At 42.2% G+C, this 288,358-nt stretch overlaps 2 protein-coding genes and 2 pseudogenes across 5 annotated transcripts; 3 read left to right on the top strand and 1 right to left on the bottom strand.

Moving 5' to 3' along the window:
• Positions 1–111,347: 111,347 nt before the first annotated feature.
• Positions 111,348–112,018, top strand: LOC101703322 (vesicle-trafficking protein SEC22b pseudogene; annotated as a pseudogene).
• Positions 112,019–151,399: 39,381 nt separating this feature from the next.
• On the bottom strand, positions 151,400–163,876 carry LOC147824621 (uncharacterized). 2 transcript variants are annotated; one of them, XR_015441950.1, is made up of 2 exons: positions 163,406–163,876; positions 151,400–152,373 (listed from the first exon to the last, which is right to left on the bottom strand). XR_015441950.1 is itself a non-coding variant. In XM_087188631.1 (2 exons), exons 1-2 carry the CDS (start codon positions 163,503–163,505, stop codon positions 161,080–161,082), a joined length of 393 nt encoding a protein of 130 aa, XP_087044757.1. In that variant the 3' UTR covers positions 160,282–161,079. The 2 variants fall into 2 exon arrangements, 1 of the variants encoding a protein (XP_087044757.1); XM_087188631.1 differs by lacking the exon at positions 151,400–152,373 and adding an exon at positions 160,282–161,372 and having other exon boundaries at positions 163,406–163,505.
• Positions 163,877–175,353: 11,477 nt separating this feature from the next.
• Positions 175,354–277,516, top strand: Kiz (kizuna centrosomal protein). 3 transcript variants are annotated; one of them, XM_013070755.3, is made up of 13 exons: positions 175,354–175,543; positions 181,708–181,770; positions 184,899–185,061; positions 195,115–195,207; positions 206,137–206,782; positions 209,637–209,925; positions 238,180–238,273; positions 246,643–246,805; positions 247,409–247,474; positions 265,333–265,437; positions 267,986–268,082; positions 276,176–276,219; positions 276,824–277,516. In XM_013070755.3, exons 1-13 carry the CDS (start codon positions 175,374–175,376, stop codon positions 276,925–276,927), a joined length of 2,097 nt encoding a protein of 698 aa, XP_012926209.2. In that variant the 5' UTR covers positions 175,354–175,373; the 3' UTR covers positions 276,928–277,516. The 3 variants fall into 3 exon arrangements, with proteins under 3 accessions (XP_012926209.2, XP_021110783.2, XP_012926210.2); XM_021255124.2 differs by lacking the exons at positions 267,986–268,082; positions 276,176–276,219; positions 276,824–277,516 and adding an exon at positions 265,572–265,757; XM_013070756.3 differs by lacking the exons at positions 265,333–265,437; positions 267,986–268,082; positions 276,176–276,219; positions 276,824–277,516 and adding an exon at positions 247,819–262,354.
• Positions 195,216–206,127, top strand: LOC147824620 (MKI67 FHA domain-interacting nucleolar phosphoprotein pseudogene; annotated as a pseudogene).
• Positions 277,517–288,358: the final 10,842 nt, after the last annotated feature.

Genomic DNA, 288,358 nt, shown 5'->3' with positions numbered 1-288,358 from the left:
CATCATTCTTAAGTTAATTTCCTTAGAAGCAGAATTTGAGACAAGGATTTTGATCAGATGATTTGTTGAGGGTGTACCTTCCCAGAGACCCAAGGAAGACAGCTGCCTAGAACATCTGGCAGCTAGTTTTCTTTGAAGAGCATAGCTAATGACTCAATGTTGAACAGCCTCTTGGGGGTTGTCCTGGGGAGTGTGATTATGGTGGACGCTTACATGGAGTGTCAAGCTAGATGGCATCAGAAGGGCGACATGGGATGTTTAATCTTTGTGTGCCAGACTCAACTCCCGATTCCATTTTTTGTTTTCCTTTAAATGAGACAAACTTACATATAGTGAAATGCATGTTCATAAGTGAATAATTAGTATTGACAAATATATATATATATTCATGTAACCAGCTTCCCTTACCCTAGAAAGTTCCCTCATGCCACTTCTAGTAGAGACAATCACTGATCTAATTTCTATTTCCTTAGATTAGTTTGTTCCTGAGCTTGATAGTAAGCCATCCCTGCAGTATGCATTCTTTAGTACCTGACTTCTCTGGCTTGACAGGATGAGATTTATGCATTTTGCTACATCTATCCTTAATTTGTTGCTTTTGTTGATGAATATTATCTTGTATGGACAAGGTACAATTTGATTATCCATTTTTTTGTTGATGGACATTTGGGTTCTTTCCTTTGGGGCCATTATGAATATAGTTTCTACGAACAAGTATGTACATGTGTTTGTAGGGGTGTGTTTTTTTCATTTATTTTGGGTAAATATCTAAAAGTAGAGAGCTGGTCAGATGTTTTAAACTTTAAAAAAAACCCTGCCAAACTGTTTTCCAAAGTGGTTGTGGGCTTCTGCATTTCCTCAAGAGTTTCAGATGGGTTTAGTTAGTCTATTTTCTCACCCTGTGTGGTGTCGTTAGTTTTTAATTTTAGCTGTTCTCATCAATGTGACCAGATTGCTTTCCAAGGAGAATATGCTGGTTTGGATTACTGTTCAGAGTGAGCATTATCGCCTCACCGCTAATCTTGAGCTTGGCCATCTGATGTGGTTAGGCCAGGAGAAGATTAATGGGCATGATACACGCAAGAACCAAGGACGGCACTGTGCAGTAAGTCTTGTCTTATGTTTCTGCCAATGACACAAGAAGAACATACATGGCCAATCCACTCATCCATAAGTATGACAGAAGTGGGGAAGAGCTAGATACACTGTCACCAGTGCCAAACCCAGCTGCATCCAGCCACCTTGCACATTTTGAGAATAAACAATCCTCATCTTAGGGCACTGGGTTGTGAGATGGCTTGTTATGCAGAATCCCTGTGGCAGTGACTGATTGCCACCATAGAAGCAGCTGTTCTTCCCAACTTTGTCAAACTGCCTAGAAGCACAAATACCCACTCCCAGCTAGACTGACTGCTGAAATCTGTGCTTAGCTGGCACAGTGAATAGCTGTATTCTAATGACTCCAGGCAACCTTGAACTCCTGTCACTCAATATTTATCAAAAGCTTGATTAAAAAAAATATTTACAGAGAACTGTCTGAAAGTTACACCATTCAGCCTTTGCCTGAGTTGTCTAAAATGTCTCTCTGCATTAATCCCAGGTGGCAGACAGCTGTGTCCTGCAACTGAATTGTCTTTGCTCCATCAGGACAACTTCCACCAGGCTGTGCTTTGCAGAACTGTGTCAGTGTACACTGGAGGAAATGAGATGGAAGTCTTTTATGACCCTTGCCTTTGCATCTGCTGGATGTAGTTGGGGATGCTCTGTGATGTGGAGGGGAAGGGGCATATGGAGAAAAGAATTGTTCCTAATTTCAGTGTCAGGAACAATTATGAACCTCCTAAAGAACTCTGAGTTCGAGAGAAGGTGAGCCAGTCCCAGCACCGGGAAAGAGGCTCCCCCACCACCATTCCACACTCCTAGGGCAGAGAAGGTGAGCCAAGTTGGTGCCAAAAGCACACCTCCCCCCCACCATGGAAATGAGAAGACACATAAACAAACCTCAAAAACAGACTTCCAGATCACCTACTGCAACCCTAAGGGGAAATGAGATGGAACACTCTGATACTCAACCACCTGGACTCTCTGAACTGGCAACAAAAGAGGATCTGGGAAAAATGAAATTAGAAATAATTTCTGAGGTAACACCAACAATTGTGGTCATAGTGCAAGACATGATTAATAAATCTAGAGAGGACACAGATAAAAAAAATAGAGGATCTGAGGAACATGATGGAATCCCAACATAGGAAACAAATGGAATCCATAAAACAGATACAAACAGACTTCCAAGAGATTAAAAACTCCATCGAAAGTCTGCATAGCAGAATGAACCAATGTGAGGATACAATTTCACATATAGAAGATAAGATTGCAATTAGTGACCAGGAAAAGAAAAATTGCTTTAAAATTGTAAGGGAACATGAGAAATCAATCCAGCAGCTGCTAGACAATGCAAAGAAGAACAACATAAGACTGATTGGAGTCAATGAAGAAAGAGGAAAGAGTGCAGATGACATAAAAAAAAACTGTTTACAAAAGTGATGGCAAAAAACTTCCCAAGGAGGGAAAAAGAACTTGACATACAGATAAGTGAGGCAAATAGGACTCCAACTAGCCTTAATCAAAAAATATCTACACATAGGCATATAATAGTTAGAATTCCAGAAACCCAACAGAAGAACAAAATTCTACAAGCAGTGAGAGAAAAGAAACAAATCACATACAAAGGAAAGCCCATCAGAATCACAGCAGACTTCTCAATGCAAACCCTCAAGGCAAGAAGAGCTTGGAGTGATGTATTTCAAGCCCTAAAGGAAAACAGCCTCCAACTCAGGTTGATGTACCCCGCAAAATTATCTTTCAAAATTGATGGAGAAATAAGATACTTTAATGATAAAGAACACCTCAGGAACTTCATGAATACCAAACCAGCACTCCAAAAAATTTTAGACAATATCCTAGGAAAAGACAGTGAGGATCAGAACCCCAGGAAGCCCAGAAGAATGAATCCATTGGGCGTGACAAATTAAACGCAAAAGGGGAGAATCCAACAAAAAGAAAAGGTCATGACAAGGCTTTTAAAACTTTTAACTTCATCTCCCTAATGAGTGTATAATTCAATCTTGTTATTGTACTGATTAGTATTTTTCTGATTCTAGAGTTGCACACCTTTCCTTGTGCTGCACGGGCTATTTATCATCTTCTTATGTCTGTTTTTCAATTGGGTTGTCTATTAATGAGCTGTAAGAGTTCTTTATATATTCTGGTCATAGGTTATATGAAATGTAAATATGGTCTGTTTAAGGACTAGTTTTCATTTTCTTAACAATGTCATTTAAAATTCTAAATTTTGATGAAATCTCATTTATCATTTTTTTTCTTTTATACGTCATGTTTTTTGTATCCTAGGCAGTTCTTGCCTACCCTAAATTCATAAATATTTTCCCTTATAATTTCTTCTTAAAGTTTTATACTTTTAGGCTTTCATATTTAGGTTCATAGATCTCTTCAAGTTACTTTTATGTATGGAAATAAAGGGTTGAGGTTAAATTTTTATATATGGAAAAAAAAAGAACTCTGAGTTCTTCATACATCATAAATTATGTGACTGAATTTGTTTCTTTGTACCACCACCGTTACCACCATAAAATTCAGATCAAATTTCAGACCCACCATATTTGATCTCCAAACACACATCTTCTTAACCATCTTCACTGGTGGCTATTCCCTAATTTTGTCACCCAAGTAATTTCAAATGTTATGCACTCCTAGTTTTTGAATTTTGGTGGAGACCTGGTTGCGGAAGATAGTGGTAGCCATCCCATCCACCCAACTGCCTGTTTCATTAATCACAAGGTCCTCCCACCTGGTCACTGTCACCAGGCCAGTGTCCAGAGATCAATGCTATGTCCTCTGTAGTTAAACAAACATGTACTAAGCACAAACCATGTGACAACTCTGGCCCATAGCCAATATTTTTCTACTGAGAGAAATATTTTAATGTGATTGGCTCTTGCCCTCAAGGCGCTTACAGTCTATGAGGGGAACAGAAAGTGATTGGTTATCTACATCTCTGTCCTCAACTATAAATTTGGAATGACAGGAGTACCTCTATTGTGGAACTATTGGAGGACCCAGGCATCAGAGTATGTAGAAGGACATAAATAGAATGATAAGCCTTCAGCAAGTACCAGATGATTTTTATCATAATTGATATTGTTGTATTCTTATATTTTAGCTATTCATATCTGTACATTCTCATCATACAAACTGCCTCTGAAGGCTTTTGCTAGAGCAATCTTTAAAATATAACTTTTCTGGTAGGGGAGGTTGAGAGGGAGGAAGGGATGGAGAGAGATTGATCAATAAACACTAAGTTAGGAAAAACAATTTCCAGTATTCTCTTGTGCAGTAGGGTAACTATACTAAACAATAATATTGTGTGTATTTCAAAAAAAGTTGAAGAGGATTTTGAATGTTCTCACCACAGTGAAATCATAAGCATTTAAGGGGATAGGAATGCTAAAGTGTACACTGATTTAATCATTACACAATGTATACATATATTAAAACATTATACTCTACCCTTTAAATATGTACAATTATTATGTCCTCATCAAAAATAAAAATTTTAAAAACATATAACTTGAGATATTACAAATACACATATACATACGTACATGTATTTTGGAAAATTTATGATATACAGACAAACAAAGAATGAAATAAAAATTCTTTCTAGTATTTTCACTCAAAGGTGAGCCTGAGACCCTAAAGGTCTGGACACAGCTGCCTGTCCTCATAGCATAGGGACATGTACAGGGGGCCCTCACTGGGACCCTTCACCTCCAGAGTCTTGAGGTCAAACGATGAGTGAGCTATTCTCATGGGTCACACGTGCAAGCCACCAGGGCTCTTGCTGGAAGCTGCCCAGGAGTCATCTGGAGAAACAGAGAGACCACAGCTGAAAGAAGGCGGAGGCACCACAAGATGCTTTTTGGGAGAAGGAGGAGTCACAAATGACCATCTGAAGACAGATGCTTTTATCAGCACGAAAGAACCACAGGTGACAGATCCCTTGGAAGGTGGGAGAAGCCACAAAGAATGAGCTTGAGAAAAATGGCCAGCCACAAACACTTCCCAGTACAGAGTGCCAAGGCCAGCTCTACGGATCCAACAATCAAGTACCACCTTTCCCACCTCTTCCCCATGTTGATCCAATGTTTCCCACCCACTCCCAGGAAGCTCACCACAAATGATATGTATTGATTAGTATCTTGGTCCAGAAATATTAATTATGGACTGCATGAGACTTTATTGCATGAAAGTGGCCAGAGACATGCTAATGGTCATCTGTGGACAAGAGAAGAATGAGTCCACAGGAATAGTTTTAAAAGGTCAGGGGGACAGGTGAAGCTACTTTGGAATCATACTGTGCAAACCTTGCTTGTCACCGTGTTGGGTACAGTTGGGTGATGGTGGCACGGACTTCAAGGGTGGTGGAATAAATGACTCTGAGATTACTTCACTGAGTCATGGCTCAATTACATCTAAGAAGCTTTTTAATTAAAAGTCCACATGCTGTTAAATTTATATATACATTTTAGTAAAGCTAGACTGTATCTTAGTAATATTTCTAATCATTTAGCCCCAAGTCATATCCTTAAACATTTTTTAAAGCAAACTTTAATGGGAACAAATACAGATAGTCCTTAACTTACAATGCATCTACTTATGATTTTTCAGCTCTTCAATGGTACAAAATCTATATGCATTCAGGAGAAGCTACCTTTTGAATTGGGAATTGAGATCCTAGTAAGCTAGTAAAATAATTTCTCTCTTTCTCTCTCTCTCTCTCTCTCTCTCTCTCTCTCTCTCTCTCTGGCAGTAGAGGCAAGAGCCGCAGCTTCCTTTCAGTCCCCAGATCCTGGACAAAATAATCCACACTCTCCTGTAAGCTGTGGTGCTAAGCTAAGATGATTGGCAACTTAGATGTATTAAATGCATTTTAAACTTGCAATGGGTTTTGGAGGCTATAACCCCAAACTAAGTTGAAGGGCAGTTTTATTCCAATTCTCAGTAGTATAAGATACTGAATCCTTCAGCTGCTTCTGAATAGTTTGAAAGTCATTGTGTTAAAACACAGCTCCACCTACCAACACTCCTCCTTTCTGGTCTTTAGTCTCTCTGTGTCACATCATGCTTCAATCAAGTCAGGATTTCTGCCTCATCCCAAACAGGAGCAGTAAATCTAGCATTTCATTTATCTCCCACACCATAAAGAACTTGGGTAACTTTGTCTATCCTTTAAAACAAGTTCACATGCTATGGCTTATAGGAAGCCATCCCTGATTTCCTTCTTCTCCTTGCTCAGCCTCCAAGCAGAAATACTAGCCTTCCCACCTGCCTCCACCATGACACTTTTTATGGCACTGTGTGTCCTCACTCCTGTGCTAGTTCTTGAATGTGTCTAAACAATAAGCAGCTTTAGGACAGAGAATGTCTTTCTTTCACTGTGACATATATTTAAATGCCAACATTTCAACACATATATGAAATACCAGATTTTTGCAAGTTGATGAAGCTACTAAACAAACAAGACACAAACTCATCCGCAAAAGATGATCCAGTATGAAAAACAGATACTTGGTAGCTGTATTATTTTTTAATACATGGCTCTCCTCCTTGCAAGATGACTTCCACTGACATTAGACTTGCCCCATTGACTTGCTTAATGAACCGGTTAGCTTTTACAGTATAACAAAAATTCTGAATCTTAGTGGCTTGAAACACAATATGATTCTGTGGGTTGATGATCTGAGCTGGGGTCAGTAGTATGGTTCTTTTGTTGCTTCTGCCTAGGGTCTTTCATGTGACTTCAGTCCTCTGGGGTCTCAGCTGGGGTGGATGACCTTGGATGCACTCACTCACATGACAAGAGGCTGGCAGGCTATTACCTTGCCAGGTTGGCAAGGGGTCTGTCCAGAAAGCTAACTAGGGCTCATCTACAGAGTGGTCCTCAAAGGGTCTCAAGAGCAATGAAAGAAGACAAGCATTTTTCAAACCTTTACTCACATCACTAGCATGATAAAAAGAATTTGCCAGATACCAGTAAAAATGGAAAGCTTATGGTATTATATAGAGGTCATGATGAACTGAAGTTAGAAGAGAGCACAAACTATGAGAATGAGAAAAATAGATAATGAATGAGTGGAATCAATCCACGAGAGGAAAACAGGGTAATTAAAGAAGGGAGCAGAAATTCCAAGACAGTTCAAGAATTCCTGGCAGCTTTCAATACCACTCCAAATTTAGCTGTGTATTTATAAGAAATTACAATAAATTCCCTTATCCCTAACTCACTGGAATGAGCCTCTGTTTCTTATGACCAATAAGATTTGCTAGGACAGGCCTGGGGATGTAGTTCAGCACCTGCCTGGCAAGTGCAAGTTTGATTCTCAGTACAAAAAAAAAGACTTTCTGTGACAAAAAATAGTGCCAAGAGTGGGGCTGCATGGTACCAGTCACCCAGAGGACATGGTGGTGTTTGCAATAGTAAACAGGGAAGTAAAAAAGTCTACATAGTCTGGGGTAGGAGGTTATAACTTCACTGAAACAGCAATGTAGTGGTATATAAAGCAATTGCCTGTAGTTTCTTATGACCCAGGATACTTTTATAGATGAGGATATGGGGTTTTCAATAACCATAGAGCAGTTTAAAAGGGATAAGAAATACAAGGACTACAGGTATTAGATGAGTGTTCAGATCAGCAGGGAACATTTACCAATGGCTGAAGGATGGATTCTACATCTGGGTGATGCAAACCTTGGGGACACAGTGTGCACCTACTGGATGCTTGCTTCCTGCATAGAACAGGTACAATGAGCCCATTGATAAAGCAAGTCAAAAATGATCTTATCACTGCTGTTAGGACCTGGGGTCTGATTGGAAGAGATGGTCACTGGGGTGTGACCTGGAAGGGTGCATCTCCTTCCTGGCTCCTCCCTTCTCTTTCTGCTTCCTTTCCACCATGAAGTGAGCAGCTTTTCCTTCACTATGCCCCTCTGCCATACTGTTCTGCCTTGGAGCCAGTGGAATATGGATTGACACTTCTATAAACTGTGAGCCAAAATAAACCTCTCCTTTGATTTTACTGGGGCCTGCTTTGGGGAGTGTCTAGAATCCCAGCCTTTGCAAAGCTGCCCCAGCAGCACATTGCTTGATTTTATACCATTCTTATCTGGCTTCCTTCACTATCATTATTAGTTTGCCCATGCCGCATTTCCTCAATCCATTACTTTCTAACAAACCTTTATTTCTGGTTCACCTTCTGAGGAACCAGACCTAAGACAGAGTGCAATGGGTCTAGATCCAGCTCTTGCACATGCTGATCAAGCTCCCTGATGTGGGTTGAGGGCTATAAAGGTCTTGGTAGGGCACAGTTGCTGGTTGTGCCCAAAATGGAAAGAGGGCAGCCCCAGGATCAGCTTGGTTCTCACAGTGAGTGCAGAACAAGCAGTAGCATCTCCCCAAGATTTCACTTTTCATTTCAGATAATAAACCTAATTACAACCCTTGCATTTTAGTGAAAGGGGATCATAAAGGGCCCCACACCATATGTTCATAGTAGAGTGGCCTCATCAATATTTTTTAAATTGCTGCTGGATTTTGGCTGTAAGTTTCCATAATTTCATGAGTAGAAGATTTAGAGGCGAGTGATCAGGCAAGGCCATGAGCCAGTTTAGAGACCGTATCTTCTTGGGGATATTCACACCTGAGAGTCCCTGGTCTGATTAAGCCAGAGCCAGTCTTCGCCATCGCCAAGCATTTGCTGCGTTTCCCCAAAAGTTGAAGAATGAAAGTGGAAAATGGGGATGTATAGACTAAAGATTGCTTAAACTTTCTCTCTTAATAAATTAAACTGGTACTTAAAATGCTTTTATTTGCTTTTGTTAAAAACACATATATTTGAAATGTCAGCAAATCACTGAGAATGATCTACACGACAACTCTGATGACATCCACATCTCAGGGTGTGCCATCCTTGTCTCTGGGAGCATTAACAAACGTGTAAACACTCTGTTAAGGACTCGAGGCACCACCAGCACTAAGAGGTGAGATTATACATTTTTAAACAAAATTTACTTCCATTTGGATTGGAATTAATTCATGAATCCTGCAGTGATTAAACTGAATGAGCACAGGCTTAAACCAGCAAGTTTCCTGGAAGAATCTTCCTTGGTTAGATTGCTTTCAGATTGAGGGGCTGAGACATCGCACATCACAATGTGACTTTGCCCAGCATCTCATCTTTTTATTATCAACAGCAAACATGCATGGAGCACCTGTTATGTCTCACTGGATCGCAGGCTGGATGTATTTTTAATATCTATTTAAGGAGGATTTTACCTGTAAGTGGTTTTCAAGGCCATCGAAAGAAAGACAGTTTGGTTGTGTTGCAGGCTCAAATCTGGAGACAAAGAAAGGCAGGCAGAGCCTTGCGCATGGCGAGCTCCTTGTCACTGGATGTGAGAGCTCAATTCACATAGGGAACTCTAAGCCAGCTGGGGCTAGGGGTTCAGGGAGGCACCCCAGGCAGCCATGGGCACCCATCTTCAAGGAGTTCTCATGCCTGTGACTTCAAGGGAAATGATTGTCCTTTTCTTTTGGTACCGGGGATCAAACTCGGGTCCTTGCACTTGCGCAGCAGGCGGCAAAACCACTGAGCTAAATCCCCAGCCCCATGATTGTCCTTTTCTAAGATATTACTTCAGGACATCGGTGTCAAATAGACACATGCATCATCTGCCCAGGGGATACCTTGGCTCTGCAGTAGGTCAGTTTGAGTCTAATGGTTATCTTCTCTCTGAGGGCTCAGATCTTGACCCCAAACCTCCTTCTCTTCCTCCCTGGATGGTCCTCTTCCTACTGTAAGAAGCCATTAGAGTAACCCTTGGGGAACTCTGAGCATGCGCAACATCCTATTTACAAGGTCATGTGAAGCAGGAAAGCAGGAAGTTAAGAGTGCAGGAGGATCCAGCTTCTGTTTGAGCCCTGGAAACACCATTTCCTGGCTGAATGACCTCTGGTGAGCTCCTGTGCTTTCTAAACTTTAGTTTTGTCATTTTCAAAATGAGGACAGCAGCAGCAGGATGAGTACAAGTGACAGATCCCATGCACCTGCCACACTCTAAGAGCTCAGTCCATGTTAGCCATCATGGGGAGCCTTGGTAGGAATGTGGGTCAACATGCTCTGACCATTCCACAAGGTATGCATGTGACTCATGCTAAACTAATCAGACCATTTCTCTTGGGAATCAACTCTTGACCAAATGAAAGGACAAAAAAACATTCATGGAGATGACTGATCCTAGGAAGTGCAATGAAGATGCAGAACAAATGTGCTGTGTTCACCTCCTTTATTCCCTGCATAGTGCTGGTCTCCCTCCTTCCCAATACCTGGTTCTTCAGGTTTTCCTCCAGGCTTTATGAACTGCCCTATCCCCTTCCAACACCTCCCTGCTTTGCCTAAGTTATACAAAATGTAGTTCTGTTGTTTGCAAAAAAGCGGGGAGGGCTAGTCAAAAGTTGATTCCCAGGAGCAATTGTCTGATTGGTTTCCTGGGTCACATGCACACCTTGTGGAATGGTCAGAGTATGTTGACCCACATTCCTAGCAAGGTTCTCCATGATGGTTAACATGGACTGAGCTCTTAGCATGTAGCAAGTGCATGGGGTCTGCCATGATGGGGCACTGCCATTGTGTCTTTGACACAAATCTGCTGCTTGGCTTGCTCAGATACCTACTCTGGACTGAGAACAGGTCAAGGCTTTGAAGCCGTAGCATAATGGAAGACTCAGCCTGTAGATAGCAGAGGTTTTCTACCCAGATCTCCCTTAGGAAACAACTTGCAGCTCGGTTACCAAAAATGACCCCACAACTTTGGTGGCATGAATTAACTGCATATTTTGCTCATGAATTCTTTGAATGACAAATTGACTGGGCAGTTGCTTGGGTTCCCAGGGATCTGGAGTTCTATGTGAAGATTGTATCTGCGAGCTTGTTCATGGCAGCTGAGGTTTGATGCCCATGTCAGCAGAGACACTGGCTGGGGCTGGAGCCTGTCCCCATATCCTGGGCTTCTTAACAGCCCAGCAGCCAAGTTGCAAGGATGAGTGTCCAGATATGGACAGAGCCAGGTAGATACTTCAAGGCTTTGGGTGACCTGGCTTCAGAAACTACACAGTCTCATCTCCCACAATCCACTGAGCCTGATTTCAAAAGGAGGAGAAATGGATGCCACCTCTTATGGAGAAGTCAAAATGTCCTGGAAGGGCATCGAGGGCCAAAAATATTGCTTTAACCAATTTTGGAAAATACAACTTGCCCTGGGTTTCTTCAGAGAACTCTCAAGCTCTGGCTTAGTAAGAGAATTCCAATTTGGCCTTCAAAGATCAAAGAACAAAAGATATGAATATTTAAAAGGAAAAGTGGTGGAAGCATAGAGATAACATGGAGTACCCGTATGTTTATATTTTTAAGTAGAAGTGTCAAAACAATCTTGGTAACAGTGAGGTGTTTAACCTTGTGCAGACCACTAGTTCCTAAATTAGGATGGAGCCTAGGGAAAAACTGTAAAAGTCACTCAGAGAAAGATGCCATTCCCTGGCCAGAGCCCTTCCTCCCAACTACAAAGCTATATGAAAGAGACCAAGTTTGGGGTGTAAGGAAGAGACAGGGCCTCACTGATGATGAAAGCAGTGCTTCCTCCATGTAACAGTAACGTTACCAATGGGTCAGCCATTCCCTTGGGGCTGGGCCTTGGGGCCATGTTTGTTTCCATTCCTGCTCATATTGCCTCAGCTCTCACCATTCCTGTCCATGCTCTGCCTCTGCTTCCTGTGGTCAGTACTCATGACTTTGGTGGCCAGTGAAAGCTGTCACCTATTCAGCCTGTGCACAGGGCAGGCCAGAATGCTGGGGAGTGTGTATTTATCAGCTTTCTCATCACTAGACACACAGTTTAAGGGAGGAGACGTTTAATTTGCTCATGGATTTAGAGGACTCAGTCGATGGTAGACTGACACCAAGGCAGGAACATCAAGGTGGAAAGTGTGGTAGAGCAAAGCTCCTCAGTTCATGGTGACCAGGAAGCAGAGCATGTGAACAGTGTCAGAGAGGAACAGGCCAGGAATCCTATATTGTACTCAGGGTGACTCTTCCTTGACCCATCCAGACATCTTAGGAGTATCCTTTACTAGTCTGCTAGGTGTTTCCTACTCCAACGAAGTTAACATGTCAGGATTAACAGTCACAGAGTTCCCATTGGGGAACAGCTCTCAACCATGGGGGTGGTGGGCTACGCTGCAGGACAAGTCTAAAGTGTGTCCTATACAGAGCTTAGGGCTCCCTAACAGGACTAAACACTCTTTCTCACCTCTTTACTCATCTACCAGTGATGATTGGCACCAACCTCAAATAAACTATTTGTATTTAAGAGACTTAAAATCAGGCTCTCTGGAGGATCTTAACCTGAACTTATCATCTACATTCCAAAAAGAAGAAAATGTGGCAGGGGGTGGTGGTGGTGGATAATCACAGAAGCAAAAACAGCCTGGGATTTCCTGCAGTGGATCTTGAAGTTTTGGGCCTGTTGGTATATTAGAATAATTACTGTTACATGTGGTTAGTTTTTAAAAACCATTATATTTAGATTATTCTCTGTTAAGGTCACAAAGCCCTATTGATAGGTAATGTAAGGTCAAAGCAGGCCCTTAACCTCCCTGACTCAGGATTCTTCTTTGTAAAGCAAACATGTCAATAGAAACCACCTTAGGGATTGTGTAAATATGCTCTTATGCCCTTAAAATGGTCCCTGTACCAAATGGTCAATAAATATCCCTTGTTTTTATATCTGAGAAGTCTCCTATTAGAAATCTAAAACTGGTCTAAAACTGAGCTCAACAACTCCTTCCAACTGTGTTTTCCATCAGTATTCTCTATTGTACCACTTAGAATTAGTTGCTTTTAGTCTAAATTAACTCAAACTGGCCCTCCCAATAAAGGCTGAAACAACAATTTATATTTGGGTCAATCCATTCATGTGACATTCTCAGAGCTAGTGTTGGGCCAAGTAGCTCCAGCAGCTCAGGACTTGCATCCAGGGTCTTCCTTTCCATTTCCTGCCTCTGTCCTCTTGGCATTGGCTGTATTCATGGTAGGTTCACTTTGCAGACAAGCACTGACTGTGATCATTCCTGTATGGAACAAGTGGGGTCTCTTCTGCAGAAAACCAATACCTGAGCTTTAGTATACTTTGACCAGTTTAGTCCCCATTCTTACCCCTGAACCAATCACAATGGCCAAAGGGATGGCGTGGGTAGTGTTGATTGTTTTATGACAGAACCACTTGTCCCACCCCAAAGACCACTGTGTCATCTTTAGGAGGCTTGAAAATGGACATGAGAATAATAAGTGTGCTACTTACAAGAGGACAGGGAATAAGTAGCAGTGGCTAAAACATCTGTTATGATTTGGATCTAAAATGTCCCCCAAAAGTCTCATTAATTCAGAGGTGGGGCTTTTGGAAGGTGATTGGATCATGGGATGCTATACTCATCAGTGGATTAATCCATTCATGAGTCCATAGCTAAATGTGTGTTTGTGGGTGGGACCTGGTTGGAAGTAGGCACTGAGGTGTGACTTGGATGGGTATATTCTTTTTAAAATAAATTTTATTGGTACATTTTAGGTATATAATATAATGACATTCATCATTGGAAATTTGGATGGGTATATTCTTATCTCTGGATCTTTATTTTTCTGCTTCCTGGAATTTTTCTCTCTGCCATGGAATGAGCAGCTGCCCTCCACCAGACTCTTCTGCCATACCATTTCCACCTTGGAGCCAGCCAATCATGCATTGAGCCCACTGAAAGCAAGAGTCAAATAAACCTCTCCTTTAAACTGTGGGTATTGGGTATTTTTTCCCAGTGGTGGGAAAGTGACTGATACAGTATCAGAAAATGTTGAGCTCACCTACCTGTTTCTTTCACCAGTTGCTCATTATGGAAAGCTTAAGTCCTTCCTCTTCTTCTCTCTTCTATTCTTCAATTCAATGATATCTTTATTAATTGTCCTCCTAGAACTTTTTCTAATCTATCCACTTGACTCCAATCCCATTGCTAATGTCCTTGTCTTGCCCAAGCCATCCCAATGGTTTTAGTAGAAGCTGGAAGAAACCTCATCTGTATTTTTGAGAGAGAAAAATATTTTAATATATATATTTATTGGTACATTTTAGGTATAAAATACACTTACATTTACCATTGGGTGTTTGTACCAGAATATGATGTATCTTAGTTTTTATTTTTTCTCCCATTACCTGTGCACCCTTCACCTCCTCCACCCTTCCCTATTTACACAGAGTTTGATTCCATTTTTTTTCTCATAATTTTTTCTTTCCCTTCTTCCCTTTCCCCTTTCCCTTCCACCATCCCCAAACCCTTGGACCTTTTCTTATTTCAAATTATCAATTATTCATTTTAATCATTTTCATCCTTATTTACACTTTAAATTCCTCACACTAGAGAAACTATTCGGTATTTACACATATGTGTCCTATTTATTTCACTTAAGAGTATGGCCTCAATATGCATCCATTTAGCTGTAAATGACTCTAGTTTCTCATTCTTTATGGCTGAGTAGTACTCCATTTTATAAAAAAAAAATCTTCTTTATCCAGTTTCCAGTTGATGGACACTTGGGCTGTTTCCAAGCTTTAGCTATTACAAACTGTGCCACTATAAACATAGGTGCACATATATCACTGTGGTATGATTTTTTAATTCTTTGGGGAAGATTCCCAGTAGGGGAATAGCTGGGTCAAATGGAACGTCTAGTCCTAGTTCTTTGAGGTATCTCCATATGGATTTCCACAGTGGTTGCACCAATTTACATTCCCACCAACAATGGAGAAGGGTTCCTTTCTCTCCACACCCCCGCCAGCATTTGTTATTGGTTGATTTCTTGATAGCAGCCATTCTTTGTGGGATGAGGTGGAATCTCAGTGTTGTTTTCATCTGCATCTCTCCAGTGAACAGTGATGTTGAACATTTTTTCATATATTTATTTGCTGTTTTTACTTCTTTGTCTGAGACATGTCTGTTCATTTCAGATGCCCATTTTTGAATTGGGTCTTTGAATTTGGGGGGGGGTCTGATTTTTTTCAATTCTTTATATATTCTTGATAGTAGACCTTTGTCTGAGCTACAGCTGCTAAATATTTCTTCCCACATTGTAGGTTGTCTCTTAGCTCTCTGTTGGTAGTTTCTCTTGCAGTGCAGAAGCTTTTTAATATGATGAGATCCCAGTTGTTGATTCTTTGTGCTAGCTCTCATGCTACTGAAGATTTGTTCATAAAGTCTTTTCCTATGCCAATGTCATTGAGAGTTCTACCTAACTTATCTTCCAGCAAGTTTAGTGTTTCTGACTTAATATTTAGATCTTTAATCCACTTTGATCTTAGTTTAGTGCACAGTGATAGGTATGGGTCTAGTTTTAATCTCTGACAGCTTGAAATCCAGTTTTTCCAACACCATTTATTAAATAGGCTATCTTTCCTCCAATGAGGGTGGTTGGCTCCTTTGTCAAAGATGAGGTGACTGAGTATGTCTGAAGTTGTTTCTGCATCTTCTAATCTATTCCACTGATCTTCAGGTCTGTTTCTTTGCCAGCACCATGCTGTTTTTATCACAGTAGCTTTGTAGTATAGTTTCAAGTTGGGGATTGTGATGCCCCCAGCCATGTCTCTGTTGCCTAGAATTGCTTTTGCTATTCTAGGTTTCTTCTGTTTCCAAATGAATCTTTGGATTGTTTTGTCTAGTTCTGTGAAGTATATTGTTGGAATTTCAATTGGCATTGCATTGAATCTATATAGTAGTTTTGGAAGTATGGTCATTTTCACTATATTTGTTCTTCCTACCCAGGAACAAGGGATATCTTTCCATTTTCTTATATCCTCTTCAATCTCCTTCTTCAGGGTGCTGTAGTTTTCAGTGTAGAGGTCTTTTGCTTCCTTTGTTAGGTTGATTCCTAGATATTTCATTTTTTTAGATGCTATTATAAAAGGAATTATTTCCCAAATTTCTCTCTCAATAGGTCTGCTATTTGCATATAAAAAGGCTATTGATTTTTGAGTGTTGACCTTATATCCAGCTACTCTACTAAATCTGTCAATTAGGTCTAGAAGACTTTTGACTGAGTTTTTTGGGTCTTCTATGTAAAGTATCATATCATCAGCAAATAATGACAGTTTCGCTTCTTCCTTTCCTATCTTTATTCCTTTTATTTCTTTCTCTTGTCTAATTGCTATGGCTAATGTTTCCAGAACAATATTGAACAGGAGTGGTGATAGTGGGCATCCTTGTCTTGTTCCTGATTTTAGCATGATAGCTTTCAGTTTTTGACCATTTAGTATGATGTTGGCTGTTAGTTTTTCATAGATAGCCTTAATCAGGTTAAGATAAAGAGCTCCTATTTCAATTTTCTGTAGGGTTTTTATCATGAATAGGTGTTGGATTTTGTCAAATGCTTTTTCTGCATCTATTGAGATGATCATGTGGTTTTTGTCCTTGACTCTGTTAATATAATGTATTACATTTATTGATTTATGGATGTTGAAGCATCCTTGCATCCCTGGGATAAATCCGACTTGGTCATGGTGTATGATCTTCTTGATGACCCTCTGTATTCTGTTTGCCAGTATCTTGTTGAGGATTTTTGCATCTATGTTCATTAGGGAGATTGGTCTGTAGTTCTCTTTTTGGTTTGGGTCTTTCCCTGGTTTTGGAATCAAAGTAACACTTGCTTCCAGGAATGAATTTGGAAGCCTTGCTTCCCTTGCAATTTCTTTGATGAGTTTAAAGAGTAGTGGCAATAGTTCTTCTTTAAATGTCTTGTAGAATTCAGCAGTGAAGCTATCAGGACCTGGGCTTTTCTTTGTTGGTAAGTTTTTTATTACATTTTCAATTTCACTCATTGTAATTGGGGTGTTTAGAATTTCTATATCTTCATTTAATTTTGGCAATTCGTATGCATCTAGGAATCTGTCCATTTCTTCTGTGTTTTCCATTTTATTAGAGTACAGGTTCTCAAAGTAGGTATTGATGATTCTCTGGATTTCTGCTGGATTTGTTGTGGCTTCACCTTTTTCATTCTTAATTGCATGGATTTGAGCCTTTTCTTTCCTTTTTTTGATAAGGATGGCTAAACGTTTATCGATTTTATTTATTCTTTCAAAAAACCAACTCTTTGATTCATTGATTTTTTGTGTCATTCTCTTAGTCTCCGTTCCGTTGATTTTGGCTCAAATCTTTATAACTTCCTTTCTTGTATGAGCTTTAGGTTTGTTATGCTCTTCTTTTTCTAGGAGCTTGAGGTTCTGCATTAAGTTATTTAACTGAGTTCTGAGAGAGAAAGTTTAATATAAATAGTTGTTAGCTTTGCAACTAAAGGGTTAGATGTGAACCCTATGGAATCACAGACATAACAACTTCAGGAAGCAGCTACCATTTCTAGGGCTTTTTATCCAACAACAAGAGTTTAGAGTTTTTAAAAGTATGGAGAAGGGACCCCATCAAGCAGACACGGGGATCCCTGAAGGGAGCCCTTGGCCAGCTTGGGCTGTTGTCTCCCAGCAGAAGCAATGAGGCTAAATCTGCAAGGGCTGTAACAACTGCAAATCTCCCTAGTGGAAGCAATTACTGCTGCTGTGGACAGCAAGAAAAATTGAAGAAATGCTATCTAGAACAGGAAGTGATCAAGAACAGTAAACAGCCAAATGGTCCTTCCTCATTCCAGCTTCCAGGAAGCACCCTGTGCTTTCACAGGCCTGAAAGCAGCAGCTGTCAAGGCAGAAATGAGGTCTGCCAATTCCCAGCCCTAGGATAACTAAGCAGAACATAAAGAAATGAGCTTGAAACTGAGAGAGGAGATTTTAATCACTGTCTTTCTAAACAGTTTCGTGAATTTACTCATTTTTTACTCTGTCCTTCACTCCTACCACTCAATAATGTGTAAATACATCATGGCATCATGGCTGGACCAATGAAGGGTTGACTACAGTTCTAACAGGGAAAAGTGTGGGGTGGAGAGAGGACTTAGACACCCAGGGTCCAGATGCTGGAAGAGTCCAGAAAATGAAAAATGTGCACTCTGTTGACCAGAACCCTATTGAAGCTGAGAATGGAAAGTTAGATTTCCTAAGAAAATTTTTTATGTGAAATTAACCTGAGCAATTGGAACATTCTTGACTTTGTAGAGGTTGTTTGGGAGGTTTTGTTTCAATTTTTCAAGAGCTTTAATAAATGCATAAGAGGAATAGTCCTAGACAGTTAAGATACATTTGTACCTAAGTAACAGTTTTATCATAATAAAAAGTTATCAGTGGGGATTCACAAGAATTTTTCCCCTAAAATGGGAAAAATGGGTTCATTTATTGCTTGAATTGATGAAAAGGAAAATGTCATCTAACTCCTGTCCCCAGAGAATAGCAGCACCAGCACCATCACTCACTAGCCTGTAAGACAGCAGAATGGTGAGCTTGCACAGTACAGAAGGTACCATTACATTGGCAGCTGTGTTGAGAGCTTTAGCTTTAGGGAAAGAGATGTGGAGGCAACTAGAGGATAGGGCTGGGCCAGTGATTCAGGAACAAGCGAGGAGCATTTGATACCATTCCATACAACCTTTTGTGTTTAGAAATGTGGCTGCTGGCTAATCTGCTACCTGTATTTATTCAGTGAAGGCACAGATGTGCTGAGGGTTGAAGAACCACCAGAGAAGACCAATGATGTGGCATTTGAGTTGAAACTTAAAAGACTGGAAAGGTTTTAGGAGACAGATAACTGGGTGAGGCCTGCCAGATTGAGGCAATGGCGTGAGCCCAGGATAAAGGAACAGCTGGGCCCAGGTACCTGGGATGTTGAAGCTGCCACCAAAGGGTTCAAGGTACCCACCCATTGCTGGGCTTGAATTCCAGGTGAAGCAAGTGAGGCTTTATTCTGAAATAAAATTGGAGATCCTCCAATGTTTTATGAGGGAACAGGGAAATTAAAGTCTTACTTTGCTATGATTGTTCTCATTTTCCCGTTGAGGAAGCTGAGACTCAGAGACATTGGTGACACCCCAAGGTCACGGGACAATTTGAACAGGTGTGGAGGAGCCATCCCTGCCTCCTGGTCTGCCAGGGAGCATCACTTCTGTCACTGTTTCACAGCCAGCTCAGGAACCAGGATGACCTGCATGCCGGACTTCACTCCTGAGTCAACACCCCATGAGGGAATAGCCTACCAAATAGCCCAGGCACCATCCTGGTAAGCATGGGGACTGGCAGTGTCCCCAGGCCACAAATCACCTGGGAGATGTGTAACTGTGCAGCAACCCCTGGGCTGCCATTAGCGTGTTATCTGCAAAGGCCAAACAGCTCCTCCCTGTAAATTATATCTCATTTCTTTAAAAAATGTGTTTGGATAGAGAGGGGGCAGAGAAATGCAAGGGAAAGAGGGGGCAGCAGGAAAAGTAAATAGATAAAATAAATGGGCTTGGTGCATGTCTTTTGACCATTTAGCTTTAGTCTATTGATTTGGATTTTTCCCCCTACCCTCCAAGTAATCAATTTTTCGGTGGATGGGCAGAATACAATAATTTCAAGCAAACTCTTCAAATGGGTTGTCATTAATTTGCCTTTTGCCGGTCCTTGTTCACTCAGAGTAAGACGTGTTCAGCTTTCTCCAAACACTATTGGCGGCAGACTCTGGGGATTTGCTAGGGCTGATTGGCACAGGGCAGGGAATGCAGGCTCAGGAGGGGCTGCAAGAGCTGGTGCAGGCTAACGAAGGCTCAGTGTTTGCTCATCTTTACAGAGTGACTTATTACTGCTAATTGGGGGGGACAGTTCAAATAAGCACAGAGGCGCGGTTGTCACAGATGCGTGACATGATTTTAAAGAGGCCTCGCCGACTCCCTGCTCTCCCTGCTGCAGGCTGGCTGGACGCCGGGGCTCTGAAGCCCCCACAGAGGGTGGGCTTTGTCGGGGAGTCCCATAGAAGTCAGCAGGCTCGAGAAAGCTGGGTTTGGCAAGTCATTGCCGGGAACCTGAGACAGACACGCAGCTGCCTGGGACACTTAGAAAGTCAACAGCTGTCGGAAGGGGAGGACTCCGATCTTGGCTGTAAATGGACTTGAAGATGTGATTGGAATTAATTTGCAGAACATAGTTAGAGGTTGTTTTCTTTAAGGGGTCTAATTGGTTTTAAAGAACATTCATTTGTATGAGTGTTAAAATATTAATAACCTGACATGCATCTCCTAGGGTTCTGCCACTTTATCTTTCGCTTATTTCCTTTGTAAGAAGACATTAATTTCCTCTCCATCCTATTAAATAGATATGATTGGCTGTGCCATGCCTATCCTCTGGTATGGCCAGTATTTCCAAATTATTTATGTGCCAACCAATTAGTCATTAGTTAATACTATGAAAACAATACTATCAAAAGACATCTGTATTTTCCTGATGTCCATGAGGAAGGAATCATGACTGCCCCTGATTCATTCTTTCTATTAAGGTAGGAAGTGTCCACAATGGACCAGTGACCACTTTAGACACCATGGACATACCAGGGATACAGTGAGGTCTTGCTGTGGTAGGTTTCCATTCTTGTAGAAGGGAGGACAGACACTAAGAGTAAGTCATGACCAAGGTGATTTCAGACAAGGACAATAAACCAGGGGTGAGTTCGGGACAGGGTTCCCTTTGACTTTTTAGACGCCTGTGATTATTCTAAAGGAAAACAAGATAAATTAATGCTGGCAACAGGTACGTGGAGGGGCTTGTCCCATTGAGAAAATTCCAAATAAGGCCAAATTCAGTTGCCTGATTTTAGATTTAGGAAATTTCTAACTTGCAACATAACCCCTTCCTGGGAATGTGTATGTCAGAGGCTCTGCAGCTATATTGTTATTAGTTGAGAAAATTTATCATAAGGCAAGTTTTTTTTTATAAGGCAAGTTTTTGAGGCAAAGCCATAGCATATTTTCTTTCTATGACTCCAATTTTTTAAAAGTTCATTAAATATGTATAAAATCTTCTATTTAAAAGGCAGTGTCATAATCAAAAATGCAGACTAATAATCTCATGGATTTCGAGGTTGTGGAGCATGTCCTGGCCTGAGAGTTTTATAAATGGTTGTGCTAAGGACCAGAGAAGGCCTTAGGTAGAGTCTGATTTCAACCTAGCTCTATCTTGATTCATGGTAGTTCTTGTGATTTATACTTTAAAACACACACACACCACCACCACCACCACCATTACCACCATCTCACACACATATCCAAATGGGAAATTGCAGATAAAAACACCTCAAGAGGACCCCCCAAAAAAGACTTCCCTCTTCTGAACCCTGAAAATGGTATCATCTATTTATTGCCCGGGAGATGGCATGCATCTGGGCTTTCACTTTGAAAGTGTTTTCAAGGAGGTTACAGACCTTCCTTAGTGAAGAGAGAGGACCTGAAAAAAAAAAAAGAATATCGGTTTATGAAACTCACATAAAGTAATTCTTGCAAACCTTTGCATTTGTTTTGAAATTCAAATTGGAATGGGGAGCTATTAAATCAGACTAGTGGGTAAGCAGACAAATGGTTTTGTGGAGAATGTAAGCCTGGGTACTTAACAAGAAATTGGGTTTGAGTTTCGCAGCATGGAAAATAGGAAATTATTTGCTGGGTGAGACATTCCATTTTAGATTTCCTAGGATATACTAAGAATGAGTTTGTTGTCCATTGATACCTTCCTTCCAAGAGACCCAACATAGGGCCAACAATGCCCCCTTCACTTCTGCATGAATGCATCCAGTTCTTTTCTTCACATCTGGAAGTCATTTATTTTGCCCTGAGACATCTGCAGGGGCTAATGACATGTGACAGAGGCAGGGGACCTGGCAAGCATGGCCATCCCTTGGACTGTCATCGTTCTCCGTGAGGCTTGGTTTTGTTGGAGGCAAGAAGAAAACTCGCTTCCCTACTGGGTAGTGAGTACAGGTCAACCAATTAAGAAGCCAGTTGAATAGGTTTTAAAAAATCATTTCTGGGGAAAAAAAAAAGGGAATTTATGTTGTTAAAATGAATCCTTCAGTTTGAGGCCTAAAAGGAAAATATCTGGCTCAGCTGTCTGTGGGATTTCATTCTTAATGGGCCTAAGCAGAAAATATTTTTTTCAGGCAGAGGGGCGTGTGTGTGTGTGTGTGTGTGTGTGTGTGTGTGTTCGCATGCACACATAAATGTGTAACACTGAAAATTTATTCTTTTAAGATAACCCCATGTGATGATTCCTGGGTCCCTTTGCATTCTCATTGGTCAGAAGGTGTCCTTAGGAGTCCACCACCTGCTAGCAATCAGGAACACACCTCAGAAGCTCCAAGTTGGGTGCTTTGAGAAGGCAAAGAACATCTGTCAGTGGAGTCAGTTAGAGACCCTGCTCTACTTTCACTAAGAGTGCAGTGGATGAAAGTAGCCCACACCCTGTGTCTCAGCTAAAACCCAGGGTGGTGACATGTTAAAAATGCACCTGGTGCTGCAAACACAGGTTGAAGGATACAAGAACCCTGTTGATCCACACCAGCCTCTCTTCCCACCCTGCAATACCATCCTTGGAGTTGTATGGAAGTGGTCAGCATTGCCCTTTGCTGGCAGCCTCATTTCACCTGAAGATGTCCCTGCAAGGGGCAATTCTTGGCAGTACCAAGAATGGGCAACCTAGTGATCATGATGTCTTAAAGGAAGGAAGACAGCAGGAAAAGCTACTTCAGGTTGGAGCTCAGGGAGCAGTGGTTTCCAAATACTGGATTGGCCTGCTGCTTGCTTTAACAAAGTCTGCCCTGCTGGGGACCAAAGGAGGGCTTTGGATGGCTGAGAAGGAACAGGAATGTGACATGGGCATTGTCCCCAATAAAGCCAAGTCTGTGCAGAATTTCACAGAGCACTGGAGGGAGGAGGGTGAAAAGAAACAGCCTATGAAACATGCAGAAAGATTGTAGGGACTGTAGTGGGGTAGGGGAGTAACTTCAATGGGGTCAAAGGAGGCCACAGGGGATGGTGGAGCCAAAGGAATGATGTTGAGTTTGGTGCATGTGATAATAGAGCTAATGTGAGGAGATAGTGGTCCACAGTATTTTCCAGATCTTCCCACACCTAGGACGAATCACGTACTTCTAAATCAGAAACCATTGTCACAAATACTGCCTCCTGGAAACAGAAAGGAAGAGAGGGGAGGCAATAATCATGGCAGGGATGGAAAGTTTCAGAGACATAACTTGCAGACTTTTCCTGTTTCAAGAGAAAAGATAAAAGTTACAGCCAGGCATGGTGGAACTAGCCTATCATCCCAGCACTCTAGGAGCTAAAGCAGGAGAATTGCAAGTTTAAGCCCAAACTGAGAAACTTAGTGACTTAGCAAGACCTTGACTCAAAATACAAAATTAAAAACAAAAAGGCTGGGGATGTAGCTCAGTGCAAAGGCTTTGGGTTCAATCCCCAGTACCATACACACACACACACACACACACACAAGCACACACGTGCACACACAAAATTGCCATGACCTGAGCACACAGAGGAGGGAGGGACACCACAGAGACAAGATGAGGCAGAGAAAGAGAGAGCAGAGCAGCTGGCCATCCACAGCCATGCCGGGATGCTGCAGGGAATGTGTTCATTTATTCAGCAAATAGTGATGGAGCGTTTGGGATAAGTCAGCTACCACTCTGCCTTGGGGTGTATTGATGACCAAAGATCCTTGTCCCCAGAGACCAGAAAAGAAGGAGAGCAAACAGTAAATGGAAATAAATAAAGCACATAATGTGTTAGTGATAGTACGTACCAAGAATAAAATAAAAGTGGGGGCGGGGTGGCTGGAGGAATTATGAGTTAGCAGACTGAAGCCCCATCTGAAGGCAGTGTAGCCCCTGTGGCTGTCACAATGTCCAGCCATGGCCCTGTTTCCAGGAGACAGCCTGACTATGACCTGCTTTGGAATGAAATCTGTGTGTCCCCAAGACTACTTGATCTCTTTGTTTTGATCCTGTCACTGTGACTCTAAAAATATTTGACCTTGTGTTTAATCAAAACCCAAGTCCCAAGTAAACTTGTATATATTTTCTGAAGCAGGAAAATAAAAAGCTGCTCCCAGTAACATTTACCTCAGACTAGAAACTCAAGCAATACCTCCTGGCTGGTCATTCACACCCAGAATTAGCCTGCAAATCAGTTATTGGACAAGTATGACCAGATGTTCTAACTTTCAGTTAAGAACATGTGGCCATGGAGAAAGTGTGTGTGCGTGCGTGCGTGCGTGCGTGTGTGTGTGTGTGTGTGTGTGTGTGTGTGGCCATCTTCTAGATTGTTCTCCTTATAAATCTTCAAGAATAGTTGACCTTTTCTACTTTCTTTATTTGGAAACAAGCCCAAAGGCTAACACCCCCAGGAGCTCAGATTTGGTCTTCAGAGTGAGGAATCACAAGTTCCCAGAAGCCCTGTCCTTTGCTGGTAAAAATCATTCCTTGGGTATAAGTAGGCAGCTTTCCTTGGTAACTTTTATAAGGATTCATTCTGTATCTCCCCATCTCTAAATCCAGACATATTCCAAAGGCCAGTTCAGGGGCCAAGAGTGTGGGTTCGGGTGCTCAAGAGCTCACAGCTGTATTTCTACATGGGCTTACACTCCATTTTTTACTTCTCCCACATTCATAGTCATGGTCTTTGTGAGGAACTTAGAATAACACAGAAGAAACAGACCAATCTTGATTTCATGGTACCATATCAAGGCAGTATGCATAGTTGGCACCTAGCTTAAAGGAAGTACATTTTGTCAAAGTTTGTGTAAGACAAAGCCCCTCTTCCCCTTGCAAAGGCCACTGTCTACACCCATGCTCACCCAGTGTATGACAGCCCACCCCTGTTGCAAACAGTGGCACTCAGGAGGAGACAGGACTGGAAGGTACCCATGTCTTGCCTCGGCCTCCCTTCTGTGTGCTTCCAACATCATCTGTCAGCACCACCAGCCAGCTCACACAGGTCCAGATGAGAACTCGCTTTCTTCCTCATCCTGACACCACACATGTTATTTGAGTCTCTCCTCACACCCACCCCCAGCAGGTCTGACTGTACCATAAAATCTGCTTGTGTGCAAGGGAAAGAAGACAAAATAGTATACAGTGAATGGAAGGGAAATGTATTACCCAAGTAGACTCAATTGCAGACCCTTGCCATTGATGCAGGGAGTGGCTAACAGCGTCTCTGATTCTGATCAAAGTCTGCAAGTGCCATTTGTCTCCACAGGAATAGGGGGCTTCCTTGCCTCTCATCTCTTCCCTACTAATAACCTCCATCTCTTCAGGTATAAGTTTGGGAAAGTGTTGTCTATAGCACAGGACAATTGTCAGGATTAGATGAGAGACCCTGTGTAAAACTTTCACAAGTATCCCAGCACATAGTCAAATTTAATTAAGGGTGTTGATGATGTGATAATGAATGAGTGGAAGCCAATTGTGATTTGTAATGGTATTGCTTAATTCAATTCAATGAAAAATTCATTAAGTGTAGACATCTGTGGGTGCCCATGGTGAAGTTTGCCCTAGTTAGGAAAACTTTGGACTAAGAAAGAAGGTGTGAATTACATGGCAGATCTCCACAACGTGCTTATCCTCTTATGGTGGAGCTTTAGTCCCCTAGAGCCATCAATTCCCGTCCAAAAATGGGGTAGACAGTAGGCAGTATCTTCCTTAACCTACATCAGAAACCCTATATTAAGAGATTAGAAAATGAACTGCATGGTCTCTCCTGCTCTGAATAAGTCAAAGCAAACCTGTGAAACATGCCTCTTCTTTCCCTGATAGAATGGACAAGAAGATACTGGGCCATATGCTGAGAGCCTTCTGGGAAATTCTAACTATTTCCTTACCTAAGAATAAAATGTGAAGAAAAAATTTCAGACAACTCCCTGGAAATAGCCTTTTTTTGGCCTTCAAATTCAATTTAAAGAAGCATTTATTAAGTGTCTACTATTTGCCACACAATTAGCCCAGTGCTGTCTAGTAGAATTCTCTGTGATGATGGGAATATTTTATATTTGGACTATCCAATATGGCAGCCATTAGCCCATGTGGTAAAAGAGAATTTGAAATGTGGCTAGTGTGACTGAGGAACTGAATTTTAAATTTTATTTAATATTCATTAATATTAAGCCATGTGTAGTGTTTCACACATATCATCCCAGCACTTGGGAAGCTTAGGCAAGAAGATCAAGAATTTGAGGCCAGTATTGGGTACATAACAAGACCTTGTCACAAAACAAAACAAAACACAAAAACCATAAAAATTAATTTTAACTTAAACTTAGGTAGCCACATGTGACTAGTGACTACTATTGGACAGTGCAGGACTAGACAAAGGGCAGACCAGCTGGAAAGCTGTGCTTTCTTGGAGCTTATATTCTATTTAAGCAGGGTGAGGACAGACAATGCAATAAATAAATAAAACACATGTAAGTCAGCTGGTGAAAAGTGCTATAGAAAAAAGAAAAATAATGAAGCCACAATGGAGTTAGGAAAGGTCAGGATTCTAATATAACTTTTCCTGCTCAGTGACTGTCCCATAAAGCCAAACCTCTCAAACTTTCTTTTAGTACTGGCTGAAGCACACGTAGAGTCCAGCGAACATAGGTTTTGAATACATCTAGAAACCAGATGTCTGATTCGGAGCATTCCTTTCATCCTTCTTAACTCTACTCACAATGTACCACTTCTCACTTGGTACAATAATCAGGAATAATGTGTATCTTAATGGAGCTTCTCCATTAAAAGGTTTTGGAAATAATATATGAAATTAATGGTTTACAAGAATAGTTTTAGACACTTGAAAACACAGCTAACCTAAAGACCTCCAGTGCACCATGAATACATTCATTCCCTGACTAAAAATGAATCCCAAAATTGGTTTTGATTTTTATTTAAAATTCAAATGTCTGATGTCTTTAAATTGAACAAATGATATTTTAAAATATCTATATCAGCTTCCAACATCTGCAGATTGCGATTTGCATTTTGAAATTGGCTGCTTGAAATGAACGGGACGAAGGCCGTCACTCTTCTTTCTTCCTCCTTCTGGTTATTTAATGAAATGTGAGAGGTCAACCCTTTGTCCTTAAATTAGTTCCCATAAAAATCTTTTAGTACTTTGCAGCTTGTTATGATGTCTTGAGGCTGAAGGGAACGTTGCCATTAATTATATCTTTGTTGAATATGGATATCTATTCAGAGTTAGTTGAACAGTTTCAAACAAAATTAGCATCGGGCGACACTTGGCCAGTTTTGGATTGGTTATCAAGAATATTTTTCTCTTTTCCTCCTTTTCTTTTTTTTTCTCCTCCTTAAAAAATTTTTTTTTTAAATAGCTGAGAGAACACTCTTTGGCAAGTGTGTATTATCTAATATATTCAGCTTTCTGTTGCTACTTTTTTCCAGATGAAGATGAGCTTAATTGAGGTTGTCCTTTTAAGTTTGTAGAGCTCTTCAGCATCTCACACAAAAGCATCTAGAGGCTTTTCATTTGTCTTGAGTATGTTTCAGATGTACAAATATTATTTACTTTAAACTCCAAATCAAAAGGTGCACGGTAACTGTTTTAAATAAAACATTAGTCAAGACTGAAATATATATAAATCCAAAGCAGGCCTTTTTTTTTCTTTTTCATTATCAAATCATTTATGTGAAGGGAGCTCAGAGAACAAATTTTAGGATCCATATTGAAGGAACTGTTTAGCAACACACTTCAAGCCAGCGAGCACTTAATGAAGGAATTTATTCCCAGTCCTCTAAAGATAAATATTACAAATCCGCTGTACAGCTAAGCTGGGAAGTTGGTTTCCTGTTGCAAATTGTCCTGAAGGTTTGCATGAATAAGATGTGATCAAAACTTGATTTTGAAGGAATGGAGCTTATTGATGGAACGCACCCAGCATGCTCATCCAGGGGGGTATTTTGAAAAAAATGAAGAAAAACATTTGGCCCCCGTGTCAGCTTTGTTCAAATCTGTTTGTAGTATGAGGGTCCTAGAGGGGCATGTAGGGACTCCTATCTGAGAGGAAACCTATTCTGTGAGCATCTCAGTCTACACATTGGAAATGACAGCGGGTCCTGGCAACATGGAAGAAATTGTGAAAATAAGGTTGGTTTTATTAGTAATAACTACAAAGCCCAAGTGCTATACCAACAAAGTAAGATAACTGCCTTGGGATAAAATTTTGAAATAGCCCAGTGAAATATGATTATTCCCTATTGTAGGAAAGACAAAGGATATGAATCTTTTTGTTTTCCCTCAATGTAGGTCTTGCTTAGTGTCTTAAAAATATGTTGTGATGATTTTTATTTTCTTTTATTTTTCCCCCCAGCTCTTTTCCTGGATGTGGAACCCTAGCGTGGTTCATTGTTAAGCATTCCCGGCGAAGAGGCGCTAACCTTGCCGTGCTTTTAAGTGTAGTATATACATTTTTCATTTTAAATGGGCGCTCATAATGACATTGTGTGCAAGGGAGTCCAGGCCCCCTGATTATCACTGTGTCTCCTTGAGCTGTGCCTCTGGAAAAAAAATGTGAAGAAGGTAGCCCTCTGGAATGAATAAATTCTGCAGGCTGCCTGTAATTATTTATTAAAATAGATTAAAGAAATAGGCTAAAAAGGAACTCGCCACCCATGTTAGAGGTAGCATAATAAGAGTACATAGAAAGGGAAAATTAACACCAGGGAGGAAAGAATGTTAGATATGTGCGTTCAATAGCACGGCCATCTCCACATTGTTGGCTGGCAGACAGACACACTCCGGGTTTCTCATTTGGCAGGGTGGGCTGTGCTAATGAAAACGTGGTTACTAATACGGATGTCTATGTCTCTAATTAACATTAGAATTGAGTGGTAAACATAACCAGGAGAGAATTCAAGAGAGAGATGGGCTAAAAGAGAAGCCAGTGTATTAGTGGGGAGGGGGAGGAGGTGGTTTCCAAAGGAGAAATCGGCAGGCCCTTGTTCAGATGGGTTTAATTTTGTCACTTGAGTCAAAATTGGAAACCTGTTTTCTATTACAATTGCTTCAGTGTTTAGCACGGGTTGTACTTACAGGCTCCTTTTATTATGGGAGAATTTTATAAACTTAGCACATCATCATCAAACCATCTTGGGGGTCAACTTTCCACTTGTGCCTTTAGCTCTTATGCAAGTACTTTTATAGGAGCTTCTAATATATAGCATTTATCTTCCATTCTGAGAAGAGCTTTTAAACTTAATCCCTTGCTGGATACTAATTTGTTTTTCCGTCCTTAAACCAGTACTTTGGGTTAACTTCCATCAGAGGCTGTGCACTTCTTCATTGTAGCCTAAAGATATGTAGGTTTGTTAATTTTTTTGTTTTGTTTTGTTGCTGTGGTTGTGATAATGTGTGTAGCTACAGTAGAGGGGTGCATAGGAAGAGGAGAAAGCAATTTTGATTATGAATGGTGATATCATTCATGTATTCCTTTTTTAAAAAATTCAAAATATATAACTGGAAATGATATTTGTGAAGTTGCCTTAAGAATATTTCAAATCATATTTAGCTAAAGAAAACAAAAAACTCCACTTTTTTTTTTAGAAAAAAAAAGGTACACCAGAGTTTAATCTTGCTTTTTTATTCTGGCTTTTCCCATGACATTTGAGCAGAATAATGTGCTATGATATTTATGTATGAAAAACAGAATACATGTAAACATATTATGGGGAATAAAGCTGCTTCTTGGAAAAGCCATGTTTCTTTTTTTCCTGTTTTTGGAAATGATTTAATCAATGTAACAAAATGACTCATTGAGAAAGCTGTGATAGCTGTAAAAAACAATTAGTATTTGACTTCCTTTTTTATTCACAGGGTTAATATAATGAGGATGCTGCAGAGTCAAAAATGGCTTAGGATTCTGTCAGCCACATGAATACATACAAATTTTTCAAAGCTCATATGTAACCATTTTATTTAACTAATTTAATGAAGAGTGTGCTTTTTCTTAATGTTTAATGTTTATCCCCCAGGAACTGTGCCCAAAGGCTATAATTTACATTTCCAGCATAATGTTTACCTTTCCTCATTAATTTGTTTTAAAACATACGAAGAAATGGAGAGAAATACTTTTCATTTTTCCGTAGTAATTAGATGCGTGTAGAGAGCAAAGGAACTATATGTACAGGTGACCAGAGGGTCACCCGCATCAGTGAACAGAAAATAAAAGAACTTACACAAGTGCAGCCGGCTGCGCTGCTCCAGTGGATCTCCCGGCCACGAAGCTATGACTGGTGACCGGTGTGCATTAGCTTTACCAATACTGGACTCTGTTCATCTGCCCACTATCGTCTTAACAAAGTAAATCATACCCTCATACCCGTTCTTCCAGATCCCATCCCTTCCCCACCCTCCGAAAACAGGCATTTGTTGCCCATAAACAGAGGGGACCACTCTGTGATAAGTATAACAGCTTAAATTGAATTTTCCTCCGAATGATTTAGTGAAGCCTGGAACACATTTTTACTTTGTTGTTTAGACTCAAGAAGGCATAAAATCTCCACCATCTATTTATCATGTAGTTATTTTAATGTAAACATGTGTCCATTTAGATGAAGTGTTTTCATTATTAAGCTAATTCCAACATGTCTAAGATAGACCAGGAGAAGGGGCAGAGCTCCGGCTGAGGGGACCCGAACCTGTCTCGTTCAGCCCGCTGTCAGATATGTCTCCATTAGTTTTTTGTCATTCACCGGTGGCAAATGCTGTATAAATGGAATGACGATCGGGCCCGCCTTGATAACTTGTCTTATCTCATTAGTTTTCACATCAAAGTTAATCAGCAATGTGAATTGTAATTGCTAGAGGAGACAATGCGTAGATCACTGGTCGCTTTTTTTCCCCTCCCTGTACGGCATCTTGAAACATCAGCAGGCTGGTTGGAGCAGATAGCGCGGGAGGAAAATGATGTGGAAGGCATAATAAGCAAGCTGCTCAGAATTAATGAGCTAACCCAATAAGAAAAGAATGGCCAATCAATGTGAGTTGGGCAAATATAATTTAGAAATAATTGCTTGATTGGTTGCCTATAGTAGACTGATTTGACCACACACAAGGATTAAGAATTAAGATGTCAAGGCAAAAAATAATTTGGCAACTGAGGGCATGTAATTTTTTGTGTCCTTCCCTTTATGATTGAAAGAGATGGGTGTTTGATATGCCACAAGCCAGAATGAAAACATTAGACACTTCTTCTCTTTCTGTTCCCTCACAATGAGGGCCCACTCAGAACACATTGTGATATTCCTGGACGGGACATGAAAAAGGTGCGGATTGAAAGAGTGTGTGTTCCCATTTATCGTAGACGGCCCCAAAGGGTGAATGGGCTGTACACACAGTGCTTTTGGCCCTGCTCAGCGGCATTGTCACTCAGAGGATGACAAAGTGATAGATGTGAATATTTGCAAAATATGTCAATTGTCTATCCCAGCTCCAAAGAGTTCTGCTCACAGCCTCTATGCTCCTAATGCAATTTCCCTTACAGTTATTCAGCAATTAGCAAGGGCCCTTGCTATATTCTTCTGTCTCAACTATTGGGAAGGTTCAGCCAGAAGGTAAATTTGCTTTGATCTACATTACACCTAATTGAGTCACCAGCAATGTCTCTATCCCAACATCAAGAAATGTGAAAATGTTAGATTATTTCACTGGGGATTAAACCTAATTTTCGCGTGTTCTGCATTAACCTATTAGGCTGGCTAATCTGCATTGCTAATGTGGCTGAGGCAGCTGTCACAGCTAAAGAAAAACATGATCATGCAATCCTTGAATGAATGATTCCCAGCCTGATTAGTCTTAGTGAAGTTAGCTGAGCCCTGGTGATAAGGAAGGAAAATTCCCAGGTTGCCAATAGCTTTGAAAATTATCAGACTGTCGGCAAAAATATACCTCATGATTCACGGGCTTCAGTCCAAATGCCGAGTTGAGTGACATTATTTAAGACTGACTAAGGCTAACTCGAATTGTCACTCGCATAAATGTTTGTGTTTATTTTAAGAAACTAATGTAATGGATGCAGATTTAAATGCTAATAGACACCAGCCAGACACATAAACCCCAGGCGTTGTTACTCTGTTGGTCTTTTATTAACACAGATTAAATTGTAATATTTTCTGGATAAATTGGCAAAACCAGAAAGACGCATTGCCCCCCTTCAATAAGAATGACTTTTGCAAGACTCCTGGTTTTCTCGTAGTTGTACAGATCATCTTTACATGTAAACTATTCTTTCATTGCTGGTATTTTTTTAAATAAAAATAAATGAAAGGGAAAATATATTTTTAAGGACGAACATCAGTTTCTGCAGCTGCCAGACCGGAATCGCCTCTCTGCCTGTCCAGTTAGCTGTGAGGATTTGGGGTGGGTTTTTCTCTCTCCTGTGTTTGTTCTCTTGGAGACAGACAGCTTTGCTGTGATTTCAAGCCTTTGCTGGCACCTCCCTATTTGATTTCAGCATCCAGGGAGCCACCATGATGGTACCCTTCAGATGCAGAAAACGTTCAAGGGAGTTTGATGGCCGCAAATAAAGCGGCGAGTCCATTTAATCCGATTAGTGGCTCCACACAATGGGCCTTCCCAACCCATTGTGGACAGAAGCCTTTACTTTATTTGTTTCTATTAGCCAAGAATCAGTTATCAGAAAAGTGGAATTTTGCCCCATCAGATTGCCCAGACAAGCAACAAAATAAATGAGGAAATGGTCTCATGTGTCAATATTGATCTTCTGGCCCTAATTGTCCAAAGAGAGGACTTGTTGAGTGTGCAAAGTTTTCCCTGTGTGCACTTGATCATTGTTCCCATTGAGGAGGTGCCGAGGCAATCACAGGGTGGTGACATCAGAAAGGCCAGGAGCATGGCTAGAGGATGCAGGCATGCAGAGGTCTAAGAACAATGGGCTGGGGAACTCAGGGGAGCCCTCAATGGCAGGGGAGGAAGGCAGAGCCCAAAGCAGAGCCCAGCCAGTAGCAGGGCACTGGGGCTGGGCTCTATGTGCTGGGGAAATGAAGAGCAGAATCCTGGAGACCAGGAGCACCAGTCCCGCCTAGGAGCCAGGCAGATGCCTCCTTCCCTTTCCAGGAAGTCTTTCAGGTACAGCCCTCTTCTTACTTTAGTACTTGTCTCTTGTTGGTTGCAAAGTTTTACTGTCCAAAGTACCCCCTAGTCACCTTCCATGATAATGTAAGCTGACATACTGGAGCACACCCTCCATAGCACAGATCACCTAAATACTCAACATTTACTGTCTCCAAGACCCAGGCAATGGCTTCTATCCTCAGCCCCATTTTATAATGAGTCACTAAGACCCAGGAAGTAACTTGCCCAAATTTACTTAGCCAGGCCTTGAACCTCACAGTGCAGCAGGCTCTTAATTACCACAGGACATCAGAGTCCAGTGCCTGGCCCAGAGTGCCAGGGCCCCCTTGAATTTCTCATCCTGTGCACTCCCTTGCCTGAACTCCCCACATTCCCTTTGCTGGGGGCCTCTTCTGGTATCTCTGTCTCACACCCAAGAACCCAAGCTCCCTGCAGTGGCAGAGAGCGAGTGTCAGCCCTACCCCTACTGCCACGGACCCAGCCTTGCTCTGTCTTCACAGTGCCTTCCCACAGGAGACAGGGCAGAAATTTTGATTATCCAAGCCTCTTTTAGGACTCTCAGACCATAGCCACACTTGAGCCCAAGCAGTCACTCCTCAGCAACTTAACTGCACCGGGATCATGGCTGCAAACTGACCCCTCTCCCTGCTTGGCTGAGGGGCAGCCTCCCCCCAGTTCCCTGAGATGAGCAGTGGCTCCAATTCATCTGGAGAAGACAGCAATTGGATCTCAGCACCGAGATTGGATTGGTCCTCAACACAGAGCCCTAATCTCTGCCCAGAGTGCATTCACAGCTCAGCCCATCTCGAGAAGTGAACAGGTTCTTTTTTTTCTCTCTGGCGGGATCTCACAGCTTTTCAGCAAGTCTTTGTGCACAGGACAGCATGGATCACTGTACATGTGTGGGAATGCTAACAAACCTATGGATGTGAAACCCTGATGTTATCTTTCAGTGAAGTCGATCTGCCTTCTCTGTGAATAGCAGAGTGAAGAAAGCTGAAACAAATTCTCTTCAAAAAATTTTCTTTGAATTCTACTGTACTCACACATAGGTTATTTTCTCTTTCTAGTAATTCTGTTGGGCTCATTCCTTCTCGAATTACGTGCTATGCCACTACAATGCCAAGCATATTTTTGGCCTCTGACAACAGCTTCTCAGTGGACCACTGACCTCATCGCTGACTGCAGGACCAGTTGATGCTCGATGATGTTTGACCTTTGCATGAATTTCCTGTTGCTGCTGTAGCTTAGTTTTGAATTTGTCATAATTACAACAAGCTTAGTGACTGAAAATAATGCAGATTCACTTTTTTGCAGTTCAGGAGGTCAGAAGTTCAAAATGGATCTTATAGGACTAAAATCAAGGGATCTGCTGGACTGGTTTCTTCTGGAGGCTGTGGGGAGAGATTGTCTTGTGCCTCTTCCAGGATTCAAGGCCATGGTATTCCTTGGCTGGTGGCTGCTTCCATCCAACCTCTCTCTCTCTCTCTCTCTCTCTCTCTCTCTCTCTCTGAGGTCTGACCCCCTTCCCACCCAGGGACCTTGTGATTCCCATCCAGAGATCCAGGGTAATCTGCCCAATTTAAGGTCTTTAATTTGATCACATCTGAAAAGTCTCTTTTGCCATAGAAGATAACATTCATGGGACCTAGTGAGTAAAGGTGGGCCTCCAGAGAGGTGGGGAGGCATCATCAGCCTACACTGTGCAAAGGATTCTGGGAAAAATGGCAGGGTGCTGATCCATCCCTCATTCACACATTCACTGTCTAGCTGCAATACTGGTTTGCAGGCACAGTCTTGGCCCTGAGGGCACAGCAACCACAGGATGGTCTTCCCACTGTGAGCATTGAATCTGGGGAGGTAACAGGGAGCTGAGCCACCGTGCGGTGGACAGTGGTGTCCAGAAAGTCTGCCCTGAGAAAACGACTTTCAATCCAGGACTGGAAATGAGGGGAGCTCTCCATAGTAGAGATTAGGGAGACAAAAATGATCATCCAAGCCTCAAACATCCATTCTCCTGGAGTAGAAGCACTGAGTTTCCATAGCAAGAACTTTTTCTGTCTATGTAGCAAGAGTCAAAGTCCCTGTTCTAAGTAAGCATAAATGTTTCTGTTAATTCTTCCAAAGGGCACAGGGTGGGCGAGGGGATTAGGGATGGAAGGCTCTGGGTATGACATCAGCACAGGAGGCCCGTGCTTCACCTGGGATTTCCCTCCTTCAGGCCTGGTGGCCTTGTCTGGAAGAGGGGCCCAGGCTGTGTCTAATCCATCCACCTGCAGTGTCTGCTCCATCTACCTGCAAGGTCGCACTGGTAGAACCCACCCTACTTCCCAGAAGGGCAAATATGAGTGACAGACCAGCTTCCATCACTTCTCGGTAGACTCATGGGTCACAGAGTCAGGATATTTACCCAACCTGGGGATAGCTCCTCCATGATGCTTATGATTACCGAGGGGGAAAAACAGCTCAAAATGAAGAAGGCAGCAGGCCTTGCCTTTGATCAGAGCTAACGTGCCCATCCAGGGGACACTGTGGCATAGTCACCTCTTAAACACCCATTGAGGAGGATTCCCCAGCCCTCGCAGCGTCTTCCTGCCCCAACCACACCCCCTCCATTTGGTCATCTGGAAACATCAAACTCAAATGGAACATTCTACAAAATACCTGACTGATGCCCTTCAAAACTGTCAGGATCTGCAAGGTATGGTAGCACATGTCTGTAATCCCAGCACTTGGGAGGCTGGCCACTAGTTCATGGCCAGCCCGGGTGACATGGCAAGACCCTGTCTTTAAAAAAAGACAAATTAAAAAAGAGCTATCTGTATCACAAAAGTCAAATCTGCTTTGTCTCTATGGATTTTTCCATTCTGAAATCACACAGTATGTAGTCTTTTGTGATGGACTTCTTTCAGTTAGTATATGTTCAAGGTTTGCAGCACATATCAGTACTTCACTTATTTTTATTGCCAAATAACATTCCATTAAATGGATAAATCACATCTTGTCTAACCCTTCATCAGTTGATAGGCAGGTGAGCGGTTTCCACTTTCAGCCCAGAATGAATAATTCTGTTATAGCATTCATATACAAATTTTTCATATGGACATATGTTTTCCTCTCTGCTGGTTGTATATTTAGGAATGAAATTTCTGGATCATACAGTAACCCCATCTTTTACCATTTGAGGAAATGTAGGTAGTTTTCTAAAACATCTGCACTGTTGAACAAATATTCCTGCCAGCCGTGTGTGATGGGTACAATTAACTCCACACCCTCACCAACATTGGTTATTTTCTAACTTTTTAAATTCTAACCATCCCCAGAGAGTATAAAGTGGTATCTCATTGTGGTTTGAGTCTTTGTGTTCTTTTTTATGACATTTCTGGTAAGCCTAAAATTATATCAAAATAAAAATAGAAATTTCCGGTGTTGTAATTCCTGTGTAATGAGAGGACTTTGGGAGAAGTCTTTTCTTACTCTTAGCTGAGCTGATGAACCATCATACAAATCCTCATTCCTTGAATCTAGCAGAGCAGGTGGCCTGAGTTCCAGGAACCTGAGTATTTCCTGTTCCTGGGTCCAGTGTTTTTATTCATTCACTCCAAAAACATTTTTTGACCCTCAGTTATAATAAGAAGAATAGGACTCAGTTACAGAGAGGAGTTCTCCATCTTGTGGGAGAAAACCAATTGGAACTAATACTGTCATGGTACCTTTCCATTGTCTACTACTCTAGACCCACTGCTCTCTACCATCCAAGTGTCTGTTTCACTGCTTTATCATTCTTTGCCTGACACCTTATAAGCAATCAAGTTTGGAAATGTGATGAGTAGAGGAACCGACCCTTTCATGGTGTCAGAGAAAGTTTCCTAGTGGCCAGATGCTGTCGCTTATGAAGGTGAATTCAGGTCCTACTCTATGTACAGAATCCCCCCGGCCTGACTTAAGAAATCCTATTTGCCAACATGTTTGCACATCTAGGCAGATCTTTGATAACTACATTTTCTCTCTTAATTCTCATAAATCATCTACTTAATAATCCAATTATGTGTCAAAATTTGACATTGATATTCATTGTCCTCAGTTGGTTATACATAGAGCAAACTCACTCTGAAAGGGTGTACAAAAAAGAGACCCAGGAATATTTTGCTCCATACAACAGAGGCAGCTTTGAACATGGCTCCAGGTCCTCCCCACAGCTCAGTCTAGTGTCATTTCTTTTGGTTTTATTCTAGAGAACTCCTTGCATAGATTGAGTCCCAAATTCCTAGCCCCACACTCTCCCCAAAATTACCAATGTCAACAGTTTCAAAAGAGTCTTAGAGTTGAATATCTGGAGATTACTTTCTCTGCTCCTTTCCTGCTGTCTCTCACTCCACACTCAGGTGATCTGATCAGTTCTCCTCAAATAAGACCCCACACCATAAATCTTCACCACCTCACCATCTGACCTCCCTGTGGAAGCCACCTGAACTTCTCAGTAGGAGCCTCTCAACCTCAACTCTTGTTTTTCACTCTTGACTCTGTGGTCTTTTGCTATTCAATGTCTGAAGTGGTCCTTTGAAACCTTAGACCCCATCACTTCTCTGTTCAGAAATTCCCACTGGCTTCCAAGTTCTTACCAAGGCCTTGCTTGATCTGGGCATCAGCTTCACATGACCCCATCTCCTGGCTCTGCCCACTCTCTCCTATCCTTGCCATGACCTCTTCCTACTCCACAAAGCTGTGAAGTGCACATCCAGCACAGGCCCTTTGCACTGACCTTCTTTCTGCCTGCTATGCTATAATTTTCCTGATATGCTGCTCTTTCTCACTCAAATGTCTCCTTATCACATGTCTCCAGGCCATCCCTGACAGCTCCGTCCGAACAGCTCTGCCTCTCCAGCCCTGTCCCCTGACCATCTTTAGCTTTCTCCACCACACTTATCGGCACCTGATGCACAATACCCTTATTACCCTTATTTTCTTAATTTATTCTCTTTTGCCTCCCTCCACTAGAGTAATAAAGAACTTGTTTTCATTTTGGTCACTGCTGAATTCTTAGTGCCTATAGTAGTGCTCTGGCAATATATAATTACTCACTGAATAACAAAGGTCTAGAGTATTCCTTCAAACAGTTACTGTGGCCATGGGAAGGGAACACAGTGGTCAGCAAGGCTCAGGTTCCATACCGTAAAGCTGGTGGGGAAGAGGGATCAGTTTACTCAACCACAAAGAGAGGGAGGGGTTGGTTTTCTATCTTCTCCTGGCTTCAAGAAAGCAGAACTGGAAACAAGGGTTTGGTCCAGATAGTTCACTTTGGGAAATACTTCTCGAAAATGGGCTGAGAACAGGGAAACAGTACGGGTATGCCTTCAGCAAAGGTCTCTGGGGCTATCAATGGGTTCTTTGAAAAGTGGCATGGATGCACCTCTGAATTACCCACCTGAGGAACAGGAGAGGGAAATGTGTATCTGTGGGCTTCCATCCCCTACTAGCCAAGGGTTTCTTCTTGAAATGTTAATGACTCAGCACTTCCAAATTTTCTCAGGTTTTCCAAGAAGGTTCCGGCAGGTGTCTCATGCTCCAGGCAGAAAGCAGATATAAGCAAGGTAGTCATACAACACAGACGTGGTTGGTGGTCACTACATTGTAGGTTGAAATAAAAGAAGTCAAAGAAAATGTAACAGATCATAACATTACCAATATAGTTCATCCATTGGTCCACTTGGGTCTGCCAATGCAGAACTCTCTAGCCTTTAACCAGTATATTGGAAAGTCTAGATTGCTTTCTTGTGAGGCAACCTGGATGTCCATCCCTGTAGAGACCAAGTCTATGGTTGCTTCTCCTTTGATGGGCTGCTACCATTACTCTTATATCTGGACATGGAAGCACCAAGAGGCGTCCCTGCATAACCCAGCTCTTCATGGTAGTGAGGGCATTCATGCTGTTTACCACCATCAGAACAGTAACTCCTAAGTTTGACTGCAGGCCCACTAGCACAAAGAACTCAAAACAACAAGGTTCACAGCTTCAAATTCAGTGCATCCTTCCTTTGTCCTACTGTGTAAGCATTCCCATGATGAAATCCAGAGCCTCTAATTGAGCATGGAAAACAGTCAGGAAACAGGTAGTATAGCATCTGAAAGTGGATTGCTGGGAGTGGAAACAAGAAGGAGCAATCATGCTAACGGTCCTTGGTAACCATTCCAATCACAGGGAGATGGCATCCTATGGTGGCCATTGGCTTCCTGCAGAGACTGCATCCCACACAACAGCACCTGCTTTCCACAGGGTGCCCAGCTGAGCCAGGGACAGCTGAGACTTTGATAGGCCAACGGGTCATTCTATTGTCATATCTCCTCCTCTGCTAAGTGATCATTCATGAGGTTACAGTGTGCAGGTCCCATGTGATAAATTAGGTATTTTGTAAACCCCAAGAGAGTCATATTGGCAGAGACACTGAGTTCAAAGACATAAAATGTGCATCCAGAGTACAGTTGAGTTATACATGAACAAGTTGCTTCCCAGTTTAGGATAGAAGGAGTTTGCTATAATGAACCTGCCATCTAATAGCTGGCTGATGTCCCTGAGGGATGGTGCCATGCTTAAAGTTCAACACCAGCTCTTTCTGATGACAGCAGAGGCATTAAGCAGTGGCGGGAGCAAAAGCCATCTGTGAGATGGCTCATGCATAGCTCCATCCCTGCCACCAGGCCCATCCACCCAAGGACCCACACCACAAGCCGTGGAGTAACCCTGGAAAGCAGCTAGGTGATACTCTTAGGAAGAACCATTCAATGCAAAGAACCCCACCTCTGGGGCTAGGATAGGACACAAAGTACCCAGTCCATAGTTTAGTGTAGATGCTCAGCCCAAACTCCTTTGTAGTCTTTTTTCCATTCTTCTTCTTTTAAGACCTCTGATCAGCTAAACCATGCTTGTAGGCTCTTATCTCGGGCCATGTCTCCCTAGCCACCACTCTTGGCTCTCTTGCTGGAAGTTTTCCCTTCATTATCATCCTGCAGGGACTGTCTAGGTGGGGTCTCAGTGTCCTAGCACCAACTTGTTCAGCTGTCCTCCCTAAGAATTAGCCTCATATTATGCCCTTTCCCTGTAATGGGGACCTCCCCCATCCCATCCTTCCCATGAAGCAAAAGGCATGAGTTGTACTGAGGTATCAGAGCTACAGAAGCAGTCTATTTAGGCTCTAGGTACCTGTCTTATCCACAGCCCAGATGTGCTGGAACAGTGGAGTAGGTTACCAAGAGACCAAAGAAGAAGGTGGTTTGTGACAGACGAGTTTTATTAAGGTGTTAATAGAAAGGATAGGCTTAGCGGAAACTTACTAACAAAAGAGGGTTGAGTAGTGAACTTACCCATGAGGTCCAGTTTTGTGGGCTGGGCAGGAGATGGCAGCATGTCTGGCAGCAGCAGGCCAAGAGGAAGCTGCTAGGAGGCCTGGTAGCAGTGGGCCAGACAGGAAACTGTCAACAGGTCTGGTAGCAGTGGGCCAGCAGGAGAAGCCAACAATTCTCAATGTCCAGTGGCAACTGGCTGGATTATAGTACTCCACAGTATTCAGTTCTGCACCCAGCTATGGCAGGGAGGGTTTATAGATTAAAATACATAGCAGGGATGTCATTAGCTTGCTTTACTCTATTGTCTGACCAGCTGTATTAGTCACTTTCCTCTGGCTGCTGGGACAAAATACCTGACATACAGAACTTAAAGGAAGAGAGGTTTATTTTGGGTTACATTTTCAGGGGTTTCAGACCACAGTCAGCAGGCTCCAAGGCAAAACATCATGGTGGAAGGACATGGCGGAGGAAAGCTGCTCACCTCATGGTATCTGGGAAGTAGAGAACAGGTGAAGAGCCAGGGGAAAGTGTCCAAGAACCAGATAATGTTCCCAAGGTCACATTCCCATGACCTACACAGACACACCCAGAAGAATTCTTAACTAATTTCCCAAGTATCTCTCAAGCCAATCATAATGACAATCACAATTAATCAGCATTCCTAGGACCTGCTGACTTAGCAAATGGGCAGGAAGGCAGATTCTACAGCAACACTAACTTGTGTACACTGTCCCCTTACTTGGCAAGAGTCTTGGGAACACAAAAGAACATTTTGGGGACATGGTATTAAATGCCCTAGCTTTTCTCAGGAATAATACAGTGTCTTATTCCATTTTCTGTTTCTGTAACAAGCTATCTGTGGCTGTGTAATTTATAGAAATTCACTTACCTCCCAGTTCTGGAGTCTCAGAAATCCAAGAGCATGGCACCAGCTCTGGCAAGGGCCTTCTTGCACTATAACACAGTGGAGGGAATCTACGGCAAGACAGAGCAAGCATCAAGTGTGAGTCTCTCTTCCTCTCTAATAAAGTCACTAATGCTATCAAGGTATCCACCCTCAGGACCTCATCTAATTTTTTTTCCCTTTGTGGTGCTAAGGATTAGACCCAGAGGCCTTTGCTCTGAGCTCCCAGCCCTCTTTTTTTTCTTTCAGACATTCTCACTAAGTTCTAAATTAGGCTCAAACTTGCCATCCGCCTGCCTCAGCCTCTGAGAACACTGGGATTACAGGTGTGCACACCACACCTGGCTCCCTCGAACCTTAATTACCTCATAAAGGCCCAGCTTCCAAATACCATTAACATATGACTTTGGGGATTAAATTTCTAGCACATGAATTCTAGGGGACATACCTAAGCCACAGTACTGGCCGCCTATTTGTTTAGTGCTGTGCCTGCTGGATCCACTCAGGCCAATCTGGACAGTTTTAGAACAGTACTGTGCTTACCCACTCACCCTCGATCTCCCTACCCAGTGATACCAGGGGTTGTGTTGGGCACTTCTAGTCACATGACCCTTGATGGCCTACAGTCAGATGATCTGTCTCCATGAAGGCCTAGTCGCATACAGTGATGCTGTTTAGATAGCAAGCAGCTCCTCACTGTGGTGGCATAGCCTTGCTCCAGACCCTCTGGACATGTGCTGAAACGCTACTCTTAGGGCTGTCTAGAAATTCCAGACAACATCTGGAGACCTCTAACTTCATCTGGTGTGGTACTTGTATGACCTGGACAAACTTGGTCTACTCCAGTGTCTGCTTTTACTAGAAGTCTTCAGGGTCATATAATACATTACTCAAAGGGCAATTTATGACACCTCCAAAGGCCAAGGAGACTTACAAATGTGCCTCTCTCTTAAGGGCAGAAGGTATGAGATAAAAAAATTTTGAGTTCAACCTTAGAGAGAATATCTCTGTAGACTCCCAGATCATTAAACTTCTGTCCAGTTGGTTACCTGGGTTATTCCCTAAATCTTTGGAAGGATCATTTGTCACATTCTGATAATATGTGTTAGTTGGGGATTTAAGAGTCCTTTCAATTTCCTGCCCACGAGATCTGGGCAAATAAAGCTCCTGAGGTTTATATTGTTACTGATGGCAGGAAAGCTAACCTATCCCTGGGGAAATGTATCCTGCTGCCCTTCCAGCATGACTGAACTGCTTTCAAGCCCCTTCCTGGTGGAGATTGAATATATTTGCAAGGGCAGTAGAGGCCCACCAGGTCCCAGGGTCTGTATTCACCTGTTCCAGTAAGATATCACATTCAGCTTGCATCTGTGATGAGTGCTGTGTTTGGATTAAGTTCATGGAGGGTCACTGCCATCATCCAAAATCCATCTGGTTTGTGCAGATGCTCCTACAGGTTAATTGGATGCAGATATGTGATAAGGACCATCACCCTTTGTTCTTAAAGTCTTTGAAAGCCCATGATTCTTCTTGGAGTGTGTTCTTACTACCTTGGTCAGAAGGCAGGAAGAACAGATGCTGGAGCTTCCATTTGGCCCTTCCTTCTGTAATATCACTTAATCCTCATAACAGGAAGTCACCATGAGAATCCCAGCTCCTGAGGATGGCCTTCCTGATTATGCTATAAGTCCTGGAACACAACCCTAGGACAGCCATGAGGACTCAGGCACATGGTGAAATGTGTTCCATTTCTCATCTGATCTCCAGAAATGAAGATCCCACTCAAATGAAGCCCATGATGGTGTTTTGGTTCCCTAGAACCAGTGTCAGCTCAGATCCATATCAAACAGCTCTAAAGGCCTTGTGTGTCCTTTTCCTTAGTACACAGTCCCTAGGGCACGTGGCCTAATTGACTGTAAATCAAATGCAAGACAGGAAAATTTGTAGAGTTGTGGAGATCCTAAAGTTCTAGACCCATTAGAAGAACATGGGCTTTGGGTCCACACATATCTCAGTTGGATCCCTGCTCTGCCACTCATTCTAGATGGGATTTACCATCCTATGCAAAGAGGGACTGTTGATGCCACCCTGGTGGGTGCATTCCATGGGCTGTCACAAAGCTGGCTGGGGTGAAGCGGGTAGCCATTTCTAGTATATCACCAACAAGATGCGCCACACTGGGGTTCAGACCACACCATCTTAGTAAAGGAAACTTTGAAAACTTTGTTCATATGGGGCAATTTCACCTGGTGACTCTAGGGTAAAAGAACAATGAACATGTGCATATAATAAAGAAAATATCTTTGGGGCAACTGAGTTTTCCTGAAGAGAAGGAATTGAGTCTGAAATAATAAGGGAATGAAAACAAGGAGCTGGATTTATGCCTTCTCAGTTTAGAGCTCCCCAAAAGCAAAGACTTAATTAAGGAGTTGGGTAGTGATAGTTTATTTTGGAGGAAATTCCAGGAGAGGGATGGGAAGCATGTTAGAGAAGAGAAAAATCCAAAGCAAAAATCCTCAGCATCTGCAGGGAATTGGTTCCAGGATACACCACAGATAACAAAATCTGCAAATCCTCAAGTCCCTTGTACAAAATGAGGCAGTATTTGCATACAACCTGGAGACACCCTCCAGTACATTCTAAATCATCTCAATTACTTGTATTACCAAATACGATGTAAATTCTGTGTGTTATGGTTTGGGTCTGGATGTTCCCCTAAAGTGTGAGGCAGTCAGTGGTGGCTGAATCTGGAATGTGGGATACTGGGTTTAAGAGCATGTGATTACTAAACCACTACACGTGAGTGATTGGTTTGGCACTGCCCTAATCTTGGTAGACTGAATGAGATAAAAGGGGCAGAAAGATGCTGTTAAAGTCCCTTGTTGCTTTCGCTGCTTCCACCACCATGAACTGTTACTCCTCTGTCACCCTGCCTTGGAGACAGCCAATTATGGACTGAAATCTCTACAAACTATAAACTAAATAAACTTCTTCCCCTTTAACTTTGGATATTGAGCATTTTGCCTCAGCAATGAGAGAAAAATAACTGACACACCATGTAAATGTTGCTATTTTGTTTAGGGAATGATGACAAGAAAACAGTCTGTACATGTTCAATGGAGATGTGACTTTTTTCTGAATATTTTCTATCCACAGTTGGTTGACCTGGAAGATGAGGAATCCATGCATTCATGATATGGAGAGCCAGGTATGTTCACATGTTAAGATGATCGTTAAAGATGTGGCCAGCAGAGCCTCAGTCATGTTGAGTAGTCATGTAGAATGTCCTTCACTGTCATCTCCTTGAAAGACTAGAAGCTGGGATATTTATCTGTCAGCTGTTGTTGGAGGGCTACACCAAGGCCTTGCTTCCAGCCTACTGGGCACACCTCTGTGGTGGGTCCTTTAGGCAGGACATTAGAGTACTGTAAGCTTAGGAGACAGCTAGTGGGCAAGGGTAAAGGCACTCTTAGCACTTCAGATTGCACTGTTATTCCTTAGCTAAGTCCCTGAGGTGTTTTGTCCTGTTTTGATTTGACCTCAGTTTAACCACCTTCGAAGGTCTCAGGAAACCATAACAATTGCATGTTTGTTATACAGCTGTCTGGCACTAGCTTCCTAGGGTGCGTCCCACAGAGCAAAAGACAGCCTGAGAACCCCTTAAACATCCTGGCCTTTCCTGAGGTGCCATGCCATCCCTGTGTGGCAAAGGCAGAGAGCACTGAGTTACAGGTCCAACGCAAATAGCAGGTGCAGAACACAGCACTGGATTTGGAAGGGTGTCTAAAGGATTTGGGCTCTACAAACATAGCATTTTTGGCAACTTGAAACAGCTATAATCCTGTGTCCATAAATGTCATTTTACTTTAAGAGGAGCTGGGCCTATTTTTCTTTAGCTGATAAGTCGCCTTGCATTATGAATAAAACTCCAAAGCTTATGTGAAAATTCATTTGGCTGTACCTCAGAAATTCTCCAATTTCCCATTTCAGACCTGTGAACAGTAGAAATAGCTTTCTTTTAATTGATTCTGGAGAGAATTAGAATCAGCCTTTGGCCTGGCCCTTGCAGCTTCAGGAGGTGAAAGCAGTGTTGTTTTCTGGCTTCTTGGTGGCCCCACAGTGGTATACCCAAGGCCAAAGGTCTAACTTTTCCATCAGAACCTGAGCTATGGGCAACAACAGGGACCAGCAGAAGAAAAGCAGCCCAAAGCCTCTATGTCCACTAGTTTGTCCACAATTACCATCCTGTATGCTACCAACAATAAATAAATAAATCAAATAATGACAAAAAATAGAATTTCTCTGAGTTACATTATTATTATAAAACCCTTCCAAAGAAGGTATTAATAACCTGCACCACCAGTCCATACATTCTGTCATAAGTTAGAGAACACTCTTTCTCCTCAGGACAGTGTAACCTAATATCATGTGTTGAGATATAGCTTTCTCCCTCAGCATTAGTTTTCTCATCTTTAAAATTTTAAGCCCATTTGTTAGGATGGTTTTTGTTACAAGTGGGAAACCCAACTCAAACTGGCTTACACATGGAGGAGACCCTATCCTAATGGTCTCTGGCTGTTTGCTGGGATGAAGGGCAGCAAGCTCAAGTGGGAGGAGAAACATACTTGACCTCTTCTTCTGTGTCTCTATCCCACAGGGTTAAAAAATACAGCTCAGGATAATTTCCAAGACATGTCACAAGGCCCAGTCACCAAGAGGAGGTTAGATGTTTCAGCTCTGAAATTTCCAGAGAAGACTAGTACTGGTCAACTTGTACCAGTTAACTTTGGTAGGGTTAATCATGGAATATCATGGTGAATCCCTCTAGAACGATGGCAGCAGGAGGGGAAGTCCCCAGAGAAAAGAAACCTTAGGTGGTCCCACTGTACTTCTCTCTTACAAAAGGGCTGGGCCCAGGGATTGCTAAGGCTCCTTTCACCTTCAGCACCCCACCTTGCATTTCTGCCTGACTTACACACGCTCTTATTTTAAGGAAGCCAATGATTGCATGTTTCTCAAACATGGGTGGAAATCTGTTCTAGTCAAGGTTGAGCCTGCCATTGTGGAACCTGAAGCAACCCCAGATACTCATGTGCCAAGTCCCCTCTAACCTAGGGTTTTCATTCGTTGAGCCATTATGTATTTAAGCTTGTAAACAGCTCCCTCAGGCACAATGAAACACACAACTGGAAATCCTCCCAGCTAAGATCACCTTTGTTCTGGGTCAGAATCAATGTTCCCAAGATGGAGACCATGAGGGTCAAGAATACTTAAAATTCCAAGTCAGTGCTATAGAATGATTCTCTTTACCTTTTATTTTGTATAAACTCAATAAATCTTAGCGATAGGAGAGCCATTCATTCACTCATTCATTCATTACATCTACAAGACTTTATTACATTCCTAGCATAATCAAATACCATCTAGAATCTAGTGGTACAAAATCAAATACTATATCAAATATTATGCCTTCACAGAACTCAGTTCTCTGATGGAGAGAGATGCAAGCAAGTAAACTATATAAAAATACAAAAATATAAATAACTGGCACAATGAAAGAAATTATTAGTTGTCTGAAAGAGAAGAGTAGGATAGTCAGAGAAAAAGTTGAAGGCAGGCAATGCTTCAAATAGTTCTCTAAGGTGAGATGGAGTTCCTAGGACAACATAGAAGAGAGAACTGCAAAAAGAACACATGAATGAACAGACAGTTCTGACAACCAGAGGCATCACCATGAAGGCAGCATAAAGCAGTTGGCTAGGGAAGAATCCTGCCACACAGAATCATGAATTTCTCATGTCATATTTTTATTATCCTGGCAAAGCTCCTTATTTTATTAGTTAGGGCAAGCTAAGCTGTTGTAATAAATACACACCCTAAAATGTATTAAGGCTAAAGTGCAACAGATGATTATTTCTCCTTCCCATGACCATTGGCTGACATTTCCCCTCCACACAGTGATTTGGGCCCTGGCCCCTTCCTTCTGTGGTTCCACTGCCTCTTGAGTCCTCATCTCTATCTTTGCTCAGTTGATTTCAGGAGAAAAGAAGACGTTGGTAGAGGTATTGTCTTAGTGCCAAAGTGACCCGAACTTTTCTTCAGGTTCCAGCAGTGAGAGCTGGTCACCTACCCACTTTCTCTGCAAGGAAAGCTGAAAAATGCAGTTGCTTCCCAGGCAGTCACTTCCAACCACAGCAAGTCCTATGAACAGGAGTATTGACTTTGGTCAACAGGCAGGTATCTCTATCACACCTGCATACTGCAGAGCCACCTGGTAAAATACACATGCCTCTCAAACTACTGATACAAACATGGGTCACAAAAATAATTTAAAACAGAGAAGAAAAAAACCTAAACTTTTAAGTTCCTTCTTTAAAATATTTAAAAAGGGAAGTTTATTTACCTTCAAATATACATTTTAAAAAGAAATTTTTAAATGGTAGTTGGTTGTTTTAAGGTGATCTTGACTGCCATGTTTTTAAATGTTTATGTCTCTCTTCTGAATTTGCTTATGATGTAACCAAATTTAGTGTAATATTACAACAAGAAAAACAAAAAATTAAACAAAATTTTTAAATAACAGCAAGAAAATGCAATTTTATTCTAAGAATTTCAATAGCTATCATATAAATAATAGGATAGTATGAGGTATTTTTAAAGATAAAAAATATAAAACAGCTTTTTCTTCATTCATCTATTTTATGTACATATGAGCTTTCTCTAAAATAAAGTGAGATTTTACTTTGCTATCTTGCTCTTTTAGAAATTATTCACTCATGGACCCCCTCAGCGCAGAGGAGGTGAACTGCTCCCAGTGCCCAGGAGGAGGCTTCTGGGAGGCCATACTGCCACCTCCAGTGCTGAGGAGGTGAGCTGTGTGGGCACCAGCAGCACACACACACACACATCCCAACCATTGAAATGAGAAAACATGTAAACAAGTCTCAAAACCAGACTTCCAGGTCACCTAAAGCAACCCCAAAGGGAAATGAGATGGAACACTCTGATACTCAACCACCTGGACTCCCTGAACTGGCAACAAAAGAGTATCTGGAAAAAATAAAATTAGGAATAATTTCTCAGGTAACAGCAGAGATTGTGCCCATAGTGCAACACATGATTAATAAATCTAGAGAGGACACAGATTAAAAAAAAAGAGAGGAACTGAGGAACATGATGGAATCCTAACATAGGACACAAATGGAATCCATAAAACAGATGCAAACAGATTTCCAGGAGATTAAAAGCTCCATTGAAAGCTTACACAGCAGAATGAGCCAATGTGAGGACAGAATTTCAGATATGGAAGATAAGATTCCAATTAGTGACCAGGAAAAGAAAAATTGCTTTAAAATTGTAAGGGACCATGAGAAATCAATCCAGAAGCTGCTAGATGATGCAAAGAAGAATAACATAAGACTGATCAGAGTCAATGAAGAAACAGGAGAGAGTGCAGATGACATAAAAAAACTGTTCACAAAAGTGATGGCAGAAAACTTCCCAAGCAGGGGAAAAGAACTTCACATACAGATAGGTGAGGCATATAGGACTCCAACTAGCCTTGATCAAAAAAAGTCTACACATAGGAATATAATTGTTAAGGTTCCAGAAACTCAACAGAAGAACAAAATTCTACAAGCAGTGAGAGAAAAGAAACAAATCACATACAAAGGAAAGCCCATCAGAATCACAGCAGGCTTATTTCAAGCCCTAAAGGAAAACAGCCTCCAACCCAGATTGATGTACCCTGCAAAACTATCTTTCAAAATTGATGGAGATAGGGCCGGGCATTTAGCTCAGTGGTTCCAGTGCCTGCCTCGCAAGCTTAAGGTCCCAAGTTCGATCCCTGGTACCAAAAAAAAAAAAGAGCAAAATTGATGGAGAAATAAGATACTTTCATGACAAAGAGCACCTTAGGAACTTCATGAATACCAAACCAGCACTCCAAAAAATTTTAGACAATGTCCTAGAAAAAGACAAGGATCACAACCCCAGGAAGACCAGCAGAATGAATCCATTGGGTGAGACAAGGAATTAAATGCAAAGGGGGAAAATCCAACAAAAAAAAGTCATGACAATGATAAGTCAATACGTATCAGTTATAACCATCAATGTTAATGATCTCAATTCACAATCAAAAGAAATAAACTGGCAGAATGGCTCAAGAAGCAAGACTTAACAATATGCTGCATAGAAGAAACACACTTAACTCAAAAAGAAACTCATAGATTGAAAGTTAAAGGGTGGAAAACAATACTCCACATGACGGGAACCCGAAAAAAAGCAGGAGTACCTATCCTCTTTGCAGATCAAGTAGATTTCAAACCAAAATCTGAAACACTTCTGGTCCCAAGAATTTCAGATAAGGGATAGTCAACTTGCATGTACAAATCTATTGTGAGCATGTGTTTTCATTTCTCTTAAGCAAAAATTTAAGAACAGAACTGTTGGTTCTTAACAGCAATACAAGAAATTTCTATATTGTTTTCCAAAATGGCTTTATCGTTTTACATTCACATTAGCACTATTAAAAAGTTCTAACTGGTTCACACCTAAGCTGACATTTGTGCTTTTAAAACTTTTAACTTCATTTCCCTAATGAGTGTATAATATGATCTTGTTATTGTACTGATTAGTATTTCTCTGATTCTAGTTTTGCACACCTTTTCTTGGGCTGTACTGGTTATTTATCATCTTCTTGTGTCTACTTTTTAATTGGGTTGTCTTTTAATGAGCTCTAAGTGTTCTTTATATATTCTGGTCATAGGTTATATGTATTATAAATATGGTCTGTTTAAGGACTACTTTTCATTTTCTTAATGATGTCATTTAAAGTTCTAAATTTTGATGGAGTCTCATTTATCAACTTTTTTCTTTTATACATCATGTTTTTTGTATCCTAGGAAATTCTTGCCTACCCTAAATTCATGAATATTGTCCCTTATAATTTCTTTTTAAGGTTTTATAATTTTAGTATTTATAATTTTAGTATAATTTCATATTTAAGTTCATAGATCCTTTCAAGTTATCTTTATGCATGGAAATAAAGAGTTGAGGTTAATTTTTTACATATGGATAACAGGTGTTCTAGTACCATTTGCTGAAAACACTATCTTTTGCTCTGCTCTTGAGTTGAGTTTATGTTCTATAAAATGTTAATGTTAAATAATCTTTCAAAATTCAGTGGACCATATATGTGTGGTTCTATTTCTAGATTCTCTGTTTTATTCCAATGATCTATATGTCTTTCCTACACCATCACTGCCTTGATTACTTTAGCTTTAGAGGAAGTCTTAAAATTAGGTACTAAATGTCTTACAACACTGGGGGCTTTTTTCCTTTTTTTTTTCTTTTTACTTTTCTAGGTCCTTTGTACTCCTACATAACTTTCAAATTTCAATATCTGATTCTTCATTTATAGCAAGTATACATAAACCTGAATTTTTATATATACCTTGTGTTTTCTAATCCTGCTAAATTCAGATACAAGTTCCAGAGGCTCCTAGAGATTTATTAGTATTTTCTCTGTAAATGATCATTTCATCAACATATAAAAATTTTACTTCTACCTTGCCAATCCTGTGTTGTTTCTTTTTATTGCCAGAATATTTTGGTTTGGGCCTATGTTTCAAAGTTTAATGGACAGATGAAGAGTAGGCATATCTGCCCTTGTTCCTCACCTTAGGAAAGAAACCTTGTATCTTTTCCACTCACATAAGGCATTTTTTCTGGAAGTATGGAGTACATGTCTTATCTGTTGAAGGTTCTGTTCTGCTTCTAGTCTCCTGATAGCTTTTACAATGAACAGCTGTAGAATTTAGTCCAATACTTTTTCTCCAACTAGTGACAGGATCATATGGCTTTTTCCTTTCCTCTGTTAAAATGATGACTTATTGGGGTGGATCTTCCAATGCTGAACCAACACTGCCATCCTTATAATAAAACCACTTTCTACATATTGCCAGATCTGACTTCTAATAGTTTGCTTTGTTAAACAAATTTTTATCTATGTTCATACTTTTTTCTTCTATTATCTTTATCCAGTTTTAGGATTAGCACAATGTTGATTTCCTAAAATGAGGGCAGAAGTGTTCCTTCATTTTTCTGCTTTAAATGTTTGATATAATTCATCAGTTAAAATGTATATGAGCCTGTTGTTGTCATATAGGTAGGTTTTCAAGCTAGGAATATACTTTCTTTAATAGGTGCTATTCAAATTTTATATTTCCTCCAGAGTTAGTTACATTAATTTGTCTTCCAAGGTACTTCTTAGAAGTTGTCAAATTTATTTCAGAAAAGACTTTTGTTGGGCCAGGGATTTAGCTCAGTGGCTCTGCCACCTGCTTCACAAGCATAAGGTCCAGCGTTTGATCCCTGGTACCAAAAAAAAAACAAAAAAACAAAAAAGGCTTTCGTAATATACTTTCTATATCCTTTTAAGTTCTGTAAAATCAGTGGTAATGTCCTCTAAATTTTGATAGTGTAATTAAAACAATGTATAATTGCTATTGTGCAATAGGAAGAAAAGGTCTAAAAGAGTAGGGGAAGTGGGAGGGGTAGGGGAAAGGAAAGAAGGGAAAAGAAAAAATATGAGAAAAGGGAAAAAATGGAAACAAAGTTTTTGTAAATATGGAAGGGTGGAGGGGGTGAAGGGAGGGAAGGGGAAGGGGAAAAATAAGAACCAAGATACATCATGTAAAGGTACAGGATCCCAATGATGAATGTAACTGTATTTTATACCTAAAATGTACCAATAAACTTAATGGAAAAAATTTTAAAAGTAAAAGATAGATAATAGGAAGTAGGGATATAGATCAATGGGAAAGTGATCAAGAGTTGGAGGGTAGGGAGAGAAGGGTAAGGAGATGAGAAAGGAAGATGTGTTCCTATATATGTACTGACTCTAAACAAGAATATAAACATTATTGAAAGCAAACATGTACTAACAAAAATGCAAAACAGAAAATGAAACCATACTTTGTAATAAATGCTTGTTGTAAATGAAAAAAAAGAAATTATTCACTCATTTTGACTAAGAAATTACACAATATTTAATCCTAAAGAAATTAGCCACTCTGAGAGACTAAGGCAGGAGGATTGCAAATTAGAGCCCATCCTGGACAACTTCATGACTTAGTGATTTGTTTCAAAATAAAAAATTTAAAAAGGGCTGGAGATGTGGCTCAGTGTGAAGGCCCTAGATTCAATCCCCAACAAACACAAAAAAACCTATCAGTAAAGTGTGCAAGATTACATTTTTATGGATGCTCATCTTAACCATATTATTTGCCAGAGTAAATTGGTTTTACATTTAAATGTTCAACAATATGGAGTAGGTTAAATAAGAGGGGCCCAGCCAATAGCATGATTTACTCCTCAGTTTACTCCTGACGTCCTTATGCAATCAGAATTAGCACCCGTATTGCTCTCAGAAATAGCTCAATTTGATAAAATTATAGAATCAACCTACATATAGGGAACCATTGAATCCATTAAATTTGTGATATATGAGATTATATAGTAGAAAGATACTTTTCTCAATTTGTTGATCTGTGTAAAATGCAGTTTTCTGTATAAAATGCAGTTTACTCTCATGTAGACTTAATGCAATTGCAATCAAAATCCAACAGGTTATTTCAAGGATATCAACAAATCAATTCTAAAGTTCATATGGAAAATCAAAATATCCAGAATGGCCACCACAATAATGAAGGACAACAACCCAGTAGTGACTTACTAGGTTCCCACACCTACCAGAAGGCTACAGTGATCAGCACAGTGTGGTGTTGGTAAACGCATAGACAAACAGATCACTGGAAACTAATATGAACCCAGAAATGGATCCCCACAAATACAATCATCTGATCTCTGAGAAAGGAGCAAAGACAGCTCAAGGGAAAAAGACAGTCTCTCCAACAAGTGGAGCAGGGACAACTGGACATCCACACGCAAAAATAAATAAACACAGATCTTACATCTTCCACAAAAATTAACTCAAATGGGATCATAGGCCTAAATGTAAAATAAAAAATTATAAAACTCCTGGGGGGTAACATAAGAGAGCATAAGAGAAAAATCTAGGTGATCATGGGTTTGTGGTGGCCTTTTTAGATATAGCATCAAAGGCAAGACTGATGAGGAAATAACTGATACATGGAACATTACTAAAAAGAAAAACTTCTGCTCTGCAAAAAACACTTACGAAAATGAAAGCATGGGCCTACAAACCAGAGGAAGTATTTGTAAAGTATATATCTGACAGAGGAATTGTATCTAAAATATATACATAAGGAACCCTTAAAACTCAATGATAACAAAACAGACCACTCAGTTAAGTGGTAGGCAAAAGATTTGAATAGGTGTTTCACCAGAGATATACGAATGGCAAGCATGTATCTGAAAAGATGTTCTATCTCATGTGTTACTAGGGAGCTGAAATTGAAACAATGAGATACCATTCATTGGTATCCCAGACAGTGACAGAGCCCAAGCCTTGGGAGGCTGTAAAACAATACAAGCTACCATTCATTGTCATGGCCATGTACCATGGTACAGCCCCTTTGGAAAACAGTGTGGCAGTTTCGGACAAGGCTAAACATAGTCTTAGTATATGATCCTGGGGTGGTAGAGTATGTGCCTAGCATGCATGAGACCCTGGGTTTCATCCCCAGTCCTGGAAAAAAACCCCACTTTGTATATGATCCAGCAATCACACCCCTAATGATTTGAAAACCTACACACACACACACACACACACACACACATACACAAAACTGTGCACAAATGTTTTACCAGGTTTATTTATAACTGACCAAATTTAGAGCAAAGAAGATGACCTTCAATAGATGAACAAATACACAAATTGTCCTATATCCATACAATAAAATATTATTCAGCACAATTTTAAATGAGCTAATGAAAGTTTCAAAAAGGCATGGAGGAAACTTGCATACATATTGCCAAGTGAAAAATAAAAACGAATCTGAAAAGCCTTCATACTGCATGAGTCCAAGTATATACCATGCTGGAAAATGCAAAACTATCAATAGAAAAAAATCAGTAGTTGCTAGTGATTCTGGGTGTGTGGATCATAGTGGGTTTTTAAGACAATGAATCTATCCCATATGGTACTGTAATAGTGGATCCATAACACTAGGCATTTGTCAAAACCCATAGAATGGTACAATACAAATCTTGCATTTCAATTGAAACTATGGAATTTAAGTAATACTGAATGTCTTTGTTGCTTTTCTCATTGCTTGGACAAAATACTCGACACTCACAGGTTAAAGGAGGAAAAGTTTATTTCAGCTCACAGCTGGCTGGTTCCAAGGCAGAGTGACATGGCAGAGGGGAATTGCAGAGGAGAAACAGTCCACAGCAGAGCAGACAGGAGGCAGTAAACAGCAAGCCTTTTGGGAGGTACTATCCACATCCAGGGTGGGCCTTTCATTATCTATAACCAGAACTATGCTAAACCAATTTAGTTATCACAGACCTTAATCCCAGTATCGTACACCCTAACCCAGCACCACACACCCATGATCCAGCCATCTCCCACAAGCCCCACCTATCAGTACATGAGGCTTTGAGGGGATATCTAGATACAAACCATAACACAGCCTCAATATTAATTGTTGGTTCATCAATTGTAACAAATGTACCACACTACAGCAAGATGTTAATAGTAAGAGAAACTGTGTGAAGACACGGGTTACATGGGTACTCTGTTCTTTCTGCTCAATTTTTATGTACATCTAAAATTGCTCTGAAACATACAGCCTATTAAAACAGTTTAATTTTTCACCACTGAATATAAAATTAGCTATAGGCTTCTCATACATGGCCATTTTTATTTTGAGATACATTCCTTCTATACCTCATTTGGTTAGAGATTTCTTTTTTTTATCATGAAAGGATGTTGAATTTTGGCAAATGTTTTTTTCTAAATGAAATACATGTAACTTTTGCATGAAAATGAGATGCAATGATCATAATGGTTTTTGGTTTCCATTGTGTTGATAGGATGTATCACATTTATTGATTTGTGTGTTGAACTGGCTTTACATCCCAGAGATAAACTCCACTTGATCATGATGAATGACCTTTTTAATGTGCTGTGAATTCAGAATGTTAGTATTTTATCAAGAATGTTTTCATCTATCTTCATCAAACATATTAGACAATGATTTTCTTTTCCTATAAAGTTCTTGTCTTGTTTTGTTACTGTATTAGGGTAACACTATCTTTGTAAAATGAATTGAAAGCATTCCCTCTTCCAAAAGTTTTGAAAGAATTTGAGAAAGACCCATATAGTTCTTTAAATGTTTGGTAGGACTCATCCATGAAGACATTGTGTCCTGGGCTTTTCTTTGATGGGAGAACTTTATTACCAATTCAATCTTCATACTCATTATTGGTCTGTTTAGATTTTCTGTTTCTTCATGATTCAGTCTTTGTAGGTTGAACATGTCTAGGAAATTAACCATTTCTTCTAGTTTACCCAATTTGTTAGGAAATAATTGTTCACAGCAGTTGGTTAGAATCCTTTGTATTAAGTTATAACATTTCCACTTTCATTTTGGATTCTACTTATTTGAGTTTTCCTCTTTTTTCTTAGTTTAGCAAAAGGTTGATTTATTTATCTTTTTAAAATAAAAAACAACTCTTTCATTGATCTTTTGTATTGTTTTTCTACTCTCCACTTTACTTTTTCCCTGTCTTTTATTATTTCTTTCCTCCTGGTGACTTTGGGCTTGGTTTGTTCTCCTTTTTCTCATTCCTTGAGGTGAAATATTAAGTTGATTATTTGATATCTTTCTTCTTTTTAAAGACAGACATTTATTGCCATACATTTCTTTTGCTGTATCCCAAATACTCAATGGAAAAAAGAACAGAAGGGGGAAAGGTGTTTCTCTAAAATACAGATGCCTACTCTCATTATTCCTAGTCAGCATAGTACTGGAAGTCCTTGCAGGACGAGTTAGGCAAGACAAAAAATGAAAGGCATCCATACAGAAAAGGAAGAAATAAAGTTGCTTGCTGATGCTGTGATCTTTTACACAGAAAACCATAACGACTACACTAAAACAACCTGTTAGAACTAATAAACAAATACAGTACACATCAATACACAAAATCACTCATGTTTCTGTATAATAACAAAAAAGTATCCAAAAAGGAAATCAAGAGAACAATCTCATTTACAATAGCTACAAAAATTAAAATGCTTAGGAATAAACTGAATCAAAAAGGTTAAAGACCTGTACACTGAAAACTATAATATGTTGATGAAAGAAATTAAACATGACACAAATAAGAGGGAGAATATCCATGTTTGTGGATTGAAATAATTAATACCATTAAATGTCCAAAATATTGTTAAATACTCAAAATAATATATAGATTCAATGCAATCTCTATCAAAATTACAGCATCATTTTTAATAGAAATAGAAGAAATTTAAAATTCATACGAGGCCACCAAAAAAGCCAAGGTAATAATAAGCAAAAATAACAAAGTTGGCAGTTTTGCAATACCTAATTTCAAACCATACTACAAATCTATGGTAATTAATGCAGCACAGTAATAACAAAGAAATAGAAATATTGGTCAAAGGAACAGATTAGAGATCCCAAAAAGGAACCACACATGTATGGTCAATTGATTCTTGATAAAATCCCAAGAATATGCAATGGGAAAGGACAGTCTCTTCAATTTAACAGTGTTGGGAAAACTGGCTATCTGTCCACAGAAGAATGAAATTGAACCCTTATTTCATACACATCCAAAAATCAATTCAAGATAAAGACTTAAACATAAAGTTAGAAATAATAGAACTATTAGAAGAAAACATAGGAGAAAAACTACACAACATTGGTCTGGGCAATGTTTGTTTTGTTTTGCTTTGACCCCAAAACCACAGACAACAAAAGTAGAAATTAGTCAATGAGCTCATCTGAAACTAAAAAATTTCTGTATAACAAGGAAACAATATTGTACATAGACAACCTGAAAACTGGAAGAAAATATACACAGGCCATATATCTGTTAAGGAATTCATACCCAAAATATATAAGGAGGTCATACAATTCAGTATAAAGAAAAAGCTTTTATGGAAAAAGAACTTGAAAGGACATTTCTCAAAAGAAAACATACAAATGCCACAGACATATGAAAAATGTTCAACATCACTAGTCATTAGGGAACTACAAACTAAAACTACAATGAGAAGCTATTATCACAAAGACAAAAATAATAAGTGTTGGTGAACATGTTGAATGAGGGAAACTTACACATTGTTGGTGGAAATGTAAATTGGTACAGCCATTATAGAAAACAGTATGAAGAGTCCTCAAAAATATAAAAAGATAATGAGATTTAGAAATCCCATTTCTAAGAAAGTAACCAAAATATACAGATTTGTTTTTTAAAGACATGTCCATTTACTGCATCCCTATTCAAAACAGCCATGTTAAATATCCATCAACGGGTGAATGGATAAGGAAAATGTGTGAATATACACAATGGAGTACTACACAGTCTTTAAAAAGAAGGACATTTCCTCATTACAACATGGATGAAATTGGAGAACATTATGTAAATGAAGTAAGTCAGGCACAAAAAGACAAACATCACAGGATCTCACTCATATGTGGAATCTAAAATAATTAAACTCATAGAACCAGGGAGTAGAAGGGTGGTTACTTGGGCCAGGGGTTGGAGGAATGAGGTGTTGGTCACAGGGCACACACAAAGTCTTAGTTAGACAAGAACACATTTTTGGCTTTTTTTTTTTTAGTTCCATTGCACAGTATGGCAAATACAGTTAAAAATAGTGTTGTACATTTCAAAATTGCTAAAAGAGTCAATTTCAAATTTCAGATGTTCTTACCACAAAAAGTACTAAGTATCTGAAGTGATTGCTATGTTAATTAGCTTAATTATTCCAGTCATATTCATAAATCATAGCATCACTTTTTAACCTCAGATTTATATAAGCTGCCAATTTACAATAAAAACAGGTGAAGAAAAATTTAGTTTACCATGCAGCATTAATGTACAATGGTATATTTGTTAAAATACATATATCAAAATGGACTTTGAAAATAATTTAGAAAATATGAAGTTATCTTGGTGTGATTGATAGAATTGCATTTGCTTCAGTTAGTACATGTTGGCACATATGTAAGAGGGGAATGGCTTTGGCCTTGAGAATCTGCCTCTTGACTCAGTTCCCCAAATGTTAATGGTGCCTCTCACTAATGTGGACTGACCATGTCCCAGGCATTTTGTATGAAATTGCTGATTCAGTTCCTGAAAGTTAAGTGTTCTATGTTCATTATACAGATGTAAAAACTAAAACATTAATTACCTTACTCAATGTCACAAATGTCCCTATAATTTTGAGAAAGATAAACCAGCCCCATTCTTCTCCCCTTTTTGGTGCCACATAGACAGCTTTAGGGGAAAGTGCTCCCTGGCCTTCTGTGTGTGTGTGTGTGTGTGTGTGTGTGTGTGTGTGTGTGTGAGAGAGAGAGAGAGAGAGAGAGAGACACCATAGCCGTCTTCAGCTCACTGCAGAGAAGAGTCATCTCACTTCTCCCAACTCAAGATTTAAGTCCTTCTGTGAACGTTGTGGAAGGTTGAACAGCAGGAAATCGTGGTAAGTTAGCCCTAAGCACTTAGCTCTATGCTATTTTTCTATAAAATATAAAAGACAAGGCCTTTTGCTAGAATAATATCCAGTCATGCATCAGGAGCAATGCTAGCCTCATACTGTGGCTTCCTTCTTGTTGTGCATCTGCAGCTCTTGTGGCCTCTCAGATACATCTTGTCAAAGGGGAACATGGCTTTCCAGTCATGTTGTTCTTTGTTTCCCTATGAGACCTCTGGCAGGAAAATGGGCTGTTTTCATTGTTTAAATCATTCACACACAAGGCTGATAAATCTTTCATACCCATTTTCAAGGCTGTTTGATGAGACTGTCAGTTGAAAAGTGATATGCTGGTATATTCCAGGTGGAGACAGTGGCTTTCCCAGTTCTCAAGGTTGAAGCACAGACAGTGCACTTCAACCCCTGCTGAGGCTGAATTCCTTCCGCAGTGGATCCAGAGACCCAAATTCAAGTTTTTCAGCATGTCCAGGCTTCTGTCACATGGACCTAGTGGCTCACAAACAACAGAAGCTTCTTTCTCAGTTCTAAAGTCTGTGAAGCCCACAGGTAAGGAGCAAATAGGGGCAGCCAGGAAACTGCCCTGACAGGACAGAGACTGGGGATGGTTGGGGCTGACTGCTGGTATCCCCAAATCCCCAAACTCCAATGGATAGTGGTCAACACTGGCCTTCCTGGAGATACCTCAAAGACAGTGGCGGTTGTGACTTCAGCCCCATTATTTCTGTGGAAATGCATGTGCTATCAATCATGCAGCCACTTCTCATGAAGTTTGGCTGAACTCTCGCCATAACAACTGAGGATGACCTTACCACCCCTCAGCTGCCCCAGAAGAGATTTGCTTTGGCCACAGGAGCCTCAAATCCCAGATGACTCCACCCTGAAGCTGCTACAGATGACTCTGCCCTATAACCTCCAGAGCACTTGTCCCTTCTGTTCTCACTCTAAAAGTCCCCTAGTACATCCACAAAATGCACCAGACTCCACATGGATGGCCTACTCCCACCCCTCACACTTCCTAGGTTGGTCCAGGAGGGCTTCCTCCAGTGTATCCCCTTGTGCTGCAGGACAGGTCTCAGTGAGGCCTCACTCAGGTGGTCCTGTTCCCCACTTGTGATTCTCATCTTGGGTAGAGTAGGCTGAGTGAATTGCAGTAACAAGAGCTGGTGCCACTAGGAGCACTGAGCCCTGAAGAGTTCAAAGATCAGCTGAGACCAGCAGCAATTGGCAGAGACCATTGGTGGCCACAGCAGCAGCTGACAGCACTTGGCAGTGACTGTGATAACTGATAAAGACCTGAAATGACTGCATAGAGCCTCAGTGAGGGAGCAAAAGCTGCTCAAAGAGCTGTGGGAGGCCATGAAGTGGGTCATGAGCCTCTGCTGCTGAGGAGCCAATAGGGGTGCTTAGAAGCCACCAAGAGCTGTAGCGCTAAGAGCTGAGACAGCCTGGCACTCAAAGCCCGTGCAGCCACTAACATCAAGGGAACAGCACTTTGCCAATTCATGATTTCCATCCAAATTGAGGAAAAGAACTCTCAGCTGCTTGGTGATAGACAGAGACCCCTGGGGGCAATCAGAACTTGTAAGCAGAGTCACTCTGCAATAAGAACATGCTCTACTCTGTGCAGAGCCGGGGACTTGAGGCTCCACATGGGGCTGAGAGTTATCTTATCTTTGCTCTTCCTCTCTCTTAACATCCTTGGTGCCTCTAGTTCGACTTCCTCCAAAAGCAGACCCCGAGACCCAGGGAGCACTGGTTATTCATACGAGATGATCTCAGGAGCATGGTGGGGAGGGAGGTGTGAGACAGAAAGGGCTCCACCGATCCAGGGTGCTCATCCCACCTGCACAAGCTGGGGACCCACATGTTAACCCCTCCTCCATCCCTTAGGGCAGAGGCACTGGGAGAGGGGAGGGAAGGCCACAGGAGTCACAAGGGTCAGCAGCCTCCTTGGCTCTCTCTCCCAGAGAAGGTGGTTTGCAATTTAGGAAAATCACAGTGGGCATGAGCTTTGGTTGCTGCCCAAGGACAGGGCACTGCCAGGCACTGTGCTGGCACAGAAGGCTCAGATTCCATCAGGATGAAGACCTGTATGCTCCTGAGCCTCAGTCCACACCCTTAACCAGCATCCAGAAACTCTGAGATGGAAAATCCTCCTCGCCCACGTTTCTCCTTCCATACACAAAGAGAGACAGGAACTGGGCTGTGTGTGTCCTCTGACCCTCTGTCGGCCTACTTGAGAGACTTGGGAGGCTGCGTTCTTAGGTTCAGAGTGGTGGCCAGGGCAGACAGCACCTCTTTTACCTGGACAGAGTTCCTGGCGCCTCTGCAATGAGAGATCAGAGACTCTGACCTGATCTGGGCTCCTAGTAGTGAGGCTGCCACAGCTGCTCATCCATAGGTGTGGCTTTCTTAATGAACTACTGTATTTGCTCTCCAGTTTCGGGGGTGGAGGGCCAGTTTAAGGCTTTTTTATAAAGGGGAAAAGGAAGAAAAGACAGCCTTAAAATGTATTAACGTCTAATCCTGTTAAGATGTTCCCGCCATATGCCAGCACAACAGTGCGTTCAGAATGTGTACCAATTACCCTGTCAGATCCTGGGTGTATCCTTTATTCGAGGCCCCTGACCTTTTCATTAATAACTTTGCGTTATATTCATTGACCTGAAACAAATTGAATTCGGTGGTAACCACTCAAGAATTGAATTACATGGTCTTCTTAATTGGTCGCTTATTTAAATGTGAGAAAGTAACAGCTAGCCACCTGTAATGTTTCCAACAAAATAAAATTGGAATTCTAATATCCTTTCCCCAGGCTAGGAGAATTTTTTTTTTCAAAGTTTGGCTTTGAAAATATCACTCCAGGGTTATCTTCAAAAAGAATCTCTGGGTTGTTGCTGTTGTTGTCGTTGCCAAGACTGAAAAAAAAATGCCTTTCTAGAAACATATTCATTAGGAAAGTCATAGGAATCAACTCTTCTGGGAAGTGGCCTGGAATAATTGCCACTCGGTCCCTGTCACCAACAGTTATACAGCCTTACCTTCCTTGGCTCTTTGAATTTTGGATTATGTGATTTAATATGCCTCTAGCCGCCAAGATAGGGAGTCCTAAAACAGGAACATGTTAAGCACGCAGATATTTTTCCTCTGCATTTGTTAGTTTTAAGTCTTTGAGCCACATTGGCTGTTGGCTGGAGGGGGCAGAAATCTAATTTCAGGAGTTTAGTGATGTTCTCCTACCACCGGCTTCACAGGCGATAGATACCAGCGCTAACATTGTTCTTTACACCGTTCACTCCTCTCCTTCCTTGGAGGATTCTTGCAGGCGATCAAAGAGATAGGAGCTGCCGGAAATTTTTGGCGTAGCTTTCTAATTCCAGTGTGAAATTAATTGTCCCAACTGCAAAGAATGACTTACTCCTTTCTTTACTATATTTAACTTAAAATGCAAATGTTATTAGTGGACTGATCACTGATAAGGGTGTCTTTGTGGCCGGCTTTAACCTCTATTAGTGAGGATTATGAGGACGTAGCCACATTGGCATTTTCTAAGTGTCACCGTGACAGCACTTGCTGCACAAATGCCTAGCTGTCACCATGAGTTTTATCACTTGGTTTTTTCCCTCCGAATGTAGACTAATAAGCCCAGAAATTACAATTGCCTCCCTGCCGAATCTGTGATAGGCGGAAATAATGATATCAGTGCCCTGCTAATCTCCTTGCCTCTGCGCTTGGCACTGTCCTATTGAGTCACCTGTCACACTCCGCTTTGATGAGGCGAATTCAATCTCCCTGCTGTAATGACAATGGGGCCATTTTAATGTTTGGAAATGATTATGTGGAAGCTTCACTGTGCTCAGGCTTGGCAGGCAAGCTAAGGTGCTGAGCGCGCCAGGACAGCAGGCTCTGCCTGCCAGGCAGGCAGTGGAGATGCTGCTGTGTTATTAGGAAGTCGATGTGGAAGTCGCTTCATTGTGAGCCTCTGTGGTGACCTAGTAGGAGGGAAGGATGGGGAGGAAGGGGTGGGACCAACTTGGCCATTGGCAGCTGCCTCTGTTGTAGGCCACATTTGCCTATTAAAGGTTACCGCCTGGAGCATCTGTGTGGGTTTGGGATGCAGAGATGGAGATTATAAATAACTACAGTGACACCATTCAACATCATCTACTGAGGCTATGAGCCAGATAGCAATGTTGGGATCCTGGACTTATCCAGATGTTAACCAAATAAAATGACTCTCCTCCCAGGCCTACTTATGCCTCGTTCTTTGAGAGTAATCCTGCTGCAGAACCAAGAAATAAATTTAGCTTGGAAAATACCAGTTGTTGATGAAGATCTGGAGCAACCAGAACCCAACTGCTGATGTGAACTTCTAAAATCACATTGGAAAACTAACAATCTCTCTTAAAGCTCTGCAATCTTGTTCCTAGATAGCTGCCTGATGAAGGTGTATGTTTTTAACAGAAGACATGAGCTAGACTGTTTGTGGCAGCATCCTTCATGATAGTGTTGAACTGAAATCCTTCAATGCCTACCAACAGCAGAGTGGACACATAGATCAGGATTGGTCTGCTATGGAATACTATACAGCCATCAGCATGAAAGAGCTTTAATGGCATGGATGAACCTCACAAACACAGTGTTGAGTAAAAGAAGCAAATGTGAAAAAGTACATACATAAAGAATTTCATTTCTACAAATTCAGAGGCAGGTAAATCTGGTGTGAGGTGAGAGATGCTGAGATGGAAGCTCCTTTGGTGGAAGTGTGGACTGGAAGAAGACACAAGAGGCTGTTTCTTTAGGCTACTCATGCTCTGGTGCCGGTTACAGTGTGGCATTTGCCTTCAGAAAAACTACTGATTTGTGTACTTTTCTGCATTATACTTGATTAAAGTCACATTACATTTGATTGAACATTTGACAGTAATATATGGGACAGCCATGTGTTTCCCCTGCCTTGGCAGCACAAAGGGACTAAGGACCAAAAAGCCACTTTGCAGCTGACTTCAGCAATGATGTACTCTGCTCCTCCCAGACCAATAATGGGGTGCATTGTTAAGAAGCAAGTATGTCCCTCTCTCCAAGGCTGGCTGCTGGACATCCAGGAAAGCACTTAGCCATCAGAACCTCCAGTGTTCACAGCATCTGGCCAACAAGCCCTGTGGGTACCTCATTTGTGTGAACCAAGGAGGTGCTGGAAGACACATGAAGCACACGTGCCACTCTATAGCACTGTTAGGGGCCACAGCAGGTGCCACAGGTGCTACAGTCCATCAGGTGAAGAACCAGGTATCCCGAGGTTGCTTCCCAAACTCCTGCACCCTTCCTGCCCTGCTTCAGATCATAGCTTTTCCAATGCCTATGCCAAATCAAGTCATGCTCTCCTTTTCAGAACTGCTGCTTACATGCAGTTTCCTATTTGAACACCAAAGCTCATAAAAACCATTTTTATCTTGGATGATCACATCCCAGAGGGGTGGCAGCCCACAGAACATGCAGGCCACAGCCTCTGATCCTTCCAGAAGGGCAGCTCCCAACCTCCCTGTTAACATGAAAGAAAGGTGTGCAGAAACAAGCCATAGTTCAGTAGGCAAAGTCACATGCAAATGGAGTCAGCTCTGCACTGTAAATGGCTTGGCTTGTTTCCAAAGCAAAGGTAAGACACCTGGGCAAGTAAGTACTTTTGAAACTCACTCTCTACCTTTGTCCCTCAAGGTAGTCTGTTTTGTTTGTCCAGACTTGGGGTCCATGTAAGCTAGTGTGTCTTGGTTTATGGTTACAATATAAGTCAATAGCATACACATGTTAATCTGATTTTACAAGTCTTGTGCAGACTCTTGGTCTTTCTTTAGCATGGAGCCAGAGCCATCTTTTTATTTATTGCATCATGAAAACCACACTGTTATTCATTGGATTGCTCTGATATTTTTTCTGGTTTTTTTTTTTTTATATGAAATTGCTTGTGGGTTTTTTTCTTTTGGTACCAGGGATCGAACTCGGGACCTTGTGCTTGCGAGGCAGGCGGCAGAACCACTGAGCTAAATCCCCGGGGAGCCATCTTTTTATTTGAGTTTTTAGTGATAGCAATAGCAAAGAATCTCCTCAATTCTAAATTAGGTTTGAGGAAATAGGGTTTTCTCTACTATCTGCTAGTAGTATAATCTTGGAAATGTTCTTTCACCTCTCTGAATTTCCACTTCTTCAGAATAGTAAGAATAAGAAAAGTACCTGTCCCAGAGAATTATGAGGGGAAAAAATGAGATATTGCAGGTAAAGCACTCAGAATAGTGCTTAGAATGCACTGGATGCACTCAACACCCCATGGTCCCTAGAATGATGATAATTAGGACACTATTTCCCTGAGTAAAATTCACCAACAGATTTCATTGTCTGGAAAACAAAACCCACACTTGACTATGACAGTCAAAACCCTTCATGACCTGACCCTAATCTCCCACCCAGACCCACTATCTCCAACCTCTCCCAATGTCCAAACCTGCTCTGTCCTTGTCTCTTTTCTCCACCCCTTTTCCGAAAGCATTTGTGATTAAAGTCTCCTCCTTTCCCTCCCCATTTCTTCCATTTCAAGGTCCGTTGTTTCTTCAAGGTGCCACCAAGATACTCTTTTCTCCACAAGCCCATCACTCCTTTGGGTGGGAGCAGTGACACCCAGAGGCTGATCCCTGCAGGACCTGCCAGGCCTTTGGAGGCAGAGAAGCTATTACTCTCTTATGAGCCATGTGTTTTCCAGTATCTCCCAGCCTCCTTTTTCAAACCAATAAATATGAACATAGCCACAGGGACACTTCCAGGAGAAGGAGGCAAAAAGCTCACACTTGGATATGCCATCCTTGCCTTCATCTCCCACAGCAACCTCAGACACCAGGTGAGGCCCTGAGGGGATGGACGGCCCAGCTCACCTGGACCAGATGCTGAAACCACCAGCATGCAGTAGCTGACAGCAGCGACTGAGCACAATTTGGACATTTTCCTCTCTAACAAGTTCCTCGGGACCTACCTTAACAATGCACATACACACACATGAATGCCTGGATTTTTCTCTAACAAGGCTGTGTGCCCCTAGAACTCAGGAGTCAGCTCCATCTCCAACTCTCCAGGGTCTCCATCAAGCACTGGAACTGAGAGTTGAGCAATGTGTTTTGAGTTGACTGTGCTTGGTTTTGTTTCTCAATAAAAGCAAAGTCCAGATAGGTAAAGGTGCAGCTTTAAGTGAAGCTCTCTCTCCCTGTCCATGTAGTAATGTGATGATGGTCCAGCTTGGGGAGTCAGTTGTGTACACAACAACATCATCTATCCCAAGGCAGCCAGCACTTCCATGGAACACCAGGCTCCTCTTCCTCCCTGGAGACCACCCCTACCTCACTGCTTCCCACCCCACCAAGCACAGTGGTTCATGGCAAGCTCTGTATGTCTATGCATATGTGTGCATGTGTGCATGCATGTGTGTGTGTGTGTCTGCATAATTTGCATTCAGTCCCTTTCAGTGGTAAGTCAACATGACTCATGGTTGAATGGATACAGATGATGGGTTTCTGCCAGAGCCAAGCTGTGGCATCAAGGTGCTCTGGTGCCAGCACACAGGTAGCAATTCCCTCTTTGTGCACGCTATGGCACAGGTGGCGAGGAGAGTTCCTGCAACAGGTGGACACATGTATGTGTCTTCAGCTTATTTAAATCTGGTCCTCACTGCTTGCAACTACTGATCTCTTTATCTATAAAATAGGGATACCAATAAAGATATCTGTGTAGGATTTCATCTGAATTTCAAAAAAATTCATAGAGAATATTTCAGATTCTTTAGACAACCCTATCCCAATTTGATTATTGTGTCTGATCTGACAAAGGGAAAATGAAAAATTGAAAAGAAAGAGTCCTAATTTTATTAAATTAACTATCTATGAATTTATGTTCATGGTGGATAAACTGTCTGTGGATCCTATCCAGTCATAATCTTGGTCTCAGAGATCCATGAAGGAAACCAAATACCAAATTTGGCTAAGTCCAAAAAGTTTTGGCTTAAATAAGGCACTACTGAATGCAGAGTACACCTTGTCCAATGCATATAAGTTAAATTTTAGCCAACAGTGTTCATCAACTTTCTGTTACTATGCCAAATACCCAAGACTATCAACTTATAAGAAAAAAGGTTGATTTTGGCCCCCAGATTCAGAGGTTTCAGTCCATGATTGGCAAGCTCCATTGCTTCCGAGTCAAAAGTTCTTTAGTCATGGTCAGGACTTAAAGCAAATGAGAAAGAGATCAATGTCCCATAGTCCCCTTTGGTCCACATCCCCAGTAACCTAAGACCTCCAACTAGGCTCCATCTCTTACAGGGTTGACCCCCTCCCAGGGACCACTCTGGGGATCAGGTCTTCTCCACATGGGTCTTTGATTTAGGATTCAAACTACAGTACCAGTTCAATGTTTATCACTATTATTTAAGCCCTTTAAAATCCAGTTTTAAGTGTTATGATCCAGATTCTATCACACAGCTCCACCCATCTCCCCCACCTCGGCAGTGGGAGGTCTCCAATGCAACACAGAGTAGAAGGAAAGGATGTGCTGTCCTCTCTCCACACTGGCACATTCAGGTTCTGCTCTAAAAAACCAGTCTGAATCTCTGTTAAGATTCTTATTTCCTATAAGATATTTTGAATAATCAAATATCCATATTGTCTCAGCCTATACTCGCTATTATTAAATTTTTCCTTATAGAATGTCATCTGTAAACCTTGGGTGTATTTTGTTTGATTCCTAAAGTAACCTATACTAATGAATTACCATAAAACAGGGGTCCTATTTTGAGAAGTAGTTACAGGAGTGCTTTGAAAAACATTTTAAGTAGTCACATGTGTGAAAATTATCCACGGTGCCTACTTCTTGAAGATATTCAGTGCATATTGTTACAGTATCACTTTAACAGCTTAAAGCACCCAAGAAATCCCTCTGTAAAAAAATAAACAAAAAGGAAAAAGTTATATATCTTTGGGAGAAAATAGGTAAAACAAGCAAGCAAAATAAAATGTTTTGCATGGGAATTTGAATTTTCAGACGCTATGAAAACCATCAAAACAGAAGCCCAGGCACTGGTGAATTGGGGGGCAGGGACTGTGGTGCTTACTAAGAAAGGTGGGAAGTATGACCGGGGGAGACCAACAGAGAGTCAGTTCTGAAGAGGAAGGGTGCCTCCCAGGAGGTCTAGACAGAGGCTGTCCAGCCTTCTAAATACACAGAGACCCTTGGAGAGAAAAGCATGCTTGGAAATGGCTATGCTTCCAAAGCAGTGGTGTTGGAAGCTTCCCCTGCACCGATGTCTATCCAGATGTGTGGGCCTCAGTGCTGAGCGCCGTGTCCTGTTTAGGGTTTGTAAGAACCCCAGAGGGACTTCTTGAGAGCCTGTGGGGAAACACAGCTCCGGGACAGACTGTAGGTTTAAGAGCTATGCACTGAAACACTGATTGTGGCCGCCATAGGAGTGAGGTTCCGAGTCTTTGAAGACTGGATCTGCTATGGAGCCACCAGTGCAGCCATAGGAGCAGTGTCTCTGAGCCAAGTCTAGGAGCTTTCCACTCCCTCCAGGAGACTCAAGGGATCCATGAATATCAGAGACCAGAACCTGCAGGGTTCCCAAAGGGCAAGCAAGCTTACTTCACTCCATTCATACATGGACAGGGATTGCTAAGTGAGCATCTTCTTGAAAAAGTGTTCCCAGAGAGAACAGGGAAGGAACAGGAGGAGCTGACAAGGAAGAGAGAAAGCCAAGCAATGGTGTGGTCTCAAGCAAAATGCTGCAGGGGAGAACTTAAGCTGGATCTCATAGGGAACTCAGACTTGGGTCACATCCATGGTTCTTGGCACCAGAGACAAAGCCTCTGTCACCTCAAGACCAGGTGAAATGGGGACCACAGGAGAAGGTGACAAGTATCTTGGGAGATGTGGATGTAGTACTAGCAGCATCTTCTAGCAGTGGGAGCCTTTGAGCAGAGCATGACATAGAGGGAGAGGAAACAAGAATATTCATGAGCGCGAGAAAGTATGAAAGGGTAAAAAGACAATTATTCTTTTCAAAACCCAGAACAACAGTTCAAAACTGCACCGGCAGCTGGCGGCACTGCTATAGAGAAGATTTTAATAACTAATGGTTTTGCACCTGGATCTGCTGCAAAGTGGGGTCTGTGTTTTGCTTAACCTTTCTAGCTAGGAAGCCCAACTGGAAACTGAAGACCAGTTGTAATAACTCTGCTGTAACCTTACTCAACCCAGGGCCTAAAATGCAGAATGCATGCAAGTGGTTTATTTGTAAGTGATCCTGGGAGGCGCTTGGAGGAAGGGAAGGAAGCTAAGATAAACTGGGTTCATTACCAGGTTATCTCTGAGGCCAAGTGGAGATCTCCAATTGACTGTCACAGACCAGGGCCAGCTGCCCACTTCCAGTCAAGGAAGCCAGGCCCTGTCCGCTGTCTTGTACTGGTTGGGGTCCCTCCTGAGGCACTTGCTGGTGTGCACAGGTGCTGTCCACAGGAGACCCCCGAAGCCAGTGAGATACCACAAGGCCCAAAACTCACAAGCACCTGCCCCTGGCACTGACACCCCTTTCCTGTCTCTTCCATCACGAACTTTCCATAGCTCCAATTCTTTTTTAGAAGTAGGCAGGGTGCACATTATTTTTCAAAAACAAGATTCATTCATTAGAGTTTGCCACCTATTACTTTGGAGTGTATTAAGAGGGAAGCCTTGGATTGGTGTAACAGAGGAGCCCCAGCAGTATGTCCTGGCTGATTAGGATCCAAGCTGATCAAAAGACCTGCAGGAGAGAAAAGTGCTCACCTCCAGGGACCTCTGGTGCTAGCAGACTCATTAACCTGATACAGGTGCCCAGCTCAGGGCTTCTCTCCCACCCCCCAGCTGCTCCCCTCGCCTTTCCCGGCTCATTAGCACCTGTGGTGAAGGAGCAGTGGTGCAGTCAGAACTGTGGGAGTCTTTGTGTTTTTAACTTGATTCAGGCTACAGTGAAGTTGAAACTAGTAACATAATAATTTTTTGATTGTGATAAAATGCACATAACATGTGCTTTACCATCGTAACCATTTTTAAGTGTCAGTGACATTGAGTCCATTGACATTGTCGTGAGCCTTACTTATACCTGTTTCCAGAACTTCTTCAACAGAGTACAGAATTTTGGATTATCTGTGAATAATGGTTTCCCATTCTGCCTCTACACCCCATTTATTCAGATGTGTAAGCACTGGCTGGATTAAGTAAAGTCCTTTAAAATATGTGTTTTTACCATTTCTGTTTGTGTGTGTGTGTGTGTGTGTGTGTGTGTGTGTGTGTGTGTGTGTGTGTGGCACTGGGAATAAGACCTAGGGCTTTCACACTGAACTATATCCCCAGCCCTTTTTTTTATTTTGAGACAGAGTTTCCCTAAGTCACTAAATTCCCCAAGCTGGACCTGAGATCCTCCTGCCTCACCCTCCAAGAATGCTGGAACTACAGGCATGTCCCACTATGCCCAGCTTATTTTTAGCATTTTTATAGCAAATATCAAAAAACATGGATGCTATATCACTTAGATATTGCTATATAACAAACCATCCCAAAATATACTGGCTTAAAACAATGTCATTTATTAAGTCATTATCCTGAAGAACATCACCTTGGGCCAGCTCAGGGGAGGTCGTGCCATTTGGGCCAGATGCAGGGCTCTTGGCTGGGCACACTCCCTGCTGTGCCCATTGCCAGGGCAGCTGGACCCTGGCAGGTGTATGACAGCTTTTCTCACTCCATGTGGGCCTTACCCTGCAGCATGCTCACTGCAGGGCACCCCAGCAGGATATCACAAACTCCAAGGTAGTCAAAACTCTCTGTTTCGGTGCTCTGGTGGCTCAGTTTACATCATATCTGTTACTTTCCCACTGGCCTGAGAAAGGTGCATGACTGAGCCTGGAGTTTGTATAAAGGGAACTATCAGAGTGCACGTAGCTAGAGAGGTATGGACAAATCAAGGCCGTGTCTGTAATTAATCCACCATACACATTATCCCTTCTGAGACCAGAAATCTCTGTGAGGATGATTATTCTTCTGAGATGCCCTTGATACCTAGCCCCTCTTTGATCCACAAACATTCTCAAGAGTTGGTTTTGTGTAACTGAAATCACTGATCATCAGCATCCTGACCCCAGAGGTCATTCATCTTTATGATCCCCACAAAATGACCAACTCCAAACCATATTTTTTTGATCACCAACCCACCTAGGTGGGGATCTGATGGGCCCACTGTGGCTCATGCTACCTCCTCTGACAGTCGTCTTGCACAGTGTATTCTGCTCCTGAAAAGAGGGATTGGAAGAGGTTTGTGCCCCTGGAGAGGAAGAACACGGCTCCCCTGATCTGGCTCATTCCTTCCAGTTTTCAGTATCTGCTTCCATCTCCAATCTCTGCCATGTTCTCACCCAGAAAGCGAGTCTGTCCTGGTGAAATGGGCTTTCCTACTTCATGCATCCTCAAAATAAAAGAGGAAATACACTTTGTTTCTCAGATCAGAATGAAGGAAACTAAAAATCTGATTCACGTTTTTTGATTATTTGGATCAAGTTTCTGTCACTAGCTGGGAAACCCATAACCTGAAGTTAAAGATGCCAAATACATTTCTTTTTTCTTTTTTTTTTTTCTTTTTTCTTTTTATGACAGTTGTTCCTCAGTATCCATGAGGGATTTGTTCCAAAACCAAAATCCATGAATGCTCAAATCTCTTGAATAAAATGGCAGAGCATTTGCATATAACCTACACAATCCTCCTATATACTTTAAATCATTCCCAGATTACATATAACACCTAATAAATGTAAATGCTATATAAACAGTTGCTACACTGTATTGTTTAGGGAACAATGACAAGGAAAACAGTCTGTGGATGTTTAGTACAAAAACGGCCAGCAGGCCATGATCCTCAGTTGGCTGAATCTGCAAACGTGGACACAGAGATACAAAGGGATGGAAGTATTACTCCTGGTAGTAAATTCCCTGTCCTTTCTACCCCAGACCTCTAGTCCCCAGGCACCTGGCTTAGACTTGACCCTGGATGAAAGAGAATTCAGAAAATAGGTCTGTGGGGTCTGAAGCCCACTGAGCACCTAGGATGCTCTGACTTCTCACATTCATCCTCCCCGGCATCTCTGTGGTAAAGATGATGCTTGATGTGTACAACACAGGCCTCTCTAATGATGCTTCCCATTGCCAGGCTGCATCTCTGTTCTGTGATACTAAGCATTCTGTACGGTTCCCAGCGCCCGGGCTGACCACTCACTAACTGTGATGCTTCTTGAGAGCAATGGGTTTCCTAGTGGTTGGTGGGCATGAGCAGGTGCCTCCTCCCCCACTACGGGAGAATAAATAAGATTCACTTCTCAATGGTGCCTGGGAGTCTTCCTGTCAGGAAAGGAGAGTTGGGTTAGGGAGGGAAGCATGCACAGATTCACAGATAGGCTCAGGGAACTCTCCACCCTGCTAACTTGGAATGCTGTTGTGAGAAAGGTTGGAGAAAAGATGGAAGGGGTAGTGGATGCTCCTACACTCCCAGTGTGTCTCCTACACACCCAGATTCATCTGACCCTGTCAGGCTGTCTCCTTTGCATCAACTCATCTTCAACAATAAACCCTTAGTGAACTAATATTAGACGTTATATAGAAAAATTCACTTGTCCAATTCCCTATCAAATGCCACATCTACATCAATCTTTGCTTTAGGCATTAAATTCTGACATCAGAAATAAACAATCAACCCCATGAAACGTGTTCAGGGACTTCCAACTGCATTAGAGGTTCCATCCAACTGGCCCAGCTGAGGTCCACCCTATACCCATCAGATGTGTAAGCCCAGGGGCTTTGAGCTTCACAGGTAGCGCAGGGGGAGTGCAAGGAGCCCTTCCGCTGTGTCAGTCAGCTAGGGCTGCCACAGAAAAGTGCTATAGACTGGGCACTTAGACGACAGAAATAGGTCTCCTCACACGTCTCGCTGGAAGTCCAGAAATCCAAGATCAAGGTGTCTGGTGAGTTGGTTCCTGCCAAGAGGCTAGATGGGAGAGATCCATTCTAGAATGCTCTCCTTGGCTTGAAATAGCCATCTTGTCCCTATGTTTCTCCATGGCATCTTTGTCTGTGTCTAAATTTCCCATTCTTTGACGGCTGTCAGGCATATTGGCTTAGGGCTCTCTGACATGGCTTCCTTTTAATTTAATCACCTCTGTAAAGACCCTGTCTCTAAATGCTGCCTGAGATATTATAGGGCAACACCTTAACATAAATTTACCTGGGGGGCACAATTCAGCCCAAAGCCCTACTCAAATTGCCACTCATGGCCAGAATAAATGTGTCATTGTTCTGAGCCACTAAAATGTTAAGGCATTTCTTAGGCAGCAAAAGACAATCTGTGCAGGCATGGTAATTCAGGGCCAAGGAGGCTTCAGGCTCTTCACAGAGGTGAAATAGCACCAAGAGCCACATTCTGGCATCAGCCTGTGTCGGGAGCAATGCTACATAATTTTAGGGAAAAATCATTTGGTTAGCCTAGTTCTCCTGCCTACAGCCCAGCTATGGAATTCTGAGACATGATTCCATTTTGGCCTCTGATCACAACTGAGACCTCAATGATCCGGTGATGCTGGGATTCTCCAGGACAAGAAACACCCTGGGAGCTGAAAACATCCTGGGAGGAACAAACATCTACTCAGTTCCTCATTGTTCTTGGACTGTTACCATCTTATTTATGCAGGATGTACTGAACTCTCTGCAAGTCATTTGTTACATTTGTTTCTCCTGATGTACTGAATAAAAGGTGCGGTAAACTGGGGCTTTCGTCTTTGCTGCCCAGAGCAGCACTGATCAGACCCAAAGCTCAGCTTCTTCTCAGTCTCATTTTTCTACCTTTCCTGTAATGCGCCGTGTGCTGCCTTGGCTGGCAGGAGACTAGGACTTACTGCAGAGGTTCTAGTAATGTCCCCTTTTCCTGTTCCCTACAAGCCTGGTTCAGATCCTGGCTCCGCTGTGTCCTCCCAGGAAAGCTAATCTCTCCACACAGCTACTTCCTGGTGTGTTAAGATGGAAAGCGCCAGCACCCATGATCTGAGACTGTGACCTAAGCCACGGACATGATGGGCCAGTGATCCATGTCTCCATTAGCATGGCTACCACAGACAAGTTTTGCTTCTGATTTCTCCCTCTGAGGGCCTCCTCTGTGATGACTCACAGTTCCAGCCCCTCTATCACTGCAGCTTCTGTGACCAGTTCCTTCACTGGCTCATTCCTAAGTACCTACTCTGTGTTTAGCACTGTTCTACACCCTGGGAACAATCAAAACCAGTCAAGGGTTGGCTCAAGCATTTGAATATCCCCAACTTCACCAGCCTTGGCTCTAGCATTCTCTTTACAGCTACATTCTACCTCCAGACCTCCTGCAGCCACTCCCATCATTCACAAGCACTCTGTCCCTGCTTCTTAGCTCAGATCCCTGCAAGAGGCACGCTGGTTGTCTCACCTCGTCCCTTCAAATCAAGCCACAAAATGTTTTCCACCGGCTTGGGGATTGGTTGCCTAAGATAGTGCATCCATTCCCACCCAACTGACTGTATTCTGATCAGGAGGCCCAGGACAGGGCCCCCGACCCCAGGGGCAGCATGGGCTGCTGGGCTGTCTCTGTGATAGGTGACTATGGTGAGGGGTCTTCAAGTAGGACTTAAGGGATATGGAAAGCCCCCATGGATTCCTGCAGGAGCTTAGAGCACCTCGAGGAATCTGTTAATTCACACCACATAGGTCTGTAGAGAGTGTGTAACTTCTCCAGATCACTCACAGCCTACTGGCCACAATTGAAGGCTTGGAGCCAAGACACTGGGCATGCAGGTTGTCACTACTATGAGTGGCAGAAACCCCAGGACAGTTGGTAACCTTAAGGGAAACTCAGTCTGCAGAAAGAGTACACTTGGCCCCTCAGTTAGTGACAAGCGAGAGTTAGTGGATATGTACCCCGGCTTGTACATGCCTGGGACAACTTCAAGATGTGATCCTTATCACAGCCCAGAGTCCCCGACAGCACTGTCCCCCAGCTAGCCACACTTGCAACTTGCAAACATGTTGATTCCTCCCTCCCTGTCTCACTTCCCATCTTCTTCACTGGTATTTCTATAATCTCCTTTCAAACTCAAACTACTTTCACTCAAAGCCTTGTTTGAGTGTCTGTTTTGGAGAAGCACAAAAGACACCCTCACAAGAAAAACACACGGCAGGAAAAACAAAAAACCAAGGCACGGTGGGATGCTGGCTGTATTACTCCATTTTCTGGTAGTATCATAAAATACTTGATTCTACATGCTTTATTTTTAAAAAGAGGTTTATTAACTCCTAGTTTGGAAGACTGAGTGTGAGATCAGCTTATAGCAAGGGCATCCTTCACTATATCACAACATGGTACAGAAATGGAAAGGGACCGGCCTCAGAGCAAAGTGGGTGAGCACATGTGGGTGCAACCTACTTTGTGGAGAATTAACCAAGGTCCCAAGAGAACAGCCTTAATCCCTTCAAGGCGAAGCATGCATCCTCACTGACCTGATCACCTTTCCCTGGACCCCACCTCTTGGCAAATGAGTGGGGGCCACCTGCAAACCACAGCACCTGAGAGAGACACACAAACACAGGCCTGTGTGACTCCTACTGATGCCATCAGACACAATGGTACCCAGCCAGGAGTTACAGACAAATGCAGGCTGCAGATGGCAGGGTGAAGCCATCACGGGAGGGGCTGCTTCCTGCATAGCCTGGATGCCGGGATGACCAGTCTTAAAATGGTTCATTCTTCCATTTTAATCTCCCTCATTACTGAATAATTAATAATGATTTATATGACATTGACTTTTTTCCCCAGAAATCTTGACTGACTCTTTGACAAGAGATTAATAAAGAGTGGGACTTCAGATGTCAAGTTTTCTCGAGCAAGTGTCCAAGGCCATCTGTAGATGGGAATTCTTGGCGGCTTTCACCACGCTCTCCAGAGACTGAAAAGCAATTGTTTAGCTGGGTAGAAAGAGCTGCGCTGAATTAAATTGACCTGCATGATACAGAAAGTAGCACTGAGCACATTTAACTAAGAGGTCTTTGAAAGAAATATATTTTATTGTAGTTGAGTGCTGAAATTATTTTAAGGAAGTGATTATCAGCCTAATAATTTAAAATGCATGAATGATGTCAGCTTCTAAAATTAAAACAGACTGGGAGAACAACATGCTTGATTTTTAAATAAAAAACTAAATGAATCTTTATTTCTTTCTGTGTTCTTTTTTCTTTTCAGGAATATGAATTTGACAGCATACAAAAGCTGGGTTTTATGCCTAAGTTCTGGAAAGAAAGAAAAAATTTCCATTTTTACTAGACTATTGGCAGCCTTGCTTCATCCAGATACAGATATACCTTGTTGCAGAGATATTATTACTCTGAAGAAAAAGCTGAGGAGATTCTCTGAGTTTGGTGGAGTTTTAAGCTTGTCTTGTCTTTAATTTCAAATAACTTTATTAGAACCGCTAGAGATGAAAGTGAACACAGTAGGGAAAGGTAGTTATCAGGATGAGAAAAGCCAGGGATGCTAGAATGCTTTCACTGCAGGCTTCTGAAGGGCGTGATTAGCTCCCATGCAGAGTTTGTGTCCCCTTTCCATGTGAGCAGGGAATGAGCAGAAGTGTATTGGAAAGCCACCTCCAGCCTGACAATCCTGACTCTCGGGGCAGTGTGGTCATAGTCCCAGCCAAGCCAAGCCTTTCTGTGGAAAGGTTTCCATCTACTACCACTAAAGTCAATATTCACTGAGGAAGGCAGCAATTTTTTCTCCTCTTCAAAAGAGCCTTTATGTACTAATTCACTCCCACCTACTGTGCATGTAAATTATTCATCAGGGACAGGCCTCTGTGGGTGACTTTGATCCTTCCTTTCCCCTGGATGTCCGAGGAATGATCAGATCAGGCGAGTCAGTCACAGAGTGCCTTTGATCTCCTACTCACAAATTTGTGGTGGCACATCTGGGCTGAGAATGTGCGGGGTGGGGGAAGGGACCAGAGTCGAGGAGTCCTAAGGTGTCCATCTCCTTGAATCAAGCCGTCTTCAAGATAAAAACAGGGTGGGACAGAAAATGGGCTCACTCTTCCTGGAACCAGTGACTGCACACAGATCCACAGGCACCCAGAACTGCTTGCCCAACGACCAGGACAGCACCTGATGAATAAAAGCTACACTGGCATTCAGAATTTGCTTCTGAGGAAATCAATCAAGGTCAGTGCCATAGCGCTGCAGAATAATTAAGTTATGTAGGAGGAAAAAACAATGAATGGATCACCCCCAAACTGTTTTCTCTTTCTCACCAGGTGAAAATGAGCTTTTCCTTATAAAGGGGGGTGAAATGGAAGACACAGAGCATTCTGGAAGGACAGAGAGGCCTGCATGTCTCACAGGTCTGAAATGATCTGTCCTAGTTTGTCATCAAGCTATTAGTCCCCACCGATTGTGCCTGGCATTGAATCTTCAGAGTGCTCCTGGTTTCGAGACCAAGGACAGTGGCTGCCCATTCATAGTGGCTGTCCATTCATAGTGGCTGTGTAAACCACTTTGCATTAAGTACGAATAATAACCTTTTTTAAAAAGAACACATTGAAATAATTACATTTCGTGTGGCCTTCCTTTCTTCTGTAATCACATGAGGAAGGCCATTGGCCTCACGAGAATGCATGCGATGAGACTCTTCCCAGAGGTCTGTCCTGGGAGGTGCACACACTCGGCAGTGTGAGGGTCCCCGTGCTGTTCTGGCTGCCTGCAGGAGCTGCCTCTACCCTTGGCTGGGGGTTTTCTTGGGAAACCACACTGAGGTTTACTCCCCCGCTTCAAAGCTCCTGTTTTCAATACTGTCACCCTCCCCTGCACCCCCTCCCCATTTCTTTTCCTTTTATTTGCTAAAGGAAATGTCCTCTGAAACACTAATGCTTAGTCTCCATAGCCAAACTAAAAGGGGATATAGGAGTGGCTTGAGTGTATGCTGCAACATTTTGTAATGAATTCTGTTCAAATGCCTTTGAAATCCATTTTCAGAATTTCACAATAAAGCCCATTATTGTTTTCTGACTGTACATTAAAAATTCAACAGCTTTGTCCTCCGTATGGCCTGTTGGGATGAGGTTTACCTGGTCAGCTTAGTTTAAAATTGGTATCATGAGTGGCTTGAAGTGCATTTCATCAAATGTTTACATCTAATGAGATATTTAGGGAACAGATCATTTTTTATATCTTGAATGGTCTGATGTACAAATCACCTCATCTCCATAAAACTGGAGAATCATTTTAATTTGGTAAAGTGGGAACAGATTATTGGAATCTTTTCTTGTTTTCTAATAATGTGTCAGTAATAAATAGCCTTCATTCTCGGAAAGCTAAAATTGCTGAGCTGAGGAAAAAACAACCCACACACACACACACTCATACATACGGCTATCTTGCATGCACACACACACACACACACACACACACACACACACCTTCAGGTTCTTCCTTGATGTTTCCCTGTGTAAGAGGAAGGAGAAGCATTTTTGGAAATGTGAACAGAGAACATGAGAGTCCGTGGTGTACTGGTGGCTGTTATCTCTCCTTGCTCCTCCTGGCCAATGTGGTTCCCCACATGGCAGGATTTTTTCTTTCTCCTCCCTCCTCTTTCAGTGTATGCTCATGTCACAATACCTACAATCCTGAGCCTTGTGTCTGCTCAGTAAACACCTGCTTCCAAGTCATAGGCATATGGTGTCCAGGTTCGAGCTGAGCCCCTGACCACTGTCCCTCTGCAGCCCAGGTGCTTGATCCTACAGCCAGGGCCTGCAGTGTCTAAGGTCTCTACAAAGCTCTGACTCATGCAGATGAATAATGAGGACCTTGGCTCCTAAAGAGCTAAAATGCTTGCTTGGTGGTTGAATTCTGGGTGCAGTGCAGGTCCTGGAATAAGATAAATTCCATGGTCCACATTTTCCATCAGCACCAACCATGCCCTGCTCCCAATCTCCGAACATAACGGTGGGCCAGTGTGCATAGGGTGACTACACACAGTTTGCCTCCTATGTGCCTTGTGGATTTGTGAATGTGAGTGGCTGCTATGTTTTGGCAACACTAATGCTGGGCGGTCTCCTGGACCCCTTGCCCTGAATGCTTCAGGCCTCCCGGGACCAAGCTGCAAACCTTCAGATCCCAGCATACCCCTGCTGGCTTCCCTCTGTCCACAACTTCTCCCAATTAAGCCAGCCAGTCTAATTAGCGGATGCACTGTCAAATATTTTTCCAGATGGCTCCGATGCAGCCCGAGGGTGCCGGTCAAAGCAGGCGAGGCTCTGATCAGGGACGAGGCCCTGAGCGCCGCGCCCTGCGTCCCTCACCCATGCGTGACTCCAAGTCATGCACAGTGTGCCTCACTCATTTGCTCAACGCCTGTCCAAAGCAGAGAGTATAATTACTAAAGTTAAGAAAACATATCTGTAATTAGCCAGACAACTCTAAGCACAAGAAATGGAAATTAGTCACAGCATCATAAATTAGTTTGTGCATACATTACGTTCAAGGATGGCCCTTGGGACTCTGTGTTTGCAATCTGTGGTGACAGTCCCCTGTATCTCAATAAAGCATTCCTTCCCAGGTGAGTATGTTGCAGGAAGGAGAATTTCACTTGAATTACAATTTTTTTAAAAAAATTCTTTTATGGCTGGCAACCAGAATAAATTCTTGTGGGCAGGCTGGGGAAAGAGACAAAAACATAGTGATTTTCCTGTTGGTTTTATTTTCCCTGGTGGACATCTATTAACCTAGGGTGGTCAGGGTGTCTCCAAGCAGAGGGCTCATCGAAGGTATTGTTTCATTCATTAGAAGCGGTAGTTATAAACTCTTTAAATAACCCTGATTTTCAACTATTTTCGCAGTCCCTCCTCTTGCCAGCAAAAGCCAGGAAATTGGACTCAGACACACACAACACAGCATTTGCATCAAAATAATACAGCGGGCAACAGCAAGCCACAATCACATCACTCAGAAGGAAGGAATAGAATACAAATTAAAGGAAGAATGTAAATTTTTTGCCATTAAGCTTCAATGACCATTTGAAATGGTGCAAGGCACAAAGGTTCTTGATGAGCGTCATCTAGTTTGATTATTCATACTTGTGTTTCTGCTTGAATTAAAGCAGGAGTGCTGCAGCCTGTTAAGGGAAAATATTTGAATTGATAGTGAACTCTCACCTTGCCGTGCATCCATTTACTTTTCAAATGAATACTAGATAAGTTAGTGCATTTTCTAATCGGCCTGTTTTCCAGTGAGTGCTGTCATTACATACCAATTTCTTTTAGAAGTGCTTGCTAAGAAACATTAACTACTTACAAATAAGGAGCTGTCTATCACAGGCTGCTGTCTCAAGCACGCTGGCTCACTGCTGCTGGGATGGTAGAGGGCCATAGAGGCCACATTTACCTAGCTGGCCTTGGCTTCAGCCTTTTCCCGACTTCCCAGGGATTCCTTATATGTAGGCAGGGATTTTGCCTTGTGCCACCTTCCCAGAACAAGGTAGAGTCCTTCTCCTGTCACAGCCCAAACTAGTCTACCATGAGGTAACTGTCGACACATGCTGGTAGCCTGGGTCTACCCTGTTCTACCTGCTGGGGCTGAACAGGCAGAATGGATTCTGCCCCAGACTTTGGATTCAAAGCTGGCTAAGGATAATATCAGTGTGTCATTCATTTCTAGACAGATTCCACACATGGTAGTTGAGTTGGTTCAACACAGAGAGAAAATACAAAAGGTAGATTTTGAGAGTTGTGGTGTAGAGGAAAGGGGCGAGAGGGCTCGTCTTTCAATACATGCTCAAGTTTTAGACAAGGGCACATAAGCAGAAACCCCCAGAATGGAGAAGTGCGAAAACATTGCTACACCCTGGAAGAGACTTGAAAGAAAAACATTTGTGCTAAATCAGGGAGCGGGGGATCCTTACTACTCGGGACTTCATTTGGCATCTTGAAGAGCTTCTTTAGGTTGCTTTTCTGTTATCTGACTGGCCAAACATTTGTTGGAATTCATCAGTTATTACTTTTTTATTTCAGTGCTGGGAATTGAACCCAGAGCCTTGCATACTCTGGGCAAGCCTTCTGCCACTGAGCTATACCCCCAGCTCAACTGCTTCTTGATCAAAAGAAAAATTTTAGAAGTAATCGTGGGGAAAACATTGGGCATGTCCAAGGGAGTGAAGAGTGACTGAATGGTTTCATTTTGCAGACTTCAACAAGAAGCGCATGGCGAGAGAAAAAGTAAGTGCCTGGGAAATTTCTGTCCTGAGAGAAGGAGAACTGGCTCTCACTCCAGAGGAGAAAAGAGTCCTTATCTGGTCAGGATCTAAAGATAGAAAAAAATAAAGTATTAAAATCCCAAAGTTGGTTAATCCCATAACTGAATTAGAAGATCAAATGTAAATACAAGGAAAGCTGAAAATTAAAGGAGCTAAGCAAGAGCCATGGCTGCATATATTTTAAAAAGGTTATAAAATGTACTCTTAGAAAGTTATGGGTTTAGGGCTGGGGATTTAGCTCAGTGGCCCCAGGCCTGCCTGGCAAGCACAAGGTCCTGAGTTTAATTCCCAGTACCAGAAAAAAAAAGAAGAAAGTTACGGGTTCATTCTGGGCAAATGTGGGTGCACAGGAGCATGTGGGTTGAAAGAGCAGTTGCACTCTCCTGGCTAATTACTATGCCTTTATAGAAATATATAAACAGCCATGGACCAGAGAGCTGGAATGTCCAAAATTGTTTTTAATCTGTTGGGGTTTTTTTTTTAAACTTTTTAAAATCTGTTTTTTTTAACATATATCTAACTGCATTTAAATTTCAAAATCTTGACAACTTTTTTACGGACTTACAATTTTTTAAATACTATATATATTATAAAGCTCCAGATAGATAATTTTTATACAAACAGATGTAGACATTTCTGTTTTTGCTTGTGCTTTGAAAACTGGGTATGTTTTCTGGGAAATTCTACATAATGTACAAGAACCCACAAAATATGACCAAGTTAAGTCATCTCAAACTTCCCCTTATGGCACCCACACTCACTCTTTGGCAGTGTCCCCAGACATGACTCAAAGTCGGTCATGTGACTTGCTTTACTAATAAACATCAGCCAAGGTGATAGAGCACAGATGTGCAGAGGCGTTGGCACTGCCATCTTGCTGCATCTGGGGTCACCAGAGTAATAGCTCCAGCTCTGGCTGCACCACAAGAGCCCCTGGAGAGCTGACAGCCTGCTGAGATCAGACTTGTGAGCAGCCATCCTCAGTCAGTGGTCATCACAAACATCTGTTGCAAGAATCCAGTGGGGGTCAGCCAAGTCCCCACCCCAACCCAGGAGAGCCACCCGGCCAACCCTGTACAGAACAGTTATCCACATAAAACACCCAAGGTTCAGAGTCCAAGACTTAAGCTCATTTTCCTAATATTTCTATTTTGTTATTAAACCATCAAAGTCATTTTTGTATTCTTATTCAATCTAAAAGATTGCAGTGCGCATATTGCTCTATGTCTTGATGTCATATTTAATGATTTTCTCAGTGTTCCTGATAGTTCACCAATTGCAGACCATCTGACACAGCTGGCCTTATACATGATAGGCAAATGCTCTACCACTGACCCACAAACTCAGCCTACTGAAATCACTCTCTCTTCATTTCAGGGTTTGCTTTTAAAACACCAAACACAACCTCATTGCTTTCTCCTTCAGACCAAAATTCCCTCCTACCCCAGAGAGAAGCTACTAGCTGGCCCCAAAATGCCCTTCACGTCAAGGACATTCTGTGAGTACCCTTAGCTTGCCTGAGATGTTCTAACATCCAGACCTTTCCTGCCCACCTGCCTATTTCCATTACTCTTCCAGAGTTGACAACTTTTGGGGTTTTTTTTACTGTGAAAAGGGTGGATGAGGACACAGCGTCATGTTTTTACAAGCCTACATTTCCATTGGATGGCACTTTGCAGCAGAATTCACTGTATTTTGATCACACCTCAGAAAGACACTAATGAGAGAGGACTTCCAGAACTGCTTCAGAAAGCAGCAAGAATGATGGGATGAGCATGTTCAAAGTGAGGGGGAGGATTTTGCTGAGGATTCATACCAATGTGTCTTTTAATGTAATAAATTTTTATAAACACACTATATGTTTTAATCAACCCTTGTACATACAGATACCATCCATCCTTGAAAAGGAAGAAAATTCTGATGCATGCTACAACATGGATGAACCTTGAAGACATTGTTGTTAGTGAGATAAACTGAGGTACCTGGCATAGTCAAGTTCATAGGCAGGAAGTAGAATTCAGTGGTTGCTAGGGGTGGGGTAGGAGGAGGAAGGAGGAGTTGTTTAATGGTACAGACTTTCAGTTTTGCATGACAAAAGGACCATGGAAATGATGGTCATGTTACTAATGTGCTTAACACCCTAAACTGTATATTAAAAAGGGGGTAAGATGGTGTGTTTTATCTTATATGTATTTTACCACAGTAAAATAAAAATTGGGGAAAAAAAGTTGATTTCCTGGCATTTGAGGTCATCCATGAGTTGGCCAGGAGAGTATTGGTGGAAAGAATTCAGGTTTTGGAAGGGGAGGATGCTGGGTTCAGAGTGCAGCACCTGCCTGGAACCAGCCTAGTGGTCGCCTCACCATTCTGTGCCTACTGCTCCTCTGCAGATGGTGATTTCAATGGCATAGACGTTGCTTAGGATGAATGAGGTGGGGTTGGTGCTCAGCAGGCCTGTCCCGCACAAAGTCCTGTAGATGTTTCTTCTCTTCACTTTCTATCTTCTCTGCCATCTATCACCTGTGAGGAACTCTCCTCTCCTCTTTAGTCCCAATCATCTCTAGAACCTTCCATTTCCCTCTTCTCCCATGTAGATATCACCTTGATCAAGGTACAGAAACCTGCTTTTTTGGATCAGGTGACTCCTACCATAGAAGAGTGGACATATGGTACAACCTGAGCATAGTGCCTGGTCTTAATCCTGGGCCAGGGTCCCAGGAACAGGGGGCAATGCCTGGCAACACCTGAAATTGTCTAAGGAAAGTGTCCATAGTAAGTGCCCCACTCTGACCAGTTCCTGGTCCCTCCTATCTTCCCAAGCCCCCACTGAATTGCCATTTCCTCCTGGAAGGCTGCTGTTGTACTTAACCAAAGTGACCTCTCCCTTCTCGATGGCCATCACGTTCATCTTGTGTCTCCAAAAGCTCCCTGGTCCTGCCTCAAGACTCAGATACCATTATCCAGCACTCTGTACCTTTGGGCAAGTTAGGTTATCTGCCTCAGCTCATTTTCCATGCCTCTAAAATGGGAATCTTGGCAGTCCCAATCTTAGAGGCTTGCTATGACAATTGAATGACATGTAAAAAGTGCTTCAAATAGCACATAGGAAGTATTCCCACATACAGGAAGTATTATAGATGGTGAAGATGGATTTTCCTGCCCTTACCTATAAGCCCCAACAATTAGGGCTACAGCTTTGATCTTGGTATTTCATGGTAGCTTAAGTCACATGGCAACCCTTCAGGAAAGCAAACCAATTTGTAATAAGCTAGAGGAAACCTGTGTTTATTGCTGTGGGCTTTCCCTTTGGTGACATCCCAGAGGGTGGGGCGTTGCCCCTCAAACAGAGGTAGGCCCCCTCTGTACCCCAAGCCATTCTGTGAGCACCTATTTCCTTCCAATTTGATATTCATCCCAAGCCCCCTCATGCTATTTCATGAAATGTGTGGACTGTGGCTTAGCTTTAAGATTGCTTCATTAAGATTTAAAAAAAAAAAAAGAATTCTCCATTAACGATTCTTTTTGTTGATATCTTCATGCACGTATATGAGCCTGTTCCTGGCTCAGAATTATTTAATAAGGATTCCGAGCTACCAATCTCCCATTTCAGATGGAAGAATGAACAGTCAGCATAGCCTGGGCAGTGATGTCTTTAAAGTGCAGCTGCCACTTACCCCTTTTAATTGGGCAGTGCCTGTCTTGGGAGAAGATATCCTCTTTCCATGGTTGTTTGCTTCTCTGGAATTCAGCATCATGATGTCTCCACCAGCCTTTGAATACTTTTCCCCTTTTGTCTTGTGAAGACAAGCCTCCCAAAATTATCAGCACAAATTTATGCCGACTTGGAGAACTAGGAACAGGAATGCTGCACTCATTTCTGCAACTGCTTCTTGCACTCTAGGATGGGCCCTCCCAACAGGCTCACCAAAAAGGGCTTGGGAGGAGTGGTTTTGTTATAATTTGGGTTTTTACAACAATGCAATACATCTTACTGGTGTAACTTACTCCTCTGTGCTAACAGACACTCTGTACTACCAAAACAGAAAGGGCACTGTCTCCCAGCAGTGGCTGGAATCCCACACTGATAGGCCACTTCGGGTCACAGAGAAGGCTTGGTGACTGCCACCAGCTCCCATTAACAACCAGGCTCCTCTGCAAAGCCAAGCCCCATGTGGTGAAGGTGAATCTTTCCTTCTCAAGAGAGAAGGCTGTATGTGATAATTAGGTGGGAATCCTGGTTTGTTCCTTCCACATGTAGCTCAGAGCTTGTCCTCTTGTGATTTCAGGGAGGCTACAGCAAATACCTAGGTTTCCCTTAGGAGCTTCTAGTGGAATGAGGGTCTTTGCTGGCCCATTCATCCTGAGACCTTCTCCCTCGGTCAGTGCCTGAAAGGTGTGGCCAAGGCACCAGCCAAGCCAAGCCTTCCTGTAGGAAGGTCTCCTTCTGCAGGCTACTGCCAAAGTCAAGGTTTGCTGAGGAAGGCAGCAATTTTCCATTCCTCAAAAAGTACTGGGTGCGGAGGGGACCATTGGCCCTTCAGCTGGTTCAGTGCTGTTAAGTCAATGGGGAGGAAGGACTATGGCTGGAACACATAACCTTCACCCCGGCCAGAATGAACTTGAAACATATGGGTGGACTTCAGGGGGTGATTGGAGAATAAAATTCCTACATCTGAAAACTCTCAATCAGTTGTCCTCTTCAAATTCTGATTATCTTTTTAATTTACAAAGACTCTTTTTTATTAGTTTTTGCTTTTGTTTCTGCTTTGTTTTGTTTCTGCTTTTGTTTTGTTAGAGCCAGCTGCCCAGGCCCATGCTATGATCATTGAAATAGATATTTAATTATGTTAAGTTTGGTTTAAATTTCAGCTTTGAAATGAGGAAAGACTACAGTTGGGAGTGGGGTGTGGATATAACTTGGGTTCAAGAGAGGTTAGTGAGAAAGATGCAGATTCTACACCACTGTCAAAAACCCCACACAGATTCTGCGCTCCCTCCCCCAGCCCACCCTTTCCTATTTCATCTTTGGAGGCAGACTGGGGTGATGTTCAAATCAAATGGGCTTGTTTTCCAAAACCTGCTCTGCTTTCTGCCTCCCCACCATCATCTCTCAATAACTGAATGTCCTCTGCCACTGAGACTCAGAAGAGCTACTAGGAGGGGAGTTAAGCCGCGGCTTTAGCTTCCTCACCCTGTGACCCACATGTTGGATTAACGAGGACATATGGCCTGATCCTGCTGATAAAACCTTGGGGGTCAGTCTCGGAGGCCAGCCTGGCACCTCTCCCTGGTGGTCTCCATTGTCCCCTCGCCAAGGGATTAGCCAGCCCTGCCTCTCAGGGGATTTTGCCACAGCCTGTGCATCTCAGTGGGCTGATAGGAGAGATGAGTCACTCACACACAGAGAGAAAGTTCTGCTGCTTCTGCAAGTCTCTGAGCTGTGGGGACCAGTGGCCCTGGGGTACAGCAGGGCCAGCTAGGCCTGGAGCTCGACACCGAGAGACTGTCTTCTTATTCTTCCTACTGCCTGCTGCTTTCAGCAATCTGGGATTTCTCTAAAGGGATACAAGAACCCCCAAATCACATACAATATGTGCCACCTGGATTCCTAGAGAGGAAAAATTCTTTATGTTCATGAGGCCTCATGGTCTAACAGACACATTCACGTCCAGGAGCTCCTTGATGCCACACGGCTCTAGGACTATGTCTCTTCTTGTACAGATGACAAAATGAAAGTCCAGATGATCCAAAGGGTTTTTCCAATACCTCAGCTTACAAGTGATGGAAGTGGGTCTGATCCTCAGATCTCTTGGTCTGGACCCCTGTTACTGCTTGAGCTCTTCCCTACTCTTTTATTAAAGGAAAAGTTGAGAGGGCAGGGGATTTAGCTCAGTGGAGCCGCACTTGCCTCACAGGTGTAAGGTCCTGAGTTCGATCCCCAGTATCAAAAAAAAAAAAAAAAAGGAAAAGGTGAGAAATAAGAAGGAAAAGCAGTCCCCAGCCAAGTGAAGGGATTCATCAAAGAACCCCATAGTAACACTACCCCCTGAGGTTCTGGTCCACCAATAACAAATAGGCTCCTGCCAAAGTGCTCTCCACCTGGGTTGCAACAATGAACATCAAATAAATGTGAAGAGGGTGGAAGAGACAACTGACTCTATCCAAATCCAAGAGCATCAGAGCAACAGGAAGATAATACTTGCTTTCAATCTCGATGGAGAACCAAGGTGCACACTAGTACACTCCATGCTACACCTCTATTTTAGACTCAGAAGTCAGGCCCAGACTTCAGCTCTGGGACAAGAGACACAAAGGGTATGACTCAGGGATGCCCACTGTGCACCTACAGGCACTTTTTAGACCACAGTGTGGAGAGGTGGAGATCAAACACACCATGGTTTTGTGGAGACAAGGAGTCACAGATCAGAATGGGTCTGCAGGAATGGTTGGAGCAGGAGAGTGGGATGCTGAAGAAGGTCAAGATGTGGAGAGAAAGAGCTCCACACATCATCAGCATAAAGGTCCCCCTAACTCTCTGGCTAAATAAGAAGCTGCAACATGCAAAGCAAGAGTTCATATAGCCCAGGAGACACTGTAATTCTGGGAATCCATCTCCCTCCTTTTCTTCCCCAAGTGTCTGGATTCCAAATCTTGGAGAAGTTGATTTGTTACTGCTTACTGCTCTGCTATCTTCCTGGAAGTCTGCTGAGACATTGCAACTTTGACAGCTGGAACAGGCAACATCTCCAAATGTCCGGGCATGGCATCAAGACCCCTGGGCAGACACATCTTGGTGTAGGAATAAATGAGTGCTAGGAGAGATGACTTGGGACCCTTCCTAACAAAGCTGAAAAATGAGCTTCCCAAAGATCAGACTGGTCTACAAGGACATCCAGAACTCAAGAGCACATATCCAACTCCTTAGATAGGCAAAAAATGTGGACAGTGTGAGCCCTCACTGAAAGGAAAATGAGGCCTTAGAAACAGAGCCAGGCATGATGGCAGGCAAGGACTTTAAAGCACCTATTACAGATACATTCAAAAGTTTTAATAAAAATGCATCATAATTAGAAACAAGTGGGGAATCACAATAAAGAAATGGAAACCACTGAGAAACGAAAAGACCCATTCCAGGTCCATGACCCACTAGTGTTCACCTGAGCTGCAACTTGTCCTGGTGTGCACCTTCCCTTCACCTCTCCTGACCCCACGATTCACCCTGGTCCCCTGCCTGTACCCCACTTCCCCTCCCAAGTCCCCAGTTCCACCCTCCCATCCCAGCCTTTGTGCCTGTCCTCAACTGACCATTCTGTCAAAGGGATGAAACTGTCTCTCAAGGGTGTCAAGAGTGAGGAAAGATTTAAAAAAGACATTTGTCACTTTCTCCTTTGTGTTGTTACTGTATGAGATGTGGCACAGTAGTTTAGTTCACAGATTCTGCCTGTGTGGATCCTGGCTCCACTGCTTGCACTTGATGAGAACAGGCAGAATGTATTCTACCAGGTACGGTTAGGGACAAAGCCTACATTTCAGCTGTTTCAACAGCCACATGATGGCTGTACGGAGCAATTAACAGCTGGCCTGGGACATAGAAAATGTTGCCTGTTGCAAGTGTTACAACATCTGCTCTACAACATCTACATTTAATCAGTCTTTGTACTCCCCATAGAATAGTTTCTAACTCTGTGGGCCGAGCCAGTGATGGCAAACCTTTTAGGGCTTTCAATAATACCAAATAGATTTGAGATAGTAGACCTTCGTCTGAGGAACAGCAGGTGAAGATTTCTACCCACATTGTGGGTTGTCTCTTCACACTGTTGGTGGTTTCTCTTGCTGTGCAGAAGCTTTTTAATAAGAAGAGATCCCACTTGTTGATTGTTTGTGCTAGTTCACAAGCAACTGAGGTTTTGTTCATAAAATCTTTTCCTACACCAGTGTCTTCAAGAGTTCTATCTAATCTCTGTTCCTGGCGATTCAGCATTTCTATTTTAATATTCAGATCCTTAATCCATTTCAATTTTAGTTTAGTGCATGGTGAGAGATATAGATGTAGTTTTAATCTTTGGCAAGTTGAAAGCCAATTTTTCCAGCACCATTTATTGAAGAGGCTATCTTTCCTCCAGTGAAGGTGTTTGGCTCCTTTATCGAAGATGAGATGGCTGGGTGTGTCTGGAGTTGTTTCAGCATCTTCTAATCTGTTCCACTGGTCCTCAGGTCTGTTTCTTTGCCAATAAACAGGACACACATGTGTAAATACCAAATAGTTTCTCTAGTGCGAGAAACTGAAAGTGTAAATAAGAAGTAAAAGGTATAATAGATAATGTGAAATAGGAAGGAAGGGGAAGTGAGAGGGGTAGTGGAAAGGAAAGATGGGAATGGAATTAATATGGGGAAATGAAAAAATGGAAACAAAGTCTTTGTAAATAGGGAGGGATGGAGGGGTTGAAGGGAGGGCAGGGGAATGGGGAAAAAATAAGAACCAAGAGAGATTATGTAAAGGTGCAAATTTCCAGTGATGAATGTCATTATATTGTATACCTAAAATGCACCAATAAAATAAAATTTAAAAAAAAATAAAGCTACTGTGAATACTTCAAAAAAATAATAATAATAATAAATAGGCAGCTGCAGCACGCATGCTGTAGGTCTGCCACCACTGGCCCTAGGCCAGGGACTGTCTTCCTTTCTTTCTTCCTTCCTTTTTCTCTTTCTTTCTTTTAAGTAAAAGGCTCTTTCAGTTAAAAAATTTAAGAACCACTGCCAGAGGTAACCTAGGGTGCTCTTTTGCACACAGTAGGTGATTAATATATTTGGCCCTCCACAACTATAGATTCGACAAACCAAGATCAAAAATACTCAAAAACAACTGTGCCTGTATAAATTATGGACTTTTTTTCTTATCACTACTCCATAAGCAATACAGCAAAACAACTACTCACATAGCGTGTACATTATGTCAGTGTTGCGAATGATCTAGAGAGGATTTCAGGTATACAGGAGGAGGTACCCAGGTTCTATGTGGAAGCCACACCATTTTATGTAAGGGACCTCTGGCATTCATGTCTGCAGAGGGTCCTGGAACTGGTGGCCCTGGGTGCAGAGGGCCAACTGCACATCAAATAAACGAGCTTCCTTCCCATCTCACTTTGCTTTTCTTTCCTTTCTCCTACTTTGTTATTCTCACTTCTGCCCCTTCTTTCCATGCCCTACACCCAATGTTTCTACCACTGTTAACACTGCCACCCCAGCACACACACACGAACACACACATACACACCCGAAAACCCCTCCCTACCCGAATGGGTGAGTTGGCCACTTGTTAGCTCCTGCTCCAAGCTCCTCTGTCTGGTCCTCATTCCTCAGTGAGCAGAACCATCTTCCAGCACAAAGAGTTGTCCCTGGTTATAATTTGAAGCTCAGTGGCCTCTTCCCCTGTGCTCTATCCCTGGAGGTGGGTGAGTAATCCTGTGAGGCAGCAGAGAAACCCAGACTCCTTGGATATGCCCCAGGCTTCACAGACACCAGAAGCTGACACACAGCTCCCTGCTCCTGTCCCCACCCCATCACCTCTAAAGCCACCCAGAACTCATTCACATAGCCTGGAGTTGTAGGTGCATTTTACTAACTTTGTCAGATTAACTTGATGCATTGTGCTTGGTTACCAATTCTAAGTTCCATTCTCTCAAGATTCATTTCAAGGTCAAGGTCAGCCAGCACTGAAGTCTGGGACCAATACTGCTGCTATCCTGGTTCTGGATTGATGAAGTTGGAGCATGAACTGAAACAGTGCATAAGAACATCCACAGTGTCATTAGAGACAGGACTTAGTGCTCCCATCTTGCCAAATACAAGGTCAGCTCCCCAAACCAACAGGTGATCGAAGTCCACACCTCATATTGGCTGTAAAGTATCATCTTCTCTGTCTGCCACATCTCCAGGGAGGCTTACAGAGGAAAATCACCTGAAAATGATCCCTTTTCTTCTCTGTGCCCAAACAATAGTGCAATGAAGCTGGCAGGATCGAGTACTGTGTGCCGAGTCCTGTGCTGTAGTCATCGTTATCCAGCCACTCCAGGCAAAGATTATGAAGGTCAGATCACATAGGAGGAGGGCAGGTTTGGATGTGCACTGCCCATATTGGGGTTGGGGGATTCAGACCATCTATTTCCCCAAAGGCTTTAGACTTTAAACATTAAAATAAGGAAGGACCGAGATCTAGACAAAGTAAATAGAGTTGGGGCTGCCTGGGAATGCCCCATCCCTGCTCCGCTGTCCCTTTGCACACAGCCCTGGCTAAAGGAACGTATGGATGTCACCTGGTTGGGGCTGTATCTCTCGGCTTTACTCCTGTGACACCTTTACTTATCAACATCTTCACCAAGGAGCAACAGCTGGATCCTCATGAAATGATGGGTGCTGACTAGAAATATTAGTTTGCTTTGGGGCTTTTCTGTAATGATGTGGGACAAAAGAGAGATGGTTTTAGGAATTACTAGAAAATCAAGCAGTAGAAGGAGCACCATATGTCAGGGATAACAAAAAAGGTAAAAGCATCTACTTAAGTTTGCCCGTGAAATCATGCTCCTAAGAAAATTAGCACATGGCCAAGCGTGCCTCAACACAAGAGAGGGACCCTGAGTCCTTCCCATGATGACATGCAATGTCTTTGTACACTTGCATTTGTCTGTTGAATTCCTCTGAAAAATGCAGACAGTGTCCTACACTGGTACACCTGGCATTTTAACAGAATACAAGAGAGAAATGTCCTGCTCAGAAGCGCATTCAGGCTCCCTAGCATGTTCCCGGGGAGGTTGTGAGGTAGGGAGCAAACAGCCCATGCCAGGCACCACAGCAGGAGCCTCCAGATGGGAGATGAAATTAATTTCTCACAGCAACCTTGCAAAGCCAGGATAATTCTCCCCATTTTATGCATAATGAAACTGAGCCTTGGGAAGCAAGACCATTTTCCCAGAACTGAAGTTAGAAACTACAATTCTGTGAGCCCAGGACCAATGCTTCCTACTACATCCCCATGGGATTACACAGCAACGCTATCAGACAGGTGGATGCTAACAAGTGGCAGCAACAAAGCTCTTCAAAAATCAGATGCATCTTTATCCACCAGTGCAAGTGAGTATGCTCAGGCTTGGGAGTCGCTATCAGGCAGCTGGAGTTGTGGGAAAAGCTCCCCAGGTGATTTTAGCATGCAGCCAGAGCTGAGTGCTGCTGCCTTAAGGACTCCATGGAAATCAGCACCTCTCTCCCCAGCCAGCAACTTCACCTTGAAGAAGGCTGGATCACTTTGAGAGGTAATGAAAAGGTAGAGGAAAAATCACACCAGCCTGAACACCAAATAATCACAGAAGCACAATGATACAAATGTTGCCTGTTGTTTTTTAACTTGTACCCTGATTACACAGGAGCGGAGCAATTGTGGAACAGAATATATACACATTTTTACCTGATTCTATCAAACCCAAAGACACCTCAACACTGGCTCAATGTAAACCAGCAGGCTTTAGATGAACTCTTTTCGTGCGCCGAGGTGGCTCACCCACTGCTCACCATTTCCCAGCACAGCTACAGCAGCGGGTGAGTAAGAGCCAGGCACATGTCTCCAGAGTGTGGCGTCTGCACTCTGCTGCTGCCAGCCAGGGTGTGTTGTCATCACAAAATGAAGAGAAGGAGGAGGAGGAAGCAAGAGAGGGGAGACTGGGCACTTTCAGCCCTGAATTCCACAAACACTCATATGTGGGGTTTTATCTAAAGTTGGCTTCTCCATATACATTTTGACAGGTTTGCAATGGGCCTGATGTAGGCCAACAACTAGAGGAGAGTGGAGCCAATAGAGCAGAAAATCTGTCCTCCACAGACACATGCTTCCATCAGGAGAGCCCAGGTATTAATCCCTGCTCAGCTGCTGCGGTCGGTGCAGGGACAGGGACATTCATTCCCCTCCCAGCACCCAGCCAGGACTTCAGCCACAGCTTTGTGAGTCATTAAGCAGGCTTTACTGATGTGGAGCCTGCAGTGATTGGAGCTGGTTACACTTCCAGGACAGAAAACAGGTTTGTATGGGTCCCGGTTCCTCCTCCCATCCCCTCAGTGATGCCTGAAAATTCTTTAAAGGGGCTTAAAGTGCAAATGATCTTGGGAGAGATAATTTCTGGATTTAAATTCACAATTTAGGCCTTTAGAGATGGGGACTTCTCATCCCACTCCCTCCTGGCTCTAAATTCCCCCACCCTCACCTAAGGAGGGTCCCCACTGTCATAGTTGGGGTTTTTCAGAGACACAGATCCCACAGGAGATTAGATAGATAGAAAGATAGAGCATAGATAGATGATAGATAGATAGATAAATAGATAGATAGATAGATAGATAAATGGTTAATAGATACCAAATAGATGATAGATGATAGATGATAAATAAATGAGAGATGATAGATAGACAATAGATAAATGAGATTGATAATGGCTGATAGATACTAGATGGATGATAGATACTAGATAAATGACAGATGCATAGATGATAGAAAGATGATTGCTAGATACCAGAGAGAGAGAGACAGACAGACAGACAGAGATTTATTATAAGGAACTGGCTCATACCAACATGGAAGCTGAAAAGTTCCACTGTCTGCTGTCTCCACACTGGAGACCCAGGGAAGCCAATAGTGTAGGTCAAAAAGCTGAGGCTCTGGGCTGGAGGACCCAGAACACCAGGGCCATAGGAGATGGAGTCTCAGGCAGAGTGACTCCATCCTCCCTCTGCCCTTTGCTCTGTTCAGGCCCTGGACAGATTGAGCGGGGCTCACCCACATGGAGGATGCTGATCTCATCCAGAAATACCCTTCCAGGTTCACCGAGGGACAGTCTTTAACCAGATATCTGGGCATCCTGTGGCCTGGTCAAGCTGACACATAAAATTAACCATCACATCTGTCTTAGTCACTTTTCTCCTCCTTGGGACAAAATACCTGACATCCACAACTTAAAAGAGGAGAGGTTTATTTTGATTCATATTTTAGAAGTTTCAATCTTTGCATGGTTGGTCAGCTCCAGGCAGGAACAGCATGGTGGAAGAGTCTGGTGAAGGAGAGCTGCTCAGATCTTGGTGGCCCAGAGGCAGAGAGAGAAGTGAGGAGCCAGGAAGGGGATGTTTCCTTCCAGGTGTCCCCCACAGGTGACCTGTTCTTCCCATCAGATCCCCCCCACCAACAGCAAGTCAACAATAAGCCCCCATAATCCAATCATTTCCCCAAGGCCCTGCCTATGAGCACATATTTCTTGGGGGACATCTACAGGTAAACCACAGCAACATCCACTGTAACTGACAAGTTTCCAAGATGCTGATGATTTGTGTGGGCCTCTTGTCTTGTTTCTGCCAGAAGGTCACTAGCACAGACCACCCGAAGGTTTGGCTGCAAGAAGGAGGTCTGGCCCTTCTCTGGCCAATACTCAGGGTGGTAAAGGGGTTAGGTCCAGGCCTTTTCACTGTGAGGAGGTCCCTCCCTACTCCTATTGCTTTTCACTCTTCTCCTCCTAATGCCCTTCCACCACCTCTATGATGCTCTTCCACCGCCATCTGTGATCCCCTGGTCTGCTGGATGCCTAACCAGTGTAGGGAACACTGCAAGGTCTTAAATGTGCAATGGGAGACCAATGCTGGGCTGGGCCACATTCCCTGCATGTTCACAGCCCAACCATGACCAAGAGCAATTGGACTCACATCTCTCATCCATGCTCCTATCTCTGATGGCATCTGTGAGTGGGAAGGGCTGTGGTCCAGGTCGGATGGCCCCCACACCATCTTAATCATGCTCCAACCTCATACTTCTGCTCAGCAACTCTAAGATGTAAATGAGTTACAGTAGATTCTCCCTGAGCTTTGGCCCAGTGGAGGACCTCACTAGAGAAGAGGCTAAGGAAGGGCACAAGCACCAGAAAGACACCAAAAGGGAGACTCTGGGACTTGCTGCACTGAAGATCATGGAGTCCCTGACTTCATGTGGGCTCATGGGGGGAAGGGCAAACTCCCCTGAGGCTTGCACACTTGGTTGTGCAATGTGACCCCCAGAGAGAGCCTCTGTCGCTGGGTAAACATCTCACTAAAGGACAGTTCTGCCTGAAACCCATGTAACAGGACCAAGCTCCTCACTGGGGTAGGATGGGGGAAAAAACTGGGAGAGGAGATGCTTCTGAGAGAGAAACGCAGAGGTACCAGCAGTGTGGGGCTAGGGAAGGGCACAGGGGCTCCCAAAGTCATCCTGCTTTTCTTCTCTTGCATGGCTGCTGGTCTGAATCATAGTAAAAGCCACACAATAAATTTTCCACCCAGAGATGTAACACCAAGCCATCTCCTGGAACCATCCTGCCCTGCGGAACAAGTACTACTTAGGTGCACAATTTAGAGAAAAAGCAGGTAATTTTATTTATTTATTTATGTATGTATGTATGTATGTATGTATGTATGTATGTATTTGTACCAGAGTTAGAACTCGGGACCTCGCACTTGCGAGGAAGGCACTGTGCCACTGAGCTACACCCCCTGCCCTAGCACGTAGTTTTAAAATATTTTATATTAAAATGTCTTCAAAATGAGAAGTTTTACTAAATTATGATTTCCAATGAATTATGAACACAATTAGAAACATTCCAGAAAATGAAGTTGGAGATAGGGAAAGTCTAGAGAGACTGTTGGATACAACTTTTACCTTTGAAGGGAAAATAAGTGACTTGTTCACAATTTCACATCTGCAAATGCCGAGCTCCAGAATTTAGAAATTTTATGCCTAGAAATATTTTGAGCCAAAATGTCCTTTTCTAATTGAGTTCTTTGTACTATATCTACCTTATCACTGAGCCAAAGAAATAGAGATCAAACTTCTAAATTATGTACAGAAATGCATTCTAGGAAGCAAGGTAGGCAAAATAAAAGTCGCTATAATAGTTGACATTTCTGAGTACTTTCTGCACATTAGAGCTCAGCTTTGCTCTTTGCAAAACAATATCTCACTCAGTCCTTGCAGCAACTACAATGTAGGAACTATTTTTATCTCTAGTCGCAGGTGGGAACCTGGAGCTTTAGGGGCTAAGTCGCTTGCCCAGAGTTGTCCAGTCTTGGCAGTGGCACTGAAAACCAGCTCTGGCTTCAGCCTGGACCCAGCACATGGAAGAAGCATCCAGGACCAGGCACATGGTGAGCAGTAAGGATGAGAAATCTGTCCCACGTGGATCATCCCCATCTTTGTTATGTGGCATCACCTAATACTAGAATTCAGTTCCCTACAGGTGGAGCAAGGCTGCATTTCCCCAAAAGTGGACTCCAAAACAAAAATTGGGGTACATATAAGTTACTTAAAAGGATGCTGAGGAAGTGGAAATTAGGCAGGAAGGAGAAGGAAGTGATGCAAGGTACTGATGAACAGGTTACTGCTGTGGGCACCTGGGGCTCAGTCCCACTGGGGACATCTGGGTGGCCATGTAGAACCTGCCTCAGTGTTGTCCCACCCAAGTGCTGGGGGTTGGCTGTCCATCCTCAGACCTTTTTTCCCTTGGGTTGAGGGCTCAGCAGCACTTGTTTCTGGGCACTGTGGGCTTGTCCTTTGCTCTGCCTGACTCCCAGGGGCTGGGCATAAAAGTGGTGAAGGCGAGGGGACATGGGTGGGAGCTGGCAGTGGACGTCCCCCAACAGGCGGCCTTGGCTTCTAATTTATAATCACTCCTCCTCCGAGAGGCATGATTCTGAGAAAATCACTCTGGCTCTCAGCCTAGATTAAGATGACTAAAGGAAAGATGTTCTTTTCCTAGACCAGTCTAGGTGTTCACTAGTGAGTGGGGGAGAGTCAGATCCCTCTCTGTATGGAACATTATTTGGCAACAAAGAGTCAACGTGCATCCTGGAGACCCCAAAATGCTGACTTCTCCCATGGGTGATTCTAAACTTATAAGAAGCTCAGCAAAGAGGCCTTAAATGAGTGAAAGAAACTGGGGGTCATACTGAAGGCAGGTAGGGGACTATTGAATACTTACATCCCTTGCTCTTAACAAAGTATGTGTTTAAAAATTGGTAATAAATGTGATGAGTAGCAAGGTCAAGGGTGTTTAAGCCTTGGAAATCCAGACATGAGACATTGTGAATATTTTTTGCTACACTAATTTGATCTACTTTTTAGCACATAAAAAGAAAAGATGAGCTTATTTATGTACCACATCTTATCTAAGTGTATAGTATGGAGGAGTGTGTGTGTGTGTGTGTGTGTGTGTGTGTATGCACATGTGGCGTGCATAATCTAGAAAGACTCACAAGTTTACAAAGAAGAAGCAGGACCTAAAATATATCATAAATAGAGTGAAAGTTGTGATGCTACCAAATACGTTGTAAACCAAATTCGTAGTGGAACCACACTTGAATTTTTTTCTATTTTAACCAAAATAAAAGTTTTTCAACAATGAAGTATTTGACAGAATTCTCTAGGAAGAATATAGATGAAACCAAAAATACTTTTTACTTTCCATTTAGAATTCTAATTTGGGTGTCACATGACAAGGATACATTCCACAAAATATTATTCAAATGCCAAGTTGCCCAAGTCGGGGTTGGGGGGGAAGGTGATCTTTCAAGGGTTTGAGATTTGTTATTCCTTCTGGAGCACTTTGTCTAGATAAGGTTGATTTCTGTCTTCTGTGACTATGACTTCAAATATGACATTTCTGAACTTTATAACCTTATTTTGAAGGAAAGACTTTTAAGAGCCATGGATAAAATTCAATTAACTGAGATGACAGAAAATAATCTACTAAGCGAATATATCAGGCAATTGGAAGCTTTCATACCTTTCAAAAAGGAAATAACCTATTTCTTGCCTTGTTATCTGTTGACACAGGAGTTTATTTCTCTTGAAGCTGTTACAGATCTACCTAATGAGGCCTAAACACTGTTGCCAAGCAATTAGAGTTTTTATTGTGTCACTGATTTCCTTCATTTCCGGAGCTGCTGATAATGATTAGCTAACACTCTTATCTTAGAAAGCATAGGCATTCGAGTGAGCCAGCTGGAAACTGTGGCAGGGCTCCTGGCTGTGGGTGGACAACTAAGACACCAGACCTGGACACTTCTGCATGTCTTATAGTCAAGTGTCACCAAGTGGATTCTAACTCCCTGGAATGTCTAGGAACTCATTTATAACCAATGGAGTCCAGCAGAAGTGACTTTCAAAGCAAAGTCACAAAGTGTCATGGCAGCTCTTGGGAACTGCAACACCTGCTTGTACAGACTTCCAGCTGCCATGTTGGCAGCCCAATGTCCCAGAGGTCACCAATTTGTGAGGGACCCTAAACCAGCCCATGCAGAAGTGAAGAGAGAAGGAGACTCCTGGCCATTCTTAACTATGCCAGCTTCCTGTCTCCTGTGCCAGCTCCAATCACCGGCTGACAGTGACCACATGGAGGAAGTGCCCAGTAGAATTCTCCTGAATTCCTGATCCACAGAAGCCACAGTGGCAACAAGTGGAGGTTGGAGACTAAGCCTGTGACTTTGGGTAGAATGTCACATAGCAAGACACAATCAGAACCCCACATCCAGAGAGCCTTGCATGATCAGGGTATTCCTGTACACACAGTCTCTTCCCTAATGGATACAGCAAGCACTGTAGCCAGCACTGTATCCACTGTGGGTGGCCTGTCCACATCCCCTTAGGACTTGTCACTCTCATACCAATGGTCACACTCTTACTGAAAGCCTTGGTCATTCTCCTCTTGGGGGTTTTCCCAACTCAGCCTGTAGACCAGAAGTACTAGAAAGGCCCTTGATTAAGGGAAGGTTCTGGATCAATAGCCCACCTCTTAGCCCTCAGATGGGAAAACTGATTCATGTTTTCACGTCTCCAGAGGTTCTTCCCACCCACCAGGTACTCACAGTGGGTGCTGACTTCATGACACCCTCTCCATGGGCTGCCTCCCCCTCCTGGCTGCCTTCACCTCCTCTCTACTGCTGTGCCCTGGCCTCATCTTCCACAAACTTGCCCACAAACTCCTAAGGGAACCCAAACCAAGATCTTGGGGAACTGGGCTGAAGGACCGAGGGTCCACCTAGACTCCCCCTGTCTTCCATTGATGCTTCAGTTCTCAGGAAAAGTCAGGATGGGCTGAACATGAAGCCTGTGCTGGGCCCACCTGGGACCAGAGCAGAAGGGACAGTCATTATCCCATTCACTCAGATGGACGGGCACATGAACCCTGCGTATGGACAAGTGATACATGTGTCCTGAATGGGGAATGTCATCACATCAGACCTTTCCTATTTCACAATCCAAATTTCAAATGATATTTGTCAGTAAGTATGAATTATGCACCAACTGTATGCACAGGGCTCTGTTAGATGGGACGGTACGGCACATTCAAAAGAAAAGGTGCATCCCAGCACCCAGCACTCAGACAGTGTCCAAAGGCTCAGATGTCCTTACAGCAAGAATCCAGAATCCATGCACTGTGACTCCAGTAGGAAGCTTGCAGAGAGGGTCCCCACGCTGGGTACCAATGTCAGGGTGGTGGTCCATGGTCTTTCTACTCCAGGGAGTCCCTGCAGTTGGAGGCAGAAGATTCAGCCAAATATACTCATGGCGCTACAAGTTACAAAAAGCTCACCTTCATGGAAGCTGCCATGAATGATGCGTCCTCCCTGCTGATTTCAAGGGCTTTTTCTATGCAAGATAGTGCAAAGGGTACACTCCTGAAAGGCTGCACCTGTGGGCCTTCCGAATTCTACTTTAACTTGAGGAGGGAGGTGTTTCTGATGGCCAGCCACACCGCAACAGTATGAACAGTTACAATTCTAGCTTGAATTTTTATTTCATGGAAGCTTGCAATATTTCAAATGGGGGGGCCAAAATATAAAAACTGATATTTTATAGTATACTAAATTAAACTCTCCTTAAAATGTATTGATTCTGTATCATTCCAACATCTTTATTTTATCCTCATAATGAAGAGCTAATATTTGTTAACATTTATATTAAGAGTAATATAATTATATGATGATTAGTAAAGAGCTTAGTGTTGTTAATGCCTACCATGTGCTAAGCATAGGAACTCACTTAATCTAGTGCAAAATACATGTTCCATCTGATAGTTGGAGACAATGGCGGCAGAGAGAGAAAGTAACCTGCCCCCTCCCATCAGACATCCAGTAGGTAGAGAGAGTTGGGGGATCCGTGCCAGGCAGTCTACTTTAAGACCTACCCATGCCCCAGCCCCTGGCCTCTTCTCATTTAACCTCATGGTGACCTCTGAGGGACACATGGCTTTCCACTGTGTTGAAGAGATAACTGAGGCTCAGGGGGCCCAGCCAGGATTCCCACCCAGTTCTCCCAGGCCCCAGGCCCACACTGATGGCGGATCACTAGCTCCATCCTGCCTGCTATCTCCTGACTGCATCTGTTCTGACCTAGGCTTTTCCCAACACTCACCAAGGCTGCCCAGGGCAGGTCAATCATGGTAAATTCAACATAAATAAGAAACGATGTTAAAGTCCATTTTCACCATGAAACTTGGTGTGAGGCAGGAGGAGGTTCTGTGGTTAGGTGACCACACACGTTTATGAAATTCCTCCAAAAGCCAAGCACCTCCTGGGCATCTCCATACGCCAGCTCCCTGAGTCCAGCGAGTCAGCCTTGCTCCTTCTCCAAAGGCAAAGAGAGCAGTGCAGGGTGTGCTGTGGTCTCTGCCCTCCACCTTCAATACTGGGCACAAGCTGCCTTAGTCAATCCCTCCTCAAGCTCCACCACAGTGCAGACTAGCTCTAGGATGCCCAGAGGTGAAAGAGCAGAGAAAGATATCCTTCACCAACCCCTAGAAACCCTGGAGGGGCTCAGGGTTCCAGGGTAGAGATCCCAGTGAACTTCATAGAGCATTCCTGGGGCAGCTACCTGGATGCCCACTAGGAAGCCCATCATGGGCAACAGGGAGCAGCAGGGCACTGGGCAACACAGGCACAAAGTGTGTGTGTGTGGAGGGGGACTGACAGGGCAGGCTCAGGGCCTGGCAAGTAGGACAGATTGCTCCAATGCTGGTGAAGTAGAAGTGTCCCCAGGGACCTCGTGGGACTTTGAGTACCCGTTTTATGAGGCTGGAAAGGCTGTGGATCATTAAGGACTATTAGTTACTGTGAATGCCTAATGGTGTATTACATCTTAAGTGCTGATTTTCCTATCACTTAATTGAAATGTATTCTAATACAACTTCATCAGAGTATTTGAGAATGGAGCAGGCAAGGCAGCTCCACTGAGTACACAGCAAAGGCATGGGTGCCAAAGGGGTAATGCACATGCATTATGAGAGGATGAGATGGACTCTGCAAGGTGAGGCTCCATGCAGGAGCTTGGTGCACTGAGTCGGGGCCCCCAAACCCTGATAAGGAGCCATGCACCTTCCCCTGCTGCCTCTTTCCTGAAGGGTTGACTCCGGCCTACAGGGAGGTGACAAGCCTGTCTGTGGGCAGCTGTGTCCAGTGACTATGTCATAGGGTTCACAAATGCCTCAGGGGACATTTTTGTGAGGCCCACACTGCAGGGCTCCCTGTAAGATCAGGCTAAGCTAGACCCCAGCTGAAGAGCATTAGCTGGTGAGATGGAAATGACTAACCTAGAGGCCAGAGTGAAGTCTTTGAGACCTATTTTCCAAAGACTGATTTGCTCCTACTAGGGCATAATACGGAGATCATTCATGTTATTTTCACTCAAGAATGGAGGGCTGTGTGTGACAGCAAAAATCTGGAAACCATACAGTGAGTTAGGGAAAACATGATTTATACACTAATAAAGAACTACAAGATTATACAAAGCAGAATATATATACATATGTAGACAGATAGTCAAATGCAGATTATAGAATTGTGTGAATAGCATGGCTCCCTTGCTTACATTGTGCATTATTTATCAATTTATTTATTTACTCTCAGTGTCTTACAGCATAGTGTTCCCCCTCCCCACACACCCAGATCAGCAGGAAACAAGGGGAGGGGGCAGCTAATACAGGAATGGGAAAGTTGGCTGGGGAAGGAGGAGACCTGGATGGAGGGAAAGCCAAGCCAGGATCAACACTGAGGCAAGCACCACTGTGAAAGTCTCAGTCTCCACTGCTTAGAGCTGGGTGGTCACAGGAATGGAAGTATTTTGGTCCATTTCTGTTGCTAATGCAAAATCTCTGCAAATAGCCCCAACACTGAGGAGCAGAACTACCCCAGCACAGAGGAGGTGAACCTTACAGGGCACCATACCACCTCCCCCCAGCACTGAGGAGGTGAGCTGCGCGGGTGCCAGTAGCACACACACATATACACACACACCCCAACCATTGAAATGAGAAAACATGTAAACAAGTCTCAAACCCAGACTTCCAGATCACCTAGAGCAACCTCAAAGGGAAATGAGATGGAACAATCTGGTACTCAATCCCCTGGACTCCTTGAACTGGCAATGAAAGAGGATCTGGAAAAAAAAAATCAGAACTAATTTCTCAGATAACAGCAGAGATTGTGCCCATAGTGCAAGACATGATTAATTAATCTAGAGAGGACACAGATAAAAAAATAGAGGAACTAAAGAACATGATAGAATCCTAACATAGGACACAAATGGAATCCATAAAACAGATGCAAACAGATTTCCAGGAGATTAAAAACTCCATTGAAAGCTTATGCAGCAGAATGAACCAATGTGAGGACAAAATTTCAGATATAGAAGATAAGATTGCAATTAGTGACCAAAAAAAGAAAAAATTTCTTTAAAATAGTAAGGGGCCATGAGAAATCAATCTAGCAGCTGTTAGATGAAGCAAAGAAGAATGGCATAAGACTGATTGGAGTCAATGAAGAAACAGGAGAGAGTGCAGACAACAACAACAAAAAACTGTTCACAGAAGTGATGTCAGAAAACTTCCCAAGCAGGGGAAAAGAACTTGACAAGCAGTTAAGTGAGGCATATAGGGCTCCAACTAGCCTTAATCAAAAAAAAATCTACACATAGGCATATAATAGTTGAGATTCCAGAAACCCAACAGAAGAACAAAATTCTACAAGCAGTGTGAGAAAAGAAACAAATCACATACAAGGAAAGCCCATCAGAATCACAGCAGACTTTTCAACACAAACCATCAAGGCAAGAAGAGCTTGGAGCGACTCATTTCAAGCCCTAAAGGAAAAGAGCTTCCAACCCAAACTGATGTACCCTGCAAAACTATCTTTCAAAATTGATGGAGAAATAAGATACTTTCATGACAAAGAGCACCTTAGGAACTTCATGACTACCAAACCAGCACTCCAAAAAATTTTACACAATATCCTAGGAAAAGACAATAAGGATCACATCCCCAGGAAGCCCATCAGAATGAATCCATCAAGCATGACAGGAAATTAAACACAAAGGGGTAGAACCCAATAAGAAAGAGTCATGATAAGGATAAGGCAATATGTATCAGTTATAGCCATCAATGTTAATGGTCTCAATTCACCAATCAAAAGAAATAGACTGGTAGAATGGGTCAAGAAGCAAGATCCAACAAGATGTTGCATACAAGAAACACACTTAATTCAAAAAGAAACTCATAGACTGAAAGTTAAAGGGTGGAAAATAATACTCCATGCAACAAGAACCTGAAAAAAAACAGGAGTAGCTATCCTCTTTGCAGATGAAGTGGATTTCAAACCAACACTGATTAAGAGAGACAAAGAAAGACACTACATCCTTGTAAAGGGAACAATCCAACAGGAAGAGATAACAATCATAAACATATATGCACCGGCCAGGGATTTAGCTCAGTGGTTTCATCACCTGCTGCGCAAGCACAAGGACCCGAATTCGATCCCTGATACCAAAAAAAAAAAAAAATATATATATATATATATATATATATATATATATATATGCACCAAACACTAGTGTGCCCAACTATATAAAACAAATACTAATGGACATGAAAAATCAAATAAGCACTAATACAATAAATAGTAGGAGGGACCTCAATACCCCACTGTCACAAATAGATAGATCAACTAGACAAAAAATAAACAGTGAAATACTAGAACTCAAACTCTTGAACAAATGAACTTAACGGATGTTTACAGTGTTCCACCCCACAAAATCAGAATACACATTCTTCTCAGCTGCACATGGGTTGTTCTCCAAAATACACCACATACTCGCTCATAGAACATGTTTAAGTGCAAAGGAATTGAATTTACTCTCTTTATATTAGCAGACCATAGTGCCATGAAATTGGAGATCAATAGCAAAAGAAACCACAAGAATTTCATAAACACAGGGAAATTGAACAACATACCTCTGAATAAACAATGGTCACAGAGGAAATTAAAGAAGAAATCAGGCAGTTCCTTTAATTAAATGACAATGACAATACAACATATCGGAATCTATGGGACACAATGAAAGCAGTCTTATGAGAGAAATTCATAGCTGTGAATATTCATATTAGGAAAACAGAGCAAGCTCAATTAAACAATCTGATGCTGAACCTCAAGCTTCTAGAAAAAGAAGAGCAGGACAAACCCAAAGCTCATACAAGGGAGGAAATTATAAAGATCAGAGCAGAAATCAATGCAATGGAGACTAAGAGAATGATACAAAAAAATCAATGAAGCCAAGAGTCGGTTCTTTGAAAGAATCAACAAAATTGACAAACTCTTAGCCAACCTCATAAGAAAAAGGAAAGAAAAGGCCCAAATCCATGCAATTAGGAATGAAAAAGGGTGAAATTACAATGAACCCAGCAAAAATCCAGAGGATCATGAATACCTACTTCCAGAACCTATACGCCAATAAGATGGATAACACAGAAGAAATGGACAGATTTCTAGGTACGTATGAATTACCAAAGTTGAACGAAGAAGACCTAAAAATTCTAAATGACCCAATATCAATCAATGAAATTGAAAGGTAATTAAAAACTTACCAACTAAGAAAAGCCCAGGTCTTCATGGCTTCACTGCTGAATTCTACAAGACCTTTAGAGAGGAACTACTGCTACTACTGTTTAAACTTTTCAATGAAATTGAAAGGGAAGCAATACTCCCCAATTCATCCCTGGAAGCAGGCATCACCTTGATCCCCAAAGCAGAGAAAGACCCAACTGAAAAAGAGAACTATAGGCCAATCTCACTAATGAACATAGATGCAAAAATCCTTAATAAGATACTGGCAAACAGAATGCAGAAGATCATCAAGAAGATCATACACCTGACCACATGGGATTCATCCCAGGGATGCAGGGATGGTTCAATATACACGAATCAATAAGTGTAATGCACTATATCAATAGAGCCAAGGACAAAAAACATATGGTCATTTCAATAGATGCAGAAAAACTATTTGACAAAATCCAACATGCATTTATGATAAAAATTCTACCAAAAAAATTGGAATAGATGGTCTCTACCTCAATTTGATAAAAGCCATCTATGAAAAACCAACAGCCAATATCATACTAAATGGTCAAAAAATGAAATCCTTTACACTAAAATCAAGAACAAGACAAGAATGTTCACTATCACCACTCCTGTTCAATATAGTCTTGGAAACATTAGCCTCAGCAATTAGGCAGGAGAAACAAATAAAAGGAATAAAGATAAGAAATGAAGAAGTCAAATTGTCATTATTTGCAGATGACATGATACTCTACATAGAAGACCCCAAGAACTCCACCAAAAGTCTTCTAGACTTAATAACCAAATTCAGTCAAGTAGCTGGATACAAGGTCAACACCCAAAAATCAATAGCTTTCCTCTACACCAACAACAGACTCACTGAGAGAGAAATAGGGCAAACAATTCCTTTCACAATAGCATCCAAAAAACTGAAATACCTAGAAATCAATCTAATGAAAGAAATTAAAGACCTCTTCTCTGAAGACTACGGCACTCTGAAAAGAGAGATTGAAGACGATATCAGAAAACAGAAAGACATTCCTTGCTCCTGAGTAGAAAGAATCAATATAGTGAAAATAGCCATACTTCCAAAACTGCTACATAGATTTAATACAATCCCAATTGAAATTCCAGCAGCATACTTCATGGACCTTGAGAAAACAATACAAAAATTCATTTGGAACAAGAAGAGACCCAGAATAGCAAAAGCAAATCTAGGCAACAGAGACTTGGCAGGGGGTATCACAACCCCCAACTTGAAACTATACTACAAAGCTACTGTGATAAAAACAGTATGGTACTGGCAAAGCAACAGACCTGAGGATCAATGGAACAGAATAGAAGATGCAGAAACAACTCCAGATACACACAGCCACCTCATCTTTGACAAAGGAGCCAAACACCCTCACTGGAGGAAAGATAACCTCTTTAATAAATGGTGTTGGAAAAATTGGGTTTCAACTTTCCAAAGATTAAAACTTCACCTATAATTCTCACCATGCACTAAACTAAAATCAAAATGGATTAAAGATCTAAATATTAAAACAGAAATGCTGAACCAGCTGGAACAGAGGTTAGGTAGAACTCTTGAAGACATCGGTGTAGGAAAAGATTTTATGAACAAAACCTCAGTTGCCTGTGAACTAGCACAATCAACAAGTGGGATCTCTTCTTATTAAAAAGCTTCTGCACAGCAAGAGAAACCACCAACAATGTGAAGAGACAATCCACAATGTGGGAAAAAATTTTCACCAGCTGTCCCTCAGACAAATGTCTATTATCTAGAATCTATAAAGAACTTTTAAAAAAAAAATCAGACCTCCCAAATTTAAAGACCCAATCCAAAAATGGGCATCTGAAAAGAACAGACATTTCTCAGACAAAGAAATAGAAATAGCAAATAAACATATGAAAAAATTTTCAATATCATTGGTCATTGGAGAGATGCAAATGCAAACAATGCTGAAATTCCACCTCACCCCAGAAAGAATGGCTGCTATCAAGAAATCAACCAATAACAAATGCTGGCAGAGGTGTGGGGAAAGAGGAACACTGCTGTTCCACTGCTTGTGTAGACTGGGGCAACCTCTGTGGAAATCAGTATGGAGATACCTCAAAGAACTAGGACTAGAAGTCCCATTTGACCCAACTATTCCCCTGTTGAGTATCTTCCCCAAAGAATTAAAAGAATCATACCACAGTGATATAGGTGCACCCATGTTTAGAGCAGCACAATTTGAAATAGCGAAAACTTGGAAGCAGCTCAATTGCCCATCAACTGGAGACTAGATAAAGAAAATGTGGGGTTTTTTAAATAAAATGGAGTACTACTCAGCCATAAAAAATGAGAAATTAGAGAAATTTATAGCTAAATGGATGCACATTGAGGCGATACTCTTAAGTGAAATAAGTAGGACACACATGTGTAAATACCAAATAGTTTTTCTAGTTTGAGAAACTGAAAGTGTAAATAAGAACTAAAAGGTATAATAAATAATGTGAAATAGGAAGAAAAAGGGCAAAGAGGAGGGGGAAGTGGAAGGGGTAAGGGAAAGGAAAGAAGGGAATGGAGTTAATATGAGAAAATGAAAAACTGGAAACAAAGTCTTTGTAAATAGGGAGGGATGGAGGGGTTGAAGGGAGGGCAGGGGAAGGGGAAAAAATAAGAACCAAGAGAGATTATGTAAAGGTGCAAATTTCCAATGATGAATGTCATTGTTTTATATACCTAAAAATGTACCAGTAAAATTAATTTTTTTTAAATCCCTGTGACTAGATAACTTATAAAGAATAGAAATGTGCTGCTGTCAGTTCTGGAGGCCAGAAAGCCCAAGATCAAGGTAATGGCAAAATGGGACAAATGCTCTGTCCTTGAGGTGGAAGAGCAGGAGAACAAACTAGGCTGTGTGCTGTTGAAGTCTCTTTTATAAAGGGCTAACTCTCCACTCAGTGGGGCTCCACCCTCATGACCTAATCACCTCCTAAAGCCCCACCTTCCAATCCTCTCACATGGATGATGAAGTCTCAACAGATGAATGTGGGGGCATCCAGATCATGGCAAGGAGAGGGTGTTTTATCCATGAGGTCCAGACTCCAGGTTGCCCAGGAACCATTTGCTGTGTTCCAACTGCAGCGCCACAGTGGTCACAGATGCTCCACCCTGTAGGGACAGAACAAGAGATGAGCACAAGCAGGGGTCACAGCTGCACAGCTGGAGGCCAGGGCAACCACTGGAGTAAACTGCTGAGCTGAAGAGCTATGAGGAGGGCCCAGGAGGTGTGCAGCCCACACAGAGAAGTGTCAAGAAGGGTGTTTTCCAAACTGCTGGTGGCAGTCACCCCTGGAAAGCAAAACTCTTTATTCTCTTTCTTTTGTGTTCCTACTCTTTTTTTAGGGCAACTATACAAATTTTTTTGCAAAAATAACTATAAAGCTATGTCAAACAAAGAAATCATCAGTCTCTTGGTTTCCATGTGAATAAATGGGGCTTGCCCCAGTGCTCAGGGACATTGAGCTGCCAGCAGTCTGTGACCTGCCTGCTCTGGTCACGTAAAGGACCTGACCTACAGGACTGCAGTCAGAGAAGATGAGCAGCCTCACAAGGGGCAAAGAGGAAGGGGCCTAGGGTCTAGAGCCAGGCAATAATGGCATGGCCCTGCCCCTGCCTTGAACCTGGGAACCTCTGTCCAAGGCAACCACTATTCTGAATACTATTGGTTTTGCTAAGTCTCAGTCTTCATTGCAGGTCAATTTCTCCAGCAGGCAGAGGCTGAGATGGAGATATGCCCACAGGAAGGTTTTGGGGAAGTGCTTTCGGTGTAGACAGCTGTGAAGTATAAAAGAAGCAGGGAGAAGCTGAATCAGGATGTGATCATCAGGCTTGGGCACATCCTACAGAGACCTCTGGGCTGGGAGGCCCTTCAGTGTGATCCCACACTGGAGCAAGGAGGCAGACTTTATACACCACGCTGACCAGTCCTTGAAAGTGATTGTCTCCAGGAACGGGCTGTGACCTGAACCAAGGTGATTCTTTTCAGCCAAGAGCAGCAACAAGAAGGAGCACTCAGTCTAAACTACCAGCTCTGGACACTCCCTGGCCCTGGGGCAATGAGGGCTTCAATCCTAAAGGTGGAGGGGCCCCATTGGATCTCAGAGCCTCTGCTGCATTCATAGGAAAGACTCGGACTTATGCAGTCTACATACCTGGGTGTGGCTTCCCTATCCCATTGCAGCAGAATACCTAGGAGATGTCCCCGTCATAGCCCATGATGATCACGCCTTCTTTCTCTTGGCTGAGTAGGATTTCACTGACTGATATTGTGCAATTTATGATAAATAAATTGTACTGCTGATGGGCATTTGGCTTATTTACAATTTGTAGCTATTACAATTAAAGTTGCTATGCATGTTCTCTTTTTGACAGTTATATTGAAATTTATTTCACATATTATATAATTCACCCATTTAAATGTATAAATTCAGTGATTTTTAGTATATGGATAGATGTGTACACCCATTGCCACAATCAGTTTTAAAACATTTCCATCACTCAAAAAGAAACTGTGTACCCTTTAGATATCACACTCCTATTCACACTCCCCAGCACTAAGCAACAACTAATCTATTTTTGTCCCTATGGATTTGTCTATTTGGGGCATTGCATGTAAGTGAAATCATGTGTGTGGTCTCCTGTGCCTAGTTTCTTTTCCTTAGTCTAAGGCTCATCCATGTTGTGATATTTTGTGGAAATACAATATTCCACTGTGTGGAGATACCACAGTTTCTTTAGTCATTCGTCAATTGGTGGACTTTTGGATAATTTCCATTTTGGCTATTATGAATAATGTTATAAACGTTTGTGTACTGTACAGATTTTGGGGTGGACATTGTTCTCACTTCTCTTGTGAGATTCTACTTCTAGCTAGAAGTAGAATTGCTGGTCATATGGTAATTCTGGGTTAACTTGTTCAGAAACTTCCAGAACGTGTTCCAAGTAGATACATCATTTTCAGTTTCTACCAGCAGTGTATGTGAGTCCCAGTTTCTCCATATCTTCATCAACACTTGGTATTTTTTTTCTCTCATCCTAGTGGATATGAGGTAGAATCTCACTGTGGTTTTGATCCACATTTCCCAGGTAGCTAATGATGTCAAGCTCTTATGTTTATTGGTCATTCATATATCTTTTTTTTAAAAAAGTCTATTAGGGAAGTGGGAGGGGTAGGGGAAGGGAAAAAAGGGAAAGGAAAAAATATGAGAAGAGGAAAAAAATGGAAACAAAGTCTTTGCAAATAGTAAAGGGTGGAGGGGTGAAGGGAGGGCAAGGGAAGGGGAAAAAAATAAGAACCAAGAGACTCATGTAATGGTACAAGATCCCAATGATGAACGTAACTGTATTTTATACCTAAAATGTACCAATAAAGTTAATGGGGGAAAAAAAAAGAGAAACAAGCCAAGGGTCTCCTGTTTAGTTCCTGGAAGGGTCATTTTAAGCCACTTATTTTTCTAGGTATGATTAAAAAATTACTTAGTATTTCTATATGCTACATGATGATCAAATTATGCTATTTTCTAGAAATAATTAAACAGATCAATTGTATCCATTTTCTTCTTTGCAAAGATAAAGATGAAAGAATGAAGGTTCCGGCCACCTCAGCAGGAAGCGGAGACGCAGGCGCCTGCATCTTCGGAAACTGAGGTAGAGGTTTTGCTGTCCTCGCAACAGAGGAAGTGAGAACGAGGCCTCTGGCAGTGCGGACCAGTGTTGGGTCCCTGTAGCCAGTGAAGATGATGTTGCTGACGATGATCACCAGAGTGGCAGACGGGCTCCCGCTGGCCGTGTCAATGCAGGAGGATGAACAGTCTGGCCGGGACCTTCAGCAGTATCAGAGTCAGGCTAAGCAGCTCTTTCAAAAGTTGAATGAACAGTCCCCTACAAGATGTACCCTGGAAGCAGGAGCCTTGACTTTTCACTACGTTATTGAGCAGGGAGTGTGTTATGGTTTTGTGTGAAGCTGCCTTCCCTAAAAAGTTGGCTTTTGCCTACCTACAAGATTTGCATTCAGAATTTGATGAGCAGCATGGGAAGAAGGTGCCTACTGTGTCTAGACCTTATTCTTTTTATTGAGTTTGACACCTTCATTCAGAAAACCAAGAAGCTCTACGTTGACAGTCGTGCCCGGAGAAACCTCGGCTCCATCATCACCAGGTTGCAGGATGTGCAGAGGATTATGGTAGCCAACATTGAAGAAGTGCTGCAATGGGGAGAAGCGCTCTCAGCATTGGATTCAAAGGCTAACAATTTTTCCAGTCTGTCCAAGAAGTACCGCCAGGATGCGAAGTACTTGAACATGCGTTCCACTTATGCCAAACTTGCAGCCATAGCTGTATTTTTCATTATGTTAATAGTGTATGTGCGATTCTGGTGGCTGTGCAGTAGCAAATACATTCACTGGTAAGGGAGAACCTAGAACCTGGGAGATGTATGTGAAGGTTAATTGCTTTGCTGCACAGACCCTGTATATTGGCCCCTGGAGGAAGTAACCTTTTGTTGTTTTCCTTTTATGATATTTCACTTATTTCCTAGTTGCTTTGGAGTTAAATAAATTATGTTAAGATGCTTTGAAAAAAAAAAAGATTAAAGAATGAGTTTACTAAACCAGAAAAAAGTCTATTAGATCCTTTGTTCATTCTTTAATTGGGTTATTTGTCTTTTTATTATGGAATTGTATGGTTTCTTTGGATATGCTAGATATAGGCTCTTTATCTTTTGCATGTGTTTATACATGTTATTTATTTTTAAAACATGTGAATATGACTTTATACAAGTCAATTTAATCAAAACAACATTCCTGCCCTGAACTGGAATTGTTTTTATGTTGCAGAGGAGAGAAGTGGCTTCACTCCCACCATGTTCTTTCATGACTTTCTGGTCAAGTTCTTGAAAATGGCTGCTATGGATTGGATATTGTTTGTGTCACCCATGGATTCATGTCTTTCAATTTGGTCCCCATTTGAGGAATTAAGGGGATGGAAACTTAATCTAACTACTATGTTGAGAGGCAGGGCCACTGGGAAGAGACTAGGATTAGATGAGGTCATTAGGGTGGAGCCCCCATGAGCAAGCCCTGAAAGGGAGAGAAATCAAGAGACACAAATATACAGGTTTATATGCCCTCTCTGCTGCCCTGTGATGTTTCATGTCACCTGGGGACTCTGGCATCACCATATGAGCATGCTAGACTTTGTACCTCCAGAACTGTGAGCTAAGATAAACCTCTTTTCTTTTTAAAGTATCCTGCTTCTGGCATTTTATTATAATAACAGAAAATGGACAAAAACAGTGATGATCTCTAAGAGGCAGAATTCTCCAGGAAAAGGGCCTCAAGTTCTCTTGGGAGGTCACCCTTGGTAGCATTTGACATCTTCCTTAAGGAGGCAAAAAGACCCTGCAGTTGGCAACCCAGTAGATGATTCTCCACTGGTCAGGACTGCTAGACTTAGAAAATCTTCAAGACAATCAGAAAAGTCACTATGAGTAGATGATGACTAGCACCTCCTCTGGATGGACCAATAAGCAAAAGGCTTGCCCTTGTCTACTGACCCAGTCTCATGCCTTGACTCAGAGTTTGGTGGGCAGAGCCAAGCAGGGCTGGACCTGAGCCCCCACAGCTGACTCCCCAAGTGGGCACCTGTCGTGCTCTCAGGATCCCTGCCAGAGACTGTTCTGCTGGGGCTATGGCACTGTCAACGAGGCATAAGGACCAAGCAGAAATGAGCAGAGAAGTTATAGGCAGTCTCCAGCCCTGGAGTGGATAACACAGAAGGCTGGCTTTCCTGCCTATCGCCTCCCTGACTGCCCTTGGCGATACTACAGGCTTGGTGTGCATTTGCCCCCCAAAGCAGAGCCTGAGACAAGGATTTAGGCTTAAGTGATTTGCTTGGGAGCTGATCCCAGGCATCCTGCGAGTGCTGAAGGTCAGGCTGGAGGGACTCTGTGTGCTTAATGAGCAGGTAACTGTGGTGGGCACCTGGAACCCTGTCCTCCAGGACCCTCTGAAAGGCTGCAGGGATCTGTCTTTCCAAAAGACAAGGACCCTGGGATATCTACCCATCAATTCCCACCCTTGTGGATTGGGGGTCACTCCTGGGGTGTTAACTTCATGGCATTCTGGTTTTCCCCATAGATAAGCACAGGCAATGCCCTTGGAGAAAGAAAGGCAAGAAGCTCCCTGGGTACCGAGATGGGTGAGTGTGGGCAGTGTCCTAACAGCATCTGCCACATTCCCTGAATCAGAAGGAGGATTTTCCCTGCTCACCCTGGGCCCACTGATTAAGCCATTCAGATTAAACAGAGCAGCCAGTGGGATCCTGACCATAATGTATGTCCCCTCCTCTGTCACCCCAGAGGGTGGGGGAGGGATGGAGAGAGTGGGAAAACATTGATGCAAAAATGCAAAAGACCACAGCCTGGTGCAGATAAAGTGTGCCTGAATGAATTGCTTGTTCTCAAACAGAGGAGGGACTTTATTTGAACAGTTAATCCTCATGTGTTGCAATAGCCCCTAGATCACCCCGAGAAGATTATTATTTGCTCAGAGTGTTGCAGGCTGGGGAAATCTTCCTGTACCTCTTTCCTTTTAAAGACCAGATCCAATGGCCAGGCCAAGATATTTGAAAGCAAAGCATGAGCCCTGCCTGCCAGCTGGGGGCATACTGGGACAAAGGAAGGAGTCACTGGCAGTGCTGCAGTCCTGAGACCACTAATCCAGCAGGACGGGTCAATACGTTCGTTCCCAAGTTCCACAGCATTCCTCCATCCTCGAAGATGCTGCACCAAAAAGATCTGGTTCCCTTATTATCAGTTTATTCAGTTTTGGATTAGCGGTAGCTCGTGTGCCACATGGTTGTCCCTCAGTGACACTGTAAGGGATAAGTTTCAGGACACTCTTGGATAGCAAAGCCCACACATGCTGAATCCTTTATATAAAAGGGTATTTGCATATAACCTACACATTTTTCCTGTATACTTTATCATCCCTAGACTGCTTATAATACCCAACAAAGTGTGGATGTCATGTAAATAGTTATTACACTGTATTGTTTGGGGGATGATGACAAGAAAAAGCCTGTCATCATTGCAAAGAGGCAAGTTGTTTCTAATTTTTATTTTGATCTGCAGTTGGTGGATACACAGGGATAACTGTATCAGCGAACAGAGGGAAAATCTCCCCAGGGATCCATCAAAATTCTAAACAAATAGTTGCTGCAGCTGGAGAGTTGTGAACTGGAGACCTCTGATTCGACAGGGTGTTTTCACACAGAATCTCTTCCAGAAAGCAAGGAGAATTTAAGAAACAAGAGCATGTGTGTTCGACAAAGTAATCTGGGAGGTCTCCGCTCAATTTGAAAGGAACTCCTTCAAAACCTTCACCATCCGTAAAACTTCAGTGATTCCCAATCAGAGAAGACAGCTCGGTGTGACAGAAAATCCTGCAACACTGCTGAATTTCACAGCCTCTTGGGGATAGGCAGAAACCCCCAGGAATGACCCAGTAAAGAGTTCAGAGTGAGGAAAAGAAAATAAACTGAGCCCCCGGTGAAAAAATACTAGAGGTGTGTTTTGCAAATATATCTCGTAAACACATTCAAAAGTCCGTTTAAGCCAGGTGTGGTGGCACACGCCTGTAATCCCAGCACTTGGGAGGCTGATGCAGGAGGATCGCCATGAGTTCAAGGCCAGCCTGGGCTATAGAGTGAGTTCAAGGCCAGTCTGAACTACATAGTGAGACCCTGTCTCAAAACACAGAAAAAAAAGGTCTGCTCAAAATCCTAAATGACTACCCTTAGAAAAATACTCAAGATTCTCAAGATTTAACTGTTTTCTCCTGTCTCTGCAATTAATAGCTATCCTAAAGCTGACAATTTTTACAGAATGCAAAGACTGGTGCTTCAGCTAGTGGTGTAATTACCTCTTTGGAAACTGCAAAGTAGTGAACAGAAGCCTCCCTTGAGACAACATTAAGTAAAATCATTCAGATATATAAGGAACATTATCATTTTCAAGTTCACACAAACCTTTTTGTAGATTGAGAAACAGTTTTAAAAGATGCTTATAAAAGATATAGGAAAAGACAAGTTATCATACACTTTAAAAAATGTCTGTTTGTCTGTCCTCCAGAGCAACTCTTTCAACTCTCATTCACTGATTCACTCAACACAGATTTTCACAGTACTCTGCCAGCCACCAGTGAACACTCATGATAGAACTGTGCTTTATAAAGACAGATGACTCCTGCCCTTCAAAGTTACCAATCATACAAGTGATAGGTGAGGTATTGCACATTGTACATGGGTGCCCTTCATTTTAAAAAGTATTAGTTTAAAACCAAAACAATGTTAATAGTTAACATCAAGAGAAGCTAAAGCAAAGATCCTGAGGCTGGGTTTGAAGGAAGAATAAGTAAGCTTATGTGTTTCTGGTTTTGAAAGCTATCCCTTTCCTCACACCGAGTCTCCAAGTGAACAAGGAAACATCTAGCCTCGCCCCCCTTATGAGGTAAGTAATGACACCCAACTCACGCGGTTGCCACAGGACACAGGTGCAAAGAGCTTAGTTTGGTGGCAACCTTGATAAATACTCAGTGGACATGAACTTTTACCTTATAGAGGAATTTACATAACACAGCACTTGGCACTAGAAAGCAGTCTATAAATTTGATGATCTTCTGTTGCTACACAAGTGCACAGGTATACACACACACATACATGCACACTCACACACACATTCAAGTCCTGGACTAAAAATGTGATGCACACAACAGTATATTGGGTAAGAAAGGAAACAGGAAGACTTCTATTTGCAAATTTTTATTTTAAAAACTCAAAGTGAACTTTCTGAAATCTGTTATGTGGCAGACCTGGGTGCCTTTCCTGGGTTTGTGTGCCAGAGGCTTGTGCTATTGGTCTCCCTCAGGGACACTTCAAATTGCTGAATGGCATAGCCACTTGGTAAATATTTAGCTTTTATATTAAAAGGCACTCTCTGAGCCCCATTAATGAATGTCCAGGTTATGTGAATTAGCACAAGTTTGCTCTACACCTGGTCACTAGCAAGCAAGGGCTTTCAAAGTTCTGAGACAGACTCAGTGGTGTTCTGTCTTCATGTTTGTCACATTGTCAAGATAATCAGTGACTATCTTGGTGGGGTTGAGCCATCTTGATCTACTTATACTGGCTGCTAACATCATACTAAATGGTCAAAAACTGAAAACTTTCACGCTAAAATCAGGAACAAGACAAGGATGCCCACTAACACCACTCCTTCAATATTGTTCTGAAAACATTATCCACAGCAATTAGAAAAGAGAAAAAAATAAAAGGTGTAGGGAAGAGGGGAAGGGGTTGTTACCAGAACCTCTGCAGTAAGTCCTAGTCTCCTGCAAGCCACGGCAGCACATGGCGAATTACAGGAAAGGTAGAAAAATGAGACTGAGAAGAAGCTGAGCTTTGGGTCTGATCAGTGCAGCTCTGGGCAGCAAAGACAAAAGCCCCCTAGCTTGCAGCACTTTTTATTCAGTACATGGGGAAACAGATGTAACAAGTGAAAATGCAGAGTTCAGTACTTTACATTGGGATAAACAAGGTGTAAAAAGACTGGGGGGGGGGGGGGCAGTGGAAATCTAAGGACAATGAGGAACTATGCAGATGAAGATTTGGTTCCTCCCTGGAATCTCCCAAAGGTGTGGTCTTGTACTGGAGCATTACAGCATCCGGGGATCACTGAGGTCTCAATTGTGACCCGAGGCCAAAATGCAATTATGTCTGGAATGTCGTGGCTGGTCTGTAGGCAGAAGAACTAGGCCTACTCAAATGATTTTTCCCTAGAATTATGTAGCATTGCTCCCAACAAAAAGGAATAAAGATAGTAAAGGAAGAAGTGAAACTGTCATTATTTGCTCATGATATGATACTTTACATAGAAGACCCAAAAAACTTGGTCAAAAGTCTTCTAGACCTAATTAACAGATTCAGTAGAGTAGCTGGATATAATGTCAACACTCAAAAAAACAATAGCCTTGTTATACACAAATAGCAGACTCATTGAGAGAGGAACTCGGGAAACAATTCCTTTTACAATAGCATCCAAAAAAATGAAATATCTAGGAATCAACCTAACAAAGGAAGCAAAAGACCTCTACAGTGAAAACTACAGCACTCTGAAAAAGGAGATCGAGGAGGATATAAGAAAATGGAAAGACATCCCTTATTCCTGGGTAGGAAGAACCAATATAATGAAAATGGCCATACTTCCAAAACTACTACATAGATTCAATGCAATGCCAATTGAAATTCCAACAGTATACTTCACAGAACTAGAGAAAACAATCCAAAAATTCATTTGGACTCAGAAGAGACCTAGAATAGCAAAAGCAATTCTAGACAAGAGAGACATGGCTGGGGGCATCACTGTCCCTAACTTGAAACTATACTACAAAGCAACTGTGATAAAAACATCATGGTACTGGCAAAGAAACAGACCCAAGGATCAGTGGAATAGATGCAGAAACAATTCCAGACATACTCAGCCACCTCATCCTATTTTTTTTTTTTTTTTGGTACCGGGGATTGAACTCAGGTCCTTGCGCTTGCTCAGTGGCAAAACCACTGAGCTAAATCTCCTTTCCCACAGCCACCTCATCTTTGACAAAGGAGCCAATCACCCTCATTGGAGGAAAGATAGCCTATTTAATAAATGGTGTTGGAAAAACTGGATTTCAACCTGCCAAAGATTAAAATTAGACCCATACCTATCACCATGCACTAAGCTAAGATCGAAGTGGATCAAATATCTAAATATTAAGACAGAAACACTAAACTTGCTGGAAGATAAGTTAGGTAGAACTCTTGAAGACACTGGCATAGGCAAAGACTTCATGAACAAAACCTCAGAAGCACGGGAGCTAACACAAAGAATCAACAACTGGGATCTCATCTTACTAAAAAGCTTCTGCACTGCAAGAGAAACCACCAACAGAGCTAGGAGACAACCTACAATGTGGGAAAAAATTTTTAGCAGCTGTACCTCAGACAAAGGTCTACTATCGAGAATATATAAAGAACTGAAAAAAATCAGACCCCTCCAAATTCAAAGACCCAGTTCAAAAATGAGCATCTGAAATGAACAGACATTTCTCAGAACAAGAAGTAAAAGCAGCAAACAAATATATGAAAAAATGTTCAGCATCACTGATCATTTGAGAGATGCAGATGAAAACAACACTGAGATTCTACCTCACCCCAGAAAGAATGGTTTCTATCAAGAAATCAACCAATAACAAATGCTGGCGGGGGTGTGGGGAGAAAGGAACCCTTCTCCATTGTTGGTGGGAGTGCAGACTGGTGCAACCACTGTGGAAATCAGTATGGAGATACCTCAAAGAACTAGGGCTAGAGGTCCCACTTGACCCAGCTATTCCCCTGCTGTGGATCTTCCCCAAAGAATTAAAAGAATCATACCACAGCAATATATGTGCACCTATGTTTATAGCAACACAGTTTGTAATAGCTAAAGCTTGGAAATAGTCCAAGTACCCATCAACTGGAAACTGGATAAAGAAGATGTGGGTTTTTTTATAAAATGTAGTACTACTCAGCCATAAAGAATGAGAAAGTAGAGACGTTTATAGCTAAATGGATGCATATTGAGGCCATACTCTTGAGTGAAATAAATAGGACACACATGTGCAAATACTAAATAGTTTCTCTAGTGTGAGAAACTGAAAGTGTAAATAAGGATTAAAATGATTAAAATGAATAATTCATAATTTGAAATAGGAAAAGGTCCAAAGGTGTAGAGGTGGTGGGAGGGGAAAGGGAAAGGAAAAATTATGAGAAAAGAAAAAAAATGGAAAGAAATGTATGTAAATAGGGAAGGGTGGAGGGGGTGAAGGGCGCACGGGTAATGGGGAAAATAATAAGAACTAAGATACATCATGTACAGGTACAAGCACCCAATGATTAATGTAAATGTATTGTATACCTAAAGTGTACCAATAGAAGAGTTTTTAAAAATAAATAAATAAATAAATAAATAAACTGGCTGCTATGTGTTGGGTGCACAAGGAGACTTCCTCCTGTGATGATCTCTCTAGTTTTCTCTATCTCACATCTTCCTCTGTTTACTGCTTAATATTGGTGAAGCACATCTTCCAGTACTTTTTTGAGAAAGGTTGTAAGTGGCTGGTAAATTTCGTTTATTGGCATGGCTTCATTCCATCATCATATTTATTTGACCAATTCTCTATTAAATAGAATTTTAGGTTGGAAATCACTTTTCTTTAGTTTCAAAAGCATTGCCAGGCATGGTCATGCACACTTATCATCTCAGCACTCTGGGAGGCTGAGGTAGGAGAACTACAAGTTGAAGCCCAGCCTAAGCAACTTAACAAACCCCTATCTCAAAATTTAAAAAATAAAATAGAAAAAGACTGGAATCGTAGTTCAGTGTGAAGGCCCTGGGTCCCATCCTCAGTACCATAAAAAATAAAACAAAATTTCAAAAACATTACTCCATTATCATTTTGAGGTTTTTTTGGTTTTGGTTTTTGGTACTGGGGATTGAACTCAGGTCCTTGCACTTGCCCTGTTTTCAGTTCTCCCAGAGCTTCTCTTTGTTCCTGGTATTTTACTATGACAAAATTCCACTGGGCTCGTAATTGCTGGAATCATTCACTCTGGCAATTCCTTCAGTTCTGGGGTTCTTTTGTTTTTAATTATTTCAATTATTTTTCTGCTTCTCTTTGGTTCTAGCGTTGCATTATTTGGATGCTGAATGTCTGAACTGGTCTCTTAATGTTTCTATTATTTTTCATTTCCTTGCTCTAGATTCTAAGATATTTCATCACTTTTATTTTCCAAACTTTCTATTAAATTTTTCACTTATAATATCATATTTTTATTGTTCTTCTTTCCCAAAATTCCTTTTTTGTTCTCCAGATATTCCCCTTTGATTTTGTAGGTGGTCTTTGGTGCCGCTGGTTTTTTGGGCTTTTGGTGTTTGATTGGTTTGGGGATTGAATCCAGGGCTTCACACATACTGAGCACCTGCTGTACCACTGGCCATATCCCCTGTCCCCAAATATTCTTTTTTAACAGTTTATTGATAGAGAGCATTATAAAGAATAACGCATAAATAATGTGTATGCATGAATGACTTTTTAAATACATTTGCCTAAATGCCCCCAAGTAAAGAAACTGGAAATTCTCCTCATGCCCCTTCCCATATTTTGCTCCCCAGCAAAGGTAATCGCTGTTAGGTCTTTTAGCACCATTGGTTAGCTTGCCTATTTTTAAACTTTATATAAATGGAAACATACAGCACACATTCTTCTGTGTCTGGATTTTTGCACAATGTAAATTGGTGGGATTCATCCATGTTTTGCAGATAGAAATGGTTCTATAATTTCTTGACTTTTATTGCTATATTCCTTTGTATTTTTAATTACATATTTATTGTATTTTTAGTGCTATATTCCAGTGTGTGGTTAACCCAAAATTTATTTGTTCATTTACTGTTGATAGATTTGAGGACTATTTCCAACACAAGATTGTAGCTATGAGCATGCTTGTACAACCCTCCTGAACACAGTTGACACATGTTTTGTGGCCACATAGTGGAAATCAGTTCAGGCAGTGGATGAGCACCTGTGTATAATGTAACACAGTTTCACAAGTGGTTGTACCCACTTACATTTCCACAATCAATCCATTAGACTTCTAATTACCATCTCATCAACCTTTAGTATTGTTGGTTTTTTAACTTTTAGGCATTTTGGAAGGTATGTAATGGCAATTTGTTGACATTTTCATTTGCATTTTCCTGCTAATTAAGTAGCTCTTGAAGTCTTTAAAACTTTGTATTTATTTTTCAAATTGTATCGCCTATCTTTCTAATTTATTTATAAAATTTTATTTGTTTTGCCGTACTGGGGTTTGAACCTAAACTTTTACACTGAGCTACATCTTCAGCCCGTTTTTCTCTTTTTGTTTTGAGACAGGGTCTCAGTGAGGAATTTTTCTGACATATTCAATATATCAGTCTTTTATCTGGTGTGTGCATACGTGTGCTACATATATATATCTTCTCCCACTCTGTGACTTGAGTTTTTACACTTCTATAACTAGTGATTATTTAATCCCTCTAAGAAACGTTAGCCTCCCAAAAGGCATGAAGATTTTTTGCTATGCTACTTCCTAGATTTGTTTTACCTCTCATAGTTACACAATCCACCTGGAGTTTGTTTTCATGTTTGGTACAGGTAAGAATCAATGATGTTTCTTACTTGTGCACAATCAGTTACCCCAGAACCATTTGTTGATGAAGTCATTCTTTCCCTACTGCGCTCTAGTCATACTTTTGCAGTAAAATGAAGACACTAAATGGTGTGAGTCTGCTTGTGGCCATGGGCTGCACTGTCTACCTGTTCACCCTGCACCTGTTCCACACCGTCTCATTACGAAGCATCAGTTATTAAGTAAACCCATCAACTTTGCTCTTCATAATTGCTGTGGCTATTTTTTTTTTTTCTTTTTCTCTTTTTTTGGTACTGGGGATCGAACTCTGGTCCTTGCGTTTGCGCAGCAGGAGGCAAAACCACTGAGTTAAATCTACAGCCAACGTGGCTATTATTGATCCTTTGCATTTCTGTATAAATTTTAGAATCAACTTGTATATTTCTGCACACAAAAATAAAAACTGATATTTTTATTGGGATTACATTGAATCTATAGATCAATTTAGAAAGAATTGACATCTTTACAATATTAGGTCTTGTAGTGTAAGATTACCTCTCAGGAATGTGTAGTTCTCTGTGTAGATCTCTTACATATCAATATTTATTCCTCAACATTTCATTGTTAATGCTATCAGAATGGTGTTATTTAAAAGTTCATGTTTTAATTATTGCTAATGTGTAGAAAGTAATCTGGTTTTGTCCATTGTATTCACAGCCTTGATTTTACCTGTATTCACATCCTTTCTAAGCCTTTTTATTACTCTATAGATTACTTTAAATTATGTGTGTATCAGACATGTCATCTGTTTCATCTTTTCTTTCTTTCTCTGTCTCTTCCTTTCTAACATTCATAAACTTTCTTTTTCTTCTCAGTTTCCTCTGGTCAGAACTGCCAGTCTGCTGTTGGATAACCATGGTGCTGGCAGGCACCTTCCTCTCTCTTCCAATCACAAAGGGAAAGCTATTGATAATTCACGATTCACTCTAATGCTTTCTGTAGGGCTCATATGGATACATCAGATTAGGAGAACTCCCTGCAAGCTTTTCTGTGAATTGCTTGGGTCCAGTGAGACAGACACTTGCCCACTTATTACACAGATAGATGGCCAGGATCCCTGCACACTGGTGCCCAAGGCTTGGGAAAGCTGCCTACCACAGACAGAGTCTCTCTCTCCCTGTCACACACAGCTGAGGGACCCATGAAGCACCCTGCCCTGGTTTACTCACCTTGGGTGTCCTGGGCTCTATGAGCACATGCACTGCAGACCACCTGGACTTCGAGGAAAGAGGACAGAAACTAGGTTCTTCCAGACAGTCTCTCCTTTTCTCAAGGTGTTTTGTGCTTAGTACATTCTTCCGAAGAACTGCAAGCAAAGGAGGAAAAGACTGGGCCAATGAAGGTCATCTGGAAATCTGTCTACCTCCATTCTCTTGTATTCCTAATGTGCTGTGAGTTTTTTGATCATGCAATTAACTCACTGTTACTTCCGCATTTATTGGGAAAATTGTGTGATATTGTTCTAAGATTTTTTCTGTTAATGTGGTGAATGATATAAACTGATTTTCAAACATTTAGCCAAGTTTGAATTCTTGAGATCACCCCAATTTAGTCATGATTAATATTCTTTATGCAAACACCGGGGATTGAACCCAAGTCTCACCCATTCTAGCCAAGTGGTTTACTTCAGAGCTACATCCCCCGTTTTGTTTTATTTTGAGACAGTGGCTCAGTAACTTGCCCAGGTTTGCCTTGAACTTTGATCTTCCTGTATCAGCCTCCTGAGTAGCTGAGATTAAAGGTGTCCACCACACTTGGCCATGGTTATAATTTTAAATGTATTTTGCTGAATTTTGTTTGCTAATAACTTGGGATTTTTTATCAATATTCATGTGATATTATCCTTATTATCCTATTATTATCCCTTCTTCTTGTTAGGTTTTTGTATTGAAGTTATTCTGGCTTCATAAGACAAAAATCAGAAGTGTTTCCTCATTTTTGGAAAAAATTATGTAACTTTGATGTTTTAGCATTCTTAAAGGCTTGTAAAATTTCAACAATGAAGTCATTAATCTTGGCATTTCATTGAAGGGTTTAAAAAACTGTAAATTCAACTACAGTGGACCCTCAAGTTATGATCGGCCTTACGTATGAGCAACTTGAGTTAATTAGGTTAAAAAAATATTCATCTGCCTCTTGTTATCTATAGTGTGTACCCAGGTAAACATCCAGATGTCAGCCATAATGACTTACAACCAACTTGAGTTACAACCAGCCCTTGGGAACCAATTGAGTTTATAAGTCAAGGGTCCACTGTACTTTAATAGATATGGGAGGACAACTTCGATTTTTATATTTCTTCGATTTTTATATTTCTTCAGTGTTCTTTTTTTTTTTTGGTGCCTGAGATCGAACTCAGGACCTTGCGCCTGTGAGGCAGGCACCAGAACCACTGAGCTAAATCCCCGGCCCCTCTTCAGTGTTCATTTTTATAAGTTGTTTTTTAAGAAACTTGTAAAATTTATCTAGATTTATAACATATTGTCCTAGGTTGTTTAAAATGTCCTCTTTTGGTCTCTAATACATAAAAGATATTTGATTATACCTTTTTCATTTTTAATTAGTAGTTTTTGTGGCTTTTCTTAGTAAATCTTACTAAAAATTTAAAGAGTTTTTCAATTCTTTTCATCGAACTAACTTTTCATGTGGTTGATTTGTGATGTCTGTTTTCTATTTCATTAATTTCTGATGTTTTCTTCAGTTTAGTTTTTCTTTAGTTTCTGATTTTTTTAGGGTTGTTTTTTTTTTCTAACTTTGTTAGAGGGAGATTTCAATCATGAATTGTTTTATAAAGTATGCATTGAACCTGTCAGTTTTCTCTAAGAACAGCTTTCTCGCCAACAAGTCTTACTCATATATTTCATATTTTCAGTTAGTCAGTTCAGAATACCTGAATTTCCCAATACCCATTGTGATTTCTTCTTTAGCCTATGGATTATTTAGAAAAGCATTGCTTAATTTCCAATATTTTCCTATCTCATTGATTTTTACCTGAATTCCACTGGCATCAGAGAATATGCTCCTAATGTTTTTAATATTTTAAAGTAAAATTTGATTTGTGACCCAGCATGTGGTCATTTTTGGTGAATGTTCCACATAAATACACCTGAAAAGTATGCAGAAATTTACTGATTTTTTTTTTCTCTTTGGTTTTATCAATTACTGAAAGAAGTTTTTAAATATATGATCATGATTATGATTTTGTATATTTCTTTGTTATATCAATATATGTATTTTGAAGCTGTGATATTAATTGCATTGCTTCTTCTATATAAAACATTTTATCATTATGAAATATACCTCTTTATTTCTAGTAATTCTTTCTTAAAGTCTACATTGTCTGATATGAATATAGCTAAATATCCTCTTCTCTTTATCTCTTTTCTTTAGTGTTCATGTGATAATTTTTCCAGACTTTTCTTTTTTGTGTGCTAATAAGCTACATCTTGTTTAAGCAGCAAAACAATGAACTTTTAATTCAATATAACAACCTTGGTTTTTAATTAAAATATGTAGTCTATTTGTATTTCATGTGTATGGTGCTTTATTTCAGTTTAAGTCTATTGCATTACTGCTTGTTTTCTATTTGTCCTATTGCTTATTCTTTTTCTCTTTTTCTTGCTGTCATTGGATTAACTAAGTATTTTTGTTATTCCATTTTTACCCTTGATTAGCAAATTATACATTCTTTCACCATTGTTTTTTGTTGACCTAGAGGTTAAAACCACTAGATTCTAGATTTATTAGAATCTGTTGTTAATTAGTACTGGTATAGTTTCTCAAACAAATAAAGGACTTTAAAATTCTTTAATTAAATTTATTCTCTCTTACTCTTTTCATTCTTACTTTTTACTTTAATCATTTTAATGCTGTAAGACAATATTATTTGGGGAGGGGGTTTCACATTCAATATTCAGGTTAGATTGGCATTTCTCAATCCTAACACTATGGACAGTTAAGGCCAGATAATTCCCTGTGTAGGCGCCGGCCTTGGCTCTGTAGGATGGTTGGCAGCATTCCTGGTCTCTACCCACCAAATGCCCACAGACCTTCTTCAAGGTGTAAAAACCAAAAATGTCTCCAGATGATGCTAAATGTGTCCTGAGGGCGAAGCTGTCTTTAATTGAGGATTGCTGATTTAAATTTACACATGTACATTCCATTCCATACCTGTTAATTTCTTCCTGAATTTCTGTGCTATTCTTTAAGATGATGTTTCTCTGTCTTCAGTTTTTTTATTTGTTTTATCATGGTTCCACTGACAATTGACTTAGTTTTTGCAGTTCTCCCTACAGTTCTGTCAGTTGTTGCTTGATACTTCAGGATGATACACCCTCATGAGAGATATACATTTTCATTCTGGTATTCTTGTTACAGTTACGTGACTTTTATATTGTTGTTACTGACACTGTTTGTTTCTGACTTTATTTTGAGTGTAAAGATTTCTACTCAACTTTCTTTTGGTGTACACTTGCTTCATAAGGTACAGCTTTTCTCATCTGATTACTTTCAAACTTTTTAATCTTTCCATTTTAAGCATCCCTTGTGTATAATCCATTGTTATATTTCAAAGCCAATCTGAGTCTCTGCTTTTAAATTGCATACATTTAATAAAATTACTTCTATTCTGAGACTTAGTTTATGTCTTTATTTTGTGTCATCTATTTAGCACAATTTATTTTTCTTGCTTCCTTTTTCTTCCAAATAGATTGAGTTTACTTCTGCTGGCCTACAATGAAGTCTCTTCATTGTTTTTTTATGTATTTATATTATTCCATAGAGTGAATTACCAGAATTTATTTAATTAATCCATTACTGAGGACATTGAGTCTGATCTAATTGTGGGCCAATCACACTGTACTTCAAGCAATGAATACCTTTATTCCTGCTTCCCAAGCCCAGCTCATCTTGCAGGATTCCCCTTGGGTGCCTTTGGCTTCTAGAGCCAGTAGACCTTCTCACAGTAGACCTTCTTACATCGGGTTCCCCAGAAACAGCCCCTGAGGTGAGGCTTGGCGTCACTGTGGCCTCCTAGGACTTGAACCCATGAAAACACCTGGTGAGAAAACACCAGGTACAGTGTTAAGCAAATTGCCTGGGAAGGTGGCTTTCCTGCTTCAGGGGAATGGGGGGACAGTGGGGCCCCTCTTCATCATGCTGCAATGTGAAGAGCCCTGCTCCCATGGGACACTGTTAAGGGGCAGAAAGCCCAGTCTCTTACTGACCATCTAGGCAGAAGAGCCCGAGAGCAGCCTGTGGGCAGGCAATGGGGTGGGAGCAACTGTGCAGTAAATGCTCTAGGAGCTGTGGCTTCCTGGCCTTAACCCCATGCAGCCAGCACTGGAGGACTGCTTCCTCATCTCTTCCATCTTCAGTCTCAGAACCAAAGCAAGCCTCCTCTAGGCCAGCTCTCTCCTCCACCCTAACCTATACACACCCTCAGGAAAGACTTCACTTAACCTTTTGCAGGCAGGTCAATGATCATTCTTACAGCAGAAAGCTCAGCATCACCTAAGCACAGTGTAGAGGCAATAGAAGCTCCTGTCAATCTTATTGTTCAGCAGAACTTTTCCCAGCACCCAGCAAACAACACCCAAAGGACCTTGATCTACTTAAATAGCTGCAAGAAAGCACCTTACAAAGCAAAGATGCCAGCGTTTTTATTATTTATATAAAATACATAAATGGGAGGAAGTCACATAAAACACAAGCTGCTACTGTTGTTGGAGTCTACAACCACATTATTTTATGAAAAACTGAACCATATTAAATTACCCAGGCCCTGGAAATTTGTAAACCTGCACAAATTCCACATTGGAAACAGCCGTTTATCTATCCTGTCACTTAAAACACAAATTATGGTCAGTATAAAAGATTTTAATTCACATAAATTCACTGGTAAAAACCACGTATCTAGGGGAGATGCACTGGGAGTTTGCCAAGCCTATAAAGAGACTGCTGGAAGTCATCATGGCTTGTTACACCCTCTAAGGGGGACACCATTGGGAAGACATGAAATGAGAAAAGCCCATAAGGGTAGTATTCATGAGTTGTCACCATGACTGGCAGGGACTCTCTGAGAACATGTGTGTCAGTCAGCTTTCTGTCACTATAACAAATACCTGAGATAGCTTATAAAGAGAAAAAGGTTATTTTGGCTCACAGGTTTTAGAGGCTTCAGACCATGGTCAACTGGCCATGCTTCTTTTGGGTCCAAGGGAAGTGGCACATTATGGGGGGGAGAAGTTGTGGCACAACAAAGCCACTCACCTTATGCTGGGACATGAAAAAGAGGAAGAGGAAGCTGGGCCCCATCACCCCTCCAAGGACACACCCTCCAGGGACAAGAAGACCCACCCCCAGGCCTCACCTCTCAAATGTTCACCACCTCCCAGTAGTGCTACAGTGGGGGATGAGCCTTTACCATGTGGGACACTTCAGATCCAAACTAAGACAGTGTGGAACACGCATCAGAACTGTCCCACCCAGAAAGTGGGGAGCTGAAGTATTTATCCACCAATTCATCCCACACTTGCTGAGCCCTTGATATTTGCAGGTTGTCGTGCAGATGAGTTGACCAAGCTCACAGGGTTCTGCAGAAAGCCTGGGGAACAGAGGCAGGAGATGAAGATACTTCGGTAGGAGCTTTGCCAGGTGTATAAGAACGGTCCCCTGCAGTGCAGATGGACTCAATGACCAAGGGGAACAAACTGAGCCACCCACAACATGTGCTACAAATGTCAATCTGCTATTATGTAGGCAGCTAAGTTGGACAGAAATTTACATACAGTGTGAAAGAGACTGGACCCTCCAGAAAGTTGGCACAAAAATAAAAGACATCAAGATCGTAGCTGGAGACTCAAGATAGAGGTGCAATGGCCAGGCCTGTATGCCTCCCAAAGAGATAAAGAGAAACTTGAGATTATACTGCAATTGGCACTACCTGGTCCAGGAAGTCCAGCTAGGCATCAGCTGCCCAGGTGGGTGACAGAGCATCCAGATCCATCCCTTCCCCAAAATGCCTTATACTTTCCATGTATCCTTGCTACATGACTCATTTCCCTACTGGATCAATATTAGCTAAGCAGCTGTACTAGTAATCCTATAGCCTGATTGTAGTTTGACCCACATTCTACCTATTTTGTAACTTTGCTGTATAAATTTCCCCTGACAAAGGGCCTCGGGGGTCCTACTTGGGACCCCTCCTAGAAATACAGAAGCTATTCTTCTCTCCTTGTTTCCAATAAAACTCTCCTGACTTCTTCCTTTGGTTCACAGCTCCATTCCTTAATGCTGTGAGACCACAACCTTGGCACATTTGACATCTAACAGTTCAGGAATTATATTTTTCCTATATCACTGTGACTCAAGACATGGTGAAATGTGTTATCATGTGAATCTATTTTAGATCCCTTCTTTTATTGTCACAGGAAGCAGAATGTCTTATCCAGGTGGAGAATCCTTAATCAGAAATTTGAACTATTCCAAAATTCAAAAGCTTTTGAGTACCAACATGATACTACATCTGGAAAATCCTACCCTAGATCACCTACTACAAGTCACATTCAAAATGCAGACGCATTAAAGGTACCATATGAATTTACCTTCAGCCTGTGTGTACATGGTGTATATAAAAATATACATGAGCTATTTGTTTATTGCCAAGCTATCTCACTGTGCACATGCAAACACTCCAAAATGTGAGAAAAAGTCCAAAATTAAAAATATTTCTGATCAAACATTTTGGATAAAGGATATTCAACTTGTTACATTGTTCATTCTAAAACTTCACTCAAACAGAACTCTGGATCATTACAGTCATCCTTCCTTTCATAAAAAAAAAAAAAAAAATTCCTTCTATTTTTATGCTGCGGATCCAACCCAGGAACTCACACATGCTAAGCACAAGCTGTGCCTCTAAGCAACAGCCCAGGCCAAGCACCATTTCTTAATCCAGTTCTTCTTAGCCACATGACAAAACCATTATAACTTTTAACATAGAATGCACTCAGAGTCGGTAGTCAAATGTATCAGAAATTAATGCCAGCACCAATATAACATTTTGATCACTGTATCTGTTACAGAAACATCTAAATGGGTTAAAACCATATAATAACTCTGCCCCCGGGTTTTCCAGGCCATTTAATTATTAAATTCCTCCTGTGAAAGGGATCCCTATTGTATGGAGTTCAGACTTTGGTGGGTGGCAGAGGTTTTTCTCTGAGGTCACCAGTGCTTTTAACCACTGCCGAAAGAGCATCCCATGCTGATTAACATACCTCAGATTAACTAGATTTCGCATGCTGCAATCATACTCCATTCAGCCGGGCCCATCTCTGGTGAATTGCGAACATTAATGACAGTTGCAAGAGCTCAAATATTATATAATCACTAATTATATTCTGTGCAATTAGCAGAGGCTCATCAGTGTGAATCACTAATGGCTGATCACCCTGTTCTCTCTGGGAGGAAAGAGATGGTCTGCATAATTTTCTGATTGTATTAGCATAGACACAAATGCTATTAACAAACTTTGGCAATCGTGAAGAGGCTGATGGACAGAAGCAAGAGGCCCGCTTGATGGGCATAGAGGCTCCGTGATGAACCTCGGAGCTGTGTACTGCTGGTTTTCAGGGTAACTCACTCTCTGGCCACCTCCCAAATGGAGAACACACAGAACATCCTGGCCATCCACCCCTAAAGGACTTGCACACAGATCCGCTTCAAAACACAACAAAAGGCACCCTGTGGACTTGTATTTTCCTAAAATGGGTTTTCTGAAACCAAGCTTTAAGGAGCTGTGGGACATCAGAATATGAAGCTGGTGGCCAATTAAGAGGTATACCTCTGAAACAGGAAAGAGCCTGCCTGGATATAATTTACCCCACTCCATATTGAGTCATTATCATAGCTGTCTAGTGCTGGCATAACAAAACATCAGCAGTTAGGTGGCTTCCACAGCAGGAGGTCATTGTCCCAGTCTGAGGCCAGGAGTCAGACACATCTCAGGAGCTTAGCTTTTCCTGATGCCTCTCCTGGACTTGCAGAAACTGCCTCTTCCTACACCTCTTCCTCCTGCTCCTCCTCCTCCTCGTCCTCCTCGTCCTCCTCCTCTTCCTCCTCTTCTTCTTCCTCCTCTGCCTATTCCTCCTCCTCTTCTTTTTCCTTCACCTCTTTCTCCTCCTCTTCCTCTTCTTCCTCCTGCTTCTCTTCCTCTTCTCCTCCTCCTCTTGCTCCTCTTCCTCCTCCTCTCTTCTCCTCTTCTCTTGCTCACAGCCCCTTCTCATGGTCTCTCCTCTGTGTGTGAACATTGCCAATGTCCCTTTGTAGGGTCTATGCTAACACAAATTCCATCTTTTTATAAGGATACCAGCCAGACTCGATTAGGCCCCAAGCATTTGACTTCCTTTACCTTAATCATATCTTTAAAGTTCCTTTCTCCAAATATGGTCCCACTCTGAGCTCCTGGAATTAGGGCTTCAACACAAGAATTGGGAAGAGCACCATTCAGCCCCTAACAGCCAGGGTGCCCATGAGCTATGCATCTTCTAATTAAGAAGTCCTTGCTGGAGGCCTGGTGACAGGACTGAGTGAAGAACTCAAGGGTGTCATCTGATGAGCCTTGTGTGCTTCAGAAAGGCCAATGGCAGCCACAGCTGGCTAAGCCCATGTGTGTGGACAGTGTGACTGCAGAACTGAATTTTTAATGTTTTTTATCTGAGTTTAAAATTTAAAACTAAAGGTTTGTAAAAATATTTTCCCATTAAAGACAACTTTTAGGGATACATTTCATTTCAACCATTAATCATGTAGTGTCCAAACTGAGATGTACTGTAAGTATAAATACATGCTGGAATTCAAAGACTTAGAACAAAAGGAAATAAGTAAGGCATTAATAATTTTTGTTGATTACATGTTGAGATAAAAATATGTTTAACATATTGGGCTAAAGAAAATCTATTTCTAAAATTAATTTTACTTGCTTCTTTCTAGTTTTTGTAATATGGCAGCTTGATAATATAAATTACATGTCTGGTTCACAGTGTATTTTTACTAAGCAACTTTGTGTTGTTCCCCAAAGTTGGGTCACAGGATAAATTAAAATATAAATTCTTCTTGCCAAAATAAAGCTCCAGGTTCTTTTGTGTCTTCTCTACCAAGATTAAAATAATAAAACCATTTCTTCTTGGATACTAATATATTATTTAATCTCCCATTACTTCCCATATTTGTAAGCTTTCTCAACAGTATTTTCAACTTTAAAATCTTGTGAGAACATACCTATACTTAGAAATCAAGATAATTTTCTCTGTAATGAAAAGATTCTCCCTTATCAATTAATCCTGCTTCCACCTACCCTTGGCTTTCTTCCAAAACACTATGGCCTAGCTTGTCCCCCACCCTCCTTCCTCAGTAGCTAGGAAGATCCTGGGAAGACACTTGACACCCTTTCTTCATTTCTATGTAACACATGATAAAAGCCCACTTCAATTGCTCCACCTGTGAGAGAAAGGCCCATGGGTCTCTGGTTAAGGAACATCTTTAAGATGGGCCCAACATGTTGAAGAGTTTGAGGGGCTATGGGAATTAACTTCAAAGGTCTGGTGGAATGACTGTGGGGAGGTGTTTCTTCTAATTATTGCAAGGAAGTCACTTTCTCAAACTAAAAACTGGAGCCCTCAATATTGTATATAGCATTAAAAATTGAAGAATTACAACTTTAGAACTACAAAGAGTTGCTTGATATTAAATCAAAATAACTGGTTGTTGTCTTAAACTTTCCCTGTAGTTTTTTGTTTGTGTTTTAGTTTTGTTTTTTGTTTGGTTGGTTTTGGTGCTGAGATGGAAGCTAGGGCCTCACGCATGTTAAACACTTGCTTTACCACTGAGCTTCATCCCCAGCCTCTAACTCTCTCTTAGGCAGTTTAATCCCTTGATGTCATAAAGAACAGCAAACAGAAAACCCCTGACCCATGCCACAGCTGGTCCTCATGCCACCCACCAAACCCTCTTGTAGTTCCAGTTGTCACTCCAACTCCAATAGAGAATGTCTAAAATTCCCTGAATCATCAGTGAATTGATCCAAAACCATATTCTCACCCTAAGACATACAACAAGGAGCAATCAAAGAGTTGATTTTTGCCTTATCTCTTTATTTTTTCTGCCATCTCTCAGCCTATAGAAATAATGAAATCAATGCAAATATTTGTTAGAAGGGTGGCTGCTTTGAAGATCATTGCTACCTAACTGCCTTGGTCATTTACATGGAATCTAGGGAGGATTTCAAAGAATCTTTCACCCTTGTTACTAGGATAAAAGGAAGACTCAGGTGTTGAGTTTGGTTCTCCGCTTGTGTCTCTGTACATGTGTGTATGGTTTAATATTTGATGAGGCTCTCATTTCACACACACAGGATTCCCATGTGAGTTTTATTTTTCTCTCCTTTAATTGAAGTGATGCAGATTAAGTCAAAAATGGAAAATGTATTCAGATCCAAAAAGGAAAAAATATTTACAGCCAGGAAAGTGACATGGAACTGTCTGGCTTTGTGTACATGAAGCAAAAGTTTTTCTGCATATTTACCTGGAGCAACACACACACACACACACATACACACACACACACGGTGGCTAACATTAGGAAACACACAGGAAGGAAAGATTGGTAAAAGGACTCTGTAAGGAAGTACAAAAGACCTTGCTCTCAAAACTTAGGAGGGGAAGAGAGAGGACACTGGACCACCAGACCATGGTACTGAATCCCGCTGCTCCCGGCCCAGAGGTAGGGGCTTCTGAGCCGCGGTCCCACTGCTCCTGGTCCAGAGGAAGGGTCTTCCCGGCCACCATCCCTCCCACTGCTCCCAGCCCACAGGAAAGGGCTTTTGGGCCACCTTCTGTCCCGTTGCTCCTGGCCAAGAGGAAGGGGCTTCCCGGCCACCATCCCTCCCACCATTCCTGGCCCAGAGGTAGGGGCTTCTCAGCTGCCATCCCACTGCTCCTGGACCAGAGGAAGCGGCTTCCCAGCCACCATCCCTCCCGCTGCTCCCAGCCCACAGGAAAGGGCTTTTGGGCCACCATCTCTACCGCTGTTCCCAGCCCCATCCCAGCTCAGAGGAGGTAATCCCTGCAGGCACCAACAGCAACCCCTCCCCCAGTCGAAATGAGAAAACACATAAATAAGTCTCAAAACCAGACTTCCAGATCACCTAAAACAACCTCAAAGGGAAATGAGATGAAACACTCTGATACTCAACCACCTGGACCCACTGAACTGGCAACAAAAGGGGATATGGAAAAAATGAAATCAGAAATAATTTCTCAGATAACAGGAGAAATTTGTGCCCATAGTGTAAGACATGATAAATAAATCTAGAGAGGAGCTCAGGAACATGATGGAATCCCAACATAGGAAACAAATGGAATCCATAAAACAGATGCAAATAGATTTCCAGGAGATGAAAAACTCCACTGAAAATCTACACAGCAGAATGAGCCAATGTGAGGGCAGAATTTCAGATATAGAAGATAAGATCGCAATTAGGGACCAGGAAAAGAAAAATTGCTTCAAAATTATAAGGGAACATGAGAAATCAGTCCAGCAGCTGCTTGATGATGCAAAGAAGAATAACATAAGACTGATTGGGCTCAATGAAGAAACAGGAGAGAGTGCAGATGACATAAAAAATCTCTTCACAGAAATAATGGCAGAAAACTTCCCAAGGAAGGGAAAAGAGCTTGACATACAGATAAACAAGGCAGATAGGACTCCAAATAGCCTTGATCAAAAAAAAATCTACACATAGGCATATAATTGCTAAGATTCCAGAAACTCAACAGAAGAACAAAATTCTACAAGCAGTTAGAGAAAAGAAACAAATCACATACAAAGGAAAGCCCATCAGAATGACAGCAGACTTCTCAACACAAACCATCAAGGCAAGAAGAGCTTGGAGTGTCATATTCCAAGCCCTAAAAGAAAACTGCCTCCAACCCAGATTGATATACCCTGCAAAACTATCTTTCAAAATTGATGGAGAAATAAGATACTTTCATGACAAAGAGCACCTTAGGAACTTTGTGAATACCAAACCAGCACTCCAAAGAATTTTGCACAATATCCTACGAACAGACATTGAGAATCACAACCCCAGGAAGCAAAGCAAATGAACCCATCTGGCATGACAAGAAATTAAATGTAAAGGGGGAGAACCCAACAAAAATAAAAAGTCATGGCAATGACAAGTCAATACGTTTCAGTTATAACCATCAATGTTAATGGTCTCAATTCACCAATCAAAAGAAATAGACTGGCAGAATGGGTCAAGAAGCAAAATCCAACAATATGCTGCATACAAGAAACACACTTAATTCAAAAGGAAACTCATAGACTGAAAGTTAAAGGGTGGAAAACAATACTCCATGAGACAGGAACCCAAAAAAAAGCAGGAGTAGCTATCCTCTTTGCAGATCAAGTAGATTTCAAACCAACACTGATTAAGAGAGATGAAGGACACTACATCCTTGTAAAGGGAAGAATCCAAGAGGAAGAGATGACAATCATAAATATCTATGCACCAAACACTAATGCACCCAACTATATAAAACAAATACTAATGGACAAGAAAAGTCATATATGCACTACTACAATTGTAGTGGGGGACCTCAACACCCCACTGTCACAAATAGATAGATCAACTAGACTAAAAATAAGTAATGAAATACTAGAACTCAATTGAACTCTTGAACAAATGAACTTAACGGATGTTTACAGAGTCTTTCACCCCACAAAATCAGAATACACATTCTTCTCAGCTGCACATGGGTCATTCTCCAAAATAGACCACATACTCACACATAGAACATGTTTAAGTAAGTGCAAAGGAACTAAAGTTATCCCCTGTATATTATCAGACCATAGTGTCATGAAATTGGAGCTCCATAGCAAAAGAAACTCAAAAACTTTCATAAACATGTGGAAATTGAACAACACACTTCTGAATAACCAATGGGTCACAGAGGAAATTAAAGAAGAAATCAGACAGTTCCTTCAATTAAATCACAATGACAATACAACATATCAGAATCTATGGGACACAATGAAAGCAGTCTTATGAGGGAAATTCATAGCAGTGAATATGCATATTAGGAAAACAGAACGAGCCCAATTAAAAAACCTGATGCTGAACCTCAAGCTTCTAGAAAAAGAAGAAGACGACAACCCGAGAGCTCATATAAGGGAGGAAATTATAAAGATCAGAGCAGAAATCAATGCAATGGAGACTAAGAGAACAATATCAAAAATCAATGAAGCCAAGAGTTGGTTCTTTGAAAGAATCAACAAAATTGACAAACCCTTAGCCAACCTTATCAGAAAAAGGAAAGAAAAGGCCCAAATCCAGGCTGTTAGGAATGAAAAGGGTGAAATTACAACAGACCCAGCAGAAATCCAGAGGATCATCAATACCTTCTTCCAGAACCTATACGCCAATAAGATGGACAACACAGAAGAAATGGACAGATTCCTAGATACATATGAATTACCAAAGTTGAATGAAGAAGACCTAAAAATTCTAAACAACCCAATGTCAACCAATGAAATTGAAAATATAATTAAAAACTTACCAACTAAGAAAAGCCCGGGCCCTGATGGCTTCACTACTGAATTCTACAAGACATTTAGAGAGGAACTACTGACACTGCTGTTTAAACTCTTCAATGAAATTGAAAGGGAAGCAATACTCCCAAATTCATTCCTGGAAGCAAGCATCACCTTGATCCCCAAAGCAGAGAAAGACCCAACCAAAAAGGAGAACTATAGGCCAATCTCACTAATGAACATAGATGCAAAAATCCTTAATAAGATACTGGCAAACAGAATGCAGAAGATCATCAAGAAGATCATACACCCTGATCAAGTGGGATTCATCCCAGGGATGCAGGGATGGTTCAACATATGCAAATCAATCGATGTAATACACTATATCAATAGAGCCAAGGACAAAAACCATATGATTATTTCCATAGATGCAGAAAAAGCATTTGACAAAATCTAACATGCATTTATGATAAAAACCCTACAAAACATTGGAATAGATGGTCTCTACCTCAAACTGATAGAAGTCATCTATGAAAAACCAACAGCCAATATCATTCTAAATGGTCAAAAACTGGAATCCTTCACACTAAAATCAGGAACAAGATAAGGATGTCCACTATCACCACTCTTGTTCAGTATAGTTCTGGAAACATTAGCCACGGCAATTAGACAAGAGAAAGAAATAAAAGGAATAAAGATAGGAAATGAAGAAGTCAAATTGTCATTATTTGCAGATGATATGATACTCTATATAGAAGACCCCAAGAACTCCACCAAAAGTCTTCTAGACTTAATAACCAAATTCAGTCAAGTAGCTGGTTACAAGATCAACACACAAAAATCAATAGCTTTCCTCTACACCAATGACAGACTCACTGAGAGAGAAATAGGGCAAATAATTCCTTTCACAATAGCATCCAAAACACTGAAATACCTAGGAATCAACCTAATGAAAGAAATCAAAGACCTCTTCTCTGAAAACTATGGCACTCTGAATAGAGAGATTGAAGATGATATCAGAAAATGGACAGACATCCCCTGCTCCTGGGTAGGAAGGATCAATATAGTGAATATGGCCATACTTCCAAAACTGCTATATAGATTTAATGCAATTCCAATTGAGATCCCAGGAGCATACTTCACGGACCTTGAGAAAACAATCCAAAACTTCATTTGGAACAAGAAGAGACCCAGAATAGCAAAAGCAATTCTAGGTAACAGAGACATGGCAGGGGATATCACAATCCCCAACCTGCACCTATACTACAAAGCTACTGTGATAAAAACAGCATGGTACTGGCAAAGAAACAGACCTGAGGACCAGTGCAACAGATTACAAGATGCAGAAACAACGCCAGACACACTCAGCCATCTCATCTTCAATAAAGGAGCCAAACACCTTCACTGGAGGACAGATAGCCTCTTTAATAAATGGTGCTGGAAAAATTGGGCTTCAACTTGCCAAAGATTAAAACTAGACCTATATCTCTCACCATGCACTAAACTAAAATCGAAATGGATTAAACCTCTAAATACTAAAATAGTAACGCTGAATTGGTTGGAACAGATTAGGTAGAACTCTTGAAGACATCGGTGTAGGAAAAGATTTTATGAACAAAACCGCAGTTGCCCATGAACTAGCATAAACAATCAACAAGTGGGATCTCTTCTTATTAAAAAGCTTTTGCACAGCAAGAGAAACCACCAGCAGTGTGAACAGACAACCCACAATGTGGGAAAAAATCTTCACCTGCTCTTCCTCAGACAAAGGCCTACTATCTCGAATCTATAAAGAATTTTAAAAGATCAGACCTCCCAAATTTAAAGAACCAATCGAAAAATGGGCATCTGAAATGAACAGACATTTCTCAGACAAAGAAGTAGAAATAGCAACTAAACATATGAAAAAATGTTCAACATTACTGGCCATTCGAGAAATGCAAATGAAAACAATGCTGAGATTCCACTTCACTCCAGAAAGAATGGCTGCTATCATGAAATCAACCAATAACAAATGCTGGCGGGGCTGTGGGGAAAGAGGAACCCTGCTCCACTGCTAGTGGGAGTGTAGACTGGTGCAACCACTGTGGAAATCAGTATGGAGATACCTCAAACAACTAGGACTGAAAGTTCCATTTGACCCTGCTATTCCCCTGCTGGGGATCTTCCCCAAAGAATTAAAAGAATCATACCACAGTGATATATGTGGATCCATGTTCATAACAACACAGTTTGTGATAGCTAAAACTTGGAAACAGCCCAAATGCCCATCAACTGGAGACTGGATAAAGAAAATGTGGGTTTTTTAATAAAATAGAGTACTACTCAGCCATAAAAAATGAGAAATTAGAGACATTTATAGCTAAGTGGATGCACATTGAGGCAATACTCTTAAGTGAAATAAATAGGACACACATGTATAAATTCCAAATAGTTTCTCTGGTGTGAAAAACTGAAAGTGTAAATAAGGACTAAATGTATAATAGGTCATGTGAAATAGGAAGAAAAGGGGCAAAGGGGAAGGAAGTGGGAGGGCTAGGGGAAAGGATAGAAGGGAATGGGATTAATATGAGAAAATGGAAAAATAGGAACAAAATCTTTGTAAATAGGGAGGAATGGAGGGGTTGAAGGGAGGGTTGGGCAAGGGTGAAAAATAAGAACCAAGAGATACTATGTAAAGGTGCAAATTTCCAATGATGAATGTCATTATATTGTATACCTAAAATGTACCAATGATTAGAATGACTAATCGATAATGCAAAGTAGGAAGAAAAGGTCCAAAGGGGTAGGGGTAGTGGGAGGGGCAGGGGAAAGTAAAGAAGGGAAAGGAAAAATGATGAGAAATAGAAAAAATGGAAATAAAGTCTTTATAAATAGAGAAGGTGGAAGGGGTAAAGGGAGGGCTAGGAAAGGGGAAAAAATAAAAACCAAGATGCATTATGTAAACGTACAATTCCCAATGAGAAATGTAATTGTGTTGTATACCTACAATGTACCAATAAAAGAATAAAAAAAAAAACTTAGGAGGGGAAGATGAGGAAAGCATGTACATTAACCAAGTCCTCAGCTAATATGACAAGTTCAGCAAGAAATGAGAGAGAAGAAGGAAGAACTCATGGGAAGTCTTCCTAAATAGCATTATAGAACCCATAACAAGAAGACAGAAAAATCAAAAAATACTTCAAGTGGTTGAGAGAATTTTGCTTTTCATTATAAGCCTTTCTGCACTTTTTAAAGTTTCTTAACCTGTGCAAATGTTATTTTCAGAACGTTTTTCATTTGAGAAAAAATAATCCACTCTGCATCTGTATTTCTCATTTATTTCCCATCATCTGCTTCACAATCCCTACCCTGCATCCCAATCACATCCCTCATCTCTTGTTTTGCTCTGCATTGCAAACCCCAGAAAACTTTCATAATTTCACTTCATCTGCTTTCTTAACTGATGTTCCAGTTAGCAAAACCAACGGACACTTTTCAAGGATGCTCCCCAGGGTGCTCACCTCTCTCTTATTCTCTGTCCTTCTATTCCTTCCCATGGGTGGCATCATCTTTACCCACATGCTCAGTCTGCACACCCATTTATGCCTGTCCATCCAGTCTGTCTTCTCCAAAGTGCCAGTTACTTGTTGATGGCCTGGCAAACAGAACAGACAATCAGCCTCTCAAATTCAACATATCCAAATCCTGCATCTCAGCCTTCTCTCCTTCAGCCCACTCCTCACTTTCCACAGTCTTCACTCTTGATGAATGTCACCTAAGCCAAAAAAATGAGAGTTCACTCAATTCCTACATAATCCACTCTGCATCTGTAGTCCTCATTTATTCTCACCCTTGAAGCACTAGAGAGACAAACTACACTAAAACAAGATTCCTAGACCAGAAACTGAAAACAAAGACCTTCAAGAAGAAACAAGCATTTTTAAGAAAAACAATTAACAGAAAACAGAAAATCCAAACTTGCCAAAGCAAAGAATCAACATCTGAAAAATAAAGATATTTCTTTGCCTTCATTCACATATGACATGATCGTAATGTTGAAAATCAAAATATTTACAATCTACCAGAACAAATGAGTAAATAAGGCTATTAGATAAGTTCCCCATGTACAAATAATATTTCTTTTTTTTTTTTTTTGGTACCAGAGATAGAACTCAGGACCTTGTGCTTGCCAGGCAGGCATGGTGCCACTGAGCAACAACTCTGGCTAACAAATACTACTTCTGTATACTCACATTAAACAATTGGAAAAATGAATTCTTTAAATGCCATTTATTATGGCATCAAAGTGTAAAATACCTAGGAATGAATGTAATAAAATATAGGCAAGACATTTACACTCATATAAAATAGCACTGAGAAAAACTAAAGATATGAATAAATGGAGAGATATACCATGTCCATGGATTGGCAGGGTCAATATTGTAAAGATAGAAATTCTCAGGCCAGGGATTTAGCTCAGTGGTTTCACTGCCTGCTGTACAAGCACAAGGACCCGAGTTCAATCCCTGGTACCAAAAAAAAAAAAAAAGATAGAAATTCTCCCAAAACCAAAGTAATTCTAATCAAAACACAGCAAGCTTTATTTCAGAAATGAATACAGTGATTTTTATAATGTGTATGGAAATGCAAAGGACATAAATTAACAAAGACAATCAAAGACCAAACAGCAAAATAGGACATACAGGTCACTTCCAGGTTTCAAGATTTGCTATAAAACTACATTAAGACATACAAATAGACCAATTTAACTGACTAGAGTCAAAAAATTAAACCACAAATATATAGTTAATTTTCCCAAAGGGGAAAGGAAAATATTTTCAATAAATAGTATAAAACAATTTGAAATCTATATTTTAAAAAGAAATCTTGACCACCTATCTCTCACTATCTGCATTAGTCACTTTCCTATCTCTGAGGCAAAATACCTGACACCCACAATGTAAAGGAGAAGAAGCTTTTGGCTTATGGTTTCAGAGGGTTCAGTCCATAGTCAGCTGGCTGTAGGTCACCCGCTAGTGACCTACCTCCAACCAGACCCCATCTCCTTCTTCTTTTATTTATTTATTTTTTTGGTACTAGCGATTGAACTTGGGTCCTTGCACTTGCACAGCAGGTGGCGGTGAAACCACTGAGCTAAATCCCCAGCCCAAGACCCCACCTCCTAACAGTACATTAACCTATGAATTCACCAATGGATGAATCAAATAATGAGCATAGTGTCCAATGATCCAATCACCTTCCAAAAGCCCTACCTCTAAACACATAAGACTATAGGGGAACATTTTAGCTCTAAACCATAACACCATTCACAAAAAATAATTCAAGGTGGATCATAGGCCTAAATAAGAAAATTAAAATTATGAACTCCCATGAGAAATTATAGCCTATCATTATGAACTCAGAGTAGGAAATGATTTCTTAGATAAGACACAAAGCTATAGACCATAAAAGAAAAAAAAAACTGATAAATTGCACTTCATCAAAATAAAACTTCTACTCCCTTTTAAAACAGCACTAAGAAAGTGAAAACAGGCATAGCTCAGTGGTAGAGTGCAAGGCTAGCCTGCTCAAGGCCCTGGGTTTTGATTGTCAGCGAGAAGTGAAGGAAGGAAGGAAGGAAGGGAGGGAGAGAGGGAGAGAGAAAAGGAGGAAGGGAAGGAAGGAAGGTGAGCAGCACACCACAGCATCCACTCCTGATCTCAGAGCCATGTCAAATGACCCTGCTATGGTTTGAATGTTTGTGACCCTTCAAAATTTATGTGGAAACTCCATCCCCATTGCAGTCCTATGAAGAAGGTGGGCCTTTAGGGAAGTGATTAGGGTATGAGTGCTCTACTCTCATGAATAGGATTAGTCCCCTTATGGAAGTGACTTCAGAAAGCTGCCTGTCCCTGCCATCTCCTGCCAGGTCACACAGCAAGAAGTGACATATTGGAAGCTGAGGGCAGTACTCACCGCACACTGCATCTGCCAGTGCTTTGATCTTGGACTTGTTAGCCTCTGGAACTGTGAAAAAGTTAACTTCTGTTCTTTACAGTTTACTCAGTCCTGGTATTTTGTTACTGCAGCACAAATAGACTAATACAGATACACATAAAACCAAAATATTATCCTGGAACTCCTACTGGATTGGGGAAGTCAGGTATAAATAGAGTTCTGGGCCATACTCCCTCTGGCATACACTTCCTTGATGGTACCACTTGATTGTACCACTATGAATGTGTGGTGTCACCGTGGATAAGTTTATGTGAATCCTCAGAAATGGCCCCCTCTGCCCCAGCCAAGAGGTTCCATCAGAAACCGTATAATATTTGGGGAGACTGGAAGCAATTATTGCCATCCTTAAAGATCTAAAGGAAGGAAAGGTTATCCTTAACATATCTTTATTTAATTCACCAAGCCAACCCTAGAAAACACAAGTCAGATATTAGAGGATGATAGTGGACAACCAAATCAAAGCTCCAAACAGAGAGCCTGTGATAGGTGTGGCACCTTTGATGAAGCCAACTAGCATGGCATGCTGCCATTGATTTGGAGAATGTATTCTTTTCCACACTTGTCAGAAATGAGGACCAGAGGCAATTTATACCCACATAGGGTGAACAACTATAGACATATCTAGTTGTGCCCCAAAGCGAGGTAAATGCTCCCTCCCTTAGACCTATGGACAAGTACTCTGTAGTCCAAAGAGACTTTGACTAGTTGGACATCCTGCAGGAGATCACATTAGTCACAATGTCACATATCAGTGACATCATGTTAACCAAATGAGCAACAAGTGGTAAAATACATGTGCTCTAGAAGGTAGGAGATAATCCATTTGAAGATTCAGAAACCTACTCGCTGTTAGCTGGTGTCACCCCTTGCTGTTCTCCTCATCTCTGTCCCATGCTACTTCCTCACCCTCTCCCTCATTCTCCAAAGAGAAGTTCCTTTCAGATCATTTGTACACAAACTCCATTTAAGGTTTGTCTCTGAGGACTGGATCTAAAACGACATCTAAGCAGAGTAGTCAAGTTCATTAGAGGAGGTTTGGCCAGGAAAATGAACTTGGAGATTAACCAGCTGTGGATGGGAGTGAAAGCCATGAGATGGGAGGAGTTAACCACAAAAGGAAGTTGGTATTATTCCTTCATCAAAGAGATTTCAAGATAGAGGAGAGAATGAGATACTTTCACCTTAAAAGTAATTCAGGGGAGGGACTGGGGATTTAGCTCAGCAGCACAGCGTCTGTCCGGCAAGGGAGAGATTCTGAGTTCAATCCCCAGTACAAAAAACAAAACAAAGAAATTCAGGGGAGAGCAGTCAGCCTATGCCTTTTTATGCATTATCAAACTGTAATTTTAATTTAATGATAATTTGATACTTGAAGGTGGGCCTTATACCATGGTTTTTTATGTGTATCCATACTTGAAAATTCTATAATAAAAAATCACAGGGAAATACATAGATATACTCACTTTTCATATGCACATAGTAAAAATTTAGAAATAATGAAAATCTATGCCAACAGTAAAATGTATACATAAATCATGGTTTATTGAAACAATGAAATACTATGCAGCAATGATTATGATAAGCTACAACTACGTGTAAGAATGTGGATGACTCTTAGACATATATTGTTGCATGAAAAAATCCAGACACAGAAAAATACACATTATATGATTTGTCATACATGCAGTTCATAAATAGGTAGTCCAAGCTGATAGATAGGAAGGACTGTGGTCACCCTTCAGAGGACATTGACTGAAAGGGAGATTGAGAGGTTTCTATGATGCTACATGTTTCTTTTTGTAAGTAACCCTGTCCTGGTTGTATGAATGAATCCATTATGTAAGTGATACACATATTGCATATTCTTCAATCTTTACATTATATTCTCTCCTAACGTGAATTGTGGGGGGTCTGTAGTCTTACCTTACAACAATCACCTATGTGCTATTAGAAGACAGGACACTCCTGGAAGAGAGACCAAGGATTTCACTGCTCATAGGTCTAATGAGTTTCATGTTTGCATCAGTTTTCTCTGACTCCCAAGTACTCCAGGGATGACATGGAAGTTACCCCAGGTGAGTGGTGTATACACAGTAGGTTTGCATCACACCTGATAAGTCCTAGCTTAGGAAATGCCAATCTTTTAAAGGGACAAGAAGCAAACCCTGGTAGGAGATGTTATCTATTTTATACTAGATGAGAACAAATTTCCCCTTCTTCAAAGGAGGAGCCCCTCTCTCTTCCACCCTTGAAAAGATCATTGATCTCATATAAGATGAGAGTAGTATGGAAGTTACCAGAGGCTGGAGGAAAGTAGAGAGAAGGGAGGAACAGGGAGAGGTTTATTCTGAGTACTAATTTACACTAACAAGTAGATAAGAGTGTTATTGCACAGTAAGGTGACTAGAGATAATAGTACTGTACTGTATGTTTCAAAAAGATAAAAGAAAGGATTTTGAATATTTTCACAAGGAAAAGATAAATGTTTGAGGAGATGGATATGCTTAACCTTATTTAAACATTACGCAATGTATGCAGATATCGAAATATCGTATGGTACCTCAATATGTACAACTTTTATGTGTTTATTCCCTTAAAATTCACTTTAATATAAAATTTTCAAAATTAAAAAAGGTAGTCCAGAACAATAAATGTCAGTTCCTCTATTTAGAAGACATACAGAAATATGAGAGACCTAAAGAGAATTGCCTTCTAACAATATTGCAAGAAAATGTACACTTAAAATAATCATCTAAGTCAATCATTATAGACAAGCTCAAGGATAAATGTCCTTTGACATTCCCCTTCTCTATATCTCAGAGGTGATCAGGAGTTGTTTGGTATACACCTTTCCAGACCATTAGCTATGCATTTACAAGTATGGACCACCATTTTCCTATCTATATGTTCTTGTACATGTACTATATGTCCATATAGAAAGTAGAAAGAGACAGACAGGCAGACATCATGCCCTGTTTGTCTCTCTGCAACTTGTTTCCACTAAGCAAGGTCCTGGAATTTCTTCCCTTCCTTCTCAAACACTACATGCCCATGCATCATCCTTCTTCTAATTTGCTGAACATGTGCAAATGTTTAATTAAACATTCTCCTTTTGGATGTGTTCAGGTCCCCCACCCTTACCCTAGTTACATACAGTACTTCAGCAACTGTTGACAGATAGGTCTAATTGGAAACATGGGCAAACAGTTCCCTAGAATGGATTCCAAGGAGAAAGACTGATGCCAAATTGTCCCATGAAGACATCATCACATTTATATCTTACTGGTCTTAAATGAGAGTACCATTTCCCCATGAGTTTGCCAAGAGCACACATTATTATTCACTTTAATATTTGTCTGTTGGAAGAAAGAAATAGCACCCTTTTCATATCCCAGTGTACATTTTCGTGGTCTTTAGTAAGGCTGAACAAGTGTCAGACCTCATTTCTTAGGGTACTGTATCATAGTGTTAACTTGCACAGAGAGCACGACAACATGAACTACTCCATTTTATCTTCACAGCTGATGTTAGTCAGCTTTCCATTACTGTAGCAAATACCTGAGACAATCATCTTAAAAAGAGAAAATGCTTATTTTGGATCACAGTTTTGGAAGTTTCAGTCTATGGTTAGCTTGGGCCTGAGGCCAGGCAGAACATCCTGATGAGAAGGTGGAAAAGAGCTAGCTGCCCATGTTATGATGGCCTGGAAGGAAAGAGGGGGAGGAAGAGAAAGAAACTAGCATCTCACAATCACTAAGGGCATGAGGACCCAAGACCCTTCACGAGGCCCTGCATCTTAAAGGCATCATCATCCCCCACTAGCCGCATGGGCTGGGGACCCATCTTAAACACATGGGCCTTTGAGGGACATTTTCAGATCCAGACTATGGTGCAACCCATCTCTGCTGAGTAGTGAGGGAGGAGTCACAACTTTTCCCCATGTGACATGACAGAAGAACAAACTGAGACTTAAAAGTTAGGTAATTAGCTTACATCCACACATTTAATGTTTATGGCTACAAAACACTTCCTGCAGAAGAATTCCACAACATCTGTTCTCTGCTTCTTTAGTAAAAGAACCCAGATTGTGGTGGGAGCAGCAATATGTCCAGCCTCAAATCCACATGGCCCAGCTTCCCTGCAGGCAGAAATACTCATAGGATTAATTTCTCACCAGTGAGTTAGAGGCACACAGTGAAACTGTCCTCATAGCTCCTTGGAAAGAGTGGTAACTCATCTGGCTTCTTTGCCATTCTACCCTTCCCTCTTTCTACTTCAGATGAGATGGTGGAGACTGCAGCAGCCACATGAGAACCACAAGACAACATTGGGCAGGAACTGAGTTTCTCCAAGGGTGCAGTAGAAAGACAAGAGGAACCTGGGCATTGACAGCATCACAGGGCCTATTCTCTTCCATGCTACACTACCTGCTTCTAGAATCCTGGTTACATGAGCAAACTGACTCTGCTTCTGTTATTACTGATGGACTGAGGGAGCCAGGATTTGAACCAAAGCCAAACCCACATCTTTGACCCTTAGGTTATGTTGAGTTACTCCTTCTCCAGGCAACAGTCACCACACCAAAGAGATTCTATGACTATGGAAGTCCCCATCTGTGGCCAGAAAGACTGGAAAATTCTTCCTCTGGCAATTCTTTTTCAGAACAATTAGAATTACAACTCTTGCTTCCAAGTAAGAATAATTTTAGCCTCCTAACAGCAACAGAAGAGGTAGTGTTTATGAAAGATGAAAGTGGAACTAGCCTAATACTGCATAACTTCATTTATTGATGGTATCTACATGGGAGTGTGGATTGACGGGAAAGAACAATATGACAAATGTTTAGAAACAGGAATTTCTGATCCTGGCTTCCCCAGGATAACCACTGGCTTCTCCATTGCATTTGCTGCTAATCTTAGGAAAAAAACAACATATTTCTCTGTCTTCTTCTTCTTCCACATTAATAAAATCAATCTTTGTGCCACAGGCTTATGCTGAGAGTCCAATGATGAAATACACATAAAATCTTTTCCAAAAAAGCCAATGCTTCTCTCAACATGGAGGGAATCATTATATGAATATTGAATTCCTACTATATGTAGACCCATGCACAGAGAGTCTGTGGTTATCATTATCAGATCTTAGTGACCCCAATTTTCTCCCTCTTTTTCAGCCATTATGTGCCAGGAGACACAGGAATAGTCAGGAATGAGCAACATTGTCACAGTGAAGGGTGGGTGTGACTGTGTGTGTGCCTCTGTGCACATGTGCTTAAGATGTCACCTATTTCTCTTTGAATTTCATATATTTCATGCAAAGAATTGCTGAATATTCATCCATCTATCTAGTATCCACAAGTACGCTATTAGAAATGCATTACTTATCTATATTTTCAAAATGTTGAAATAATTCAGTGTTGATCCTTTTGTGAGATAGGTTTGCTACCTTTAAACCGAAGTGACAATAACACCCAAGCTGTCTTCGGTTTCTCTCAAGTTGCGCTCATATCCTTGATGTCTCTAACAGGCCTGAGACTGCCTGTGAGAATCCTGTATGTCACCATTAAATTGAAAAAGGCCTGAAATAGCAAAACCTCACTTCTGCTAGGGAAGGGAAAGAAGCAAGAAAAGGGCAAATGGATGGTTATTCATGAGCCTCCCAGCCTGCCACAATAAATAACACCGGCCTCCATCTCCTCTTCGCCAGGCTCATAATTTTCTCCCTGAAGGTGTTTTACCTGCACAGGAAGAGCCAGGCTGGAGGGACATCTAGTAAAAATGATTTTTAAGGCATCTTAAAATGCAAAAGCCTGTGTTTGGGTTACGAGCCCTTCTTTTTGCATACAGCAAACAATCCCCAATTAATCTCAGCAGATGGAGGAGACTGGCCTAAAACAGCTTGCCATGCTTGGTCTGGGATTTTGTGACAATCTAGTAATGTTAAAAGAAAACTAAATAATCTATGAGGAAATTGGCTTTAAACGCAAGTGAAGGTGTCCAGATTGGAGCTTCTACCACTGCAGCACAGGGTTCACCATCCAAATACAGGTTCAGCACACAGGTAGAGAACACGTGTGCCATTTCCACATAAAAAGGATGATGTGGTATTTGTATTGAACAGCGGTGCAAAAATCATCAGCAAAGTGCAGCCTCTAGCTTTTCTCTGCAGGCTCCCTGTGCCCTTCCATTGTTTCTACAGGGAGTTACTGCTTCCTAGGCACTGACAGGCAAGGCAAAGTGACATGTTTGGCAAACAATTTTACTGTTTTCCTCTCTCTCCTTATGAACGATATTTATAGACTCTGAATTGCATTTGGTTCAGCTTTCCCACACAGTTATCTTCTTGGGCGTGGATTAAATGCAGATCTGGGTGTTGAAAGACATTTACATAAGTGCTGTTTGTGAACAGGAAGGCCAGTACGTCTATTATCGCCAAAACATTTAAATCTTAATGACTGGCATTGTTGTCTAAAAGACGGTATTTTTCCTGCTGAGAAACTGCATTAGATTCAAGAAACAGAGCTCATTTCCATTCTCCCAGCAGTCTCTCTAGAAATGACATGCAGTGCTTGAAACTGTTTATTTCCAAATTCAGGCCTCCCTCGCATCAGTCATCAGCTTCAATTACCAGTTTTCCGGAGCCCAGCCGTCAGGCAGTCTGACACCGAGGTCCGGCCTAATTCCCACCTTCTCCAGAGTCAAGAGCATAATGTGCGGATGAAAAGGTGCAAAATAGCCCGGACTTCATTAGCATGCAGGGCCTGGCTGTTCATTTGCTGGCTGTGAATGGAAGTTCTGACACTCGGAGCTCGCTGCAAAATGAGAAAAGTCCTCTTCAGGGGAGATGAGGTCCTCAGTGGTGAGGAAAGGTCATCAAAAAGACAGCCGCTGCCCTTGCTCCCTGCTCTCCACGACTGCTTACTGATTCCAGGAACACCTCATTACACGCCGGATCAACATATTATTGCCATGTTCTGGGACTGAATTGTTTACAAGTGTCTTTATCACCGGCAAAGGCCTGCCCAGAGATGCGTGACTACACTCATTTGGCTGTGACCCGCCAATTATGTGTTATCCGATATGTTGCTGGGTGTCTTGATCTTTGCCCAGGTCTTCTCCTGGCATCAACATAGTCCCATTTACTACTTCTTTCTAACCACTCTTTGGGAGAGTAGCCATTAGCCTGTCAGTGTGGAAGTGTGTGTGTGTGTTTGTGTGTGTGTGTTACCTCTGCTGCCAGGAGTCTGAGCATCTTTGGTCCACTGCTTGCTATGCATGAGGCTCATAATCATTTTGGGGGAGAGAAATCTCCCCACTTTTTCATAGCATCCAGGATAACCCACACAGTTTGCAATCAGTATGCATGGCAGACAGCGAAATATAGCGTGTCCCAAGCTCCCTCTGCTTACACACAGGCCCTACGAGAGAGCTGTCATATTTTATTTGGGCTGAGCCACTGCAAAACACTGCACAGGAACATTTTAATCTTTCATTACAGACACTTCTATGGCTCCATAAACGGGAGAGTGGAATAGCAACTCGATTAAAAACTCAGTAAAGATGTTGTGCAGATCCCCCACCCCCCAAAAGTGGAGATATAGCCACACTTTTAAATGAGCAAACTTCATTTCCATTTCCCTCCTGTAATTTTAATGATGTTCAGAGGTGAGCACTTTTGTTTATTTTTATAAACATTGGTTGGCCAGGGATTTAGCTCAGTGGTTCTGGTGCCTGCCTCGCAAGCGCAAGGTTCCAAGTTCTATCCCCAGTACCAAAAAAAAAAAAAATTAGTTGGAGAAAATTTAATGACTGCCAAACTTTTGGGCCATCTCAATTCAATACAGAAGAGGGACCATTTTACTTACGCTCACATCACGATTAATAGCTTTTTGGTGAGTTTTCCAGGGCAGAATGTAACAAAGCAAATGCCATGAAACTGGCCTCTACTTTTTCTGGATGCCCAGCTCCTTGGGAGTGAGTACACATGATAATGAGTAAAAAGAAACTCAAGAATCTAAGGTGGCATTTGTATGTGCATTCATTTCGAGCAATTTCCCAGGTTTGTGTGGTATGTATCTTTCTTACTTAATTTTCTCCAGGCATTTTTTTCCCTCTCCAATTTTTTGGAGAGGGTTTTTTTTTTTTAAAGATACTGAGTTGTTTTTGTTCTTCCTGAAATCCTTCATTCCTGGCTTTCTGACAAAAGACTAACTGAAGAGGTTAAGCAAAGACTCTGTCATGGTGCTGCAGCTAAGTTAGAGTCAATGGAGAGATATTTGCTGCACTTAGTGTTGAAGGACACCACAGATTTTGTAGCATCATCAACCAACAAATAGCCTTTGGAAGATGACTGGAAGGATTACTTGATTATTTTTGGAGACCTGATTACCATGGAGAAGTTTGGTCAAGGGATAAAGAAGGAATGTTTACCAAGGTTTCCATTTGAAGAGAGAGTCTCAGTGTGGTTAGGATCCAGGGAATGACAAAAAAAGGATGATTCTCAATAACAAGGGGTCATCCAAAGGAAAGGGTTTCTTTGCAAACGTGACAGAGTGTCATATTAGAGGCTAGCTGGGATCAAATGTTCCAGGCAGAGGAACAGTTCTTTCCAGAAGCTTCTGACAAGTTTTATAACCAGGTCATCTGCTATTTCAGCCATAAAGAGAATTCCTCTGTTATGGCTTTAACATCCCATCTTCTTTATGAATCTGCCCAAAAAGGCAACAAAAGATTCTCCTCAATTAACAGAATGGCTTTGAATTTCTTTCCTAACTTTAAGAGTCTCAGCTGCCTACTTCCACTTTCTAATGGTTAATGGAAAACGCATAGGCACAATCTGAAAACCCAGAGATATAGCAGAATGATCAGATGATAACTAATAACAACAAAGCCTTGTTTTAAAAGCCATTTATTAAATACAACTTTGTGCTAAGGAACTTTCTAGAAACTTAGCAAAGAGTACTTATTACTCACAGCAACCCTATGACTTGGATATTGTTATTCCCATTTTACAGATGAGGAAATATTTTCATATATCTCAGAGTTTCCAATGTGCTCAGTATCACATGGCCAATGACAGAGGCAGAATGTGAATAAACCCAGGCATGACCTGTGGCACCACCCATATTCTATTCTACCTCTTCTAGAGCAGAGCATCCTTTATAGATTTCCAAGAACACATAAAAGTGCATTTTCTATGTGGCAGCCATCAAAGCACAAAAAGTTGCTAGTTATAACAGTGAGTGTGTCAAAACCATTGCCTATGACACCTCTACTATCTGGCATAAGATAAGCTGAACCATAAAGTTTTGGGTTATACAATAAAGAAAGTTTTGATCCAAAGGGGTGATTCAAGCCATTTAATTTTTTAAAATGGGATTGCAGGAAGAATGCATTCAAGAGCTACAGAAATCCCCGTGTGGTCAGTAAGAGCCACTGAGAAAGAATTGTCAATCTCTGGCTCCTCTACTCGTACAAGTTGTCTGCCATCTATCTTTAGTGGTTTTACTGAAAAACAACATACTTAGCAACACATTTCCTGGGAGCACAATAGTCCATTTGTTTCAGGGCTTATTCTGTCATTGGAAACCTCATGATTAAAAGTCCAATATAGAAACCTGGATTCCAAACGGTTGATGGACATGCATCCACTGACTGCAAATCCACACAAACCTAGTCATAGGTTCTGGAATCTTCCCTTGGCTTGTGCTGCCATTGCTCTGTGGTGTCCAAGAGAGTGATAGCCATTTGGTACACCTACGGGAGTGCTGGCCTGGCTGCTGTGAAGGGAAATAACTGGCATGAGGGACCCTCATTCAGCATGGAGCCTCAGGTCTTCGGGCACATTCTCCCTGTGCCCATGTCTTCTGTGAGAGAAAGAGAAACACAACTTTCATCAGCTGATTTGCAATATGCCACAGGGATTCCAATTCATATCCTCTCTTTCCCAAATCTATCTGGTACTTGTGCTTTAAAGGAGGCCAATGCTTTCAGCAGGGAATAGTGCATCATAGCAGGATGGGGGCTATTTGGGAAGGGGACACTCTTTAGGAACCTTCCATGAGACTCATTCCATTTATAAACATGAACACTCCTGCACACAGATATGTATGTCACCTCAATCTCACTTAGGCCAGGGGGATTTCAGAACTATTCGATTTTTCAGAATATGCAGCTGAAACTTTAGATAAACCTATTAGAAATGAGCTTTACTGATCTGCATGCCAGTCACCCTCTCCCTTGGCCCTGACTTCTGTGCCCATTATCTGGATAGATATGCATTGAGAGTTTACCACGTTTCCAAACTGTGCATGGTGGTCTTAGAGCTCTAACCTGAATTTCCTGTCCTCCAAAGAGTCAACAATAAATAACAGTAAAGAATGTCACAGAACAGTGAATGTTTAAGGACAAAATAACAAGTATGTATAGCAAGAGGTACCCTAAGAGTTTGGGGGAGGGAGCAATAAAAGTCTTCCTCAGCATGATGGGAAAGGCTTTCTATATGAAATAGAACAGCTACATGTCTTAGGATTTGAATAAGTGGAAGGAGAGGTGTAGGAATGATAGATAGTATACAGACATGGCCATACCAATTGCTCCCATCCTGTGAAACTCCTTCCACCAAGAGAGGTGCCTAGATGCCTCCCCCTTGAATCTGACCCAACCTAGTGACTTACTTTAACCAACAGAACAAGACCAGAGTGACATTCTGAGGCTCTTGGCTGTACTGGCCTCAAAAGGACCAGGAGCTTCCACTGCCTGCCTCTTAGGACTCAGCCATCATGCTGTAGACATCTATGCAAAGCCATGCAATAATTAGATGCCACTGAATACAGGGCCCAGGAAGTGAGAGTCCATCTTGGAATTTTCATATGAAAAGTCCAGGCTGACCCTCCATGAAGAAATGCCCAGTACATCCTGGGTGTCTGTTCATGGCTCCCTGTTCTTGTGTGTCAGTGTGTACCAGCTCAGCGTCTGCCCACCAGCACCTGCAACTCATGGCCCTGGAGCTTCTTTTTAACCTCTGAATCTGCTCTGCCCATACAACAGGCCGAAAGTGTTAGGGAAAGTTGTTGCAAAGAATATCCTCAGCTAAGGACTGATGGCAATGGACTCACTGTAAGGCAAGTTTTCTATGTTGCTGCTCAGAGCTCTCCCAATAGAATTGACTTCTGATTGCCCACAATGGTAATTTGCTGAATAATGCACTTAATAGAGCCTTACCTTCTCTGCCCTCAACTTGGGTGTTTCCTGAGATCACCTTCCAAGAAACTGCTTGCTTTTAGACAAACCTAAACCAAGATACTGCCATTTAACACTTAAGAAAAAATAAAGCAAGGAAGTAGATTACTTTAAGTGGGTGCTGTAATAAAGTGAACCAAAACATGCACCTTTTCAATCAAAATAGAAATTAATTTCTCCCCATATAACAGTCCAGAGTGGGAGGGCAGACTCTGCTTTAGGAAGTCAACTTGGGAACCCAGGCTAATGAGAGTTTTGCTATCCTCAGTACATGACTTCCATTAGCATTACTCCCAAGCCAGAAGAAGGAAGATAGCCTTGTCAATTACAAGACTGTTAGTGTGCAGGGCACTTCTGCCTGTGTGCCATTGGTGAGAACTAGTCACATGCACCACATGTGGCTGCAAAGCAGGCTGGGAAATGTAGTTCAGCTGAACAGCCAAGTGCCCGAGAAGAAGAAAATAAATTGATGAGAATATGTAACAGGAGTCTGTGACACAGGGAGATTAGGTAATTACCCAAGTGCCTGCACCTTGTTACTGGACAAGAAGAACTCTAAGTTTTTCTACCCACAATTTTTTTTTCTTCTATCCCTATTTTGATTACAAGTCACTATACCAAGTCTCAAATGTCACACTGAAGAGTCTTTTGTTTTGCAGGGTCTGTCTCCCCTCATTACAGAGGCAGCAAAGCAGAATCATTCCTAGGAGCTGCTCTCAGGTAAAGTCTCCTGGATTAGACCTTCTGGCCAAAGCTATAGCAGAGAAGGCACACATTCCTCATTACCCATGCTCCCTCCTGTTAACCACAGCCAGCCAGCCTCCCTGCTGGCCTATGTTGTCTTTGGTACAGCTTTTTAAATAGCACCATTTTTTCCAAGAAACTGTACTCCCTTAGACAGAACAGGATCTGAAAAACCTTATGCACCTATAATGACAATGATGTGAAGGGTGCCCCTGAAGTTACATGAAGTTAAACCTGCTGGCTTCTCACCCCAGTGGGGAAAGGGACAGGGAAGAGCAGGGGATAGCTGAGGTCAGAGACATTTTATAGTCATCTCTAGAAAACCTGCACTTGTCTCTGTAGCCTCCATTGATGCACAAGCCAACATGTATGGAGGTGCTAGAAAGCTAAGCACAGTTCATTTAAAGATTAAAACAGAAGAAAATGAGAGCAGACAGGTTTATCTAAATGATCCTATTCATAATTTTATTATGAATTTAATAAATTAATAAATTTTATAGATTTGGGTTTAAGCTGGCCATATATGTGCCTATTGTAACTTTTTTTTGTCTACTGTAACTTATAGGGCAATGAGAATAAATAAGTTGGAAGATTGTGGGGGTTTTGGGAGAATTTAATGCCTTTGCACTGTTCATAACTCTCAAATTAAAAAATAAAATTCTGGGGCTGGGATATAACTCAGTGGTAGATTGCTTATGTTTAGCACAAGCCCCTGGCTCTGATCTCCAGCACCAAAAGAAAAACAAAAGTCCTTATCCTTATCGAGATTACACTGAGTCATAACATCATTATTCTGCCCCTTGGCCACTCTTTTAACTTTGTTCCCAAAGTAGAAGGTGGGATCTTTCACAGGTTGGAAATTACCATTTTATATTGCTTAATTTGTTAAACACATTTATAACTGCCATCCCAGTTTTTAAGTCCCACATGAACATGAGTAGCAGTTTCCTCTGAATTAAACTCTACACAAGAAAGTGGTAACATGGATTTCCCCCCCACCAAAAAAAAAAATTCTAGTTATGCTCTACAGATTTCCCACCTACTTCAGACCTCAGTCTCAACAGATTGTGTTGAATATATGTGCCTAATCACCAAAAAGCCAAGCAAGCATTTATCAGGATAATCCTTCCAAACTCATCAACTTTAATGGTATCCAGACGGCTTTTCTGGAGAGGGCTCATTAGTTAAAAAAAAAAAACAAAACTCAAAATTTCAATCTTCTGTGATTTTACTTACATAGTCAGAAATATAATCAGAGTTTCCTGTCTTCTTGTTTAATAGCCATTTTCTACCCATATACTGCTTTGAAAAATAGTCAAACAAATGTAAAGAAGATAAATACAGAGCATAAATGAACTACTGCCAAAAGAGGTAGGTTGTGTGCATAAAAATGAGTAAGCACCAGAGTCGCAGATTAAAAAACTGAATATGTTGGTGTTTAAAATTAGAATGGCTCCCAAAAGAATTGATAATGCTCCATTTAAGCAAAGAAATGTTTTCAAATCACTCCGCTGACTAGAGAAGTCTGAATCAAAGTCAGAAATTAATAAAAGGATGCAGACAGAGACCCCCAATCATAAATAACAGAGATGATTTGTATGCATCTAAAAGCCTGCGAGACCCAGTAGTGTCTATAGTTCTACCCGGAAAATCTAATGAAATGCAAGAAGAAAATGTTAAAAATAGAAATAAATATGTCTGGTAGAAATTCTATTGTCCTCTTCTGTGACACAATGACTTGTTTTCTGGAAAAGTAATCCTTCAATTGAGCCCAGGCAAGCATTGTATTCATTGTAAAGGTGTATATTTACACCTATAGCATGAAGGGTTTGCCTGTCTTTAAAGCTCAATGCTGCCTGGGACTCATTAAAGTACAAGGACAAAGCTCTACCATATTACTGCTTAGACACTACTCAGAACTTCTGGGTAGTTCTCAGTGGCTTCAAGTACTTAGATTGTCAGTAGCACAGGACATAAATGTAGAATATTGAATGTGTGAGGTGTATACATCAAACATGAGGGAATGTATAGACAGAGAGATAAAGACCTCCACCAAACATCCTATTATATTGACGTCCCTGCAGAACAATTCCAGGGTAAACACAGATTTGTAGTAAATAGTTACAATGCACAGGTTGCAAGAATTAGAGCAGTCCAAGTCTCATTCAAGATCAAATGGTTGCTTTCTAGACTTTATATCAGGAACAGGTTCTGCTGCTGGTGGCAGAAAGATAAAAGAGCGTCACCATTGTGGGATCTTTAGTGTTAGTGACGAGAATGGCCAGGGGTAAGTGTCTAAATTCAGGCCTGTTTTGACATAGAGTGGCTACAAGTGCCTCCTTCCCTCCTTGGGCCAATTCAGTGTTTCACCTGGCTACATTTCCCCACCTGTGCTGGGGAAAGGCGGCTGCTTTCAGGGTGAGGGCACCTTGGCTTGGGGTGAAGGTGGGAAGGAGGGAGTGTGATCAAAGAGGGGGACAGGGATAAGTCAATTAAGGACGAAATCCAGCCCAAATGATTCATCCTTGTTTTCTGGTCATTCTATTTATTGTATGTATTTATTTTTTGAATAAACAATACCTGCATAGAAGGAGAAAAGTAAAAGGCAGAGAAGTAGTGCGTGGACAGTTGATCTCTTTCCAGCCCACCTTCCAGCAACCACCCCTTGAGTCCTTCCTTAGGGATTTCTCCAAGCGCAGGTGCAGTCACTCAATTCCAAAGGAGCCGAAGAAAAACAGTTCCCCACCCCTAAGAGCCTCTCCCCAGCTCCAGGTCTTCCTTTCCTCACAGGTTGCTTTTTCTCAAGCCACAGCCTGTTTAGTCTTCTTGGGGCCTTAAAAGGGGACCTGCCTGCACTCCGGTGACCCAGGCAGCTTCGACTTTTTAAAAAGGGCTAGGGGTAGTACTTAATGATAATGACTTATTTTACACATTATCTTCTGCTGATGTTTAAAAGATAAGAAGACATTTGTCAGGGCGGGCGCCTGAGGCCCTCAGAGGACTCCGGGAGACCCTGCCAAAACATTTCCAAACTGAATAGTCATTGGGCCGCAAGATAATTCAGAAACTATTTGTATGAGCTGTTTATCAAATTATTAACCGCACAGATGTTGTTTGGCTGAAGAGCAGCTGAATCCCCTCTCTGGCAGCCGCGGAGACAAAGGTCTCTAGGAATAATTGGAAATGTGCACGGAATATTAAATTAATTTACTGCTCTTAATTCTTATGCAAATTCTGACCTCTGATGGGGCCTATCAATTACCCCGCGCGCAGTGAAAGCGAAGGCGACAGTTTCTTTTCTTCTCTTTGCTTTTTTTTTTTTTTAAGAACTCTAAAGAAGAAATATTTGCAATAAGCAGGTGGTAGAAGCACCGTGTAACTGGAATTATTTAATTGAATCTCCAAGTTTGCAGGGATGTCCGTGGAGGATATAACCCCATGGCGCAGGAGAGAGGGCGGGAGGGGAACAGAGGGCGGAGGAATTTGTTGGTTTGGCTGCACACCTGAGGGAGGCGGGGGAAGAATACTACGTGGAGAAGGGACGGATGGAGGCAAATAAAACTGGCTTGCAGGCGGATCCGGGCCTTGGTGATCTCGCGAGCTCGGAGTTGGCGCCTGGAGTCGAGGGCGCTGTCGCTGCGCTCTTCTGCAAATCGAAAAGCGCGGGGTCCCGGGTGCACATCCCCTGGCTGGGTTTTTTCTCCACCTCCGCCTGCAAGGTCCTTATCTGAGCTCTGGCTCCCCTTTCCTTATCTTTCAAGGTTTTAACCAGCCTTTACAAATCCCCCTCCAAAAAAGATTATTGTTGTTTTCTTTTGCTTGGAAACCCAATGCCCTACGCCGCACTCTATTCCTCTGCTGAAATCCCGGATGGGCCGAAGTCAGCTCTAATTGTTCCCTGCGTGGAGCAGTGACACCCACTCGTTTCCCTGAACTGAGCAAACGCGCGGGCTTTGTCTGCGCCTGTGGCTTAAGCTCAGGGCGGCTTCTGCGCCCGGGTGGCAGGTTGTAAGGCTGGGGTCTCCGCGTCTTTCATCTCTCTAATAAGGAAAACCCAATCGGGCGCATAATGTCATCAGCCCCGGCCCGACCTCTCCGGGACCTCCGCAGCCCAAGGATGTCGCCAGCGGCCCCTGGCGCAGTCTCGACGCGCCGCCTTTCAGCTCCTTGTGGTCCCCACAAAAGCCAGACAACAATATCAATTAATCATGCAGCGAGCGAACAAGGAGATTTATCCCGCGACAAACAGCCCCACGGAGAGCCTCTGAATAGGCGTGATTAGCATGTGAAAAGCGAGCAAAACTCCGCAGTTCAACAGCTAAAGAGCAATTTGATGGGGCTGGGATGGGGAAATTACTTGATTAGCGTCCGTCGGAGGAGAGCGCGGTGACAGCCCCTCGGCCTGGAATCCTACAAGGGAACAAAATGCGCTGGTAACCTCGGCGCGCGGAGGGAGCGCGGGCGAGGGCGCGGGGCCGGAACCGGCACCGAGGTAGGGACGGGAATCGGGGCATCCGGCCTGAGCTGCGGGTCGCCACCAGAGCTCGTCCCCGAGAAGCTCCCAGGCCTGGACGGCGCGGGCGCCAGCGTCCCGAGCCCAGGGCTGGAGGGCGTCCTTCGTTTACCGCGCTGCCCCGGCCTGAGAGGCGCGCGAGGAGGGAAGCTCCCACCCCACGCTGATCTCAGTCTTCTCTTGCGTTCCCAGGAGTGCAGTCCGCCGAGGCAGCCTCTGCTCGCCCCAGGGTTCCGGCCCTGAGTTGGTGTCTGGGTGCCCGCGGCGCGGCGGTTCCTCGGAAGAGCTCTGCGGCTCGGTTCGCGCAGGCAGTGAACTTTATATCCCTACGAGACCGGTTTTCCCAAACCTCCCAATTTTCCTGCCTCTTGGAAAAGCCGCCGCGCTTGGGCTTGGTACCTGGCAAGAACAGGTCCCTGGTTGCGCCTTCCCCTCTCGTGGCAGGGCTAGCGCCCCCAGGGTGGGCCCAGTACGGCATCAGGCGAAGGTGCCGCAGCCTTGGCGCAAGGACAGCCTGGAGCCGCGGGCCCCCCACCCCCGCCCGGGTCAGCGGGGCAGCCCCGGACTTGCACTGGATCCGAATAAGCAGGGCTGGGTTCGGCAGCGTAGGAAGTTGGGCGTCGCCGTTCCTCCCCAGACCCAGGGGTCGGAGCTCAAGATTTTTGGCCCGGATTTGGGTCTGGGTACACTTGGGCCTTCCCCGTAGACTTTTATTTGCGGGGAGGAAGCATGACCTAGCAAAGTGCGAAGGAGGAACGAAGCCCAGAGGCTGCAGGACAAGCCTGGATGGAAAGAGAAGGCAACTGAAGCCTTCTACTCATCACCCCATCTTGGGAGCCCCCCCCCCCCCGTCTTCCCAGGGACCGATACCCTCGCCCGGAACTAAAGCCTGTGGCCACTCAAGAGAAGAGAACTTAGTTTCCCACTCTGGGCGAGCCTGGAACCTTCCACCGGGACGAAAACCCACACTCCCTGCTCCCTGGCTCCTCCCAGTGCCAAGGAAGGGAAAAGGCTCCCACCGTTTCCCCCTAGGCCTCGCCACCTGGGTCCGGGTCCCTAGACCCACTAACAGGTCTTGCAGGTCAACCCGAGTAGGGCGCACCGGGGAGCCCCCAGGATCTGGCCTTCAGTAAAAGCAGGAGAGAGGGAATCTAATTCGGCCTCCTGAAGTACATGAACACCAATGTCATAAAGACCTCCACCGACAGGTTCCCCAAACCCGCGCTGTCGTAGTTACGTAGTTTTGTCGTAGCACAAAAGAACAAGGACCAAGGAGTCAACTCTTATGTTATGTATTTTTAAAGTGTAGGGGGTAGGTCGCCCCCATCCAGCTGGACAATTGTCAATCCAACAGTGTCAAAACACAGTAAGTGGTCGACTTCAAAAGGCTTAAATCTTTCTGAAACGTCTTCCGCCGCCGGCCGCTTGCCCTCTCCTCCTGCCTGCCTGCCTGCGAGACCCTGCCAGGGCCGCCGACTTGGCGCCGGTTGTGAAGGCAGAAAGGCCTACAAGGCGCACCTGGAAGCAGGATGCAGCGATGGGACCCGCGCTGACCGTTGGCCGCGCCGCTGTCTGCACTAGGATCTGAGACCCGGGACCGTGGGGGGCGCACGCTCACGCCTCGGGGCCCCAGCTCCGCGGCTGTATCCAAAGGCACACACTCTGAAAGCTACCGAGAAGCCTGTTGTCTCGCGCACCTGCCCGTCTCTCGTGGCTCAACATTAGTGCGCCGGGTGGCTCGAGGCGCATTCTCGGGGTGGCTGGGGCTGAGCATTTTAATTCCAAAGCCAAGTAGTTGAATCCTCTCAAAGTTGGCAGGCGGAGGGGGCGGTGACAAGGGACAAAGTGCCTGGATGTCTTTGCTTGTGGGGTGGCAGCGCTGTTCCCACCAATAGCGACTGCTCGGGGCTGGCTTTGTAGTTATTTTTGCAAGTTCTGCCCAGTCCCGGTCATATTTCCCTGAAAAGCAAAAGAGGCCGCTGCAATTTATTCCAATGGGCGGTTTTTAAGAAGCTGGCAATTTGAACCGGCTGGGTGTTATTTAGTGCAATATGAAATCAAATGATCCTATTTCTCAAATAACAGTGTCTGTGAGGAGAAGTGAATCCTCTGAAAGGGTAATTGTCTGCTGATGGTGTTTCCCATTATCCCGATCTTGGCCTAAATGATGTTCGGCAGCAGGGCGGAGACTCGGGGTGAAATCAATGCGCGCTGACTGCTGACTCGCGCTCCGGACGTGTAGCCAGGCCGCGCAGCCAGGCCGCGCCGCCGGCGTCCCCACGCATCCAGGAACAATGCCACCCGGTGCGCCACTGATTTCCACGTCATTTTTGCAGGTGTCTTCCGAAAGCAACAGACTTAAGGGATCTCGTGGATAAGAAGAAGAAAACTAAGTTTTTATCTTGCTAGTTTGGGAGTCGTTAGTATCCTGGCACCCTTTAGTTAGACGGCAGATTGACCACAGTCTGGGGAATTGGCACCCACCGTGCCCCTCATCCCCAGGTTAATATTGAGAGCGTGGAGTCTTTCTTTCCAAAGACACACTTATGCCTGTGACTTTTCCGGTCCGGTTTCCGGTTTCCTTTAATTTCCGGGAAAGGCATTGCTCCCACAAGGCACACATTGTTTACGCTATTGTGTGTGTGTGTGTGTGTGTGTGTGTGAGAGAGAGAGAGAGAGAGAGGAGAGAGAGACAGAGAGACAGAGAGAGACAGAGAGAGATTTTGGGGGTCAAGAAGGTTGGTGAAGTTGTCCCCTGTGGGTCTGGCCACTTTTCATGTAGAACCAGACACAGGGGTCAGCTCGTGTCTAAGACAAGCAAGGACCGGGAGCATAACAGAAGGAAGGAATTTAATAACGGACAGCGGTGGGACCCAGGAACCTCCGCCTGAGCCCTCTGGCAAGCCTGCACCAGGGATGGAGCACTGCGCACAGGTAGGACCTAGGTCCGCCTCTCCTCTGGAGAGATCTAAGTTAATTTTGGTTGAAGAGTCAGCCTAGCCCCTAAACTCTCTGTAATTACTGTACTACTAACTCACCTTGAGGAGAGTGGTCCCCTTACAGCCTGGCCCGGGCAGAGGTGGGGAGAGGCGCGGCCTCAGAAGAAAGGAGCACGTCCCATTTCTAAACTACACCCGGCCAAGGGCGCCTGGAGGCTTCCGTCTCTAACTTGAGGTTGAGCCTTGGAACCCATGGGTGGCTTGTTTCTGCTCTAGCTAGGCAGGCTGCTTTTCATTCTCTGAGCATTTTGAGAGTTTTTAATGTGTGTCTATATGTGTGAGCACAACATATCTACACTCACACATATATGCACAAACACCTGTGTACACAGTGGCCTCCATTTACAAGCCCATCTAGCTGCTCCTGATGTGTCCCTCTTCCTTAGTGGTACCGTACTTCCAAGTCGCCCAAGGAAGGGGAAGAAACGGTCATTTCTGCACACCCAAGGAGCTGGCCCTAGTAAGGCCCTTTTTCCAAGGAGGTTCCGCCAGGCTACTGCACCTTGTGCCTAAACAGCAGTCATTCGCGGGTCCTGGCCCCTTCCCCCGCCTTGGCTGCAGGAGACCGTACAGTGTGGTTTAAGCGCACAGCGTCCGCTCCCGGATGCCATTTCCCAGCTGAAAATCCAACCAGGGCATGGCCTGGTCTTGATGCTTCAATGTTCACCCTCCAGTTCTGGGTCTGAACAAACCCCAAGTGCAGTTTCCTAGGGTCATCTGGGACAGCCTTGATCCAGGAGGGCCCTCTCACCCGGCTGTTAAGCCCTACAATGCCATCACTAAATAAGAGGCGATCCGCCCTGTGTCCCGCCAGCGGCGCTGGGGCGACCTGCGCCCCAGGTGCGTCGGGGCGGGGGGCGGGGGGACAGAGCCCCTTCTGTAATGCGGACCTGCTCTAGGAGCCGCTTGGGGAAACTCACACAAGGTTCCCATGGAGTCAAGCTGGAGACCCCAGACTCTGCACTCCGAGTGTGGTTCGGGTCTCTCCTCCTCTTGCAACCATAGCCTCCAAAGTGGCATTAAACACCCATCGCCCCCCCCACACGTGCCTGACTCTTGGCAGAGTGAGCCCCGTTGAGGGAACAGAGAGGCGTTGGGTGGTCCCGTCCCCAGTAAAACCCACTCGCAGTCAAGGTGCACGGAAGGTGGGGGCCAGGCTCGGTACCCCCTCTTTGCGGGGGTCTCGGGGTCCCAGAAACTCTCCAAACCTCAGTGGCGGTGAAGGGGAGGGGGTAAAAATTAGATTTCCCCTGCCTGGAGCTATTGTCCAGCCGTCTGGGTTCGCCCTTCTGGTGGCTCAAACCCAAGCGACGCAGTGCCCATGCCTCCCCTGTCCCTGAGGCGAGCCACCTTCCCCACCCCCTCCCATCCCCTCTGCAGCCCTTCCCCAGCCCTACTGACCTCGGGAAGGCGCGGACCGCGGCTCAAGCCTCGCCAGGCGCAGTGCACAGCGAGCTAGCCGGCTCCGTGCGCTCAGCCCAGACCCGCCGGCTGGCGGCATCCGCCCGGTTGGCCGGGAGTGCAGCGCTCCCCTCCCCCACACCTCATAATTTAATCACACGCGATATTAAATGATCAAGCCGCTCGTTAATCATCACGCGAGTCACTGGGACTGAACGCGCCGCTGCGTGTTTGGACAGCTGAGCGTCGTCCGCAGGGCTCGGGTGGGTCTGCTGGGGGCGGGGGATGGGCTCGCTAACCACTCCTGAGAGACTGGTGAGGCCTCTGGCCTGCAAAAGCATCTGGAAAAGCGCAGGCTGGACTGCAGAGTTCGATCCAGGGCGCGTCAAAAACCCAAACGCCGTCTCCCCTGGCCTCCTTAGTATTCGGAGTTGGAACGTGGCGATTATGATTAAAACAGCCGGCGGTATACAATCAACAGCATCTTAATTTGCGGTTTTTCAGGAGGGCAAATTTGACCAGAATCTGAGTCTTCATTACCCAGGGTGGAGGGTACAAAGTTCAAGCACTTGATGGAGCCGGATTCCTGAAGTCATTTCGAAGGATAACTTTTCCCTAACTTAAATGGGGTTCTCTTGTTTTAAGCATAATACAAATGAGAAGAAAAATAAACAATTTTTCAATTAAATGCTTGATTTAGGTTCTTTGTTTCTAAAATAATCCATGAGATTCACTCTAAAGTAGTCAAAATCTTGTTTTACTTCCTAGGGCTCCTCCTCCCCACTTCTATTAGGCGTATCTTTTAAAACGAATAAGGCAATTAAGTTCTTATAAAGTGCTCATAGCTATCTTAGAGGTGCATCGGGTTCCTGCACACCAGCAGATCCATACACAAAAAGAAGGAATCTGCCAACCAACATATTCCTAAAAATACATAGTTTGGAATTGCCTTTCAAAGAGATGCAACTCCCACATTCAGCATCCTCTCACCTCAGCATAAGCCAAGACTAACTGAAACAGGAGAAGGCCAGTTTCTGAAGGGAAGGGGTACAAATTTGGCTACTTTGGAAAATTTCCTGAACAAATATTAGATCCAATCAGTTTGTCTTCACTTTTTAAAAATATAAAATAAAAACAAATATCAGCGCAGGGCACATTCAAAATCCTTAACTGATAAATTGCCTTTAAGTTTCCTACCTGATTGTGAGATCAATTTAATAAGCACACAAATCCCGACCCTGTGGTTGTGTTTTATCACAGAATATCATCAATAATATTAAATGTGTCTTAGACTATTCATGAGCTATTTTCTCTCCAATGAGTGTGTTGTCTGCATTTTTCTACCCTGCTCCCTAACACACAAAAAGATAGGTATCAGAACTGCACGAATTACACACACACACACGCACACACACACACACACACACACAGCTAGGTGAAATTCATAAATCCTATAGAAGCTGGGGTGTGATAAGGTGGGTTTTTTTTTTTCAAAAGCCAATGGAGAAAAAAAAATCTTCACTATCTTTATCCAGGCAGCTCACGCCTACACCCGGTCTGCAATGACAGAGACATTTGTTGTCAAGGACTGAGAGATGGTTTTCCATCCCAGGAACTCTTTCTAGGTAGAGTGGGCCATTGGCAACTCCATGCTAAAAATAACCATGCCCAAATACTTTGCTTCCCAACTAGAGACTTTGAACATAACTTACCCAGTGTGCCTTGGTAATTGTCTACTTTTGAAAAGTAGAAGATCAAGACTGCATGAGAAGCTTTAAAAATATTAAGCATAGGGCAGGGGATGCAGCTCAGTGGCGCCATGGCTCCCTGTCAAGTGCAAGGTCCTGAGTTCGATCCCTAGTTCTGCAAGAAAAAAAATTAAAGTTTGATTGATGGAACCCATTTTTCTTCCTGACACATGCACTTCCCATCTCATTGGACTCTCAACAGAAGGCCAGAGTGTGTGAGGTGTGAGAAGTTACCATCTTGAGGCTCAGGGAAGTTGAGGTGCTGGTTTATAACTCACAGTCAAAGCAAGAACACATATTTCTTAACTCCTAGTCCAGTGCTCTTTCCAAACATTGTCTGTTTAGTTGGTTCTCTTTTGTCAGGCTTTTTTCCTATCATACTACAATTTTCTGAACCTGTCAGGATGTAACAAATGAGGAAAAAGCTGTCTACTGGGCGGAGGTGCTGGAGCGGGACACTATATCCTCACCCATGCTAAGCAAGTGCTCTACCACTGAGCTGTACTCCCAGCCTCATGGAAAGGACTCTGGACTGGGGATCCACTTAGCTGCGAGTGGTCATGCAGTAACTAGAGTTAGGTTCTCCCAGAATCCAGCCAGAAGCCAAAGATTTGCATATAAGGAGATTTTTCAGGAGGTGATCTCAGGAAGCAACAGGGGAGGGACAGTAGGGAAAAGAAACAGAATGCAGGAAGCATTGCACAGGGAATGCTGAGACAATCCAGTTTCCTTTTTATGCAACTGGAACTTGCAACTGATGAAGGAACTAGGGGGAGGCAGTACACACACTGGCTGGAGGGCAAGGGGACTGCAGTAGCCAGCTCTGTCCTGCATGCTGAGCACTGCTGGGGGTAAGTGTTCCTTTCTCATGCCTCAGAGCTGCCCCACAGGCATCCAGCAGACTCAGGCCAAAGAAATGCCTTAGGGAAAGAGTTGTGAGCTCTGGCAATTGGGTGGCACCCCAGTGTGTGTGGGCATGGCTCCAAAAGCAGCCCTATCCTTACCTCCCAGCCGACACGTTCTTCTGCAATGTTGCTTTGCCAAACTCCCATCCAAAAGAGGCATCTATTTCTCTATCTGCTGAATTAAAGTGGGCCCTGTGACTGCTTTGTTAACCTGCCTGGCAGGCTCCCTCTCCTGTTTTTTGGAATAGTGTCTCTTGGAACTTATTCTTTCAGAACCCAGCAGCCACAGAGAGCACTCCAAGCTACTTGGAGAGGGACTAGGCACATATGCAGTGCAACTGCCCCTGTCATACCCCAGCAGACAGCCAGCATCAGCCTCCAGCCTGGGCTGAGTCATCTTGGGCCCCTGGCCCAGCTGAGCCTCCCTAAAGCTGCAACTCCGCCCATCTGACAGTAGCCATACAAGAGACCCAGCAATGGTTAGTTTTCTGTGTCAGCTACAGTACCCAGTACTATTTAACCACACACTGATCTAGGTGTTGCTGTGACCATATCTTATACAGCTAATATATAAAGTCAATTGAATTTAAGTAAAACACATTATCCTTTGTATCCCTGAAGGAATGAAGAGCAACAATGTGTTTCCTAGAGAAATTCCTCCTCAAGATTGGCCTGAGTTTGCAGCCTGCCAGTGAGTCCCACATATTTGCCACCCCTGCAATCACAGAGCTAGTTGTTTCACACATACACACACACACACACACACACACACACACACACACACACACACATGCACGCATGACAGGGAGGGAGAGAGCCAGTCAACCCTCTGTGTCCAGCAGGGTTTGGTTCCCAGATCCCTCATGAGTACCAAAATTTGCACATGTTCAAGTTGCTTATATGAAAGAGCACAGAATTTGCAATAAGTGATGCAATCCTCTTATATACTTTTTGGGGAGGGTCTTGGGCAGACTAGGCACATATTCTGTTCCCAGCCCTCTCTCGTATACTTTAAATCATCTCTATATTATTGATGATTTATTATTAATGATACACAATGTAAAAGTTATGTGTCTTAGTCACTTTCTTGGTGTTGAGACACAATACCACATGCCCACAATGTAAAGGAAGAGAGGGTTACTTTGGTTTGTGATTTTTATAGGATTCAGTCCATAGTCAACTGGCTCCAAGGCAAGAACAACATGGCAGAAGGGTCAGGGGAAGGAGAGTTGCTCACATCATGGCAGCCAGGAAGCAGCAAGAGAAAGGAGGAGCTGGGAGGGGGATGCACTCTTGCAGGCCACACCCCAGTGAATCATGCCCCACCTCTTAACAGCACATTCAGCAGCTGAACTTATTCCTAGGTGAATCTACTGATAAATATAGAACCCCATGATCCAATCACCTTCCAAAAGCCCCACCTCTGAGCTCTGAGAGTCTTGGGGGACATTCTGGATCTAAACCATAACATTATGTAAATAATTGTTTTACTGTATTATTTAGGGAATAATGACAAGAAACAAAGTCTGTATATATTCAATGCAGGTGCAACCATGTAGACCTGACTATTCATACTTGCATACATGTATATTTATATTAAGTACATATAATTTGTTCTGTTTCTCTGGAGAGCTTGATAAAAGCCCAAGCAAGAACCACCCACCTAGGAGCACCCAGTAAACTCACAGAACCACAAAAAGTAACTTTTAAAAATTGTTGTTCATCATGCAGCCAAGGATAGTCAGAATAAGAAGTGACACTGCCTACCATGCAGGTTCTGCCTCTTTGTGCCTCAATTTATCTCCTCCATAGTCAGTGTCTTATCCTAGATTGACCTTTTCCACCTCAAGATCTAGTCACTCCCAAAGGCCCCAACTCTTGACACCAATACACTGGAGACTAGATTTCAACATGTGAACTCTGGAGGGACACAAACATTCAAAGGTATTAATGTCCTGGGGCAACCCAGCATCAGTGAGTGATAGGGTGGGTAGATTTTTAAAATCCCATTCTCATCCCTCAATCAATATGGCTCTGTTCCACTCTACACAGCCACTTGGCTGTCCTGGTAGGGTTGAGCTAGAGCTGGTCATAGTGATAACCTGCCCAGTGAGGTCCCTGACACCTGCTTGCTTTTCTTGTCTACCTCCTATACCTTTCCTCTCTACCATTTCCTGGGATTACCTAAAATCTCCTAAATAAACTGGATCCCCATAACTTTGTCTTGGGATCTGCTTTTGAGAATTGAAATCAAGGTAGGTCATCTGACAAATGATCAAGCTGGTTAATAGTAGAATGAGAATAAGAACCTGAGTCTCTGACTCTAGACCACATCTTGCAGCCTCAGCAGGCATGGATAACACAGGTGGAACAATGGTCCCCAGTGTCCAGCAACCTGTCCTTGACACAGCAAGGCAGCTGTGCTCTGGGAAGCATCATGGAGCCTAAGTGTAACTGGCTTCAAGCAGCAGCCTACACAGCTAAGAACTGGAGCAGGGATTCAAGTAGAGGTCACTGAAGCCAAGAAGGGATCATTTGTCTAAGAATAGGGGGAAGTAGTGGCATAGGGTATTTAGAAATCTCACGGGAACTGGAGGGAGAGGGCTCAGAGCAGCGGAGCACATCTGTAAGTATGACTTTGTGCTGCAGTTTTAGGAGGCCTAGAGGCATCAGTGGGGCACAGACTTGGGCCAGGTGTGCTCACAAGCAGAGCGCAGGTACACAACTGGCAAATGAACCACCCGCCATGCTGCAGGTGCATTGTGCTAGGAAAACGCCTATACCCCCAACATTTCTATGTGGGTTTTATAGGTTTAAATAAGAATTACCACATTAAATGCCACCACCATCAATACCATAGTACACTATATGATATAAAAATGCACTCACAGGGCCAGAGATTTAGCTCAGTGGCACCCAGGCCTGCTTTGCAAGCACAAAGTCCAGAATTCGATCCCAGGTACCCAAAAAACAAAACAAAACAAAAAAAAGCTCTCAGCTACAGATGGCTAATGAGGTAAATTGCCTCATGTTTTCCATAAAATGAAGCTCCACCTAGTTGTATAGTTCTCCACATACTGATTAAAGACAAAAGTCCTCCAAAACATGCTCAGCAAAAAACACAAGATGCAGAACAGTGTGTAAAAAATAAGACTGTGTTTTTTGCGTGTGTGTGTGTGTGTTTTCCAGACAGGGTCTCATTATGTAGTTCAGGCTGGATTTGAACTTGCTGCAATCCTCCTGTCTCAGCTTCCCAAGTGCTGAGATTACAGGTAGCTACCATGCCCCTTCCTAGTATTTTTATACACATGTTTTTTTTTGGTTATCGGAGATCGAACTCAGGTCCTTGTGCTTGCAAGGCAGGCGGCGGAACCACCGAGCTAAATCCCCGCCCCATATACACATTTGTGTTAGGGATGAAGCACAGGACTTTGCATGAACTAGGCAAGCACTCTACCACTGAGCTACATCCCCAGCCCACCATTTTTATTTTTAAAGTTATATAATATCTAGAAATGTATAGATAGATACACATACAGATGCAGACACAGATGTGGTTAGAAATAACAAAGTAGGAAAGGAAACTGGAGGGCTGGTGGCAAAGATGAGAGGGATGATGTTCATAGTATATCCTGTTCACAACTGAATTTTGCATGATGCATTGCTTCAGTGAATAAAAGAAAAGAAATATATGTGGGGTCTCAGAAGTCAGCTGCTAGACAGGCTAGGCCACTGAATGGTGCAGGACCACACAGTCAGAAATGCTACCCCCTGACCACTCACTCTCCCCCAAAGGGACATGCTACCTGCCTCCAGGAGAAGCAATGCTAGCCCATGTTAATGGAGGGCTAGCTAGCAGGTGCTATTCTGGGAGCATCATACCGCTTACTACATTTGATCCTCTCAGCAACCTGGGGAGCAAGGCATCGTTACTATTTTACAAGGGAGGAACTGGAAATATAGCAAGGGTAAGGCATCAGCCCAAGGTCACAGGGTTTGTAAGTGGAGGCAGTAGTACACCGCATAGATGAGGCATCTGAGTTAAAATTCTCCATATCGATATTCAACTGCCTCTCAAGGACACAACAGTAAGTGTCTGATGGAGGAGGGAGGATGCTAGTGTGGCTTCCTCAGTGAGGTGCCCAGGACTGAATGAAGCCAACATCTCTACAAAGACCCATGGATAATCATAGACAATGAGAAGCGGAGCATTCCCTACCTGCTGCCTCATCACCTAATAAACAAAAACCACGAAGCTGTCAAATTAAATGGCATTTATTATGCAAAATTCTTTGGTTTCAACCTGCCTGTAAGTGGGTGGCTAGCGAAGGCCTAGAGTGGCCCTTTGTTTCCATCCCTTGCAGTTAGGAGTACTTGTTGAACCCTGATGAGAAGTGCATCCAAGTGGCAAACAATTACAAAATCCACCACATGAATTTAAAGAAGAACCTTGGCACCAAAGGATTGTTCCCTCATGATTCAGCACCTACAGCCTGCCACTCAGCCTGTGAGCTGCCTGGCCTGGCACACTGAGCTGCAGTCCAGTCCTGCAGGGAGAAAAGGGTACAGGATTTGCTACCTGGAACCTATAACCTCTGAGGAGTCCTCTTTGTCTCCACAGGCATAATCCAGGAGACCTCATGGAAGCACAAATTCACTGGCTTTTGTGGAAATCATAGGCATGCAAGAGCTGGGAGACAGCACCCAATGTAGTACTATCTGTAATCCCAGCACTCATGAATCTGAAGCAGGAAGATCACTACAAATTCGAGCCAGCCTGGGCTACACAATGAGTTCAAGGCCAACCTGAACTACATAGTGAGACCCTGTCTCAAAAAACAAAACAAAACAAGAGCTATGAGGCAGAGTAAGCTCAGCTCATTTAAGTAGTGTCTCTAGCAAGAGGCATTAAACCATTTTATTATTCTCTTTTTGACTATTATTTAGCTTTCATAGAACTCAGGTTTTCCCACATACTAGTTGCTGCTTTACATGATATGAAATGAAATGTGAAAATCATGTTTTCATTTTATTTATTGGAATTTATATCCAACTCATCTCATGAATAAATTAGCTATAATAAACATTTTTAAGGAAAATATGCCTGGCAACCTCCTGTCTTCCTCTATTTGTCAGGGCTTTCCAGAGAAGCAAAACCATACAGAGAGAGAGAGAGAGAGAGAGAGAGAGAGAGAGAGAGAGAGAGAGAGAAGGGCAGTTTAGGAAACAGCTCATGAGATTGTGGGGAATCACATTTAATTTAAGGAACTCCATGAAGGTAGAAGCTAGGGTGGATCCATGAGAACTATACTAATCACTTCTAAGGACAGTGCCCCCAATGGCCTAATTACTTTGCATAAGCCCTACCTCTTACAGGTCCCCATGGAAAACCCATAAACCCTTTGGCACTCAAATAACGTCCAAACCACGGCATCCTCCATAATGTGGGTGGACCTCAGCTGGTCAATTGAGGGACCGAACAGGAAGAGACCTCCACAGCATGATCTAGACTGGTGTTCCATCAAACAATATGGCACCATGCCTAACCACGCAGTCACAGAAAGTTAACCATTACAGCTCCCTTTTAACCCCATCTCCTCCCACTTAGGATGACATCTCACCTTTAGTTCCCACCTTTCCACTTCCTGGCGACTTATGTCTCCCTGTCCTGTTACAACTCCCTCTCTTGTGCTTATCCATCTTTCCATTTTAGATCTTCATTGTTCAACATAGTAGCTACTAGCTCCATGTAGCCTCTTAAATTTAAATGTTAATGCTAAAGTTAAATTAAATTAAAAATTGAGTTTCTCAATTGCAATACCATATTCAGTTGTTCAAGTAGCCACATGTGGCTGGTGGCTATCATATTGGGTAGTATACATCAAAACATTTCCATCATTGCAAAAAAGCTTATTGGATAGAGCTGTTCTAGATGGTTCTTCATGATATCTTTGCCTTCACGATGTCTACACTTCCCTCCTCAGATGTTGACTCTTAATCTTCCTTTTCTAGGTTTGTAGTCTCCCTTACCATCTGTTTAGGTACATAAATCCTCACTGAGAATTTTGTGGAAAGATAATTTGATGTAGTTGTATACTACAAACATAATGCTCAATGGTGGAAGGGGTTACATAAATAGATGTGATAACACAGCCTCCCCATCTACCTCCTAGGTTTGATTCCTCTCTGCTTCCAAAGCCTAGGATGCAATGGCTAACATTGCTACATAGTGATTACAAATTAGATATTTTCTAATGTTCATATCTATTATGAGTTGGATTGTGTCCTCTCTAACATATACACTTTGAAGTCCTAACTCCCAGTATCTCATAATGTGATCTTATTTTAAAAATAGGGGTATTGTAGATATGATTAGTTAAAATGAGGTTATACAGGAAGAGGATGGGCCCTAATCCAATAGGATTCGTACCTTTATAAAAAAAGGGACATTTGGAGACACACACAGGGAGAATACTATAGAATGGCAATGCAGAGGCTAAGGTGATGTGTCTAAAACCGAGGAGTATCAAAGGCTGCATGCAAACCACCAGCAACAAAGAGCAGCATGGACCATGTTCTTTCATCTCCCTCAAAGGGAACCAACCCTGCAGATGCTTTGATCTTGACCTTCTATCTTCCAGAATCATGACACAATAAATCCTATTGTTTAAACCACCCAGGTACTGGTACTTTGTATGGCAGTCCTAACAAAGTAATACAATATCCAATCTGTTAGATAAATTAGACATACTCGATTTAATAAAAATAAATAAATTGCATGGTGTTTACATTTTTTTTTTTTGGTACTGGGGATCGAACTTGGGTCCTTGTGCTTATGCAGCAGGCAGAGAAACCACTGAGCTAAATCCCCAGCCCTACATTTTAAAGTTTTTACATTTCTACCCTAAGATTCCTATGACTACTGGGCTGAGACAGTGGTTTCCCTTGCCATTTGCCTAATAGGTCTATTAGGAACCCATATTCTGAACTAGAATCATTACTATTACACAAACTACCAGCTAACCTTGGCCAATTCTCTTACCTGCCTTGAGTCTTTGTCCTTCTCTGTAAAATAAGGGGATGAGGCTAAAATTCCTCCCATTTTTAGCTAAGACATTCTGGAAACTTACAGGAAATCTTGATGATCCAGGCAGACTTGATGGCCCACAGTCCATGTAGGCTAAGAGTAAAGCTGTTTACAGAAATTGGCTCTGCTAATATAGAAGAACTGAAGAAAAATAGTAAAAGAGATTGTTCTAGCAAATTAAATATTCAAGGTAAAGAACTCTGAATTTATTAAGTCTATCAGCATTTAGAATGCCTAATTTTAGAATAAATATTCCAGAAATATTCCTTTCATTTGCTTTATGTTATTGTTAACAAAGGGATCTGCCATCTAGATTTGATATGTCATTAATGAATCAACTATTGAATGCAATTTTAATTGTTTTACATTATCTGTTCACTATTGAATTATATTAACTTTAGACTCTCTTAAAATGGCCTAATAAAAATTGAGGATGCTAAATGACTGCTTCACCTGTTTATTTTGTGCTCTTTTCTGAAAATCATTAGAAAATAGTTATATTAATTGTTTGGGGAATTTTTTCCTTAAAAACTAAATCTGGGTGGGGAGGTGGAGCTAATAAAATATCCTAAAAAGTAACACATTTTCTTTTGCCAGCTTTGTAATATAATTTTGATTACACTAAAATCAATAAAAGAAACTTTTGCATTCTTCCCCTGAATCAATTTGGTATAACAATTTAGTTAAAGAAACTAAGTGAAAGTTAAATCAGTGCTACCCTTAGGTCTGGCAAGAGACTGTGCCCTAGCTTTTGGGTACTAGAGGCCTGTAATGACTTTTCTCTGGCTATTCCTCAGCAGGAAAGGAGGCCCCAGGATCAGGGCCATGCCCACAGGGAACACACACACACACACACACACACACACACACACACACATCTTCTAGAACACATGCTGGGTGCCCCTGACCTGCCCTATGCAAAGGGGCCCACGCTGCTTTCCAAGCCTTCACAGACCTCTTTGTTGAGTGGACCATCACTGGCATCCAGCCTGATGCTGGGGGAGGCTGAAGCAGACATGTGGGCAGAGTTAGGATTTGTGGGCTGGAGAGCAGGGAGGACATACACACCTCTGTCAGTGAGGAAGGTTCTGCTTCTGCAGGACTAATCTGGGGAGGGGTGTGGGGACTAGGGAAGGAGCCCATCCCGGGCTTCCAGGTTCTTAAGAAGGTGCCTTGGCCAAGGTAGTAACAGAGAATGCCTTTTACCTATAGTTTGTTTTCTTGATTTCTAACTTTGAGCATTGAGGCAGATGGCACTTGGGATTCCGTTTAGGGCCTTGCTCTGGACCTGGCAAGATGAAGGAAGGCTAACTGATATATTGTACATAGTTCCATTCCTCCCACTAATGATCAGCTTACTGGTTTAAGTCACATGTTGCACATAAGTGAGTGAAATTAAAGGCTGAGAAAAGAAACCAAAAGACATGAAGAAGTGAAGGGACTGAAGTGCAGGGTCGGGGCATGGCATATGGTGGCCTTCTTCCGGTGGCTTCTCACCACGTGGTGATGATGAACACTGACGCTGGTTTGTGCTGGGACTTCTCATAGTGGCCAACACCTATTAACTAATCTGTCGCTACACTGATCCCCCCCAACAGCCCCTTCTGTTCCTGTGAGGGGCCTGGCCTCTCAGGACAACCTGCATGTGAAGAAGGAGCAGCTGCCAGGAACCCAGGGAGGATTCCGGGGATGTCCGGGCGCGTTCCAGTCCATCGAGCTGTCTGCACACAGGAGTGCCTCGCAGGCCACAGGTGGACGCCCCCCTCGCCCCTACTGGAGCATTAAACACATCCTCAGAGTTGCGTGCATTTTCAAGTAAGCTCGGAAGTACATCCAGGGTTGTCAGTGCTGGTAGAAAAACAAGCTTATCATAGTACCTGGCACTCAGCAAATCCAGGGAGGGAAGGAGGGAGAAAAGGGGGAAAACAAGAGAGAGAATGCACCTTGTAAAGTTAATGCGTCTAGTGTGAGTTCTTAAGGATGAGGGACAGCGGAGAGGCAGAGAGAGACTCGAACCTGGGGAGAGGCTGACCCCACCCCCACGGCTCCGTCCCACACCGCCCCGCCCGCCTCCTCCCGGCTTCCTTTCCCCACCCAAATGTCTTTGCCACGCCCCTCCACGGTGCCCCGCCCTGCTGTCCCACCTCATACATTTCGCCAGGGCACGTTGCCCCGCCCTAGCAGTTTGCTCCGCCCCCGTCGGCGGCGCGCCGTGTTTACCGAGGTGCATGCTGGGGCAGTATCCGCGGCAACCGGGGTACATGGGCGGCTCTGAGGCCGGGCTGGAGGGCGCAGCTCCCGGCGGCAGCATGCGCTGGGCTCCCGCCACCTCCCTGCCCCTGCTGAGCTCCGAGTACTACGAGAGGGTGGGCCGCCTCCAGCAAGGGCTGCGAGACAGGTACGCTGCCCGAGTGAGACGGGGCTGGCGCTGCTCGGGCCCTCGGGGCGCCCCGTTCCTCACAGCCCGGCCTTGTGCCACGCTGGCCCACCTGGACGCCCCCGACCGAGCCAGGACTGCGGCTTCTCCGGTCCCCAGGGTTGGGGGTGTCGCGGAAGGGCTGGGACTCCTCTGGGCGATCATAGCCGCGTCTCTGAATTTGCCCAGACACGACAGTGGGAGATCTCCTGCCTGTCACTCAACATCAAGCCCTGTGAATTTCTCCAGTCCCCTGCTGCACGCGTCCCCTCTCTCTTCAGATTGTCATCCCACCTTGACAGCCGCTCTGCATCCAGATGACAGGTCCAGGAACTCAGGCAGGGGAGTGAGTGTGTGTTACACATACCGCGCTCAAGTGCAGCAGGCTTTGTGGTTGGTTGGTTGGTTTTTTAGGGGGTAGCTGGGGCTGGCTAAATTTCCAGAGAAGGGATGAAATTTCCAACCAGTGAAGTTCAGCTTCCACAGAGTTCATGATGCCTATGATTAACCTAGAAAAGATGGGAGCCTGAAAACAGCTAGATCTAAAGTGCGTAAAGTAAAAGAACTAGAGAGCAATTGACTATAAATAACCACATGAAAGGAAAGTTGTTGGAACTCATACTTAGCTGCCAAATTAATTGGAGTTAGACATCTCATTAGTTGACAAGAAAGGAAATAGATTTTTGGATCTCTTGATAAATGAAATGTTTAATGAGCGTTGAAAGTTACAAAATCATTTTTGTCAACAGATCTGTCTCTAACAATTCCAAAATGATAGCAATACAATAATTACATATAAGGTAAAGGCAGAAGTGAGTGATTTTGAAGAGGAATTACATTCATCTTATGCTAGATTTAATATTTCTCAATTATTTATAGAGCATCTAAACAGGTCTCCTTAATTGTTTGCACCGTATTTTATCTTTTTTTCCCCAACCTGTTTTCTTCCTAGCATACTGCCACTCACCCACAGGGACCTCTTCATCTCCAACTTAAAAAAAAAAAAAAAAAAAAAATCATTCCCTGCAGAACCTTTCCTGCCTCAACCCATTCCCTAACCTATGCACCCTTAGCATTCTCAAAGCACTCTCTGAGTAGGTTTCCATAGTGTTATAGTGGTTAGTGTATTCACCTAATACATTCAAAGCACTCTCTGGGGGTGGGGGAGGGGTGGAGGGGTTAAAATGACTTGCTCTTTGCATAGACTGAGAATTCCAGGAGTCTAGGAACCAAAGTTAGCTCAATCTGAATACTGGTAGTGGAGCAGGTGGTTGGTAAATATTTGTTGAATTTACCTAAGAAATCCCAAAGTCCACCAGCTAGTGTCTAGGAGCTATGACTGTCTTACATAGAATTCTGTGGCCACATATTGTCACTAAATAATAACCACTTTCCAGCCCACCAGGAAAAGTGGATCCTATATTTCCAAGATGATGTTAAATGTCACCACATCCCTGATAATTAAAGAATAGGATATTGCTGTGTGTTTCAGGACAATTACAGTGCTTTGGGGCTTACTGTCTTTTCTGTTTGAAGAGTGGCTTAGTTATCCCAGGCCTTCAGTTATTGTGTTGCTCAGCTAAAGACCTGATCTTAAAATTTTACTGATTTAAGTGGTCTTTTTTTAAACTAGGTTAATCATGAGTTATTATTGCTTCCTGTGCTAGGAACACCTGGCTGTTTATAGTCCTTATGGTACAATAACTGTGTAATCATTACCCATTTTGTGTTTAACACTTATTGCTTTAATTATTAAGCAAGGTGAGGCTGTTGAAATAATATAAGAAATTCGAGTTAAATTTTATGGCCTGTTTGTGCTTCTGCATTGGGAGATTTGTTTTATTTTTAAGTCAGTACAAATCTGTTGCTGTGTATATTCATTTTTCATTTTAAGAATCCATAACTAACTCTAATTAATGCACAGTACACACAAAATAGAGGCAAATAACTTCAAATAAAGATAAAGCTGCAAGAAAAATGTGGAAACCTGGGTTCTAGTCCATGATCAGTTGAGAGACGTTGATCAGATCCTTTTGGCCTTTCTGAACCTTGACTCTTCTCCAGAAATGAGGTGACTTGAATAATATGTAAAGTAGGGTCATGGATTTTTTTTCTTTATGAGACTAATTAATAGACCTTAAAGTTTAAAAATACTGAAAGATGTAATTTTGCGAAGCAATGCATAAAGGACATCATTGTGTCATGTTTGGATGCACCTTTTTATTACAATCAATCCTTGTGACCACAGGGACCACTGTCTCCTAAAATTCTATAATCATTTCAAAGATTGGAATCTGGGTAGTAGTCAAGATGGTTTATCAATCCAGAAACTTCTGGGGAATGGGAGATTTAAAAACAAAACAAATACTCCCCCACTCTTACCCAGCCCTTTTAGAAGAGATCATTGAAATGTTAGCTGGTCTAATAACTGTACCCTCATAACTGTCATGTTTTTGAGCTCGGGGCATTTTAGCTGTATTCTCACATGGACATAATTTTATAGTCTGAATGTTTTCCTGTAGGTATACAGTGTTCTCTGTGCATTGTGGTGAGAGTCAACAATTGAATCTTGAAGAATTTAATGGAGTGACTTGTAGTGTGTATAATGCCCACAGGCATGGTAGAAACATGTAAGTGGAATTGGCTCTTAGAATTATTGTATAGAAGAGCATCTCCTTTACAGGCCTGTTTTTTCAATGGCAATATTGATTCAAAGTGAGATATCATAATAGTTTAGAAATTGACACTGAGATATTAGTTGAGTAAAGCGGAGGAGAGTGGAGAATTGTGATATTGAGGCAAAAAGAGAGTAATAAATGGCTTAAAAGGAGAACACTCAGTCATCTTAGGAGCACCCAGCTGTGTCAGATGTGCCATGGTCCTGATGAAGGAGTGCAAATGACTGAAAACAGACCATGGAAGCATCTGAGGCAAGCGTGTTTGAAAGGTTCTGAAATATGCATGAAAAGGCAATCCTACAGTAAAGCTTCTGGGATTTAGCTCAGTGGTTCTGGCGCCTGCCTTGCAAGTGTAAGGTCCTGAGTTCGATCCCCAGTACCAAAAAAAAAAAAAAGAAAAAAAAATACAGTAAAGCTTCTCTTGCCTTTTTTACTGGGGTAAATATCAGGTTTTCAGTCTTACATTTGAAACAGGCTGAAGCATTTAGCAGAGTGCTGCAATGCGGATGAGGCCAGTGGTAAAGAGTTGACAAGATTTGTGCCACTCTGCCTGGAATAGAGGGCCATGGGGTGTTTGTGATCGTTCATTGTGTGAAGTAAGCATTCTTTAGGAGAGGAAATGTGATTAGTAGGCATCTACATGTACAAAAGACAGAACAGGAACAAAGAAGTTTTGCATTTGTTGTTAAAAGGAACTTGCTGCTTGGGAGAGGATAGATTTCCAAAGAGACTTTGATCCTTTTTCAGAAAATGTTATAGATTAATTTTAAAAAATCATTTCAAAACAAGTTCAAGCTTTAGAAATGTTATAAATGTGGGACAGAGACCACCAATATTCTCCTTACCCAGATTCCTCAACTACTATTATTTATTTCATTTTCATTTTTTCTACAGCCACCCTTAATCTTTTCTGACCCATTTGAGAATTATAGATAGGATATGCCATTGCTCCTAACATCTCTAGTGAATATTCCCATAAAACAAGTATTATGGGGTAGTTCATTTAGAAATGGCTCGCCAATTAAACGTATTCCAGGTCCTGCTTGCCTTAAATGAAAAATTGAACAAGACAAGCCAAAAGGTGCCAAAAGTTTATTTGAAAAGTGAGGAGTGAAATGGTAAGGGAGAAACTGGCTCTGCAGAGCAAGTTTGGGCCAAACAAGAGAGAAAAAGAGCAAAAATAAAAGTATATCCTAGGCTAGAAGACACAGAGTGGGATACTGTAAGGAGTCATGATAGTGGGCTCCTCCTGGCATCTATGTTCTTATATGTCATCCACATCTCCTAGGATCTCATGAGAAGTCCCGCATACAAGGTCCTGGGAATTACTTGGCACTGTCCTGGGATTTTGTAACTGACAAGTCCTGCTTGTTTCCCTAGCCAGCTTTCCACATCCTACCTCCTATCTCACAGGGTTGCTCTCACACACAATCCCCTTGCAGGATTCAGTCTTGGTACTCCAGTCCACAGACCCTCACCACATTTCCAATTGTCCTAAACATGTCCCCTTTTCTTTCTGGCCCAGGGTCTCATCAGGGAACCCAGGTCACATTTTGTGTACCTCTTCACTGTCCCCCAGTCTGGAACAGTTCCTCGGGCTCGCCTTTTCTTTCATGCTCCTGACAGTCACATAGAGTTCAGCCCTTACTCTAGAGGGTGTCCTGCCAGCTGGTCCATCTCTTGGTTCCTCTGGAGCAGACTCCAGTCATGCATTCCTGGCAAGAGTGCTACGGAAATGAAGCAGTGTGTTGCGGCACAGGTCATGGTGTCTTTCTGTCTCTGAGGTTTAATGACAAATTGCCCAGACTGCCCAGTCTTCATGAACTAAACACCCAACTGAGTATAAAACCTTTCAAGGGGAAAAATGACTAATAAAAATTCCTAATGTGGAAGCACTTATATCATATTTCCTTGATACCTATTCTGAGTTCACTGTTAATGAGAAAGTAAACATCTGTGGGATCTGTGGGAAGCTATTGGTTTAAAATGTGGTTTTATTATTTTTTTTCGCCCTGTTAACGTAGGCATTCCCCAGCTGAAGAATAGGTTGTATTCCCCAAGCAAAGGCTGTGTGTTTGGTGTTGGACTCCATTTATCCATCGAAAAAATTTTAGGTAAATGGAAATTTCCATTTAATATTGTGCTAGGACAGAAACTCATTTAACTTGTAATACAGCTTCAGAGTAATTTGGGAGATTTTTTTCCTCAGTACTGGGGATTGAACCCAGGGCCTTACTACTGGCTACATCCCCAACCTTTCTTATTTTTCTGTTGGGACAGTCTTGCTGAGTTGCTCAAGCTGGACTTGAACTTGCAGTCCACCTGCTGCGGTCTCTCAGAGTGCTGGGATTACAGGAGTGCACTACTATGCCCCAGTGGGATAATTTTTTTTTAAGGAAAAAAAGATGAAGGAAAACAGCAACAAAAAATGAGTTCAAAAGGAAACTTGCTGTCCTGAAGGAGGCCAGCTCAAGATCACCTTCTGCTGGAGCCCTGGTCTTTGTTTCACAGTCCTTTTTCCGTATTCTCTCAGAAATGATGTGGCTTCTCTTGCAGCCCTTAATTTAATGTTAACTTAGAACAGCAGTTGGGCTTTAGTGAGCTGAGCTGTTGCTGAGTGGTGGCGGCAGATGGAGCGCTCTGTGGTTGCATCTTCTTGGGAAGTGGCTTCCCACCACAGCTCTGGCCCCTACTCCCAGCTCTTGGCTGTCATTGCCCCTTTTTTCCTACCTCTAACCTTGTCTTTTCAGTCTGTCCAGTCTGGAAATCCTCAGTCTTTCAGTTCCTGCTCTGGTTTACTGTCAAGACTCACCTGAGCATCACTGGTTACTCCCTAGTGCTAGTAACAGACAGGCAAGGCAACACTGTGAAGTTAGAAAAGTCTGGAGTGCTAGGAGACCTGATCTTCATCAGGCGTGAGTGAGGCCAAGTGTGCTTCCTAGAGGCCTTATCCTAACTCTGCCACTGGCTGTGCCCTGGCCACTGGCTGGGAGCAGAACGAGCTACCAGTCTTCAGTCCAGCATGGCTCTGCTTGAACACCACCAGCTGGGAGAAACTGGCCCTGTTGTCTGTCTTATCCTGAAATGTCACCTGCCCGAGAGCAGGGCCTGGTGGCAACTTGTTCACCATGTTAGACTCTGGGCCTAGAGCAGCACCTGGTTTGTCCAGGGTGCTTGAGAGGCACCTGCTGAGTGATGAACACGCATCCCAGCCTTTCCTGCTGCATTTCCCCCTTCACTTGGAGAATCTTGGGGTTTTGCTTCCTTTTGGGATTTGTTTTGTTTTTGGACTTCCCTAGTGATTGATGTTTTTATGTCTTTGTTTTGAACACATCTGGCATTTTCTGCTTTTTAGACCAGAGAAGCATTCTCACAGAGATGTGATTTTTAAAGAGATCATGGCCTAAGTTGATCAGCTTATTACTTAATAATATGATGATTTATGAAATATTTCTCTCTGGATTATAGTGAAAAGAAGAGACTAGACCTGGAAAAGAAACTTTATGAGTATAATCAGTCTGACATATACAGGTAAGTGATGATGGTGCTGACAGTTTTTTGGGGGTTTTTTTTGGTACCAGGGATCAAACTCGGGACCTTGTGCTTGCGAGGCAGGCAGCAGAACCACTGAGCTAAATCCCTGGCCCTTGTGCTGACAGTTTTCAAGGCAATTTGGATATGTGAATCAAAATTTAAACCATACTCCAAATTCTGTAGTTGGAATACTTTTCCCATTCTCTCATGTGTAATATCTAATAATTTGAATTGGCTGTTACAATTTAATATTATTACGAAGAAAATTGATGAAGAAAATTATGAAGAAAATTTTTTCATTATTTGTTGTTTGCATTATTTTAGGAATATGATTTACTTAAATATTTTAAAGGAGTTTCTGTAATGATTATGGCATGTAATTATTATAGTTGATCTTTCAACAAACTACTGTAGGCAGGGTTACCTGGTTTCTTTTCATGGATATATGAGAATGACTATTAAAAGTGTTATAATGGATAATATATCTGTTATCCTTTCCAGGTTACTTACTATGATATTAAGAACAGATTTTAATATCTTAATTTCTATTTTATAAAAACTGAACTTTATTCGTAACCTAAATGTTTACCATTACCTCTGACATTCATATTCAGAGTTTCTGGCTATGATAACATTAAATTTGTGATTTATGCATGGCACACTAAGTGAAAAATGAAATAGAGAGAGAGAGGAGAATACTGTAAAAACAAATCACCCATTAAGTCTGTTTATTTCTTCTTCTTCAGAAGTATCCATTAGTTTAAAACAAATATACTTCCAAGGTTTCCAGTCAAGGTAGAAGCCATATGCCCTAGCAGCTCCAAAAGAGACAAGAAACAGCTGTCTTGAGGGTGCCCTGGCCTCAGGGTCAGCTCAAGTTGGAGGAAGTTCATGGTAGCTGCTGTTTTGCCAGCCCATCGCTGTTGGGGCCGGGACTGGTATAGACTCCATGCAGCCTGTACTTGGGCAGCTTCCTGTACCTTAAAATCCAAGCTAACCAACATGGCTGCCTCTCCCTGGTTCCCTGAGAAGGCAGTGCCTGAATCTAGGGTTTGTGTAGGTGGTAGTTGACTTGTGGAGGTGGTTACACAGCTGGTGAATGAGGCTGGGAAGAAGGAAATGGGAGCTGCCTGGTTTGGCTCCTCCAGACCTTCAGAGGAGCCGGGGCGACTGCCCTTTGCTCTGCTGAGCACCCCCACCCATTGTAAAAGTGGCCTGGTGGAGTGAACTCCTTCTTACATGCAAGCATTGGTTCCCTGCTGCTAGCAAAGAGAGACCATCCCAGGAGAGCAGGAGATGGTGGGGAGCTGAGGCTGGTGCTGCCAGGCTGCTGCAGTGGCTGGTACAAGGAAGGTGGCAGGGGATGGACTAGGGTCCTGGAGGTGTCCCCTACCACGGCCCACCAGGTTCTCCATCATAACCACCTCTTCACCCTCTCCCTAAAGTTCTGTGTTGCCCGAAACTTTATAGTTTCTTAAGCACAACAACTCTTTCGAGTATAGCACATAAGCATGTAGGCTCTGTTGGTAAACACCTCAGCTCCATCTGATACTCAGCAGCTCTCAGCCAAGTGGGCTTGTGGCAGTTACTTCAATCGGGAATAATGATAGTTATGGACAAGCACACAATGAGTTAGTACACACAGAGCGTTCAAACAGTGCTGACCCAAATGAAGAATCAAGAACTTATTCTTATTTATTGCCTTTGAACTCTCTAGCATGCAGTTTCTGCTGCCCAGAAGTTTTCTCTCATCCCTTTATTCTTGTTTTCTCCAATTTTGCTTAACTTTTACCCATCTTTTAGGTCTCAGCTGAAAAATATTTCCACTGGGAAGGTCCCTACTTCCCTTTTATCAGGTCAGGGCTGCCCAGTCTATGAAAGTGCCTTTCCATTTCCTGCACAGCCTTCACCACACTGTGTTTACTTAGTTGACTGTTTTTTCTATTGACTGTATGTGACTGGCTTTCATGCTTAGAGGGGTGAGCATATGAGTGATTGCATGGACAGGTGGATGTCTGACTTGTATGACCAGCTTTGAAGGTTAATGGGTAGAGAAGGGAACTAGAATGTGGATGGAGAAGGCCTGGTTACTGTGGTACCTGCTCCAGACGAATACTGGAGGTACCAGCTTTGCTAAGTGCCTCAGTATGAAAAACCGTGTGTTAGGTTTACGTCCATTTCTGTCATATGTGTCAAAAACACAGACATAGGCAAAACAAAAAAGAAACTCATAAGTTCTTTTCAGAAAGAAGAATGGTAACAAGTAACCACTGTCAAAGCACATCATCACTAGCACAATTGTTTTGGAAAATTGTTGGCCTAGTATTAGAGGTTTAAGGTTTGTTGGTGATTAGTGTTGAAAATCTCCACCATCTTTGCAATCTGTTTTGAGGTGAATATATTTGTGGCTTTTAAAACTCATTTTCTTGGTAAAAGAATGTTAGGCAATTTACTACTCAGCAATGTAAATGCCTTGTAACAGGTACTCTTATGATTTCAATACTTGTGAAGAAGAGTTGGATTAGCAGTATTGGTGCCCTGAGAAGAGCAGGAGGATTACTTGCAGATGTCCAGTTTGTCTTTTGGTGCTGCACAGTTTGAGTAAAATCTATATATTATTATAAACATTTTAACAATATGGTTTTTGTAATATCTAACAATTATTTTAATAAAATGAGAGCTTTTTTGATATTTTGAATTTAAAAATTTCTCAGTTGTATGGATTATCATTTATAGTTTTGTCCTATTCCCTTATGAGCGAGTAACTTTGAAGTTATCTGTCATATAAAAAAATGCCAATGTGCTATGTATCTGAATGTGGCTACATAGATGCCACTCCTGAAATCATATTTCATTTTGAGAAATAAATCCATATAAATCTTTACCATGTGAGTGTTACTGTATGATCTTGTATATGTTCTTCAAGAGTAAGAGTATTCTGCCATGATGTACCCCAGGTAGCACCTCAGGGATGCTGATTAATTTCCTTTGAGTTATAGTACCTTGGGTAAAGTATCTTAGATTTCATTGCCTCGTTAACAATTTTGTTAAAGAGAAACTCTCCTTAGGTTTGTCAGAATCTAACTCCATTGTTAAAAAATTTGCTTTTATTATTTTTTTTCTAGAGCTAAGCTGAAATATGTAAAACTAAAGAAATACCTGAAGGATATATGTGAATCTGAAAAGAAGGCTCATATTCGAAACCAAGAATATTTAAAACAATTCGAGCATGTCGAAGCTAATGTTGGACACTTTACCACAAGTATAGAGAAGCTTCAGGAACTGAAGGTGACACCTTGTATTGTACTATGTTTTTAAAAAAAACCTCTTTTCAGAAGAGTGGCAGTCATGAAGGTTCAGTTGGTTGCACATAGGATTAAGTATAAGCTTTCTCTTGAATTACCATGTGGCCAAATTTGATCAGAAAACTTGAAATTGCATTTCCTAATATTGCTACTGCAGTTGAGGAATTAATGGAATATCTGTGTCCCAGGCAGGATCACTAGCCAGCCCCAGGTGCAGAGTGTGACACCTGGTGTTTGTTTGTGGAGTGATCAAATTTGAGCAGCAGTAGAATTTCCTCTAGAAACTGTTACCCTTTTTACAAGGTCCCTTTTCTGTGCCTACGATCTTCCCTGCTGGCCCAGCAGTACACTGGGGGAGCACTGAAGGATAGAAATAGTCATACTCCTCGGCTGTGTGATCCAGAGCAACTGCTCTTCGAGGCCCTCTGGCTCTGGTACCTCATTCCCCTCCAGGGCTTAGTTACCTGTTGCTCCACAAATCAAGGCAAGTGTGGAAGCTCAGTGAGGCCTTCCTGACCATTTGCAGTGGCCAGGCTTTGTTGCCCAGATAACCCGCTGAACACGGACGAGTACAGGAGGAATTGCCTTCAGTATCTCCACGCTTTTTTTTTCCCTGGCCTAGTTTTATTGAGAAAACTTCCAACTATACAAGAAAATTTAAAAACTTATTTTTTTTCATTAAGTTTATTGGTACATTTTAGGTATACAGTACAGTTACATTCATCATTGGTTTCTTGTACCTTTACATGATGTATCTTGGTCCTTATTTTTCCCCATTCCCCTGCCTTGCCTTCACCCCCTCCACCCCCTCCACCCTTCCCTATTTACAAAGACTTTGTTTCCAGTTTTTCCTTTTCTCATATTTTTTTCTTTTCCCTTCTTTCCTTTCCCCTACCCCTCCCACTTCCCCTACTCCTTTAGATCTTATCTTCCTATTTCACATTGTCAGTTATACATTTTGATCCTTATTTACACTTTTTGGTTTTCACACCAGAGAAACTATTTGGTATTTACACATGTGTGTTCTGTTTATTTCACTTAAGAGTATGGCTTCAATGTGCATCCGTTTAGCTATAAATGTCTCTAGTTTCTTATTCTTTATGGCTGAGTAGTACTCTATTTTATTAAAAAATAAACCCACATCTCTATCCAGTCTCCAGTTCATGGGCAGTTGGGCTGTTTCCAAGCTTTAGCTATTACAAACTGTGCTGATATAAACATGGGTGCGCATATATCGCTGTGGTATGATTCTTTTGGGGAACATACCCAGCAGAGGAATAGCTGGGTCAAATAGGACTTCTAATCCTAGTCCTTTGAGGTATCTCCATACAGATTTCCACAGTGGTTGCACCAGTCTGCACTTCCACCAGCAGTGGAGTAGGGTTCCTTTTTCCCCTCAGCCCTGCCAGCATTTGTTATTGGTTGATTTCATGATAGCAGCCATTCTTTCTGGGGTGAGGTGGAATCTCAGTGTTTCTTTCATCTGCGTCTCTCAAATGACCAGTGATGTTGAACATTTAAAAAACTTGTTATTAAGACCACTTCCCTATTCTCCACTTAGAGTCAGTGCTTATAAATATTTTGCTCTATTTGCTTGGTGTGTGCATGAAAGTCTGCTTCATGTATCGGGACACTTCTCTCCTGAGCACTTAAGTGTGATCTGAACACCAGGCGGTCTCCTACATGATCATAATGCTGCAATCACACCTAAGAAAAGTAATAACAATTCCATAATATCATTAAATAGCCAGTCTGTATCAATCGGCTTTTTTGTTGCAAGGACATAATGTCCAACATCCATAACTTAAAGGAGGACATAGTTTATTTATCTCATTTTCAGAGGTTTCAGTCCATGGTCAGCTGGCTCCAAGGCAGAAATGTCATGGGAGGAAGGTGTGGCAGAGCAGAGCTGCTCAGTTCATGGTGGCAAGAAGCAGAGCAGGGAACAGTGGCAGAGCGAAGGGGCAGGGACCAAATACAGTACCCATGGTCACGCCTCCCCAACCCACACAAACACACCCAGAAGTGTGCTTTACTAATCCCCTAGGTAGCTTCCAGTTGACAATTAAGCTTAACCATTACAGAGCCCCTACTCAAATCTCCCCAGTTTTCCCCAAAAGTATCTTATATTTCCAGACTATGAGCCCACTAGGGTTCACATAGTTGTTTTTTGTGTTACTAGCTATTGTGCCTTGAGTCTTTTAGTCTGATTTCATTTCCTGCCACTCTTCCTCTTACTCCTCATGACACTGAGATTTTGCAGGAGGAGGCCAGGTGTGGCCATTCTGAGTTTGAGAACCCATTTACTGGAGCAGCACCCATGTATTTCCTGTAAACTAGAAATGCAGTTCATTTAGTACCACCCAGGGAGATCTGTGGCCATGCAGACGTCTTGTAGCTTTGCTGATCCATCTACCACTGTAGCTGCTGTTGAGCACCAAAAATGTGGCTGTGAGACTGAGGATTCTGTTTCCCTTCTGTTAATTTTGAAGGAAATAGTCACAGCTGAAGCTCAACTTCCACTGGTGTTACAGTGGTGATCCCTAGATATGTCTGTTTTAGTGTGCCTTCAACCTGTAAATTAGTAAATAAATATGAGTGATAGTTTGGCGTCACTGGAATACTGTGTTCCTCACTAGTGTTCTACCTAGTGGTTCAGGGATCCATTGGTGTGCATTGCCTGAATCAGTTATTACAGTGAGATTATGAAATGGTGATTTTCTACTTTGTATCCTGACTTTCTTCCATAACAAAGGACATTTTCCTCCTTTCCCCTACTTTCTTTCTTTTTTAATATCACAGTGGATTTAATTTTTATTTAGTCAGTTTGTTATCAGTTATAGTATTTTTCTGTTGCACCTGTTTTTCAAACTTGGCTGGTAGGAGTCTCCTTATCATTTAGGGTGCTGGAGATTGAACCTAGGGCCTTGTATATGCTGAGCACGTGCTCTACCAGCCGTTGGGAATTGTCTTAGTTACTTCCTCATTGGTGCGACCAAATACCCACAAGTTAAAGGAGGAAAGGTTTATTTCAGCTCACAGTTTGTAGAGGCTAGCTTCAAGGCAGGGCATCATTGCAGAGGGGCATCATAGAGGAGAAACAGTCCATGGTATAGCAAGCAGGAAGCAGAATCCCTCTTTCCCTTTATATTCCATCCAGGCTATAAGCCTATTGGGTGGTGCCACCCATATCTAGGATGGGCCTTCCCATTATCCACACCTAGAACTATGCTACAAATCAGTGGACTAATTTAGTTATCACATACCCTTAATCCATATTCACATACCCTAGATCCAGCCACCTCTGAAAAGCCCCAAGAATGAGCATGTGAGGCTTTGGGGGGACATCTAGACACAAGCCATAACAGGAGTCTCTTTAGATTGACTTCTGTGTCCTTTTTACATCGCCCCATTGTTCTGAGCCTTCCTTGCTTTTCTGCATAGGAAGATGTTCCAGGGTTGTGTTATATTTTCCCTGTCTCAGACATGAAATTAGCAGCCACAGCTTCAGAAGGCAAAGGCTTTCAGTGGTGAAGGATATTGAGAAGCTGAGGGTTAGCTGTGCTCAAGTCATAGCAAGTTTTGGGTATAGCATTCCAGTACTATCTTAGTATTTAGGTAGACTGTCTAGAGTTCAAGAGCAGTTGTCACTATCTGTCCTAAACCACTTTTCAGAGATTTCACAGAGAAAATAAAAGTGGTGGACAAAGCATAGAATTTTTGCTTGAGGAAATCATAGAAAATGTCCTCTTATTTTTATATTGAGGCTTTATTTAATTATTGATAAAACCAAATGAGGGAGCAATGAATTTGAAAGGAAGAATCATCTTTTGTAAATACTTTTATATTGAGAGCTGTTGTAGTCAGGGTTTTGCAAGGGAATAGATATAATACAGGACACATAATTTATAGGATTATTTTATAACAGTTACCCAAAGAGTCAAGTGCAGAGGAGTGCAAGACATCTAGCCGCACACTAGAGACAAAAAATCTAGCCAAAGGTCTGGATCCCACAGCAGTGTCCTGCACAAGTCCAGCTGAGGCCTAGAGTCCAAGGCAATGTCCTCCATGAGTCCAGCCAGTGGCCTAGAGCCTATGCCAATAACTCATGCTTCTCCATATTGAAGATCTGCACCAGGAAGGCCCAAAGGCCAGTGATGAAAGCCAGAAAACATGTGCCAGTGGGGTGAAGGATTTGTGCCACCAGGCTGAGGGATCTGTACTGGAGCCAGGAAGTGATGCTCACAGTGAAGATCAGAGCTCTCCTGACGAGAACAGCAGCCATTCCCAGTGATAGCAAGGCCCCAAGTTTCTCCTCTGATGAGAACAACCAAGTTCTCATCAGGAACACCAACCACAGCAAGCTTCTTCTAGAAAACCACTTGCCCATGATCTTCTCCTCCAGTTCTCTTTTTATGCCATTGACAAAAATACTCAGGTCGCTCTTCCATGTCCAACCACACTGATTCTGTTCAGCTGGGCATTCCAGTTGACCATTAGTTAATTCCCTACAAGAGCATTTGTTGTGTATAATAGAATATATTTTTTAAAACTTGTGTATTGAGCTATGAAAGAATATCATCGTAGGGAAACATCTTAAAAGAATAAAAAACTGCATTTACAGAAATATGAAAAGCTTTATCCATATATATGGTTCAGACATTATATACAAGTTGCCTTTTAGAATTTTGGATAAGAAATACCTCTTTAAAAAGCATTATGCTGATAGCATAGAAGAGCAGATTAGGTAACTACAGTGGAAAAGACATGAGTTGCATGAAGAACTGTCTTGTCGTGGCCACTTCAGCCATTCTTGTGCTTTCTGTGTGCATATGAGACGAGACCATGTGTCAGAACCCAGAGAGCCATGCCCTGGGTTCAGCAGAGTTTCACATAGGGAAGTTGGTCTTTTCTTGCTCTTCTCTGCTGGTTCCTCTTGTGCCAGGGTCGAGTGGTAGCTGTAGGTATGAGAACCTCCTCCCAGTGCTCCTCATTTAGGTGTCTGAACTTCACCTCCTGTGTTGCCTGACTCCAGACGAATCTCAGGACAGAGGTGTCCACAGGGTGCTGCCTGCATACATGCGATGCCAGGGCTATTTCCTTCAGATAGAGCAGATGACCTATGGATGACCTGCAGGTTGGCAGGAGGCAGGAAAATTAATGAAAGTGAAGCAGTGGGGGAGAAGTGGGATCTGCCCAAATTATGCTGAGTAGATTTCTCCCTCTATGGAGATGGGCTAGGGCCACCTTATTATATGTGTACCATTAAAATCTTTAAAGATGGGCTCAAAGCTAAAACAGTTTCAACTGATTTTACTAATCATACTGTGTTATTTGGAGACCAAAGATAATTTTTAGTGCTTTTAAAGGATATGGATGTGTTGTGTAGTTTTGAAAATATAGTATTGGGGCTGTAGGGCTGTATTGTTACTTGTCAGGTGGGTGAAGGAGCCAATAAACTCGCTGCCAGAGTGTAAGCATGAATGTGAGTCCTGTGAGGAGCATGGCTCCTCATGCTCTGCTTCCTGCTCCTGGCATTGGCTGCTGTCTAAAAGGGTCCCAACCCCAGGTTGTCCTCACTCAGAGCCGTTTTTCCCAGATTCCCTTTGTCTTGTCTCAGACAGATTGGGTTCTTCCCAAAGTATCCCCTGAGAAGAGAGTCAGCTGTAAGACACTCACCTGGGAAAGGAAGGAACATCAGAAGGCTGGGTGGGGAAGCAAGGAGAAGGAGGGCACAGCAAGTATCACCAAGCTGCCTTCTGCAGCTGGCCACTCATGCCTCATTGCACAGGGAAAACTCTGGTGAGTGGTTGGGAGTATCTGGGATGTGTATCCTGGGCACTGCCTGGTGTGGGTTGAGAACTGGTGGGCAAAGGCACAGGTGGCGGTGGGGTTAGCCATACCTCCTATGGCCACAGCAGCTTTCTGGTTCCAAGGAGCCTTAGGCACAGAGACCTTGGTACTGGAACTCAGAGCACCCAGAGTGGTCCAGGACATGTGTAGAGCATTGCCAACGTCTGCATAGCCCCCCTCAGCAGCAGTGCCAGGCACAGGGTCCCCACACTAGGCACCTCGTCACTGGTTATGTCTTGGCCGGAAGTGTTGACCCACACTTTTCAGAACAAAGGTCAGATGCTTGTCTCTGCCCGGTCTCAGCTTTAACTGTATAAACATGCACCTCACACACATGCATGCACACTTGCATACATGTGCACACACTCGCACGCAGACATGCACATTTGCTCGCCTCCTCCTCTCCCTGTCCTCTCCCACCCATTTTCTCCCTCCATCTCCATCTGTCCCTCCCATCTGTCTGCCTTCCCTATTCCTGGCTTTCTGCCTTTGCCTGTCCCCAACTCCTGCCTCTTTCTCCCCCAGAGCCTTTATGTCTCCCATCCCTTATCTTCCCACTCCTGTTCTACATCTCCTGCACATGTGCACTCCTCACACACATACTTGCTCACTCACATGCACCCACAGCACTTTAAAACAGCTGAACAATTTGCATCTCCTCCAAAGCTCTGAATTATTTCCTCCTTACCTCCACGAGAAGGCCCCTCTGCTGCCCTGCTTTAGGTCTGTGTTACGTTATCACAGGAAGCACTTCCTGCATGGGATTGGAATTGTTTACATGTCTGTTTTCCTTCTTTATTGTGAGCTCCTTGCCTCCCAATTTCAATGCTCTCACTATGGCACACAGTAAGCACTCAGGAAGCACTGAGACCTGCCCCCCTTGACTGAAAATTAATGCTTCCATATTTTTTGTTTTGTCCCTTATGGACCATGAACAACTATATAAGAACTAATGTGGTATTGATTATACCTTTTGTCAATGATGGTGAACCTTTTAGAGCTTTCAGTGATGACAAACAGCTCACTGCAGCACAAGTGCCATAGGTTCGCCACCACTGCCTATGTTATAACTTTGCAAGAAGCATTTGGGTTTCTAGCAGAGGCATTCTGAAGATGTAATCTCATTATTTAAAGATTTATTCTTGTTAGAAATTCTGTCATTAGGTTATATGTGCCAAAAGGGAATAAGATTTGAAAACAAATATTTTGAACTCTCATTCACATTCCTAGTAAGTATTTTGACAGACACTGTGGACAGGGCATGATCTTCAGGCTATTGAAGGACCAAATCTGTAGCAAAGCCCATTTTTATCAACCGGAGTGCCTTACTCATAAATATTTATTAGTTGAATAAATAAATGTTCTCCATACTTTTGAATAAAGTTCACAATGTAGGAAGAAGCACATATATTGGAAAAAATAGAGGAAGAGAAAACAGAAGACTGTGAATCTGAGTTTTATGTCTTTAATTCACTTGAGAATTAAATCAGACAACTAATGTGACTCTGTACCCATTTCTTCAACTGTAATATGAGGAGGCAAAGCCAGCTGATCTTCAGTGTCTGTTCATTTCAACTGTTCCCCTGTTCTGTAACAGAGAAATCTCTGTACAATCCGAAAACCAGGGAAAGAAGGAAGCTTGCAAAGAAAAAGGCAGTGGTGGCATGATCAGGACCATAGCACTGGGACAGAAGAGACACTTCAGGTGTGAGCATGAGGATACAGAGGAAGCATGACAGAACACAGGGAGGGTGCATGGTGAGCCTGGAGAAACACGACAGAGACCTGAGGCATCTGCAAGTACCTCTGGCTGCCCTCCCCATGACCCTAGATCCTTGTTAATATTCCAGTGAATGATCCGAAGTAATGTGCATGTGCATGTGCATGTGCAGATGGGAAAGCCTCCTCAATTTTGTTGTACAACATCAAACCACTCCCATGAAGCAAATAGTAACAGACAGAATGAGTTACCAGATGCCTGGACTCAATGCCCTTGGTTTACCACCCAAGACCAGATTTCCCAGCTGGAGCAGAGGATGAAGGGATTATTTTGGAGCAGCTCTGTACTAGGCCATGCTGCTGGGCATGAGTTAGGTAGTCCCTGAAGCAGCAAGTCTAACTGAAAAATCTAGGCCAAGTGGCAGAAAGCAATCGGGGATAGGAGTCTGCACTAGCAAAAAAGGATGCATGCTAAGCCTAGATGTGGAAATAGAAGAAACATCTGAGGCCTGATGGGAAAAGAAATCAGCAACAGCATGTGAAAGACCAGCTGTTGGAGATGGAAATGCAAATGAAGACACGTACTCTGATGTTAAAGTATATATTTTTTAGTGGGGAAAGTCTTGGAAACATTTGTCTATACAGTAGTTTACAAACTTTAAAAAAGCTTTTAAAAGTAACTGAATCCTTAAGGAAGTGGGACTAGGGAGCCTCAGGGAGTTGTAGAGAACAGCTGAAAGCTCCTGTTGACCTGTGTTCAGGAGTGGATTTGATGGGTGATAATCAAGTGTCATATGTAAAAGTGAAAGATAAAGAACAAAGTCCCTTTAGGTCTCAATCTGTTGTCCCAGGTGATGTAGAATTAGAGTTTGTATCAATCATTGATTTTTAAGAGTACCATTCTGATTTCAAAAAATATTGTACAGTTTTTCTTTGCATCAGTAATTTTGAAAAGTTTGGTAACTTTTTCAGATGTATGGAGAACAACCTAAATTGAGCTCTTGAAGATATCTGACTGTTCTTCAGAAAGTGCTTATGCAGTTATCACTTCCATTTTGGCTTAGCGGAATGAATTGAATAAAACTCTCATGCTTTCATAAGGAAGTGTTAGGTCTTTGGGAGATACAGCTCAGAAATGACCCCATAGTGACAAGATCAGGGACAGTACTCACTGATCTCAAAGAGTGAAAGAAAACATTTGTAGTCACAGAAAAAAAGAATTTTTGTTTAACTTGTAATTACATATTATAATCCATCTCTTACTGCTTTTTAAAGATAATTTCCCATGAAATCTGTGAAGTATGCCTGTTTAAAGCTCTTAGAATTAAAAATTAAATATCTCTAAATTCAAAGGCATAGATACAGAATAGAGAGATGTAAATTGTTTTTATAATTGCCTTATTTCTTCATATTTTCTATTTTATCATTTGTAGCATGGCCTTGTAAAACTTTGTATCTATTTAGATCATTACTGCCCTCCATCATGTTAATAGCATTCTGCTACAGGAAAAATAAATCCCTATTATTAAAATATAGGACAGCATATAACACCTTTTAAAATATTTTGAGGGAAGCACATCAGTTTTGGTTATTAGTGACGGTTCATATTGTGTGTCAGTACAAACCCAGGCCTATGTCATATTCAAGCCAAGAACTAAGGAAACAGCTTTCTAAGTTAATGATCTCATAGGTGTATATTTAGTTGCAGTGCATAACTTCCTAATTTAGAAAATGTTTTAATACTGTACTTCTTGGTGATGGACCATAATCAGTGACTTTTTAAGCTTTGACTACTAATGTACTGAATTAAAGTGCTTTTTATGCCTTGCATTTAAGAAAGAGGTCATTTTATGATTGAAGCTCTTTCATCAAGTATGTGGGGTAATGATCCAGACATCTTTTTTGGTACCAAAGTAAACTTGAGTTTTATGGTACTGATGACTTTCTACAGTATTTTTTATTCCTAGAAAATGGAATTGCTTTAAATTGATGATCTACCTGATAATACACTCAATTGCTGTGATTATTAGGAAGATTATGTTGTGTAGATATTGCATACATAAGAAGTCAGTAGGATTGATTTTTTCCTTTGTTTAGAACAAAACTTTTTAAAGAAAATACTAACATTTTACTTGCATATTCAAGTAACTGGATTTTCACCATAACTTATGATTGTCAAGCTGTATCATATATGTACATATCTATACCAAGATTTTATTCTATAAATAGATGAGACACTAAAAAATCCATTAAACCTTGCTTTATTTAACAGTATATCTAACATTCTATAGAATTCAACACTTGGTATGTGTTATTTATGAAACTAAGGTAAGTTGAATTTCTTGGCAACATCAGTTTATACTTCCTACTTCACTTTTCCTTTTATGTTGTAAAGACTGCAAGATACAGACAGTTTCTAGTTGTAATGATATCTGCCACAAAATCAAACTTTGTTTATATTTAGATTGAATATGAGACTCAAATTAAGAAGATGCATCTACTCTCAAAAGATAGCCTGGGAATAAAAGGTGAACTGAAAGATGAAGGCAGAGAAAAGGTAATAAATTAAAATAATAAACTTTTTGTTTTCAGATGATTTCTGGAATGTTTATATTTTAAGATATTATTTTAATAAAATCACCTCATAAAGATCATTTTGATTAAACCTTAAGTGATTGAAGATTTTTGCTTACAAAGTATTGCTTTAAGGTATAATTAAATTTGCCAAAAGGCAGTCACTTTGGGGTTAAGATTTAGATTCCAAAGAAAAACCTTGTTAGCAGGTAAAATTGCGTTTTTCTAAATAATGCTTTATAGCTACTTTTTGTCTTACTTTGAAAAATGTTTTAAATGAAAAGTAAACAAAATGTTGCATTTGGGTTCTTTCCTTTCTGTGTGTAATTTTGTACGTTTTAACCTTTTCATAGAGAAAGTGGAAAGAAAGATTGCATATCTAAGCAATAGACAAAAAACCCCAGCAAGAAATACTTAAATAAATTCTGCTATGTATCTGCTGTAATGCAGGCTTCTAATCCTCCCGCCTATCTCCATATAAATGATTCTGTTCAAGACCATAGATGTTTTCTTCACTAAAAGCAGTAAAGCTCTTTTAGATGAAATGTCTAAAAACGTCTTGTAATAACTTGGAGCATGCTGGCAAGAGTAGTCACTTGTGCCTGTGTGAAACCCCCTCAGCCAGTCGATATTGGAATAAGCAAAAATGTTCACATCACTCCATTATTCAGAAAAGCCAGCAGCGTGCTGGTTCCTTAGGCTGCAGCATTCATTAAGAAAAGCTTACTGGGCTGAAAGCTGGGAACTGATGATAACGGGATATGATTTTCATATTTAATGCTTTCCTTGGAAGAGTGTGTGTGCTACAGATTGATAGAAGAATCAACTGCTACTTTACTAAAAGACTTTCAGGTTTGCCCTGTAGCTACCGATGGAATCATTCAGCCAAGAAATTAACTTTTTCTCCTTTTACCTGCTTTATATATCTGCTAAGCAGGCTGCCTGGCTGCCAGTAAATGTTATTATACAGTTAACTGTTTGGTATTTAAGACTCTTATCAGAAAAGAAACAGAGGCCACACTATTTTGTTTTTATAGTAGGAGGAAGGTTTTAGTTTTTCTTTCTTCCATGCATTAGCAGGCATTAATCTGAGTTTATAGGAAGTTTTAGTTTTCTTTCCCATAGATTAGAAAGTTAAAAAAACTAGAATTTAGAGCATTCTTTAAACTGTAAGATACAGAACACCAAGCTCCAGCAACTTTGACCTATATAAAAAGGCCTTTAATGATAAATGATTTATATGCCATTAGATGTAGACCCAATGTGGTATGATGTGATAGACTTCTAAACCACTCAGTTTTTCTGTTTGACATTTAGTCATGAAATAATTGACATGTTTTTAATCTGTAAGCCAGTTTGTTCTTTCTGTGCTGCTCCTGATAGACACATTCTTAGTACAGTGGTGTCAGTGGTACTTAAGTAAAAGGGGAGACTTCTTTTTCTATTTGCACTACTGATTCCTTACCTTGCATATGATTATGGAGTGTTCTTTTAAGTCATATTCAAACAGAGACAAGAGACATACTCCTTAAAATGTTTCACTTAATAATTAGAATAGAAGTGTTTTCTCTTATTGTAAAAGGTGTCATCTCCTTGGAAGCTTTGACTAATGATTCCACATAAGAATCAATTAGATAACATTTTGAGAAACTTACATCTTGCCTTTCCAATTTACCATTGATGTGAAGTCAATTAAAAGGTAAATATGTTGCAGCAAAATCATGACTTAATCCTTATTTTAGACTAACTCCCAAACAGTTCCTTATCACGTGAGTTCTTTGTTATCAGAAATCTGAGTGCCTCACCTTTGGGTAGCCATATGAATTAATCTCCACAACCAGTTGTTTGTCAGGGACTTTCCTGACAAAAGTTATAGTAGGCCCCTCTTCAAATGTCATAATTCTTGCCATCAAGGTGCTTCTTGGAAAGCACTGTTCTTTCCACAGCACTGTCACTTTCATCACCTTCATATTCTCCACCAGGGTCACCTCACCAGGGTCCCAGCTTCTTATCACACATTTAAAATGGTGGAGAGTACACTGTGGGGATGGAGAGGCTACCTTAGAATTAAAGAAACCAGAGATAACACCATTTGATGGTAACAGCTTGGAATGACTATCTAGTGATCAACCCACTAAATAACTTACAGAATACACCATTAAAACCCAATTTTAACAGAGGCATTTTACAGTGTAGATAGTTTCAGTGGCTTTTGGGTTTAATGGCTAGAGACATCTCTGTGGCCTGAGTCAAAACTGGTGGTGAGTATAATTCATCCTGGTGGCAGAATGAAAAGCAAGTTGTCATACTGACACAGTGTGTCAGTTTGCTAGGACTGCCGGGACAAAGTCCCACAGCCTGGGGAGTGAAATAGCTGAATTTGATTTCTCACAATTCTAGAGGCTGGAAGTCCCAGATCAAGATGCCATCAGGGTTGGTTTCTGGTGAGACCTCTCTCCTTGAGTTATAGATGTTATCTTCTCATAGGTTCTCACATGGCCTGTTCTCTGTATGCCCAAACAGATAGAGAGACCTGGTGTCTCTTCCTCTTTTTAAAAGGACACGAATCCTATTTGATTAAAGTCCTACCCTTATGACCCCCATTGATCATTACCCTCTCTTCAAGGCCCTTTCTCCAAGTATAGTCTGTCATAGTTACTTTTCTTGTTGTTGAGACAAAATACCCAACACCCACAAGTTAAGGGAGGAAAAGTTTATTTAGCTCACAGTTTGTAGAGGTATCAGTCCATAGTTGGTTGGGTCCGAGGCAGGGTGGCATGGCAGAGGGTCATTTCAGAGGAGAACCAGTTCATGGTGGGCAGAAGGCAGCAAAGCAAGAAGCAGCAGTCAGTGAAGTAGCAAAACAAAGAAGTGACAAGCAGTGACCCTCTTTCTGTCTCTTATATCTTTTCCAGCCTATCCACCCTTAGGGCGGGTAGCACTCATACTCAGAGTGGGGCACCCTTAATCCTACCCAGAACTATGCCCAACCAGTCAGTGGACTAATTTAGTAATCATGTACCCTTAATCCCAGCATCATACACTCCAGATCCAGCTACCTCTGAAAAGCCCTACCTATGACTACATGAGGCTTTGAGGGGACATCTAGACATAAGTCATAACACAGTCAACTGGAGATTCTAACTCCATCTATGAATTGGGAGAGGTGCAGTCACAATTCAGTCCATAGCAAGTTGTATTGTAAAATAGTTCCAGGAAGACTGTTGTGTCACAGTGCCACACTTGTTGAGTCTAAGAAACCAACATGGGTACATTACTAGTAATTAAACCTCTGTCTTTATTCAGATCTTTTTCACTACTTTTTCTATTAATGTCCTTTTTCTGGCCTAGGACCCAGTGCAGTATTTAGTATTAAAAGTTTAAGTTTTTAAAAATTTAGCCTAGTATGGTGGCACACACATGTAATCCCAGCCCTCAGGAGGCTGAAGCAGGATGGCCATGAGTTCAAGACCAGCCTGGGCCACATAGTCAAGGCCAGCCTGAATGAACTACACAGTGAGACCCTGTCGAAAAAAATGAAAAAAATTCCTGATTTTAATCATGAACTGTGCTAATGAAAAGAAAAATGTCCCTGTACTTAGGAAATACACACTGAAGTACTTAATGGTAGAGAGGTAGAATGTCTTGACCTATGTTTGCATGATGCAGAAAAAATTAGTATGCATATGTAAGTATATATAGACACACACAGAGGGAACTAAAAATGATAAAACATATATACCATCGGTCAGTCTAGCTGAAGAGTATTAGGAAGATTTTTTATATGATTCTTGCAACTTTTCTGTAAGTTTGAAATTAAAAAGTTGTGCACATACACACACACCCCTACCCTAAAATAAAAACAACAGCAACAGCTAGACCTAGAGTGGAAGAAGCTTCCTCTGACTGAGGAGTCTTGACCCAGCAGTTTGAGTTTTAAGAAGTTGTCCTATTGACCCAGTCACATATGAGCAGGGGAACTCACTCAGGCACAATCAGTGTGGCATGGCACAGAGAGGCAGCCAGCAGGGTTAGGGTTAGGGCAGATCCCTTGAGAGTGGATGGGTGGAATAAGGTACAGTGATTCCATAGAAGATAACAGGCAGCTATTAAAATGGTAACACACACGTACTTACTAGCAAGGGCATAGAACATCTCTAGAAAGAGCTGCAGGAAGCTTCTCAGAGTTTCTAGGGAGGAAACTGAGGACTAAAGTTGGAGGGTGTCATGGAGAATTTTTTCCCGGTAACTGTCTAGTCCTGCTGTATCTTCACATTCTCCCACCTCTGCCATTCTGCCAGTCTCTGACTTCAGTTGTAGTCTTTAATCCATTTATATTTCATAAAATTACCAATGAAGTAGGATTCTCATCTGCCATTTGGCTGTTTTCTCTCTGTATTTTGTTCCTTTCTTTATCCATCTTTTGCCACTTGTGTCAAACATATTTTCTAGTGTGCCATTTTAATTCTCTTGTCATCTCCTTTAGCATGGGTACCCTGCTGCTTCAGCTGACATCTCCTGTGGTCTGGGTATGGCTTGGATGTGTTCCCCATAGGTCCATGTGCTGGGAACATGGTCTTTGGTGCAGAGATGCTGAAGTAGTGGGACCTCATGGGAGGTAGTTTGGTCATGGGAAGGATTAGTATAGTTCTTGCAGGACCCTGATTAGTTCCTGGGAGAGCAGGTTGTTGCTTGAAAGAAGCCAGCCTGGCCCCGAATCTCTGCATCCTGTCTGCCATGTGATCTTGTCCTCTCACAGTCCCCACCATGACGCTATTGGCTGTGCTGTGGTGTGCTGTGATGTAGTCAGAAAGTCTCCATAAAAGCCAGGCACCATGCTCTTGATTCTCCAGGACTGTCATTGAAATAAACCTCTTTTGTTTATGAAGTAACCGCAGGTATTTTATTATAGCAACAGAAAATCAACTAAGACAACATCTTGGCTTTTAATACTTGTAATATAATAATATGCAAGTTATAGTGGCTTATAAAAGTTATAATCTAGTTTGGATTGTTATAAACCTAATTTCAATGGCATTTAAAAAATTTGCTCCTTTGTAGCTCTGTTCTCTTCCTACTTCTTTGTGATATTACTGTAATGTAAACTGTCTTTATAGCTTATGTGCTTTTTATCAATACAGATTTATAATTATTTTGTGAAGTTATTCTTTTAAATCATATAGGAGAAAAAGTTACAAATAATAAGTACAATTTATACTATCATTTATATTTACTGGTATAGTTACTTTTACTAGTAGTCTTTATTTCTTAATGTGGATTTGAGCTACTCTTAAGTGGCTTTTCATTTCAGACTGAAGGATTCTCTGTAGTATTTTGTGCATGGCAGGTATGATACCAATAGATTCTCTTTCTCTCTTTTATCTAGGAATGTCTTAATTTCTCCTTCATTTTTGAAGGAGAGTTTCAGTGACTATAGAATGCCTGGCTGATAGTCTTTCTTTCAGTGTGTTTAGTATGTCTTCCCACTGCCTGCTGAGCTCCATGGTTTCTGATAAGATACCACCTTTGATCTTACTTAGGGTCTCATGGACATGAGAATATCATTTCTGTACAGATATTCCTCGTTTAACGACCTCCCCGCTTAACGACTGTTCTGACTTATGACCTGAGACATGCTGTTCAGACTTACTACCTGGTGCTCAGATTTACAACCTGTCTTTTTTTTTGTACAGTTCTATACATCTTGTTTGTAGAGCCTCAGTGTCTTTTTTTGGTACAGCATATCTTATTTATACAGTACTGTAATTTTTGTTGATTGTACTGTACAGTACTATAGTTTTATGTTGTTATACATTATAGCACTACATGTTAAGAGTTGTGCAAATAAATGCAGTCATGAACCAGCCATGGTGGTGCATGCCTGTAATCCTAGCACTTGGGAGGCTGAGGCAGGAGGATTGCTGCAAATTTGAGGCCAGCCTGGGCTACATAGTGAGTTCAGGGCCAGCCTGAACTACAAAGGGAGACCCTACCTCAAAACAACAACAAAAAAACCCATGGTGGAGCTGGGGTGCCAGGACACTCTCAGCATGGCAGTGTTTTCTAAACCTGCCATGCCATTTCTGTCTCTGAACTTTTGGGAAGATGGCTGTGTTTCAGAAAGAGGTGGCGCAGGTTCAGCATCACATGACCCAGCAAAAAAGGCAAGAACTTATGCCTGGAGTAATCTTTGTGGGTCACCTACCTCCAGTACTTTTTGAATCACAGATCAAAGCATATTTCTCCCAATTTGGCAATATTAGAAGATTCAGACTGTCCAGAAGTGAAAGAACTGGAAATAGCAGAAGCTACCCCTTTGTGGAGTTTGTATCTAAGGATGTTGCCAAGATAGTGGCTCAGACAATGCCACAGCTACCTTTCAGTGAAAGACTCCTGGTTTATCGTTTTATGCCACCAGAAGAGGTATATGAAGATCTTTTTAAAGGCTGGTGAGTTCCATTTCATCATCCAGTATACCCAGCAATGAAATGGTATAATAATAAGCGGACACTTCTACAAAAGTTGTGCGTGGAAGATCGATTTAAAAAGAAAGAAAAATTACTGTGGAAGAAATTAATTGCAAAAGGAATTGATTATAATTTTCCTTCTATGGTTTTATCTACTAAGAAAAAAGAGGTTTCAGACAAAAAAGATTTCCGCAAAAAAGAAAAAGGCTCCAGGCATACTGGAGGAGGAGGAAGAGGAGGAGGAGGAGGAGGAGGAGGAGGAGGAAGATTATTTCAAACGGCTCTCCTCTCACTCCCAATAAGACCGGGGATAGCCAGAGTGCCACACCAGTTTGTATAGCAACATTTTTTGAGAAACAAAAATCTGAAATGGCTGAAATAAATGATGAAATAGTCTTTAAACAGCCTGTATCCAGTGTAAAGGAAATGCCAGAGACTTCCTCACCTGCTTGTTCAGGGAAAAAAAGACAAGAGTGAAGAAAAAGAAAACTGATTCTGAATGTATTGTGTGAAGCATGTCTTACAAGAAAATGTGATTTGATATAAGGGCTGACTACTGTATTACACTGGATACAACCAAATCAATCATTAAGACTTTCAGAGGAAAAACATACTGGTTATTCAAGGTCAGTAAAGAAAGCAGTAATTTTGGCTCATCTGACCTTGCTGAAATTTGGGGTACATCACAGCCTGCAGTGGTTGAGCTCCCAGTGCCTTTGTCCTGGTCTCCTACTTTTCTGTTCAGATTCTTTTTAGCTGCCCTTGGTTTACCATGTGTAAATATCACTATTAACTGCAGGTTTAAGTACTAAAGTGTTGTGGCCTTTTGCCACCAGCAAATAAAATTCTTGCTTGCTTGACCAAACAAAAATAAATAAATAAAGTAAAATGAATACAGTTGTCAAGTTGGAGTTTCATTTGACCATAGCTTTGTTCTGAATATTGTAATGTACACACTATATATAGTTCCTCGTTTAGCGACCCAACTCATTTAATGACCCAGTCCTAGGATGTTAACTTGGTCATTAAGTGAGGAATGTCTGCCAAAGCAAGCTGGCTTTGTTTTTTTGTTTTTTTGGGTTTTTTTTTTTTTTTTAATAATTTCTGTCTCTCTTCTTTTTGTTTCTTGCAGTGCAGGGGATGGAACCCCGGGCCTCATGCATGCTAGGCAGGCCTTCTGCCACTGAGCTGTACCCCAGCCCTTGTGTTTTTATTGTGGGACTGATATGTACATTATTCGCATACTTTAGATTAGTTCTTTAATCTGATTTCCTTTGGTTCTTTGTGCATATTTAATGTAGCTAATTCAGTGCCTCTGTCTGCTATGTTCAGGACCTGGGTTTCCCCATGGACAGTTTCTCTTGACTGCTTTTTTTCCCTCCTGAGTAAGAATCATAGTTTTTTGTCATTTTTCATAATTTTTTGTTGAAACTTACACATTTTAAATAAGAAAATGTGGTAACTCTATGATCAGCTTTTCCCCTTCCTGAATGTGTTGCTGGTGTTTGTCTTGGTGTTGTTTGGTGACTTTCTTAATTCATTATGTGAAGTCCACATTCTTTTTCATATGTGGTCACTGAAGTTTCTGTCCAGTTGGCTCAGTGATTAGCCAATGACCAGACTGAATGTTATGAGTGTCTTAACATGGCACAATGTTACCAGTGCCTTGGCATAAGCACCTCCATCTTGAAACATCACTATGCACTCATGTCATAAGCAAGATACTTGCACTGCTGTTAAATGACTGGGAACACCAAGAAGCTGCTAACTCTAGATGTTCTGACACTGAGCCACTCAACACATGGCACCACTGCTTACAGCCTGCCTTTGCAGATGCACCCAAGAAAAAGAGTATAAAACTCAAGTATTTCCAGTCCCAGAGTCCATCTGGGGACTGCCACAAATGGCATGGGCTCTGTCTGTCTGGAAATAGCACTGGCCACTTGTGTGATCAGCTTGTGTGGCAGCGCTGGACTAAGACACAGAGTGCTTTTGTCTGTTTGGAAGAAAAACATATGGACTCTTTATGGGAAGGAGGAGCACAGGCTCCAGCAGCAGCTCCTGCCGTGTAGATGAGGCCATCTCTAGACACTTAAGTGTGGACTCCTGTGGCTCAGGAGTGTTGCTGGTAAGAAGCTCAGAAATGGACTCTAAATGCATGCCACTTGTGGAATCAGCTTGCATAGCAGCAGCAGCACAGGGAAGGTGGATGAGGACAATGGGCGCTTATTCCTGGCGCTTATTCCTTACTTGTGCTGAGTTGTTGGTGTGTTCTGCTCACCAGGCCACCCTTGGTCATCGACAGTGCTATTCCACTCGCCCTGAACCTCCACCTGGGCCGCAGCCCACACAGGGTGATGGACTTGCTATGCTGAGGCACTGGTCTTTGTGTGAACCCTCTAAATATTGAGATCTTAAAAGGTATAAAATAAACCATGTGATTTGTAAGCTGACCGAAGTGTACACATTTCTCCTCCAACAGTGCTTTGATCCCTTCCAGACTGCTCAGGACAGAGCTTGCTTTTAATGCCCAGAAGTAGAGTTGTCAGTCTCTACTGGAGGCTCCTGTGTGTGGGGGCACTCAGTGAGCACTTGTCCATGCAGTTCGCAACACCTCCTTAGTCCTCACTTCCTGCTTCCTGCTCTGCAGAGCTGGAGCTCAGCATCCTGATTGCAGGGTATAGGTGCCTCCTACATTCCCAGAAAAGTATTGGAGCATCAGACCCATGCCCCCAACTTCCCCTTTGAATTTTAAGTTAGCTGTTGTTTGTCCCAAGTTATCTACTACCTTAAGCAGCCTCCCTATTAAACAATTACTTTTTTAAAATTTTCAACAAACCGCCCCAGGGAAAACAGCTGTTTGTTCTGGGTAAGCTCAGAGCCAGGTCAAATGAACAGTGCTTGTGCAAGGTCTCCCAGGGAACTGTCAGGTCGCAAGAAAATAGTTCTCTGGAAATGGGTCTTCAATGGGATTATATTCTCCCGCTCCTGTGGCTTCTGGGCTCCTGGTTTTTACTGTGAGCACAGGTCTTCAGGGCTCTGCAGACCTAGGGAGGGTGTTGGGAAGAATGTGGGCTCCTATACCCTAAAGCCCACTGTTCTGACCCAGAGTCAGCTGGTTTTCCTGAATAAATGCTCGTCAGGTTGCCACAAGCCTGTTTAATTTCCAGAGTTCTGAGAAGTCATTCTGAACATTTTCCCAGCGCTGTCTCTTTAGAATCAGAGAATTTTATTCCACCACTCTCTCTGATATTCCTGATCATTTGCTGACTTCAAAGTTGTTTCTTTTATTTTGAAAACAGAAGAGACAGCTTAGAGGAGGGGAGCAAGACCTTGATTCTGTTTTTGTGATGCATATGACATTTCTTACTATGTTGGTCTCACTTTTTCCATCTGCAGAGGAGGGGTGCAGATACATCTCCCATTTACCCCACACGTCTCTGTGAAATAAATGCTCATATGTGTGGAAGTGCTTTTGTCCCTTTGGAAGAAAAACACTTAACTTTCTGCAGGCTTCAGGCTTGTTATTTCAGTGGTTCTGCTTTCCACTGTGTATACTTGATCAAGCCACTGAACCAGTCCCTCTGCTTCTGTCTCAGTCTCTGTGTCTTTCTCAGTAAGAGACCATGTTCATTCTTGCCTAATAAATTTAAATTGTAGGTGGACCACACCTGTAATCTTAGCACTTGGGAGGCTGAGACACAAAGATCACAAATTTGAGGCCACCCTGGGCTACATAGTGAGTTCAAGGCTGGCCTGGACTATATAGTAAGACTATCTAAAAAAACCCAATAAAACAAAATTACTTGAAGATGTTTGGAAAAAAAACTTGGTGTTATTTATAGTTTGGCTATAAGTTATGAGTATTTTGTGGAGGTGGCAGTACATTTTAATGCCATCCCAAAGATGGTTATTGGAAGTACTTATAGTACACATAATGTTAGAAATAATTTTGAAACCTCCAGTAGTCTTTTGTATGTTCTGCTGTTTCCTTTCCTCTCCTTTCCTTTCTCTTTTTCTTTCTTTCTCTTTTTGTCAAGTTCTTCATTGAATCTTGAGCTCTGTGGAGAACTCTTAGAACTCATAGCTGTTTTGTTTTGTTTGTTTGTTTTTTTTATCATGGTAAACTATACATAGCAAAAACTATACCAATGTAATTCAATTTCAAGCATGCAGTTCAGTTGCTTTAAGTGTATACATTTCTTTTTCAAAATTATAGCTTCCATATTCCCTGGCCATAATTGCTTTATGAATCAGCACTGCTACTAAAATTAAATAGTATGGACTACATGATTTTATGCTCATTTGCTATGTAGAAAGGCATGCATTTCATGAAATATGGTAGGTGCTGACTTCCATGGCCATGCTTTCTTTATCTCTCTCCTTTTCTGAAAGCAAACTAATTGTTTCTATACATTATGTTTAACTCATATTTTTCCTTACAGGTTGCAGTGCCAGCTGGAATTAACTCCAAGATGTCCATGTCAAAAGGGTTGTATCAACCAGCAACAATCTTTATGGGCCACCAAATGTCAGCCTTCTCAAGCATTGGAGATTCCAGGACAGAGCAGGAATCTTCCCAACCCACAAAGAACTTTTCAATTCCTGACCCACATTCACACCGACAGACAGCCCCAAGCAGCAGAGTGGCAGACAGCGGTGTAGTACAAACTCCTAGTGACATGCAGTGCTTAAATAAGTCTGACAAAGTAGATGGCAAGACATCTCTTCAGACTGGCGAGAAGACGCCAGTCACAGCCCTGGCACTGTCTGAGGAGGTACAGATTCTTGGCTTGGAGATAGGAAGCAGCCCTCAGAACAGCGAGAGTAATTTATCTGAAGGTGGAAAGTCTGCAGAACTCCATTCCTTGCCACAGCAAAGATTAAGTCCTGAGAACAGAACCAGTGATTTACAGCGTGACAGTTGCAGCAGATCAGAGGGATTACAGGGAGAAATACTGACACGAGAACATATTGAAGTTGAGAAAGACAGTGCCAGCCCGCCTATCTCTACCGTATCAGTTTCCGAACACTGTGCATCTGAAAATAAGTGGTCTCCAGAGAAGCATTCTGCTGGGGCCGCTTTCTCAGGTGGGATGAGAAGCTGCATTCACTTCCTGGTTTTTGTTGATGTTTAATTTTTCCCGGGGGTAATGATCTTATGTAAGGACAAAATATGTCCTCATTTTATCTCTTTGTCAGAAACCAAAATGGTGACATTGTCAACAAATTATGTTGTAATGAGTTCTTCAGTGTGTACCTGGAAATAGTTTTGAAAGTGAATTTACTGATTTTTAAACTCAGTGATTTAAAAAAAATTACAAATATTTTTGAAAGCTGGAGGTATAGCTTAGTGGTAAAGCATGTGCTTAGCAGGCACGTGGCCCTTTACTTGATCCTTTTTTTGTTTTTTATTCTTTTATTGGTACATTGTAGGTATACAACACAACTATATTTCTCATTGGGAATTGTACCTTTACATAATGCATCTTGGTTCTTATTTTTTCCCTATTCCTAGCCCTGCCTTCACCCCCTCCACCCTTCCCTATTTACAAAGACTTTATTTCCATTTTTTCCATTTCTCATCATTTTTCCTTTCCCTTCTTTCCTTTCCCCTGCCCCTCCTACTACCCCTACCCCTTTGGACCTTTTCTTCCTATTTTGCATTATCGATTATTCATTCTAATCATTGGTACATTTTAGGTATACAATATAATGACATTCATCATTGGAAATTTGCACCCTTACATAGTCTCTCTTGGTTCTTATTTTTACCCTTGCCTAGCCCCCTATTTTCACCCTTACCCTTCAACCCCTCCACTCCTCCCTATTTACAAAGATTTTGTTCCTATTTTTCCATTTTCTCATATTAATCCCATTCCCTTCTATCCTTTCCCCTAGCTCTCCCACTTCCTTCCCCTTTGCCCCTTTTCTTCCTATTTCACATTACCTATTATACATTTAGTCCTTATTTACACTTTCAGTTTCTCACACCAGAGAAACTATTTGGTATTTATACATTTGTGTCCTATTTATTTCACTTAAGAGTATCACCTCAATGTGCATCCACTTAGCTCTAAATGTCTCTAATTTCTCACTTTTTTTATGGCTGAGTAGTACTCTCATTTTATTAAAAAACCACATTTCCTTTATCCAGTCTCCAGTTGATGGGCATTTAGGCTGTTTCCAAGTTTTAGTTATCACAAACTGTGCTGTTATGAACATGGGCTCACATATATCACTGTGGTATGATTCTTTTAATTCCTTGGGGAAGACCCCCAGCAGTGGAATAGCAGGGTCAAATGGGACTTCCAGTCCTAGTTGTTTGAGGTATCTCCATACTGATTTCCACAGTGGTTGCACCAGTCTACACTCCCACCCACCAGCAGTGGAGCAGGGTTCCTCTTTCCCCACAGCCCCGCCAGCATTTGTTATTGGTTGATTTCATGATAGCAGCCATTCTTTCTGGAGTGAAGTGGAATCTCAGCGTTGTTTTCATTTGCATCTCTCCAATGACCAGTGATGTTGAACATTTTTTCATGTATTTATTTGCTATTTCTACTTCTTTGTGTGTTCATTTCAGATGCCCATTTTTGGATTGGGTCTTTAAATTTGGGAGGTCTGATCTTTTTAAGTTCTTTATAGATTCAAGATAGTAGACCTTTGTCTGAGGAAGAGCAGGTGAAGATTTTTTTCCCACATTGTGGGTTGTCTCTTCACACTGCTAGTGGTTTCTCTTGCTGTGCAAAAGCTTTTTAATAAGAAGAGATCCCACTTGTTGATTGTTTGTGCTAGTTCGCGGGCAACTGCGGTTTTGTTCATAAAATCTTTTTCTACACCGATGTCTTCAAGAGTTCTACCTGCCTCTTTTCCAACTGGTTCAGCATTTCTATTTTAATATTTAGATCTTTAATCCATTTTGATTTTAGTTTAGTGCATGGTGAGAGATATAGGTCTAGTTTTAATCTTTGGCAAGTTGAAGCCCAATTTTTCCAGCACCATTTATTAAAGAGGGTCTCTTTCCTCCAGTGAGGGTGTTTGGCTCCTTTATCAAAGATGAGATGGCTGAGTGTGTCTGGTGTTGTTTCTGCATCTTATAATCTGTTTCACTGGTCCTCAGGTCTGTTTCTTTGCCAGTACCATGCTGTTTTTATCACAGTAGCTTTGTAGTATAGTTGCAGGTTGGGGATTGTGATACTCCCTGCCATGTCTCTGTTACCTAGAATTGCTTTTGCTATTCTGGGTCTCTTCTTGTTCCAAATGAATTTTTGGATTGTTTTCTCAAGGTCCATGATGTATGCTGCTGGGATCTCAATTGGAATTGCATTAAATCTATATAGCAGTTTTGGAAGTATGGCCATTTTCACTATGTTGATTCTTCCTACCAGGGAGCAGGGGATGTCTGTCCATTTTCTGATATCATCTTCAATCTGTCTTTTCAGAGTGCCATAGTTTTCAGAGAAGAGGTCTTTGATTTCTTTCATTAGGATGATTCCTAGGTATTTCAGTTTTTTGGATGCTATTGTGAAAGGAATTATTTGCCCTATTTCTTTCTCAGTGAGTCTGTCATTTGTGTAGAGGAAAGCTATTGATTTTTGTGTGTTGACCTTGTAACCAGCTACTTGACTGAATTTGATTATTAAGTCTAGAAGACTTTTGGTGGAGTTCTTGGGGTCTTCTATATAGAGTATCATGTCATCTGCAAATAATGACAATTTGACTTCTTCATTTCCTATCTTTATTCCTTCCTTTACTTGATATTAAGCACCACAAAAATAAAAAAATATATAAAGTTTTTTATTAAAAATAAAACATTTTGGAACTTTTAAATCCTGTCATTAATTATGGATTGTTTCTATGTGTTTTAACTGAAGGATTGTTCTGCTCTGTGTTACCTTGATTCTCCCTGGTGTTAGTGACCAGCAATCTGTGTGATGTCCCCCAGAGTTACACAGGTCCTTGGAGCACATGCAGGAAGAGCAGGAGGAGGGAAGTGTGTGCAGCAGCAGTGACCTCACGGTCTCTGTCAGTGAAGATGACCTGATTTTATACAGCCCAGAACCACAGCCAAATCCAGGCACCCAGACTGAGGAAGAAGGTGGGATACAAGCCTTAGCACTAATCCACACTGAACAGGAAAGAGATGTCCTCGCCACTGGAGAAAACGATTGTGTTTTGCAAACCCTGAGCTCTCCTGATTCAAAAAAGACATCCTCCACTAACTCCCTGAGACAGTAAGCCGTTCTTTTTTCTTTTCTTACTGTTCTTAAACATAGACAGTTTTAGAGACTCTTTCACTAAGAATGTATTGTTGAACACTCAGCCACAAACATATATGTTTCTTAAGTCTCATAAGTAGTCTTTTAAAGATAAGATCTAATTTTTTTCTTTCTTTTTTAAACTAGCTTTTTAAGAGTAATGATCACTGAATCATTGTGATTGACATCTTATATTATCCAGATAGTCCCCGTTTAATTTATAAATCACCGTACCTCTTATTCTTAAGCCTTTTAAAAAATAAATCCATTTTATTTTTATGGAATTTTGTTACCATAGAAGGTGACAGACAAATTTACTAGCATTTCACCTTTAGAGACTAAGAACTTTGTAGCTAATTACTTAATCTTTATTTAACTTGATATAGTGTCACTTTTCTCATACAACTAAATAAGCTAATAAGTTATATATATATTTGTTATATATATTTAAGCAAGATTTTCTTTTTTGAGTGTAAATGTGAGGACTTGGAATTTCTAATGCTAAATACAAATATCAGTGTTATACATTTTCAGCACTTATAATACCTAAGTCATGAAAGTTAATGTATGCTTTTTAACTATTGATTGGAGATACTAGGTGCAAAAATATATTATCGAAAGTTTTTGTGTATCTGATCTATAGACTATAAAGCTTGTTAACTGTTTAAACTGATTCTGTGATGTTTAAAAAATAGTACTAATAGAATCAAACCTCTCTTGGTGTGAGAAAAAAGCTAAGTAAACAGCCTGAGGTAGATTCACATTTTACACATGAAGAAACTAAGGATAGAGCGCAGAAGTGGCACAGTGAGCATTGGGCCGGAGCCCTCTTTACGGCCCACTCCCCAGCCTTCTCACCCCCAGAACCTGCAGTTAATCTGTGGCTGGTCAGCTTCCTCCCAGCATCCCTGGCAGCAGTGAATGTGCTTCACCTTGTGTATGCTCTGTGTGAGGTTGAGTTGAAGAGAATGTGCATTTGGGTTGTTGGGTGAAGTATTCTGTAAGTGTCACTTGGATCTAATTGATTGATGGACCTCTTTCATCACTGCTTGCCTGCTGGATCTATCAGTTACTGATAGAGATGTGTTCAAGTCCGCATCTATAATGGTAGATTTATGTACTTCTCTCTACAGCTCTACCCATGTTTGCCTGTGTATTTTGATGCTCTTATATTAGGCATGTGCACAGTAAGGATTTTTATAATATTCCAAGAAATAGAGTTTTTGTTATTTATCCTTGGTGTGCTCTGAGCTTTCCCAGTTATGGTTTTGGGTCTGTCATTAATTTTGGAAACTTCCCAGTCATTATTACTTCAAATGCTTTTTCTGTTCCTTTCTCTTTTTGTTCTCTTCCTGGTATTCCTATTATGTGTATGTTATATCCTTTGTAGTTGTCCCATAGTTCTTGGATATTCTGTTCCATGTTTTTCTTCCTTCTTTCTCTTTACACTTCAGTTTGGGAGGTTTATATTAACAGCATCTTCAAATCATTGAGTCTCTTCTTTTTCTCTTCCTCCTCTTCCTCCCCCTCACCACCCCCCTCCTTTTTCTCCTCCTCCTGCTGCCTCTTCTCCTCCTCCTTCCTCTTTTCTGTTTCTCTCTCTGTCTATCTGTTTGTCTCTTCCTCCGCCCCCAGGCTCTTACTACCTTGTCTCAGCTAGTTCCTAAACACTTAGGATGAAAGAGGGTCAGGGGACCTCAGCCTCCTGAGTAGCTAGGACTATAGGCACCACAGCTCTATGCCTGGCTAATGATTCTTTTCTTCACTATTTCCAGTCTTCTAGTGAGGCATGCTCTGTTGAGTTTAAGGTTTTCCTTTTTTGAGTTATGTAGATCATTTTAAATTAATTATTCTTGGCAAGGTGTGGTAGTGCACGCCTTTAATCCCAGTACTCGGAAGGCTAAGGCAGGAGGATTGCTGAGTTCAAAGCCAGCCTGGGCTACAAAGTGAGTTCATGGCCAACCTGAACTGTATAGTGAAAGCCTGTCTCATAAAGACAAAAACAAAACAAAACAAAACAAATTAATTGTTCTAAGCCCACATATTAAAGAATTAAGATATTTTCCCTTCCAATTATAGTACCATAATTAAAAACACTGATTAATTTCCATTTGGATTCAACCAAAGTTTTCTGAACACCTACCAGTCCCAAAGCTCTGTTCCTCAAACTGTGAAACTATGGCAATTTAAAATGTGGCTGGAAATTCTTCAGCATTCCTCTTGTCCTTCCTTTGAATATTGGTGGACTTATGACTGTTTCCAACAAATAGAGCATGGTGGAATTGATGCCGCATGACTTCTGAAGTTGAGTTACGAAAGGCCATGCTGTTTTTACCTTGTTTGCTGGAACACTCGCTGAACTATGAACACCTGTATAAGAGTCTGCCTGTTCTGAAGTTGCTGAAGAAATTATGTGTAGGTGCCTGGCATCTAGTCCCTGCCAAGCCTTCTCCCTCTAGCCACCCTACAAGGAGCCCAACAAGTAAGTGAAGCCTTCTTGGACCCCCAGAAAAGTCTGTCAACAGCTGTCACCAAATGACCTCTCCTGATAACATGTGAAACACAGGCGTCACCAAGCAAGCCCTGCCTGATTTCCTGATCTATAATATCATGAGATATAATGCATTGGCTGTTGCTTGAAGATGCTGGGTTTTGGGGTAATTTGTTCAGAGTCTACAGATAAGGAAAGGAGAACATTCACTTAACAGTAAGTGTTGAGTGCCTTGTCTGTGCCTGGCAGTGGTCCTGCTTTTATGGTGCTCGTGATTGTATTTATTTCAAGGAAATATAAACCAGTAAGTAATCACGCAAAAAAGTGTGATGATGAAGAACAGTTACATGAAGAGAGAAGGCATGGGTACGATATATTGTTGTAAGATAGGGAAAGTCTGTCTGTTAAGATGGAACTTGAGTGGAGGCCTGAAGAAGTGAGGGAAGTGTCCCATTACACTGTGTTCCTCCCTTCTCTACCCACAGAGGCTGCTGAGTGCTTTGTCATTTACTTCTCACCCTTGTGAATGTTTATTTCTCAGTGGATATTTCTCCTCTCCTCCCACACCTGGGAGGCGGGTGGGATATGTCTGGAAGAAGAGCATAGCAGGTACAGGGAGCCACAGGGCGGAGGCCACATCATGGAAGCCTGCCTGGTGTGCAGTTGCTACCTGATGCTGCCTCTCAGCAGCTCATTGGGAATACAGCTGAAGTAGCATCAAGGATATTTTATAAGGCTAAAAAAGGAAGCTCGAGAAACAAATTAGATTCATTAATTTAAAAAAAGAAAAAAGAAAAGAAAACTAGGCAGAGGCAGTTGAGCCTTTTGCTCCATCCACATTGATTTTTGTGTCTTCCAGCCTCAAATAGGCTGATGAAGTGCTGTGTGCTTTCTTCAAGCCTGAACAAAGTGCTTGCAAAGTTGGTTTGTTCTCTTTTGGAGTGTGACTGAAAGCAGAATGTAATGCTGCCTTTCAAACTAAGTAGAATGAAAGCCTTGGTTTCTCAAGATCTAAAAAATGTAATCACATAGATTGAATCCCATTCAGTGATTTTAATTTAACCCCTCTTCAAAATTAAATATGGGAAAGAAGTTATTGCATCTGAGGAAGATTTGCTGCTGGAAGTATATCACCTAGAATAATAGAGTAGAATGATGTTCTCTTAGAGTTTACCCTAAATTCATTTTATGAGGAACTGTAAGTATATTTATAAATATACCATTTCTTCAAATATGATGATGCCTTCAGGTGTCTGTTCTTAGAGGCTATTTTTTCCAGCAGTTACTTTTTTTTCCTGACATGACCTTTGACCCTTCAATACAGGTAGCCTGTGTACCTTTTCTTGCCATCCCACAGATTCTGGGCTTTGTTTCCAGAGTAAGGTTGAGTATTACACCATCGGGAAAATAAGCCAGTGCCATTAAATGTGTTCACCAGGGCAACTCCTTCGTGTTCTGCTTGCCACATCGTTCCCCAGTCTTGTCTATGTCTCTCCTGTTAACTCACCTATTTTTATCTGAAAAATCTAAGGTTTTCCTTATCCTTATTTTTATTTATTTATTTTTTTGGCACTAGGGATCAAACTCAGGACTTTGCACTTGCAAGGCAGGCGGCAGAACTACTGAGCTAAATCCTCGGCCCCCTTATCCTTATTTTGGTTTAAATTTTCAAAAGTTCAGAGTGAGATTTACAGTGAGGTAGTCTTCAGACCTCATCATCAGCAAAGTAGGTGGTAATCACAGTAAGTGTCACTATACAGAGGATATTAAAAAACTCCATTGTCCAACTTTCAAGCCCAGTTTCCCTGCCTTTCCTAGTCATCCCATTGTAGGCTGCTGGCCTCAGCCAGAGCCTGGGTGACCTGGAACAAGAGAGATGGGCACTGAGAAGCACTTATAATGGTACTCAGGCATACAGGTCACTCAAAGACTGAAATCTAATCACAGGACGCTAGAATATCCCCAACACACCCACACACATTTGTGTGCACATGCACACACACACTCACACACACACCTTATTGCCACATCATTACAGCTTTTGCATAGTAATGGAAATTCAGCTGAAAGAACTGTGCATCCAGGCCTTATTTAAGAAGTCTCTAGGGAAACTCAAAGACAACAAGGAGACAAAAATAAGGGCACCCAAGGAAATACTAGCCTCTGATACCTTCACTCTAGCTCCTACCTAGATGAATGTAAAACCTTTCCTTGCAGGCCTGTTTACTCTAAAAGGTAAATACCTAGTACATCATGTCTTGTTTCAACAGAAAATTAGAAGGCATACTAAAAGGAAAAATGCTTAGTTTAACTAGATAAAGCAAGTATCAGAACCAGACTCAGATATGGCACATGTTGAAATTATCAAACTGGGAATTTAAAATATTATGATTAATAGTGTAGAGCTATAATGTAAAAAATGGACAATATGTGAAACAGATAGATGATATAAGCAGAAAAATAGAAAATAAAGAATTAGGTCCAGGTGTAGCTCAGAGGTAAGGCACATGCTTAGTATGTGCAGTACCCTGGATTGAATCCCCAGGACCTTAAAGGAAAGAATCAAAAAGAGGTGCTAGAGGAAAGGGGAAGTGGGAGGGTTATGGGAAAGGAAAGAAGGGAATGGAATCAATATGAGAAAATGAAAAAATAGAAACAATGTCTTTGTAAATAGGGAGGGATGGAGGGGTTGAAGGGAGGGCAGGGGAAGGGGAAAAAAATAAGAACTAAGAGAGATTATGTAAAGGTGCACATTTCCAATGATGAATGTCATTATATTGTATATCTAAAATGTACCAATAAAATAAAAATTTTTTTAAAAAGGTGCTAGAAGTAAACCATAGTAATAGAAATGAAGAATACCTTTGATGAGCTTATTGGTAGTTTGGACACTAGAGGAATCACGAAGTTTCTATTGAAGATTTGTCAGTAAAAATTTTTATGTCTGTCTTACTTCACTTAGCATAATGTCTTCAGAGTTCATGTTATACAGCATGTATCAGAATTGCCCTCTTTTTAAGGCTGAGTAATATTCTAATATAGGTACATACTGCATTTCTGCATACCACATTTAATCATTCATCTATTGATGGGTATTGGAGTGCTGATATACTTTTGAGATCCTGATTTTACTTCTTTTGGATAAATACCAGAAGTTAGATTTCTGTTCCGTGGTATGGTAGTTCTATTTTTAAATTTTTTTGAAGAATCTCCATATTATTTTCCATAGCATCTATACCAGTTTGCATTCCCAACAGTGTACAAAGGTTCCAATTTTGCCACATCCCTGTCAACACTTGCTGTCTGTTGTCTTTGCGAATAGCCATCCTCACAGGTAGGAAGTAACATCTCACTGTGATTTTGATATGCATTTTCCTGATGATTAGTGATGCTGAGCATCCTATCATGTACCTGTTATGTGTCTTATGGAGACATTGGAAAACTATCTATTCAAATCTGTAGCCCATTTTTAAATTGGCTAATTAGTTTTTTGCTGTGGAATTGTAGGAATTCTTTACATATTTTGGAAATTAGCCCCTTATCTAATATGTGGTTTATAACATTTTGTCCCATTCAATAGGTTGCCTTTTCACTCTGTTGACTGATTCCTTTGCTGTGCAGAAGCTCTTGTGTTTGAGGTAGACACACTTGTCTGTTTTGCTTTTGTTACTCGTGATTTTGGTGTCATATCTATGAAGTCATTGCCAAGACCAATGTTACAATGCCTTTCCCCTATGTTTTGTTGTAGGAATTTTTCAGTTTCAGGTTTTACTTTTAAATCTTTAATGCATTTTGAGTTGATTTTTGTGTATGGTGTAAAATAAGTCCAACTTCAAAAAGTGTGTATCCATTTTTCCCAATAGCATTTGTTAAAGAGCCTATCCTTTTCCCATTGTGTATTCTTGGTATCCTTCTCAAAGATCAATTGTCTGTTTATGTAAGGACAGAGTTCTGGCTTTCTGCCCTGTTCCATTGGTCTGTATGTCTGACTTTTTTTTTTTGGTACCAGGGATCAAACTCAGGACTTTGCGCTTGCAAGGCAGGTGCTGGAACCACTGAGCTAAATCCCTGGCCCTGTGTGTCTGTCTTTTCATTGTACTGCTTTGATTACTATAGCTTTGTAATATATTTTGAAATCAGAAAGTGTGAAGCTTCAAACTTTATTCTTCCTCAAGATTGCTTTGGCTATTGGGGTCTTTAATTGTACCATGTGAATTTTAGTACTATTTTTCTGCATCTGTTTTTTTAAAATGCCTTTGGAATTTGCATCAGGATTTCATTGAATGTGGAGGTCACTTTGAGCAGTATAGACATTTTAACAATATTAAACAATATTAGCTTTTCCAGTCTATGACCAGTCTATCTCTCTGTTTATGTCCTCTTCAATTTCTTTCATCAGTGTTTTGCAGTAAACTCTTGCCTTCTTGGTTTATTCCTTAGTTAACTTTATTCTCAACTATTTTATTTCTTTTTGGTGCTATCGTAAGTGGGATTATCATTCTGATTTCCTTTTCAGATAGCTGTTATTATATAAAAACACAACTAATTTTGTATGTTGATTTTGTGTCCAACTTTACTCAATTTGTTTATTCTAAGAGCATGTTTGAGTATGTGTAGTCTAGTTTTCAATGAATATGTCATTTGCCAACAGGAACAATTTTACTTCTGACTTTGATGGGTTTTATTTTTCTCACCTGATTGCTCTGACTAGGACTTCCAGTGCTTTCTGGCAAGTGTGGGCCTGTTTTTCTTATTCCTGATCTTAAAGGAAAGCTTTCAGTTTTTCATCACTGAGGATGGTATCAGCTTTGGAACTTTGCATTTATTACCTTTATTATTGTGGAGGTAATTTCCTTCCAGTTCTACTTTATTGAAAGTTTTTTTATCATGAAAGGATGTGTCACATGCTTTTTCTGCTTCTGTAGAAATGATCATGTGAATTTTATCCTTCATTCTGTTAATGTGATAAATCACATTGTTTGATTTTTTGGGGCTGTTGATTCATTTTTGTATCCCAGGCATAAATCTCACTTTGGCCAGGCGTATGAGCTTTTTAATGTCCCCTTGAATTTTGTTTGCTAGTATTTTGCTGACATTTTCATATCTGTAGTCACTGGTAATACTGATAGTTTTTACTTTTTGTAGTGTCTTTGTCTAGCTTTGGTATCGGGTTAATACTAAGTTAATGAAATGAGCTTGAAAGTGTTCCCTTCAACTTTTTAGAAGAATTTGAAAAGGATTGGTGTTACTTCTTGAAATGTTTGATAGATGTCACCAGTGAAGCCATCTTGTCCTGAGCTTTCATTTGAAGATAAGGTTTTTTATTGCTGACTTAGTCTTCTTAATCTTACTAGTTATTTTTATGTTCAGACTTTATATTTCTTCATGATTTGGTTTTGATTGTATGTTTTTGTCATATATGAGTAATCTATAAATGGACCCCCAGACAGATAGACAGACAGATAGATAAAGGAGAGATAATAGGATCATAGTAGTTTCTTGTGGTCTTTTTTTATTTCTTTTATTAGTTGTAATGTTTCCTCATTCATTTCTGATTTTACTTATTTTCTTCATTTTCTCTTTTTTTTTAGTATAATTATTTTATTTAAAATATTTTCATGAATATAATAGTTGTTAATAATTCCAAGGTATTTTCATTTTAATTGACATATAATATAAATACTTATGGGGTAAGTTATGATATTTTGATACATGTATACAAATTGTAGTGATCATAGCAGTTTATTTGGCAAAACTATCACCTTAGACATCTCTTTTCTTAGTCTAGGTAACAATTTGTCAATTTTGGTTTTTTTAAACTACTCTTAGTTTCATTACTTTTTTCTATTTTATATTCTTTATGTCATTTATTTCTGCACTGATTTTTATTATTTCCTTCTGTGCACTAACTTTGGGTTTAGGTTATTGTTTTGTGCATTCTTTTTTAACTTGGTTTTTATTACTATAAAGTTCCCTTTAATACTGTTTTTGCTGTCTCCTGTATATTTTGATATATTTTCTTTTTCATTAGTCTCACGATATTTTCTGATTTCCCTTTTGATTTCTTCTGTATTGATTGGTGTTTCAAAAGTATATTAATTTCCACACCATTGAATTTTCCGGTTTTCTTTAAGCTGCTGATTTTTAGTTTCACTGCATTTGGTCAGAAATATACTTGGTTATGATTTCAGCCTTCACAAATTTGTTATGATTTATTTTCTGATCTGACATATGATCGACCCTAGAGAATATTCTATATGTATTTGAAAAACATGTGTACCTACTCTGCTGCTGTTGGGCAGGATGTTCTGTACAAGTCCACGAGGCCCATCTGGTCTATGGTGTTGTTCAAGTCCTTGGCTTCTTTGTTGATTTTCTGTCCAGTTATTCTATCCATTATTGAAAGTAGGATAGTGAAATCTTCTGTTATTACTGCTTTTTCTTTGGATGGCACTCAGCAACAGCTTTCCCCATACTTTTGATCACTCCTCATAGAGACAGAACTGCCTCAGAAAGTGGCAGAAACAATGCAATAAGAGTGTTTGCTTAAGGTGTTTGAGCTAATTTTCTGTTTGTTTTTTTTTGGGGGGGGGTACCAGAGATCGAACTCGGGTCCTTGTGCTTGCGCAGCAGGTGGCAAAACCACTGAGCTAAATCCCCGGCCCTCGAGCTAATTTTCAAACTCAAAAGCGCATGAGGTTCTGGTTTTCTCTCCTGGATGGTCACTCTTAGGTGCTCCTACACACAATGCACGGAGTCTTAAAAATGAAGATGACAGTGACAACTCTTCTACCACTGTTTTTCTAGAATTCCTTTTGTTATTTGATTTGAAGTAAATTGCACCATTTTGGAGAAATATCACAATGGAGTGGTAAGATGTTCCATGCCCTCATTCTGGGGCCAAACAATGGCAGAGTGGGGAGGGGAGGAAGGCTGAGGAATGGAGGGGAAACTGAGATCAGGGCTCAGTGAGGGAACATAGAGAACTTCTGCCTCTGTTGGGGAGAACCTGCAGTCAGGCCAAGGGTTGCCAGAGCTGTAGCAAACTAGAATTCCCACAAAACACAGTTAAGATCTGAGTGCAGTTGATTCTGAGTGAAGCAGGTTTCCCATGGTTTCAGGAGGTAGGGAGGAGACTCCAGGAGTCAGGTTCTGACTGTTCCAAGCCCCAGATAAGATAGGACAGGACAGAGCAGGACATCGGCAGGCTTGAGAAAATGAGCCCAAGTAGCAGTAGGCCTCAGGCAGAGGCCATGGGTAGGTGCTCTAGTCACTTATCCCAGCTGAGCCTGAAGTCACCGAGCCCAGGCCCCAGATGCATTTCACGCTTCTCCCCAGATGTTCAAGTTAAGGCCTCAGACATTGTATAGCAAGAGATAAGCCACCTTTACTGTGCTCTGTCCATGTCCAAATTCCTGACCTACAGAAGCCATGAGCTTTATACAAAGTTGTTGGTTGTTTGTTATACCACTTAATTTGGTTTATGTTATAGTTAGCTATGTAATAACTAAAACAGTCATGATAGTTGGTTTGGCCATTGTAGGTGATCAGCCATGGCAGATTGGGGAGTGCAGAGGCTACATTGTGAGCAGAGGCCTGGAAACAACAGGCAGGGCCAGTACCTAGGAGCTGCTGGCCATGCTGTGCCAGCATGGGGCAACACTACAGGCTGGGGATGCATTCAGAGTGTGCACAGGTCCTCCTGACCTCTAGGCCCACCTAGTGAGCAGCCTGGCCCTGCTCTCCACTGGCCAAGCCATACCAAGGGCAAGGATTCTGGTGTTGACTCCTATTTAAAATAAAACAAAACTAAATTAAACAGTGAGGAGACGTCATGTAGAAGAACAGGGAAATAGTGAGCCAGAGCAGGATGCACATTTGTCATTTTAAGAGCCTCTTCAATTCTTTTCAAAGAAACAGGTATGGTATGATTAAAATATACAGTGAGTGCTTAAACTTAGGAAATTTATTATGGTAAAAGACCCCGCAAATCCTCCCCCTCACTTAAACACTTATCCTGTTGTTCTTGCCACTTTCTGAAGCAGTTCTAGAAGTCCTTGTTTGTATCTTTACAAGGTGTGATCAAAAGTACAGTGAATGCTGCTGCCAAGTGTCATCCAACAGAAATGGAGGCTTATAAAAACATGACATGGTGTCCTCACTCACCTTAGTCACCTGATCTGCACTATGTGAACTCCTGGCTCTTCCTCAAAGTCAAAATGACCATGAAAGTCAGTGTTTTGAATCCATTCAGGACATTGAGGTGGCCAGGACAGTGCAACTAACAAGACTATCAGGAAACAGGACTTCAGAGCTGCTTCAGAAAGTGGCAAGAATGATGAGATACCCATATTTGAAGTGAGGGGGAGGATTTTGAGGGGGATTCACAGCAATGTGTCTTTTATGGTAATACATTTCTTTTAATTTAAACATTCACCATGCCTTTGATCAGACCTTGTAAGTTTGAGTTACTGAAAAGCCTCTCTCAGTTCTTTTTCCAAACTTAGCTTTCTGGCCTTTTGAACATTCATCTGTTAATTACCTTGATGTAACAGGATGCTGTTGGCTATAAATATCAAGAACACTCCTAATGTGCCTTAAATAAGAGGCTTGTGGGCCAGGGATTTAGCTCAGTAGTTCACCGCCTGCCTCCTAAGCACAAGGTCCCAAGTTCAATCCCCGGTACCAAAAAAAAAAAAAGAGGCATTTTTGTTATGTATCACTTCTGGAAGTCCACAGGCTCTGCAGCTGGTTGATACTTCTTTTGCTTTGTCCTGAAAGACTCAGTCCTTTTCTTTCTTGCTTAGTCATTTTTTGATTGTCTTCTTCCTAAAGCCCTGGGCAGAATGGCAGTGGCAGGGCTATCTTTACCTGAATCCTTAACCTTAGTGATAGTGTTTAGAAATAGGCCTTCGAGAAATAATGAGGGTTACATGGGGTCATAAGGATGGATCATAGGACCCAGGGGACTGTCCCTGTCTCCACCCTGTGAAGATACAGCAAGAAGGTAGCCATCTGTAAGCCTAGAGGTGGGCCTCACAAACCAAATGGGCAGCCCCTGCATTTTGGAAGTACTGACCTCCTGGAGTATGAGCAATGAGTTCGTGTTGTCAAAGTCCCCTCCCCCCAGCCTGTAGTCCAGGGATCTCATCTGGACACTACAGCTTCCAAAGATAGGAAGAGATTTCCTCCTTGAGTCTCTTGCTAGGAGCAAGGAAAGCCTTGGGGAGACTTCCCCTCATAGCACAGTCACCAATATTTGGTCACAGGCCCATTCTGAAGATAACCACTGGCAATGTGTATTATAACTGCCATGGAGCAGAAAAGCCTTTTCTGAAAAAGCCAAATAGTAAATATTTTACTTCTCTTCTCCTCTTCTCTCACTTTAAATCTGAGCTCAGGGACTGTATATAATAGGCTGTGTCTGGACTTAGCATCCATGGATTAGATTGATGGTTTGCTGACCCCTGGCTTAGCCTAATCATGACCTCCTCCTGCACCACGCCAAGTGTTACTTGCCTCTATGTAACATAGGGGAGAGGTTGACCATTGAGCAGAGTTGGGTTCCATGAAGAAGAAAGAGGGAGAGGGAGACTGAGGAGACAAATGCAGCATTATTCAACTTGGTCAGAAGAAGAGTTTGGGGGGGCTGAGGGTGCAGCGGAGTGGTAGAGCACATGCCCTCACCTGAAAGCTGCTGGCTACACTGTGCCAGCACACCTGAGGAACTGGGTCTAACGAGAACACACCAGCAAGGTTCCAGGTATCTGACTCCGGTGGCTTTAAAGTGCGAAGGCCATGTTGAAATTTTTCTGAAATGAAAATATATTACTTTTATAATTAGAAAAAAAGGTAAATTAAAAAAAAGCCCTCAGAACCATATTTTGGGAGCTAAGGATGTAGTTTGGTTGAAGAGTCTATTTTTTTTATTGCAGTGATTCTTGAATATAGTCTAGTGGTAGAATTTATCATCTTACAATTGAGCAAATTCCCACATGTATAGGAAAATGAATTTTTGTAATTTTGAGAATTTTCTCAAAATCATTCTACTAAAACTTTGGTACCTGCTATAGTTTCCTTACTGGAAGATAAATGAAATGGATGAGAGAACCAAATGAAAAACGTTCCTCTGGACTGTGTGTTAGGCAGACTGCTGAACGTAGTCGTCTCACTGCCAGCTGCGATCATGAGCATACTTAGAATTGGTGCCTGCTGTGTTGAAAAGTGCACTTAGCCAGAAGTGGGAGGTATTTGTCTGACATCCTTGAACTCCAACACTGATGCAAGGAGCCCCATCACCTGGTTTCCAGGTGGCCCCAGGGAGCTTTGGTCATTTTCTTGCATACATTCTGCTTACTGTCTTCATAATCCATTTGTTTTTTCATCCATAATGATTTATTGTCTACTTCCTTGTTTCTTTGTTTTTGTCTTTGTCTAGTAAGTTGATTCGGTTTCTTCAGTTTAATGCAGTATTGACTCTTTGGAGGGCCAGCCATTAACCAGCACAATCTTTTCAGCAGCCTCGTATTTGATTTCTACCTCTCTTGGACAGCAGAAGTCAAATGTGAACAGCCAAGCATTTCAGCCTTAGGGAGGCGTCTGCCCTAGGTATTGCCACTCCCATTTCATTATTATCCTAGGGGTGGACCTGGGCAAAGTCAGAACATGAAGGACCCTACCCTGCCCACCTGGCACCATTCAATTCATGATGGCTGTGCACTGGGCCCCATTCCCACTTATTGGTTAATTGTCCTCTGGAAACAGTGATCCTGGAGCAGTGGTGCACTAACTTATTTGAGGGTCTGGGGCCTTGCCTGAGCCCTGGGTAAGCCTTTGTACCATCCACCATCTCACCACCCCCCTATCCCCCTGTCCCCCATCCCCCCATCTCACTGTACTACCATCCCACCATCCACATCCATTGTCCCACCACCCACTGTCCCACTACACACCATCTGCTGTCTCACCACCCACTGTCCCACCATCTACCATCCCACCATCCACTATCCCACCATCTCCCACACCCACTGGTTTCCCTCCTCCTTGCATCCATTCAAAGTCTAACCCTTATCATCCCAGTCCGAGTCTCCTAATCTCTTCACCCCCCCACATGCATACATGTGTTTCTGTGTGTATAGACACAGACAGACCTCTAACAACATAGAACAGTCTGATACTTTATGTTCCTACATTGGTCATTAAGCCCCAGGAAAGATGGTTCTACCTTGACAGTATCAGATGCCTTTTTACTACAAGCACCCTCTAGAGTTTAATTATAGAACTCATAGAATAATGTCTAATGAATGTAAAAATTAGTATGCGTAGGGTATTTTTTAACTTTTCTAAAGACAGGGCCTGATTATGTTACATTTTGGGAAGGCATAAAGTTGTATGATAATAAGACATTTATACTCCACACTATTTTTTTTCAGCAGATGGTTTAAGCAAGGTCACTCTAGGCTCTGTCCAGCCTGGAGATCCATTTATACATCCCACATGGAGAATTCAGCCAGTAGCACCCAAATGACTGCTCCCCTCTACCAACATGTTGGTGCTGATTTAAAAGAAACCCAGGAAGCACAAGTAAATTTTTCCAGTCTTCACCCTCGTAGCCAGGTGGATATTTGTCAACCTGCAGGTTAAGTGTGAGGTCCCTAGAGATTTATCAAAAAGAGAATGGACTGGGACCACTTACTGTTCCTCACAGGATGTCTGCAGCCATCACTAATGATTCCTGCTGCTCCAAACGTGACAAGTTCCGGCTGGTTATGTCTGTTGAAGGGTGGAAGGAAGCATCTGCTATAAATTCTCCCAGGCCTTTCAGCTCCTCATTAAGAAACTTTTTTAAAAAAAGTGGTATGGGAGGGGCTAGTTCTGAGAATGAAAATGAAACAGAATGATGAAGTCTGTTTGGAGGCCAAAGCAGGGAGAGGCCAGGGTTTTGCTTGTGCTTCTCTGCTACAATAAAGAGGACCTCAGCACAGTCGGATGGTACCCGACAAAATGTAGCCCATAATTCAAGCTGTCAGCTTAATCACGCTGTTTCCAGGTAGAGAGAAGGAGCCCTTGTTTCCTGGGTAAAGAGAAGCAGCCTTGTTTGCTGACCTCTGGTCCACAGCCTGCCACAGACCGCCCTGTTCTGCTGGCCTTTGTGTCATGGTGCCTCCTCCCCTCCTTTGGGGCATTGTGCTCCCTTCAAGTGGACCCCTGGAAGGGACCACCCAGGGGGCTGCACAATGGGGGCCGAGGTAGCCACCAAAACATAGGTTTTGTAAGACAGCCCCTTAAAAGAAAAATGCTGTTTAACTATGTATGTGTTTGTCCTTTCTACAACCGTTTTGTGTGGCAAATAAAACCCTATATACAAACTTCGCTGTGGCCTCTGCTACAGCTGTTCTACCCATTGGGGGTCAGGCTTGAGATAGTCATGTCCAGTTTATTTTCCCAGGGCACTAATTCTTGATGCAGTGTATGTTTACATGCTTGGACTTGTGGCCAGGAAATTTGATATCAAAACAAACAAGTTGCACTGGCTTTATGAAACTTATCAGCAGTGAGCAGAGTCAGAGGCTGGTATTGCTCTTGGGTGAAATTTGTTTGCAGTGCTACTTAACAAAAGCTAGCAGCCAAGAATTCAGTTCTCAATAGCTATTTACACCTCTGTAAAAGGATTAGCTCCAGCCCATTGTTGTACTGTTTAAATCTTAATTTGCATCCTTATGGAGGTAGCACTTTACAGACCCCTCTGTGGTCTCTGTTGTATTCTGTACCTGTGGATAGGAGGTCACTAGAGGCTTTCTCTTTTTTTTTTTTTTTTTGGTACCGGGGATTGAACTCGGGACCTTCTGCTTGCAAGGCAGGTGGTGGAACCACTGAGCTAAATGCCTGGTCTACTAGAGGCTTTCTTTTAACTGGTAAAGGTGCTAAATGGCTTCAGTGACCATTACGCCACACAGATTGAGTTAGTGTCCATGCTTTTGATGGACAACAGTTGGCTTTGGTTCATTAGTTGTATTTTATAGCAGTTGTAGTCCTCATGGTCTGGTACATGGATGCACTCTGCTACATACCCAAGGACCTTCACGAGTCTTAGGACTTTAAATGTTGTTAATTGTAATCACCAAATTTGGGGGGGAGAATTAAATATAAAAAAGAGCCTGAACTTGATAAGGTGATAGTTTTAAAAGTAATCTTTTCTGTCTAGACTGTATATTTGTGGTTTAAAGCTCAAAGCCCTCTGTTGTTTAGATTGCCCCATAGACAGACTATAGAAGCAACTGTCTTTTCACTGGGATAAAGCTGGAACTACATATTAGAGTTTCAGATACAAATCTCTGGTTGCAGCGAATTGTAAACACAGTATGCAAACGTGTGCTAAGGGGCAAGGGCAGCAGAGGAAACTAGGAGGATGCAAGTATAGGGGAAGAAGGGTCATAACTTAACTGCTTATTAACATAAATGAAAATTGGTAAAATGCTTGGTTGAAAGAGAAATAGAAAATTTGGGACATTTTAATGACTACCTCAGCACTTATTCTAGTCACTTTCCATCATAAAGTCTTGTTCATTAACTCACTAGGTATTTATTATGTCCATTCTGGGCCCTGTGCTAGCCATGGAATCAGTGATGCTGTATGGGGAGCAAAAAGAATTGTGTTGGTTACTGTAAGTGGGCAGGGCAGAAAATGTCATCTAAAAGGACCTTGAGGTCTGCAAGTTTCCCGTAGAACAGAAGCACCCAACCCAGGGAGGTAGACACATTGTTTATAATACTCCTTTCAGGGAGTATTCAGAGGACTGGATGTGTGGGGCTGAGGAGCTCCTGGGGCTCCCCAGGAAATTACAACACCATCTTGGAGTCTTGGACCTGTGGTGTTCCAGGGGAGGTAGGCTGTGATAGGCAGCAACCTAAGTCACATTATTTTTTGTTTTCTAACCTTAAAAAGTTTTGAGACAGTGACGGGATTTGCTAGTTCAACTTCAGAGAGGCAAAAAGAATTATTATGATTTTAAAAGTAAAATAATTAGCTGAATATGATGGTACATGACTGTAATTCCAGCACTCAGAAGGCTGAAGCAGGAGGATTGCCATGAGTTCAAGGCCACCTTGGGCTACATAGTGAGACCTCATCTCAAAAAAAAGAAAATCATAAATAAGGAAGTCTGTTCCTTTTACCTTTATGTTTCTGTGCACAGGTGCCAAGAGAGAACAAAAGAGAAAAAGGCATTCAGAAAACTCACCTTTGATTTACACCTAAAAAGTTTTTAGTATATCACTTTGATCAACAAGTTTATTTTGTGTCTTTGTAAAACAAAACAAAACAAAAACCAGAAACAAAAGCATAGTGCCACAGACCAAAGGAGTTTAGTGTGAGAAAGCAGTCAAACTGCCCAGCACTCCCTTATGGAGAACATTCAGGTTGGGAACCAGTCTAGCCTCAGCTCTTGATGACAGCAGAGAGCCCTCCCTTTGTGCCCACCACACCCTCAATGGATTGCAGCACTGCCAGGCTCGTGGAGGAATACTGGGCTTGGAGGAATGGAAGCCAGGCTCCAGAAGTAGGACTGGAAGGAAGATGGGGCTAGACCCGTGAGACAGGCAGAGAGTGAGTTTCCAAGCAGGGTTCAGCAGGCACCAGGGTTGGGAATGCAGATCGATTGCACTGTGCCTTTCCCATGGTGGCTTGGCTGTGGCTTGTTCCCGAGGTACCTACCAGCTGCCTCCAGAGATGAGAGGATCTGGTTCAAGTAAGCCTGACATTGGAGCAATTGCGTTTGAAGAGAACAAGGGTTAACTGGACCTTGTCTTGCAGTGACAATCAGGCATCCCAAGCACTGACCTGCCCTGGTGGTGAGAGGACTTGGGGAATGCAGATGTAGGCTATAAGGGGGTATGTTTTCTGTGGAGAATTTCAAAACAGTGATGAAACTGCTGACATCAGTCCGCCTTCTCTTAGCACCATTCTTAAGACTGGCAGGGATGAAATGCTCCCTGCTGGTGGGCTGTGCTGGCTGCATCCCCACCCCAGCATGATTGTTAGCCAGCTCCCATGAGGTGTCCACTCTGTAGAGAATGTAGAGCCGCTCGTGCCCACCAGATGTCCAGCCTGGCCAGGAAGGAGGATGAAAGGCTGTCTGAGCAGGAAACCCCAGCCCTGATCTGGGCCACAGAAGGCTTCTAGTAGCTACTGCAGCATTTTCTCTTCTTTTGAATTAGTTGCCACATTTTGAAAACTGGGAGATACCACATAAAAATAAACCTTGCTCCTCTTGAAAGCTGGAAAGATCTGACCTTTTGGGACAGACATTTCACAATAGCAGCCAAGGGTATCTGGCCCTTTGGTGGAGTCTAACCTTGCCCTGGCTTTGCAGCCCCAACCCATCCCACCTGGGCAGCAGCCCTGGGCTTGGTGGCAGCTCTGTGCACTGCTTGCATCACAGCCAGTGAACCATTCTGCTCCCTGCCCACTCCCACACTTACCAAGCTCAGTGTCTGTGGGCCACGTCCCAGCCTTGCCCACCAACTCTGTCTATGCAGGCCTTCTCAAAACCACTGCTTTCCAGAAACCACTGACAGCTCAGAAAGCGAGGAGTTGTTTTCTCTCCAAAGTTTTCCATGAATTTAATCTCATTATCACCCAACGCTACCCAGCAAACTTGTCTCCCCTACTAGTCCACACACCCTTCTTACCCTGCCATTTCTGCTGCCTGTGCCATTCCTTAGCATGAATGCCATCTGTTCTTCCCCTTCTCCCCCCAGTCTAAAACTTGGCTGTCTGAAGTTAGTCCCTCAGTTCCTCTCCATCTCTTCCTGCTTCCTGATAGGCTGAGGGCCTGTCAGAGGCCTCTTATCATGATTGTGTGTTCTCCTTACTGCTGAATGGTTGGCTTCCTTCTAGGAGTCATCTACCTCTTTTTCCAAGCAGGTGTTCTGGGAATTGAGTGGCAGGAAGAAAATGAAGATTGTTTACAGAATTTGCAAAGTCTTTCTCATTGGTAACTAGGACTGCAGGTGGAGAAGTTCCTGAGTCTGTTTGCTAGCCACATGCCTGATACTACATGGAGGGTGAGGAGTCTTGCAGGAAGAATTAGGTCCAGACTATGCCTAGATAGACATGCCTACAACTAGCCAAACAGGCCTGGAGTCTGGAAGAGTTAGAGCAGCAGAGCTGTAGGGTGAAGGGCCCAGCCCAGGATGTGGCCACAAAGACTAGGAGTCCAGGCTAAAAGCTTGGGACATGGAAGATGCTAAAGCATCAGAAAGGAAGACCAGAGCCAGAGCAGGGCTGGAATTTGGTGGGGCCATTTATATTTCCTTTCATACAGAGGCCTGCTTTGGCTACAGCAGGGAGTAGGCTGGGCAGAGCCTGCAGTTCCATGGCTTCTAGTAGACGGACTCCTCCCTCCTAGGATATCTGGCATTGGCCAGCAAAGAGACTCAGGAACTTATCCAACTATACTCCTATTACCAACGAGAAAGACTTTGCAAATTAATGTTTTGCTTTGCACACAATCTTCATTTTGAGGGGGGACTGTATGTTTTGAATATTTTCAACAGTGATTAGGGCCTCTAAGTAGAAACACTGTTTTGTCTTTGATATTTTCTCCCACAGCTATGTAGCTTCTCAAACAGACATTTTTTTAAAGGTGGTCACAACCCAATCTGTTCAGAGGCTGTTGTGACACTGACATAGTCCAATCTAGAGCAGTGGCCACATCCTTAGGTTCTCCCAGTTAGTAGACATCTGTTCCATTCCCACACCCTCTTGTTCTTAGAATAAATAAAATGTTGATGTGATGGGATCTGAATAGAAAAATAGTAGTCATTTCTATTCATTTAGAAATAGAGGACGTAACCTATACTTCAGCCAGAAGTTTTCACTTTCTTAGCAGTGACAGTTTAAGTAAATTTCATGTGAGTTGTAGAGATCTACATTTGTTATGATTGGCAATATAAAATTAGCCTTTTCTGCTGTTAAGATTACTAGACTCCTGTCAGGTATGTGGGAAGTGGAGTAAGATTGCCCAGCTATGGATTCAAGGATCACCGAAGTCATCAAAGGGTTAAAAACTACTCCCTTAGGTGGATTTAAAACTGCCACAAATACACAAGCAAGTTTTCAAACTGCCTCTTTTTACATCTTCATTCAGAGACAGTATACTTGCTGCATTTTTATGTCTAGATTATATTACAGATATATTTCAATAAAAAAGGAAGAACCAGCATAGATCCTAGAAGCTGGTGCTCTGTGCTTAAACATCTCTGGCAGCGCCTGTTTTATTTTATAGGCTCTGTAATCACAGTGACATTCCTGGAGAAGAAGACCTTGAGGCTTTCAAAGCAGCTGTCCTTCCCCAGCTTCCCAGACTCATAGCTGGGGTGACAGCAATAAAAAGCTGGTCTCTATCATTGGCATGAAATTGGTGCTGTGCTTGGATTGTTCTTGTTCCCAGCGCTTCCAAATCAAAAAGAGTTATGATGTAGCAAAAGGGTAGACACTTGGAGTGGTCAGATTAACTTTTTTTGTGGGCCGTCCCATCTGTCTTTTTGTAAATGTACAGTATTTGTTTCTAATTGTGGATGTGTCTGCTGGATGACTGCCTACTAGTAGCAATGTTTGAGAGATGTGGGTTGTGTTTACACTAAGACTTGAGTGTGGAGGGACAGGGTCGGTAGCTTTTGGTGTTTTAATCCATCTCAGTGAGCAACCCAGACTAGGTTCATCAGAGCCATCAACGAGAGGAGGTCCTTGGTGGCAGCTCCAGGCCCAGAGAGGTTATTAGATTTCCAAGGTCACCCTAGATACATACCCCCAGTCTGAAGCTGGTTTAGGTGTTATCTCTGGGCCCAGCAGCGTCAACAAGATGTGGCAACTTGCTAGAAACCAATATTCTCAAACCTACTCCAGACGCTACTCAAGACCCACTCTGGATCCCTTCCACGTTTGGCTGCAAACCTCCTGATTCAGGGACTCTGAGGGTGGGATCAAGCATCTGGGTGTCCGTGAGCCCTGAGGGGACTCTGCTCTCTCCAGTTGGAGAGTCACCGATCCAGGCTGTGCCTTAAGTGACCGTAAAGCTGGGGCAGAGGAGGGCTAGCAGTTTCCAGGGTAGCTGGCATATGTGGGCCAAGGCTCTAGGAAGTCCTCTAGGCAGGACACCTTCTTAGTCCAGTCAGAAATCAGTTACACCCTCCACCCACTTATAGGTGGTCTGAGTTTCTCGTCGTGGTCTCAAAAACTTTGTGGCACCTGACCCATTGAGTCATTTCACAGAATACTAACCATGCAGAATGTATAGTGGTTTGTCCAGTGCTGAGGCCTGGTAGGTGCTTAGTTCATGTTATACGGATGCACTGGTGTCCTTACTGGGACTTTCTGAGGCATGCACTTTACTAAATATAGCCACCTGTATTGAAGCAGGAAGCAAACCATTACCATAGGAGACACTTCTCTGAGAAAGCCCATCTGATGGGACGTTGCCTGGCTGAGTGCGAAGATCCAGGTCTGCTCAGCTTATACCCTCGGCATCCCTCCACCTTTCATGTTGGTGGTATAAGTAGGGAGGGTCACCATCTTCCTTTAGAGTCAAATTTAGCTTATGTCTGATATTTAGTCTCACTGTGAGGTATGTAGGAGTCAGGACCAGTCTTTGAACTGAGACCTTAACACAAGCAGATTCACGGGCTTAGGTGGTTCCTTATTTATTTATTCATTTAATTTATGTAGTACTAGGGGTTGAACCCAAGGCTTTTGCACTGAGCTATATTCCCAGACCTTTATAAAAATCATTTTGATACATGGTTTTACTAAGGTGCCCAGGCTGGGTTTGAACTTGAGATCATATGGTCTCAGCCTCACAGGGTGCTGGGATTACAGGTGCGTGCCACCATGCTTTGCAGGTGATTCCACTTTACATTACCTCTTTCATCTGCACTGATGATCTCTGAACCCTGGAGGATGCTGGAAATGCTCTCTTTAGTCAGAAGCTTCTCAACTTCTCCCACGTTTTTTGTCATGCAGAATCAAAACTACAGTTTTAAGCTATCCCTTTGCAAGGCTGGGGGAAGAGTCTTCCTGAGCTGCCTCAGTCATTTGTTGATTCTGTGTTACAAAGCTCTATCACTCATTTCTTTCTCAGTGTTCTGTCTGCTTATATACTGTTTGGCATAAGCCACAGTTGTGGTGTGTGACTCAAAAGCATATATGCATTTGTAGTTCTCTGTGTAAACTGATTTGTTGTCCTGAGTGATTGGTTGTGAGACTCTTAGCTCAGGCTGCCCGACTGAGATTGTGGGTGATATGATGTGATGTCTACATCTGCTCCACTAATGATCATTAGAGTCTCTTACCATTCATAACAGAGCATTAATTTCCACAATGGAAGGTAGCATTTTACATGCTGTTGACCTACAGTTATGTACAGATCAGCCTTCAATTAGAAATGATCCTTCTCTATAACCAACACAAATTTTAAAATTAGTAATCTGGGGTCTTTGATATCATTTCTTTACCACAATCATTTTTTAAAGCCAGATAAAGAAGTCAGAAATGGTGTCTATGGTCAGCACTATGCTCTGTCACAATGACAGTTGCTGTGTATGTAGTCACCAGAGATGCTGTTCCATGTAAGGACACTGTTACTTGTTTGTGTTCTGCCCTGGGAAAAAGTGCGAAGTGTTTGTGGCCTCTGAGAGACAAGCACCCAGGTTTTGAAACCTAGATTCTATGGAGTTTAATCACCAGGCTCCCCCTGCCCTTGTACTAGTACCTGCTACACCCCTCAGCATCAGGGTTCTTGCTGGGAACTCCTGGAAATGGTCCTTATTGCTCTGTGGCTCTCCCTGAAGCCAAGCGGTCCACTAGCCAATTTGATAAACTATTCCAGAAACCCTGGCTCGGGAACAGTGGTCTACTTTTGTTCTTCAGTAGTTACTGAGTGATGACAGAATTCTAAGCCTGGTGGGGGACAGGGGGATCTAGAGCAAGTGAGGAAGTCCTTAAAGCCCATGGACTAGAGGCATGTGTGGTGCAACAGCCCTCTGTCTACCCCTGACCCCTGACTCAACCATGGCAGCCACAGCTGTCTGCTCACCGTATCTGTATAGTGGGATGCCTGCCCCCGAGTCTGTGCTTGCCTAGAAAATAATCTGAGCACTTCTCTACTCCCATTCACAAAATGGAGCATCTTAAGAGAAAAAAGGAAAAAATCACCGCTGATAGCATTATTGATTTATGTTACACCAGAGATTAAGTGTTCAGAGACCTTCATAGGAAGAGCATGTTATTATTAGGTGGGAGACTTATTGTTTTAAACAATTATGAATTATTAAAATATGATTCATGTCATTTGGGTATTTGATTAAAAAGTTTTGCTCATTATTGCTTTTAGGAAAACATACTTTAATATTAAGTAGTTTTATCATGTATGAAAAACACAGTAAGACTACTCATCATTTGTTATATTTTTTCCAGGTGCAACTAATTATCTCTATTAGTGACTATTTTCAGAAATAATTATTATGGTCTGATACTCAGGCTGAAAAATTGAATCAGCTTATATTGTTTGAAATACAGTGCATAAAAACTATTTTTTTCTGCCTATGTTCAGAACAAAATTTAGGACATTTATTATTTTGTATGATTAAAATATTGGTCAAATTATCAGTCTGTGGTAAATCAGTTGTAGATAGGAAATGCTGATATATTTAAGTTGTAGTTTCTGATAGAAACCAACCATTTCAGGTATATGAAATTAATTATAGATTAAAGTACTTTTATTATATATTAAATTACAGGAATATTAAATTACCTGACACCAAACTTTGTTTTTTCTGTGCTATTGATGTTATAGGTTTTCCAATGGTAAAGTCAACAAAAGAAAAAAAAAGCTCCTTTAAATTTTTTTACCCTTTTGCTGGTGTCCTTATTTGTTGAATTTCTGTGGAGCTGTGGGTGGAGACCCTGTTCAAGGACAGCCCTGTCTGAGCGAAGCTGGGCTCTGTTCAGTGGGTCATGGCTTAGCTGCGCAGCAGTAATAGATCCTAAATGCAGTACCTTCTTTACCTCTTGGCTATCGATTTTGCTCTTTTATGGGAAATAGATACAATAATTAAGAGCAAATAAGGCGAGGGATTTAGCTCAGTGGTTCCGCCGCCTGCCTTGCAAGCACAAGGACCTGAGTTCGATCCCCAGTACCAAAAAAAAAAGAGCAAACCTAAGATAGTTCTCTCACAACAGGATCCACAGGGCAATTGCCATTGGTGGGAATAATTGTAACTAGAATCTCACCTTGGCTCTGTCTCTTCAGCAAATCGAATGTATTTGTCACCAGAGAGACTGTTCTCTCATCAGTTAATTCACCTTACTAACTTGAATCATTTAATCTCTACTAATCAAACTTGCTTCCTGGCTAAAAATACAATTGATATATCGACTAAGGAAATAAACCCCCCGAACCGATTAGAATTTGCTGGGAAACAGCCAGGGTGTTTTCCTGTAGGGAGATCTAGTGAGACTTCAAGTAGTGGATAAAGAGTCAGAACAGAGGACCTGAGTGTTGGTTTTGACATCACTATTCCTGCAGAATAGCAGGAAGCAAGAAAGGCAGGTTGCTACAGGGGTTTTTATCAAGGGAGTTGGAAGTCTTAGACTCATCCTTAGAAGCTTTTGAATAAGGTAAGGGACTCCAGTGACTCAACCACTTTATTCAGATCTTGGGAAAAACTAAGATTTCTATATTTCAAGCAAATATAGAAATTAAGGTTTATTGAAGAAGATTCTGAATTGCATCTAGGCTTACTTTTCCCCCAAACATTTAATGTTTTTTGTTTTTGTTTGCTTGAATGCTGCTGGGGATCTGTATGCTAGGTAAGTCCCCTACCACTCAGCTGCACCCTCAGCTCTTCCAAACATTTTATTGTGAAAAATGCCAAACATGAAGAAGAGCAAAAGAAACCATACCATGAACATCTACTGCCCACGAGATATCCCCGTGGTTGTTTCACGGCCCTCTGTATGTGTCTGTCTATTATCCTCCATCTCTTATTGTAGGTTTCAAAATGGCAGACGTTAATGCTCTTTTTTCAACCTTTTACTTTCAAGTTCTTTTTTATTTTGAAGATTTTCAAACCTTTGAATCCCCACATGCCTGTCACTCAGACCCACCAGCTGCCCACATTTTGCCATTCTTGTTTTATCTCTTTCCCTCAACCCATACACTTTTCTTGGGTAGTTTATTTTTTAACTTTTTGTGTGGAACCGGGGATTGATCTCAGGACCTTGAACTTGCCAGGCAGGTGCTGGTGCCACTGAGATAAACCTCCAGCCCTTTCTTGGGTAGTTTAAAACAGACATCATACCATTTTGCTTACAAGTCCTTGTATCTCTAACATATAAGGATTTAATATAATATCTTTTAACAGAATGTTTTAGATATTATCTAATTAGATATTAGTTTATCTAATACCTAATCCATTTCTTTTTACATTTGTTTTGTTTGAATCAGGATCTAAACAAGGTCTACATATTACAGTTAGTCAGTGGGTCTCCTAAAATCTCTTAGTTTTACAGCATTCCTGCCCTGCATTTCTTCATACCATTGATTTGTTGAAGGAATTGGAGCACCTGCACAGAGCATTCTCATGCTGGATTTGTCTGGTTGTACCTGCATGGTGTTATTTGACTAGTTCCTCTCTCTGGCTTGGTACTGTAACCTGCTGGTTAGGTCCAGATGTGTGGTGCTGTTCCAGGCCACTTTTTTTTGTTGTTATTGTTTCAAAATAAATATCTTTATTTTAATATTGGAAGATAAGTTATCAAAAGACATAATAAAAATAATTTAATGCTTTTTTAAAATAGAGGATACACGAATAGTTCCCAAAGTGTGAGTTTCAACACATTTCAGTGGCAGGATCCTTACAACAACAAGGTTGCTGTTAGGGTTCTGAGGATTATTTGATCACACACAACCAAAACAGCAGATAGAAATTCCCCTCTTTGTTCAGACTTTTGTTCAAGCATTTAGGAATCTAAGTGAAAGATTACTTCAGTTGGCACCAAGAGGAAATGGCCTGACATGTTAATAAAATCACACAATGGGAGCAAAAGGGCATGAGATGTTGAAGTCAGAGTAGCTTCCTGGCAGTAACTGGGCCCTGGGATGACAAGGACCACTGGGTAGCACTAGAGGAATGGGCTGATATGGTCAGGAGAGGCAAAGCCGCCCCAGGAGTCTGTGTGGGCTCATGGTGGGCCTCAAGTGATCACGCTGACCCCTCACTTCATCTGGGGAAGCAGAGGGGATCCAGGCAGGACAGCACCAGTCTAAACGGCTGGCTGGAGCCTAGGAATGGACAGCAGGTGGTCCACTGGCAGATGACCACTCAGGAGATGTATTTCACTTGATCACATTTTCAGGATCTTCTCTCCAGCACTCTCAACCTTCAGAAAAGAAGCAAATGTGACTCCGAGGGTCTGAGGCAACCCTGTGACAATTCTGCTGGGGACTCCTCCCTAATCAGCCCAGCCTCACATCTGCCCTCACTAAGGGTCATGTATTTCCCTCCCCCTGTCAATCCCTGCCCCTGGAGCCTGTAGCAACCTCCCCCTCTTTCCCCACAACCCAGCATCAGCCACAGGCCCTGCTTAACACTAGTGTTGCTTGGGACTGAAGCTGTTGTGCCTGGATTTGCTCCCTGATCCGGAACCTGCTCCGCCCTCTCAGGAAAGGGGCTAGAGAACAGGCAGGGGGCAGGGGTTTCCAAACATAGAGGCTTGGAGCCGGGTTCCCCTGGCCTTGGGTTCAGCTGCGGATGTCCTTCCTCCTCTGTTGGAGTCAGGGTTTTGGCAAGAGAATACATTTATTACAGGACATCAGGCCATGTTTTTGGCAGCTGAATGTCACAGTGGTGCTGATGTCTGCTGGCATCTGCTCAAGACAGCACATGGCTCATCAGCCCATAGGTTGATGCCTTGGAGACCAGTGCCTCCTTTGTAAGGTGTTCCATTATGCAGTTTTTACAAATGGGATCATTTTCTAGATCTACTCATTAATCTGGCTTTCCCAGCTTGACTATTCTTCTGCACTTATTGGAGGAACTTTTACTCATCAGCTGCTTGTAACTCTGAAATACAAGTGTTTTTTTGTTTTTGTCTTATTTTGTTTTGTTTTGTTTTGTTTGAACTACATAGTCAGGATGAATGCTTGATTTAATCCCTTGACAGACCAGTTTTCAGAATAATAGCTTCCAAAAGTTTTACCTTAATAAAATTTACCATCTTAACATTGCGTGTGTGTGTGTGTGTATGTGTGTGTGTGTGTGTGTGTGTGTGTGTGTGTGTGTGTGTGGTGGTGGTGGTGGTGGTGGTGTGGTACTGGAGATTGAACCCAAGGCTTTCACAATGAGCTACATCCACAGCCCTTTTTTATTTCTTATTTTGAGACAGGGACTCACTAAGAAACTAAGTTGCACAGACTGGACTCAAACTTTCATCCTCCTGCCTCAGTCACCACCATCTTAACCATTGTTAACTGTGCAGTTCACTAGTATTAAGTATATTCACATTGTTGTTCAGCAGATCTCATTAACCTTTTCATTTTACCAAACTGAAATTTTGTCCATTTAACATCTTTCTATTTCTCCTTCACCTCAGATCCCCTTTCCCTTTCTGTCTGCATATCTGGGCACATCATTGATGTCCAATCATACGGTATTTTCTTTTTTGTTTTTGGCTTATTTCACATAGCATAACATCATCAAGATTCATCCATGTTATAATAAGAGTTAAGGTTTCTTTCCTTTTTAAGGCTGTGTGTAAAGGTTTTTATTTTATTTTATTTTGGTACTGGGGATCAAACTTGGGCTCTTGCGCTTGCGAGACAGGTGGTGGAACCACTGAGCTAAATCCCCAGCCCAAGGTTTTTATTTTTTAAGTTGTATTTTATTTGTTTTAAATGAACTCATGAATTTTTTATGAATAAGCTGTGTTTTAGCCCCTTGCAGTTATCATCATTATTGTTATTTTGCTGCTCAAATCGACCCATCTTTGACCATTAGGAGTCACTTTAAGATAAGCTCAAAGTCTATTTGATAGGAATCAGTAATTTAGGAGAATGTCCTTCTTTTCATGTTCAGTGAATGTTCCAGGCTCATCTTGTACATTTTCTGTAATCAGGAAATGGTTCCTTTGGGTATAATAAATATCAGAGTCTGCACAGCAATCCAAACTTACTTTTCAACTCTTTCCTGATAGTATCTTAATTTTTAAAAATTACAGGTAGATCATAGTAAAAGAGTAATAAAAGTCCTGTATTTGAGATGAAGATGTAATTTTTTTTTCTTAAGTTTAGGAGGCTGACTACATGTGCCATGCTTCCCAGGTGCACAGCTGCACTTGAGACTCACTGTGCATCTTGAGAATGCACCAGTACTGGGCCGTATTCCATGAACCTCTTCAGGGAGGGTTAGGCACCCAGGTGTTCCAAAGCTCCCCAGAGGGTTCTGTGTGCAACCAAAGCTAAGACTGCTCATTTAGTAATGAAATTACTACCAAAAAAATCTAAAAGCTTAAAAAAAATGATATTTGGGCTCAAATTTTCTTTAGTCCAGGATATGGTAGGTTGCAGGCTTCTCTGGATAAGCTTTCTTATTCGAACTTGGCTATAAGTCCTTAGAAATATTGGACTGTTGTAAATCACTTAGTACTGTAAACATGTGGCACGTCTATTCCTGTCTCACAGATCTGAACAGGCACCAGACCCAGGCTTCCTGAGCATACCATCTGGTCAGCCTGCTGCCAGCCTGAAAGAATTCGGCCAGTCTCTCCACCAAGAGGTAGGTGGCTCAGCTCTCTGTGTTCAGTCCAAAGTATGGAACAGGAGTCAAAGGTCAGAAATTTTTATTTTTTAAAAGAATAAATTTAAAGATTAAAAGTTATTCAGTTGAGGAAATAATGTTTCAAAAATGATTATCATATTTGAAAAAATGATGAGAAAAGGAATAAATAAGAGTTTGGGATTGGTTGGTGTGTTTCTAACTTTCTAATCTTAGGCCTTTTGCCTAATGTTTTGTGTGGGAATCTTGACATAATGTCAATGACCTGATTAAATGAACCTACCACAGCATTTTCTGGGGAGCTTGGAAGTATATGGTGTTCTGTCCACTCCATACAGTACTGCAAAATGCTGTGAGGTCATTCATGTTATTTCAAATATATATCCATCCATTACCAAATATATATATATATCCATCCATTGCCCCTGATTCTTCCTCAGAGCATGTTCACCCTCTCTCATGTGGATCACAGGCAAGGAGTTTCTTCTCCCTGGCCACTGGGTCATTCAGACAATCATGGATTGAAGGCTGCCTCTGAGGCTTTACCAATAAAGTCTCTTGTGCATTTCTCACAGGGTGGGCTGGTTGCTGTCCCATATGTGCCACTATTGTCAATAGCAGTGGAAAATCCCCCTACTGTCACAGAGTTCTCCTCTCCAGCTCCACTTCTGAACAGGGATCATATCATTGTCTGATAAGCTCCCTACACAGATACTAGCCCAGATCTATTTGAAGGAAAGAAATTCCTGGTACTCAGCTTCTTTAAAACTCATTATCTTGGTACTCGATGAATTTTGATGTGACAGTTTTGTTCTGGTACTTGTCCTTTGTTTGGTACTTGACACAGAAGTTAGAACTTATAGATATTGATTGGCTCAAGACTTGCTCCCCATTCCAGCCAAAACAATTTGTTTGGTACTTGTCATTTTTGTACTCATCATGTCTCCTGGAACCAATTAATAATAAGTATTGAGGTATCACTGTAACTAAAATGTGGTCCCATTTCCCTGGGGATGACACAGCAGGATGGTTATAAAAGAACAACAAAGAACATGAGTCCTCAGAAAAGGGGCCCAGGCCACCTGGAGAAGCGGTGAGGCAGGTGTTAGGGTTGGAAGCAGCACAGGAATGTGTGAGGAGCCCTTGGGCACAGATATTTGACAGGGTAAGAGTTAGGGGCCCACTGGGGCAACAGGGATGGGCAGTTAAGAGCCAGAAAGCAGGCTGGGAAAAACAGTACATATCCAGACAACAGAGCCATGCTTGAGGCAGCAGGATGAGTTCAAGTTCATTTGGTAGGAAAGAGCCCAGAGGTAGTCTTGGGCCTTGCTGGGCAGCATGCTGGCCCTAGGCTGGGGACACTGTTTAGTCTAGCATGTTTTGGATAGTTACTGGACATGAGTTGTGTAATCCGTAGGAAATGTCATCTATGGGGTTTGGGAGGAGGCAGCCCAGCCATAGATTGGGCAAGGGGAAAGAGCAGCCTGACTGAGGAGCTGGTGTAGAAGGAGAGTTCAAACATGTGAACAGGAGAAGAAACAGTGGGCAAATGCCCAAGGGAAGCCCAGGAGAGGAACCAGCAGTCCACATTCAGGAGAGTTCTCATCATAGTACTTCCCGTTCCCAGAAGAAGGCATATGCAAGGTGGAAGAAAGGAATTATTGAAGACATAGATTGTAGCCCCTGTGCCTCTCACAGATCCCAGCCCCTTTTCAAAGATAGGCTTGGGGCCATTCTTCCGAGCATTTTCATTTTGTCGCATAATGTGTGACTCAAATAACCCATCATTGTGTTTTGTTCAAGATACAGGACCATTTTCAAATAATGTGCTTTAAGAAGAAAGAACCTGTGTTTTTTTAGATCTGTTGCATCTTTGAAGACTAATGTAGATCTTAAGGTGATTCCTTCAGGTTTTATTGTCCCTTTTTTTTTAGCACTATTATGAAACATTCTTTTCTATTCTTGTTCCAAGTACACCACATCTCAGCCATGTGAAGGAGGAAATAAGTGTTGGTTGACTGCCATTTGCTACCTGATCATCTGTTTTTCCCTTAAGGGTATTTGTAATTTAGAAAACATGTTCCAAGTTCCAAACAACCAATCTACTCTTAGTTTCTCAAATAATACCTCCAGTTTTAGTCAGGAGGAGAGCTGCCCAATGAATAACTAATGAGTCAAATGATATGCGGCCTCCCCCAGTAGATTTTTTAATTATCATGATCTCACTTTAATGACAGTAGTAGAAATTAGCAGTACTAGTGGCAAAATCTGTGCTTAAAAATGGAAGCAAACGTGGTTTCTCACCCATTTAGGTGAGGCTGAAGAAAACACAGGCACAAAACATAGTGTTAGCAAAATGAAATAGGCAGAGGCAGCTGTGTATACTTCAGGACCAAAAGCATTTGTGGGTTCTAAAACCACTATCTCGTGTGTGTGTGTGTGTGTGTGTACATGTGTGTGCTTGTGTGTATTCCTAGGGATTGAACCCAGGATCTCACACATGCTAAGCACAAGCTCTGCTACTGAGTAGCAGCCATAGCCCACATCATCCTTGTATTATATAGTTAGCAAAATAAAGTGTCTTTGAGTTGTTTCTGTGTATTGAAATGATATACACATTTAGTAAAGACTGCGGGTTACCTATCTCTCCTTTGATAAACTCTTAAAAGTAAGTGATTTTCAGAATTTAAGAAATCTCTTATGAATTCATTGGTTCAGATTCTAATGAAGCTCAGAAATATTTACTTTGATCTCTTGGGTAAATGGCTAATTAAACAGCCACATGTAGATGATGTTTACCTGTGGGTCCTGGTGCTGGTGCTGTCAACTGGTTCTCTTGAGTAAACTCATCATCAAAGCTGCCGAAACTCAGATTGCATCCCCTGGAGACCAGATGAGAGCCAGCAGCGCCCACATAACCTGTTAGGCAATTACATAACTGAGCCACATGCTTTTAATTCAGAAAAATTTATAATTACCTTATGTGAAAAAAATTAGTTGGGTGTTTGTTAAAATACAAAGTGGCTTCATATTCCCTTTCTCCCAAGTGCTATCTGTTTCCACCCAGCAGAACTTGGACACAGCGAGCAGCCTGCTAATGTCACTCAGAGTGGACCAGGGCCTGTGGACCCGCCACAAGCACACTGGTTTTGTTCACCAGGAAGGCTGTCCTCTAATGATCAGCTGTCTTACTTACTAGTTTCTGAATACTGATTTGCTAGCTCATAACAACATTTTCTTCTTTCATTTAATTACTTTGTGGATAAAATCCATTCCTCTCCTTCACTTAGACGTAACTTAAGTGATGATGCTCATGTTCAACTTAAACACTGAGAAATCATTTGCAGTGTCCAAGAAGAGGTTCTTGAGGAAGAAGTAGTTAAATCTGTGTGAGAGGAAGACATCATCTGCTCTCGGCTGCCATGGTTTTTTTAGAAGTGTTAATTTTTTTTTTTTTTTTTTTTTTTTTTGGTACCGGGGATTGAACTCGGGTCCTTGCGCTTGTGCAGCAGGTGGCGAAACCACTGAGCTAAATCCCCGGCCCTTGCCATGGTTTTTAATTCTCTTCCTTTTCCATCACTGTGGTAGTAGCACTGCTTTACATATAGAAAGGAATTCGATTTTACCAAATGCTTTTATATTCAGTGTCTCTTTGTATTTGTACCACCATTGCAGAAATCAAATTCCTTTAGCCATAGCCTGTGTTTTCTTTAAAAAATAAACAGGGAGAAAAGAAAAACTGAATTATCAAGATGAATAGACAGAAAACTGCCTCTTATCCTGCTGTCCATGTATCACCCTGTTGACACTGAAGCATGTGGCCCTAATATTTGTCTGTTGACAAACATGCATTGCACTACTTGTGTGCATAGCCTCCCCTTCCCCCTTTATACCAAAGAGTTTCCTTCCCTGCCGTTGCCTGTATCCCTACCTCACTTCCAGTGGATTTATGCACTCTTGCTTCAGCTGCCTGTCAGACATTTAAATTTATTCTCCCTTTCCTCCAGTAAGATACTTTTAGAAACAAACCCCATGTAATTCAGTTTTTCCAGATATCCATGATATTTCCTCAGAATGAGTTCCCAGGTACAGAATTATTAGGTCAAAAGGTATCTACATCTTTCAAGTTTTTGTTATGTACCACCAAATCTCACCCTGCAAGGGTCATCAGAGTTAGTAGTAATGGATGAAAATGGCATTTCTCTGAGTTTTTTATAAAACTAAATACTATTGACTTTTTAAAAACCAATTTGAGAGTTGAAAATGACATCCAATCTTTTTTGTTCATTTGGCCTTTTTGTTACAATTTAGGTCAAACTTGTTTCCTACCTATTTGTGAGCCATTTGTATTCTTTCATGATTTACCAGTTCTATTAGATAAGTAATAGGTTTTTTATTGATTTATAAGAACTTTTCAAATTTATACGTTTTGTTACCGTATTTTTGACAGCTTGATCTTTGTCTTTCATTTTTCTTAATAGTGTTTTAGGCACAGTATCTTTCCCACTAATAGCTTCATTTGTCTGTGCATTTAAATATCATAATTGATAAGTGTCTGGATATAAATTAACAGCCTAGATGTCACTTATGGTTCTAAATGTGACAGGATCCATATTTAAACTGAACTGTGAGGGAAATTCTAATAGAATTGATGCCATGATTCTAGGAATACTACTAAGTATAATTCTTTTTTCTTTTTTTTTTTGTACCAAGGATTCAACTCCAGTCCTTGCACTTTTGAGACAGGCGGCGTAACCATTGAGCTAAATCCCCCACCCTACTAAGTATAATTCATAGAGTGGCTGACCTGCCATTAGGTGTGAAGTATGGTGGTGCCAACCTCAGCCATTCTGCAAACATTGTGTGTCCTGACAGCTACTCCCATGTCTTGTTTCTTGGTCCTGGAATGGTAGAACAGGAGTAGTTCTTTGTTGGTCTTGATGGGGTTTCACACTTCTGAGATCAGTGAAACATTCTCATTTGCCTTCCTGAGCTCCAGATGTATGTGGTTCCAAGAGAACCTTTATTCCTAACAGACAAGTTGAGACTAGGCATGGTCCATTCACAAGCACTATCCAAAGCCTACTGAAAGCTGGCACCTGGAGGTATTTTTCAGAGGCTGAGCTCTGGTTTGCAGCATGTGATGTGTAAAGGAGCTTGTTAAGTCTTCTCTACCCTTTGCAGGTAGAGTTAGTGCCCATACCCTTGGATAAGTCTCTTCAGCTCAGAGCTTCCTTAGAAACACACAGTTCTGGAACATCTGCAAACAGTGCATTCTGAGAATGTGTCACTGATGCTTTTCCTGACTCTGCAGAAGTGATTTTTGACTAAAATATTATGACTGGTCCTTGTGTGAGGCTGACATTTGTTTTTGTTCCATGTGTCCATTGTCTGCTGCTTTCTGGGGACATATATTGTGGATTCCTTTGCAGAGAGCTTCCTGAGCAGATCCACTGCTCTCTCTCTGGGCTTCATGGTCCAGGAGAGTTGAGCCAACCATTCTCATGTTGCAATTTGACCATCTGCCACACTTTCATATATATATATATATATAACTCATCTTTGAAAAATTGCCTGTAGAATTATCATAAGAGATGAGTTCTTTTATAAATGTTTCTATCAAAAGAGAAAGAAATCTATCAAAAAGTAAAGAGAAGTATTGAGTAGTGAAGGTATATGGGGCAAAATGTACAAAAGAAATGAAACTGATGGAGCAATCTGCTCACCACATTACTCCCCTCACAGTGGAAAAGAGCGCTCAGCACAGAACGAAGGGCAGTGGTGGGAAGTTGCAGGATTATTGTAGCATTGTATTCTGTGTTCTTCATTCTGTGAATCCCAGTTCAAATTCAACTCAAGTAAACGTGGATCTGATAGAAAATGGATGTACAACGCAGCAAGAAATTTAATTGTCATCATTGAGAGTATTAACCTAAAATGAGAAACTGAGACCAGGTGTCCCAAGCCAAGAGTTTATATGGGACTAGCAGTGACTTGCAGTGCTGGACATATGTGCTTGGTGGACCATAGGAGCATCCAAGGGGTTGCACCAAAGGGGAAGCTTTAGGAGTAGAGGAACATTAACAAAAGGAGTCCAGGCAAGGTACCTTGAAACAGAGACCTTCATTACAGGAGGTTGTTGTAGGGCTTTCTCTTGGCTCGGGGGCATTGTTAGGAAAGGGCTTATGCAGGCAGCTCTCATGGACTGTTGCTCTTCCTTCATGGCCCCCTGGCTCTGACTTGTTACCTTGGCATAAGTGACTCCATTTTGATCCTGGTTAACTTGTACAGGGGACTAGAGAGATGTGATGTGTGTCACTGATAGTACTGAAAAGTTTCAGCATTCAGAGGAGGAAAGTTGTTTTAAATTTCATACAGACCTATGAATCTTTAAATTATTGTAAATCTGCAGTAGAAAGTATAAAAAACTTCAGTCTTTTAACAGTTTTATTCTTTAAAAAGTTGTTAAAATGGTGACTTACAGGTCATGTCAAGAAATTACTAGTTACATTGTTTTGGTTTTTTTTGTTTTCCATACTGAGGATCAAACTCAGGACCTTCTGCTTTCAAGGCAGGCACAGCACCACTGAGCTAAATCCCCAGCCCCACTAGTTACATTGTTTAAGGTGATACAATTTAGAAGTACATATTTAAAGGTCTCTCAGGATATGTGAATTAGTGTTAAACTTCAGAAAACGAAAATTACAGCTTTCACTATGGGATTTAGGTTCTTTTTGTTCATATTATAAAATGCTTTTCATAGACCCAGGATTATTGGACATAGACTGGACCATGATGGATAGAGACAGCACTCCCCCAGGACAGTGCAGAGAGCACACTGGCAGTTGAAGGTTGGCGTTTTAAGGAGGTCTTGTCTACATTATTCTCTCTCCCTGGGCAGAGTTCAGAAGTAGGCACAGTGCACGGGTGTGTGTGAGCAGCAGGGTGGGCTAAATAAGAACCGTGGTGGGAGCCAGCCTTGGCTTGGGCTCCAAGAGTTGGCCCCTGTGTGCAAGTCCAGTTTGCAGGAATGGGGATATGCAGGAGGTTTTCTCAACAGAGTCCTCACCCCTAGGCTACAAGAGGCCTTGGCTGAAAGGCTAACTTGATACCAATCCTTTGGCCAAGGTTTAGAACTCTAACCCCCACCACCCTCACTAAACCAGCTGTTCCCTCTTCTAGTACCACAGGTCCCACAGGGTGTCAGTCTTAGGAAGGGCAGAGGGCAAGTGCCTTGCAGGAGGTCAAGGCTGAAGGAGCTACAAAGCCAGGTCTCCTGTGCTCTGCCTCAGTGATTCTTCCTCAGAGTATGTCCACCCTCTCTCACGTGGATCACAGGCAAGTGGCTTCTCCCTGGCCACTGGATTATTCAATCATGGATTGAAGGCTGCCTCTGAGGCTTTACCTGTGAAGTCTCTTGTGCATTTCTCACAGGGTGGGCTGGTTGCTGCCCTATATGTGCCACCATTGTCAATAGCGGTGGAAGATCCCTCCAACTGTCACTGAGGTGTCCTCTCCAGCTCCACTTCTGAACTGGAATCAAGAGGAAGACACACACTCTGGCATTGGGACAGCATGGTTGGTGGTTGTCTGCTAAATGCTTAACCCTCATTTTCTGCCTGTTTTTATGACCTGGAAGTTGAAAGACATGGGTACTCACCTGATCTGAGAATTGATAACTTTTTTCCTTACCTCTCAAGTTGGCTGTGATGAATCTGTCCCCTGTATAGGTTAGGACAGTCCAATCTGGTGCCCTATGAAAAAGATAGGCAGTGTGGTAGGCGAGTGTCCCCAATTCCCTGAGAACTACCTTAATCCTTGACTGAAGAGTAGGGTTTAAAAACAAAGTAGCAGTGGTTTTGCCCAGTCCTCCTCAGCCACCAAGTTTTTTGCAGTTTTCCCTTTTGAGGGAGGCTCAGAGGTCATTTCTAGACATTTTTCCCAGATTTCTTTCTTGGTCCCAACCAACTCTATGTTATACACCTGGAAAATAGGATTCATTTTCCTTCAGAAAATGGGGCCTGACTTCTATGTGTATTGAAGGGAGGATAAAGCAACCTAGATCAACGCAGCCGATCACCATACATACATGCTTCACAAATAGAACACCTACATTCCCTAAGTTCAGTCCTAAAAAATATGTTTTTATGAGTGTAAAGTGTTATAAAGAATTAAATTATGCTGCAAAATGACCAGATGCTATTTATCTTGACATTTTAATTTTGGTTAACAAAATTAGAATTGGAAGCAAACTAAATCTTAAGCAAATCTTAACTTAAAATTATATTTAAAGTCTGGATCATTGAGACGAAGGGGAATGTGCTTATGATTTGTTTTGGTTTCTTTGTACTTTCTTTGAAACACTGTAGGCAGCAGCAGGATTGAAAAAAGCTCTCAGAGAGGAGTGTGAGGCCAGCTTGGCTGTTCACAGTGATGAATCATGCAGCTCGCTATCTCTTCTCCACGATAATGCTGGGATAAAGAGAGAAAAACCCAAATTCTGGCTCAGCAGTCTTCACACAAGGGACCAAGGTAACTGCTCTTAGAGAGTGTCCACAGCAAAAAGGCTTTCAGAGTCAAGGTGACATCTGGTCTCACAGCACACCTCTAAATACCGCTGGCTGCAGGAATGAGAAACCTAATAGTAGGTCTATACTTCTGTTCAATTTCTAATGAAATAGGTGTTTAAATTATGCAACTTAAACCTAATCACTTGGCAGGAGATCATTTTGACCCCACAATTTGAAGATAATTCCATTAAAATGATTCCATATTGTGCTGTGAAGTTTTTTATATTACTTAATAGAATTTACCTATAATTTTATATGTGCTTTTTAATTTTAATGGAACCTTATCAAAGTCTAAATAATGAATTTATGCCCCAAAATTCAATATTCCATTTTAGTATCCAGGAATCATATTTTAGCATTATTGCTAGACATGCCAGTCTTCTGTGTGTTTCTCACAGCCTGGGCTGGTCCCTGCCCTGTAACTTCCAGGACAGCTGTGAGTTGCTCACAGAAAGTATTGAGAAGTTAGTTGGTTTATGTGCCCAGCATTTGTGGCTTACTTGTCCCATCCAAATTTGCAGATAACAAAGGAATACGTTTTTGTTACCATGTGTTTGCTTTTCAGAAGTTTCAAGTGGCTGTGACGATGAAAGCAAACAAGAAAGCATGAGTGCAAAGGTGCCAGTCACAGGTAAGGTGACAGATGCCTGATATCTCCCAATGAAGGGTGCAGTCTTGTATAATCAGGACATTCTAGGTGAGCGGTTTATGGCCTTCATGAAGAGCAAGTGTATTCCATTGCTGCCTGCTGGAGCAGAGGTCAGACAGAAGAACATAGTGCCCATGCCTAGGTCGCATAAACTAAGGTGGCAGATGACTGTGTCCAGGGAGCTCCTCATTGTGATGTTACCAGTCCACACCTGCAGCCTTCTCCACCACATAGCTGTTCAGCACCTCCTGGGCAGGCTCCCCAGGGACACCAAGTCATTAGCCTGCAGGCTGGAGATGCTTCTGACTTCACTCCTTTCTTTCCAGGAGTAGCTGAAGGTGCATCACTAAAACAAGAGCAGAAAAAACATGCCACACAGGAAGCTCACCTATGCCTCAGTTACAAAGCTGGTCTAGCAATTTGAAAATTTCACCAGTCGGACTTTATCAAGACCTGTTAAAATTTCTGAATATGTGTTATATGTGTTCAGATGGAATCTGAATGATATCATTATAATTTTTAGGTTTAGAATATCAACAGCAGCAATTAGTATTCTGAACAGAGCCCTATTTGTTGTACATCTAAATTTATTAGTACCTTATTTTGTAAAGTGGTGTGCGGCTTCGTTATGAATGCAAAGGTCTGACTTTAAATATTTATACAAGTGACTCCACCCTTGCACTGAGGAGGCAAGGCATGCATCTGCATATGTGCCATGTTGTTCTTATTCTCAAGCAGAAAAGAGCGGCTTACTTTGTGCAATACACGGCATGATGATTAATTCTTTAAACTCATGTTTCTGTGAAGAACTCTGGTTTTGAAAAAAGAGTTTATAGTGGGGCATGACTATGTATTTTATATATCAGATAATATGTCACTCCAAAATACAGAAATTTTCTTTTCTTTTAAATATTTTCCCCCACTGATGTTTATTGTGGTTTTTATTCTTCATTTTGAGAAAACTCTGGTAGGGTCCTCTCTTATTTTGATTAGTAGGCGAAATGTAGACAATCTCCAACTGCAGGTAATCGAGAAGTCACTCACATGCCTTCTCCTTGCATTTATCTTTGAATACAGAAGTACCAAATAGCCTCTGCATTTATTTCAGTTAAAATTACAAATTCTTACTGAAAAGAAACCAGGAAGTGACCTAGTATCCATTCTTACTTCTCTAGTCTCCCTTTCTGTGAATAGGTGACCCTCCAAAATTAATGCAAATGTTATTAACTCAGAGACTTCCTTTCTAGGGAAAGTATAGGCTTCAGAGCTTTCCCTCTCCATGCTGAAGAAGTGCCTAGAGGTAGTAATCAGGGCTGTTAGCCATTAAGATTTTATAAGGATTCCTAATCCCAACAACCAGTAGTTGGCAGTTTAACCTTGTAGTGTTGTATGGAAAAGTATTAGACATAAAAAACAAAAACTTGGGCTGGGGATTTAGCTCAGTGGTTCTCGTGCCTCCTTGCAAGCGCAAGGTCCCGAGTTTGATCCTCGGTACCAAAAAAACCCAAAAAACCTTGGGAAACACAAAAGAAACTTAATAAAGAAACTCAGTAAATTTGTTGGAGCCTTGCTGTTCTGTCCATGCAGCCAGGTTCATCCTTCTGTGCCCCCTCCTCCGACTCCCATCAAGCTCGTATTTGAGGGCCCCCAGCATTTCCGCTCAGCTCAGCATAGTATTGTTGCTGTGTCAGTCATTCAACTGCTTTGGTCTCTCAATTTTTGACCATCATCCCCTTAAGTTTTTGTGTCTGGCATGGCTTTTGATAGAGTAAGGCAATTGTGTAGGTAGGTCGATTTAAGATAGAATCTGTTCACCCCCTTGTAATAGTTCTCTTGCCATTTCCTGTTTGTGTAGGTGCCTGTTGGTTGTGCTTGCATGGGTGGCATTCCTTCTAGAATATTCCAAAGAAAAGGAATATTCCAGAGGCTATCCCTTGAGGTTGAGGAAATGAGCAGTTGAGCCTGGACATGGCATCAGCCAGTGCTGTCTTTCCCCTGCTACTCTGGGGTTTTTTTGTTGTTCTTTTATTGGTACGTTTTAGGTATACAATTAGTTTACATTTATCATTAGGTGTTTGTACCTGTACATGATGAATCTTGGTTCTTACTTTTTCCCCATTACCTGTGCACCCTTCACCCCCTCCATCCTTCCCTATTTACATAGACATCATTTCCATTTTTTTTTCTTTTCTCATAGTTTTTCCTTTCCTGTTTTCCTTTCCCCTTCCCCTCCCTTCACCCCTTCGTCTTTCTACCTTTTTTCCTATTTCAAATTATCAATTATTAATTTTAATGATTTTAACCCTTGTTTACACTATCAGTTTCTCACACTAGAGAAACTATTCAGTATTTACATATGTGTGTCCTATTTATTTCACTTAAGAGTATGGCCTCAATATGCATCCATTTAGCTATAATGACTCTGGTTTTTTGTTCTTTATGGCTGAGTAGTACTCCATTTTATAAAAAAAACACATTTTCTTTTTCCAGTTTCCAGTTGGTGGGCACTTGGGCTGCTTCCAAGCTTTAGCTATTACCAGCTGTGCTGCTATGAACATGGGTGCATATATATAGCTGTGGTATGATTCTTTTAATTCTTTTGGGAAGATCCCCAGCAGGGGAATAGCTGGGTCAAATGTGACCTCTAGCCCTAGTCCTTTGAGGTATCTCCATACTGATTTCCACAGTGGTTGCACCAGTCTGGACTCCCACCAACAATGGAGAAGAGTTCCTTTCTCCCCACACCCCCACCAGCATTTGTTATTGGTTGATTTCTTGATAGCAGCCATTCTTTCTGGGGTGAGGTAGAATCTCAGTGTTGTTTTCATCTGCATCTCTCGAATGACCAGTGATGTTGAACATTTTTTCATATATTTGTTTGCTGCTTTTACTTCTTGTTCTGAGAAATGTCTGTTCATTTCAGATGCTTATTTTTGAACTGGGTCTTTGAATTTGGAGGGGTCTGATTTTTTTCAGTTCTTTATATATTCTCGATAGTAGACCTTTGTCTGAGGTACAGCTGCTAAAAATTTTTTCCCACATTGTAGGTTGTCTCTTAGCTCTGTTGGTGGTTTCTCTTGCAGTGAAGAAGCTTTTTAATAAGATGAGATCCCAGTTGTTGATTCTTTGTGTTAGCTCCCGTGCTTCTGAGGTTTTGTTCATGAAGTCTTTGCCTATGCCAGTGTCTTCAAGAGTTCTACCTAACTTACCTTCCAGCAAGTTTAGTGTTTCTGTCTTAATATTTAGATATTTGATCCACTTCGATCTTAGCTTAGTGCATGGTGATAGGTATGGGTCTAGTTTTAATCTTTGGCAGGTTGAAATCCAGTTTTTCCAACACCATTTATTAAGTAGGCTATCTTTCCTCCAATGATGGTGGTTGGCTCCTTTGTCAAAGATGAGGTGGCTGAGTATGTCTGGAGTTGTTTGTGCATCTTCTAATCTATTCCACTGATCTTCAGGTCTGTTCCTTTGCCAGTACCATGCTGATTTTATCACAGTAGCTTTGTAGTATAGTTTCAAGTTGGGGATGGTGATACCCCCAGCCATGTCTCTGTTGCTTAGAATTGCTTTAGCTATTCTAGGTCTCTTATGGTTCCAAATTAATTTTTGGATTGTTTTCTCTAGTTCTGTGGAGTATATTGTTGGAATTTCAATCGGCGTTGCATTGAATCTATATAGTAGTTTTGGAAGTATGGCCATTTTCACTATATTGGTTCTTCCTACCCAGGAGCAAGGGATGTCTTTCCATTTTCTTGTATCCTCTTCGATCTCTTTTTTCAGACTGGTGTAGTTTTCAGTGTAGAGGTCTTTTGCTTCCTATGTTAGATTGATTCCTAGATATTTCAATTTTTTGGATGCTATTGTAAAAGGAATTGTTTCCCTAATTTCTCTCTCAGTGAGTCTGTTATTTGTGTACAAGAAGGCTATTGTTTTTTGAGCGTTGACCTTATATCCAGCTACTCTACTGAATCTGTCAATTAGGTCTAGAAGGTTTTTGACCGAGTTTTTTGGGTCTTCTATGTAAAGTATCATATCATCAGCAAATAATGACAGTTTAACTTCTTCCTTTCCTATCTTTATTCCTTTTATTTCGTTCTCTTTTCTAATTGCTGTGGCTAATGTTTCCAGAACAATATTGAACAGGAGTGGAGATAGTGGGCATCCTTGTCTTGTTCCTGATTTTAGTGTGAAAGTTTTCAGTTTTTGACCATTTAGTATGATGTTGGCTGTTGGTTTTTCATAGATAGCCTTAATCAGGTTGAGATAAAGACCTTCTATTCCAATTTTGTGTAGGGTTTTTATCATGAATGGGTGCTGGATTTTGTCGAATGCTTTTTCTGCATCTATTGAGATGATCATATGGTTTTTGTCCTTGACTCTGTTAATATGGTATATTACATTTATTGATTTATGGATGTTGAAGCATCCTTGCATCCCTGGGATAAATCTGACTTGGTCAGGATGTATGATCTTCTTGATGACCTTCTGTATTCTGTTTGCCAGAATCTTGTTGAGGATTTCTGCATCTGTGTTCATTAGGGAGATTGGTCTATAGTTCTCTTTTTGGGTTGGGTCTTTCCCTGGTTTTCTAATCAAAGTAACACTTGCTTCCAGGAATGAATTTGGAAGTATTGCTTCCCTTTCAATTTCCTTGATGAGTTTAAAGAGTAGTGGCAATAGTTCTTCTTTAAATGTCTTATAGAATTCAGCAGTGAAGCCATCTGGACCTGGGCTTTTCTTCGTTGGTAAACATTTTATTACATTTTCAATTTCACTCATTGTAATTGGGGTGTTTAGAATTTCTATATCTTCTTCATTTAACTTTGGCAATTCGTATGTATCTAGGAATCTGCCGATTTCTTTTGTGTTTTCCATTTTATTGGAGTAGAGGTTCTTGAAGTAGGTATTGATGATCCTCTAGATTTCTGTTGGATCTGTTGTGACTTCACCTTTTTCATTCTTAATTGCATGTATTTGTGCCTTTTCTTTCCTTTTTTTTGATAAGGTTGGCTAAAGGCTTATCGATTTTATTTGTTTTTTCAAAAAACTCTTTGATTCATTGATTTTTTGTATTGTTCTCTTAGTCTCCATTGCGTTGATTTCTGCTCTAATCTTTATAATTTCCTCTCATGTACGAGCTTTAGATTCGTTATGCTCTTCTTTTTCTAGCAGATTGAGGTTCTGCATTAGGTTATTTATCTGAGTTTTCTCTGTTTTCCTAATATGGGCATTCACTGCTATGAATTTCCCGCATAGAACTGTTTTCATTGTGTCCCATAGATTCCTGTATGTTGTACTGGCATTTTCATTTACTTGTAGAAACTGTTTAATTTCTTCTTTAATTACTCCTGTGACCCACTGGTTATTCAAGAGGGTGTTATTCAGTTTCCATGTGTTTGTGGGAGTCTTGCGGTTTCTTATGTTATTGATCTCCAATTTTATTGCACTATGGTCTGATAATATACAGGGGGTAGCTTCAGTTCTTTTACATTTACTTAGATATGTCCTGTGAGCTAGCATGTGGTCTATTCTGGAGAATGACCCATGTGCAGCCAAAAAGAATGTGTATTCTGATTTTGTGGGGTGGAACACTCTGTAAACATCTCTTAAGTCCCCATTTGTTCAGTAACTTGGTTCAGTTCTAGAATTTCCTTGTTAACTTTTTGTCCAGATGATCTGTCTATTTGTGATAGTGGGGTATTGAGGTCCCCCACTACAATTGTGTTAGTGTTTATTTGGTTTTTCGTGTCCATTAATATTTGTTTTGTATAGTTGGGGGCATTCGTATTTGGTGCATATATATTTAGGATTGTCATCTCTTCCTCTTGGATTGTTCCCTTCACAAGGATGCAGTGACCATCTTTGTCTCTCTTAATTAGTTTTTGTTTGAAATCTACTTTGTCTGCAAATAAGATTGCTACCCCTGCTTTCTTCTGGGTTTCTGTGGTGTGGAGAACTGTTTTCCATCCTTTTGCTTTCAGTCTGTGAGTTTCTTTTTGAGTTAGGTGTGTTTCTTTTATACAGCATACTGTTGGATTTTGCTTTTTAATCCATTCTGCCAGTCTATTTCTTTTGATTGGTGAATTGAGGCCATTAACATTGATGGTTATAATTGAGAGATATTGATTTATCCTTGTCATGATGTTTTACTTTTGTTGGCTCTTTTATTTCTTATTTTTTTCCCCTTTCCCTTTAGTGTCTTACCTTGCCTGGTGGCTTCCCTCTGATGGGCCTCTTGGAGTTGTGACCTTCATTGTTTTTTTCTAGGATATTGTTTAGAATTGCTTGTAGTGCTGGTTTGGTGTTCATGAAATTTCTCAGGTGTTCTTTGTCGTGGAAGTATCTAATTTCCCCATCAATTTTGAAAGACAATTTTGCAGGATACAACAGTCTAGGTTGGAAGTTATTTTCTTTTAGGGCTTGAAATACTTCACTCCAGGCTCTCCTTGACTTGAGGGTTTGTGTTGAGAAGTCCGCTGTGATTCTGATGGGCCCTTTGTAGGTGATTTATTTCTTTTCTCTAACTGCTTGTAGGATTTTGTTTTTCTTTTGGGTTTCTGGGATCTTGACTATTATATGTCTAGATGTAGATTTTTTTGATCATGGCTAGTTGGAGTTCTATATGCCTCACTTATCTTTATGTCCAATTCTCTACCTCTGTCTGGGAAGTTTTCCACTATCACTTCTGTGAACAGTTTTTTTATGTCAATTGTTGCTTTCTCCTGTTTTTTCATACACTCCTTACAGTCTTATGTTATTCTTCTTTGCATCGTCTAGCAGTTGTTGGATTGATTTCTCGTGGTCCCTTACTATTTTTAAGAAATCTCTGTTTTCATGGTCCCTAATTGTGATCCTGTCTTCTATATCTGATATTCTGTCTTCAGATTCCCTTAATCTGCTGTGGATACTTTCAGTGGAGTTTTTGATCTCCTGAATATCTGTTTGAATCTGTTTCATAGATTCCATTTCTTTCTTATGTTGGGCGATCATGGTTTCCATTTCTTTCTTATGCTGGGTATTCATGGCTTCCAACATGTTTCTGAGCTCATCTATTTTTTTATCTGTTTCTGTTCTCGATCCTCTAATCATGTCTTTCACTCTGCTCACCATCTCTGTAGATATCTGGGAGATTATTTCTGCTTTGAAGTTTTCTAGAGCCTCATTCATCTGTTTTGTTACTTCCTGTGCTATCAGTTCAGAGTATCAGGGTGGTTGGTTATCAGACTTTTCCATCTCATTTCCCCCGGGATTTACCCTTGATAGAGTGGAAGTCTGTGTTTGTGCCTTGCTTAAATGTCTTCTCATTTTTGTTTTTGGTACTGTCCTTGGTTTATCTCCTGTGTTGATAGTTTGAAATTGCTTATTGTAGGTATCTTTGTTGCTTGTAATTAGAACCCTTATGGAATGATTGCTTCTCAGAGGTGTCTTCCAGATATAGCTGGTCTTTAAGGTTTGAGTCTCTAATAACTCTAAGGCTATCTCATTTTCCTATACTAGGAAGGATCACTGACTAGATCAATAACAACACCTTAGTCCAAGTGATACAGTCAGCAACACCATTGCATCAAGTACATCTTCGAAAATGACATTTTGTGGTAGTTATTAATCTATCACCTTTAGCTGTGTGAATTAAATCAAGATCGAGGACCAACCCAACATATAGTGAATAAACTCTTCAATATAACAACTTTACCCTTGGGGATGGGGAGTTAGAAAGGGTTGGAGAGGGAGGGATAGATAAGTAGAAGGATAGAGGAAGGTTAGCAGTAAGGCCAGAGGACACAGGCGAGAAGGAAAAAGAGAATAATAGGAAAATAAAGAACTCCAAATGAGGGCCAGAACATGGACAAAAAGGGAAGATGAACAATGTGGGAAAGCAAGAGAGTGAATGTAAGAGAGAGAGAAAGGAAAAAGAAAAGAAAAGAGAAAAAAAGGAGAAAAATATTTGCAAAGAGAAAGAAAAAAGAGAAAAAAACCCAATAATACTAATTTTGGGAATAAAAAATAAAAATGAAGATGAAGAGCCTCTTTCAGGGTATGTCTCTGTTGTTACAACAGACAATGTGGGTAGCAGTGTGGAGATCTAAGTCAATGAGTCTCAGCAAGCCAGTCTCAGACCTGTGAGATTCAGGGAGATTTCTGGCTGCAAGTTCCAAGTTGAGCTCCCTGTCCTCCTGTAGGGTTGAACTCTGCAGGGTTGTATTGCAGGTTCCAGCTGCCCTTCCCCTGAAGATAGTCCCAGTCCTGATGGGAGGTGAAGATGACTGCAACTTACCCAGTACAGTGGTCTGGTGGTCCGGTGTCCTCTGTGTCTTTGTAGTGTGGAACCATGTGGCAGTACAGAGAAGAGGCCAGAGGAGCGCAGTGGGGAGGGGGGGTGTCCAGTGGATCGCTGCTGGGGTGCGGGCTGGATGAGCATGTTCCGTGCGACTCGCAACCTTGCCGCGGCGTCCGCAGACCTGCCTGTCCGCTGCTCTGTTTCTTTAGCCCATAGGCCTCTGTACAGGAAAAGCAAGTCTTCTACCTGACAGGATCATCTTCAAGTTCAAAGAAACCATGTGGAAAAGTGCTGAGCAGAAACTAGACATTCAGTACCTACCATCTATGATGTGTAATAACTCTCCTATGAATATTGGAAGCATGTTTGGTCTCTGCTGGTTTCCAAGTCCTTATTGTCTCTACACCAGGGACATGAAAGGAACTTCATGAAACAAACTCAACAGAAGCAGGGATAGGGATGCAGCTGAAAGAGGTCCAGGCCCTCCAGTGCAGTGTTCTCCCTCCCCTGAGAGTGGGAGCCACCTAGGACCAGGACCAGGACCAGCCCGGGCATGTACTGCTGAGATGCCTGGGACAGTGTGTCCCTATGGTGCCGCTTATTTAGTTTCTGCAAGGAGTTTCCACTTGAGGAAACAGTTGATGGTCTGAGTCCCGAAAAATGTGTACCTACCAAAAAGGAATCTTGAAGAAGTTTCAGGAAATGTTTGGAACTTCTAATAAGTCCTGTGAGGAAACACTAGATGAATTCCTAGAAAGGTAATGGAGCGGCTCCTGGGATCCCACTGGGCAAGGCCAGCCATCTCTTCCTAGGAGGCCTTACACCCTCAGCAGCGACCCATGTGTGCTCCCAGCTAGGAACATTTTAGACCACCTGGTCACCCGGCAGCAGCCCACCCTCAGGCACTGCCTCTTCAGTGCTGCTGGACAGTGCAGCATTTCCCAGAATGTGTGCTGTGCAGCATTCCACCCAGGAAGTACATGAACAAATACATGTTTTGTGCCAAGCCCTGAGTGATCTCACTCTCACCCTCCAGCATACCGAATGCATAGGAGCAGAGTGGAGACTCAAAGATCACTTCAGGAGAGGACTGTTTAAAAAGCAAATGGCTAGAGTTTCAGCTAACTTCCCTTTGTTTGAAATGGGGCCCTCCTGTTAACAGCCAGCAGAATAGATGTGCTCTGGGCAGTGCTGAGGGACACACACAAACACACACACACACACACATACACACACGTGAAATGAAAGATTTTGAACACCATGAGTCTAATGGGGTCAGTTTTCTCAGTGGAGTTAATATTATTATATGCACTGTGGTTCTGCTTGGTGGTAGCCTCCCCTGGGACAAGACTGGTTGCTTTCTAATGAGACTCTGGTGTGATGTAGGCATTGAAAGCTCCTTATCAAAGCCACTCCCCGAGTTGGCCAGAGGTTGCCTCTGTCATTTGCACCTGTGCACAGGGGCTTTCTCTCATTTGGGTCCTCTTGTGGGCCACCATTTGCTCTGCAGCAGTTCCCCAAGAGAAGCAGGAGAACAAGGGGCCAAGGTGAAGTCAGGGTAGTCCAGGAGGCTAGGCTGAGGGAGCCTTGAAGTGACCCCATTCTCAGAGATGAAGGTTGTGGGGATGTTCAGCCTGAGAAGAGGGTACCATAGCTGTCTTTAAGTATGTGAAGAGGCTGCTGCATACTTGGTAGAGCATCTACCAAGAATAATTACAGAGTGTGGTCAGGGACAAAAGAGCTGTAGAGCTCCTCATTGCACCAGAACCAAGCACAGTGTCTCTCAGGTGTGAGCATCCATGCTGGGTTTGGGAACCCCGCAGGACATGGCTATTTTAAGAGGGCTGGGGGTGCATTCTTGTTTCTGGGACTTCAGATATTCCTTCTGTTGCCAAGACTGTGATTCTGATCGTGCTGAAGGAATCACATGTGCCAACATTCCTACATCTGTATTTACCCTTCTTACCTGCTTATCACCACAAAACTCAGGTCTTCTTGGGAGAGGGGCTCATTCTTAAAGCATCTATTCCTAAGGCATCTGTAAGTTTTCCGGGCCAAGATTCACATGGAACTGGCTCCTGTCACATGTCTACACCCACAGCCAGTGTGAGTGCTTCTGCACCTTGGGGTCAATTTCATTAGCACCATCTGCCCCTCATGTTCTCACTTAGGTAACCAGGTAGAAATCAACAATCAACTCTGATGTCTCAGAATACATGGTCTCTGTATATAATAACATATCATTCGCCTATGTAGCTCCCCTTTTCTTGGGCTGTATCCTGGGGTGGCAGGGGCAGAAAATACCTGGTTGCTCCCCTCAAGAAGCCCCCAGCATTTCTGATCTTCATATGGTCCCATAGGCCCAATATCAATAACTCATCCTGTAGTGGTCAAACAGTGGCTCCGAGAGGTTGTGTCCTCCTTGGGCTATGTGGCCAGTATGTTGGAGTTAGAATTGAGCTCCAATTTTGGATTGGATTGAAACTCTGAGCTCCTCCTGTTCTGCAGGCTGCCTCTTTCCTCTTACCAGAAGGGCACCTGGAGCAAGATGGTAGGCTTGGCTAAGCACAAGTGTGTGTTGTAACAGAAGGTGACCTCTGCAGGGATGCTGTGGAGAGCAAGGAGGAGCAAAGCCAAACCTTGCCTTTTTCGAAGGCCTAGCCTGGGGAGCTTCCCAAGTCCCGGTCATGTGAGAGAAGCACCTCTGGAAGTGAGCAGAGGAGTACACTGCCTCTGCAACCAGTGTGGGCCTGGAAACACACAGGCAGGAGCACTGCAATGCTTTCCAAGACCACAGAAAAACATCTCCAGGTGGGCTGCTCACATCCTCACAGTTCAGGTCCCCACATTGGCAGTTTTATTTGTATTCGCATTCTGTTTCCCTTTCAGCCAATGACAGAGCTTATACTAAATGTCATCAAATCCAGCACCTGACAGTCTGGCACACAGTGGGTACTTATTTTGTCAAATGAATAAAAATCTGGATATTGAGGAGTTTCTCTAAATGCTTGTTGATTCAGGCCAGAATCCTGTCTCACTCACCCCACCAGCACTTTCCCACCCCACGTGCCCATCCTGGCAAAACTCATCTCCTTAAGCCCCATGTGAAAAGGGCCCTCGGCTTTTATCTCAAGAGGATTAAGCCTCTAAGAATGTCCATTCAGTGCTCGTTCTCTGACACCAATTCTCCTGGTCAAGCTGTGTGGAAAGTGGCTGCTTGCTGGGCGTTCCTCAAGGACAGTCTGGAAGCTGAAGCATTTCGGGTCATGCTAAGCCAGCACCAGAATCTTTCCAAGGATCGGCCTGCATTTGCAGGGTGCTACTCGGAGTTGTGGTCACTGCCTCCCCAGACTTTATCACTTCAGTTTGATACCAAATTGGAAAAGGGTCATCATTAGTGACTGGATTTATCCTGGAAGAAAAGACCACAGTGACAACTGAAGTATAGTGGTGGGTCATCTCCAGTACCAAGACTGCTAAGAATATGCTTCACCTGCCTTATCCCCAGAGTGCTTACTGATGTCAGTCAGTGGAGACATAGGGAACCATATACATTTGTGAAAAACCAGGGAGCCAGTGTGTGCTGTGGGATTGTCCATCACTGTCCACATGGCCCTGTCTCCAGGGCAGGGGTCAGCCATGGTGCCTGCAACCCACTGCTGGTGATAGCACACATCTCCATTACAATGTGTGGGGGTCAGGGGCAGGGTGTTATTCAATGTGGGCATTAAAGAGTTAAGGATACCTTTGTGAGGGGAGCTGCTGATTGGATGGTTCTATATCCAAGGACATGAAAGTCTCTGTAGTGGCTGCACAGTAGAGTTGCAGGTGGAGTTCCCACATCCTTGACTGTTTACATCAGCATCCCTGGGTGAGAACCCAGGCATAGGCGTTTTGTAACATATCCAGGTGAATTCCAAGGCTTGGGGAGAAAATTGAGAGAGGAGAGGTCAGGGTTTAGCTATTCTGAAAAGATCAGAGTCATTATTTTTCTAGGGCTGATTTAACAAGGTACCAGAAATTTAGCCAGCTGCAGTGGTACATGCTTGTTGTCCCCACTACGGGCTGAGGCAGGAGGAAGGTTTAAGCCTAGAAGTTCAACACCAGCCTGAACTATATAGCAAGACTGTGTCTCAAAAGACAAAGAAAAACAGTTTAAAGCTGGGGAATGTAGCTCCATGGTAAAATGTACACTTAGCATGTATAAGGCCCCAGTTTCAATCCCCAGTTTGGAGGAGTCCAGGGACTGTTTATTATAAAATCAAGCCTCTGATCAGGATTACTCAAGCTTTGAAAACTGAAGGGTTCCATTAGTGTGAGAGTTGAAAATGCACCTCCTGGTATTAAACAGTGTTTGGTAAGTATTTGTCAGAGGTGCAGCTGTTCCTTGGTGTACACAGCGGATTGGTTCAAGGATCCCTGTGGATAATAGAATCCATGCACTCAATTCCCTTACATAAAATGGCTTGCTATTTGCTTAGAATCCAGAACACATCCTCCCATAAACTTTGAAATCATCTCCAGATTATTTGTAATACCTAATACAATGTAAAAGTTACATAACTAGTTGTTAATACTGTATTGTTTTGGCAATAATGACAAGAAAAAATGTCCATAATATTAAGTATACAGATTAATTTTTCCCTAATATTTTCAGTCGAGTTGGTTGAATCTGTGGGTGTAGAACCTGAGGATACAGAGAGCCAAATGTAGTACCCCCAAACTTTCAGTTCAGCTTGGGAGTGTTTGTAAAGCTCATGTACAAGCCTGCCACTTGTTTTTGGTGTAGTTCTTGAGTTGCTACTGTCATTAAGACAGTCCTGCAAATCTGTATTTTTGGTGCAGCCTTGGCAGCTCTGTGAATTAGGATCTCACTTCTCAGGTACCAGCCCTCTGGATGAGGCTGCAGAGAGAAACCTGGCAAGATTTGCAGGCCTGGGACTGCTGGCAGGGTTGGGTTTATCACAGGAAGTCTGGAGGTGAAAAGTAATTCTCATCATGGATAAAAACATGTGTCTCACACTCACATAGACTTACAGCCTTTAAAAGAAAGTTCTAAAGATAGAAGAATTTTCCGTGTTTTTCAGAATTTAAAAAGCACCCATACCCTAACATTTTCTTATTTTCATTTATGTACCTTATCAAGACAAATGTTTTCTGGATTTCTAGTAATACTATTTATCTTTTGAATTAATTAAAGAAATATATCTTATATTTTTACTTCGTTTTGCAAAAGCAACTACCTGGGTTTGCCACATCAACACATCTAGTGGAACATTTAAAAATACATTTTTAACATGTGTAGAGCTATGTGGGAAGTAATGGCACTAGGAAATCCAGTGAACAGAAAGTATTTCTCAAATTAAATTTTAAAATTTCTACCCACTTTGTACAGGAGTGTGCACTTTCTTTCTTAGTGGGTTCAAGGTCACTTTTTCCCAGCTCCAGTGATAGTATTGTTTGTCTCCCTTTGTTCCTCCCTCTCCAGCCCAAGTCTTCTTTTTTCATGAAGAATTTCTACAAAAGCAATGGGCAGATCCTCTGCCTCAGACACCCCTTAGAGGCTGGTGAGCACGCATTTATCTGGCTCTTGTAATGGGTTGTTAAAAGCACTTGTTCATCAGATATTTTCTTTTTCTTTTTATTTGTAGATTTAGAAGTATTTTAGCAGGTGTACATTTGCATATAAAAGAGAATAAAAGATAAGAAGTTGAGGCTTTTTCTTTCTCCTCTTCTTAACATCATCTCTCTCCTACCTCCCTGTACTTAATGTGTTTTCACTCTTTCTCTAGCCAGTTCTAATTTTTAGATACAAAGTGCATATCAAAAAGAAAACAATAGTCTCAGTGATCTTCAGCACGCTGCTGGATGACTGTGCCTGGGCAGCTTATGTAACAGAGTAGGGGAAATAGGTTCACTGGTCATGTCATTAGTGTGGACTTAGCAGACAGGGTGGATTTTAATCTTCTCAAGCTGGACACTGCATGGGTTGGGGCCCCTGCCTTGTTTCATGTTTTCAACTGTAATATTCTCTACTTTTAAACTAAACTCTGACACAGATTTGAATAGAGTAGATGCTTGACAGAGATTCAGAACTGAAAGCTGTAGGTTGCATGTGTGTTCTTTCTGTGTCTGAGAGACTGTTCCAACTGAAAAGAAGTGGGTGCTTTAGAAACATTTGTTTTATGTAATCGTTTTCATGTTCAGTAATTTTCTGAGAGTTAACATTACTAATGGGAAGAAGCGTTTCCCTGGAGTTCTGAGACATAAGCTAGAAGGTGAATAATGGCTACCTTGTCCACAAATTTTTAGACTTGTGGCTAAGAAGACTGAATTTTTTTCCCTTTGGAGGGAAACTTTGTCCCTTTGTCATTGATAGAAGGCTAACCTGAACTTCTAGATTTGTGACTTTTGTTCCTTGTTCATTCATTAAATAACTGTGATTGAGTAAGGCAACACAGGGTAGCTTTTATTTTTCTTTTCTTTTTTTTTGTTTTTGAGACAAGGTCTCACTGTGTGACCCAGACTGGCCTCAAACTTGTGATCCTCCTGCCTCAGCATCCCATGTGCTGGGATTACAGGTGTGCACCACTCGAATGCAGCTTATAACTGCTTGATTTGTTCCTGTCCCTTTTCCTTCCAGAAAAGCCTGGGTCTGAGTCGACGTGAAACTCATGTCCATTGCTTTTGTTCTTTGCAACTTGAAGTTAGCATCCTTCTAGGCTGTTTCAGGAGGCTTTCTGAATTGTTTAAGAGCCCCTAGCAAAATATGTACTTGCCACCAAAGAATGGAAAACCTGGTCCGTTTGATACAGACAGCTACTTAACAATCCCTTGGTGTGGTCCCAGGTCGCAGCTCCTTCAATGAGAAAGCTTTTCCAGGGTCCGGCTTGGATCCTTTGGCTGCAGAGTACCCTAAGTATTCTTGTGCCACTTTTAGTAAACATAAAGATTGCTCACTGACAGCTTGTTTCCAGGTTGCAAATGTGTTCTGTTTAAATCCTGTAGTGTCTTACATATTTTTAAAACAAAGGAAAAGGCTGGAGTCTGGTGAAACCAGGCTCACTTCCCCACCTGGAAGCTTTGGCTCAGGCCAGGGAGCAGCTGTCCCTGTGGACAGGGTGCACTCCCCAGCTGCATCTGGCCAGAGTCCTCTCTGTGTGGGTGTCTGGGTGGCTTCACTGGTGTCTTTGCTCACAGACCCACTCATGCTTGTGTACCTCGTTTGCAGAATCTGTGTCCTTGAGCCCATCCTCCCTGTGCCAGCCTGTGTGGCCTTTAGCCGCACCTGATTTTTTGAAATCAAGGCCCATTCATCCTGTTTTCTCTATCTGGATGGTTTCCCAGTGTGGCAGTTCTGACTTACATCTGGACAGCCTGTGCTGGGGGGACATTCCAGTCTGATTCAACTGACATGATTGTGTGTTTGTGGTGCTGCCTCAGTTACTGACTGTTGCTCTCTGCAAAGGACAGCACTTTATCCTACACCTTTTAAACTTCTCTCTGTCCTTAAAGCACCAGAAGCAGCCTGTGCCAGGGCTGTGGGTGGCACTGTGCCTAGCAGTCCTTAGTCTTGAGTTGCAGGTCCTGACTCCTCAGGTCAGGGCAGCTGCGTCCCACTTGGAAATTGCTTTACTTTGGGTGGCCTTCAGTGGCTCTGATTGGCAAAGGCTGCAGCAGGCCCAGGAGGCCATGCCAGTGAGGGGCCTGGGTGGGATGGAGCCAAGAGTGAGCTACCTTCCCACCACTCTCCAAACCTGCACACTCAGGTACCCATGAAGGAGAAGTCAGTAACAGGGCCCAGGTCGTGCAGGAGGAAGGGAAGGAGACCAGGATGGGAAGTGTGGGGAGCACAGAGTGTTAATCACAGTCAGTTCTGCACATTGGTGATTTCCTCCTTGCTAGATTGAGACCATCATGATATCATCCGTCTCATTTATGATTGAACAGATGCCTGATGCCCTGTCTGAAATCACCTTGCACACCAGCTTGATGTTTCTCCTTCTGAATGTCTGTATGCTTCTGTTGACCAATAGCTGCTCCATTTTTATTCTTAATTTTGTTTCTATCTTTGTTATCTTTTCTTTGACCAAATAAGTTTAAATGAATGCAGAAATGACATGTGGTTATTAAGACTTGTATCCTAAAAGCTAAAAAAAACCTTTGGTTGATTTTTATGGAACAAAAGATATTGTCATGACTAATGATTCTTTAACTTTAGAGTTTACTGCTGTCTCTCCTCCCCAGGTCACCTTCCAGCATAGGTGGGTTGCAGGTGATGTCACCACACCAGCCGCAAAGAAGCACTTTCAGTCCCAGGCCACAGCTCATGTGGCACAGACACACAATGCACATACACATTACACATGTGGCACAGACACAAACAACATATACATGATACAGACATGTATACATGTTACACACGTGGTGCAGACATGCACACACACATACATGTTACACAGACCAGTTCTTTCCCTTGTGCATATGCTACAACTAGTATTTTCTTTGTTAAATTTTTAAAAAGTACTAGTTCCATCACACCAAGCTGATTTCACAGGTCAGTGATGTTTAAAAGTGCTGCTTTGGAATTTCCTGTCTTCAGAGTTAAGAGCTCCTGATCCATATATATTTTAATGATACAGCATTTAATATTCCCAAGTACGGTGCTCATTTCAAATACTCATTTTGACTTGATTGGTTTTCAGTAGGGCAAGATGAGTTATACTTTGCTCTTTGGCCTAATGGTGGTTTTAATCCAATAATAAGGGCCTTGAAGTTAGGGTCTTAAACAGAGCCAGAAAAAGCAGGAACCTGACCAGTTGCTGATGTCCATAGCAGGAATCCTTTTGGGGCCACATTGAAGATGTGGATGTGGGTGCTGTTCTGTTTTGTCTTTGCTCGAATAAATTCTCCATCCTCCGTTGCATCCACATGTCCTTGAGACCTGAGGGAATGGGCCAGCTGTGTGGCTTGGGTCCTTGTGTAGTTTTTGTCTGCTGTCTTCCCTGCAGCATCCCCAGGGTAACTCCTCCAGGTGCAGCTGGCACCTGGCCAGGCCAGGCTCTGCCCCCTGCAAACAGGCCTCTCTCCCCGCTGGGGTTCCTTCCTAGGCTGTGGGACCCTGACGCTGACCACTCACCCGCCTCTCCAGGACCCTGCCCCCTGTGGGAGAGCCTGAGCACGCAGGACCATTCCTGGCACTGACCACCTAGGGCATCTTGGCTGTTGCTTCCCTTGGCTCCTGGTGCTCCCACAAGCCTGGAGGGAAAGGAAGCTGAGCCTCGTATCCCCCCACACCCTGCCCCAGGAAATGATTTTCTGCTTCAGGTGAAGTCTTACGACTCTTCTTTGAGTCTTGAAGCCTGGGTTCAACTAAATTGTGTTTTGTTTGCAGAATTTCTGAAAAAGTGACAGTTCAAAAAAGAAAATTTGCATGCATTTGAAAAGTGCTAACCTCAAAAAAAAAAAAGAAAAGAAAGTGCTAACCTCATAGGAATAATTTATGAAACCTCTCTGGACAGCAGGAAATTCAGTGTTCTATGCTTTCTTTAATCTGTAGAAACAAAAGCCTACCAGTTGCTGAAGAAGTCCACCCTTCAGGAACATACAATTCAGATGGGAGACAGACTCCGAGGGGCGCATGCCTCTGCAGCACAGTTTTCAGGTAAGGGCAGATTCAGCACTTGAAGCCTGTGTGGGGCTGGGGCAGGGTGGGCACTCTCTGAAGGCTTGTAGAGTTTGCTTTGTAAGAAGCTGTCATTGGGCTGGAGTGAGTGAGCTAGCACTTTCCATCCTTAGCAAATGGCCTTTGGAAGAGCCCTGCCTGCTGGATGTGTGCTGGCTTAGCATGGCCACGCCCTGAAGACCTTGGTCTCTGCCTCCTGTGTCACAGTAGTCACTTGTCCCCAGCTGCCACAGAAGAGGACCCTAGTTCATCCCCTACTTTGAAGCTCCCAGCTTCTTAGTCATCAGGTCAGCAGAGTTTTACCGGCCTGCCCTCCCTTGAGTGTTGGGAGGGTTGCATGGGAAGACTGCAGATCCCAGGAAAGGTACATTTTTAGCTTAAATGTAGTTCCTTTAATCTAGGGTATGTTTGAATTATAATTTTGTTTGTTTTCTCTCACTTTCTTATTGTACATTTATTATTTGCAGTGGTTTTCCTTTTATTATAGTGTACCTTCTTTTCAAAGTATTACTCACCTTGCGACCCCTTTGTAAAAGTACATCGATTAATACAGAGGGAAATTTGCGTTAATGGCTTAATTCTTATAAAGCCACAGTGTGACTTGTGTGAGCTACAATTTTCCCAGTAAGAATGGAAAGTGCTTTCTTAATATCATGTAACTCCTAGTTCACATGTGGATGTCTTCTTCAGATAGATGCTTTTAAGGGTTACACTTAGGGTACATCAGAATTACCCATCTCTGGAGAGGGAATTCCTGGGTAACATTAATGGTAGACTGTTTGCCGAAAAGCGCAATTTTGCTGGTTCATTGAGCACTGCAGGCCAAAGGCCCAGGGCCTGGGGCCAGAACCCTGAGGAGAGCCGGCCCTGGGGATGGTGGTGGTGGGTGCTCCGAAGACTTAAGACATCCTGGCTGTGTGCATAGACAGCTGGCCTGCATCCCGTGGGAGGTCACTGTCACTTCAGTGAGATGAACACTGGCTGACTCTTGACTGCTTGCTGTCATCACCTTCTTCACATGCAAGCCACTGAATTAGAATCCAGGGGGACTTTAGAAGGCAGTTACCCTGCCTTAATTTACACACACAGTCCCAAGAGTAATGCCTTGCTTGGCACCATGCAACTGTGAGCAGACACACATGTTGTGGGATGTTAACTCCATGAGAGCTTTTGCTAAGTGCATTGGTTACCTAACTGGACGGGTATAAAGGATTAGTAACTCTGGCATAAGTTGTACCCCCTCGGATGTGTATCAAAAATTACGGCGCTGTTAAGCATACTGATAATTAACACCCTGTTAATTATTCACAGGTAAAATAACACTGCATAAATTATGTAGTCAAGCACCCCGAGATTTAATGCCCTAAGTCCATACTCAGAATTACCCTCTTTGCCTTTCAAGGTATTTGAGTATTTTCCCCAAGTTAAAATGACACAAAATCTCCTGATAGTGTGGCTGTCGCCGTAGTTAGCGCCTCTGGTGTCCATTGCTTTGTCTGTGGTCACCACCAAGTTTCCACTGCACTCTCCCTCTCCCCCAGGGACATGTGTGAGCTACAGAGAGAAGCAGAGGCCACCTAGGAGAGTGAGGGGGATGCATTCAGAACTTGGGATCCTTCTCCCAAATACAATGAAGAGTCAGGGCGTGCCTGGGTTGCTTTCTGAATCAGACATTGCAGTCCTTGGTCTCTGTACCTGTCACTAAGGAAAGCCACTCAGGCCATGAGCCTTTGTTTTCAGATCCCAAAGTCCTTGCTAGGTTTGAGGAGTCTCCTTAGGCTGACTGTGGACACACCGGTGAGGGAGTGGCTCTGCTGCTGAGGTTACACTGCAGGTCAGAAACTCAGAAACCCTTCTGCAGAGATACTGCACTCTCTGCCTGGGCTCTCGGTGACTGCCAGTTAAGAGCCAGACATGTAGCAGAAACCTCAAGGCCCAGGGCCCCAAGAGCCAGAGATCAGGGGACTTCCTGCAGGCTGGGAGCAGTGGGACGGCCTGTTCCCCCAGCCCGAGGAAGGGGGGAATCTTACCTCCTCTTCCTCAGCCCTTCTGCTGGTTTTCAGTGGCCCGCATGGTTTTCAGTGGAGAAACGTCAGCGGGATGGAGAATATGTGATTTGGCAGAGGAGCTTGAAAGTGGTTGGGGTGGGTGCTGTGATCCAGGGGTGCCGGTTATTCCTGAGAGCTGTTTCCCAGTGCCGGTTGCTGTGTAAGCCATCGTTTCTGGCATGCCATAGCAGTGTGCCTTGTTCAGTACCATGTACCATCAGAGAGGCTGATGCACATATACATGAATCCTGCTCAGTGTAGAGCCCTTCAGGATTTTTTTTTTTTTTGGATGATTGTATTAAGCATCACAAGGGAAATCCCTGTTTCCTTCCATTCCTTACTCACACTGCTCCTCACCTCAGCAACGTGCTTGCCATCTTCCTGTGGTGGCATCGGTTTTTGCAAAGTTCCTGGAGGCCTCTCTGTTCATGTGTCTCACCGCACTGGCCGCTAACACTCCCTTCTTTGTGCCGTCACAGGTCTGAATATGGGCAGCAGTGCGCTCCAGACAAAAGCAACTCACAAAGTTGCTTCGGAAGCTAGTTTCTCATCCTGCAAAGGAAGTCCTTTGTCAAGGTAAATCATGAGAGCCCTTCTGAATAGCAGCACAAGATGAGAAGTGTCATTCCACAATGATTTCAACTCTGGCTGCATGTTATTTTCTTGTGTGACTTGATAGAGGGTTATGGTTTGCAAGTTTTGTTGTTTATCTAAAATCACAGTCAAACCTTTAGTCTACCTTTGAAAATATTTGCCCCACAGCCAAGTATTGTTTTGCAGCTGTTGTTTCCTTGCTGTAAGACTCAATTGACACCTCAGTGAACCACAAATTAGCGCCTACAGCTGCTTGCAGTAGGGCTGCTTAGAGACCACACAATGGGGGGCTGTCAGGAAAAGGGCAGAGAGAAAACATCAGGCCTGCAAAGAAAAATGTGGCCAGTTTCTCCTTTCTGAGCGGCTAATAGATAAACTAGCCATTGCTGGATGTTAGTTTTTGTATTCTTTTTTACCAAGTATTTAGGCTACATTACTATTTCCATCTCTGATACTTTCCTTTTTTTTTTAAAGAACAGAATTTATCTTTTTACACTTGTTAAGCTATAGCACTTCATGTAAGATTTTTTGAGCAATGACAAGTGAATTATGAGCAGAATTTGTCATCAATATAAAATACTGATCATGCAGTGGGATATAAACAGTCATCTGAAGGAATGCCTACCCTTTTACTTTAGGCTGACTGTCATTTAAAACAGTACAGCAAATTTCCTATTGTAGTAACACTGTTAAAAAAAGTGTCCTTTTGATGATTGCATTACATTTGAATTTACTACTTGACCCAGATGAAATTTTAAAACAAGAATTTTACATTTCTAATGTTAAATCTACTGTCCCATTACCTAAAATGATCTGATCCACAAATACCATATTGAAATGAAAAAAAATCCTACTTTCATTTACATTTTGTGAGAATATTACAGCATTTTAGGACCTTGAATATATTAAAATAAGGTTGGCTTTCTAAAATTCCTACATTTCGTAATTTGACAAGTATCCAAAACGATCATTTAATTGTGAGAAATTACTGTCTTTAATGCTTGTGTTTTCATCCATTTTGCAGAAGGAAGTGTCAGATAACTAGTAAGGAAGAGTGTTAAAGTATTGTATTATTACGGTGATGTTATAAATTCGAGCCCTCAGTCTTTTATAAGAAGTTTTAAAGAACAATAAATTCTGTAGTTTTTAGGATTTAAGGTTACCATTTGGCTTGATAGTATAGCCCTTCAGTTTTTAATGGTTAGAAGTGTTTCAATTATATTTCAGAGAAATTTAAAAAATAAATTCTTCTTAAATATTTCTTTATAAATGTTCACTGGGCAGTTTTTAAGTATATTCAAAAACAGGTGAATTTCGTAAAACATTTTCTCAACTTGATAATTTCACATCTTGTCCATATTTCACCAAAAATGCCTTCCAAATGAAGGCAGAGGTCTTTAGTTATTACTATTGTTTCTTTATGAAATTAATTTCCTAACAAGTGACAAGGAATCTCATCACCCCTTTTGAAAAGAAGAAGAAAAACAAAGGTCTTCAAGGAATCTTGGTTCTAGACACTTGCTGACAGCCCCGTGACCAAAGGTCCAGGCATCGAGTGTGTGGGTCTGACAAGCTGTTTGTGCTGTGGGTCTTGGGCTGGGTCTGGTATTGTGAGTTCCGCACCCTGGCTTTGGAGAAGCCCGTTTTGCTGTTTGAGCCTGGAGTCATCGCTGAATTTTTTTCAAGGCTTACATTTAAGGATCCCACTTACTGCACTCACTCCTTGTGCTTTATTGCTTTTACAAGTGGTCTCGAAACCCAGTACTTGAGAATAAACATAACAGTGCAGCGCTGCTGTAGCACTTTTAAAAATTCTTCTTTGCTCTGTTTTGTCAGTGAGCTGATGAGCAACCTCAAAAAAAAAAAAAAAAAGACCCTGCTGAACCTTAAAAAAAAATGGCTTCCTCTGATGTCCTACAGACAATAATTATGATGTGCTAGTTAAGCCCAAACTACAGCTGAGGGATTTTACTTTAAAGCAGCGGCTTGGGCGAAAAAATGCATTTATAGCTCTTTGTCTGCACCTCATTATGTGTGGGCCTGATTCATTAAGTAATTGGTTTGCAGTTGTTTACATGAGTATTAAGGCCTTCTTTTCAGCCGCCTTTGAGAGATACATTGTGCAAATGTTGCCTGTGATGAATGCGGAATGAGGGCCAGAGGGCCCGTCCTATTGGCTAAACAGTGCACTCTGTTGAAAAGCCAGAGAAAGGGATTGGGTGCTGCTTTGCATAGCAATGACTTTCTTAATAAGCGTTACAGATTAATACACACAGCTATAAAAGATGCAAAGAGATACTCTTAGCACATTTATCCATGCTCGTTTCATTGTGATGGTGCTGGGCTGTGGGTGCTTTCGTGTTCCGTTTTTCAGAGCAGCGGCTCCAGAGCATGAGCCGTAATAGAATCCAATGTTTATTGTATTATAAATCATGGGCAAGTAGGCAGATCGGCAACAGTTTATTATTAAAGATTCTTTCAGTGTAAATCTTTTTCTACCATTGTATTTGCTTCAGCAAAATCATTTTGTGGTTGAGTGGGGATGAAAGGCATAATGTTCGAAGGAGTGAGCCCTAATAGGAAGCTGCTCTCTGAGTAAAGACCACTTGTTCCCTTTTGTTCGGGGTGCATGCCAGAGCTTCCTCTCCTCTGCAGACATTGTCTCCCTTTACCTTCCCCAGGAAGCGGTCTCCCCTCTGCCGATCTGGTTATTCAATGAGGAGCGTATTTTAACAGCCTGCTATGTAACTAACTTCAACTTGCTGCTTTCTGCCTTGTAACGTCAGCTTACTGGTTGCATCGAGATGGTGCTTTTGCTAAAAGGAAAGGGTATGTGCCTGCCACGTAATTGCTGGTGGGAAGGTAACAAATCACCCAGGCACCCACCCCAGGGTCGCTGTGGGTGGTATTCCCTGCCTGTCGTGCAGCCACGGGAGCGGCCAGCGGAGGGCGCCAGCGTGTGCCCGATGCTTGGATGGGGACCTGGCAGCCGTCTTGCCCTGTCACTGTGCTGTTTTCCCTTGGATAATATCCCGATCACGAAGACTCAGTTGTCCAGGGAAATAATGACAAGTTTTTCTTGGAAATGGTCTAGGTTCTCTTATAAATGACCATCCCTGTCTCCGGTTTAGCAAACATGTATTCTCCTTCAGTCCCACTGAATTAGCAGCTTCCCCGGTGTTCCTCAATTCCCTATCATAAACCCGCATGCCTTGTCTTTATTTTCTGTACAGAGGATTTCTGCAGAAGAAAATCACTTGTTCACAAGTTGACCCCTAACAGTTAAAAACGGCATCTGCTGTAGGACCCACGAGTAACCATCAGGGGGCGCTCCGACTTTGTCAAATTAACACCACCACAGCCCCATGGGCCTCTAAAACTTGAAATTCGCTTTTACAAAGATTTGTTGGTGTGGCTACTGGAATTTTTCTTTTTCTTTTGTTCTGAATTTTTTTTTTTTTTGCCTCCTGTTTTTCAAAAATATATATCTATTTTGAGAAAAATTCCAACTGGAGATAGTACTTGAGAAATGTTAATATTGATTTTATCTAGCAGTCAAAATCATTGAAAGTATTTGACTCCAGAACCTAGAGACCACACCTTGTCATAAAGTCATTATTATCAGTCTCACAATAGGCCTGGAACTAAAAAGTCAGGACACTTCAAGGAAGGCGTGTCTCCATTCTGAGCCCAAGAGGTGGGGACTTACTAGGGCCACACAGTGAGCAAAGTTGGGCGCTTGAAGCTAAGATTGGCCCAGTGCTCATCAATCCCAGCATCTGAAAGCAGGTTACATGGTGTCCAGGGCCTGATTGCTCTGACCCAGCCCTTTCCCTGTCCCAGGGTTCACAGCTTCTCACGAGGTAGGGGGAGACCCTGTGAGGGTCTGGGCAAAAGCCCAGAAAAAGCGTCATGGTCTAGTTCTGCTCTGCTGCCAGCTGGCTCTGTGGCTGGGCCGCATCCCTCAGCCATCTGGGCTGTGTTCCCCATTCAGTGATGGCTCGGGGTTCTAATTCTCTAACCATCAATGCTCATTTCTCATATAATATGGATTTCTTAGCCTTAGGTTTTCTGGGTCTCATTTTGTGTCTATTTACTGGTTCTACAAAGCAAACTTAAGTAATTGCAGTAATCCTTATCATCTAATTTTGTGTTTCTGTTGACCATGTGGACTAGTTCTAGTTCCTCACCTCTTTGCCCAGATGACAAGAACAGTGACACACACTCTCTGGGGTTCCATTAGCACACCCTGTTACTCTGACTCCAGTGCAGCATCTTGGCTGACTTGGCTTCTTGAGAATTCCAGAAGTGACTGTGGAGAAAGTGGCTGTGAATAGAATCAGCCTAACCTGGCTTCTCAGTCCCAGGAGAACTCATAAGCAGTTACCAAAATGCATCAGCAGATAGGATGGCTTGATGGAGAGACAGAGGGGAGCCTGAAAACGCTGGTATGGAGAGGTGTTCACTGGAGCACCCCAGAATGGCACATGGTGCTTACAGTGCAGTTGGGGTGACAATCACTCTGGCCACTGGGAAATGCCACAGATAATTGTCCACTCTAATGAAACCAGTGGAAGCAGTGGTTACGTTTTAATGTACTCCATTGTCTGCGGTACCTTATGCTTTGAGCCAGGACCTGAGTCTTAATTGTAAACTTAGGGAAAAGATGCCATGCCCTCCACCTTGGGTTCAACAAAGGGGCCTGGCAGGCCCTGGCTCTGCTGCAGGACTAGTGACAGCCCTGGGCCAAGCCCAGGCTCGTTTCTGTACAGCCCTTGAGTTAAGAGCGGTGTCCACACTTTTACATGGCAGGGGAAATAATCCAAAGAAGAATAATGTTTCATGGTGCCTGAGAGCACGAGATTCCAATTTCATTGTCTGTAAATGGGGTTTCATCAGAATACATGTTCTTCAGTTAATATTCTGTCCTTGCTGTTTTCTTGCCACAGCCAGAGCAGAGCACTTGTGATGGCCACATGGCCAGTGCCTTTCCTCCCATCTCAGTGGCCCATGTACCCAGCCTCTGCTCCCATTGTGCCCTTTGCCCTACCAGATAGAAGTGTCACTTTCGCGCTGGCAACCAGGCAGGCAGGGTGGCTTGCACATGGTGGGGTGGTGCTCAGGCCCAAGGCTGGAACCTTGCTCCTCCACATCTGAGGCCTTCAGACAGGAATGTGTTCTTGTTTTTCTCTCACCACCTGTAGAGCTAAATAAGTTGGGTGTGTGCAGCACTCCAGGGAAGCTTCTCCCTCCATCCCTGCCTGGCCTGTGCTGTACATGTCAGCCCTGAGAACCAGGTATAATAAATAGCCACCTCAAGGGCAGTGCCACACCAACTGTTGGAGATGGCTCCCTATGGGAAGTTAGCTGCCCCTCAGTCATGGGACTGGGAGACCCCCGTGCATCCTCTGCCTTTCTCAGTGGGGGAGCTATATGCACATGGTTCTGAAATGTTTCTTGTGAGAAAACTGATAAAACAGACAGGAGCCACTGCGCAATGAATTCACATTGCACCAGGATGCTGACTAGCTCCCCATGGCTTAGTCTTAAAGCCACACTGTGTAACCACAGGATGGCCAGCAAAAGCAGGTTCACGTTGCCTCGTGGGGACATGGCAAGCCTGGCTGCCTTGTGCAGAGCAGAGAGTGCCTGACTGCCTGGTATGTACCCTCTGAGTGGGACCCAGGTTGCCACTTGCTTGTTCCCACCAAGCCCAATGACTACAAACACTCATTGGCAGGGGCAATTTCCACAGTTGTGTTTCAGCATGATACAAGGCTTTTGCTTTTTGAGGGGGGCAGGGGATCCTTTTCTGGGTTTTCTTCTCTTTTTCCAGAAGGGAAGCCAAAGAAATTTGAACCACCTGATTCTAAACATGCATGCCATGCTTCTCTGTGACCATTAACCATGGGCCTAAGTGATACGGTGCCCATGCTGGGTGAGGTCCTTCATCCCCCACCCTTAGCACCTCCTGAGCACTAAGCATTGGCTCCCCAGGAGTGGCAGCAGGTGTAGCATGTATGCTGTGGAGGGGAAGGATAGCTCATCAGTGAAGGACAAGCAGATGATAAACAGCAGCTTGGACAGGTGTGGGACAAAGACAAGGAGAGTCCCGTGTCCAGGCTGTCTTGGAGGCCCTATGCCTCCTTTCAGTCTTTGTGCCCAAAGCAGTGGGAAAGCATTGAGAGCCTTACACAAGGACGTGATCAGATTCATGCTTCAAAAACCTCACTCTTGCTGGAGTGGGAAATGGGTGACAGGGACAGGATGGGTGTGGTGTCACCAGTTAGGAGGATACTGCTGAGATCCAGCCAGAAGACCCTGGCTGATCTGCCAGTGCTGTGGCAGCTGGTGGGGACACAGCAAGGGCTTTGGGGAGTGCGAGGAGCTCAGCTTGGGGGGACCCAGGGCTGTATGGGTGGTGGCAGAGGAGCAGAAAGGGGTGTGGGGAGACCAGAGGCTGGGTACCCCAGGCTCTGAGATTTAAGGAAAGGCCTGGACTGTTTGGGTGGGGACCACAGCAAAGATGATGAGTCTATTTGCAGATGGGAGTATTGACTTCAGGTGCATGGAGGAGGCCAAGGGCGGCTGTCGGAGGAACACTGGCTGTGCATCTGGAGCCTGCCTTCCTCTGTGCCCTTGTTTTTGTATCAAGGCTCCCGCTGTACATACTGCCATACCCTGTCCCTCAGTCCTGGCTGCGATATCCTCTCCATCTCTAAAATCTGAGGTCAAAGGCATCTTCCCTCCCCAGGGATCCTGCAGCCTGCACCCATCACCCACCACCAAGCACTCCATTCACCCAGCCGGTGACAGGCTTGTCCTCCCACCCTAGCTCTTCTCCTCTGGTCCACAGTTTCCCTGGACTACAGATTCACGCCTTTTCATGCCTGCAGTAGTTTTAGAATTCACCTCTCCTCTGCACCCCCAGCCCAATGTCTTCTGGTGATGGGAAGTGTGTAAAGAGTAGCATCCCTCTTGCCTTTGTTGTGTGTGCATGTGTGCGTGCGTGTGTGTGTGTGTGTGTGTGTGTGTGTGTATGTACGCGTGCATGTGCATTGGTTTAAGATGACTCCTTTGGGCCCACTCTGGGCATGCCTACCTTCACAGCACCTTGCCTGTGGCTGGCTGCCGAGTCCTACCAGGTGTCATAGGGCCTTCTGTTCTTCACAGAGGACAGCTACAGGCCTCCTTGGTTGCATCACCTGACAGGCACTGGACTTCATCGTATTGACACAGAAAATGATTCTGAAGTGGAGCTTGTTTATAAGGCAAAAAGTAAACGATGGCAGCTTGGACAAAAGGCAGGTCTGTAAGCTATAGGTCAGCCAGCTTGGCCAGGAGTTCTTGCATCTGGAGGAGCTGTGCTGGTACCAGTGGGTGTGGACATTTCCTAACATCTGCTTTGACCTCATCCCTCCTCCACGTGGACCTTCAAGAATTGAAGTACAGTAAAAAACATAAATGCTGTTCCCAGAGGGGATGTTTAAGTTTGTAGAATTGCAAAGCTCCTGAAAGGTGTGCTGAGAGCCCCATGGCAGAGCCAGCCTTCTTGTCTGCTGACCTTGGCAGATGAGCCACAGGCACTGGCACCCAGCACTAGTGTCTTGTGCATTCCACAACCCTAAACCCCAAGCATAGGCGTCTGTCATGCTGCTGCAACATGTTTGTTGCCCTCTCCTTTGTTAAAATGCTGGCGTTGCTGTCACAGCCTCACCTGGGATGAGGATTTGAATTTCCTCACCAAAATCAGGGACAGCACAGAAACACACCTGCCTTTCACAAGCGTCTTGTATTCCCTGCTCTAGGTGGCCACAGTGAGTCTTGACATTGTCTTTATGCTTTTAAAACTCTATGGAATTGGGCCAGGGATTTAGCTCAGTGGTTCCAGCGCCTGCCTCGCAAGCACAAGGTCCCGAGTTCAATTCCTGGTACCAAAAAAAAAACCCAACACACAAAAATCTATGGAATAAAAGAGAAGTTTCTGGCCTTCCTGTGAATAACAGTGTTTCTCCCCTAATGTTCTAAAACTATTTGTCTGTCATTTTTTTCAGGCTATTTTCTTTCTTTTACAGGCATGAAGACAAAAAAAAATTAATGATACATTTAAAGTCAAATGGTAAGAGAAATAACTGTACACCGATCTTCTTTTTGCATTTGAATAAAAATTTTGTTTTTGCCAGATAGTAGTCTTTGCATTCTCACATGAGGACTGTGAAGTGTCTTTGGTCCTGGGCAGCCACCCTGCTGGCCCTTGAGGTGGGATCTGAGGGCTTCTCAAGGGATGGGATTTCAGTGACAGGGCCATACAGGTACCATAGGCTGCACTGCTGAGCAGTTTCATGGCCATCTGTATTTGTAGGGCTTCCAGGCCTCCACAGCCAGCTGCTGACCAGCACCAGCTTGATCTTTCCCTTGCCCTCTGCCCTGGGAGAGAACAGGAGGTCAAAGTGGAGGAGCAGCCTGGGGGCATTTTTGTCTGTTCCTCTGTCCCATAGCAGAGCTGGACACAGAGAAAGGAAAGGGAAGTATCCCACAATGCATAGAACACAGCCAAGTGTGTGGGCTTGCATTCCCGGGTGTGTCTGTCTGGTCAGGTGCCTTGCATGGTTACCCTGTTCAAACTCTTGCAGGCTGAGGCTCCAGTTAACCAGTCCTGCTGTACTATTCTATAAACTCAGAGTACAAAAAACGTTACACAGCTATCTGCTTTTCTCTTTCAGCCTTCTGGGGGGAGTCTGATGACAGTAACTCAGAAATTGAAGCTGCCTTACGTCCTAGAAACCATGATGCATCCTCTGATGATTTTGATGACTTTTACACCTAACAAGCTGTAACATTTGCTGGAATTAGAGTCTTTAAACAAACTGAAACTCTCTGTATGTGAAATGGTGCAGAAACTTTGAGAAACAGTCCTCAAAGGGTTAAACATAGAGTTACCCCCTGACCTAACAATTCCAAAAAATATTATTCACTAACTAAAAAGTGGAAACAAATATCCATCACGTGGTAAATAGATAAGCAAAATGTAGTATAGCCATACAAAAGAGTATCATTCCTCAATAAAAAAGAATGGAATACCAATACATGCTATAATATGGATGAACCTGGAAACTATTAATTGAAAGAATTCAGTCACAAAAGACTATATAACTTATTCATTTGCATGACAAGGCCAGGATAGGGAAAACTATGCAGACAGAAAATGGATCAGTAGCTGTCTAGACCTGGGGTTAGGAGAGAGGACTGACTACTAATGAATATGGCCAATTTCGTTCTAAAATGGATAGTGGTAGCAATTGTACAACTCTGTGGATATACTAAAAACAATGATTGTGTGCTTTAAAAGATGAGTTGTATGTTACAACATGAATTACATATCAGTACTTTTCAATAAAAGGAAATTGGTGAATACATTTTGGGGTCTAGTGACTTAAGAATACCTGTTGGTAACTTTGGTCTTTGTTTTGCATTGTTTATGTTGTTCTGGCTTACTTGTTTGCTCTAATAAGAAAATGTTTTATTTTTTGGTTTTTAAACTCTTAACTTTGTGTATTCCAGCATTGTTCTTTCAATTAGTTCTTCTTCCCTACCATATTAAAAAAACAAAAACAAAAACAAAAAAAACAGGACTTAACTGTAATGGTTATTGCCATTATTTGAATATATCTTATACACATGGGTCCAAGTCAGTGGGTGATCCATGTGGAAAAATACTAAATTTCTACCTTAACACAAGAGAAATCCTAGCCAGGTCCAGGGATTTAGCTCAGTGGCACCACTCCTGCCTTGCAAGTGCAAGGTCCTGAGTTCGATCACGGGTACCCCCAAAAAAGAGAAAGCCTACCTAGAGTAAAAAATTGAATGTGAAAAGAAAAACTTTAAAAGTTTTTTTTTAAAAGGCAATTATCTGTCTGACTTTGGAGCAAGGAATAATTTTGTAACCAAGACAGAAAGATAGTCATAAAGGAAAAATATCAATAAATGTAACTGCATGAAAATTTAAAACTCTTGTGTGATAAAATTACCGACAATGTGAAAAGATAAGTCATCAACTAAAAAGTGACATTTATAGACTGTATATCTATCCCATATCTGCATCAATAAGAAATATAAACACAGTGGAAAAACAAAGGAGAGAAATGAGCAATTTGTAGAAAAAGAAACCCAGATGATCATAGACATAAAGAGATACAGAAGCAAACTATAAAAGAAATATACAATAGAGTGCAATTTCATACCCAATGGACTGGCACTAATCAGGAGGTGGATCACATAATGGTAGGAAGGACTTTAGGAAAGGGACTTTCATACACTATGAGGTGCACCTTTATAACATCAAGTTACAAGTGGGTACACCCATGACACCATGATTCCATTCCTAAATATGAACTCTAGAGCCATACTGTCCCATGCAGCTGTCATCAGCCACATGTGACTTTGGAATCTCTGAAATGTGGCTAGTACAAATTGAGAAATACACAAAAGATTTGAAGACTGGTAGGAAAGAAATAACCAAAATATTTCAATATTGGACATACATTGAAATGGATATATTGGATATGTTGCATTAAAATATATCAAACTTAATTTTGGTAGGTTTTTTCCCTACCATTTTCTTTTTACATTTTTCTAAGGTAGTTACTAGATGTGCTATTATGGTTTAGAACTAGAATGTCCCCCCAGAACTCTCATGTACTCAGTGACTGGACCTTGGTGGTACTATACTCATCAGTGGATTCATCCACTAATGAATTCACTGAGTGTGCTATTAGGAACTAGGGTTTGGTTAGAGGCAGTTTTCTGGAGACATAACCTGGTAGGGTATAGCTCCTTCCCTGACTCCTCCCTTATCACTCTGCTTACTGGCCACCATGATGTGAGCAGCTTTCCTCCATGGCCTCTCTCCCATGCTGTTCTGCCTTACAGCCAGCTGACAATTGACTGTAACTGTGAGCCAAAATAAACCTCTCCTTGTTTAATTTATGTGTGTCAGGTATTCTGTCCCAGTGATGAGAAAGTGACTAAGATTTTGGTATTAGAGAATTGGAGCCATTGCCATGATTATACCTGACTATATGGTTTTGAAGCCTTTGGAATTAGTTCTTGAGAGGAGTCTGGAAAGGTTTGGAGACATCAACAAGAGAAGCCCTAGTATGCTGTAAACTATGCTTGACGGGAAATTCCATTTGCAACTCAAGATCAGAATGCTGAAAGAAATGCAGCTGGTAAAGGGCAGGCTCAGGAGGTTTCATTTTGGTACAGTGTCTCTACTGACAGTTGGACTCAAAACCATGTGCATTATGCTCTGGCAGAAAATTTGTCTACATTTTGTCAATGGCAGATTGAGATTAAGGGTGGTGAACTAATTAATCTGGTGAAAGAAATTTCAAGGCAGCTCAGTGTTTAGGCTATAGCATGGGTACTACTTGCTACCTTTTGTGAGATTTATAGTAAAAATCAGAAACAAATGGCAGTAGAAATCATATAGTTTCATCAGAAAGGAAGTACCTGCAAAGTTAGGACAAAGGAGAATGTCATTACTGAAAAGATTAGCATTAAAAAGAAGCCAAATACTTTGCATCAGGACAATAGAAAAGATGTCTTCAGAGCATCTCAGAAATTAGTAAGACCTCATTCTTCACTGGCTCAAGAGTGTAATGGTAAAGTCCTTTGAAAGATTTTGCTTTAAGAACACAGCTCCACAACACCCTTCTCAAGAAGACCCCCCTAAAGAAATGATTCCCCAGAATTCATTTCACAGTGCTCCCTTATCCAGGCATTCACTCAGAGGCCTCTGTAGCCATGATGCAAGGGGGCCTGATTACTGCTTGAGTGTGCTGATTTTTCAGGCATGCAGAATCCAAGAGTTGTGGGGTCATGGAGGCTTCCACTCAGAGTTCAGAAGAAGGCCTTGGAGGCAAGGCAGTCTGCTGCTTTAAGATGCAAGAGTGAAGCCGCCAAGTATAGTGGAGACCCCAGGAAGTTTGAGAAGCCAGGCATGTACATCTGAGGGAAGCCACAGGCAGTGAGTAGAGCCACCCCAAGACAGAGGCCATAAAAAATCTGTCATCTTTTGTCCAAAGAGATCTCTTGCCAAAACATGACATTACTCAATGGCTACCAGCTCCAGAAATATCCCCTTTGCCACAGTGAGGATGCCACAGTGATCAGAAAGCTGCCACAATCAGGAAACCACCACAATAAAAAAATCCCCACAACACCTGCCAGTTCCTGATTTGTGTTCCCCTTCTACCATCCAACCAGCAGAATGGATATCCTGTGGTGTGCCTCGACACCCTGGGTCCTCCACTGACCCTCAACAAACAAGCTCCTAACCCAAGCAGCAGCAGCAGCAGCAGCAGAGCCTTGCCTCCTTCCCACTCTCCAAATCTCGTGCTTGGCAGGAGTGATCTAAATCACAACAGAACTCTAGCTGCAAGGGAATCTAGGAAATGTAGGTTTGGGCTTTCCAGGCTCTGCAACATAGCAAAACATACCAGAAGGGGCTGAAATGGATGTTAAATACTCTTATACCATATTCTGTGTACATATCCACCACGACTGGTCCAGGGATATAATTGAAAGTTTCTCAACAGGGAAACCAAATCCAGAGATGAATTCTGTGAACCACTAAAGTCAATTTCACTGAGTCCTGTCGCTAGAAACTCATCCTTGTAACCCCCACACACACACTTTGTTCAGGCATAAACCTTAATGAGGTAAGTCCTGGTGGAAGATCATACACAGATAACTGTCATAAAATTTCCTGCATTTGTTGCCACTGGGACTTGGCTGTCCTTGAATTTTTCATCATAATGAATTGTTTTTCTAATTCTTTTTAAGTGATCAAACATTGCTCTCTCTTCCCTGGCTCTCCCAGTTACCCTGTGGTTTGATATACTCAATGATCACTTATGTTACTGACAGATGAGATTTATTTAGGCCCCAACACTGTGATAGCCTGTGAGCTTCTTACTGTATCCCCTCAATAACACAAAAATTAGGAAACCAAACATCTAAAAAAATACTAACAGCTTTCATCTAATTCTCAAGTTTTCATGCACTTTCAGTATTCCTGTCATTAATGGCAGTGACCTGAACACAGTGCTTGGGTGACAATCAGATTTTGATGGATCAAACTGACAAAAATACATTAACAATGATCACAATAATTTTAGCCCAATGTCCAAGCAGATAAGGATGGTGCTCATGAACTTACCCTGAGTGACAGAAACTGAACTTGTCTAATAGACTCATTAGCAGTCAACGGCCAAGACTTCAAGTCTAACTGCTTTCAGTAGTAGTTGTAGATATTTATTTCAAAATCATCTGGACATCTCTGATTCCTTAAGGTAGTTCCCTTTAAGTCTTTTTGAATGACATATTGTCATTTGCTTCCCTCTGCTGATGTTTCCCATTTCCTCAGGCTAGTCCAGCCATTGACACAAAGACTCATATTTGATGACAGATGGTTCTGTGAGCTTCTGGTAAGGCCGTATCTCACTTTTGGAATGTGTGTGATAACTGAGTTCCTCTAGAGCCTTATTTATTATACTATTATTGTGCACAAACTCATTAGATGTAAAACATTCTGCCAGTCAAGTTGATCCTACTCTTCCCCAGCTGTCATACTGGCAGCTCAAAGATGAGGACAGATGATACCAACGGACACTACCACTGCCATCGCCTGCCTTACCAGATGGAGAGCCTGGTGCCACTCGACTGAGGAAGCATGCTAGAGGTCAGAGCTAGGGAGCCACTCTGTGGCGTCCTGTGGTTTAATCACCACAGTAGTTCCCTGAATAGCATTTGTAGGGTCCTGTTGGCTGGGCCTTCCTAGCACTTGCAAGCACACTCAGGTGGGGTGTGAAATCAATTGCAAACATCAGACAGCACCCCCTCCTTTCCCATGACAGCACTGTCAGATGTGCATGTGGGCTGGATTCTTGCTAAGGACCAGTCTCCCTTTTCAGATATGCCTGCATCCAGTCTCAAGGCACAGAGAAGCATTTGTACAACAATTTAAGAAGCTGTTATTCAGTTTCTTATTCTATAGGAGCATCCATTCAGGAGGACTTGCTATGCCCCAGGACTGTGGCAGACCAGATCTATGGTAAGATGGATTTGGCATGGTCTCTGCCCTCAAAGACTTGAACAAAAAAGCCCACTGTCACCTCATTGTGAATTATTTAGGGTGATATTTCAGCTGCTATGACAAACAGGCTCCCAGTACATTGGCTTGGGAAATGTGGAAGTTTGTTTCACAACCATTAAGAGCCCCAGGCTTAGCAGGTAGATCTGTTCCATGCATTCAGAAGCCTAAGTCTTTCCTATTTGATTCCTCCACCTCCCCAGGGAACCATCCTGGTCTGTGTGCCCAACCTGGGTACCAGGCACAAGGAGAGGAGGAGAGAGAAGTCCTACTTCCTTCCCAGGAGTGGCATGGGAATTTCTCATGTTCCACTGGTGAATACTTAGCCCTTGACCATACCTAGCCATACAGTTGGTTGGAAAACAATCACCAGCTGTGCAGCCATGTTCCTTGGAAGAAAAGCAGATTTTGGTGGAAAACTTTCAGTCTTCACCACACAGAGCTGTGTGGTAAATACTGACAGAGGAATGTGCCCAGAGAGGTCAAACCACTCTATGGTTAAATGCTCAGGTTCCTTCAGTGGACCTTTTTTGAGTAGAGATGATTGCTCTGAGGGGGCTACTTAGAGTGACATCTGGTTGCTTCTCGATGAAGCAAAGAGGAAGGCGAAAAGGTCTTTGCTGTGTGGTATTGAGGGGTAGTAAATAAACACTAGGCTTCCAGCCTCTGGCAGTGGGACAGGGGGCAGCCACCTCTAGAAACAGAAAGCCATGCCAGATATGGGAAGCCATAACCCTAGCCATGACATGTAAACCAATTTGTGTGTGTGTTGTTTTTTGTTTTTGTTTTGCATGAAGAACCAGGCATCCACACACAAGTACTTTTATTTTTGGTTGGTGCCTTATCTGCCCAATAAGCCCCCACACTTCTTATTGACATTGCCTGGAAGGGTGCAGAAGGTTTGGGGTGAGTTTGTCCTGCTTTTAAATCAAATGGAGGACTCGTCATTTTACCCTGATCAACATTAAACTCTTCACAAGGACTTTCAAAGGCTTCCTCATATCTCAGACCTTGTCAGTTGTGAGTCCTTCCCCTCAAGTCCTCTACCTGGAAGAAGAGGGACCACGGCCCGTGGTGTCAACAGTGCCCTTCTCCACCCTCTCACCCAGGAAACTAGGGAAACAAAGCACTCTGGAGACCCCGAAGGCTGTCACTGGGGACCTTGGGCCTCAGACGGAAATGCTTACCTATTTCTTCACAAGGAGCCTGCACTGCCAGAATTGGAAAGAGAGAGACGAAGGTGAAAGGGCAGACTGCAGGCCCCGTCTGCTACATGGCCTCCAGGGAAGAAGCACTGATTAAAAATGAAAGGTCAGTATTGTTCCTGCTGGGCAAACTCGAGATCCTTGAAGAGCCTCTCAGCCCAGTAGGACTCTCAAACCCTGCTCTGGAGTGAGGAGAAAAGAGACTTGGTGGCTTCCCCTTGAAGGCTGATGTTAGCCTGAGCTCATCATTAAATAAAGAGTGTTGGATCTTCATGGTGCCCACGTGGCCCTGATGGGAACCCCATCTGCCCTGGCCCTAGCTGTAGAATTTCCTGAGAAGCAGAGTTGAAGTCACTTTGATCCTCTATTTTAAGAAAATGAGAGATGACCACTGATCTGTGGGTCCAGAATAGTACAACAGGTCCCTGTTGTCACATTCTCCACAAAGATTGTCCATGACCCTCCGGACCTCTCTATTTTACCTAAGTTCATTTGCTGAACACAACCAGTCTCTTTTCTAGGGCAGCAAAAAGCTTTATTCTGATATTTATAAATAGATGACAAATATTACTATAGCAGCAGTTTGAGACCACAGGCATCTTCTCCCATACTATGGCTATAGACAGAATCCCTAAGGTGGCCATGTCCCCCCACAGGGTGGGGTGAAGTTGAATCCCTGCAGTGGGACAGGCAAGGCAGAGACAGCTCAAGAGGAAGCTCCTGTCTCTGTCACCACATTCACCCATCAGAATCACCTGTCAGCTGAGACATATCACATAGAAAAAGCAACATCCCCAAAAGACTGCTCTATAAGTGGGACCAGGCCTGGGTGAGGGGACCCCTGGAGACGGTATCTGAGGATGGTGATGGTGTCACCACATCTGGGGATGTGGTGATTTTCTGTGGACAGAGGGCTCTCTTCTGGGTACCTTTTCCTGTAGGTTCTGGTTCACCGAACCCTTGGCTCTGTTCACACCCGGGAATCCTTGGCAAGACCCAGGCAGGATACAGCCCCAGCCCACCACTGCACAGAAGGTGCTCTCACTTGTCAGCCTGGACCTGATCCCCTTCTTGGAAGGGAAGCTCCCCAATCTGAGTAGCATCAAAATCCTCTGAGGGAGGATGTGTTAAAACACGGATTCCTGGGCCTCGCCGCTGAGAATCAAACCTAGAGGTTTGGGCTAGAGGCCTGAGAACATGCATTTCTCAGTAGGTCCCAGAAGATGCTGCTGCTGCCACACTGGGAACCTCAGAGACATCTGCTAGTTACCTCTGTCTTAGTCACTTCCCTTGCCACTGGGACACAATACTCCACACAGTTTAAGGAAGGAGAGGTTTATTTTGGCACATATTTCAGTCTGTAGCCAGCTATCTCCGATGAAGGATGACGGCAAGGCAGAGGGGCTGGCAGTGGACAGCTGCTCGTGGCATGGCAACAGAAGCAGAGGTCAAGGAAGGAGAATCAAGGGAGGAAGATAGACCCTTCCAGTCTCACCCCCAGTGACCTGCCTCTTCCAACCAGGCTCTTCCTCCCAACATCACTTTTAGCTATAAACTCATCAGTGGACTAATGCAATGACGACTACCATGCCCCATGATCTAATCACCTCCCAAAATCCACTTATGGGCACATGAGGCTTTGGGGGCCATCTAGATATAAACCATGACTCCCTCTCTCACCTGTCTGTTTGCATGTCCTCACACTGGGCAAACTATACCCCCAGCCATATGACATAGGAGGAAGCCTTTCTCCCCTGGGGTTCCTCTGGCAGGCACTGTCTGACTCTAGCAGAATGTGGCAGATCAGCTGCAAATGACACTTGCTACCAACTGAATGAGGTGAGCTTGGAGTTGATTTCCAAGAAAAGGTGGTCGCTACAGAGGGATGGGAACAAAGGCTCTCTGGGAGTGAAGGAGAATGTAAGCTTCACCAACTAGCTCCTTTCAACTGCCTTTGAATCATCTTACCTGTCTGTCGAAGGTAATTTATAAATTGGTTGTTTCACCCTCAGGATGTATTTTCTGATGCAAACAAAGACTGTATGTGATGGCTACATGGGCATTCAGATCAGCCAGGGACAGCTTTCCCAACCCATCATGTGGCTGTCGTTACATGCTGTACCCATGCCAAAGGTAGCAAACCATATTTCACCTATGTTTCATACAGCATTGAACATATTCTCATCAGCTTGAACCACTGGTGGTACATACATGACTATCCCATGACCCACAGAGCAGCTTATACTACTGGTGGTACAAAATGGATCTAAACACTAATAAAATTAACAAAAAGCCTCCCAATGGAGCATGTACCACCATTGGCTCAGGCCACCCAGCAGAGAGACATACAAATTACAGTATGTATTAAACACATAGAGCACATTGCAAATAACCAGTAAATACATGAAAAAATGTTCAACATCTCTAGCTAGGAAAAAAATGCAAATTAAAACACTGTGGTTCCACCTTACTCCAGAAAGAATGCCTATCATCAAGAAATTAAATAATAACAAATGCTAGTGACACTGTGGGGAGAAAGGAACCCTTTTACATTGTTGATGGTAATTTAAACTAGTATCAGCACTATGGAAATCAGTGTGGATATTCCTCAAAAAACTAAAACTAGAAATTCCATTTGACCCAGCTATTCCCCTTCCCACAAGAGTTAAAGACATATTATAGTGATCCATGTACATCCATATTTATAGCATAACAACTCAGACTAGCTAAATCATGGAAGTGGCCTATATGTCCATCACAGATGCATGGATAAAGAAAATATGGTATTTATACACAATGGAATACTACTCTGCCATAAAGATAAATTGAGTCATTTTGGAAAATGAATGCACCTTGAAACCATAATGCTAAGTGAAATAAGTCAGATATGCAAGCTTAAATATCACATTTCTCTTATATGAGAAACCCAAAGAGCAAAATATATAAGTAATATTATATATAATATATATATTATACATGAGCAAAATATATGAGTGATATTATGAAATAGGGTGATAGATTCTCTGTAAATAGGAAGGGAACTAGAGATGAGGGAAGGGGAAAAAGAGGACTGGAAGGGTAAAGAAAATGAATTAAGATGTGTTATACACATGTACCAACTCCCCACAATGAATGCAACTGTTATGTACAGCAAGCATGTTCTAATAATACTGTAAAAGAAAAAATAAGCACATAGAGTATATTAAAAATCTCACTTCTTTTATATTTTTTGATACTAATTTTTTTTTACTTTTTATTATGAAAAATTTCAAACATACATAAAATCTTGTTTTATTTATATTTTCGCCCACTGTTCACCTGTATTATTATTTATTAGGATATGTTTCCGGTAATACAATTTACAATTGTCCTGGAGGGCGAGTACATGGATGTAATACAGCTTGGTTCTTTTTTTTTTAAATCTCCTCTTCTTCCACTTCATTTCCACCTCCCTCTCTCCTCCTGTAAATCCCTTTCCCCACCTGTATGATTTTAAAGCAAATGCAGAGCATCATATTATTTCATTGATGAATATTTGGCACATATATATCAATACTAAACATTATGCCTTTAAGTAGTCCTCCTGTGATAACCTCATTCCAAAATGTTAGCAGAGACCAATGATCTTTGTCTATTAGTTTGTGTTAAATTCCCCTGTAATCGGAAAGCAGACACCCTATGATTTGCAGTCTTTGGAATTCCTAGGATGTGTCAGGGCTCGGATGTGGCTACCAGAACAGCTGTCCCAGTTGAGCTTGGGAACAGTGTGCACAGGTGAGTTGGATGAAAGTAGTCTGTCAATGTCAGCCCTCAAGAGCGAATCAACAGTGTTGTAAGTTCAGATCCACCCTTACAAATTTTGTGTCTGCTGGGTTTGACCACTTCTTTTTTAAAATTTCTTTATTAGTACACACTAATTATGATATAAATAGGATTCATTGTGATCTTTTCATACACACATACAGCGTACACTGATCCATCCATCTTCCCCTCCCCTTCCCAGTTCCTAGAAATCACTACTCTAAAAGCCTCTTCTAAGGAACAGTCATTCAGAATGAATAATTCGTTCAGAATTTAATTACAAATAATTAGGACACAAAATATAATTAAATGAGATAAAATTTCATTTTACCTGGACTGAAGGATGGGTTCATCGTAGGCGGAGTGGAGCACACCATCACAGGAGTGGGCAGAGCTCTTCTGAGGGCTTGAGACCAAGACCTGCGTCCTCCCAGAACACAGAGACTCTAGGGTAGCTTGGAGCAATGGCTGCTTCTGGTGTTGGAATGAGAAAAGTAGATAAGCCTGGAACAACTTACTGTGCCGGGAAGAAAGTGCATACCCTGAAAATGTTGAAGCATACCAAAGGGACACAAGGGCTCATGGGACAGGGTTTCTGCTGACCAAATCTGAGACAATTTGGGCATTAAGATAAGTCAAAATTAGGGCTGGGATTTAGCTCAGTAGCACCACAACTTCCTTGCAAGTGCAAGGTCCTGAGTTCAATCCCCGGTACAAAAAAAATATGTCAAAATTTGTCAGCTGTGAAGGCTGAGACAGGAGGATTATCTCAAGTTCCAGCCCAGCCTGGGGTACCCAGTGAACTCAAGACCCTGTCGGGTTTTTTTTTTTTTTTTTTTTTTTTGGTGCCGGGGATCGAACTCTGGTCCTTGCGCTTGCAAGACAGGCGGCGAAACCACTGAGCTAAATCCCCAGACCAAGACCCTGTCACTTTGAGTCGTGGCAGCACAGCACATCATGGGGGAGCACATGGCAGGGGACATCTGTTCGCCTTGTTACATCTAGGAAGCATCATGAAAAAGGAAAGGGCTGGAATCCCAATCTGCCCTTCAAGGCCATACCCCCAATGACCTAACTCCAAGGAGACCTCACCTCCT

Source organism: Heterocephalus glaber, unplaced genomic scaffold, assembly GCF_053883595.1.
Source record: "Heterocephalus glaber isolate CG9 unplaced genomic scaffold, H.glaber_assembly_v1.0 deba00001532, whole genome shotgun sequence".
Classification (NCBI taxonomy): domain Eukaryota; kingdom Metazoa; phylum Chordata; class Mammalia; order Rodentia; family Bathyergidae; genus Heterocephalus; species Heterocephalus glaber.
This window is presented reverse-complemented; position numbering and strand designations above follow the sequence as displayed.

Bases quoted from the DNA above. Each gene is read 5' to 3' on its own strand.
- LOC147824621 (XM_087188631.1), bottom strand. From the start codon at position 163,505: ATGCCGCCAGCCGGCGGGTCTGGGCTGAGCGCACGGAGCCGGCTAGCT. The intron at 161,373-163,405 runs GTCAGTAGGGCT...CTTATCCACGAG, and splicing joins GCGGTCCGCGCCTTCCCGAG to ATCCCTTAAGTCTGTTGCTT.
- Kiz (XM_013070755.3), top strand. From the start codon at position 175,374: ATGCTGGGGCAGTATCCGCGGCAACCGGGGTACATGGGCGGCTCTGAG. The intron at 195,208-206,136 runs GTAATAAATTAA...TTTTCCTTACAG, and splicing joins AAGATGAAGGCAGAGAAAAG to GTTGCAGTGCCAGCTGGAAT. The intron at 209,926-238,179 runs GTAAGCCGTTCT...CCTGTCTCACAG, and splicing joins TCCACTAACTCCCTGAGACA to ATCTGAACAGGCACCAGACC.